General features: G+C 45.7%; 1 protein-coding gene across 1 annotated transcript; it reads right to left on the reverse strand.

Annotated features, from left to right (window-relative positions):
- Positions 1 to 64,216: 64,216 nt before the first annotated feature.
- Positions 64,217 to 233,745, reverse strand: HDAC2 (histone deacetylase 2). The gene is made up of 14 exons (XM_069234546.1): positions 233,592 to 233,745; positions 209,819 to 209,931; positions 209,596 to 209,713; positions 196,797 to 196,871; positions 179,892 to 180,030; positions 176,511 to 176,652; positions 173,871 to 173,963; positions 173,684 to 173,792; positions 159,537 to 159,677; positions 142,634 to 142,742; positions 129,928 to 130,058; positions 109,539 to 109,694; positions 90,775 to 90,832; positions 64,217 to 64,547 (listed from the first exon to the last, which is right to left on the reverse strand). The coding sequence occupies exons 1-14, from the start codon at positions 233,641 to 233,643 to the stop codon at positions 64,517 to 64,519; spliced, it is 1,467 nt and encodes a 488-aa protein (XP_069090647.1). The 5' UTR covers positions 233,644 to 233,745; the 3' UTR covers positions 64,217 to 64,516.
- Between the last annotated feature and the right edge of the window lie 54,613 nt (positions 233,746 to 288,358).

Raw genomic sequence — 288,358 nt, forward strand, 5'->3', positions numbered from 1 at the left:
CACTGCTGATTGATGTGTCCTGGGGACAGAGGTATAGGCCCGCTGGGTGGGTGCTGTGCTGGTGTTTCTTGAGGGGGGAGACTCTGTGGTGGTATGGGACTGCGCCTGGGAACCGACTGTCCGGAGGTCCCTGATGGGCCAGGTTTGTCATCCTTATCCAGGCCTGCAGAGGTGCTGTCATCACTGTGGGCCTCTTGTGTGGGGGGTGCTGGATGTTGCTGGCACCTCCTCTCCGGTGACGTTGTGTGGGGGGACCTGTGGGGATGTAAATGCAGTGTTATTGTTTCTGCGTGTAACATCTTGTGCATGGGTGTGTTGCCCTGTATGGCTGTGAATGCCCTGGCAGCTTAGGCTTTTGTGAGTGGTGATTTGGTTGGATAGGTGATTGTCTCAAGTGTGCATGCTTTGGTGATGGGTGTCTATGCAGGTCTGTGAGTGGTGTCCATGCATTGGTGTTGCATGCAGGGCTTGGTAGTGGGTTGTGTTGGTGGGGTGTGTGAGAGGTGGTGGAATGATGGGGGTGAGGGTAGGGGTGGGGTATGTGATGTCATGCAGGTAGGGCGGTGATAGTAATAGATATTTGACTTACCAGAGTACAGTCCTCCTGCTACTCCTGCCAGGCCCTCAAGGTGCATGATTGCCAAGACTTGCTACTCCCATGTTAGTTGTGGGGGAGGAGGTGGGGGTCCACTGCCAGTCCTCTATAGAGCTATCGGGTGTCTTGCTGCCATGGAACGCACCTTCCCCCGTAGGCCGTTCCACCTCTTCCTGATGTCATCCCTTGTTCTGGGATGCTGTCCCATGGCGTTGACCCTGTCTACGATTCTCTGCCATAGCTCCATCTTCCTAGCAATGGATGTTTGCTGCACCTGTTATCTGAATAGCTGTGGCTCTACCCGGATGGTTTTCTCCACCATGACCCTTAGCTCCTCCTCTGAGAACCTGGGGTCTTTGTGGTGCCATGGGTGTAGTGTGAATGGTGTGTGTGTGAGGGTGTGTGGGGTGATGTGTTGGGGTGTGTGCTGTGAGGTGCCTGGATGGTGTATGGGTGATGGTGTTCTGTGGCTCTGGTTGTGTGGGTGCTCTTGCTGTATCTCTCTCTAGTGGTAATTTTTGTTAGTCGTAAAGGGTCGTGGGTAGTGTGGGTGGGTGTTTTATAGTGGTGTGGATGTGTGGGTGTGGTGCTTGTAAGGGTGTCAGGTGTGTGTGTGTGTAGTTTGAATTGTCCAATGTGGTGTAGTTTTGTATGTGTGTGTGTATTTTGAGCACAGCTGTATGTACTGCCAATGGCTTACCGTGGTTGAATGTCCGCTGCGGTGATTCGTGGGTCATAATGCTGTGGGCGTAGTTCTGTAGGCGTAATGGTGTGGGTTTTGCTACCGCCAGTTTATCACTGACCTTTGGGCTGGCGGACTTATGTGTGTGTCTCTATAGTGACGGATTGCTATGTGTGTGTCATAATATAGGTAGCGGTAAACCGCGGCGGCGGTATGTTAGCAGCAGTCGGCATGGCGGTAAGCGGGACTTACCGCCAATGTCATAATGAGGGCCTATGTCAGATCTTGCCATACCTTGCATACCAACATAAACAGCTAGCCATCCTCTTGCTAGTAATCTCCAGGCTAGACTAAGCAAAAGCATATACCTTGGTGCACACAAATTCACTATACACAAAATACAACTCTTCCAAAAGGCTGCCACTAGAGTTCTTCTCCATATTCACCAAAGAGAGTGCATAACTCCAGTCCTATAATCATTCCACTGGCTACCTTTAGCTAGAAGGGCAAAGTTCAAGCCACTCTGCATTGTCCACAGAGCCCCAAGGAAAAGGACTGCTATACCTACATATTAAATTCAAGCAACACAAACCAAACAGAACACTAGTCCAGGCTTGTAACACTTACCATCATATCACCTTACCAAAAGAAATCCATAGAAGACACGGTTTTCTCAGAACAAGCCACCAGTATTAGAAGCACCCGGGAGCATATACACCTCTGAAGCCAGTTGAAAACTTGGCACTTTTCTACATAACTTCACCACTTGCATCTTGTAAACAGAGCCCAGAAAACGGTAGTACACTTAAGGGCAATCCTCAGCTTACAACCCACAAATTACAAACTACTCAATAAGAAAACTGTTTTCAATATGCGGGTCAGCAAAAAAATTATTGACCTGTCATTAGCCTTGGCATTATATAGTTATGTACTAACATATATAACAGTTATTGCCACAGTAAATACTAAAACCACAATATGCAGCAGTCTGCAACAAATTGGACCTATACCTGTTAAATTCACAGAAGACATATCTGCTATGAGGATTGTCCACCACTGTACAGCCAAAAAGGCAAACATCACCAAATGAAAAGGCACGGCATAACTAAAGAGACATGTCACACTTTACTCAACAATTTTGGAGGACTTTAATATAGTCAATTCACTGCAGGTTCCAAATATCTATACAATATGAATGCTTATTTACATCTCACGGACACTCAGATATGGGTTGATAATTAAAAATGTACATTTCGACAAATCTCTCCACTTATCTCACCCTCCAACCATGCCAGTTCAGGACCACTGTACAAAAAATCTCATATTGAACAACCCAGTGCAGTAACCACCAGTGAAGATTATCATATGAAATACCATAAAGTGACATGAAGAGCTATTCAAAGCTAACAACATACTGAAAACCATAAAACTGCAAGTCTCTTTCCTAAGCTACAGCATCCAACACACTTTGGCACACTGCATCCCAAAACATGATAACCTCACCTCGGTGGTCATCACACACAACATGAGATCACTTCCCACATTGGATGAAAACAAAAACAACATCCTTCCAACTACATACCCTATTCATCTAGGCATGTCCTTCAGGGCACCCTATAAGGGCAGAGTAAGCACTACATAAATGCTGCAGTGCAATACCATACAAGCCTGGTATTGGGCCAATTGAACAACAGCCATATAATCCATGGTCCCAACAGCCAATTAAAAATAAAAAAAGAGAAAAATAAGTCACACCCATGTAGGCAGATTCACAATGGTGTTTTTTTTGCAATTTGGTGTACTTATTAGGGTAGAGCCCGCAAAGCGCTCTGTCCCTGGTGTAATCTCTCTGTGGGCTTTTAACCACACCTGTGTCATGCCCTTCAGTTTGGATGGTTTGTGGGCTTGCCTTTTAAAATTTGCTTGATTTAATTAGTGAAAGGCAGGCATACGTCCTGTCTTTTTTGGTGTTTAGCCCGCCTCAAGCATACCAGCCAACTACTGAAAACATACAAGGCTCCATGTTTTCTGTGTGGTTTCTGGACTACTTTTTCCTCTTTATTCCATAGGCAGCGCGATTGCACTGGGCAGTAGGCAAGCGCTTTGCATGACATCCACCCTGTTACATGAATATTTGTACTTTTGCTGGTTACATGAATAATTGCACTTTTGCTGTGCGCTCATGGCGGCCGTCAGCTCGCTTATGTGAAACTGTTTTACTTTTCATTTTCAGTTTATGTGGCAAGAAAAGTCCGGTTAGGAGTTTACAACGTTAATAGCTTAAACTCGAGCAAACGCGAGACCCATTGCATTGTAAATGCTTGTTTATGCATTTATTTATTTGGTAGTTCTTTAGAACACTGCCGTAACCTTGCAGGTACTTCAGAGCACTAAGGTGTTTGTAAGGGGTGAAACTATGTTGTTCATTAGTGAGGGTCGATTGAGTCTGATCGATGTGGTAGAGCCTTGTAATTTGTCATACAGCTGCAACCTTTTCGTTCAGGAATTTAGGCACGCATAGGTTTGAAAATGTAATTTTTCAGTAGTTTTCTGAAAACTGTGGGTCCTGCCCTTTGGATCTGGCTACTTTTGTAAGCCGTTTGAAGGATCACTGGGTGATCAACTGTTCAGTAATTGATCGAAAATTTCCGACTGGTAGGTCGAGGGGGCCGGAGGGTGATGGTTTTTGAGTCCGCAAACCCATTATTCTATATGAACTGTGCATAGGTCATTTAACTTAATCCTCGCATCCAACGGGAGCCAGTGAACTGTTTTCAGTGTTTTTTTCGTGATTATATTTACAAACATTGAAGCACAATCTGGATGCCTTTTCTCCAGTTTTTTAACTCTGTCAATGATTTTCTTCTGGAGCCCTGAATAAATGGCACTAAACTAGTCAAGGTGTGACGGTCTTGTGAGCTCCACACGGTGATCAGTTCATGCAGTGCCTGAGATTTTATCAGTACTTTCTCATAATTTCATTTTTTTCCAAATTTCAATATATTTGATAAAAAATCACCCTTAAAAGGTTTTCATTGTACCTTTTTTAATACAAAATTGTTCAACATTTTTTTTTTTCAAAATGTTGCATCTTCGCTTTACGTTTTTGTTAGTTTTATCTGTTACAACTCCACACCCTTTCCCTCTTGGCTACATGCATTACATACTCCTGCCCCTTTTTCGAATATGCTCTTGATGAGTTTGTGGAGAAAATGATGGGCCTGTTATTGTAAATCCGCGTGACATCCTGGCTCTCTACTATACTCTGGCCTTTTTGGTCATACCGACTGTCACATGCCTAACTTCTGCCAGCTCTCCTGTGGTCCTGACGACAACGCATCAAATGGTAGCCACACTGTCCTGACACTTATTCAATACCTCAATCAAGTGCAAAGAGCAGATGGTGAGCAGTAACACAAGCTTGCTCGATTTCACAACCAGCTATGCTAGAACACAATGACTAATTCACGTGTGCAATAACACCCAGGAGAACCAGAAACCCGGAGATCAAATTAAAAACTGATCAAAGTGCTGCAGGTAGAGCAGCTCGGCCCACAGCGTTCCCCGACTGAAGACCTGCTATTGACAGGGCCCCAAGGAGGACCTCAGCGGGCACTGCAGGAGAGACTCTGGGGTGGCATGATGCAGGGCTTGGGGGGCACTGCAGCAAAGACACAGAGGCACGACAAGTGGACACGGAGAACTGGGGATGGAGCGTGTCGGCCAACAACCAACAATAGAGGGGGGGGGGGGCTGCCCACCATTGCATGGTGTGAGAAAGCTGATGGCTGTTAAAAGCTGGCTTCCTAAAGGTTGGTGAGCAGTTGGTAACGGTGTCACAGAGTGCTGGTAGGGGCTTAGGCCGCAGGCTCTCTAAGCGTGGCAGAGGCAGCTGGCATTGGGCCTGTGCGGTTTGTGCCTAGGGCAGGAGGGAGGACTGCATCAGGCACATACGTTTTCTCGCTGCCTCCACTGCGCCACCATTGGCTGTATCCTTGACCTCCACTTTTCATCCCGAAGCCCAGGCAGCTTGTTTGTGGTAATACCTGACTTCATACCTCCATGGTTGTCTGCCTGCCTTCTATATAAATCAAGCCCTAATTATCTTGTTGGAACTGTCGGTGGCTGCAAACATACACCTGCAAGCCCTTGATTTGTGATTTGTAAAGCCTGTGGAGCCCCAGACAAATAGAAATTCCTAAGTTCCACATAATTGACTGTGTTTCTTCAGTGCTTAGTGTAGAACAGGGCCTGAAGTTACTTCTGAAGTCTGGACAGCTGTCATTCTTTTTGGTGACCTCTTGCTCAGAAAGAGAGTGGAGTTAGTGGAGAGAGCATTGGTTATAGGTACTCCTGCATAGGGAGGAACCCGGGTCCTGTGGGGGCAGTTTGGGTGCAGCTTGTGGCACTCTGTGAGCTCAACACTCCCCAGCTCGTCCACAAGCATTTTTCAGCATCTCCATAGTGAGGTCTGTTACTGGATACTGAGGCATCACTGGTTAAAAGTAAGGAGCCCCTTGACTTTTGTTCTTATAACTCACTTGACAGCCCATGAATACTTCGACCACGATGCACTTGGGACTTCGGGGGTCAGAACTTACAGCAAGAAAAAAGGAGGCAGTAGAAATTTCGAAAAAAAAGAGAAGATTGTCACCATTGATGATTTATGCACAAAAAAACAGATGATGGACAGAATGCTGAACAAATCAAACATTCACCACCAATCACAAATCCAGGCTTAAACCATTTTTTTGCATGCCTTGCCTCTAAAGTTTGGACTCCTGGATCAGAAACAAGCATCCTGGGAACGGTTTCGGGGTATCACCCCTCATCAGCCAGATTAGCTTGAATCGGGTGGCCTAGCAAGCATGGGACCCATGTCTGGTCATACCCTTCCCACTTAGTGGGACAAATGCAAAAAGAGCATATGATGGACAGAATGCGGAACAAACCAAACATTTACTCCCAGTCACAGATCTGGGTTTAGTCCATCATTTGTTTTGCTTGTCATGCCTCTCCAGTTTGGACCTAGCCATATGCAAATCAGTCTTGACCCTGATCCAGGTCCTCCTTGGACCGGAAAAAAGCACCCTTGGACCGGTTTTAGGGTATCACCCCCTCATCAGCCAGACTAGCTTGAATCCAGTAGCATAGCAGGCACAGGATCCACGTCTGGTCATACCCTTCCACTTAGGGTAACAAATGCAAAAAGACCTTATGATGCAGACAAATAAAAAATTCACCCCAGTCACAGATCTGGGTTTAATCCATCATTTTTTTTTTTGCACGCCATGCCTCTCTAGTTTGGACCCAGCCATATCGCAAATCAGTCTTCAAACTGCTCTTCATGGAAACGGTCCAACGCAACTGTCAAGCTAGGTCCTCCCTAGACTGAAAACAAGAACTCTGGGACCTGTTTTGGAGCACAGACCCACATCGGAGCATACCCTGGCTACCTAGGATGGCAAATGCAAACAGAACAGATGATAGACAGAATGCAGAAAAAATCAAACATTCACCCTAAGTCAGAGATCTGGGTTTAATCCATTGTTTTTTTGCACACTGTGCCTCTCCAGTTTGGGCCTAGCCATTTGCAAATCAGTCTTGTCACTGCCTCCCTTGGGAACAGTCCAGCCCGAACTGCAAGGCCAGATCCTTCTTGGAGCGGGAAAAGGCATCCTTGGACCTGTTTCGGGGTATCACCCCTCATCAGCCAGGCTAGCTTGAATCCGGTGGCATAGCAAGCACGGCATTCATGTCTGGTCATACACATCCCAATTAGGGAGAAAATGCAAAAAACAGATGACGGATGGCATGCATAACAAATCAAACATTCACTCCCCTCCCCCATCACAGATCTGGGTTTAATAAATTGTTTTTTTTGCACACCATGCCTCTCCAGTTTGGAACCAGCCATACGCAAATCAGTCTTGATCCTGCTCCCCATAGCAAGGGTCCAGATGGAACTGCCAGGTCCTTCGTGGCCTGTAAACAAGCACCCTGGGACTGGTTTCGGGACATCACCCCTCATCAGCCAGACTAGCTTGAATGTGTTGGCATAGTGAGCACAGGACCCATGTCTGGGCGTACCCTTCCCTTTGAGGATGTCAAATGCAAAAATAACAAATGCTGGACGGAATGCAGAACAAATCAAACATTCACCCCTGTCACAGATCTGGGTTTAATCCATCATTTATTTCCATGCCTTGCCTCTCCAGGTTGGACCCAGCCATATGCAAATCAGTCTTGTACTGCTCACCATGGGAACAGTCCAGCCCAAACTGCCAGGCCAAGGTCCTTCCTGGACTGGAAACAAGCATCCTGGGACCGGTTTCAGGGGTTCACCCATTATCGGTGAGACTAGCTTTAATCCGGTGGCATATTAAACATGGAACCAACATCTGGTCATGCCCTTCCAACTTAGTGCGACAAAGGCAAGAACAGATGATGGATAGAATGCAGAACAAATCAAACATTCACCCCCAGTCAGAGATCTGGGTTTAGTCCATTGTTGTTTTGGACGCCATGCCTGTCCTGTTTAGACCCAGCCATATTCAAATCATCTGTTCTTTTTGCTTGTGCGCCCTATTTGGCAAGGGTATGCCCAGACATGGGTCCCGTGCTCACTGTGCAAGTGGATTCAAACTAGCCTGGCTAATGAGGGGGTGATACCCCAAAACAGGTTCCAGGATTCTTGTTTCTGGTCCAGGGAGGTCCTGGCCTGGAAGTTTGGGCTAGACTGGTCCTATGGGGAGCAGGATCAAGACCGATTTGCATATGGCGGAGTCCAAACTTATGTGGCATGGTGAGCAAAAAAAAACAATGGATTCAACCCAGATCTGTGACTGGTGTTGAATGTTTGATTTATTCCTCATTCCGTCCATTGTCTGTTTTTTTGCTTTTGTCGCCCTAAATGGAGAAGGTATGGCCAGACATTGGTCCCATGCTCGCTGTGCCATTAGAATCATGCTAGCTTGACTGATTAGGGGGTGACACTCCAAAACCGGTCCTAGGATGCTTGCTTCCAGTCCAGGGAGGACCTGGCCTGGCAGTTCAGGCTGGACTGTTCCCTTGGGGAGCAGGGACAAGACTGATTTGCATTTGGCTGGGTCTAAACTGGTGTGACATTGTGAGCAAACAAACAATGGATTAAGCCCAGATCTGTTACTGGGGGGTGAATGTTAGATTTGTTCTACATTCTGTCCATCATCTGTTCCATTTCTTATTGATGATTTGGCAGGCAATGCTTTTTACTACACAGGTATCCACCTCTGCTTCTACCACTCTTTTGTCCCCTCCGCCACAAAAGTGAAACACAATCACAGATTGTTTTAAGTCAACAATAAATAAGGGGGTCTTGACCCCTCTTCAGTGACCAGATCGGACCTTGGGCAGCAAAATCACTTAAGTATCAAGCAAAGTGCAGGACAGTGCGCCCCATGACATACAATATACCAGGGTTCTCCAACAGCTCGAGGCTACCAGTAGCTCGCTGGATTCCTCCGAGTATCTCGAAAACCAAAACTGTCAGTCGGTTTGAATCAGCAGCGTCCAATTGTTAAGACACCACTTTAAAAAGGCCTCCTTTTAGTTCTGTGAGGCTTGGCATGCTAGCCCTGCAGGTATAAGTAGCACAGCCAGTTGTGAAGAATTATTATTCCTTAGATTTATGCTTTATCTTTTTCATTCATAAATGAAAAAGCGAATGCGAAACACTTTCAGTTTTGCAAGATTGTCGGTTGTGCACCTACAGAGTGCTGGGGCGGAGTTTCTTTCTCCTTCTCTGCCTATCTTTTCTCCTTTGGTTCTCTCTCATTCTCTCATTTATTTCTCACCTGTTCTTTCTCCACTCCACTCTCCTTTCTTTTCTATCCTTCCCCTCTTTCCTTTTTGATATTTAGTTCTCTCCTTTACTTCTTTTTCTTTTCTGCATTCCCTCTTTCCTTTTCATTTTTTCTGATCGTTCTACCCTTCTCATTTCATTCACTCCCTTTTTCTTCTTTCCTTCTATCCTTATTTTCGCCATCCATTCTCCCTCCCTTAATCCTTTTCTCTTTTCCAAACTTTTTCTTCTTTTTTCTTTCTCTTTTCCTTCACTTCTCTCCTTCTCTGTTCTCTAATTTTCTCCTTCTGCTTCTTACATTCTCATTTATTTTTACATTTTGATTCTTTCTCTCATTCTCTTCTTTCTTGCTCCCACTTTTCTCCTTCTCTAATTTTCTCTATTCCTTCTTTCATTTCCCTCTTTTTTCTCATTTCCTTTTCTCTCATTTCGCCTTTAATTCAGCTTTTCCCCTCTCCCCTCATGCTCATTTATTTACTTCTTTCTTCCTTTTCCTGTTCCTTCTTTCTGTTTCTTCTCTCCTGGTTCTGCTCGTCTTCTTTGCTTCTCTTTTTTGGGCCTTTCATTTTTTCACTTTCACCTTTTTTCCCTCTCCTTTTCGATTCATTTTTTTTTCCTCTGATTTTTCTCCATTCCTTTGCTGTTGTTTTCTTTTCCCCCTTTTCCTCATTTTCTTTTTTGCCTACTTCCTCTCCTCCACCTTTCGTTTACTCGTTTGCTCCTGTTCCCCTTTTACACCTTTCCTTCTTGTAATTTAATTTTTTACCATGTTTCCTATGTAACTTTTTTCGCTTTCATCCTTCTCTCCCTTCCATGTCTGCATAATTGGTTCCATCCTTCCTCCCATCCCTTCGTGGATTGATTTAAGTTTCATGACTGCCTCACATTTATTGCCCTTGAGTGTAGGGGTGGCTGCAGAGACAGCATTACTTGTAGAAAGCTATGAAATATACATCTACTGGGTAAAATACATCAATGCTGTTGGTCCATGTAAATATATGTTTGAAAATAACTTTCTGATTTTCTTCCTTGTGGACATGAATCAATTAACTTCAGGGCAATCAAACAGGTAATGGAAGTATTAGGAGACTTGGCTCTCAAATGAGAGCTCTGTCACCCCTTGAAGTACAAGATAAAGAGACAGTCACATCCAGTCAGACAGTCACCTCATGCAGGTAATTCCTAAACAAGAATGAAGAGACAAATTTGGTGTCTGGGAATGCCATAGGTAAGGCTTTCCTGATATTACTCTTAAATCCTTTATACTCATTGAAGTAGAACTGGCATTCTCCAGGATTAGTGCTTGTTGTCTCAGTCTTATTTACCCTTATCTAATCCATATACGAGGCAGTAGCTCAGTATGGTTTCAATTTATCTGAAGTAGCTCTCCTCATAGGAATGGCTAGAGACCCCAGCACTATAGAAATCAAACCACCCCCGCCCAGATCCATGTATCAGCTATTGAGGATTTAGATGGCAACACATCATTCTTAGAGACTGTTTTCGGCCATTATCTTTCCCATTTGCTAGAAGCAAAGGTTGAGACTGAGGGGTCAGGTAAGGGAAATTACAGCAAGGGTGTTCCATGAAACCCTTGGCTAGTTTTGTTAATAATATTACCTACTCCTCTAAGGATCATCAAGGGGTTAGTTCAATAATTCAGAGCTCGTTTGAGTTAACAGATTTCAATAATACCACAGAACACTTTGCTTGTCAATTAGCTCCTTCTACACCACTTATTCCAATTAGGTTAAACTGGTTGGCCCTCGCACCCTCAACTATTAGCCCATCTAAGGGTGCCACCATGAACACTCTTTGTAGATGTGAACCCTTGCACCCATGAAATCTGGTCTATAGGGCATTCCGATCGCATGTCTTTGTGGGTAGAATGCAACTCTCAAAACAAATCCTCTCAGCTTGGAGAAACATCCCCACACGTGTGAGTGTCAATTTATTGAATGCACTGCTTGATAATCTGGATGCAGTTTCCGCATCTTTGATATACCGTTCTGATAAGCTTGGAATGCAGGCTGGATATCCTAAATGCCTTGGCTGCTCACATAGTAGGAATTCATGCCAAGCTGTCGGCCTTGAATAATCTCATTGCAAGAGTTTATTCCGCCCCAGGGTTTGCATGCCATGCTTACCCTTGTGCCAGCACAATTTACTCTTTTGCAAGGATACCCCAAACATTGGATGCTATTTTGTAATGGGTGTCAGTTCCAACACAGCAGCCTACTCTTGTTCCAGGCCAATAGAACAAGCTGGAGTTCATTCAGCCAGGCTTATATTTCATCAAAAATCTTCCATGAACGACCACCGCCTTCGTTATCGCCTTGTTCTTTCGTTAGCTTCGATGATAAGGCATCAGAGGGAAATGCACTTAAGCATCTTACCTCCATCGAAACTCTACCTGCTAGGGCTGGCAGTAAGGGAGAGGACGGGTCGGGGTACTCCTAAGCCACAAGGAGGCAACATCCACTTACACCTTGCCCCTGAGCACTGTGGGAATTCACTAGTCAACATCGATCCTCGGTGCAATTATATCACCTACACTAAGACGCCTAGTCCCACTATTCGAGGGACAGAGCTGTTACACCAACTGAAATTTACTGTGAAACCACCCACAAAAAGGGAACGAAAGCTGTTCGGAAAGCAAGATACAACCGCAGTACTAGCAGCCATTTGGATCCCAGAGCAAGGCCTTTGCAGTCTATTTCTCCTCTCATTGAAGCCCCTCCGGATAATGCAGACTTGCCTCCACCAACGAATAAACAGGGTTCAAACTGTACTATTGAAACCAAGATCTACTCGATCTTCTAATGCAATACAGTGCTCAAGCCAAAACAAAATACTAACAGAAAAATGTAGACGTTATACAAAGCCTCAGAACTAACCTTTTGCTAGTGACCTGATATTATCATCTGTCACTGACACGGTAATTCCAAAGAAAGCATATCCTGAGAGTCTTACGATCACTCCGTTAAGACCCAACGAGCCCACGTTTTTTAGAAAGAGCTCATACCTCCCCCACTCTCAACTTTCAATTTGTTATAATTCATAGAAATACACAGAAGACAAGGTGAGGTAAGAAGTCTTCTTTATTCAATCACCCACTCTCCTCAACTGCTGCTTCCCCAACTCATTGTACCGCAGCATCTAACGGGCTTCGCTTGGAGTGTTCTAATTGACAACAACAAAAGGGAAGAGGAACGTTCTAAACGGAAGAGGATACATATACATCATATTTCGACTATATAACTAATATACACATTATAATACAATTCAGCTGTCCACGGTTCATGCGGCAATGACAGAAAAAGGTCGCCAACCAGATCAATCCACTGTCAACTCTGTCTCATCACGTTTGCTTATAGATCATCAGTGGCTTAATTCAGCATTTGAAGGCCAATCCTCCTCCAGTTGTTAATATGGCAATTCCAGCAAGAATCTAGGAAAACAAGATTAGGGGAGCTGCTGTGATGAGGCCAGAGTCTACAGTTAGTTTTGTCTTCCCTATCAAGAAGCTAGAATGTATTCTGAATTATGCATCCAAAAGCAGGCATGTCATGTTAAACAGGAGTACGATGCTATAAATGTTTGGAGCATTGAAGGGTTCTAGGAAATTCATTATAATACACTTGGAGGCAATAAAATTTAAGGCTAACCAAATCTGAGCGGAAGAGACAGCACAATAACCACCTGGTCTTCACGGAGATAGCCAACCCTTCTTGGCAGCTAAAGGAGATTTTATTTTTTCGAGTGGCATTGAGTTGTTGCTAGTACTTCCACCTCGTTATCCCAGCCCATAATCACCAGATGCTCGAAACCTTAATGTGCCAAACTTAGTGATCCTGAGAGGGCCTGTTGGCTCGGATTTCCACAGGCACAAACATGCCCTCTTGGTAGTCATTAGTGTTCAAACTGACGGACATCATCGTTCAGTAAGCTCTCAACTACAGCAGTCCTACAGAGAAGGAAAACCGATGAGAAACATTCTGCCGACTGCTCCTGCATGAAATCCCTATGGGAAACATAAAGCAGGCAGTCCAGAGTGTGACCTCACCTTCTGCCATAAATCTGGTGAAAGGACAAATGTGTCATCCGGATTCGTTTCAACTCCGTGCTAAGTTTCTGACCGGACACAAGAAACCGAGTGTGATTTGCCTGCCTCAAAACCCCCAACATCAAGTGCAGAACATCTCGTACACTCAGAGGAACCAGGAATCAGACATAAGACTGCTTTATACAAAGGAAAGTATCATACCCAACCAACTAGCAGGATGCTGTGACTAATCATCCAACTATGCCAATAACATCAGCATTACATGAAAATGTTCACTACTGGTTTGGAACATGGCGGGCATAAGGGGGGAACTGAGAATCAGATATGGTCCTTCTTTGTGAATACTTTTGCTGTACTTTGCATGCAGGGGACATGGGCAGTACTGCCTGTAAATATTAAAGTGTTTCAAACATTCCATCTGGCAGCCACCCCATCGTCCTAGAGGGGGTCCTAGTGACCTACATCTCCGCTATGGTTAATAACAACCCCTTTCTTTTTAAGGCCCACACACCATTTTCTCAGCTACTTTGCCTTGAATTTGTGGGTGGCCTACAGTTGGTCATTGTGAACTTTTACCACAACATTCCAAAAGCTGACATAGGTTATGTTCTTTCCAACCTGGATTTCAACCTGGACCTCAAATCAAAAGGAGGCAATGAGTTGGGCTTGTTGGGAGGGAGAGTGTGCGGGTGGTGAAGGGTTGGGTAGGGGGTAATGTTTTTCTTTGCCCCACTATGCATCAGGATGCCTGTGTTCTCTTGGATGTAGATGGGAACTCTATGTTCCACTTCACTCACGATATGCTTGGCAATAATATTAATCATCTAATGATAAAATTCACAATGGGCTTCGTCAATGAGTACAGTAATATGAATGGTTCCTTCCCTTATACTTTTGTGGGTGAGGGCTAGAGTATAGATTTTATATTGCTCTGTGCCAATTTAGCCAACATAGTAGGGGATCCTTTGTTACACAATCTGGCAATGAGCGTCCATCATCCCAAAAGTATAACCTGTTCTTAACTGGCACACAGTGATGTGACAGGTTAGACAAGTTACCAATATTTCTTCCCAAAGGAAAAAGGACACTCATATCAAATGGGAGTTTGTAAATAATGAGACGTTTTTGTATCAGCTGGTCAAAGATAATTGTACCACATTTTATGTTTGCCTAGATGTAGAGGCCAAAGCAGCTAACAAAGAATGCATTTATTACCCTTTCTGAGGCAGTTGCTGCTGCATGATGTAGGTCATCTAATGGGTGTTCATTGAAGAGAAGGGGGTGGTTTGATGGAATGTATTCCAGATCTCATAAAGAACTAATGATCTCTCTCCTCAAAAAAACCTAGGTCAGCCTCTGAAGTTGCACATTGTAGGAAGGCCTATAAGAAGGCTACTGCGGACAGAAAAAAAAACACACTAAAATTGAAGGCCTAGCAAAAGAATGATGTAGAACGCTCCAAAAAAGCGTTTTAATTTATAATTTCTTAAAGGACTTGAAGATCCCATGATTGAAATAGCCATACCCGGTCATGAATGGGCCTCCTCCTTCTTTGGGGATGACTACTCCATTATGGGTGAAACCGCATTATCCTGTGTAGTACAGGAACACTTCTTCTCAAAGTACTGCCCTTCTTTGGAAGAAGTAATGGAGGTATTGGATCCGGCCCCCCTGGGAACGCCCCTGGCACTGATGGTGTCCCTTTACATCTCTCCCAGTACGTAAAGGGGAAGCGGCCAGCCAGTGAAGAGAAAGCTCTGAGAGGTAAGTTTGTTGTGTGGCAAAAGACACTTGCTGACTCGGCCGAGCTGTGTGGTGAGGGGAGAGGGCTGGCAGGAGGCAGTAGAATGCACTCTCATGACACTGAGTATGAGCACTTCCGTAAACCAGCAGGTGGCGCTGAAGAGTTCCAAACAATGTGGCTCTCCTGTGCCTGGGAGAGGAATTCCTCAAGGTGAGAGGTCAGCTGCAGCTTTTTCCCCACATAGCATGATAGTGGGTTGGGAGAAGCACAAAAGGAGGATTTTCATGTGTAAGTGTATATTGTGAAACGTTTCCAGAGAAATCAGTGTCAATAGGAAGGCATACATTGATTTTGAGGGGCTTGCATGGTTGCACTACAATGAATAGTTCAGGGCACTGATGGTGTTGTAGCCTGACAAACCATGGGGTAAGCATTACATAGAGCCAGTGGTTTGGTGGTACCACAATGGCCTTTTCTGGGCTGACCAACCTTTGCCAGGGGTTGAGGCCAGGGACAAATCTGGGGGCATGCTGGAGCTTCCACAGGGGATAATGCTCAAATAATCCATGCAAATATAAACATGAATGTGCAAGATTTGGGGTAAACATGCAGATTAGTAGTCTTCTGGGGAACAGGCAAACCTCAGTGACAACAGGCAAGGCAGGGCTGGGGAGTTCAAGTGCAGCCTGGTAACAAGGGCTTTTACTCCAGTTCAATCAATCAATCAGGGGATTTGTAAAGCGCACTACTCACTCGTGAGGGTTTCAAGGGGCTGAGGAGGGGAGGGGGTGACGGAAGGGGGAGGTGCTGCTACTGCTCGAACAGCCAGGTCTTGAGAAGTTTCCTGAAGGTAAGTAGGTCTTTGGTCTGGCACAGGTGGGTGGAAAGAGTGTTCCACGTTTTGGCGGTGAGGTGTGATAAAGATCTACCGCCAGTTGTAGTTCTGTGGATGCGGGGGACGAGGTCAGCAGGCAGAGATGCCAGGTCGAGGTGTAGAAGCAGAGTCGTTTGTTGAGGTATTCTGGTCCGGTGTTGAGCAGTGCTTTGTGAGCATGGGTGAGGAGTTTGAAGGGGATTCTCTTGTTGACTGGGAGCCAGTGCAGGTATTTCATGTGGTCTGTGATGTGGCAGTGGTAGTGGCAGGGGATGTCCAGGATGAGGCATGCAGAGGCGTTGTGGGTGAGTTGCAGCCTCTTCTGGAGTTTGGCCGTGGTTCCTGCGTAGAGGGCATTGCCGTAGTCCAGTTTGCTGCTTACAAGGGCTTGGGTGACTGTTCTTCTGGTTTCAGTGGGTAGCCATTTGTAGATCTTTCGGAGCATGCGGAGGGTGTTGAAGCAGGAGGAGGAAGAGATGGCGCTGACTTGCTGGTTTATGGATAGTGAGGGGTCCAAGATGAATCCTAGGTTGCGTGCATGGTCAGTGGGAGTCGGAGCGGTTCCGAGAGTGGTAGGCCACCAGGAGTCATCCCATGTGGAGGGGGTGGAGCCAAAGATCAGGACTTCCGTCTTGTCCGAATTAAGTTTGAGGCAGCTGCTCTTCATCCATTCAGCGATGGCCTTCATTCCTTCGTGGAGGTAGGTCTTGGTGGAGTCCTTGGTGATAGAGAGGATCAGCTGGGTGTCGTCTGCATATGAGATGATGTTGAGGTTGTGGGATCGGGCGATGTTAGCAAGGGGGACTATGTAAACGTTGAAGAGGGTCAGGCTGAAGGACGAACCCTGGGGTATGCCGCAGATGGTTTCGGTGGCCTCCGAGCAGAATGGGGGGAGGCGGACTCTCTGGGTTCTGCCGGTGAGAAAGGAGGTGACCCAGTCCAGGGCTCTGTCGTGGATTCCAGTATTGCTGAGGGGTGAGCGTAGGATGTGGTGGCATACAGTATTGAACGCGGCCGAGAGGTCCAGGAGGATGAGGGCTGCGGTTTCGCCACTGTCCAGTATGGTTCTGATGTCGTCAGTGGCGGCAATGAGGGAGGTTTCAGTGCTGGGGTTGCTGCGGAATCCGGATTGGAAAGGGTCCAGGGTGCAGTTCTCCTCTAGGAAACGGGTTAGTTGTCTGTTGACGGCCTTCTCGGTATCATTTGCCGGGAAGGGGAGCAGGGAGATAGGCCAGAAGTTCTTGAGATCCTTTTGGTCCGCGTTGTTTTTTTTTTGAGGAGGGTGTTGATCTCAGCGTGTTTCCAGCTTTCCGGGAAGGTGGCGGACTCGAAGGAGCTGTTGATGATATTCCTTAGTTGGGGTGCAATGACGTAGTTTGCTTTGTGGAGTATGTGGTGAGAGCAGGGGTCAGATGGAGAGCCGGAGTGGATGGTGTTTATGATTTCAATGGTGTTGTTGTCGTTGACGGGGGTCCAAGAGAGCAGGAGGTTGGTTGGAGGTGAATCTGTGATGTTGGTGGTTGCCGGGGGGAGTGGGTGCTGAAGCTGCCGTGGATGTCTGCAATCTTGCGGTGTAAGGAGGAGGCTAGGGAGTCACAGAGGTTTTGGGCTGGCGGGATGTCGTTGATGTTGGGGTTGGAGAGTTCCTTCACAACGTTGAAGAGCTCCTTGTGGCTGTGTGCGTTGTTGTGGATTCAGTCTTTGAAGGAGGTTCTTTTGGCGGCTCGGATGAATTGGTGGTTGACAGATTGACAAGTTGGACTTCTTGCTTGCACTTTATTCCAACAGAGAAGAGGCTTTGATAGTGGAAAGGGGGTATTCCAATTTACAATTTGGCCTTTACCAGATTTGATGGTGTTCCCTTTAAGTGTAGTGTCTAAGAAAACTGATGGAAAATTTCAGATGATTCATCATCTTTCCTGGCATGAGCATTTGTCTGTCAATTACTTCATTGCTAGAGAGGACACAGCTGTACAGTTTGCTTCTTTAGATGTAGCTATGGCTTTAGTAGGAAGAGCGGAACCAGGTTCTGAATAGGTCTGGATGGAAAAATAATTCTGCTCATGGAGTTTGTGGAATTTGTGAACTACGTGCTATGCGTGTAATGCATTGTTCCTGCTAAATTCCACCATCTGGTGAGTGACAGAGGTATTTTTTTTCTGTTGCCGTGTGCGAGACATGTTTTGGCATACATTAGACTGATTTTGGTGAATGCTGGCAATTACAAGAAAATTTGCCAGCCCCTACCAAGTGCATGCAAGATTTGCCAGCCACAGAGCCTTCCGGCCCTATTTACGTGACGCCTGCAAGTGCGAGCAGCTGCTTCTCATGCAGATGTTCCACTCAAGAAGCAGCTAAATCTACACAAAAAGACGTTTGAGTGAATATTCTACTCCAGTGGACTATTCAAGTTGATTTTTCGTGTGTTTTATTTGACCTTTTCTTCCCCCACAGGAAGGAAATGCCCCAGAGACTCCAACTTCCTCTTGCTGTTCATCAGGTTCCTCCTGGTGGTTTGTCCTTTTCCTTGTCACTTTTCATTTGGATTTCAAGGTGGCAGGATGACTATCTGCAATTCTTGCTGCATATTTACCACTGGAGTTTAAGGACTTTGGGACATATTTACATGGAACTCCTGCGGCGCTACGCCAAAATTGGCAGCACTGCACTGTGTCAGTTTTGAAAAGCAGGGATGTGCTGTATTTATAAAAATATGACACATCCCTGTGTTTCCCCTAGCTCTGGTGCTAAATTTAGCTGCCAATGCAGGCATCCTTGTACCATAGTGCAAAAGTGTCTGTGTTGAAGGTAATGATTGTTTATGTGCAGGCGGGGCCACCTTCCTGCACATATTCATTAATGGTCTTTTACTCTTTTTCTGTGTGCTGCGAGATGCAGCACACATGGAAAAATCAAAAACGAGGAGAAATAAAAGTATTTCTCCTCATTGCACCATGCTAACGCCACCCCTGGGGTGGCTTTACTTTTTGGTGCTGCCTCAGATTTACGATTCATTGTACAACTGAGGCAGTGTCAAAAGCAATGGGTGTTGAGGTGGAACGTCCACAGCAACACCCATTGCATGCCCCTCTGCTGCATAAATCTGCGTTGGAGGGGCCCATGTTTACAAGGGGAGCATTATGCCACAAAAGGTGGCTTAGCACCACCTTGTAAATATGGTGCAGTGCACAGCACCACCAGAGCATTGCTAAAAGTGACTTTCCGGTGGTGCTAGGGGCATGAAAAAATGACCCCTTATTTTTGTGCAATCACAAGAGTATAAAGTATAAAGGCTCTTGTTGGTTTGAAAGAGGGCATACACCAGTATTTATTTATATTTGTATTAATTTTTTTAAATTTGATTATGGCTGTGAGGGGTGGCCTGAAGTTTGAGTAGGGGCCTAGTTATTATTTCGTATTTAATTTTTTATCCTTTGTAAGGAAAAAAGGTTACACAGTTCAGTACCTTTTCTCTATATTTGTTAAATTTGCACTATTCATTTATCTCACTATGTGACTTAGTCTGCCATCGGGCCATTCTACCAGCACTAATTATGGGTAGATAAAATGTTTGTACAATGGGATTATGGCTAAAACATGAGCACTGGACCTTCTCCCTTATTCTGTTGTGGAAGGGGTGGGATTTTTAGAATTGTGGCAGCCATCTGCCGGAAATGGAAACTTCCCAGTCGGACCTATTTTGCCACAGTTGCTGTTCCAAAGCTCAATCAAGATGTGCTGCAACTGGTTGGACAAGCCTTGAAGCAGAGTGCTGTTCATACTATCCACCTGATGACAGACATATGGACTAGTTGTCAAGCAACTAATTACATGTGTATCACTGCACATTGAATCTCTTCTGTGGGGGGTTAGGCAACAGCTACCCACAGGTCTGAGAATAAACTTTTAAGGACATTCGGCAGCAAGCAACAGTAGCCATCTTTGCGATGGAGAAATACCGTACAGCTGCAAACATCTTGGAAGACTTAACAGAAAAGGTTTGAATAGCTGCAACCTACGAGTCTTGGAATTGGATTTGTTGTCACAGGCAGTGGCAGTAATATATTTAAGACCATGGCACACAGTGTCTATTTCAGGGTCCTGTGTTTGGTGCATTGCATCAACCTGATTGTGCAGGACTTTCTGAAAAATAAGACATAGTCAGCAACATAATTACCACCTGAAGAGGACTCTGCACTCATTTCAGCCATTCTTTTAAAACCTGGAAGCAGTTGAGGATCATTCAGCATGGTAATAGAATACCAGTTAAAGCCCTCATACAGAAGGTGCCAACATGATGGAACTTCACCTATTACATGTTACAACATCTGTTTGAGCAGTACAAACTGATCAATGACTGTCATTCAAAGAGGAGGGGATGCAAATGGGAAAAACATGACCATGGAGGTGGACAAATGGGACCTAGTCAAATGTCTTACAGAGATGCTTCTTCTTTTTGAGGTTTTCACATGAGAAGATAGCAAGGAGGACAGTACGATGAGCCAAGCTAGCCCACTGTTGCATCTACTACAGGACCAGTTAAAAAGGTGTTGCAAAGGTTTGGAATTGTGAACCTCAACTGAGAAGCGAATGAGACAGTTGAAAGCTTAATCTTTTGGTTGGCTGTTAATTCAAGGCAGAAAAGAGACATTGGTGGTCATTACAACCCTGGCGGTCAGTGTTAAAGCGGCGGTAAAACCGTCAACAGGCTGGCGGTAAACAAAATGGAATCACGACCGTGGCAGAAACCGCCAACATAGACAGCCACTTTAACACTCCGACAGCCACGGCGGTACAAACAAACACCGCGGCGGTAACCGCCAACAGACAGACGGAAGACAATGTACCGCCCACAGTATCATGAGAGGCCAATCCGCCACCTTTCCGGCGCGGATTCACCGCAAACAAAAACACGGCGGAAACAGGACTTGGAAGGGAAAACGCTCACCTCTACACACCTCACGAGGAAACCAGGACGCCATGGAACCGGAACTCCAGATACTCCCTGCCTTTGTCTTCTTGCTCCTCTACCAGGAGCACGAACACCAGCGGTGAAGACCACAGTGAGTACTGCACCTACGACACAGGGGAGGGGGGAGGGAAAAGAGAGTGACACACACACACGCAAAACCCCCACCCTCACACACTACAACACACACACTAATACATCATGATACATTACAGTTACACCCCCCAACCCCCCCAGAAGAATGGAAAGACAAAAGGAAATGATTTGAACGTTTGTATTCTATTAAAATCCTGTATTCAAAAATATATATATACTATAAACAAATATATACACCAAGAATATAAGTCCAGGTATTGCACCATGAAAGTCCGTGGACCACTGGGCCCAAAACGCATGGGCGAGGCCCACACAAGATACCCGATCAAAACGGAGAGAACACTGCAGGGGCATCAGATAGAAATACAACAGGCACCTCAGGGGGAAGGGAAGAGGGGGCACCTCAGCCGGATAAGTGCACAACGCCAGATCCACGAGGGGGCTCCATGCCCACTGCTGTATCCTGGGGAGTGCAAAGCCACAGTCTCACAAGTCTTTTCAGTGGTTGGTTTGCCCACTGCTGTATCCTGGGGAGTGCAAAGTCACAGTCTCTCAAGTGGATAACAGTCTCCACTGGTTCTGGAGGGGGCTTTGTGCCCAGAGTGCTTCATCCTGCTTGTGGCGGCCTCAGTAGCGTCGGAGCTTTCTGCACTCATTGGCCTGCGATGCTGGTGGCGGCAGTGTCCTTGGCAGCAGTGCTGGTGGCGGCAGTGTCCTTGGCAGCAGTGCTGGTGGCGGCAGTGTCCTTGGCAGCGGTGCTGGTGGCGGCAGTGTCCTGTGAAGCGGTGCTGGTGGCGGCAGTGTCCTGTGAAGCGGTGCTGGTGGCGGCAGTGTCCTGTGAAGCGGTGCTGGTGGCGGCAGTGTCCTGTGAAGCGGTGCTGGTGGCGGCAGTGTACTGTGAAGCGGTGCTGGTGGCGGCAGGGTCCTGTGAAGCGGTGCTGGTGGCGGCATGGTCCTGTGAAGCGGTGCTGGTGGCGGCAGGGTCCTGTGAAGCGGTGCTGGTGGCGGCAGGGTCCTGTGAAGCGGTGCTGGTGGCGGCAGGGTCCTGTGAAGCGGTGCTGGTGGCGGCAGGGTCCTGTGAAGCGGTGCTGGTGGCGGCAGGGTCCTGTGAAGCGGTGCTGGTGGCGGCAGGGTCCTGTGAAGCGGTGCTGGTGGCGGCAGGGTCCTGTGAAGCGGTGCTGGTGGCGGCAGGGTCCTGTGAAGCGGTGCTGGTGGCGGCAGTGTCCTGTGAAGCGGTGCTGGTGGCTGCAGTGTCCTATGAAGCGGTGCTGGTGGCTGCAGTGTCCTATGAAGCGGTGCTGGTGGCGGCAGTGTCCTATGAAGCGGTGCTGGTGGCGGCAGTGTCCTATGAAGTGGTGCTGGTGGCGGCAGTGTCCTTGGCAGCGGTGCTTGTGGCGGCGGTGTCCTGTGAAGCGGTGCTGGTGGCGGCGGTGTCCTGTGAAGCGGTGCTGGTGGCGGCGGTGTCCTGTGAAGCAGTGCTGGTGGCGGCGGTGTCCTGTGAAGCGGTGCTGGTGGCGGCGGTGTCCTGTGAAGTGGCGGCGGTGTCCTGTGAAGCAGTGCTGGTGGCGGCGGTGTCCTGTGAAGCGGTGCTGGTGGCGGCGGTGTCCTGTGAAGCGGTGCTGGTGGCGGCGGTGTCCTGTGAAGCGGTGCTGGTGGCGGCGGTAACCTTGGCAGCGGTGCTTGTGGCGGCGGTGTCCTTGGCAGCGGTGCTGGTGGCGGTCTTGTCCGCTGTGCAGGTTTGCGGCGACTTGCCTTTCTTTCTGTGCTCCTTCCCCACCTTGGATGGTGGCGCAGCTGTCTTCCCACTCCCAACTGTACTCCTGGGAGAGCCTTTGGTGGCAGATGTTTTGCCTTTCTCCCGCCGGACAGTGGGCAACTTTTTATGCTTCTGAGGTGGGGGACTGTCCGTTGTCTGGCTCCTTAGCACACTGGCTGCCCTGCTGCTTGGCGCACTCCAGAAGCCAGTTACTGCTGGCTCCACTGTTCCCGCTGATGTGGTGGCTGAGGTGCTGGGTTGGGACCTGGAAAGGCGGGCCCTAGGGGACTGAAGGGGTGGGGGAGGTGAGGGGAAGAGGTCAAGGTTGGACAGGAAACGTTTTTGGGACACACCAGGATGGGTAGATGGAGGGGGTTTGGGAGTGGAGGAAGAGGTAGTGGTTGTAGGAGGTGTACATTTGCTGACTTTGGGTGAAGGTGCATGGGCTGGAGGCTGTTGTGAGGTGGATGTCTGTTAGGTGGGTGCATGGCTGCGTTTGTGTACCTTGGGAGGAGGGCTCACAGACAACCTGAGAGAGGACACAGGTGATGTGTGAATGGTAGTGGGGGTGGTGACTGCACATGAGCGGGGTGTGGTGATGGGTGTGCTGGTGATGGACGTAGTGGCTGAAGATGTAGTGCATGCAGGTGTGAGTGGAGATGAGACAGGGAGGAAGGAGGGAGACGAGGAGGAGGGGGACACATTGGAGGCAGTGGATGTTGGTATGTCTGTATGGGTATGATGCTTGTGTGAGTGCCTGTGGGATGTGTGGTGCTTATGTTTGCCAGAGCTTCCCTTGTGTGTTGAGGTGTGTGCATGCTGGTCTGAAGGTATGCTTGGGATAGGCTGAGGTACGGGTGTTTGGGTCTGGGTGGAGGAAGTTGGAGGGGGGAGGCTGGACACAGGGACAATGGCTCCCATCAGTGCTGAGGCCAGAGTCTGAAAAGCTCTCTGTTGGGCTGCCTGACCAGAATGAATGCCCTCCAGGTATGCATTGGTCTGTTGCAACTGCCTCTCTACACCCTGGACAGCATTCAAAATGGTAGACTGCCCAACAGTGAGGGACCTGAGGAGGTCCAAGGCCTCCTCACTGAGGGCAGCAGGGCTGACAGGGGCAGGGGCTGAGGTGCCTGGGGCAAAGGAGATGCCCACACTCCTGGGTGAGCGGCCACGGGGAACACACTGAGGGGCTGCTGGGAGGGCAGTGCTGGTAGGGGTGGTGGCTGCTGTACCTGTAGATGCAAGGGGCACAGAGGGGCCCGCCACCGCAAGGGAGCTCCCATCAGAGGAGGAGTCCGTGTCGCTGGTCTCAGCTCCTGTGCCTGCCGTGGAGCTCCCCTCGCCCTCCGTCCCACTGGTGGCTTCAGACTCTTGTCTCGCCCTCAAGGGCCATGTGGGATGCAGCTCCCTCCTGCTCCGGTGCCACTGCTCCTCCGCCTGATGATGCTAATGCACACAAGAACAGGGAGACCACAAAAAGGGGGGGGGGGAAGACAGAAGAAAGACATGTTGAGTGCATGCAATACCGCTACCGTTGGCGGACACTACAGACAATGAAGCCCCTTGCACTACGCCGTGCACTTTGAGTTCCCTAATTAATCACAGGGACATGGGGTACAAGGCCTATGCCCGATTGCTGCACACATGGAAGTCACAGGAGCCTGACTAGGTGTAGTTGGCTCTGAACACAGGTGGGGTGGGGTGGGGTGCCACATGGCCTGCCTTACGAAGGGACCTTGCCTACTAAACTCGCCTTGTTCTAGGGGAACCTACAGCGCACCTCCCCCACCCAGACACCTCCAATGCGCGCAGAATCAGCTGAATGAGAGTGTTCTCACCCCCTTGTGGCTGCTGCGATACCCTCAAGCGCCTATCCAACTCCGGATACGCCACCGCCAGGATCCGGAACATCAGGGGAGTCATGGTGTGACGGGCACCCCTCCCACGTTGGGAGGCCATTCCCAGCTGGGCCTCCGCCGTCTTCTTGCTCCAGCAGCGAATGTCCTCCCATCTTTCATCTTTTCTGGCAGTGGGTGCTCCGTCTGTGGTGGACCCCCAGGTTCCGGACTTCCTTGGCGATGGCACGCCAAATATCCTTCTTCTGGTGGACGCTGACCTACAGGAATAGTACAGGGGAAAAGGAGAAGATTTAACCTTCCGCACAGTCACAGTCATTGGCCCGTATCCCTACCCTTGCCATGACGCACATGCACTCACCATCGTTTCATGCACGCCTCATTCTCCCCCCGTCTTCCATCCACACCACTCCACACAGGCATTGCCCATTCAGCATGCTCACAGTGTACTTACCTGTTTGTCTGGAGGACCGTAGAGTAGCGTGTACTGGGCGAGGACCCCATCCACTAGTTTCTCCAACTCCTCCGTGCTGAAGGCAGGGGCCCTTTCCCCAGACACATGAGCCATTGTCTCTTCCAGACTGAGGTCACAGCAGCACTTGCAGTGTAGGTCCTCTCCTGTTGAAGATCAGGTATCAAGTGAGGGAACCGAGAGAAAATGGCGGTAACGTCCGCAGCGGTGCGTAGCATCACTGCCGGCGTACATCGTCATTGGCTCCTGGGACCCATAGGGTCCAATGTTAACCAATGCAGGATTGTGCTGCGGTCTTTGACCGCCTACCGCGATGGTGCACAACGCCAGCGCAGTAACCTCATATCCCCTTGTCCCACATTACAGGTCAGGCAGCCGCCATTTCAGGGGGGCCACATGGCATTAATTTTAAATGCGTCACACATATCTAGGCCTTGCATACACACTAATACAGGCACATAGTGGATTTATATTAATGTGGAATAAAGTTGTGTTTTCGTACCTCAGTGTTGGCTGACTCTCTGCTCACTGTTCTCCTCCATAGAGCATGTCTGCTTGGGCAGGTGAGGAGATGGCGACATCCTCCGGTGTATAGACCGCTGGTGGACCTGTCGACAATGGAGGAGCGACATGTAAATGTCACATACAGACTGGACCGTGCCACAATCCATGAACTGTGTGCCCAGTTGGAGGCAGACCTGATGTCATCCCACAGGAATCCCCCCTCTAGTGCAGGTCCTGTCAGTACTCCATTTCCTGGCAAGTGGGTCCTTTCAAACTACAGTGGCCATAGCACCAGGGATGTCCCAGCCTATGTTCTCAAACGTGTTGTCCAGAGTGTTGTCTGCCCTGCTGAAACACATGCGCAGCTACATCGTTTTCCCTCAGGTGGAGGATGTGCCTACAGTGAAAGGTGACTTCCATGCCCCAACATCATTGGTGCCATTGATGGGACACATGTGGCGTTGGTCCTCCCCCCCCGCAGGAGTGAACAGGTGTACAGAAACCGGAAGAGTTACCATTTGATGAATGTGCAGATGGTGTGCTTGGCTGACCAGTACATCTCCCATGTGAATGCCATGTTTCCTGGCTCTGTGCATGACGCTTACATTCTGAGGAATAGCAGCATCCCTTATGTGATGGGGCAACTCCAGAGGCACCGTGTGTGGCTATTAGGTGAGGACATGGACCCTATACAGTGTGACTAGGTGTCTGGGTCTGGGGATATCCCTACAGGTTAGTGTGTGTCTAACAGTTGTCCCTCGACATTTGCAGGTGACTCTGGTTACCCCAACCTGTCATGGCTACTGACCCCAGTGAGGAATCCCAGGACAAGGGCAGAGGAACGCTACAATGAGGCCCATGGGCAAACTAGGAAGGTTATAGAAAGGACCTTCGGCCTCCTGAAGGCCAGGTTCCGGTGCCTCCATATGACAGCTGGTTCCCTATTCTACTCACCAAAGAAGGTGTGCCAGATCATCGTGGCCTGCTGTATGCTTCACAACTTGGCTTTGCGACGACAGGTGCCTTTTCTGCAGGAGGATGGTCCAGTTGGAGGTGTTGTGGCAGCTGAGGAGCCTGTGGACAGTGAAGACGAGGAAGCAGAAGAAGAGGATATCGACAATGGAAACACAGTGATTCATCAATACTTCCAGTGAGACACAGGTAAGAAGACATCACTGCCTGCTACATCTGATACCCTTGTTCTACCTCTCATCTGTTTGTCACTTTCACCCAGTGTATGGACCCTGAGTTGTCACTTTCCCTTTCAATTTCACAGATGTGGGTTCCACTGTGTGACATCTGCTTTGTTTCCTCATGGACTAGAGCTGTGTGACATAGGTATGTTGACAATACAGTGGATATAGCAGTTTTCCACAGTTATTGCAAATACACATTTTCGAAAGCACAGACTGACTCCAGATAGTTTTGTGATTTAAGGGTGTTTAAGTGCTAAATAGTTGAGGGGGTTGTAAAATGGTCAGGGGTGATGGTGGAGGAATGTCCATGGCAGAGTCCAGTCTATTAGTCTCACAGATGCATTGTCCAAAGGGGCATAGGAAGTGGAGCTGGGGCAGTTTAAGGATAGACAGGGTGACAAAGTGGGACAGAAGGATGACAATCAGGGTGGTCTAATTTTTTGGCGGGTGTCTTGGAATTGTTCTCTGTCTTTGTCCTGGATCTCAGGGACCGCTTGCGGGGTGGTGCTCCATCTGCAGGGGGTGGGGTGTTGGTGTGGTGGTCCTGTGGCGCTGCCTCCTGTCCACTAGTGCCGGCGGAGGTGGTGGGCAGTACATCGTCCAGGCTAGTGTCAGGGGCCCCTTGTTGTGCCACAGTGTCCCTCCTGGTGTTGACGAGTTCTTTCAGCACCCCTACAATGGTGCCCAGGGTGGTATTGATGGATTTGAGTTCTTCCCTGAACCCCAAATACTGTTCCTCCTGCAGCCGCTGGGTCTCCTGAAACTTGGCCAGTACCGTTGCCATCGTCTCCTGGGAATGATGGTAGGCTCCCATGATGTTGGAGAGGGCCTCGTGGAGAGTGGGTTCCCTGGGCCTGTCCTCCCCGTCGCACAGCAGCCCTCCCAGTTCCCCTTTGTTCCTGTGCCCCTGTCCCCTGAACTGTGTGCCCACTGCCACTGTCCCCAGGTCCCTGATGTTGTTGGGGTGGTGGGTTAGCCTGGGTTCCCTGTAGTGGTGGACACACTGCTGCTTGACGTGTCCTGGGGACAGAGGTATGGGCCCTCTGGGTGGGTGCTGCACTGGTGTTTCCAGAGGGGGGAGGCTCTGTTGTGGCTTGTGCCAGTGTGAGATGAACCGACTGTCCCGAAGTCCCAGATGGGCCGGGCTGGTCATCTAGATTAAGTTGGACAGAGCTGCTGTCATCACTGTGGGCCTCTTCTGTGGGTGGAGTGGACATGTCTGGAACCTCCTGTCTGGTGAAGTTGGGAAGGGGTCCTGCAGGGGTGTAAAGGCATGATTATTGCATCTGTGTGTGCCATGGTGTGCAATGGGTGGGTGACCCTGTACCCCAGTGCTTGCATTCTTGTGTAGGACCTTGTGCGCTAAATGTTCAGGCATGTGTGTGGGTATGTGCAGTGGCCATGCATTGGTGATGGGTGTCCATGCTCTGTTGTTGCATGCAGGGCTTGGTGTTGGGATGTGTGGTTTTTGATAGTGGGACATCTGTGAGGAGCTGGAGTGATGGGGGCGAGGGCGAGGGTGGGGGTATGTGATAGCATGCAGGTAAGGTGGGGGATGAAGTAGTGAAAGCTTTGCCTTACCAGAGTCCATTCCTCCAGCTACTCCTGTGAGGCCCTCGGGATGCAGTATAGCCAAGACCTGCTCCTCCCATGTTGTTAGTACTGGGGGAGGAGATGGGGGTCCGCCGCCAGTCCTCTGAACTGCAATCTGGTGTCTTGAGACCACGGAACGTACCTTCCCCCGTAGGTCGTTCCACCTCTTCCTGATTTCATCCCGTGTTCTTGGGTGCTGTCCCACTGCGCTGACCCTGTCCACGATTCTGCGCCATAGCTCCATCTTCCTAGCTATGGTGGTGTGCTGCATCTGTGCTCCAAATAGCTGTGGCTCTACCCGGATGATTTCCTCCACCATGACCCTGAGCTCCTCCTCAGAAAACCTGGGGTGTCTTTGCGGTTCCATGGGGTGGTGTGGGTGATGTGTGGGGTGGTGTGTGTTGTGATGTGTGGGGTGATGTTTAGGGGTGTGGGGTGTTTTGTGCATGGATGTTGTGTGAGTGATGGTGTTGAGTGCCTCTGGATGCTAGTTTGTAGATGGTGGTGTCTCTCTCTGGCCTTCAGTCGCAATTGTGGTCGTAAGGGTTTGTGGGTAATGTGGGTGTGTGTTTTATATTGTATTGGGTGTGTGGGAGTGGTGTGTGTATGTGTATCAGGTATGTGCATTTCGATTTGTCCAATGTGGTAGTGTTTTGTAAATGTGTGTATATTTTGAGCGTGGTGGTGTGTACCGCCAATGGAATACCGTGGTTGAAAGACCGCCGCGTGGATTCGTGGGTTGTGATAGTGTGGGCGTATTCCTGTTGGCGTGACAGTGGAGGTTTTGTTATCGCCAGTTTATCACTGACCTTTAGTGTGGCGGACTTGTGTGGGATTTTGGCGGCTTCCGAGCTGTGGGTCGTAATAGCTGTGGTGGAATTCCGCGGCCGTGTGTTGGCGGTCTTCTGTATGGCGGAAAACAGCATTTACTGCCAATGGTGTAATGACCCCCATTGTGTCCTCCAGAGTACATCTGTGCCACATTACTTGATCCATGGTACAAAAAAATAGTGGGTACTTTCATTCCTTTTTCAGAAGGGGATGTTTCACTCTACCAAGACGTGGATTGGTGAGCAGGCAAGAGTCCTGGAAGAAGAACGTTGGAAGTTAGAGGTCTGGGCGGAAGTTCTGGGGTGCAGCCTTCAACTTCCACAGTTGGCAGTGCTGTTGTGTCACAGCAGCCAAAACCAGCAACAAGAACACCAGCAACAACAGCTACAGAAGAATCAGACTCAACGTCTATAATGGCTTCATTTCAAGTGGCAGGGCTTAAGTTAAGTGCAGAGGCGAAGGCAAAAGCGGTCAAGCAAGTGGCAGCACCAATGACCATTCAGAGGATGTTCTAGGACTATCTGGATGACCCAAAAGAGGTCTACATGGATCAAATCCTATTGGTCAATTGGTATGGGAAGATGCGCCAATGGCCAGAGATCAGCAGGCTGGCAATAAAGTATTTGGCAGCAAGTGTGTCTGCTGAGTATGTGTTTAGTGCAGCTGAGGCAGTTGTCACAGTCAGAAGGACCAGTCTCTCATCTCAAAATGTGGAGGGATTGACAAGGAACCAACACTTCATATCACACAATTATAGTGTTCCTGAAACACCACAGGAGGAAGATGAGGGTGATTAGTCAGATTCAAGTGCATTAGCTGGCCATCTTCTGGGCGAACTCTCGGAGTCTGAGGGCAAACTGTACTTCCTTGAAAAAAATAGGCCACCATACAACATTCAGAATATTGTCAAACTGATTTTCCCCCCCAAAAATGGATATAGCTAGAGGAACATTATATATTTTGTTTGTGTCTGATTTATGCAGCCCCACCATTTTAGGAACATGTAGGCTGGATTGGAGTTGGACTAGAGTGCAGTGAAGAAGCCTCTCAATTCCATCCAAGGACATTGGAGTCAATAACTGCCTTCACCCCATGCCTATCCTGTTTCTTTTACATTCCATAACAGGACTGCCCCAGTAAAGATCATTTGATTTACAAGACTGCCATTGTGTGGCTTCCATCAAAAGAGGAGGGAGCAGTTGTGTCCCACCATGCTTGGTTTTGAAACAGCTACCTATTACACCAATGATGGATATATGTGACTTATAATGGTTGATTCATGTGCTGGCAGACAGTGAGAGGGGATGTTCAACTAATGTGTAAACTTGATTTTGAAGATTTGCACTGTTTGGGGGATGAGGGGTAATTTTGCCTGAAGGTGATTGGACCTTTCACACTTAGCTAGATTTACTTGCATGGCCAACTCCTAGTTGTACTTTTCTTCTGGCTCTTCAGAGACCAGCCAAGTCAGTTGATTAGTTAATCAATACAGATCTGCACAAAATGCTCAAATTCCTTGCCTCTTTTTGTTTATCAAAAGAAATGCACTAAAGGTTTATCACGACCAATGTCATTTGGGTTGGGAGTCAGACTAATTTGTTACTTGAAGTCAGGGCTTAGGGAAGGACTACCTCAACATATAAAAGAAGGAAGTTATCTATTTCAAAGGGAAACCTACCCAACATGAGGATGACATTAACAGGCCTACTCAGCCCTGTGGACTGGGGAGAGGTGCATTGATTTGGGAAATGCTAGGTAGCGTGCTGGCTCAAATAAATGTCAGACTCATCTATAATGCAGTGGTGGTCAGGGCTGTAACTAAATGTTATGACAGTTGTGAGATTGATCAGCCAGGTACATGCAGCTACCTGTCTGGGATAGACTGTAATATTGTTCTGACTTAATCACACAGGAGTCACCATGATAGGTTGCTGCAATCAATGTCCTTGCTCTGCCTCTTGGTCCATTCCTTGTGAGGTTTACCTTCTGTCCTTCTCCTGGACTCTACAATATCATTACTGCCTTCTCTTCTCCTGCATGAAAGGTGAAAGCTCCACAACACTCCTGCGTACCTCACTGAGCTTATTCAGCCAGGAACCCAGGACAGACATTTTAGACATTTTAGACATTCTGAGAAGAATGCAGATGCACCACTCAATTTGACATTTATATATAGTATCATTTTATTTTTAACAATCACATATATTTTTTTGACTGTGTAGGCTCAATCACTCCTCCATAGTTTCTATTTTTTAAACCAAGATGACAGAACATTTACATATATAATAACTTTGGTCTCTGGGGCTGAAAGACTATTTACAATCCATGTAATTTAACTCTCATTCATTCATTTCCTTCCATAACAGATTTGAATATGATGATGTGCTACTCACCATGCTGATGAATATTGTTGTAGTGTAGTGTTTGTCACAACTCCCCTTTCCAATCCATTCATCAAACCCTTAGTCGTCTTCCCCCAGGCTGTGTGATTTATTGAGGTGTGACTTAATTTACACCATAAATGAATGACACACTTGGTGGGGCAGATGTGGTGAAAGTGACACAAACTCACTACGGTATCTTCTAGTACCAGATTATTAGCCCACACCAACCCCACTTACCCACCCACGCATAAAGGGGATCTATTATTTAGATATACAACACCATTCATCAACATCATTCAAGCCTTGTGTTGCATAAACAAATTAATCTTGTCCATTCCTGAGTCCACTTCTCTTGACTCGAGGATTTTGTAAGTTTAATTAAATACTAGCTTCCCATTGCTCAAAATAAGTTACTATTGCTAGTTTGTGCTATAACATCAGGCCTTTGTGTCAAGGTGGCAGCCTGGTCTCAGTCTTTGGGGAGTATTTATTTATATAATAATGTTGCAAACTAGGTTTTCTTTAAATCTAGTTGCCTGTGGTGGATAATCCTTCTGATTAATCCTACAGTTGGATTTCACCTAAGTGGGATTGGTTCATCGCTTGTGATGTCTTCCCTGTTAGCGTGCTAGCCTGCTACTCTTACCACCACCATGAAGCAGGCACCTCGGGAAACCCTGCAGTAAGGTTTTGGAAGATTGATAGAGGTAGTCGCCATCACTTCATCTATTCAGGTATTAGAACTATGGAGTGAAGTGAACTAGTTTAGTTAGTAACTAACTTCTATTGAAGATGAAGGTGCTGCTTACCTAGATCGTTGTAGGCAATGGAATGACCCCCTAGTGGTCAATATAGTTATAGAGGGTAGTAGGACAGGGGTATAACTAACTGGTATACACGTTAATAAGGGGTTTAAAAAACAGGCTGTGCTAAAAGGCAGCAATGCAAAGTGAACGGTTTCAGGCATAAAGTAAAAACATCATTTTCCTTTAATTTTTCTTAACAATATAAAGTCCACCCACTCAACACACAACAGGCTTATGATGACTAGGAGTCACTGAGGTGCAATGAAGGGGTGGAATAATGGTCAATGCAGGATATATGGCCTGGGTTGGCAAATGCAATGGGACCTCATACTTTGTACTGTCATGGAAGCTGCTGGTATCCTATATAACTGAATGATAACACACACTGGGGGGAGGCGGGGTCCACCATGACCCTGGCCACACTCTCGTTTTAACTGTTTGAGCATCAGCGAGAAATAGAAAACCTTCTGAACAAACATATGTGGTGAATTATAGCTTACTTGGGCCTGAAATCTTCACAGTAGAGAACAAAAAATCGGTTCTCTTCGTCTTACAGTACCACAAGATCCTCAAGGGGAGAGGGAAAGCTTACTAAGTAAGCAGAAGGAAACTACAGACTAGTACAGAAGTCTGCTACAGAAATATGAAATATATAAAAAAGGATAATGCATGGATAATAAGTACTTAAAAATTAGATTTAGGAGTTGGAAAAAAAAAGAAAACAGTAGAACAAATAAACAAGGCAAAATTATTCTAATACTGGTGAGAGGTAAAAGTTAGGGTATAATGATATCAGGACTTACTGGGGCTAGCAGAGCCATCAGCCACATCTGCGGCACTGGCAGATCCACCCACCACAGCACTGATGGTGGTAGCTCCTTCGCATTCACCCGCCTTAGAAGCCCTCTTGCACTTGGGTGCTGATGTAAGAAAAAAAGAAGATAAAAAATAGATTAGTAGTAGTTAGTCGTCCCAAAATTTTTTTGACATGTAAATGCAGTAGCATTTTACTTTTCTAAATCAGATAGCCTATAGTACTAGCATTGAGATGACAAATTCTTAATTTCCGAAATTTAAGCCCTATTCTTAATTTCCTAAACCTAAACTTCATTTAGAACTACTAATGCATTGCAACAAATGAGGTTTGCTTCTCAACCTCCTTTGATGTGAAAACTCAGTCTCCCTTTTCAGTGCATAGATGCATAGTACATATCGCTGAGAGATTGGGACTGTATGGGCTACATAAAAAGGGCACACTAACTCACTGATATTACTACCACTATTTTAGTGACAGGACAGAGAAGTCTGCATGGCTTCTTAAATAAGCAGCCCAAAAGAGCACCAACGAGTACGATTAAGTAGTGCTGAACACCTGGCTAGCTCAAGCTAGATCACATATTTGTAATGTAAACTTAGCATGCTGCTCATACTCTAAGGTTATTTGAAAAAAAGCATTGTAGAACACAAAAAAATACATAGTTACTCACCAAGCCTCACAACATTGATGCCTAGCAGATCCGGTTCCCTGCTCAGCAGGCCATTCCAGCGGTGCATCAGCTGCTGCATGGTGCGCTGAAACAGTGCTTCAGCTCATGCTCCGGTGCACTCTCCCCTATAGAAGCCAAAACCCCCGCAGGGCCTACCAGTTTCCTTGCCTGCTGCAAGCATGGAGGCTTGTGGGGACTGCACATTGAAAACAAGCGTGGCCACCTGCATCTCAGCAAAAATTAGGCAGGGGTCCACCCCTTGTTGGAGCCCAGGAAAGTAAGGTGTGTGGCTTGAAGCCACATGGTGCCACCTTTTTCTGACTCCTGGTCTAACATGGCAATAGGGTGGACAAAAAGTAGGAGTAAGAAATATAAGCATACAGTAAGAACTAACGAAGTAGAAAGGGAAAAAAAGTACAAAAAGTCACACACAAAAAAAAAATGTTAAATACACAAAGACACACTGATAAAAAAAAATTTAAAAAGCCAATTAGGGGGGCAGGGTTGACATAGATTTTAAATGGATATGAAAATAAGGCCCAGCACCATGGAGAGAACAGAAAGCAGGTAAAACAAAATGGCCAAGGTTATACGGACCACATGCTGATTTTTGAGCACGGAAAGCGCTACTGGTCTGAGAAAGCAGCACTGACAGGCAGGCAGGCATTCAACCCCCCCCACCCCCCACCCCCCACCCCCCCCCCGTTCACAGAGTTCCACAGAATCTCACTGAGTTTTTTTTTTTGGAACACCATGGAATTCCGCAGAGCAAAACTTCACAAATTCCTCCCAGGCCTAGTTCTGAGTTGGCAAAGTGTGACATCAAGTCAGCCTTTAGATTACTTACAGTTCACCCCATTGACTTTTCTTTACTGGACATACAGTTTGAGAATTATTTGTATGTTGATAAAGTGTTACCTAAGGGCTGTGCCATTTCATGCAAGCTTTTTGAGACATTTAACACTTTTTATACTGGTGTTTTACGTTCAGGTTAGGTCACAAGTTAGTCATGCTTTATTTAGATGATTTTTTGTTTGTTGGTGAAGGTCGTGCAAGTGCTGGCAAGAAAGCACTGCAGGGTCTTCGGAGCATAGCAGAAGAACTGGATGTTCCATTAGCACCAGAGGAAACTGAAAGCCCAAGTACATGCTTGATCTTCTTGGGTAAAGAACTGAGCTGTGGTACATTTGGTGAATGGTCAGGAAGTGAAAGGCTGATGTCTTCTAAGATTTCTGCTCAAGTGTATAATGTGTAACATTGTATTTAGAGGCAAACATGTATCAGTTGCGGACAATAACATCCCAGATGCATTGTCTCATTCACATAGGGAGAAGAGACGCACCGCATACCTTGTTGACAGCAAAGGCTGTCTTTATCAGCTGAGGCATGAAGGCAGGTTTCCCATCAAAGGGTAAATACACACTGCAGTAGCAGTCGGTTGGTATTCCTCCAGGAGCCTGATTTTAGAGCCTCAGGCTTCAAATGAAATGTAGCATCTGCAAAGTGTACTGCAGTAGGTGAGGCAGTCTCTGGTAGAATCTCAGGTGATATTCTGGATCAAGTGCTATTTAAGGGGGTGGCATAATAAATGCTGCAGGCCCACTAGCGGCATTTAATTTACAGGACATGGGTATATGGTATACCACTCTACAACGGACTTATTTGTAAATTAAATTTGCCAATCAGGTATACCAATCAAGCCATGTTTTATGGACAGAGCACATTAGCACTGGTTAGAAATGGTAAAGTGCACTGAGTCATAAGGCCAACAAGCAAAAATCCAGCAAAAAGTAGGTAGAGGAAGGCAAAAAACTGGGGGTGACTCTGTAGAGCGGGTCATTTACAACAGTTGGCAATGTGATGGATATGCCTACAAGAAAGGGTGTAACCGCTTTTGCCAGAAAGGAGGCGCTTTGCAAAGCACCACTTTGTCTGGACAGATGTAATGGTAGATAACATGCCTGTAGCTCACTCTCCCGGCGGGCAGATGTAATGGGCACAAGGAAGGCTGTTTTGAAAGTTAAAAGCCGGAGAGGACAGTTGTAGAGAGGTCCGAAAGAGAACACATCAGAAATGTCGAAACCAAATTCAGATCCTTAGGGGCATAATGAATGGCGATGGAGCAAGAAGATGTGCAAGATCTTTGAGAAACCTATACAAATTAAACAAAGAAGGTTGAGTGCCCATAGCAGAGCCCTGCTGGGCCAGGGAAAGGATAAACAACAGGACCTCGGAGAGAAGGGCAGAAAGGGGGTCAACTGACTTGTCTGTGCACCATGCCACAAATTTCTTCTAATGACAGGCGTATATCACTTTGGTGGAGGGAGGCCTGGCTGCCAAGATTATGTTACAGAAATGGGATGGAAGGTCAAAAGCTGTCAACTGTCACTGCTCAATCTCCATGCAAAAGGGTGCAGAGTGGACAGGTGCGGGTGCAGAACCCTTCCCCTCTGCTGTGACAGAAGATCCCATTGAAGGGGCAGTCTGATCACAGATCTATGGACATGCTCAGCAGCTCAAGCTACCAGACTCTCGGTGCTCAGTCCGGAGCCACAAGGATTACTTAAGCCTGGTTGTTCTAGATCTTCTTGAGAACTCTGGGCAAAAGTAATATGGGCGGAAAGGCGTGCAGGAGGCCAGAGTTCCACTCTACGAAAAGCGTCTCCAAGCGATTGCCGCCTTGGAAACTCCAACACACAAAACCGCTGACACTGCACATTCTCTGCAAGGGCGAACAGATCTAACCAAGGCTCTCCCCACTGCTGAAAGAGACCTTATGCCACCTCTGGAGACACCATTTGTGATCCGCTAGACACTTTTGACAGTTTGTCTGCTCTGGTGTTCAGGATGTGCCTTGCTGTTCCAGCCACATCCAGAGGAGCAGAGTCTCCTGACAAAGGGTCATCAACCCCACCCCACCTGTTGCAGTACCACATGGGAGTGGTGGTGTCCATGAATACCTGCATGATCTATCCCTTGATAGAGGGAATAAATGCTTTTAAAGCTAACTGGATAGCATGGAGCTCCAACAAGTTGATGTGGAGTCTGGATTCTGTCGGAGACCAGATGCCTCTGGTCTCCAACTCTCCCAGATGGCTGCCCCATCTCCGGATCTGTCAGCACTGTTAGACCTGGTTGGGTAAGGGAGAGGGACCTGCCTTTGACCCAATTGCGATTAGTTAACCACCAATCCAGATCTTCGCAGTTCCCTCAGAGGTCTGGACCTTGTCAGAGAGATTTCCATGACACTGAGCCCACTGGAACTTCATGTCCCACTGCAGAGCCCCCATATGCCATGTGGCTTGTGTCACCAGAAGGATGCAGAAGGCCATGATGCCTTGCAGCCTCAGCATCATTCTCACCGAAATCTAGGATGGAGGCTGAAACAGTGGTATCATAGCCTAAATATCCTGGAGTCGCTAATTGGGAGGATTCGCCTGAAACTGCACTGTGTCCAGAACACCTGCTTCAATGAAAGGGAACATCAAAGAGGGAGTAAGGTGTGACTTTGGCATGTTTATAGTGATACACAGTGATAGCAGGAGGTGTGCCATAGTCCGGAGGTCAGTGATGACAGTACAAAAGCCAGTTGTCAAGACAGGGGAAGACTGAAACCCAGGATCTCCACAGATAAGCTGCAACTACTGCCATCACCTTGGTGAACACCCGAGGGGCGCTGTTAAGGCCAAAGGGGAGCATGATGAACTGAAAGTGCTTGTGGCCTACCGTGAATTGCAAGTAACGTCCATGGGCAGGCAGGACATGGATATGGATATGAAAATGAGCGCCCTGCAAGTCCAACACTACCATCAAGTCTCCTGGGTCCAGGGCAGATAGAACCTGAGCGAAAGGTAAGCATCTTGAACTTCTTCTTGAGGGATCGAAAGTCTAGGATAGGGTGGAGGCCCTTGTCCTTTTTGGGGATCAGAAAGTAGCAGGAACAGCAACCACAACCTATTTCTTGCACGGGAACCCTCTCAAAAGCTACCTTGGCCAAGAGATCTGTAACTTACTTGTGGAGAAGGGACAAGTGATCCTCCATCATCTGATCCTAGGATGGTGGAATAGGTGGAGGAGTAGTCTCGAAGGGGAGGAAGCAGCCCCTTTGGACTATCTACAATACCCACCTGACGTGATGGATTGCCAGCAGAGCAGGTGATGGCGAATCCTGTCTCCAACAGGCCCAAGGTGGGGGAGAGTCAGACTAGGAAAGTTTAGAGGGTGCTTTTTTTTGGAGAGGGGGGAAGGCACAGACTGCTGGGCACCTGATCCACAAGGCTGGTGGATCCCACGCCTTCAGTCATGTAAAGGCTGGGCACTATGCACGGCACGTTGGCTGGCTAGCTGGGAATTAATATGGTTGCAGGCCCCTTCCGTAGCCATGAAAGAGGCAAAAGGCAGACTGGGAAGAAGCCCAAGGACCTGCCCATAGCCTGAGAGTCCTTGAAGCTCGAGCGCCAAGTCTGCCTTGTCCCTGAAGAGACAGGTGCCATCAAAGGGCATGTCCATCAAGGAAGCTTAGACATCCCCTGAAGAGCCAGATGTCCTTAGCTAGGCGTGGCGCCTCAGGGCCACTGTCGATGAAACCAATCTGCCCAGCAAATCGGTTATGTCTGGTCCGCAATGGTCTCAACTTTGCTGCATCTCTTCCATCCCAAAAGGCATGAGGTGTTCACGGACTGCAATTCAAGGCTCGCGGAAGAAAACATCTTTTCAAGTAAGTCCAACCTTTTGGATTCCCTATTTGGGGGTGCATAAGAGAATGTGCCCTAGGAGCAAGAGGCTTGGATCACCAAGCTCTCAGGCATGGGGTGGGGTGTTGTGTCAAAAAACTCAAGTCACCTGGAGCTGGGCGATGGCCGTGGGTAGTCGTCCTGTTCATAGAAGCCCATGTGGTGGGTTTGGACCAGGTACAGAGTAGGACGTCCATCAGGGCCTCCTGAAACAGGAGCAGGAGATCAAAGGTGGAAGCTCCTGGTTGTACCACCTCTGTCAAGAGATTACCCTTGATGGCCATTGAAGGCAGCTGAAGTTCCAGGACCTCAGCTGCTCTTCTCACCACAATAGCATAAGACGCTCCTTCCTGGGTTGCCACAGTAGAGGGAGAAAGCATGCAAGTACCTGAAGAAGTATCCATTCCACTGGCCTCACCCAAGCCTTCACACAAGTCCACAGTGTAATAGGGATGGAATTGTAAAGGGTCCAGCAACCCTTCTCATTCATCCCTGAGGCCTAACCCATAATTAAAGGGCTCAGGATCCGATCTAGGAGGCAAGGCTCCTGCTGGTGTCTCAGACATTCGACACCCACCCGGTTTTGTGTCGGGGATTACAATGGGGATGGCAACATGAGTGTCCGCATCAAGACCAGTGCCGTGGAAGGTCGGAGTGGTATGATAGACGCTGTCCAGATGCAGGACTTGATCCTTGGGTGCCTCTCTTTGGTGAGGCCGAAGCAGCCAATGCACAATCTAAGGGGTCCCATTCCGACTGCGCAGGGCCCGAAGGAGTTTCAGCAGTGTCGGGCTGCCCAAAAATGAGGCACATGGCCTCGTAAAATTGAGCTGGGCAGGGGTCGCTCCTGTTCCCAGAAGCTTGGGGAGGCGCGGAGTCGGGCCAGGCGCAGATTCTGCAGAGCAAACTCTAGAATGTAGAGGCTTCCTTCTTGGCCAATGGAAAAGGAGAAGTCAAAGAGCAAATCTACTTCTTCTGAGCCAGTCTTTCTGGATGACATCCTCGTCGCAACAGGAGTATAACACTAAAAAAACAAACAAAAAAAACAAAACGTCAAAAAGTGGCTGAGAGGTAGCACTCTTTGAATTAGTGCTTGCTGGTGTAGAATGAGAAGAACTGATGTCAGCGCGTCACAGTTGCGCCACTATAGGAATAGCAATGTCATATCTGGTGCAGTGGCGCCAATGACCGGCGTGGAGCTGATCAACCCCACCTAACGCTTCACAGGGGTACTGCTCTCGAAAATCTTGTGATCCATTCTGATGCCAGAGGGAAATTCAAAGGTAAGGAATCTGCAACTAGAAGTCTCTATCAGAGTAAGTGTTGAAAGTACTTCAAATGAAGATGTTACTTACTTCTGTGTGTTACCATGAAATAATATCAAAGAAAGTAAAACAGAATAAGTCATGATTGTAAAGATTAAAAGGAAAATCATTTAATGTCTAAGTGAAGGGAATTTACATAACCTTAATTTAGCCTCATTAAACTTGAAAGGTTCAACCTAGTCTTACTGATATGCCAGGAAAGTCCAAATAAAGCTCGTGATAACCAACTAATGACAAATATAGACAAAAATACATACTATTATAGATCACAACCAATAACAAGAAATTTCTTTAGGAAGCAAGCCAGGTAATTACAGGTTCGATTGAAGTGGGGGATGCAGTGAATGAGCTGATAATCTGCCAGAGCCCATTCTGAGTTTAAAGGAATACAGGCCAGAAGACCACTAAATGCATTTTATATTTTGATTTTTTTATGGCCTATTATTTAATCTTATACCCCCGTTGGCCTTAGAGAAAAGTTATTGAAATAAGGATAGTTAAAAAATACAGATGTCATTTAGGATTCCCTAATCATGATTCACAAATGAATTTGCACTTCCATTCAGGACTGCCCATTCATTTGAAAAGTATGGTAATGCTCTGATAACAGATAGAGAAAAGAATGGAAAGGAAGAGACTCAGGCTGTGTAAATGGCATTTGGGAGGTTTTCTGTAAAAATCTAATTTTTTCCCCATAAATAAATCTCCAGTTCACTACTGTAGGAAAGTGCCCCTTTTGACAGTTACCCCCCTACTTTTTGCCCGATACTGATGCTGACTTGACTGAGAGGGTGCTGGGATCCTGCTAACGAGACCCCAGTGTTCCTTCCCAAAAACTGTACCATTGCTTCCACAATTGGCACACAGTTAAGTCCCTTGTAAAAGGTACCCATGGTACCAAGGGCCCTGTTACCAGGGAAGGTCCTCAAAGGCTGCAGCATGTATTATTCCACCCTGGGAGACCCCTTCAAAAAGCACATGTACACTGCCTTTGTAGCTTGTGTGCGCTGGTAGGGAGAAAAAGACAAAGTCGACATGGTTTTCCTCCCAGGGTGCCTAGCCCACAAACCATTGCCTGTGGCATAGGTAAGTCACCCCTCTGGCAAGCCTTACAGCCCTAAGGCAGAGTGCCCTATACCACAGGGGAGGGCATAACTGCATGAGCAATATGTCGATACAGTGTCTAAGTCCATTCTTATGACATTGCAAGGGCAGTGTGGTCATATAAAGTATATGGGCTAGGCGTTTGTCATTACAAACTCCACAGCAATGGCTTCACTGAAGTCTGGGAAGTTTGGTAGCAAACTTCCCAGCACAATAAGCCCACACTGATGCCGGCGTTGGATATATTGAAAAATGCACCCAGAGGGAATCTTAAAGATGCCCCCTGTATTTTAGCCAAACTTCTAGTGCAGGACTGACTGGTCTGAGTCAGCCTGCCACTTCCAGACAAGTTTCTGACCACATGGGGTGAGTGCCAATGTGCTCTCTGTGGCCAGAAACAAAGCCTGCACTGGGTGGAGGTGCTTCACACCTCCCCCCTGCAGGAACTGTAATACCTGGCGGTGAGCCTCAAAGGCTCAGGCCTCTTGTTACAGTGCCCCAGGGTACCTAAGCTAGTGGAGATGCCCGCCCTCAGGACAAAGCCCTACTTTTAGTGGCAAGTCCAGCAGGAAAATTAGGGAAAACAAGCAGGAGTGACCAATTCAGCTAGGACCACCCCTAAGGTGTCCAGAGCTGAAATGACCCCCTCCTTGCAAAATCCTCCATCTTGGTTTGGAGGACAGCGACCAATAGGGTTAGGTCTGTGTCTCCACCCATCCCTAAAGGGAGTGCACATCGGAAGGGGGTAGTCACCCTCAAAGACAGCCACTGGCTACTGGCCTCTGACCCCTCTAACACCCTAAATCCAGGATTTAAGGGCTCCCCTGAACCTAGTTCGTCAGATTCCTGGCAACCTCAATAATAAGACCAGAAAAAAGAAGGACTGCTAGGCTGACCAGAGAGGAGAAGACTGAAGACACTGTCAACACCAGGACAGTACGCGCTCTACGGGCATCTAGAATGCAAAAACCCAACACTCGCAAGATAAAGTAATTTATGCATTGTGATGATATGTTATTGTTTAAACTTTTGCATTGCAGAATTCCATCCAAAAGATTAATTTTTAAGGTGCTTCTAAATACTGAACATTTACAATGTATTGCTGCAGACATTCAGAGTGTGTTAGGGTGGGGTCCCTTTCCAAGGCCTTCTGGAGAATTTCCCTGCAACATGCCTGGGCGTGGTTCTAGGCTGGGCCAATACTCTATAAAAGAGAGTTAGCCCAACTTCCAGTGCTCACTATTCAGAGGTCCTGGTGCAGAGCAGCAGCTTCTTCCTGAGCTCCTGTCCCGGCGGCCTATTTGGATTTTCAAGTCTTCTGCACTCACCTCTCATTGGTGATCACTGTTACCAGGCGGTAAGAGGGTGTTTGGACATTTCCCAACACCGTAATTGAGAATCTTCATATTTTGTATTTTAATTCTAAAATGAATAACTGATTACTTGTGCGCTGCCATATTTTGACATTTGTATGGTGGTTTGCAAATAGGGAGGACACGCAATTTATTCCATAAAGATTTGACTTCGTTATTACATTAATGTTCATTGCGCGCTGATATTTTTTGACATTTACATGATGTTTTACGAGTTGGCAAGACGTGCAACTCGTTTCATGAGCATTTAACTTTGTTGTTCATTGCGCGCTACCTTTTCTTGACATTTACATGGTGGCATTCGAATCGGCGAAATGCACGATTCACTTCTCGTGTGTAATTCATGCTGTTCATTGTGCGCTACCATTTACATGGTGGCATTCGAATCGCCAACATGCGCGATTCTTTCCTCGTGTATAAATAATGTAAGTTACTGTGCGCTACCATTCTAAGACATTTTCTTGGTAGCATTTCAAGTTGACACGTCACGTGATTTATTCCTTGAATCTACATTGTGTGATTTCATGGTGCACAAACCTTTATGGTGTTTAATACTCATATAAAAATCTGCAATGTGCGCAATTTACTTCCCAATGTCAGGGAATTTCCAGTCTAGACTATCCACTGCTCTCCCATACTAGAAGATTTGCTAAGATGAAAATGTATGTGTGAGTAAATTTTTTCGGTTTGTAAAGCCACAATTTATGAACGATAAACATTTATTAACATAGGATGCATGTATGAACGGAAACAAGATACATCTAGTCTATAGAATTTTTATTGCATGGGAGACTATGGTCTTTTTACTAATTCATTGTTTCACTTCTATTTAATTAAGCATGTTTTATGGAATATGGTGCTCACTAGGTCTCTTTTCTAACCCTGTATTTATGTCTTGAATTAATCTATGGGTGTTGGAGTACTGTTCACTATATGTTCTTGTCTTATAAATGTTTGGAAAATTGTGTTTTGTGGGTGCCTTTGGATAATGGTTTAATTAGCAATAATTTGTGATTCAATAGATATATGGAAGAGGTTGTATGATATTTTCTTGTACTGACACCCTATCAGCCTTGAGAAAGTCCTGAAATGGGACGAAACGCGTGTCGGATGAAGTCTACATCCATTGGTTGAGAATTTACAAAGATTGAACGTTTGAGATCTGCAACCACTTGAGAGATTCCATATGAATTATGTGTTTTCCAAATTGTTGATAATCATGTATTTGTATGAGACTATATGTGTATGAATATTTATATTTATAAGCAATTATGTTATATATATTATGTTTGTGAATATTTGTAGCTTTTTTGTAAATAAAATCAGTAAAGACAATAAAAACTTTGCCGATATGCACCCATATGTTTACGTACTGATTTTTCATCTATCCCCTTTTTTGTCCATGTAATTTTTTGTGGTTACAATTAAATTATGGTGTGTGCCACTATTTCTTTGTTCTACAAAAATGGACGTATCCTGCAGGACCAGTGACCTCTTAAAAGCCTCATGAGGAATGCCAGCACCCCAGAGGACCAAGATTTCCTGAGGACAGCGGCCCTGTCCAGAAAGAAACACTAGCAAAGGACCCCAGAACCATTCCGGATCCGCGAGTCTTGCCCACTCTGCATCCGACGCCCATGTTGAGGAGGCCCAACCAACTAGAGATGGTCCCCAGACGCTTCTGACTTAGTGTCCACCCTGGGTTGAACCCTCCTATCCAACACAACACCTGCAGCCTAAATCTAAAGGACCTCTCCTGACCGCGACAGAACCGGACGAAGATTCCAGACGCCAAAAGGTACCCCTTCACCCACAGCCTTAGGAAATCCAATCTTCAGTGCAGCAACATCCAGCAGGCGGCCTTCCTCCCTGTCCCGCTTTTGGTTTTCCAGAACTGACTCCCTGGACTTTGCCGACAGCATCTTTGTGACCCCTAACGTCCCCCTCTAGGAAAGAACTGGGAGCCCAACGCTGTGTTGCACCCTGCACCTGGCCGCCCCTGCTCCGCTGAGGGTGTGTGTTTCGTGTTGACCTCTGCCCCCCCAATGCCCTTCTAAACCCCCCCCCGTCCCCTGGTCTGCTCTCAGAAGACGCAGGTACTTACCTGCAAGCAGGCCTGATTCCAAGTAACCCCAGTCTCCATGGGAACCTATGTCAAATCGACCTCAAATTTGACCTCTGCATCCTGCTCCCCCATGTTGTTGGTGGTGGGTGTTTCGGGTTGACTTGAACCCCAACCTGTGGACATCCTAACCTTTGGAGACTGGAAGTGTAAGTCTTGTACTTACCGTGAAACTGTGCTCAATTTTCTTCCCACCAGAACTTTCTGAAAATTGCAGTGTCAACTTTTAGAACAGATTATTGCTATTTATTCAAAAATCGTTTAACTTGCTAAATTGAAACAAAGTGGTATTGATACATATGTTGGATACTTACTAGCAAATGTACTTACCTGAAAACTGAATCTTGTGGTTCTAGAAATAAAGAAACAAAATATATTTTTGCTATATAAAAAACATTGACCTGGAGTTAGTCACTGAGCGTGTGCTTCACTTATTGCCTGTATGTGTACGACAAATGCTTTGCACTACCCTCTGATAAGCCTAACTGCTCGACCACACTACCACAAAAGACAGCATTCGAATATCTACTTTAGCTTCTGTTAAACCTCTGGGGAGCCCCTGGACTCTATGCACATTATGGCCCTCATTACAAACCAGGCGGTAAATCCCACTTTCTGCCGTGCTGAAGACCGCCAACATACCTTTGCGGCAGCGGAATTCCGCTACAGGTATTACGACCCACATTTTGGAATCCACCACAATACAGACACCCATACAAGTCCGCCGCACCAAAGGTCAGTGATAAACTGGCGATACCAAAACCTACACCGTCACACCAACAAGAATACACCCACACTGTCACGACCCACGAAGCAACGCAGCGGTCTTTCAACCGCGGTAATCCATTGGCGGTACACACCGCCGCACTCAAAATACACACACATTTACAAAACACAACCACATTGGACAATTCGAAATACACACACCTGAGACACATACACACACCACACCCACACACTCACAACACTATAAAACACACATCCACATTACCCACAACCCCTTATGCCATTTTTTTTAAAAAGCAGAGAGAGAGAGAGAGAGTGAGAATATCAAACACAACACCAGCATCCACAGGCACACAACACCATCACTCATACAACATCCACACACCTCAAACAACACACACCAATATAACACTTCACACAGGACAATAAACAGCACCTCACATATCACCCACACAATAGCACCCATGGCACCTCAAAGACACCTAAGGTTTTCAGAGGAGGAGCTCAGGGTCATGGTGGAGGAAATCATCCGGGTAGATCCACAGCTTTTCGGATCACAGGTGCAGAACACCTCCATTGCTAGGAAGATGGAGCTATGGCGGAGAATCGTCGACAGGGTCAACGCAGTGGGACAGCATCCAAGAACACGGGATGACATCAGGAAGAGGTGGAACGACCCACGGGGGAAGGTGCATTCAGTGGTATCCAGACACCAGATTGCTGTACAGAGGACTGGTGGTGGACCCCCACCTCCTCCCCCACAACTAACAGCATGGGAGGAGCATGTCTGGGCAATACTGCATCCTGAGGGCCTCGCAGGAGTAGCAGGACTGGACTCTGGTAAGTCAAACCTCTACTACTATATCCCCCACACCCTACCTGCATGTCATCACATACCCCCACCCTCACCCCCATCACTCCAACACCTCACATATGTCCCACTGTCACAACCCACATCCCAATACCAAGGCCCTGCATGTAACACCTATGCATGGACCACCATCACCAAAGTATGTGCAGCACAGATACCCACACAGACCCCAAACCAACTATCACAAAAGGGCAAACACAATGGTGCAAGCCCAGGAGTAGAGGCTACCTCACCCAATGCACAATATGGCACACACAGATACTAAAACTTTGCATTTACACCCCAACAGGAGCCATAGCCAATGTCACCGGACAGGAGGTGCCAGACATATCCAGTCCCCCCACAGTGACGACAGCAGCTCTGCACGCCTGGATCAAGATGACCAGCCAGGCCCATCAGGGACCTCTGGACAGTCGGTTCCCCTGCCACTGTCACAAACCACCGAAGAACCTCCCCCCCCCCTCAGGAAACACCACCACAGCACCCACCCAGCGGGCCCATCCCTCTGTCCCCCGGACACGTCAATCAGCAGTGTGTCCACCACTACAAGGAAGCCAGGCAAACCCACCAACCCAAGAAAATCAGGGACCTGGGTTCAGTGGCAGTGGGCACACAGTTCAGGGGACAGAGGCACAGGATAACAAGGAAGCTGGGAGGACTGCTGTGCGACAGGTGGAGGACAGGCCCAGGGAAACGACACTCCACAAGGCACTCTCCAACATCATGGGAGCATACCACCATTCCCAGGAGACCATGGGCACGGTTCTGCCCAAGTTTCAGGAGACCCAGCGGCTGCAGGAGGCTCAGTACCTGGGGATCAGGGAGGACTTGAAGTCCATTAACAACACCCTAGTCACCATTGCAGGGATGCTAGCAGACCTTGTCAACACCATGAGGGACACAGTGGCACACAAACGGGACCCTGACACTAGCCTGGACAATGAGCAGCCTTCCACCTCCGCAGGCGCTAGTGGACAGGAGGCACCGCCACAGGACCAACAGGCCAACATGCACCCCACCCCCTGCAGAAGCAGAACCAGCCCGCAAACGGTCCCTGATATCCTGGAACAAGACCGAGAACATTGCCAAGACCCCTGCCAGGAAATAAGACCCTCCTGAATGTCACCCTTCTGTCCCACTTTGTCACCCTGTCCACCTTAAACTGCCAATGCACCTGTGAGACCAAGAGACTGGACTCTACCATGGACATTCCTCCACCATCACCCCAGCCCATTTCGCACACCCCTCTACTTATTAGCACAGAAATAAACCTCCTTGAATCACAAAACTATCTGGAGTCAGTCTGTGCTTTCACAAATGTGTAATTGCAACCTCTGAAATATAGCAATGTTAATGTACTTGTTCACATACCAATGTTACACAGTTGTAGGCCAGCAGTAAACATAGCAGAGGGCACAAAGTGGGACCCAGATCTGTGAAATGGAAAGGCAAAGTGACAAGTCATGGTCCATACACAGAGGTAAAAAGGCAGATTTATGCTAGGTCCAACAATAGTATGAGATGTGGGAAGCAGTTCCATCCTCTTACCTGTGTCTCACTGGAAGTATTGCATGATGATGTTGTTTCGGTTGTCTACATCTTCTTCTTCTGCCTCCTCTTCTTCACTGTCCACAGGCTCCACAGCTGCCACAAGACCACCATCAGGCCCATCCTCCTGCAGAAAAGGCACCTGGCGTCGCAAAGCCAGGTTGTGCAACATACAGCAGGCCACGATGATCTGGCACACCTTCTTCGGTGAGTAGTATAGGGATCCACCTGTCAGATGGAGGCACCAGAATCTGGCCTTCAGGAGGCCAAAGGTGCGCTCTATTATCCTCCTAGTTCGCCCATGTGCCTCATTGTAGCATTGCTCTGTCCTTGTCGTGGGATTCCTCACTGGGGTCAGTAGTCATGACAGGTCAGGGTAACCAGAGTCACCTGCAAATATTGAGGGACAACTGTTAGACAACCTCCAAACATTAGAGAATCTCCCATATCCAGACAGCAAATGAAACTGTGGGGACTTTAGGCTCGCCTATTAGCCATACACGGTGCATCTGGAGTAGCCCCATCACATAAGGGATGCTGCTATTCCTCAAAATGTAAGCGTCATGCACTGAGCCAGGATACTTGCCATTCACATGGGAGATGTATTGGTCTGCCAAACACACCATCTGCACATTCGTTGAATGGTAGCTTTTCCGGTTTCTGTACACCTGTTCATTCCTGCAAGGGGGGGGGTGGGGGGGAGAACAAATGCCACATGTGTCCTATCAATGGAACCAATGATATTAGGGATATGTCCCCGGGCATAAAAGTCACCTTTCACTGTGGGCAGATCCTCCACCTGAGGGAAAACGATGTAGCTGCGCATGTATTTCAGCAGGGCAGATAACACTCCGGACAACACGTTAGAGAACATTGGCTGTGACATCCCTGATGCCATGGCCACTGTTGTTTGAAAGGAACCACTGGCCAGGAAATGGAGTACTGACAGGACCTGCACTAGAGGGGGGATTCCTGTGGGATGGCGGATAGCTGACATCAGGTCTGTCTCCAACTGGGCACACAGTTCCTGGATTGTTGCACGATCAAGTCTGTAAGTGATAATGATGTGTCTGTCTTCCATTGTCGACAGGTCCACCAGGGGTCTGTATACCGGAGGATGCCGCCATCTCATCACCTGCCCCAGCTGACATGCCCTATGGAGGAGAACGGTGAGCAGAGGGTCATACACCACATAGGTTTCACAAAGCTGTTTAGCACAATCGTAAAATTTTCTATATGTGCCTTTGTCTGTCCATATTCCTGGCCTAAATAGGTATGATGCAGTTAGTTGGCCTGCCATGTGGCCCCCTGACATGGTGGCTGCCTGACCTGTAAGGTGGGACAAGGGGAAATGAGGTAACTGCGCTGGCATTGTGCAGCGTCGCGGTAGGTGGACCCTGGGGGTCTACCATAGATTGAGCACCCACTGCCAGAAAAGATGGGAGGACCTGCGCCGCTCGACCAAGAAGATGGTGGAGGCCCAGCTGGGGATGGCCTCCCAATGTGGAAGGGGTGCCTGTCGCACGATGACCCCCCTGATGCACCAGATCCTGGCGGTGGCATATCCTGAGTTGGATGGGCGCTTGAGGGCATCACAGCAGCCACAAGGGAGTGAGTACACTCTCACTCAGCTGACTCTGTGCGCTTGATGAGGTGTCTGGGTGGGGGAGGTGGGCAGTGGGTTCCCCTAGGCCAGGGCAGACGCGCAAAGGTAGATCCATTGATTTGCAGCCTCATTCCCAGTCCAACCCCAAAGGTGGTATTTGCCCTCTACACCTAGTCAGGCTCCTATGGGTTCCAGCTGTGCATGAAATGGTTCTCGACAGAGTCCCCCATGGGCATGTGCTTTTCCCCTGCCCTGGCAGTGCATGGCTTAGTGCATAGGGCTGCTCCCTGTGTGTTGTGTCTGCCAACGGTAGTGGTGCTGCAGGCATTGACCAGGTTTCTCTTGTGTCTTTCCCCCCCCGTTTTTGTTTTGTCACCCTGTCCTTGTGTACATTAGCATCATCTGGCGGAGGAGCAGTGGCACCGGAGCAGGAGGGAGCTGCATCCCACATGGCCCTGGAGGGTGAAGTAACGGAGTCAGAAGGCACCAGTGGGATGGAGGGAAAGGGGAGCTCCACAACGGGGACAGGAGCAGACACCAGCAACAGCGGCGACTCCTCTGATGGGAGCTCCCTTGCAGTGGCAGGCACCTCTGTGCCCACTGCATCAACAGGTACAGCTGCCAGCCCCCACCAGCTCCGCCCTCCCAGAAACCCCTCATCGAGTTTCCTGTGCCCGCTCACCCAGGAGGGTGGGCATCTCCTTCGCCCCAGGCACCTCAGGCCCTGTCCCAGTTAGCCCTACTGGCCTCAATGAGAAGGCTATTGACCTCCTGAGATCCCTCACTGTTGGGCAATCAACCATTTTGAATGCCATCCAGGGTGTTGAGGCATTTGCAGCAAACAAATGCATACCTGGCGGCCCAACAGAGAGCATTTCAGGCTCTGGCCTCAGCACTGATGGCAGCCATTGTCCCTGTGTCCAGCCTCCCCCTCCAACTTCCTCTGCCCAGACCCAATCCCCTGTACCTCTGCCTATCCCAAGCACACCATCAGAGCAGCATGCACACTCATCAACACACAAGAGTGGACATGGCAAACATAAGCACACACATCCCAAAGGCACTCACACAAGCACCATCCCCATGCAGACACACCAACATTCACTGCCTCCACTGTGTCCCCCTCCTTCACGTCCTCCTCCTCCTCCCTCCCTGTCCTGTCTCCACTCACACCTGCATGCACTACATCTTCATCCACTACCTCCAGCACCAGCACGCCCATCACCACACACCGCTCATGTGCAATCACCGCCCCCACTACCATTCACACGTCCCCTGTGTCCTCTCCCAGTGTGTCTGTGAGCCCTCCTCCCAAAGTACAAAAACGCAGGCACTCACCCACTCAACAGCCATCCACCTCACAACAGCCTCCGGCCCAGGTACCTTCACCCAAATTCAGCAGACGTACACCTCCTACAACCACTACCTCTTCCTCCACTTCCATCTTCCCATCCCAGTGTGTCTAAAAAAAACTTTTCCTCGCAAACTGGCCTCTTCCCTACACCACACCCCCCGTCCTTCCCCTAGGGTCAGGCGGTCCAGGTCCCAGCCCAGCACCTCAGCCACCAAATCATCCAGCACAGTGGTCTCAGCAAGTCCGGTCACATTGCGGGCGGCACCCATCAGGGCTGCCAGTATGCCCCCTAGCGAGGCCAAGGAGCAGGCCATTCCACCACCTGCCAAGGTGAAGAAGGTGCCCACATGCCGGAGGGAGAAGCCACACCTACCACCAAGCAAGGGCTCCTCCAAGCCAAAAGGGGACAGTAGCAAGGGACCAGCAGCGACATCAAAGGTGGGGAAGGGACACAAGGTGAAGAGCAGGTCAGGACAGGGCATGGAGGCTCAAGGTTGAGGGACCAGAGTCACCCCTTCTGTAAACCAGAACATCAAGCTGTACAGCGGTGGACACCCGCCATCTGCACCGCCACCTGCACGCCTGCTGCCTCAGCAACAGTACCCAGCATCATCCCCAGTGGGCAGCCGTCCGAGGCTGCAGGAGACGTCCTGCTGTGTCCCTCAACAGGTGCAGACACATGCACCATTGCCAGCATCTCACCACAGACGCCGCCACAACCACCGCCACCAGCCACGCGACGTGCTCAGACAGTGCCACCACCGCTGACATGGCATTCATCCCCAGTGGCCAGCCGTCCGAGGCTGCAGGAGACGTCCTGGACCCTGCACAGCGTACATGAGGCACGACACCCAGCACAGTTTGTACCTGCAGGTGGCAGGCGAAGTCGCAGCAGGGTGGAGTGTGTGCCTCCATGGAGTATCATGCTACCTGTTCCCAGGCAATCTCGTGGCACACACACCCAGGTGAGGGAATGGGACCTGCCACACTGCATGTGAAGCACTCTGGGCACAAAGCCCCCTCCAGAACCAGTGGAGATTCACATACACTACCTCAGTCCTTGGCAGGATGAAGCACTCTGGGCACAAAGCCCCCTCCAGAACCAGTGGAGAAAGGCATCCACTACCTCAGTCCTTGGCAGGATGAAGCACTCTGGGCACAAAGCCCCCTCCAGAACCCGTGGAGATTCACATCCACTACCTCAGTCCTTGGCAGGATGAAGCATTCTGGGCAAACTGCCCCCTCCAGAACCAGTGCAGACTGACATCCATGTGTGAGACTGTGGCTTAGTACTCCCTAGGGTAAAGCAATGGGCAAACCACCCACTGGAGAGACTTGTGAGACTGTGGCTTTGCACTCCCCGGGATAAAACAGTGGGCAAATCACCCACTGGAGAGACTTGAGACTGGGGCTTTGCACTCCCCAGGATAATGCAGTGGGAAAACCACCCACTGGAGAGACTTGTGAGACTGTGGCTTTGCACTCCCCAGGATAATGCAGTGGGAAAACCACCCACTGGAGAGACTTATGAGACTGGCTTTGCACTCCCCAGGACCAATCAGTGGGCATGGAGCCCCCTCGTTGAGCAGTGGCGTTGTGCGTTCATCCGGCTTAGGTGCCCCCACCCTCCCCCTGAGGTGCCTGTTTATTTTCCATCTGATGCCCCTGCAGTGTTCTCTCCATTTCGAGTCAGGTATCTTGTGTGGGCTTCGCCCTTGCATTTTGGGACACTGATCCACGGACAATGATTTCATTCATATCCAGACTTGTGTAGTTGGTGTACATATTTGTATATACTGATATTTGAATTTGGCCTCTCTGATATTTCAATGATTACACTTGTTACAATCATTTCCTTTTGCCCTTGCGTTCTTCCAGGGGGTTACGTGGTGTATCTGTAATGTTGTTGGATCAGTTTGTGTGTATGGTGTTGTGGGTGGGGGTGTTGCTTGCGTGTGTGTCACTCTCTTTTCCCTCCTCCCTCCCCTGTGTGCTAGGTGCAGTACTCACCGTGGTCGTCACCGGCATCTTTGCTGCTCCTGATACAAGAGGAGGTAGACCAGCATCGGCAGGACCTGTAACTCGGGCTCCATGGCGTCCTGGTTCCTCGTTGGGTGTCAAGAGGTGAGTGGTTTCCGTTCCAAGTACTGTTTCCGCCGTGCTTTTGATGGCGTTGGTACCGCCCTGGAAAAGGTGGCGGATAGGCGTGTTGTAATACAGTGGGTGGAACCTTGTCATCCGCCTGTCTGTTGGCGGTTACCGCTGCGGTGTTTGTTTCTACTGCCGTGGCAGTCGGAGTGTTAAAGTGGCTGTCTATGTTGGCGGTTTCCGCCATGGTCGTGATTCCATTTTTTTTTTTACCACCGGCATGTTGGCGGTATTACCACTGCTTTAACACCGACCGCCAGGGTTGTAATGAGGGCCTATATCTCCTTTTGATATAGCATATTCAGAGCCAGCTTCCTACAGCTATAAACATCTCACTTGAAGTACCAGCAACACCTGATCAAGCATACTGCTGTGTTCTTGAATTCCTGTCACAGACAAGATTATTGGTTTGGAAAGCCAAGACTACACTCAAACTCTGAAACAACGGACCCACCATGCACTAACAAACAGCTGCAGTAGCCACAAGCCTGAATGGCACCCACTTACACTGGTAGATAATGTGTAGTGTGACAAAAGCTGCAAGGTGACGTGACTTTGGAGATAAAACAGTCCGATGGTAGGCACAGTAAATCCAATTTAGAAAAATTTAGCTCCAACCAACTTTGTTAAAAGAATATCAGTGTTGGGTAGGGAACGAGCATGATCCCAAATAGCACTACTGAGGAAGTGAAAATCCACATACTCTGCTCATTCCTCTTGCATGTTCCAATAGTGAATAACCTCAAGCTATCATTACTCATACTTTCTGACTAGTTTTTTATGTACATTGGTAGCTCCTGTCTGACACTTAAAACACAGCCACATTTTGTATTTAATAGGAATGGCATATTCCTTAAGCTTAACATTAAGCTCAAAACCCTTCAGGGTGCCTAAACCATCCTCAATACAGCTTTATGCTTACTGACATCACCACCCACATAACGCACCATTGATGCAACTTCAATGTTCTCATCTGCTCCTGGTGAATCATATTTAGGAGGGGACAAGCATTTTTCCCGTCATAAATCGAAGATATTCTTCGAAGAGCCCCTTTAGACAATTCCTAAAATACCATTATTTATTGGTTCTCACCAGCTAGCCACACAACATCAACCACCCTAATAAATACAACCAGGAATATTTTTTCAATAAATACACTTTCCAGTAAATGTCTCGCCCTTTAAAACTGATGACGGACTCAAAGGAATCAATGAGATCTATTGTGGTCCCTTGATATTCTTCATTTACAACATCAGGTGCAACCTAATCCGCCTAATGCTTGACAAAGCTATAATGAGAAATAACAGTGCCACGTGCTTCTGAAGATCAAACTGCACATCATCATTCATAACACCTTTAACTAGATCGTCACTGAACTGTATTGCAATGGTACTAACATGCAAAACAAAACTCCGAAGGCTATGTTGTGATGACGCAGATCTTCAGAAATGGCCTTATGTTAGATTCTTCAAGGCATTTAACCCCGGCAAAACATTTAATAGTGCAGCGTCAAGTGCAGATATTTTTTTAAGTAGGACAAAACTTGGACAAAGTGAAATGATAAGTTGAGACACATCTATGATATATACTCGATATGCTATTATGTGTAGGCACGCGTTACTGTGTTACAATAATTACACAAAAATTTACAGTTAAGACTGGTGGACTAAACAGGTTACAAAGAGGCACGAAAATCTTACCTCTTCTTGCAAGGATTGTATACTGATGGCTGCATCAGTAGCCTTTGATAGTCAGAATTTTCTGAACGAGAACAGCTTTTCGAAATGTCTTCAATGTAACATACAACCAATTTAACCCAAACAAAATGATCAGTAATGTTCTAAAACTTGCAGAATGCAGGGAAAAACCTCTAAGCGCTGTAAGATTACACACTCCGTTGCATGTTATTCACTGACTTTTCTTTTTAGTTTCTAACGAAAAATACTTTTTTGTGACCCATATCATTGACCAAGATGCTGAACATCGTGGCACCAGTCCGGTTCCTGATCTTCGAAGGGACCACAAGCAATTGCTCAAACATTATCGCCCCTCCAGCCCCAACACTGCTTTAAAGTGCATCTTTTTCTTTCAGCCTTATAATGTAGAGTATTCATTTCTTCTAAATAAATACTAAACGATCTGAACCATTACTTCAAGTTATAGGTGGTTCTCCAGTAGCATCCAAAACAGAGAATGAGTCTGCCTGTATAGCAGTCATCACAAAAACCATAAAAAAACGAACAGTGAAATTAAAACTGTAAATACTAACGTATAAAAGAACTAGTTAGTTACTTTCAGTGACGCTCTTTCCGGTGGATATTTTATCGAACCACAGGTTATTCACCTTGTGAATATTCCCCAGGCATCAGCCTAGATCTGGAAACTTCAAATCAGTACTGCTGCATACTAGTAGCTGGCATCTTGTGACTCCACACCGACAGTGTTCCACTCCAGAACGGTCTGGCAGAGGGGTATATAAGCATCACCCTTGCGCGCTGTCAGTTGCTTTCTTAGGCTGTCTGCGCCCACAGCTGCACTGCCCGGCTCCAGCATCTGCATGAAAGGCAATGGTGCATTTGGTGGCGCCGGAAGACAAGTTAGCACCGGAGTCGGCACTGACCCTGAATAAGGTTCGAGGGGCAAAGAAGCACTGAGGGCAGGGCTGCTGGCAGAATTTAGAATAGGAGTCCCCTGCGGATCCTTGGGTCCTGAAGGCACAGCAGGGAGATCAAGTAAAGTGCCAAAAATTTGAAAATGGTCTCCCCCGAGGTCTGACCTTGCTGCACCGTCGTCAACGACCCTGGCAATCGGTATTGGGACTAGGTTCAGGATCAGCTCCAAAGGAGATCGTGAGTGAAACTGGTTGGCACATTCGCTTCCTTTATGGAGTTTGCGAGTGGCAGAAAGGGGCCGGGTACTGCTTGGATTTCTAAGGCTGCTTACTGGACTTATCCAAAGACTTTGGCCATAAGGACGATCTGCTACAGGAACAGCTTTTGGGAGTGAGACCTTCCTTTCGACTGATCATGGCAAGGAGTCTTGGGATGTTTGCTGACATACAGTTTTGTCCTGCAGTCCTGCATTGCCTTTGGATTCATCTAAGCAAAGTCGTCACAGGCCCAGAAATTGTATTCTGACCACAAGGCACCACATACCTACTTTGAGAGGATCTGTCACAGAAATCTGTTTACAACACACCCTATATCGTTTAAACCCTGTCATCTTGGTAGAGGATATTTTCGCTTGCACACGGGAAACCTTTAGTGAAAAAAGCTTAGAAAAGAGACCTTAAAAGATTACAGAGAAGCTCGGATCAGCCTCTGAAGGCGCAGAAAGACAAGAATGGATGTCAGCACACATGCACAGCGCTTATATGCCGCTCTGCTCGTCACTTCCGGAGCAGAATGGCATCAGTGTGGAGCCCCACAACACTACCTACTAGCCTGCAGGAGTACAGCTTTGAAGTTTCTGGATCAAGTGTGACATTTGGGGAATATCCACAAGGTGAGGAATCTACAATTAGAAGTATCCATCAGAGTTGTCAAAACCAAACGTAAAATTCCTGCATTAACATGAATCAGACACAGTAAAGCAGTAATGGAAAAACCTTGAAATGTAAATAAAGTGCGCACCTCACAGTAGTACACCTATAATTTGAAGTACTGACAGGTGTGCACATAACCTCTTGGAATTTACTAATCTAATAATAATAATTGTAATATAACAACTACAACAACAACATTCGACACGCACGCATCCTCAGCTGTCAAGGCAATGGAGCAACCAGAGAAACTAAAGGAACTTGAAGACTCACTAGACCACACAACGGGGGCTAAAGCAAACGTAGAACCATCAACATCTGGAGACTCGTGGAAGGCCTTGCTAGCAACAATGGACGCGATATCGGCAGCCATCCAATTTCAAGCAGATAAGCAAGACACTCAGGTAGATTTACTCAACATCCTGGCCATCCACATTGTGAGCATCGACAACAAGCTACAATCCTTGAATGATCTGATAAAGAGGGCTCAAACCCACTCATACACTCAGCAGGTGACATGTCAGTGCTCGCATCACAGGCGATAACTCACAAAGATCCCGGGATATCCTAAATGACATCTTGAAAGAGGTAAAAATCCAGACCCTTAGAACTGAAGAGCATCTTAGTAGTTGTGGCGAGAAGACCCCCAAAAACCAAACGAAGAAGGATAACCCACAAAACGCAAAGATATCCCATGAGGAAAGCAATAATATCAAGGATATTCATTTATCCGAACAGGGAATGTCTCAGAGCAACACAGAGGGCTGATCATGCCTTAGCACACAAGAAATGGCACCCCTCAAGGGTGGATCGAAGGATTTAATTCCCAACATTTCAATAGTGGGAGAATCATCCCTTACGAAACGGGAAAAGAAACGAAACAGGAACGCACGGAAAAAAACAAAGGGGGTCCAGCAAAGCTGTATATGGAAATCGTTTGCTAAATCAAATGGCACGCAGTCCAAGGAATCAGAAAGCACTGAAAACAGAAACAAGATCTGCCAATCTAGACAGATCAGGGCAGAACAGCCAGCCAGCTAGGACAATTCTATGGGCGAACCAAGCACTTTTGTTAATAAATCAACATCCCAGCAACAGTCTCCGAAAAACCCCTGTTCCAGCAACAAGCAGGGTAGCAGCCTTTTGCAAGGCGAGACGGCCTTAAGAGAATTCCAGGGAAATGGAACTACCATCAGGCAGTGCCCAGAACAGGGAACTCAGCAGTCTACTGACAGGCAGGAAACTGGCAAACCCTGGGAATATAACCCTCAATGCACAAGCTCCGCACACAACATGACCGTAATTAATCAACCCGCAGGCAACAACAAACAGATATTAGATCATGGTTACCATCCTTGGTCAGATGATTGCACAAAAAAGAATCCCAGGACACCAGACAACGCAGGGAAATACGGCCCCAGAGGAAAATAAATTACTTTTCATCCCTTGCTATAATTCGAAGGGGGCTTTTGACATTCTAAACAGAGGCACCATACTGAAGTTAATAAATGCGATTTTGCCCCTGGCTCACATTTCAACAACAGAATTGATGACTGTGGAGTTCACTCCACATCCAAACAATAAAGATAAAGAGGCAACACTGATATCCTGGGCCACGTCCACCATTATGGACCAAATTCTAGCACATCAAGATATGTTTAGCGCATGGGGCATCGCCCTGCAAAAACTAGAACCGCCCAGATACCCTAACCTTTTGGTACTGCAACAAAAGAAGGGCGGCTCAATCTTAAAAGGGGCCGTGGGAGTAGAAACCTCCCTAAGCAGTTGGGACCACATTACAATTGTAAAGCACCAAAGCACGTCCCATCCTGGCATGCACCAACAGATCTTCATTGGTACTCCCTCAACAGTCAAACAGGCTGGAAGGCAAAATTTAAATGACAACAATTACAAATGGTCCTGACGAAAACCCAGAATATATCCATATTTGCTCCTGGAACACTCACGTTTTAAAAAATCTGGTTACCGACAGGGCGGCTCTGAGTTTCCTCCAGCAGTTTGAAATCATCAGGTTGCAGGAAACCTGGTGCATGGAGCCAATACAAATTTTGGGTTATTCTGGGATAGACGTCTCTGCAAAACAGCCTAAAAAAAAATGGACACCCCAAGGGGGGGGCTCACAACGTATTGCTCCACAAAAATCAACTGGGTGATCAAACAGATCGACCTGGGAATTGACTGGCTGCTACCAATAAAATTGGAACATCAGGCGCCATCAGGCAACAACAAAACTTTACTATTGATCAACGTATACCCTAACAAAATCCAAAACAGGGGAAACATTGAAACATTGACCAATATTCTAAAAATGCTGCAGAAACAAAATATCGGACGCAATCCTCATTTTATCTGGCGATTTCAACCTTGATTTGAGACAAGGCAGCACAAAACACCCTAAAGGAACACTCACATATATAAAAGTTGAAACCCTGAGGATGCCTCATCCACACAAGTGGCACAAAAAAATCCAACATCGACTTTACATTTATATATATATTAAACCGCATTCCCACTGGTTTCAGCATATAGGATTCAACAACGCACAGAGAGCGATCACTTTCCACAACTTATTAAGATCCGGAATGAATGGAATCGGCTCCCCACTGCTATTATCATAATTTCAGCCCCATTGACTTATGACACAAAAAAACTGAAATGGAAGGGGCCGGGCCTCGACAAAGTAATGGAAGTAGTGTACCACAGTGCAGGCGCAACTAAAGAGCTAAAAAAATCACTAAGTGTGCAGGCACTAGAAGACCACCCCCAAGGAGAATGAGTGACCGCTTGGATGCACTTGTGTGATTCTTTAATAAATACATTTCCCATCAAAAAACGTCTCCCAATTGCGGTCATAGAGTCAAAAAACAAAGTCAAGAGTCGCAAAGAAGAAAAGCCATGGTTCAACAGGACATTGCGCAATTTGAAAAATCAAGTCTCTAGAGAATCAAAAAAAGTCCTGAAGGGTGTACACTGGGGGAGGAAATCTGATGTCACAAGGCTTTCTGAATTAAGAGCCAAATATAAGAAAAACTGCAGGATGGCAAAACAGAGTTATCACGAGGATCTGTGGACCAAGCTGCTCATGTCCAACAAACAGAAAAATAACAAAAAGGTCTTGGAACCAATAAACGGACTAACTAAAGGGCAAAATCGACACACGAATGCAGGTATCGATGCAGCCACATGGGAAGCCCTTGTACAGACAATGTTCTCACTCCCAGAGCACCATGCAAAGGAGGAGGCCTCACAAATAGCCAATGACTCAAGTCAGATTAATTTTGGCTTCAGAGTGACAACGCAAACAGACTTAACTCTAAACGGAAACGAAGGAAAGCACGCACTAATGACCATTGACATAGAAATGCTGACAAGCCTTATCAAGAAACTAAAAATGGAGGGGCAGCTGGTAAGAACGGTATTCCAAACGCCTTGTTTAGAGGAGACCCTTCATTCTGGGCGTATTATTTGGTGCTGCTTTATAACGAGCTCCAAGGCACTACGGGTCTCCCAGATGCATGGAAAGGCAGCATTATTCACCCTATATACAAAGCAGGTAACCCCGCAAATCTTTCAAACTACAGGCTAATAGCATTGATAGACGTGGAAGCAAAGCTCTACGCATCCTGCCTACTGCAACAACTAGCAGAATGGATTCATGACAGACAGTTAATTCCACAATGCCAGACAGGTTTCAGAGCTGGTATGGGTGCTTCCACCAACCTAGCAACCCTGGCCCTGCTGGGAAACAAAGCCAGGCTTAAGAAAAAAAGGCTACTTGCATGCTTTATTGATCTAAAGGCAGCTTTTGATTGCACACCAAGAACCCACCTATGGGAGAAACTGAAAGGGTGGGGCTTACCATTCAGCCTCCTTGGCGCAATGATGGACTTGTACACAGGTACTTGGGCGCAAGTAAAAATTGGAGAGGGCAGCCACCTCACCAACAGAATATTAACAACAAAAGTACTCAAACAAGGGTGTGTATTGGCTCCCACGCTGTTTAACTTATATCTTGCAGACCTAGCCGAGGCTCTAGCTCCCGAAACAGACAGCCACCCGCCAGTATTGGCCAAGAAAGGAATTGCATGGCTACTGTACGCAGATGACATAGTTCTACTCAGCCAAACACCTGTTGGGCTACAGCATAGCATCAATGCATTTTATACATACATAACAATGCAAGGCCTCGAATCGAATTTGAGTAAAACTAAGGTTGTCCGCCTAGTTGACAGGAAGTTTAAATCTGCTTCATGGTTCATAAACGGATCCCGGGTGGAGGTTGCACCCACATATAAGTACTTGGGATTCACTATGGACCGCCTCCTGACTTTCAAGCCGCAGCTTGCTGTCGCTCAAGCAAAAGCCCTCTCATTGACCTATGGTTTTAAAGTTCTAAAACAAAAACTGAGCTGCCCTTCATACTCCCACCTGCTTTCTGTCATGGCAGCGCGGCTAATGCCCACCATCACTTATGGCGCCGAAATTATGCTGGGGAAGGAGACAGTTTTTTTCAATCAAGTCCAGACGAAGGCCTACAAAACAGTTCTTTGGATACCACGACCAGCATCTCCAGCTCAGGTTCGTTTAGAATTGGGTCTGAAAAACTATGAATTTCAGAGTAGATGTGCCTTCATTAAACTATGCTGGAGGTTGCGTGCAGCTGAGACTGGTACTCTAAACAACCTATGTTGGATGGAAATTGAGGAGCAACAGCGACACAATGATAAAAGCACCTGGGGTCATCACTTAATTAACTGCATTAAAGCACTAGGTTTGCTAGAAGCCTGGGACCAGAACCCAGACAAAAAGGAGTTTTTTCGGAAGGCAAACGCTGTCACTAAGAAGAAATCTTTAAATTCTGATAAACAAAAACTGGCAAGCAGACAGCACCCCTGGACAATAATAACATCATACAAAACTTTACGGGCACAGGAATACCTAGCAGCAACCTTCAACCAGTCACTGAAACATCGGTTCATGCTTTTCCGCTTTGGGTTGATGGAAACAAAGGATATTGTCCCTTCATGGAGATAGCAGGATCTGACACATTCCTGTCGACTGTGTGGGTACAGACAAGAGTTATTAGAACACATTTTTTGTGCGTGCCCGGCTTTGCCAGGCCTCAGGATATTATAGAAAAAAAACATTAAGACACTGAACATACGCTCATGCAGACCGGCCATTATAAGCTGGCTCAGCGGACTTTCAATCCTGTTTTCCTGTGGAGGGACCAAATTCATGGTACAGGCTCAGAAAGAATTAGTGAATAAAGTTGAAGCAGAGTGTGCATGGGCCATCATTTTATGATTAATAAAGCTCCGAAAGTTTAATTCCAGCCAGGAAACAGCCCTAGGTACTACTTAGGATTCTCACTCAGCTTCACTCATTTACTATTATAGTGTTTGTAAGGGAGTAAGAAAGTCCTAAAGTTAAGTTCTAGACCAAGGTTGGAATTAAGTGGAGAACAGTTTAGCTATGCACAACTCTTTACCACAATATGTTTTAGTTTCAAATAAGCTTTTATGTTTTTATTATGGGTTTCTATTAACATAATGAGTAGGCAAAGTATTTATATTATTATTATGCATTTTGGAATTGCGATGGTTTTAATTAACCGAGTCAATAAACTCAAACTTACTAATCTAATAAATGTTTGCAGAATACAACCTTACTGATCGATTTGCAAGACAGAGAACAGCTAAAAAAAAGTCTCATGCATTAGAACAGTACCACTAGTCCCATAAAAGAAGTAGGAACATCAATTTCACATATGCGATCAATTAGCACGCACATTTTGCTGAAAAAGTAGGTGCGCGCATCACCATTACTCTGTTCTACATGCACAAGCAATCGATCGAAAACATATGGAGGTTTTGTTTCATTACTAAACTAGGTTTCAGGAAATTAACATGTTGGTATAAAACAAAGTCCAACAAAAATAGCACTACTGTTTGGCTCTAAGTGCATCACTGAGTGGTGTTATGTTAAATAGCACATTTCACTCTGCCTGCGGGGCTTCTGAGTAACAAACCTCCCTCTGATTGGATGTGATGTAAGACACCACTGTAAGAGTATTTTAATAATTAGAAATAATATTTTAATTTAAATGTGTTCAAGCTAGCATAACTAGTACGCAGTGAACATGACAATGCTGACACCCAGCATGTGAAACATGATTATGCAGGAACACAGGTGTTTACTAGATGTAACTTATTTTATGTACCTTGTATATTTGAACAGTCATTGATTAAATCAGATTATCTTTGTTAATCTAGTCCTTTTAAGTCATTTCACCATGATGAGTGTGTGGCTTTTCTGTCTAACACCATATAAAAGATGTTGTTATTGGGATTTGAGGCAAACTGTCTCGTAGCCTATCTTTTCTTAGTGTGTTAATCTATACTGAGACGTTCTTTGCTTTTCAAACTGTGCAGACTGCGCTGCTCTGTCGGCTGATTTATACTTGGAGATTTTTGTGCGTTTTGTGGAAGCAGACTCTATGTCAGTCAACTTGCTGAACTACACTTTAGTTCTGGCTTTTTGCTTACTTTGGAGATAGACTATGTTGAGACTCTTGAATTATTTGATTTGTTACAAATGCTGATTTCCCATTGATTTGACTAATTACTTTTTGCTTTGTTGTAATTATCCTAATTTTGAATAAACGTCTATGGTTTTGACTTGAATTCTTATCTCACGAAGATGTTATGAACTGGTGCAAGGATTTAGTCTTAGGAAGACAGTCCCGATCCTACGCATCAACTATTTAATGGTTTTAAATGGAGCGTTAACACCACTTTCAGACAGCAAGTTGGACGCACAATACCAGCTTCCCAGATCGGCTGGCGTTTCGGAGGAAGAACAGGAAAAATTACAGAGTAAGGTCACAAGAAACTCCGAGCAGTCACAGGAACCCAGAGTCAAAAAAAAAAGTAGCAGCAACTCTAGCAAGGGCAGGTCTGGCCACCCTCTGAACAGTACACAAAGCAGAAAGTGAATAGGGGAGCATGCACCAACGTTGAGGAGGAACACAGGTACATTATGAAGTGTTTTTTTCCAACTCATGGAGGCAGAAGAAGAGGTTATAACCTCCTTCCTCAGTACAAAACTACCAAATGAAAAAGATAAGGACGTTCAGCATAAACCCATTGAACACTGTAAATGGAACCCTGTTCGAGACAAAGGCATGCAACAGAGACAACAAGTCAACACTTTTTGGCTGTAGTCACAAAATACTTACAATTGAAGCCCTACTATTTTATATTCAACAGGAGGGCCAGTTGTTTCTATTTTACTGCGTTTATGAAAAATGTGTAATTAAAAAAAAGTGTGGAAAAGAACCATAAGTCTCACCAAAACCCTGAGATGCCACCACACAGGAAACTGAAAAGAATTAAGTAACAACGTCATTATAGGTAAACGTCTGATGGCTGGGGAGAGAGCTAAATAGGTTGATTATCATCCTCATAATCAGCATGATGGAACTGATAAGGAGAGAAGTGTGATCACTGTAAATATTGAATACAATGTGCAATCAGGTGTAGGGAAGTTCATTAACAGACTGCTGAAGATATGGGAAAAGTGTTGCAGAAGGTCTGGCAGACAGTATAACAAATTCTTGAATGGATTGATGTAAGAGGGTGGTTTAATATTTGCAGTTACATGCAGTCTTCTTCCTTTTGTGTGCAATCTACTATGGATAGGCAGCTCCATCTTGGTACCCATCCATCCGCCCGAGTAATACTGCTGTGCAACAACTACTTTTCAGCATGGATCTACAATGAAAGGGGGGCAGCTACTGTGTTGTAGGCAACAACCACTGATTTACAATTACTCTTATGTGAAACTACATTTTTTTTTGTTACATCAAGTCGCTTAAAAAAAAAAAACAGTAGTAAGTTCAGCTGCAAGTACTGCTCATCTCTTATAATAATTGACAACACAGCCAAGGTGGCATTTTTTAATAGATAAAATTACAAAAAGAGATCAGTAAAGGAAAATTACTTTAATAGATCTGTTTTAGACATGTAACATAATAATGCACATCCATCTTAAATACTATCACAAAGCAGGGTGAAGATAGGAATTTAGGCTTCATAATTAAAGAACTCAAAATGCCTGCCAAACAATCTATACCGTTTAAAAATAAATACGGTCCATGCCAAAACTAGAGAATAAAATTGGCAGTTGTGAAAAAAATAGAATAAAAAATAAAAAACGGCCAGTTCCGCTCACTACAGTCATTCTAAAATCTGTATACTGTTATTGTTCTGAGGTCATCAACTTGAACTCATGGGTTACTGGGTTGGTCAGTTTTGGCACTGTTTGAAGACAAAACACAAACAGAATTTAGGTTAATACATCTATTTTCACAAACACAGATTGTCTACGTATGGCTAATACGTATGGCTAATACTTATCTTTTTGGCCATTTAAAAAAACATGCTACATGTAACACCTATAAACGAAACACATTAGTAACTTGACTCTAGATAAAAAGGACAAAGTGGCATGACACAAAATTCAACATTCTTTGGAATCTTCTAATCATTCCCATTGGGCATGTTTATCCAGGTCCAGAACATATCTAGAAAAACATCCAGATTAGTTAACCAAAATTTGATATCAATACTTGTGTTGATTTTTAGCAAAAACTGTAACCACTTCCAACAATTGATAATTATTTATTTATGGGTGTTTTTGAGGAGTCATAATGCCACTTAAGGGTGCTTAGGAGGAATGATGCAGGGGTAGCAAGGTTTTTTCCAGGTAGTGGGTCGAGTTCCATTTCGGAGCTTTAAATATGCCTCAACTTGATGTCAAAGTGCAGCGACACTGTAGAGGTCACACTGAGCTTAATCAATAGAGGTATAAAGTGTTTAATATCTTCATGTCTGTTCAAATTTGCAGCGTCGTGGATTATCACTCTTAAAGGGGCTGTCTGGATGGCAAGGAGGCCAGGGAGAAGAGATATCCTTTTATTAGAATTGAGAAATATCAAAGGTTTCACCATCACCTTTATGATACTCTTTGGATATGAACTTCATTTTTTTTAGAATTGTTATGTATTGCCACATAATTATTGAGGGATCTGAATTTAGTTTGTTGCCCAGGATGTAGTCAAGAGGTTTAGTATTATGGAAAGTTTTGAAGTGAAGCCTTGCTTCATTTTAAGTTAATCTCCACTTCTTTTGTAGTGCTGCTGTTAGAGCCATCACTAAAGATAAGTCTGTTTTGCTTTGATTTTGCTTTTTTGCTGCAGATTCAGCCGCCCTTCTATTTAGGACGAACTTAAGTTCATCTAAATTATCAATATGTCATTATAGATTTTTTTACATGATATCTGCATTCAAACTGCGTATTAGTGGTTTGAGAGACCAAAGGATTTCAGCAAATATCTCAGTAGGTCCACATGTAGGTTGATGAGGGTGAGAGCTAGTACAGCTATCTGAGGGCAGCCAACAACTGTAATTAGGAAGGGTGTGTAGGTGATGTTAATCTTAACAGTCTGGCAGTGTTCATCCAGACATAGCCTGAACCATTCAGACCTTCCTATCAACAACCAATTTGCGAATAATGTGCACAGGAGTAGATCAGTAAATCATAGACAAGAGTGCTGAAAACTGCTGAGAGGTCATATAGGATATGCAGGCATGTTTCATCTTTGTCTACTGTATGGTAGATGCCATCTAAGAGGATCAGCATCAGAGTTTCAGTGCTGTACCCCGTTCTAAAACCAGACCAATGGTTGTTCAGTAGTTACTTTTCTTTAGTATATTGACTTAGCAATTGCTAATGCTATTTTGGTAGTTTTAACTGGTGCAAGGGTCAGCCTTATATTTTTTAGGATGATTTTATGGGTTTTATTTTCAGAAGTGTGCACGATAATGAGTCAGTAATACAAAGCATGAGGAAAATGCTCTAGAGTAGATAATAGTAGGTGGACAATAACAATTGTATGCTACTTTCCAACCTAGAGAAGATTCAGTGATGAAACTTGAACCCCCAACGGAAGTTAGATATGGGATTGTAACTCTTAAAAGATGGCTGGGGCTGCACTAGAGAATTTGTAGGAAGAGTATATAGAAATGCTAGTTTAAAATATCTACAATGGAATAATAATTCACTGAACCCATCTAATTCCAGATCGCCTCTGCAAGATTTATTCTAGTGTTAGATGCTAATGCCAATGTCCTAGATGTAATGCACATGATTCTGAATTCTATCACATGGTTTCGGTCTTATATATTAGAGCCCTTTTGGTTGAGCAAAGTACCAAAATGTTAACAACCATTATCAACAGGCCGACAGTTCTCCTTGGCACGTATGAGAAGACCACAAAAACACGAGTAGGATGTGAATTCAATGATCAGGTCCCTACCCATCCGTACACTTAAGACAGCAATGGTCTGGAAGTCTGCTGCTGCTTCCTCAAATATTAGAAACTGAAAAAATGATGCACTCAAAAAACAGATAAGCTGAACACAGTGTACTGCGAGCACACACTATATGTGCACGGATACTAAGATGAAACAACACATTGGTGTGAGATATAGTCTTACTTGAACTGGCTGTCAATGGCAGTCAGACAGATTTTTAGGCTTAGATGTACTAATGACTAGAGACTTTGAAACAAAAAAAATGATACCTTGTAAGTTATGGTGATGATGCTCCTTCCCCCCTTGCTCTTCCTCCATTCCATGCTTTGCAGTGATGCTGGTGATGTAGACTTCACTACTTCAATACCTTTGATGCAACAGAACCCTCTAATAGCCGCACATCTAAGATATCTGCCCAAGTGTAACCAATTAAGTAGTGCGTGAACTTACTATTACGTAAGCAATAGTCCATCTGATTGATCTATTTAACCAGGGTGTTGCACTGATTTGCTTAAATATGTATATGGATGAAAGCAGCCCCGAAAGAGTGACATTTTCAGAAAATCAGATAAATTCTATTGTAAATCACATGGCTATTTTATTATGGCATTCTGATGCACTGGATGGACGCTCTTACAGCATGATTAGGAATAAACACTGAACTGAATTTTGAGAACATTTACAGCGCATTATGGGAAATGTATTCTTGGAATGCCAAGTCACGTGGTACATGATTTATAATCAGTTGTTTGGCGAACACCTGAAACCACCTGCATGTGATCAAGGCTCTGTGCTGAAACGCGTCAGGACTGCATGGGTGCTGCTCTTTGTATTTGGAATAAAGCTTGAAAGGTACCTGGAACTGGGCCTCAGCATTTTGTTTTCGTTTTGGTTGTTCAGTATTACATGGGATTCTCCGCCTGTGAAGCTGAGGCCACCCAGCAGGGTCGGGGGCCCTTGACGGAGGTTGCAGATGACATTTTTATTGATTGATTTGTTCTACGTCTTGCTGACGTATATTTTCAGCTGAATTTCTCTTAATTTAGCCAAATCTATTCGACCTGTATTCTCTCTACATTAAAAAATATCATAATTGTTTCCTTTGAACTAAGTATTGTCAACCATTCATTAAAAAGCAATTACATTTTACAGTATGCCCAAAAAATAATAAACAGTAGTCAATACTTTGCTCAAGTAAAGCATTTACGATCTTTTTTCACTAAGGAAGGAGAAAAGCAAATGGATTTGGCTCACTTAAGAGGTATGAGGTTGAGTGGACAGCAAAATGATTTTGTGTAGTAGATTATTTCCAGCAGCTAATCACATGTGTCAAGTCATCCAGCAGCCAAGTTATGGTCGGGTGTTAACAAAATGCTGGTAAGGAGCCTCAGCAGCGATGTCATCACAGATTGTGCCCATATTGTTTGCTAAAAAGTGTGCCAATTCCTCACAGCAGGAAGTAACAGACTCTTAAATCTCAGTGACTTGTGATCATACTACTTTGTTTTGACAAATTTTCAATAGACTGGCGATCTTTGAGGAACATGGCATTATTGGTCAGCAGGACAGATTTATAGTTGTTCTTTCTTGTTTTAGATTTCTTGCCAGAATGGATGTTGTGGATTTCTTACCGTTGAACTTTATGAAACATATGATTCATTGTTCCTAAAAGGTGTGATAATTGTAGTTCTTTCTTTGTTTTTTTACATTTTCTGTGAGAACGGGTGTTGGATGTTTCTCACCATTACGTTCTCGGGAACATATAACTTTGTGATTTGCATTTGAATATGTTGGTATCCGTTTAATATAGAGTAAATTTATATTTCTTATTCATCAAGTGTGAAAGGTTACTGTACTTCTGCCACGTTTCCTATTTATATTTCTTATAATTTAAAGATGCTGCATGGGAGATCTTTATTTCTGCAATCTTGTCAATTTCTTGATTAATAGGACTGAGCATAGTTTGGTGATTGGCCCTTGCAGAGTTGACTATCCGATGGGTGTGCAAAGTGGATTGCTGTGTCAATGGTTACCAGCAATAGGCAACGCTAAGAAGCCTGATCTGCGTATGGCTGCGTATGCATATGGCTGTGTGGGTCTAATGTGGGAAACAGGATTGAGAATTGTCGGTGTTTGCGGATAGTGCCTCAATATCCAGTTTGCACTGTTTCTGAACGGTTTTGTGTGTCAAGATAGAACTCCTTGGGCCCACAGTGGAAGATGAGGCTTAGGACAGTGCCCTTCCACTGCTAGATTCCAGATTAGCTGACTGGTTGACTAATGCAACTTTGGCAGAGTTAGTGTCTTCTTAGCTCATGTGTTGATTTATAGCAAGGGCTTCAGGAGTGGTGTCAAGTGTATGTGCTGATGCAAAAAGTCATTATGCTATTCAATTCAATGTAGATGTTTTTTTTTATCCCAGCCAGGTGGATGTTTTGGTTGGTGTTTGTCACGTAAAGCTAGCTAGCCATGCTGAAGCTAAGAGCTAAACACGAGTAAGTTGATGTCTTTGAGCTTCTAGGTGGTATTAGAGAAAATGTGAAGACGGAGGTCCATTTACTGAACCATTAATTTTTCATCATCAAAAATCGTGATGTGGCAGTCACATTTTTTCATCTTTATGTTCCGAGATATATAGGTCATGAACATAGGGTGTATGATCCTCCTGTCACAGGGGAGGTTGTTCAAGAGTCAGAATTTTCAATGCATAAGAGAAGATCGGTTTTTAATTCTCCGTTTACTTTTCTAACATGTTAGTTAGTGATGAGGGTTTGAGGAATTTATCTGCAGTGTCCTGTTGCTTTATGGTTTTGGCCATATTCTTTGTAATATCTATTGGACAGACCTCTTTGAATATATTACAATTATGTTTTTGTTAATTAAGTATAATATTTTGATTGGAGCGAGCAAGAGTATGTTTAGAGCAGGAGTTGCAAAAGTGTAAATAAGAAGGTCAATTTTCACAATCAACTTTAAGAAGAACAGATGGAGTTGGCTGCAGAGAGCCCAATGCAAATAACTCTAAGAAAGGACAACAAAGGAGCTGTTTGGAAGAGGATTTAGGTGTTGCTTATGTAGCGGCAGATTGGTTTGAAGATCACACCCTGGTTGCCAATTAGTCACACAGATATCACCAAGTACTAAAAGAACAGTTTAATCATCAACTGGTAAAACGGGCAAGGTAACAGACGCAGGGCTGTGATCATTGAAAGAAAGCATCATCAATATTTGAGTGCATTTTAAGTAAGTAATATCTATTTTTCTATTTCATTTCGTTTCGTGGCTTTTGACTGATGCATAAACGGTCTCCTTTTATATTTAGGGATGATGCAGAATATAGATACAAGGCATTCAATGGATTTGTCTTCATTTAAAAGCTCATCTTCCTGTTTCACCATAAAACTGCAGGAGCCAACTATTTAACAACACAGTACTGATGTGCATCACACTGTGGTGCCATGAAACACTCCAGCCCATACAGATTAAATAGTTCTGGCAAGAAACTCTGCCCATGTTTTGTTATTCCCTTTCAACTACGACCAGATTGGACGATTCATGGAAGGGACATTTGATACAACTATACCAGATGTAGAATGAGTGCAATATGATGATCATATATATTAATTTACCCAAATCCATCTGTCTTCTACATAACTATAATGTTGTAAGTGAGAACAACTCTTTCTTGCCTTGCTTCAGTTGAAAAGTAACTGATCAGTGAGTCAAGTGTTGTAAGGATAAATGTCAAACTTCTTGTATGTTTGTTTTCCAATTTAAAAGGACAAAGGTTCCTTGACACACACGGCCTTCTTAGGTACTAGCAGAAAATAGTTATCTGCAACACTTGCTCACAAAAAAAAGTGACATTAAATTGACACTGAGCACCTATGTCATTTAATAGAGTTAATGCAGTAATGTCCATATGCAACCCAACGACATTGCTTTACTTTAGAGTTTAAATTTTGCTAGGTACTGTCTTGAAAGACACTTCTGAAAGTTCGTCTAGAGAATTAACAAAAGTAGCAACACGCTTCTAAAGTATATCTGCCAACCAAATCCTCATGTAATGTTCCTCGCGGACCAATCAATATTGATGCATATCACAGGAATGAGGAATCTGTATATAAATCCCATAAACAGATTCCAGCAGAAATTGGCTGAGGAAACGCAATCAGGTGCTCTTGCTGCAACTGAACCGAGGCGTGCAGACAAAATGTACACACCCAACACAATTTGGCATTTAGCCTTGGTCATGGTTCATAATTACATTGTATTCTTATCTTATTATATTCACGCTCCTCTCTTCCACTGCTGTATCCCATCCCCTTTGCCGTTTGTACCAGAAATCTCCAGTGGCCACCTGCTTCGCTCCACCACTCCCATCTTTCTCCACGATACTTAAAGGGCACACCCTCTTCCACAAAATGCTTTAGATGTTGTTACCCTGATGGACATCACACAACAATATGCACAAGAACGGAATCTCGCAAAGCCCATTTTTCAACTGGTTCACTCCTGTCTACCAGGGTGCAAAATATAGGAGTGGGCACTGTGAAAGGAGTTATGTCTAGAGCAGACATTAAGAGCAAGGAATAAACCAAATATATGGCTGCCTTTTAGGGAACACCGCTAAATAAAAAGCAATTCTCTAAAATGTTATAGAGACTGATTTGGACTTTACTGATGGTCACGTAACTAAAGGGAGTGGCAACCACAAAGTAGTATAGACCATGCATAGAAGATACAGTGCTGTGAGAATAGATGTTATTAGTTTAGTCGTTAAACTCATTTGGCATGTCCAAGTCCACCAAAAAATTATTTTGAGTAATGAAGTAACTATGTGGTGAAGATAAGCATTGAGGAACTTTATCATGCACAATTTGAGGAGGGTTCTTGCAGACGTCAAATTTTAAAGAATATAGAAAGGAAACATCCAGATTCACGCTGATTAATGTGGAAGGTTGTATTGAAAATGTAACCTAAAAAAATCAAAAATAATTTTTATCTTTAAGAGTGACAGTTTAAGATACTCAAAACAGAGCTTCAAGCTTGCTAATCTTAGAAATGCACTTCTTTAACGAAACCTTAAGTATTTCTATAGGCACTTATGGGAAGACTAGAGTATGGGCATTGTGCCTCATGGGAACAAACCTCAAATGGACATTTTAATGGATTTAATTATTCTCGGAGGTGCAGTCAGAAACAAAGCTAATTGTATTTTAGTTGGTGCTTTACCCCCCCCCCCCCCCCCCCCACGTATAACGGCCAGATTGTGAAGCTACTCACGTCCTTATATGCCTAGAAATGGTTGTTGTGGTGATAGACAAATAATTATACCATACTCTTAAAAAAAAAAGTGGCATCCTGAACGTCCTGTAAATAGAATAAGTAGGTCTTGGAAGCAAATAAAGGTAAATCAGAGAGGAGGCAGGAATGTCTGCCCATAGATGGTACACATACTCAAAACACTAAAATGTGTTCATTATAGATAGCTAGAGGGAGACTTACCAGCCTAGAGTTATTAAAACAGTATGGGCCAACTACTTTTGAGACGATACATCATATCACTGCACCACTCACGCAGGATATAAACTGTCAACACTAATTGCCTTCAGGTCTTTGCACTTGGTATTGGGTAAGGCAGACTGAAAACTTTCCCGATTTAAGGCTCAAACCACAAGGCAGTTGTCCAGGAATAGATTCAGCGAGTTCCATCTTCTTCATAGACAGTCCACCCAACTTTCAAATGTTTAATTGTTAGTTAGATTTGGAACTTAGAGACATCCAGTTGGTATTTCAGAGCGATGTGTGGTCAAAGTCACCTCTTAGCTTCCAGTGGTAGAGGTGGTTTAAGAGGCTAGTACCTAGACACCTCACAGGGGCATCATCCTAGTACCAGTGAGAACAAGTGGTGCACAGATCAAGCCCAAAGGAAGCACCTTTACTCCTAATGCACCACTCCTACCATGATAAGAAGGTCTGTCCTGTCTGATCTCAAGATGTGTAAATTAATTTTTATTGAATTTATACAAAGTTTTAATAAAGGGGTGTACATAATTGCTAAAGTCAGTACATACCGAAATTATTACAAAAACATAGGTTGGTCAACATCAATGACTGGATCCAAGGGGATTCAACAGGATGAAATAAAATTAAACATTTTGGAATAGGGAAAAATTAATGAAAATCATCCATAGGACACAGCAAATGGAGCTCTGCAATTAAACAGGCATACCTTTCTTCATATAACAGTAAGTAGTGAGAAAGACCTGAGACAAGATTCAGCACAGTTAGGGTGAGAAATAGTAGAAGCAAGCCGTGAACATACTTAAAACAACAGAAAGGAACTAAAATGGGAGTCAACCACAAAATGTTAGCTATCAAATGAATAGAGACCTAAAGAGGTTGGTAGAAGCCTAAGGTGGAGCAACAGCATACTAGAAATACTCAAAACACAACCATTGACAGTGGAGACGTTGTCAAACTGACATAAGGAACGTTTAATAATGAGAGATTTCTTGGAAGCTTGAAAGAAGAGAGGAGATTTTGCGGCTATTGTATGACAGTATGTGACTGAATAAAACAAGCAAGAAATAAACAATTATACCAAGATTACAAACAGAAGAGGCTAATAAGAGAGCACGAGAAAATAAAATTGAGTAATGGGAAGGCAACCACTGAAGAAGGGGGCAGGGGACAGAAAAGCTGACATTATATTGGAGTTAAAATGAAGACAATGAGAAGCTGAGTCTTTGTAGCGCAGATACACACTCAATGACAGAATTATATAGTTGATGTAGGAAGCTGGCTTGGTGTGTGGTGAGCACCTATGGTGTTCTCTCCTTATACCAGGTACAGGTATCCCCTATTAGTGAGGTGTAGGCAGTGTCTAGGAAGCCAGGGCTCTCTCGAGGTAGCTGTGGATGAGCAGCCAAGACTTGTCCAGGAGACATGCAAAGCTTATGCAATACTACTGCAGTCACACAGCACTAACACACATGAAAGAACCACAGAAGGTACTTTATTTTAGTAACACAAATACTAAAATACTGTATAGGTAATACCCCAACTGGAGGTAATCAAACACACTATTATACACACATTAGCAATCAGAAAATAGCACAGAAAACAACAGGCATTGGGAATAGCAAACAGTGAGGGCCACACCATTTACTAAAAAAGTGGAATGTGAAAAGCAGTCTCGTACCCAAGGAAGTGTAATCAGTAGAAGGGAGATGGAGGAACTAGGAACCCCAAGAGGTGAGTACCAGAGTGATCCCCAGTGACCAGGGGAGCAGAGGTAAGTATCTGGTTTTTCCAAAAACCAACAGGGGGACTTTGGAAAAGGATTGTGCAAGACCCAGACAAGACTGGAAGAACCCAAAGGTGGATCCTGCCAGAGGAGGACCTGTACAGGTAAAGGACCACGTCCAGTTCGTGATGCAGTGTCCGTTTGTGGCAGGAGCCTCTACCCACCCTTCTATGGATGCAGGACTAGGTCGACAGTGAACAAATAAAGTCAGCAGTGCAGCACAGGAGTCTAAGAGGAGCCCCAGTTGTGATGCAAGTGATGTCCTACGTCGGCAGTCGTGATGCAGTCAGTCAGCGGTGCTGGAAAACCACCAACAAGCCATGGTAAATGCAAGAATCGGTGAAGAAGGTTTTGCAAGGCTGAAGAGGACCAGCAAAGTCCATGAGACTCGAACCAACGAAGGGAGTCTGGGGTGACCCTCAGCAGCTGGGAGAGTCACAAGAAGAGGAGGCAGCCCCCACAGGCAACCGACGGGCAGCAGGCACAGGAGTCGCAGTGAGGCCCACTCAGCACACCTGAAGAAGTGTCCCACGTCGCTGGAGTAGCAGGCACGAGACTGTGCATTGCAGGAAGAAGTGCTGGGGGCCAGGGCTACACGGAGCCTAAAGATCCCTTGGAGGAGGAACAACCAAGCCTTGGTAGCTGCAAGAGTGATCAAGGCTGCGGAGTCGGCCGAAACGCGTAGTGTTTGGAGTAAAATCCTAGTACCTGATTTCTGAGTAAGCGTATTCTTTGTTGGAACTTTGATATATGGAAAATGTTACTTACCCAGTAGACATCCGTTTGTGGCATGTAGTGGTGCAGATTCACATGCTTTGCATAAGTCTGCCATCTAGTGTTGGGCTCGGAGTGTTACAAGTTGTTTTTCTTCAAAGAATCTTTTTCAAGTCACAAGATCGAGTGACTCCTTGGTGACAGTGCGCATGGGCATCGAGTCCTTTGTTGGATTGTTTTCCCGCAGGAGGGTGAAGTAAGCAGTGAAGATCTAGAACATGTCCATGCAGTGTATATACATATTTATCTAAAGAAAATACTGCAACGGCTACAGGCTTCCAGGCAGGAGGGAGGGCGCATGTGAATATGCAGCACTACATGCCACAAGCAGATGTTTACTGGGCAAGTAACATTTTCGGCTCGATGGCATGTGTAGCTGCAGATACACATGCTTCTTATAGACAAAAGCAGTCCCTCCCAAAATAAGCATTGGCTAGCCTGTAGGAGTTGGAGTAGTTTGAAATAGTGTTTTAAGCACTGCTTGACCAACACTTGCCTGTTGGTGAGATAACATCCACACAGTAGTGTTTAGTAAATGTGTGGACCATGTGGCTGCTTTGTATATATCTGCAATTGATATATTTCCTAAGAATGCCATTGAAGCGCCTTTCTTTCTAGTAGAATGTGCTTTAGGAGTTACTAATAGCTGCCTTTTAGCCTTAAGATAGCAAGTCTGAATACACTTTACTATCGATCTGGCTAATCCTTGTTTTGAAATGGGATTACACTTATGAGGCTGTTGAAAAAGCCACAAAAAGTTGTTTAGATTTTCTGAAATCTTTTGTTCTGTCTATATAATACATGAGAGCTCTTTTAACATCTAGAGTGTGAAGAGCTCTTTCAGCAACTGAATGTGGAAAGAAGACTGGCAATTCCACTGATTGATTAATGTGAAATGGCGAAACTACTTTAGGTAGGAATTTTGGATTTATCCTAAGTACTATTTTATTTGTGTGAATTTGGAAGAAAGGTTCTTCTACAGTGAATGCCTGGATTTCACTAATTCTCCTTAAGGAAGTAAGTGCTACTAGGATAACGACCTTCCATGACAGAAATCGAAGAGTGCAAGAATGCTTGGGTTCCAATGGTGGACCCATACTCCTTGTGAACAAGATATTAAGATTCCAGGCAGGAGCTGGTTGAGCTCTAGGTGGAATGATTCTTTTAAGGCCTTCCATAAAAGCTTTTATGACATGGATTCTAAACAGAGAAGTATGCTGTCTGTTTTGTAGGTAAGCAGCTACTGCTGTTAAATGGATTTTAACCCCTTCGCTGCCAGGCCTTTTCCCCCTCAGGTGGCAGTCCTTTTTTTTTTTTACTATTTGGGGGAGGGTGCGCTTAGGCCCTCATAACTTTTTGTCCACATAAGCTACCCATGCCAAATTTGCATCCTTTTTCCCCCCAACATCCAAGGGATTCTAGAGGTAGCCAGACTTTGTGGGTTCCCCAGAGGGAGACCAAGAAATTAGCCAAAATACAGGGAAAGTTTCGTTTTTTTTGTTTTTTTAAAATGGAAAAAAGGACTGCAGAAGAAGGCTTGTGTTTTTTCCCCGAAATTGGCATCAACAAAGGGTTGGCAGTGCTAAAATCACCAGCTTCCCAGCTTTCAGGAACAGGCAGACTTGAATCAGAAAAACCAATTTTTTAACCCAATTTTGGCATTTTACTGGGACATACCCCATTTTTACGATTTTTTGTGCTTTCAGCCTCCTTCCAGTTAGTGACAGAAATGGGTGTGAAACCAATGCTGGATCCCAGAAACCTAAACATTTCTGAAAAGTAGACAAGATTCTTAATTCAGCAATGGGTAATTTGTGTAGATCCTACAAAGGGTTTCCTTCAGAAAATAACAACTGAAATAAAAAAATATTGAAAGAGGTGACAAAAACAGCCATTTGTCTCTACGTTTTACTCCGTAACTTATTCCTGCAATGTCAGATTTTTTAAAGCAATATACCGTCACATCTGCTGGACTCTTCTGGTTGCGGGGATATATAGGGCTTGTAGGTTCATCAAGAACCCTAGGTACCCAGAGCAAATAAATGAGCTGCACCTTGCAGTGGGTTTTCATTCTATACCGGGTATACAGCAATTCATTTCCTGAAATATAAAGAGTGAAAGATAGGTATCAAGAAAACCTCTGTTTTTCCAAAATGGGCACAAGATAATGTGTTGAGGAGCAGTGGTTATTTGCACATCTCTGAATTCTGGGGTGCCCATACTAGCATGTGAATTACAGGGCATTTCTCAAATAGACGTCTTTTTTACACACAGTCTTATATTTGGAAGGAAAAAATGTAGAAAAAGACAAGGGGCAATAACACTTGTTTTGCTATTCTATGTTCCCCCAAGTCTCCCGATAAAAAAGGTACCTCACTTGTGTGGGTAGGCCTAGCGCCCGCGACAGGAAGTGCCCCAAAACACAAAGTGGACACATCAAATTTTCCCTAAGAAAACAGAGGTGTTTTTTGCAAAGTGCCTACCTGTGGATTTTGGCCTCTAGCTCAGCCGGCACCTAGGGAAACCTATCAAACCTGTGCATTTTTTAAAACTAGAGACCTAGGGGAATCCAAGACGGGGTGACTTGTGGGGCTCTCACCAGGTTCTGTTACCCAGAATCATTTGCAAACCTCAAAATGTGGCTAAAAAAAACACTTTTTCCTCACAAATTTCCTTCCACCCAGCGTTCCCCCAAGTCTCCCGATAAAAATGGTACCTCACTTGTGTGGATAGGCCTAGTGCCCGCAACGGGAAATGTCCCAAAACACTATCTGGAAACATCAAAATGATCAAATAGAAAACTACCTGTTTTTGCGCGGGGGCACCTGCGTTTTTGGCCCTGGGCTCAGCAGCCCCCTAGGGAAACCTACCAAACCCAGACAATTCTGAAAACTAGACACCCGAGGGATTCAAGGGAGGTGTGCCTTGTGTGGATCCCCCAATGTTTTCTTACCCAGAATCCTCAGCAAACCTCAAATTTAGCTTAAAAAAAAAATCGAATTTTTCCCACATTTCTGTGTCGGATCACCGCACCGGGACAAATTTCCTACCACCCAACGTTCCCCTTAGTCTCCCGGCAAAAATGATACCTCACTTGTGTAGGTGGACCAAGTGTTTGTGATAGGGAAGAGCCAAAAACACATTGAAATTGAGGGGGAACCAAAGTTTGAAACAAAACATTTTTAGGCTGACCAGTACAGCAGAAATTCTATTGGGATAGATGAGACAATGCTGGGTGGTAGGAATTTTGTGGATTCCTGCAGATTCCGGAAGGTTTCATCACAAAAATGTGGGAAAAATGTGTGCTTTCCATCAAAGTTGCAGGTTTGCAGGGCATTGTGGGTAAGGGAATGGTGCAGGGTGCATGTGAAGCACACCACCCTGGAATCAACTAGATATTTCGTTTTCAGATGTGTCTAGGTCTTGTGGATTTTTCTACATGGCAGCGTCTCAAAGTAAAAAGAAGTGCAGCCCTCACCATTCCAAGTGGGGTGATTTTCAGAGTTACCAAGCTCTCATAGCCCAAATGTAAAAAAAAAAAAAAAAAAAAATGTCCTCTTCCTTGCCATGGGATAAGATGTTTTAGTGTGCGGGGGAGAGCTGAATGACTGTTAGCCCCTTCATTTCGGGTGAGGGCATAACCAGGCCCATACTGGTTGGTAGTCACCACTCCACTCCTTTTTTTTAAATTTCATGGCATCTGGTAGAACAACTTTGGCCCCATTTATTTGGGGTGGGGGTATGGCGAAAACCCCACCCTCTCATTTTGAAGAATAAAAAATCTCTGGTGAGATTTCTGCCCCCCTTGGGGGCAGATGGGCCTTCCAAAAATAGGTCAATCTGCCCCCAAAGGGGGCAGATATGGCCAACAGTAATGTGTCCACATGGAGGGCGACCCTTGCCCAAGGGGCTGCCCCTCAAACAAAACACACGCATACATACACACACACACACCAATCCCTAGTGTCTAATGGTTTCTGCCCCCCTTGGGGGCAGACTGGCCTAACAAAAATAGGCCGATCTGCCCCCAAGGGGGGCAGAAATGGCCTAAATACAATTTGCCCCCCAGGGGAGTGACCCTTGCCTAAGGGGTCGCTCCCCTTACATAAAAACAAAGTAAATATAAATATATCCCTGGTGGTTTCTGCCCCCCTGGAGGCAGATCGGCCTAATTATATTAGGCCGATCTGCCCCTGGAAGGGGGGGGGGGGGGGGGGGGGGAGGGAGGGCAGAAATGGCCTAAAAATAATATGGCCCCCTAGGGAGCGACCCCCTTTATTAGAAAACACAAAGAAAAAAAAATACCTGGTGTCTAGTGGGCATGCCCTGGTGGTGGTGATCGGCCTAGTAATTTTAGGCCGATCTGCCCCCAGGGGTGGCAGAAATGACCTAAAAATTATTTGCCCCCCTAGGGAGCGACCCTTGCCCAAGGGGCCGCTCGACTCACGTAAATTTAAAAAAAAGAAATTCCCTGGTGTATAGTGGGCATTTCTGCTGCAGAAATGCTCAGAATGACATCGGAAGAAAGGAAAAGCTTTCCAGCCCCCTCCTCCCGAGTGGTGAGAAATGCTAAGCATTTCTCTTGCGCATCGTGCTGGAAGCAAGCTTCCAGCGCGACGGGAGGCGACCTCTGGTGAGGTCAGCACGTGATCGCGTGCTGACGACATCAGACATCACGGGGGGGGGAAATCAGGGTGAAAGGGGAATCGCGATTCGGTTTCATCCCTGATGGGGGGTGTGGGTGGGGGGCCCACCCTTGGCTGGGTGCAGGATGAGGTGATCTCGTCCCAGGCACACGGGAACCGTGTGATGGGGCGAGATCACCTTGTCCAAGGCACCCAGGGGGTTAATACATGAAAATGCCAGATTTGCTTTTTGTAAATGAAGCAAAAAACAGACAATATCCTGTACTGATGCTTTAAGTGGATCAATGTTTTTGGGTTGACAGTAATATATAAAATGTTTCCATTTAGTTGCAGAGCACTGTCTGGTTGTAGGCTTGCATACTTCTTTTAGAATGTCCATACATTCTGTTGGAAGTTGTAGGTATTTAACTCTATGACCGCAGGAGCCAAATCATCAGGATGAGCATACTGGGATTGGGATGCCTGACTTGACCTTTGTTTTGAGTCAATAAGTACGGTCTGTTTAGAAGAATGTGATGTGGAACTACAGACAGACAGATCCAACAGTGTTGTGTACCAGTGTTGACGTGTCCACGTGGGAGCTATGAGTATTATAGTGAGAGAGGTGTGACTGAGTTTGTTGACCAGAAATGGAATTGGTGGGCGAGGGAAAAAAGCATAAGCAAATATCCATGACCAATTGATTCTTAGAGTATTGCCCTTGGATCGAGGGTGTGGGTACCTGGATGCAAAGTTTGGGCATTTTGCGTTTTCGCTTGGTTCAAAGAGGTCTATGTCTGGGGTCACATGCAGAAGTACTGTTGAGGTACTTGTGGGTGAATCTCCCATTCGTGTATTTGTTGCTGCGTCCTACTTAAGAGGTCCGCTAGTTGGTTGCGTATCCTTGGATATACTCTGTTTGTAGTTGAATGTGATTTGTAATATCAATATAAGTGCACTGTTCCACAAGAGAGAGAGAAAACAAGAGAACCAATTAAGTTCTGCGAAGGCGAGTCTATACTGAGTGTTTTCGGAGAGCCCTCAAGCATCCACTTGGGTGACAGGTATCATCATCGGGCTTACTCCTCGCCAGACTGGTGCTGCAATGCCTGGCGGGCCACCCAGCATTCTGGGTGGCACTCAACCATTGTTAAATTGCTAACAACAAAAGTCTGGGAAAAAGACTGACTAAGAAACGGAGAGTGTGAAGAAGAGACAAAACTCTTAAAATTAGCTCTGAACCTGAGCCATTATTTTAATGTGTTAGAAATTAGGTCCAGGCCAAGATTAAAAAACAAGAATATAGGAGTGTTACTGGAAATAATGTACCGTTACACTCTCTAATTAGGGAAGGTAGTTTACCTAACCCTACATGGTCAACATGTTTCGCGTCTATGGTCGGTCACAGAGTGATCCTATGACGCTTCTTCAAGACCCACGAAAAAAACTTGGTTATTAAACTACTTCTCCTATGTGTCAACAATTAATCAAGTGCACGCAAAGTCACTTACAGAATAGAAGACAGAGTATGTCTAAGTCAGTTGGTCAGTACAGTCGCCCATCCCATATTAGAGATTGGGCTCCCTAGGTCTGCGCTAGCATCAACCAAGGAGATCGTATTGGATTGCTCCTCGATGCATCCGGAAAACCTGCCCGTGCCGTGCGCCTGTGATTGTGAATTGCCCATTTCCAAATTGTATGTGCTAGAAGGGACAATTGAGATGTGCGCCCCACCCCTGTTTTTGCAGATAATACATTGTGGTCATGTTGTCTGTCCTTATCAACACTTTTGTGTGTGATCTGTGGCTGGAAAGCTTAGAGTGCTAGGAACACAGCTAGTAATTCCAAATGGTGTATGTGTTAAGTTTGTTGAATTGAGTCCTATTCTCCTTGTATGGTAAGATTGTTGAGATGGGCTCCCCAACCTATCACTGAAGCATCGGTTGTGATTATGGTCTGTGGCACGGGGTCCTGAAATGGCCGTCCTTTTGATAAGTTGGTGTGATTCTACCATTGCAGGAGTTGTAAATTTGGCTGTCCAACAACACTAGATCGTTAAGTTGACTCTGTGCTTGAGACCATTGTTGCGAGAGACACTGTTGTAGGGGTCTCATGTTTAGACGTCCATTGGGTACTACTGCTATGCACAATGCCATCATTCCCAAAAGTTTAATGATAAACCTTACTGTGCAAGTGTGATTGTACTGTAGTTGGGATATAAGACTGTGGAAAGCTTGAATTCGCTGTAGGTTTGGGTACACTAATGCTGATTGAGTGTTCAGAATTGCTCCCAGATACGGTTGTATTTGCGCTGGCTGCAGATGAGATTTTTGGTAATTGTGAACCCTTGACTGTGTAGCGTATCCACTGTTTGTGCTGCGGACAGGTTTGAATGGTGCTGGCTTTCATGAGCCAGTTGTCCAGATAGGGAAAGACATGTATATGTTACCTTCTGAGGTATGCTGCAACCACTGCGAGGCATTTGGTGAATACCGTTGGAGCGGTTACTCCAAAGGGTAGTACTTTGAACTGGTAGTGCTTTCTGGCTATCACAAATCTTAGAAATTTGCGATGTGCTGGATGTATGGGAATGTGAAAGTAAGCATTTTTACATCTAATGCTGTCATGTAGTCTTGTTGTTGTAGCAGGGGAATGACGTCCTGAAGAGTGACCATGTGGAAATGCTCTGACAGGATTTACTGATTGAGGGTTCTGAGATCCAGAATTGGTCTGAGAGTACCCTCCTTTTTTGGTATTAGGAAGTATAGAGAATATACTCCTGTCCCCCTTTTGAGGTATAGGTACTATCTCTATTGCATCGAGTAGAAGTGATTGTATCGCTTGTTTTAATAAATTTAAGTATTCCAGAGAAAGCCTGTGCGAGCAAGGGGGAATTTTTGGTGGCGTAGAGTTGAGTTCTAGGTAATAACCATTTCGGATAATTGACAGCACCCACTGATCTGATGTAATGTTTTGCCACTGTTGGTAGAAATGTTCCAGTCTTCCTCCCACAGGAGATGTGTACTTTGTGGGGATATCCAGCAAGTCACTGTTTATTTGACGTGGAGGCACCTCTTGTGGTGGTGGATTTTTCACTACCTCTAAAGTTATTTCCTTTGTAGGAGCTTATGAAAGACCCTCTGGTGTGATATTGTTGTCCCTGCTTTTGTTGGGATGTAGAGAGCTCTGATGTTGATGGTTTAAAACCAACTCTGAACTGGGGCTTACGGAAAGTACCCCGAAGCAGGTATAGTATAAATGGCACTGTAAGGAAATGCCTCCTTGGCATGGTTGCCCCCTGACTTTTTGCCTTTGCTGATGCTATGTTTACAATTGAAAGTGTGCTGAGGCCTGCTAACCAGGCCCCAGCACCAGTGTTCTTTCCCTAACCTGTACTTTTGTATCCACAATTGGCAGACCCTGGCATCCAGATAAGTCCCTTGTAACTGGTACTTCTAGTACCAAGGGCCCTGATGCCAAGGAAGGTCTCTAAGGGCTGCAGCATGTCTTATGCCACCCTGGAGACCTCTCACTCAGCACAGACACACTGCTTGCCAGCTTGTGTGTGCTAGTGAGGACAAAACGAGTAAGTCGACATGGCACTCCCCTCAGGGTGCCATGCCAGCCTCTCACTGCCTATGCAGTATAGGTAAGACACCCCTCTAGCAGGCCTTACAGCCCTAAGGCAGGGTGCACTATACCATAGGTGAGGGTACCAGGGCATGAGCATGGTACCCCTACAGTGTCTAAACAAAACCTTAGACATTGTAAGTGCAGGGTAGCCATAAGAGTATATGGTCTGGGAGTCTGTCAAACACGAACTCCACAGCACCATAATGGCTACACTGAAAACTGGGAAGTTTGGTATCAAACTTCTCAGCACAATAAATGCACACTGATGCCAGTGTACATTTTATTGCAAAATACACCACAGAGGGCACCTTAGAGGTGCCCCCTGAAACTTAACCGACTGTCTGTGTAGGCTGACCAGTTCCAGCAGCCTGCCACACTAGAGACATGTTGCTGGCCCCATGGGGAGAGTGCCTTTGTCACTCTGAGGCCAGTAACAAAGCCTGCACTGGGTGGAGATGCTAACACCTCCCCCAGGCAGGAGCTGTGACACCTGGCGGTGAGCCTCAAAGGCTCACCCCTTTGTCACAGCCCAGCAGGGCACTCCAGCTTAGTGGAGTTGCCCGCCCCCTCCGGCCACGGCCCCCACTTTTGGCGGCAAGGCTGGAGGGAACAAAGAAAGCAACAAGGAGGAGTCACTGGCCAGTCAGGACAGCCCCTAAGGTGTCCTGAGCTGAAGTGACTCTAACTTTTAGAAATCCTCCATCTTGCAGATGGAGGATTCCCCCAATAGGGTTAGGATTGTGACCCCCTCCCCTTGGGAGGAGGCACAAAGAGGGTGTACCCACCCTCAGGGCTAGTAGCCATTGGCTACTAACCCCCCAGACCTAAACACGCCCTTAAATTTAGTATTTAAGGGCTACCCTGAACCCTAGAAAATTAGATTCCTGCAACTACAAGAAGAAGGACTGCCTAGCTGAAAACCCCTGCAGAGGAAGACCAGAAGACGACAACTGCCTTGGCTCCAGAAACTCACCGGCCTGTCTCCTGCCTTCCAAAGATCCTGCTCCAGCGACGCCTTCCAAAGGGACCAGCGACCTCGACATCCTCTGAGGACTGCCCCTGCTTCGAAAAGACAAGAAACTCCCGAGGACAGCGGACCTGCTCCAAGAAAAGCTGCAACTTTGTTTCCAGCAGCTTTAAAGAACCCTGCAAGCTCCCCGCAAGAAGCGTGAGACTTGCAACACTGCACCCGGCGACACCGACTCGGCTGGTGGCGATCCAACACCTCAGGAGGGACCCCAGGACTACTCTAAGACTGTGAGTACAAAAACCTGTCCCCCCTGAGCCCCCACAGCGCCGCCTGCAGAGGGAATCCCGAGGCTTCCCCTGACCGCGACTCTTTGAATCCTAAGTCCCGACACCTGGGAGAGACCCTGCACCCGCAGCCCCCAGGACCTGAAGGACCGGACTTTCACTGGAGGAGTGACCCCCAGGAGTCCCTCTCCCTTGACCAAGTGGAGGTTTCCCCGAGGAACCCCCCCCCTTGCCTGCCTGCAGCGCTGAAGAGATCCCTAGATCTCCCATTGACTTCCATTACAAACCCGACGCTTGTTTCTACACTGCACCCGGCCGCCCCCGCGCTGCTGAGGGTGAAATTTCTGTGTGGGCTTGTGTCCCCCCCGGTGCCCTACAAAACCCCCCTGGTCTGCCCTCCGAAGACGCGGGTACTTACCTGCAAGCAGACCGGAACCGGGGCACCCCCTTCTCTCCATTCTAGCCTATGTGTTTTGGGCACCACTTTGAACTCTGCACCTGACCGGCCCTGAGCTGCTGGTGTGGTGACTTTGGGGTTGCTCTGAACCCCCCCAACGGTGGGCTACCTTGGACCAAGAACTAAGCCCTGTAAGTGTCTTACTTACCTGGTTAACCTAACAAATACTTACCTCCCCTAGGAACTGTGAAAATTGCACTAAGTGTCCACTTTTAAAACAGCTATTTGTGAATAACTTGAAAAGTATACATGCAATTTTGATGATTTGAAGTTCCTAAAGTACTTACCTGCAATACCTTTCGAATGAGATATTACATGTAGAATTCGAACCTGTGGTTCTTAAAATAAACTAAGAAAAGATATTTTTCTATAACAAAACCTATTGGCTGGATTTGTCTCTGAGTGTGTGTACCTCATTTATTGTCTATGTGTATGTACAACAAATGCTTAACACTACTCCTTGGATAAGCCTACTGCTCGACCACACTACCACAAAATAGAGCATTAGTATTATCTCTTTTTGCCACTATCTTACCTCTAAGGGGAACCCTTGGACTCTGTGCATACTATTCCTTACTTTGAAATAGTGCATACAGAGCCAACTTCCTACAGGCACCCATAGCCTTAGCTGTCTCAGAGTCTTTTTTCAATTTGTCTATAGTGGTATCCACCTCTGGTCCAAATAAGTGCTGTTTGTCAAAAGTCATATTGAGTACTGCCTGTTGTATCTCAGGTTTGAAACCTGAAGTTCACAACAATGCATGCCTTCTGATGACAACACTAGTATTAATACTCCCTGCTGCGGTGTCTGCTGCATCTAGGGTGGATCTAATTTGGTTGTTGGAGATAGCCTGGCCCTCCGCAACTATCTGCTGTGCCCTTTTTTGGTTTTCGGGTGGAAGGTATTGTAGGAACTCCTCCATCGCATCCCAATGAGCTCTATCATAGCTGGCTAAAAGAGCCTGAGAGTTGGCAATTCTCCAGTGATTAGCAGCTCGAGCTGCCACTCTTTTTCCTGCTGCATCAAACTTTTTGCCCTTTTTCTTGCCGCAGTGACAACAATAGAGTCAGGTGGCAATTGTTGTGTGATAAAGAGTGGATCTAAAGTGCAGCTTTGTATTTTTTGTCCACCCTTGGTGTAATGACCCTAGCCTTTACCGCCTCCTTAAAAATGTCATCTGAATGTTTAAGCATGCCTGGGAGCATTGGTAGGCATTGATACTCTTTGTGCGTAGAGGGTAGTTTGTTAAATTAAAAAATCATCCGCTATGGGATCTGAATACAACTGCACATTGTGATATGCAGCTACCCTAGCAATGACCTGATTATAGGCAGTGGTGTCTTCAGGTGGAGATGGCCTAGCGGGGTATAAATCAGGATCATTGGATGGAATAGTGTCTGGTTGATACAAATCCCATGGGTCTACATTGTAATGAGTGTCACTCAACTGACTTATCCCCATGTGCACAAACAGGGGATTGTGGAGAAAATTGTGTAGGTGAAGGTGGTGGTGGGAGTATCAAGTGGTGGAGAAGCATACTGCCTTTGGCTTCTCTTGTGCTTGAATTCTTTTGCAGGTGCAGGCCCAGCTACTAAAGTCTCTTGGAAAGTTAATTTCCTTTAAGTTGTAGAAGGAAGCAAAGCAAAAATCCTTCCAGTATCTTTATGGATTTGTATTTTGCGCTGCTTAGCGTCCATCACTTCAAGTATGGGCCTTATTTCTGAAGGCTCCTCTGTTGTTGGAGCATATTTCCTTCCCACAGGTTTTAGCTCCGAAAAGTTTGGAGGCCAAATGTTTTAATCAGACCGAGAATGTCGGCTTCGAAATGGATGATGGTTGTTTCGGCTTCGAGGTGTAAGATGGGTGTTTTGGCTCTGAGGTGGAAGTCTCCACTCTTCGTCTTGATCCCGAAACAGGTGCGGAACACAGTTCCGTCAACGGCGAATGCACTTTGGTCTTTTTCGGTGCCGAACCAGTGGGTTGGTCATCGGAATTAATTTTTCGGGTCCAACCATGGCCGGCAAGCAGTGGTGGACCCAAGACCAGTGCTGATGACTTTTTAGATGGTTTTTGGTGATGGGAAGCAGCTAATGTACTCACGTACTGCACTGCTGTGATTGATTGGCTATCCCCCTCGGAGTCTAAGTCAGAATCAGAATCTGCGATGGAAACTGCATTCTGAGCTTGTTCCTCTCCAAAAATGTTGGGCATTTGTTCCGACGACTTGGATGCCAACACTAACCGATGCGCTCTGTGATCCCTTTCTAGGAACGAAAGGACCGACGCGCTTCACAGCTTTCTTCCTTGTGATCGGGAGAGAGGCAGAGCTTGCACACCGAGTGTTGGTCGGTGTATGGGAACTTGGTGTGAAACCGAGGGCAAAAGCGAAACTGAGCCCGATCCATCAGCCTGACATCATTTGACGACCACGAGTCGAAGTAGGCCCCAGAAGGGCGCGGTCACCCGAAAGGGTGTTTTAATCAACCCCGACGATACAATCAGATCAAATATTAGTGAGAAAACGTGATTGAAAATGATACCAATCTTTACAGTAAGAAGAGAGAAGTTCAGATAGTACCAAACCAAGATCTACTGGAGCGAGAGGAAACGCGTCCAAACCAGACAGGGAAATAAAACAATCTAACAAAGGACTCGATGTCCATGTGCACTATCACCGAGAGGAGGAGTCACTCGATCTCGTGACTCGAAAAAGATTCTTAGAAGAAAAATAACTTGTAACACTCCAAGCCCATTACAAGATGGCAGACTTATGCAAAGCATGTGTATCTGCAGCTACACATACCATTGAACACACACACACACACACACACACACACATAGATAGATAGATAGATAGATAGATAGATAGATAGATAGATAGATAGATAGATAGAGAGGGGGAGGAGAGAGCGAGAGAGAAATATTCATATTATGTCCCATTTTATGTCAACTTTAAATCAGGCCCTTAATGTACAAACTAGCAATGTTTAGTAGAGAGTATATTTGATATTGATTAAGGATATGGAGACAGAGAAAGGAACCATAACTTTAACAGTCCCTGTCCTGCACTGTACTAGGGTGCATAGCCTGATGCAGATGGAATAGGACATGGCTTGCAGTGCTTCCAGCAGGGGTCTCACATCCGGCCCCCTTCTGGCATCTACTCACGTCCCCATCGCTTGAAGGGGTTGTGGCGGCGACTGGCACCCTTATCTTTGCCTGCTGGATGGAAGCGAGGAGAGAATTCGCTGACCCTGGCCGGGTCTGCATTGCTGGGTACTGATGGATGCTCCTGGGCTAGTCACTTATAGAAGTACATACCACGACGCCAGAGCTTGAAAAGTGTACGCTGACTACAGTGCCATTGCGGGGGTGAGGATGGCCATCGGCAAGTGTAGGAGAAGCAGAGCCCCAGTGACTGCTGGACGAGGCCTACAACGAACTATCTGCAGCATGGCATGTGCCATAGCTGGGCCAGGATTCACAATCGGAGACCTACTGAATGAGATCAGCACTGGTGGCTGCAGGCGGCAGCATAACCTGGGGGTTGCAGCAGTGATCTTATGGAGCAGCTAGTAAGGGTCGACCCAGTGCCTGGTTGATTTTCTAGACTAGGTGCTTGAGCTTGTTGGTCCTTACCTTGCTCTGGCTGGGGGCTCACGCCTGACTTGTGGGAGCTCTGGAGGAGCTGCCGAATGCTTGGACACCGATCGCCCTGAACCAGTCAGCCACTGTCTGCTGCTGTTTTTTGGGGTGATGGACTATTCTGCACTGACCTAATGTAAGGGTTTGGGGCCTGTTCCACGGCGAGACACTGTGATTGGACTGGAGAGGACACCACGTGGGGCTTCGCTGTGCTGTGGCTGCCCCCCTAGGCTTGTGGACAGCGACCCAGTGTGATGCTTGCATGCAATCCTGCTGCAACTATGCAGTGCCCAAGCTGCTGGGAGGAACGTGCTCTCTCTGATGTTACTTTGCTGGGAGTTGCTCTGTTGGGGTTCCCCCTCTTGGAGGGGACAGAGTCTTGTTCCTATTACCCCATACGGTGTGGAGTAGGTTGTTTCCATGGCCTCCTGGTTTGCTTTGTTGTATTCATGTTTGGAAGGGGTGATATTGCCTTACTATCCTGGTGTAAGGGTTTTTGTTTTTGGAACCATGCATTTGTCTGCCTTGCATTTGGATCCTGCCAGGATGAGAGGGGTCATTGTCATTTTTCTGCTCAGGGTGGTTGGGGGCACATTTGAACTATGAGGAATGCTGAGGAGAGGTAGCACTGATGACTACAAAATCATCTCCTGGAACGTGCCCGGATTGAATAATGAGATTAGGCGCTACAAAGTGCATGCACATTTTAGGCAACGAGGGACCCATATAGCTTTATTGCAAGAGACTCACTTGAATGCTCAGGCAGGGGAGGGGCTGTCTAAGAGATGACAGGGACATGGTGTTTACACTATGCTCTCGGCCTTTGCTATGGGGACACTCATATGGGTGAAGCCGGGTGTTCCCTTTGGGGTCCCTTGTGAGAAAGCAGATTTGGAAGGGATATATTCTATCATAACAGGCCACTGGGCAGGCGGATATATTTCCAGTCAATATTTATGCACCTCATGTGGTTCTTTGACGCACTGTCCCAAACTCTGGCGCAACTAATGCCACAAGCACACCTTATTGGTGGTGACTTTGACTGCGTGGCCGATGGTGGCTTGGATCACTTGCACCCCCGCTAAGGGATTCCACTGCTCTCTGACTAGCTGGAAATTTTCCAACTCTCAGCACCACTGGGGGCTTGTAGATGGGTGGCAACATCACCCACAGGAACAGGATTACTCTTACTACTATGCACGTTTGGTTCAACACCTTTCTGGGCTTGCCAGATATGCTGGGCGCGATCACTGGCGTAGAGTACTTTGTTGGGACTATCTCTGATCTGTCTTACACTGTGCTAACAAGTCTTCTGCAGAAACTAGAGACATGCCATTGAATGGGCGATAAATGACTTTCTAGCATTTGTTGTCAAGCAGGAAGATTTTCCCAGGCATGCATGTGTAGTCGGACACCACAGAACAGACTGAGCATAAAAAGATACTTACTCTACACACACCAATCTCCAAGCAAGCTCCTTGTGCAAGGAATGAGGGTGAGCTATGTGGAATTTCTACTTTCCTACAACATATGCAGTTTACAGCCATCTGTGATACGCTGCCAACTAGCTTCAAGCTTAAGAATCATTAAACATAGCTCTTTCTCCAAAGTCTAGGTGAATGCTTAGAATACTGCGCCCAAAAACAGCACACCACTGTACAAGTGGATTGTTGCAGACCCTTTTGCCGGCGGTGCGACAAGGACTAGTTGTGAATCTTTATAGCCGTATTATGTCAAAGATTTGCAATCCTCTCCAAGACATGCTCCTGTGAAGGGACGACCAGTTCTTTTGGACATATTTAAAGAATGTGTTTTATAACTCCTATTTCAGGGGTGCTGGGTTAGGGACTGAGGTGTTTCGCATCATTAACAAAAGCAAACTGGATCTAATTGTGGGCACCTTCTTTTTACGATTCCCCTTCTATGCACAGAGGCTGGACAACCAGAGAGAGCTTGGTCTGCAGTAGGATGTTCCATACTTAAAGGTACAGGAAGTGGCATTGCAGAGGTAGAAGACTGAGCCAAGATGAGATAACTGTGAAGCAGTTAACGGTGGTGCCTTGTAAAGGATAATCAGCTTTAAAAAAAACTCCGCCACAAAAAAGTAAGTCAGAAATGTCCACAGCAAGTACTGTAGAGCTTGGTGTAGACAACAATGGAAAAAGTGATAGGAACATGTCCTTCTTTCTCCCTCTCACAAACTGATCCACTTAAATGGAAAGAACAGAACACATGTTTTCTTTAATGCTATACAGCAAATGCTCTGGTACCTCTCAGAAATAGAAGACAGTTTAAAAACATGCAGAGAACATTCCCAATTATATGACCCTGTGGCCAACATTGACAAGTCATTCTCAGAGATGCCATGTGATGGTCAAAGAGCATAGTCCACTGATGTTACATGAAGAGAAGGCATTTCTCACGTTGACATTCATAGAGAAACAGATGAAATTTAGGCTGGCTCTTACCCTTTGGTGTCTGTTTTTTCCCCAATGCCGTCTTTCATTTTCTCTTCCTCTTTCACTTCTAGAAGACATTTAAACAACAGTTTTTAAAGGTTCTCCAAATTAACAATAACCAATTGTTGGCAATACAATATGTTTAACAAGGAATAATCTGTACTCCTTACAACCGTTTTTTTGGAATGAGACAAAGCAAGTGGGTTTCAATCAAACATTGTACTGCCATTTGTTGAAATGTCAACTCCCACCAATTGGTAGGCAGTAAAATAAGAATGGAGAAAATTCAGTGTTTTTCATCTTCAGCAGTGGTTGTTTAAGGTATACAATGTTCAATCTGGTTATCGAATAACACTCGATTTTAAAATAATGCCCAAAAATATTTGATATCCTAATTTGGCACAGAAGGTCAGCTGTTAGTAAATATATGTAAGAGTATTGTAAAGTGCAAACAAGAACCCTAATATTTTCTTCACAGGACTGGCAAACTAAGTGCCATAAAGCGAATATGCTTTGCAGTAGTTCCTGATAGAATAGACTAGAGTTGGTGTTCAGATTTCTTACACATGAATAAGCATAGGTCCGGTGATGAGATTTAGTGGATATGGATGCAGCATAATTATGGTTACCGGGTGTGCGTGCAATCCCTTGCAAGAAGGGTCTTGTGGGGGAGACTATGAAAGAGGAAGAACACAAGACTGATTTTGTGACCGGAGTGAAGAGTCCAGATTGTTCAGTAGATATCCTCCAGTCAGGCTTCTTATTTTTCCTCCAAGTTTGGTTTGTTTGGTACTTCCTTAACAAACATAATAGCATGGCCAGAGATCAACTTCCTGCACTAAGCGTACTAGGTTGCCCGTCTTTTAGGTATTTCTACTACCCCAACCCTAAAGGTCTTCTGTTTTATACATTAGGCCTTCAGTTGTATTCTCTGTTCCACTAGAAGCCAATAAGCGTATTCCAAAGCAATAATTTAAGTGCTTCAGATTTAGGTAGGTTCTTGCTACCTTGATAAGTTACATTAGTACCTTCTGAGTTTGGGCTCCTGAGAAGTAGTTGCAAATAGTACTGAAATAATCCATCCCTCTAGGGATCAGATATTGTGAAAGTTCTACTAAGTGATTACTGTTTGAAGATGGAGTATCTTTTTGAATTAAGTAGTTTAGTTTATGCTGTTCAACACACCAGTGACCTAGTGTATAAAGATAATATCTGAGCTAATGGAAGCACCCACGTTCTTGGCCTTGTATACTGACAATGGAAATTATCTGTGAGCTGCGGCCTGGAGAGCCTGAAGTGTTATGTTATTACTGTAAAAGTACCTGTGTGTTTGTAGCATTAAAAAGTACCTGTAAGTCTTAAAACGGATATGGAAGCCGTATTGCTTCGGATGTGGAAGCAGTATTGCATCTCAACATCACAAACCCATTAACATTGTTTTACTGTGTGTGTGCTCAATAACCAACTTTAAAATCCATCCCAATTAAGCTAGCAAAGTTCTAGGTATGCATTCTTCAAGCCATCAACTGGGATACAAAAACATTCCCAGGTTAATAACAATGATATATATAGTAGCATACACCTGAAATGTCCATGTAACATCTCTGTGAATACGCAGCATGTCTTTTTTTTATTTTATTTTTTTACTCAAGACAGGCATTGAGTCTTGGAAGTTTAAAAAAAAAAAAAACCACAAAGCAACTGCTCAATAATGTTAGTCAGTAAAAGTCTTATTTACACCACTCACATTTTTGTTATAGTCATCGTATACATCAAGGAATTCTCATTTGCATTTTATCTCCTTAGTAAAACAATGCTTCATCATTTAAAAAAAAAAAAGTAACAGTTAAAGAAAATAATTATTAAAACGTGCTGTCACTGCCAGTTTCCAGAGAGGCGGGGGTGCAAGTGAACCTACATCACCAGACACTACAAACAGATGCATGCAGAGTAACATGGCTAAGTGGAGCGGTATAGAGGTATAGCTAAGACCAGCCTCTTGAACGCGTAACTGGTTACAGACTATATCATCAACCTTGACCTTGAAAGCTGGGGTTTTCTACTGCATGAGGTACCTGTAGAGGAGTTCCAGGTGGAGTTCCCACTCCTGACTTGTTGATGCATCCTGCTTAACAAAGCCGCAAAGTAGCTGTACACACCTGAAATGTGTTCTGCCAGGAGACAGATCTTGTGGTGAACTGCAGAGTGCCTGAACTCTTGTGCTAGGGCAGACAGCTTGGTGGAGTGCGTATTCTAGCTATTTCTCTATGTAGCACACAGCTGCCATAATGTCCGCCCTTACAAGGACCATCTTGCTACTTACAAATCAGTAGAAGACATTAAGGGATAGGGGAATGGCCATCAGGTCCAACTACAAGGACCATCCTGCTACTTACAAATCAGTAGAAGACATTAAGGGATAGGGGAATGGCCATCAGGTTCAAATAGTGGATGTGTCACCTCTGATGAAGAGGGGTCCAGGTGCCTTGCAGAGTCATGTAACTGACCTCCATGCTCTACCCAATGAGCAATGATTTGGTGGCAATGGTCACTTGCAGTTGAGGGTCTAAGGAAGGCCTGCCGAGCAACAGGACTGAGTGCTGGCCCTTAACACTAGAGCATCCCAGTGACCCTCCTCTTGCGACCACTGTCTCATGAGGCAATGCTGGAGTGGGTTCATGTGTAATCTGGCATGCAGCACAATTGCTATGCAAGATGCCATCATACCCAAGAGCTCTGGTACAGTTCTTACCGTAAAGGGATGAGTGAACTGAAAAAGAGGTAGAAGCTTATGAAATGTCATCATCTGCTGGTTAGAGTATGCTTAATCTGTGACCGTGTTTACCATGAGCCCCAGAAGAGCAGGATCTGTTGAGGCTGGATTGGGGGGGGGGACTTCTTTATATTTCAGTGAAACCTAAGCTGTGGAGCAAAGTTAGACCTCTCCGAGCATGTGCTATCCATTGTTGTGTACTGCTGCTCTTGATAGTCAGTACTCGAGATATGGGAAGACGTTGATGCCCCCTCTATGTAAATAAGTGGCCACCACTGCTAGACAGTTGGGAAAGACCCTTGGAGCCATGATGATCCTGAATTATGGTAGTACTGTGAATTTGTAGTGCTGTCTATTTATCAAAGACAGAAGTGATGGGCTATGTGGATAGAGATGCAGAAGAAGGAGTCCTTAAGATCCAACACCTTCATCAAGTCTCCCTGACAGAACAGCAGGATGAAGTTCTGCAGGCTTGTGTTATGAAAATACTCTAACAGGATTTAACAAATGAGCAGTCTCCGATTTAAGACAGGCTGGGAATAGCAGTCTTTCTTTAGAATGTGGAAGTACAGTGAGAAAAACACTTTTGGCCATTTATGTGGCGGCATCAGCTGCACCGCACCATTTTGAAGGTGCACCCTAACCTCTTTTTGCAAGAGTGAGTTGGTCCTGGCTAGGGGTGTGTTGACATGGTGTAATGTTGGGTAGGGTGGTGTGGAATTTTAAGCAGTAGCCCTGATGAACTAGTGCTGGTACTCACAGATCCAAAGTGATTTCCTCCTAGTAACAGTGGAAATCCCTTAATCTATTCACAACAAGTGTTGTGTGATTGGAGTAGAGGGAGGAGATGGACATGGATGAGTTAGTACTGGGGAGTGGAGGCTTTAATTTTTTTTTTTTATCAGAGCCCCTCTACTTCAGGTCCTTACTGCTGTTTCCCCTATAAACTCGTTTCGAGTATCCTCTGATTGCATGGGACTCTTAAAATACCTGTTGTTGGCACTGGTAGGATTGAACCTGGCCAAAACGTGTGGTTTTGCCCCTGCACCTGGACTGCTAGCTGGAAAATGTGCCTCTCAGGGTGGCAGACTGCAAGGTGCTCATGGACTCTATAATCAGAGGATCCTGCATTATTTTCTCTAATATCTCATAAACTAGGGAACCGAAAATATGTTGCCCTTTTTAAAGTTTATTAAGAAGGGGACAAGACACAGTCATTTGTGGTGGGATAAGGCGATGCTGGTATTTACACTGCAGAAAGAAGTTTTCACGGTGTCCAATTTGCAACAGATATTCTCCTAGGAAGGAAAATGTTACTTAAACTGCAAGCATCTGTTTGTGGCATGTAGTTTTGTAGATTCACATGCTGTGCATATTCCTGCCATCTACTGCTGGGCCCGAATGTGTGCAAGTTGTTTTTCTTGAAAGAATTCTTTGCATCACAAAGTACTGTGACTCTATCATGCGCACTGCAAGCAAGAAGTAATCGGCTCCACTGTTAGATTGTTTTACACACTGCGGGTGAGGATGAAACGGAATCAAAGTGACCCAGGGAAAAGACAGAAAGATGACTATGAAGGAGAAATAATGGTAACTGCAACAGCCAGAGGTGCCTGGGGAGGAGAGTGGGCATATGTGAAACTACAGCACTAAATGCCACAAACAGATGTTTCACGGAAAATAACGTTTTCCATTTGAGGCAAGTGGCTGTAGATTTATATGCTGTGCAAAGACTGTAAAGCAGTTCTTCCTTAAGTGCTGGCTAGCCTGTGGATGTTACAGAAGACTGAAAGAGGGTACGAAGAACAGCATAGCTAACATTTGCTTGTTGCCAGGCTAACACAGCAGTGCTTCATGAAAATGTGTGGTGTAGGCCAAGTAGCTGCTTTACAAATGTCCACTATTGAGATGGTTCCAAGGAAGGCTATAGAGGCCCTTTTTCTGGTAGAATGGGTCCTAGGAGGAGTAGGGAAAACTCTTGGCTTTTGCGTAACATGTTTGGATGCATTTAACTATTCACATGTCTGTTCCTGAATTCGATAAGGCCTTCCCTTGATGTGGTCTAGAAAAATCAACAAACAATTGTGTTTTTTCTTTAAAGGGCTTTATTCCACCTACATAGTACATTAAGGCTTGTGTGATGTCTTAGATATGAAGAACCCTTTCTGCAAGTGAGTCAGGTCGTGGAAAGAAAACTGAGAGGTCCACAGACTGGTTAAGGTGGAAAGAAGAGACCAGCTTAGAAAGAAATTTAGGGTTGGTGCGAAGGACCACACTATCTCTTTGAAACTGAAAGAAAGGTTCTTCCAAGGTGAAGTCTGAGGCTCACTAACACGCCTTAGTGATGTGGTGGCTATTAGTAAAGCTACCTTCCAAGAAAGAAATTGTAAGGGACATGACTGGATGGGCTCAAACGGGGGACCCATAAGTCTGGTGATGACAATGTTATAATTCTACACTGGGGCTGGAGGCACCTGAGCAGGAATGACGAGTCCCTTTATAAAAGCTTTAATGACTGGAATCCTGAAGAGAGACAAGTTGCCTATTCTCGAGTAAGCAGTCACAGTAGCCGAATGGAGGTTAAGGCTAGCCCACATGTCCTGGAGGCGTAGCAGGCAAACAATGTTTTAAACAGTGACTGCTGAGAGGTCAATCTGGTATGAAAGGCAGTAGCAGACATACCTTTTCCATTTGGCAGAATTTCAGGCACAAGTTGTGTGTCCGCATGTTCCTTAAGAATGTTCATACATTCAGGAGTAAGGCAGAGGCAACCTAATTCTAATTCTTCTGGGAAAAGATTGCAAGGTTGAGACTCTTGAGCTCAGGTCGCCTGATTTCTTCGTGGTTCTCTCCTTGAGAAGAACTGGCATGTTGGGGAGCCTGTCATGCAGAACCACCAAAAACTCCCTGAGAGTTGTGAACCTGGGTTGTCCGGCCCAAGTGGGAGCCACCAGGATGAGGGTGAGAGGTTTGCCGCAGTTTCTGAATGTGGCTCTGTATATACTACATCAAACTGAGATATGGTGTGCACAGAGTCCAGGAGTTCCCCAGAGGCTTAACAGAGGCTAAAGTAGATAATTCTAATGCTCTCTTTTGTGTTAGTGTGGCCAAGCAGTTAGGCTTATCAGAGGGTAGTGCAAAGCATTTGTTGTACACACACAGACAATAAATGCGGCACACACTCAATGACTAACTCCAGGCTAATGTATTTATGTTGAAAACATATATTTTGTTACTTTATTTCTAGAACCAAAAGGATCTTGTTGCAGGTAAGTACATTTGCAAGTAAGTATTGAACATATGTGTCAATAGCACTTTGTTTACCATTGGCAAAAAAACGGCTTACAGGCAAGTAACATTTTTCACTTCTAAAAGTTGACAGTGCAATTTTCAGAACAGTCCTGGGGTTAAGTGTTAATGCAGTTTTGAGGTAAGTGCTCGACTTGCGGTTGCAATCTCTAGGGGTTAAGATGTCCACTGGTCGGGGCTCAGGATGACCCCAAACTTACACCACCAGCAGCACAGGGCCGGCCGGGTGCAGAGGTCAAAGTTGAAGTTAGATTTAGAACTGGATCCTATGGAGACACAGAAACAGGTCTGCTAGCAGGTAAGTACCCACGACTTTGGAGGGCAGACCTGGGGGGTTTAGGGGAGCAGTGGGGGAATGGGGGGCAGAGGTTAGCACAAAACACACATCCTCAGCAGCCCAGGGGCGGCCGGGTGCAGGGTGCAAACACAGCGTCAGGCTCCTGAGGCTTTTCAATAGGGGGACCCGAGGGTCACCAAGATGCTGCTAGCTGGGTCCAGGGGGTTGGTTCCGGGTAACCACAAGCTGAAAAAGGAGGGCTGCCTACTGAACTTTGTTGGACCGGGGTTCTAATTCCCCAAGGCCAGGGGGTTGCGGGTACAGGAGTACCTTTAGGCATCGGAAATCTTTGTCTGGTTCTCTATCCGTCAGGGGGGTCCTAAGGATTTAGGCTGTAGGCAGTGTCATGTTGGCCAGGAGGGGTCAAACCAGGGTGGACACAAGGTCAGAATCGCCTGGGGGCCTGCTCTGGACTGGTGGGCCACCTGGACATAGGCCATAGGCATCGGGTGTAAAGTGGGTAGGCCTTGCGGATCCGGGGCAGTTCTGGAGTCCTTTTGGAAGGTTACTTCTGGACAGGGCCGCTGCCCTCTGGAGTTCTTGGTCCTCTTGTAGGTAGGCAGTCCTATGTGGGTTTGGAGAGGTCGCTGGTCCTGCTGGATGCGTCACCTTTTGCTAGCAGAGTCCTTGAAGCTGCAGACAAGCTGGTAGCACTGAGGACAAGTCAGTTGTCGTCTGGAGTCTTCACTGCTAGGGGGTTCGGCTTATCAGTTCTTCTTTCTTCTGGTCTTGAGGTCGCCAGGAATCTGGTGAGCTAGGTTCAGCAAAGCCCTTAAATCCAAGATCTAGGGACGTTACAGGAGTCAGCGGGCCAATGGCTACTGTCCGAGGGTGGCTACACCCTTCCTGTGCCCACTCCCTTTGTTGGTAAGGGGTCGGAGGGGGTGGGGGAGTTTAGAGGGGAGTTGGTCACATTCCTAACCTTATTGGTCCCTCTCCTCCAAACCAAAATGTAGGATTCTGCAGGGAGGGGGTCACTTCAGCTCTGGACACCTTAGAAGTGGTCGTAGCTGGAGTGGTCACTCCTTCCTGTTTTACCAAATTTTCCAGCCGGACGTGCCGCCAAAAGTGGGGCTTTGTTCAGGGCGGCGGTTATCTCCACTAGCTGGAGTGCCCTGAGGCACTGTAACAGGAGTCCTGACCCTTTGAGGCTCCCCACCAAGTGTTGCAGTTCCTGCAAGGGGGTGGGGGGAGGGGGGAAGGTGTGAAGTACCTCCACCCAGAGCAGGCTTTGTTTCTGACACCAGAGGGCACAGAGGTCCTCACCCCAGGGGCTCAGAAACGTGTCATTTATTGGCAGGCTGACACAGACTGGTCAGCCTTACACTAAAGAGTTGGTTAAAATACAGGGGCATCTCTGAGATGCCCTCTGGGTGCATTGTATAATAAATCCAACACTGGTGTTGGTGTGAGTTTATTGTGCTGAGAAGTTTGATACCAAACATCAGTCTTCAGTGAAGCCATCATGGAGTTGTGGAGCCCGTAATGACAAACTCCCAGCCCATGTACTTAATATGGCCACACTGCACTTACAATGTCTAAGAATGGACTTAGATACTGCAGAGGTATATTGCTCATGCAGCTACGCCCTCACCTATGGCATAGTGCACCCAGGTGATGGAAACCAGAAGGTCCAAAAACTCTGTACCCGGATGCTTTGGACCGAGTGGAAGAGGATCACTGGTGTCTCTATGTCCCCAAGCATCGCAAGACCAGAGCCCACTCGGTGGCTCACCCAAACAGTGACTGGTCTCCATGGGAATGCATTGGGCACCAAATGCTGTTTTGCAATCTGCACCTGGCGCCCCCGTGCCCCTGAGGGTGTACTGTGGGTGCTGCCTTGGGCCTTGCCAACTACCCACCTTAACCCCAGGAGATTGGTATTCTAAGTCACTGTACTCTACATGTCTGCAGAACTTGTTTTTCTTACCATAGGATAACATTGCAGAACTCAGAAATTGCACTGTGTCCACTTTTTAAAGTGAAAAGAATTCCCATTTAAAAACATACTTGCCTGAACTTTTTTTGTGTGATGCCTAAACATATATAAAGATACATGCTATTTTTATAAATTGGTGTGGATCTCCTTCTTGAGTTATGTGTCTCATTTATTAACTATTGTGTGTATTTTACTTTCTTTGAAACTTTCCAAGGAAGTATCAGCTTTCTCAGTAAACAGGTGTTTACTATCAAAAGGCATATCCATGAGAGAGGCATGTATGTCAATGTAAAAAACTGTGATGCACATCCACACATGGCAGTGGAGCACCACCCTGGCGCCAACTGCCCTTCGCAATCAGCAGTATCAAGGCCAGTACAAATCACGTATTTGGAAAGCTTGTTGACCATCCAGAATTGTTTGAGCCAGTTAGTCCCTAAGGTCTTTCGGAAGTGCTGACTAGATCTTCCCGGCCATGTCCCAGAAGGCATATGTATGTTGGCTCAATCAGCAGACTATGCTGATCAATCTGAATGCTTGGCTAGTGAAGGCAAAAAATATCTTTCCAAACTTCTGAATGGTCTCAGATCAGATCCCCACCTCTTCGGAGAGGTTTTGGTGCATTAACCAGGGTTCCTCTTGCTGTATGAAGCCTTAACAACTAGACTCTCTGGAGTAGAATGTTTAGTGAGAAAATCAGGATCGCTGGGTGCTCTGTAGTGACATCTGGCTAGCTGCTTATTCGCCGGTGAGGTTTTAACCAGTTGCCCATTAAGCTATCAGTGAGGGCCTTATTGAAAGGGAGCAAAGGCTCACATGTGGCTGGCTCAGGCTGTAAGACTTCTGTAAGGATGTTAGTCTTAGTCTTAATAGAGAGCAGTTGTAGGTCCAAGACCTCAGCCTTTTGTCAGGCTACCAATGCAAATTATGCACTCTTTTCAGTTAGTGATCCAAATGGCAAATTCAACTCTTTATCAGGGGAAGTATGGAGCCCTCTCGCCTCTTGAAAACCCATTAACAATGGTCAACATCATGATGAGGTGAAATTGGTTCAGGTTCATGCATTAGAAACAGTGGGTCCTCCTCCGGTGCCATTAGTACTTGCAACCACATGGAAGTGACTGGCACAGGTCGAGGAGCTGGGGTGAAAGTGTGTCCCAGAGGTGTTTTGAGTCCCGTAATGTGTCCAAGGGGATCAGATGGCACAGATTATGGATCCACAGGCAGCACCCTGACTGGAGGTCCCCTCAGATACTTGGGGCCTGAATGCATGCCAGAGGGAGCCAGGGGAATGCCAGATATCTGCAACATTGCCTCCTTAAAGGCATCAATTGGCTGTAGAGGTGCCGATTGCCCAGGAAAGACAGGGCACTGGAATCATTTGAGGGATGAGCGCCACAATCATAGATCTTGGAGAGAACGAATAATATAGTGAAGTCTTGCACCTTTTATTTGCAGGGACATCTTTAGGACTTTGGGGGCCCAGGCCAAATGTATTTTGGGGGCCCCTGTCACAACACCTTTAAATTTAAGATCCAATTTCAGCTCTTCATGCCCTCTTTGGCTGGGCCTCTGACAGTGCACATTCACACTCCTCTAAATTCTAAAAGTGTTTATGTAGGAAGCTGGCTCTTTATGTAGTATGTCAATAACTAGATATACCGTGTAAAGAGTCCAGGAGTTCCCCAGTGAGAGGACAGGGGCTTGCTATACAATCCCAAAGTGCTCTACATAGAGGTAGTGTGGATGAGCAGTCTTAGGCTTAACATTGAGGAGCACAAGATATCCACAAATACATACTATAGTCAAGAAATGAAACGCATGACTCAAGAAGGAGATTCAAACCAATTTACAAAAATAGCACGTATCTTTATATATGTTTAGGCAGCAGAGAAAAAGTATTCAGGTACGTACGTTTTTAAATATAAATTCTTGTCACTTTAAAAAGTGGGCACTTCAAGCAATTTCGGAGTTCTGCGATGTTATCCTATGGAGTGACTCACAAGACCAATCTCCAGGAGTTAAGGCGAGTGGTGGGCAAGGTCCAAAACTTGCAATACCCCAGTCACACTGAGCCAACAGCGGGGCTCAGGCTTCATGATGCTTGGGCACAGGTAGGGACCTCTCGTCCTCTTCACCATGGCACAGGGGCAATGGGTGCACAGGAGTCTTCAGGTGTCAAATTTTCCTTACCGGAGCAGTCGCGGTAGAGAGGGGCTGTGTGTAGAGGCTGCAGGCACAGTCAGGGAGTTCAGGAGGGGTAAAACCATGATGGGCTCAGACTCTGGAGGGCTGGAGAACCTTGTTTCACAGGTGGCCCACTTCAATTCGGGCTGGAGGCGATAGATGCAGTGGTGGCTTCAGGGATCTGGTTTTGGCGGTTCCAGAGGCTTATGAGTCCTTTCTTTAGACCAGAACAGGTCCACTGTTCACGGGAGGTCTGGAGTCTTTAGTGAGGGCAGGCAGTCCTCTGGGGTTTCTGGAGTCGCAGCTGCAGGACGAGTCCACTTTGGTGTGAATTTCGACGAGGGATGCAGACAGGCCAAAGGGAATGGTCCCAGGTCAGCTGCTTCTTCTCTCCTCTCTGCTTTCGCAGTTCTTCAGTGTCCTTGGTCTTCTTAGGTCATCTGGATTCTTTGAACCTCCCAGCCTTGGAATGTAGTTTTCCAGGTTATCCTGTTCGGTGGGGATGTTTAACACCCCTCCAAGAGCAGGCTTTGTAGCTGACCAACTGAGAGCAAAGGCTCTCACCTTAGAGGGTTAGACTGTTGTCTAGTGGTGGCAGACTGGCTCAAACTAGTCAGCAAGCACACAAGAGACTAGTAGGTTTTCAGGGGGCACCTCTAAGTTGCCCTCTGGGTACATGTATTGATAAAGCCATCACTGGCATCAGTGTGGTTTATCAAAATGATGTTTGATACCAAACATCCCTATCTTCAGTGAAGCCATCATGTAGTTGGGGAACTCGTATTGACCACTGTCTAGCACATGCATTTAAAATGGCTTCCCTGCCCACTTACTATGTCTAGGAATCGACAAAGACATAGCAGGGGCATACCTGCTTTAGCAGATCTGACCTCATATGTTATATAATGCGCCCTGCCTTAGGACGGTAAGGCCTGCTTTAGGAGAGACTAACAAATATTGCATGCAGTGGTAGGGGACATGGCCCACAGGCTGTGTGCCACGTCAGGTTTTCACTTTTTTATGCGTCAAAACATGCAGCCTGCAATGGCAGCATGTCATGTGCTTGGTGGAGCTTATTGACTGCAGTTGTCCCTTTTTATTTTTTGGCACAAGTGGAAGCTAATAATAAGGCCATAATGTAATAATTTCACCTCTTTTTAGGCCTCATGTTGTACAGTGTGTTAAGACACCATCAACTTAAGCTACCTCATAACTTTTGTTTATTCAGTGAATTGACTATCTTAAGACTTTTAGAACTGGAACTTCGGTGAGGCTATCAAGATAGCAAGGCTAATTAGACATCGTAGGACATTAACACACAAGTTTTAACCAAGAAAGACATTAAATGCCCCTCATAATCACTGACTAAAATAAAAAATCCTCATCACCCTCCTGGTATTTATCCAAGCACGCATCCTTAAGACTCTCGGCCAACAACCCAGATATATCATACAAAGCACTTAGAAGCCTTACTTTGCGCTTGTAACCACACATGTATGTCATCAAGATGCCCTCACAGCAGCTGGATCAATTATATTATTGTCAAACAGTAAATTACAATTTTACCCAAATGCAAGCACTTATTGTGCAGTTAGAAGGGTTAAAGATGGGAACCGACCACAAACTTCCAAAAAGAAAGCATTGCTGTTAGAGGAATACATAATTGTGGTAAGTAAGTAGAAATGGTGGGTGACATATTGCTATTTTCAGTAATTGATGATGTTCGCCGTTACACTCTTATGGGCTATTTTTCTAATGTGATTTATTCTACACTTGGAAAGGGAGGTGGAATGAGAGCAAGAAAGTGCAATTGAATAAATGATTTGGTGTTTACTCTATTTTCATCACTCTCAACAAATTACGTTCTATCACACGCATAAGGAAAAAAAATAATCAACATCAAATTATGTTGTAAAGCTACTGGCCTGTGCCCACCCAAGCATCACAACTCAATGAACAGGATTGGTACCGAAGAACACGTTACTTACCTTTGGTAATGCCTTATCTGGTAGAGACATATTCTAGTTGCAGATTCCTTACTTTTTGAATTTTCCCAAGGCATCAGTATGGATCCAGAGATTTTTCTCGAGCAGTACCCCGCGCGCCATTGGGTGGCATTGATCGCCTCTGTGTCCGTTGTTGGCGCTGTCCGCACCAGATGTGAAGTCTGGGGTCCTATATAGGTGCAACACTGGCACACTGACAACTGTTTCTTTTCATGACTTTCCACGCCAGAAGCACAGAGCCATGAGGAACACTTACCAGTGGTGCAACAAAACTAAGGCCCTGAAAGGGGAGTCCCTGTTCCTACAAATCAGCCTGCAGAGTGGAAAGGATGGGTAGATTGATAAGAAAATCTGCAACTAAAAAATGTCTTACTAGATAAGACATTACCCAAGGTAAGTAACTTGTTCATCTGATTGAGACTTCTAGTTGCAGATTCTTTACCTTTTAAATACATTCCCAAACAATACCATCCCTGAAGTTGGGTCTGTGAACCAAGATCAAACTAGAAAGTCCTGAGGACCAAACGGGCAAAGTACCCATCCCTATAGACCTGACTGTCCAGGCATTAGTGTTTGGTGGACATGTGCCAGGATGCCCATGTTGCATCCTGACACATATCAAGGATTATAACTGTGTGCTAACGCAGTGGTTGCTCTAGTAGAATGAGCATGCAATCCTTCAGGCAGTTGATTCTTGGTCAGTGTGTAGCAGATCTTAATACAGAGTACGACCCATCGGGAGAGGCCTGACCTTTTTTCCACACTCACATAACCAACAAAGAGTTGATCATCCACCTAGAACTCTTGTACGATCATAGTAGAATGTCAATGCTCATTAGGGGTCCAGGTGGTGGAGTCCCTTCTCTTCCTTAGATGAATGTGGAGGTGTGTAAAAAAGTAGGCCAGGTGATTGTTTGGCCCATATGAAAGGGCGTAACCACTTTCGGCAAAAAGGAAGCCCTAGTGCGAAGCTCCATTTTGTGAGGATACACGAAAGGTAGGGTGGCTTAGATGACCATGACTGCAGCTCACTCACAATGCAGGCAGATGTAATGGACACAAGGAAGGCTGTTTTCAAGGTAAGAATCCTGGGAGGAAAATTGCAAAGAGGCTCAAAAGGAACGAATAACAGAAATGTCAGAACTAAATTTAAGTCCCATTGGGGCATAATGAATGGGGATGGAGGAAACATATGAATAAGAACTTTGAGGAACCTATTAACAACAGGAGACTTAAACAGAGACGGTTGATCAGGAAACCTCAAAAACAGAGAGATAGCAGATAAATAAACTTTGAGAGTCCCCATAGCAGAACCTTGCTGGGCCAGAGAAAAGTTAAACAGAGCCTCAGAGAGAAGTACAGAAAGGGGGTCAACAGACACCATGCCACAACTTTCTTCCAGTGACAGGCTGCCAAGATTACGTTACAGACTCCGGGCAAACAAACAAAAAAAATCTATCAACTGCAGCTGCTCAATCTCCATGCAAGAAGGTGCAGGCTGGACAAGTTTGGGTGGAGAACCCTACCCTGCTGCTGCAACAGAAGATCCTCCCAAAGGGGCAGCCTGATTGGAGGATCAATGGCCATGCTCAGTAGCTCAGAATACCAGACTCTTTGTGCCCATTCCAGAGCTCCAAGGAGTACTTGGGCCCGGTCATTCTTGATCTTCGTGAGAACTCTGGGCAGAAGTGGTATGGGCGGAAAGGCGTACAGGAGGGCCCAAGTTACACTTGAGACAAAAGATGCGTCGCCAAGCAATAGTCATTTTGGAAACTCTAGCGCGCAATACTACTGAAATTGCGCATTCTCTGTGGAGGCAAACCGATCTAATCAAGACTCTCCCCACTGCTAAAAGAGACCTTGCGCCACCTACAAGATAGAGACGCCATTCGTGATCAGCTGAATTCCTTCTCTCTGGCATTCAGAGAGCTCGCCAGATGTTGAACCACCAGGGATATGCCATGTTGTTCCACCCATGTCCAGAGGTGGAGAGCCCTCCTGGCAAAGTGTCCTCGACCCTACTCACCCTGCTTGTTGTAGTACAACATGGAGGTGGTGTGGTATGTGAACACCTACTCTACCTTCCCCTTGAGAGAGGGAAGAATTATTTTCAATGCTAGCCTAATCGCCCAGAGCTCCAAAAGGTTGATGTGGAGTCCAGGCTTCACCAGTACCAGATGCCTCTGATCTCCATCTCTCCCAGATGGCAGCCCTAGCCCAGGAGTGACATACTGGTCCCTAATGTCAGCTCTGGTTGAGGAAGGGAGAGGGAATCAGACTCTGACCCTACTGCAGTTTGTTAGCCACAAATGCGGATCACATGGAGTTCCCTCCGAGATCTGGACCATGTCAGGGAGATTTCCCCCAATTCTGCGCCCACTGCAGAGCCCGCATATGTTATCTGGCATTATTCACCAACAGGAGGCAGGAAGCCATGAGGCCTAGCAGCCTCAGAATCTCTCTCACCGAAATCCAGGATAGAGGCTGAAACATTGGTATCACAACCTGAACTATCCTGGGTTCGCCACTCGGGAGGAAAAACCTGAAACTGCACTGTGTCCAGAACAGCTCCGAAGAAAGGAAGCATCCGAGAGGGAGACAAGTGTGACTTTGGCATGTTTATAGTGAACCCCAGCAAATGCAGGAGGTCCTCCATAGTCTTGAGGTGGGAAACGACAGCCTGGGGCGAGCCGCCTTCAACAGCCAGTCGTGGAAGTACAGGAAGGCAAACTCCTGACCTGTACAGATGAGACCACTTTGGCGAACACCCGAGGGGGGCTGGTAAGGCCAAAGGGGAGCATGGTAAACTGATAGTGCTTGTGGCCTACTGTGAGCCACAAATAACGTCTGAGAGCAGGCAGGACAGGAGTATGGAAATAAGCATCCTGCAAGTCCAATGCCACCACCCAGTCTCCTGGGTCCAGGGCAGATAAAACCTGAGTGAGCATTTTGAACTTCTCCTTCCTGCGGAAGAGATTGAGGGACCAAAGGTCTAGGATAGCGGGGAGGCCCTTGTCCTTTCTGTGTGCCATAAAGTAGCGGAAATAACGACCACAACCTACTTTGGCCAGGGGAGTCATAACTTCCTCCCGGAGAAGTGCCAAGTGATCCTCCATCAATGGAGAATAGGATGGCGGGGTAGTCTCCAAGGAGAAGGAATACCCCCTTCGGACTGTCTGCAAAACTATCTGTCTGACGTGATGGACTGCCAGTGGAGCAGGTGATGGCAAATCCTGCCTCTGACTGGTCCCTCGTGGGGACGAGTCAGAATAGGAAGAGTTAGACGCAGGTGCCGAAGAGTGTGAGTGGTGGGGGTATTTTGGAGAGGACTGGCCGGACTGCTGGCTCCTTTAACCACAAGAGCGGTGGATCCCACATCCCCGGCCACGCAGAAGCTGGGCAGCATGTGCAGCACGTTGGCTAGACAGGCATGGACGTTGTAGGGCGACCCTTCCGTAGCCATGAAAGGAGCAAAAAGCAAACTGAGGGGGGCGAGGGGCTGCCGCAAGGTCAAGGGCCTGGCTGTAGGCCGAGAATTCTTCAAGCGCTCAAGCGCGGAGTCTGCTTTTTCGCCAATGATACAGGTGTCATCTGAGGACATGTCCATAAGACTGGCTTGGACATCCCTGTAAAGCCAGACGTCCTAAAGCAGGTATTGCAACTGCTCTGTCTAGTGAGTCGCTCATGGCAAGACCACATTGGATCATGAACTTTGCTGCGTCCCTCCCATCAGCAACTGCCTGGGAGAGTACAGCCCGAGCCTCCTCTGGGACATGCAGCAGGGTGTGGGAATAACAGCCCAAAAAGCATGTTGTGTTCACGGACCGTTATGCAAGGTTGGTGGAAGAGAACATCCTCTTCCTTAGTGTGTCCACCCTCTTGGATTCCCTATCCGGAGGTGCAGAATGGAACACGGCCTGGGAAGTGGAGACTTCGATAATCAAGCTCTCAAGGATGGGGTGTTGCGTGTGGAAACTCGGGTCACCCCGAGCATAGAGATGGTGTCTGGCAATTGTCCTGTTCACAGGAGCCCAGGTGTTGGGTTTGGACCTGGTACCCAGTAGGACATCTGTAAGGGCTTCATTGAAGAGGAGCAGGGGCTCAGAGGATGAAGCTCCAGGCTGAAAGTTAGTCCTCACCTCTTCGCACCACCATGGAGTATGAGGCATTCTCCTCCGTAGCCACAGTAGGAGGAGAAAGCAAGCCATTATGTGGGTAGCCCTCTAACTTCCTACAAGTCCACACGCAAGTCAAAAGGGTCAGCGACCCCTCCCATTCCTCACCGTGCCCTAGCCCATAAGAAAACAGGCTCAGAATCCGACATAAGCTCGGTGTCTGAGTCGGCAATGAGGATGGAGACAGCACTACCCGGGGGCACCGAGAGAGTTGCGTCGATGAAGATTGAGATAGTAAGGTTGACACCATTCCTGATCGAAGCATGGATCCGCGGGTGCCCCTTGGAGCCAAAGCTGCTGGCACAGAACCTGAAAGGCCCCTTTTGACTCTGTGGGGTGTGAGGGCACTCCAGCAGTACTGGACTGTCCAAGAATGAGGCGCATAGCCTCATAAAAATCATAACTGGACAGGGGTCGCTCCAGCTCTTGGAAACTTGGGGAGACGCAAAGTCGCCCAGACGCAGGCTCTGCAGATGGAGGCCTAAAACAATGACCCTCCCATTCCCTCAGCTCGTCTGCCAACGGACAGAGAGAAGTCAAAGAACGTTTTGCTTTCTTCGATTTCTTGTGCCTCGACTTGCCCAAGTGTCCCAAGGATTTGGAGTGGATGACGACAAAGGGGGACTTCGCAATGGATCCCGGTAGCTTCCTGTTGACTGGGACCTCTACTTACGTGGAGTCGAGCATCAGGCTGCCATCAGCTTCAGGGACCACTCCCTCAAAGCCTTCGGATGCTTGGCCTGACACTCTGAGCATGACTTCTGGTCATGGTCGCGCACCAAGCAACAAAAGGCACACGAGGCGTGGATCAGTCACCGACAACGCCCAATGACAGGATCCGCAGAGCTTGAATCCGGTCTTCTAAGATGATGTTCTTGACACACCAGGAGTTGTACAACTCGGAATAACTAACAAAAGTAAAAAAATACCAGTCACAAAATGACTGAGGGGTAGCTCTCTTCGGACCAGCACTGGCCGGCGCGTAAAGAAAATAACTGACATCAGCACACCGGGATGGCGCCTATATAGGACCAGCAACGTCATATCCGGCACGGACGAAGCCAGAGCCGATCCACACCATATAAAGGTGCGCAGGGGTACTACATGAGAAAAATCTCCAGATCCACACTGATGCCTGGGGAAAATTCAAAAGGTACGGAATCTCCAAACAGAAGTCTCTATTCTCTATCAGATCATTTGCGCAATGATATCACAGAAAATAAAACCAGCCTTACATGGAAAATGAGGAGGCCTTGAACAGAGATTGCTTATTCTATCAAACTGCAGGGTGGCTTATGTGAAAACATTTTGATGTCTTGCATGAATAACCAGAATGACACTCTTATCTTGTCCTTGGCATGTTGCCGGGAGAAAGTGGCTGAAAAAATGTCTTCAACTGTAATTCATTACCTTTTTTTTTTGCTGTGTGGGGTGCTTGTTTTCCACCACTTTTGCCGCTTTCAAAACGTAACCTTATTTTGGTGGCATGAGATGCTTTTTCTTCCACTACACTTTTGCTGTTTTAATCTCCTGCTACCCCTTGCCAGTTTTGTTCACGAATTACAGAAACTCATTCTGCCACTAACAATGCCTCTCTTTCCGATGCATTATTTGTGATAGAAATATCCTACTCTTCTCTACTGTTCGATGATAAAATCGGTTTTATATTTGTGCTTCCAAACAAATGCAGATGTTTGCCACATAAAATTTTAAACCAGAACACAAACTTTTAGCCGATTATATTATTCGCAAATTGTTTTATCAGACAAGGAGTACTTGGCACTCTACATGTCCTCTGTCAAAGTTTCTGGTGCCAAAATCATTATTGTATGAATTTCTGAGGACAATCTGATGACACCATAGAGTCTCTCTGTTGAGAAACATTAGAATTCAATGTTTTCACCTAGACAAAAAATGACACATCTGCACGGTTCTTGTGTTCGTTAAAATCAATGGCCAAAAAAACTTTCACAAAATTCTCAGACTTTGCTGTCGGCACTACAACGACAGCCTTATGTAAACCAAACTTTATGGACGCAAGTCATACCTGTTTTTTTGTCCTCTGGTTCCTTCTTTTCTTCTTCAAGTCTGGCTTTCTTAGTACCCTTTTTATGATCCGATACGTTTCTTCGCCCTCCTTCTCCTTCATCTTCTGAATCAGAAAACTCTTCATCACAAGCTATCCGTTTATCATAGGCTCGAACTGCAAACAGAAAGTAAGATGTACGACTATATGATTGTTCAATACTAGATACCACAAAATATATGTTTGCCTATTGAGGGATGTGTAATCATATATCGATATTTCCCAAGAACGTGTTGATCCCTGCCAAAACATCAAGAACTCAGTCATGTCTATGGCTATTCTGTGGTAACTAGAATAACCATGGTCCTTCTGACTATTCAGTCATATGAATGGAACTTCAACAACATTGATGAGCCCATGCATCACACATGACTCGTCCACAAACAGCTTACTGCACACATTGTTTTTAATTCCATATTCTGTGCATTATCTCGAAGGACAGAGTTGATTGGGAAAGGATGAAAGGTGGTTTGCTTGGTCGTCATAACATCATTACAAATAGCACCATAGTTACTAATGAGTATAGTTTGTTCTCATCTGCTGGGCAGTTGGCTTAAAGCACTTCTACGTTTAAGATTTCTCAGGAGCAATAGTGAGAAGAAATTAACAGCAACTCTCCAACTCACGTCATCAGAGATGTACAGAGCTGTGTATCATAGAACACATAAGCCCTAATTACAAGTAGCCCCTTAATTCTGATATGCCCTGTAACAAGAGTTGATGGGCCTATTGCAATAACTGTGGTTGCAGAGAGAAGACACAATCTGTGTGTAATACACTGGAGGAAAACATACAGGAATTGTGGTGAAAAAAAAAAAAAAATCCTACATGTTAATCCCACAATCTTATAATGCCTGTTATTTGCCCACTCCCAGCATTACCGGGCCCCTGAAAGTGGCAATTCCAAGAAAGAGTGGAGAAATTCCTGAAAATTTTACAGGCTGCTCATAGTAAGAGCATTACGTTTACAGAGAGTAAGTGAAGTCTCAAATGGACCTCTTTATAGATGACATTTTTTGGAATGTATCTGTTAAGACACTACCTAAAAACTTTAACATTCAGGGATGTCCTTCACCTGACAATATCCTAAAACAGGTACAACACTGGATAGCAATAAATCACTTGAAACTCAGCCCCATGAAAATGGAATTTCTCCTATTATCACCACAAGGCAACACTCTCATTCAAGAATGGATCACTCACCGTGATGCACTCAACCGAAACCCAACAACCATCAACTGCCCAAAGTCACTTGGGATAATGCTAGGCAAGCGTATGAGCATTGTAAAGAAATGGCTCCCTGTTGCAGTTACCCCCCACTTTTTGCCTGATACTGATGCTGACTTGACTGAGAAGAGTGCTGGGACCCTGCTAACCAGGCCCCAGCACCAGTGTTCCTTCACCTAAAATGTACCATTGTATCCACAATTGGCACACCCTGGCATTCAGATAAGTCCCTTGTAACTGGTACTCCTAGTACCAAGGGCCCTGATGCCAAGGAAGGTCTCTAAGGGCTGCAGCATGTCTTATGCCACCCTAGAGACCCCTCACTCAGCACAGACACACTGCTTACAAGCCTGTGTGTGCTAGTGAGAACAAAATGAGTAAGTCGACATGGCACTCCCCTCAGGGTGCCATGCCAGCCTCTCACTGCCTATGCAGTATAGGTAAGACACCCCTCTAGCAGGCCTTACAGCCCTAAGGCAGGGTGCACTATACCATAGGTGAGGGTACCAGTGCATGAGCATGGTACCCCTACAGTGTCTAAACAAAACCTTAGACATTGTAAGTGCAGGGTAGCCATAAGAGTATATGGTCTGGGAGTCTGTCAAACACGAACTCCACAGCACCATGATGGCTACACTGAAAACTGGGAAGTTTGGTATCAAACTTCTCAGCACAATAAATGCACACTGATGCCAGTGTACATTTTATTGTAAAATACACCACAGAGGGCACCTTAGAGGTGCCCCCTGAAACTTAACCAACTATCTGTGTAGGCTGACTGGTTCCAGCAGCCTGCCACACTAGAGACATGTTGCTGGCCCCATGGGGAGAGTGCCTTTGTCACTCTGAGGCCAGTAACAAAGCCTGCACTGGGTGGAGATGCTAACACCTCCCCCAGGCAGGAGCTGTGACACCTGGCGGTGAGCCTCAAAGGCTCACCCCTTTGTCACAGCCCAGCAGGGCACTCCAGCTTAGTGGAGTTGCCCGCCCCCTCCGGCCACGGCCCCCACTTTTGGCGGCAAGGCTGGAGGGAACAAAGAAAGCAACAAGGAGGAGTCACTGGCCAGTCAGGACAGCCCCTAAGGTGTCCTGAGCTGAAGTGACTCTAACTTTTAGAAATCCTCCATCTTGCAGATGGAGGATTCCCCCAATAGGGTTAGGATTGTGACCCCCTCCCCTTGGGAGGAGGCACAAAGAGGGTGTACCCACCCTCAGGGCTAGTAGCCATTGGCTACTAACCCCCCAGACCTAAACACGCCCTTAAATTTAGTATTTAAGGGCTACCCTGAACCCTAGAAAATTAGATTCCTGCAACTACAAGAAGAAGGACTGCCTAGCTGAAAAACCCCTGCAGAGGAAGACCAGAAGACGACAACTGCCTTGGCTCCAGAAACTCACCGGCCTGTCTCCTGCCTTCCAAAGATCCTGCTCCAGCGACGCCTTCCAAAGGGACCAGCGACCTCGACATCCTCTGAGGACTGCCCCTGCTTCGAAAAGACAAGAAACTCCCGAGGACAGCGGACCTGCTCCAAGAAAAGCTGCAACTTTGTTTCCAGCAGCTTTAAAGAACCCTGCAAGCTCCCCGCAAGAAGCGTGAGACTTGCAACACTGCACCCGGCGACCCCGACTCGGCTGGTGGAGATCCAACACCTCAGGAGGGACCCCAGGACTACTCTAAGACTGTGAGTATAAAAACCTGTCCCCCCTGAGCCCCCACAGCGCCGCCTGCAGAGGGAATCCCGAGGCTTCCCCTGACCGCGACTCTTTGAATCCAAAGTCCCGACGCCTGGGAGAGACCCTGCACCCGCAGCCCCCAGGACCTGAAGGACCGGACTTTCACTGGAGAAGTGACCCCCAGGAGTCCCTCTCCCTTGCCCAAGTGGAGGTTTCCCCGAGGAATCCCCCCTTGCCTGCCTGCAGCGCTGAAGAGATCCCGAGATCTCTCATAGACTAACATTGCGAACCCGACGCCTGTTTCTACACGGCACCCGGCCGCCCCCGCGCTGCTGAGGGTGAAATTTCTGTGTGGGCTTGTGTCCCCCCCGGTGCCCTACAAAAACCCCCTGGTCTGCCCTCCGAAGACGCGGGTACTTACCTGCAAGCAGACCGGAACCGGGGCACCCCCTTCTCTCCATTCTAGCCTGTGTGTTTTGGGCACCACTTTGGACTCTGCACCTGACCGGCCCTGAGCTGCTGGTGTGGTGACTTTGGGGTTGCTCTGAACCCCCAACGGTGGGCTACCTTGGACCAAGAACTAAGCCCTGTAAGTGCCTTACTTACCTGGTTAACCTAACAAATACTTACCTCCCCTAGGAACTGTGAAAATTGCACTGTGTCCACTTTTAAAACAGCTATTTGTGAATAACTTGAAAAGTATACATGCAATTTTGATGATTTGAAGTTCCTAAAGTACTTACCTGCAATACCTTTCGAATGAGATATTACATGTAGAATTTGAACCTGTGGTTCTTAAAATAAACTAAGAAAAGATATTTTTCTATATAAAAACCTATTGGCTGGATTTGTCTCTGAGTGTGGGTACCTCATTTATTGTCTATGTGTATGTACAACAAATGCTTAACACTACTCCTTGGATAAGCCTACTGCTCGACCACACTACCACAAAATAGAGCATTAGTATTATCTATTTTTACCACTATTTTACCTCTAAGGGGAACCCTTGGACTCTGTACATGCTATTCCTTACTTTGAAATAGCACATACAGAGCCAACTTCCTACAAGCATGACTATTCAACTTTCACAACAAGAAACAATATGTATAACTTTAAGCTCCTCAAAAAGAACAAACATTTTATCCCAGAGGTAGGCCTTAAAAGTGTGGTAGAATCCCTAGTGGTATCCAGAGTAGACGACGGCAATATGACTCTCACTGGCACATCAAAATCTCAGCTAGCCCCCATGAGGGTCACACTTACAGCAGCCAAGCTCATGAGAGGAGAAGGGCGATATGAACACATCACCACCATGGTCACCAAGCTTGAATGGGTCCAGATTAGAACCAAGATGCATGTTCAATATGGCCTCCATAATAAAAACAGCCCCCCCGAAATACCTGGCCACAAAAATAACACAATCAGGAAACAAAGATATCCTATGGAGCTCAGACATGATGCTCCTGGACCACCCCAATTCAAGAAAGAAAAGTCCTACACATGTTCCTTCACTTGTAATGTAACCAGAATATTGGAACTCCCTGTCCTTTGAGATACAGACAAACCAGTTGATAACAAACTTCTGGAAAAACGTCAAAACATTGCTATTCAAGACACCTCGGCCCATACGGGAAATGGACTCACCCTATTAACCCAAATCAAAATTCACGCACAACCCAACAGAAGATCTGGTTGAGACACAACCACAGAAGCAACGAGGGCAAACACCCTCAGAACCCCAAATTTCTGTCCAAAGCTTACAAACTACCTAACCAATCACTATGGAGATTGTCTGGTAACTACCACAGACTACTTCCCAATGACAACATGTATATATTGAACATGTACAAAACAGGATATGCTACTTTGCAGGCTTTGTAACCACTATTATACTTGTGGAAAATTGTTGTATGCTGTACAGCATGCCAATACCCCTGGATCATATATGCGCTCTATAAAACTCTCAAATAAATAATGACAGATGTTACAGCATGAGAATGGATTTCCCTAGGGCAGGGAACCAAGTGAAGTGTAAGGTTCTCAAGCAAGATATGGTCAAGAATGCCAGAAAGGATTTAACTGCTTGTGCTCTGCAGGAAACTATCAGCATCTCTGGGAACCGCCGCTCCTTGAGAGGTTAGTTATATCCTGTAGGTCCACCTAGCATACAGGTTGTACAGCATTGTATAGGTTACCCCATTACTCCTACATTTTATGTCGCAGAAAAGACGCAATGGTCAAGAAAAATTGCTCTAAATATCTAGGCGCAGCACTCCAATCTTTGAACTTCATCATCAGTCCAGTAGCCGGTTGCATAACTGATGAAATAAACTTTCCTGTTTCCCAGGTAGTTTTCACAGAGCATAGATGTATCCTGTAACATTCACGGAGCATTCGCCTGTTGCCAACTACCAGAAGCTAACATCTAACCACCCAAAGGTTTGGAGGGTGACTGGGAGCAAAGTAATTTGTTATGGTTTTACCAAATAGTCCTGTAAGATCAAGAGAAGATAAAAAAGAGACTCTTTCCCCTGCAGCAATACATTATTAACTGCAGGACCAGCCGAGCGCTTTCCCAAACAACTTCAACAAGCTTATTCCGAAACTGATTTGCATTTGACAGTCTGAAATCCACAGGATATTATCCTTCCAGTCTCTGATTGCAATTCACAAGTAAACAGTCCACAAGATCAATTAATCCAGCCAACACGTGTTTCGTCTTGGGAAGTTTTTATGTCCCTTACGACTTCTTCAGGGCTAGAAATCATAGAATAAAATACAATAACATAAGTTAAAGAACCAAAATGCTCAATCGTCAAATCTAGAGTAAATGTATATAACACCCAAGGGAAGTGCAATCTTAATAATGAATCACCAGAAATGAGTAAGCGAACCAGTGCAAGACGCACCCACAACCAAAAAATTAATTAATTTGAAAATAAATGAAAAATCATCAGTAAGTCACAAATAACCTGCAACCATACTATGTGAACGTGTAAAACCATCCTTATTAAAATTAGAGCCAAAGAGAAAAATATATCCATGCCACCCAAAGTACACATTAGTGTCAACACTCAAGAATTAAATTCACAGAAAATACCTTGTTGAACAATCACTATTCAAGATATACTCAATGAGATAAGTTACTTCAGTCCAGATATACTTGCAAAACTTGTGATTTGACAACGTAACATCCAAACCACTGTCAAGATAGAAAATTGATTCAAAATAGTTCAAAGTAAAAACGTTCTAGCTGAGTTTCTGTAGAGAATATATAACTCAATGTGTATTAATATATCCAAGCATGAAAGACAAATAAACCCTCCAAACGGAGATTCGACCGAATCAATACTATTTACAGTTGTCAAAAGACTATTTTAATTCACATAATATCCAAAAAAATAAATAATATCCTTGGAGATTCAGCAATTATATTGCCTTACACAGTAACCATTTACCGTAACTAGAAACCAAGTTCAGACAAAGAACTCACCCCGTTCGTCTATTTCTTTCAGTAATATGGTAAGCTGCGTCAACTAGCATAACTTAGGCTTAGAAGCCCTGAGATACTTTCTCCAGAAGAGATCAGCTAAATTATGGGATCATACTAAATGTTAATGGTTATGATTGATTTGATCACGAATAACAACTTTTTTATGTTCAACAATATGTGGTTTCGACAAAAAAAAGGTGTGGCAATGGGCTCCAAATTCTCTCCATCCTATGCAAACTTGTTCATGGGATGGTTTGAACACACCTGGATTTGGGGCCCGAATGCAGCAGCATGGCATACATTTATTTTATTTTGGGGTCGTTATATAGACGACTGCCTAATGATTTGGACAGGAGGTGAAGAGAAACTCAAGGAATTTTGAAGCTTCATAAACTCTAACAACATGAATATTAGATTTACTTTTCAATTTAGTGCTGTCAATATTGTATTTTTGGACGTGGAAATGTTTATCTCCCATGATAAAATACAAAGTAGACTATGTCGGAAGACAACTGCCTGTAATTCCATTTTGCATGCTAAAAGTGCTCACCCCAGACATCAGGTGGCATCAATTCCCTTTGGTGAATATATGAGGGCACGACGTAATTATAGCCTTGATGATGAATTTGTTTTACAAATGGATGATATGGAAAGGAGGTTTGGGGCACGTGGTTACTCTCGTAAAATATTAAAAAGAGCCCGACAGAGATCTAGGCATTTAAATAGGAATGACACTTTGAAACTTAAGAGTGCACAATGAAAGTAAGAAGGCCTCTAACGTAGTGAGGTTTATAACAGATTTCAATGATGCTTCACTAATCTTGAAAAGATATATGAAGAAACACTGGAATATATTAATGCAGGATGAATCATTAAAGGATCTAGTCACAGGAGGAGTGGTGACATCATTTCGCAAAGGCAGAACTCTAAGAAGTATTTTGAGTCCAAGTTTTACCACCATCTCCCCTAGTCAAACTTGGTTATCACAAAAAAGGGGCGGGCTTTTATAAATGTGGCTTCTGTGGGGTGTGCCGTTGGGCATGTCATAGGTTACAAGAATTTTCTCATGAAGGCAAGTCATTCATAATTCGTTCCACCATGAATTGTAATTCTAATTTTGTGGTATATATAATACGCTGCAGATGTACTAAAGTTTATGTTGGGAGCACCATACGACCACTTAAAATTAGAATAGGAGAACATGTACGGGCACTGAAAAATGTGGATATGAGATATCCTTTGGTGGCACATATGGTTTCTTGTGAGGCACAACCATTCCAGAAAAGTTTTTTATTTTTTTGGTCTTGAACATATCACCAGGGACTCGAGAGGGGGTAACAGAGAACTACGTCTTCGCAGACAAGAAGCAATGTGGATTATGAGGTTAAGAGCTGTGGAGGTAGGATTGAACTCTGATAGAGAACTAGAATTTTTTCTGGGTGATTAAATGTTGATTTAAGTCTTTAGTTATATCATGTTATACTCTATATCTTGTATGTGAACATTTTGTCTAAGTGCATATTGTATAATATGTGTTGTATTTTTGCTTCAATAAGTTGATAACCAAAATCCCCAAACGTCTTAATATTTTCTTAAGTACACATAAGTACTCATTCCTACTTTTAACTTACTCTCTCCTACTTAGGTTCCTCTATTTCATTTCATTTCAATTTATTTTATTTAACTTTTATTTGTTGAGTAGTAAAGTCAATATTCAGTTAATAATTGATATTCTCTCTTAATATTATTGTCAATAGTAATAATTTCTAAGACAGCACATACTATGAATTTGTTGACTTGGTTGTGATTTGAGCATTATTAGAGGTGTTGTCTTAATTCCGTGGGCTATTTGACGAAGTAGTTGTTTGCTTAGCCACAATAGATGTGGTAATATACATATTATTTACCCAGTTTAAGGCATAGTCTGCATGAACGCGTGTCGGTTGTATTATAAAATTTACCTTTTCTTTCCGAGCGCGTTGTGGTCCTTCTTCGATGTTTATTACCCGAGGAGGCACCCGGGAAACCCGGAAGTATATTTACTTCCGGGTTCGGAGACGCTAGACTAGCGCACTCGCTAAGCGTCCGTACCAGTTGACGCAGCTTACCATATTATTGAAAGAAATAGACGAACGGGGTGAGTTCTTTGTCTGAACTTGGTTTCTAGTTACGGTAAATGGTTACTGTGTAAGGCAATATAATTGCTGAATCTCCAAGGATATTATTTATTTTTTTGGATATTATGTGAATTAAAATAGTCTTTTGACAACTGTAAATAGTATTGATTCGGTCGAATCTCCGTTTGGAGGGTTTATTTGTCTTTCATGCTTGGATATATTAATACACATTGAGTTATATATTCTCTACAGAAACTCAGCTAGAACGTTTTTACTTTGAACTATTTTGAATCAATTTTCTATCTTGACAGTGGTTTGGATGTTACGTTGTCAAATCACAAGTTTTGCAAGTATATCTGGACTGAAGTAACTTATCTCATTGAGTATATCTTGAATAGTGATTGTTCAACAAGGTATTTTCTGTGAATTTAATTCTTGAGTGTTGACACTAATGTGTACTTTGGGTGGCATGGATATATTTTTCTCTTTGGCTCTAATTTTAATAAGGATGGTTTTACACGTTCACATAGTATGGTTGCAGGTTATTTGTGACTTACTGATGATTTTTCATTTATTTTCAAATTAATTAATTTTTTGGTTGTGGGTGCGTCTTGCACTGGTTCGCTTACTCATTTCTGGTGATTCATTATTAAGATTGCACTTCCCTTGGGTGTTATATACATTTACTCTAGATTTGACGATTGAGCATTTTGGTTCTTTAACTTATGTTATTGTATTTTATTCTAGGATTTCTAGCCCTGAAGAAGTCGTAAGGGACATAAAAACTTCCCAAGACGAAACACGTGTTGGCTGGATTAATTGATCTTGTGGACTGTTTACTTGTGAATTGCAATCAGAGACTGGAAGGATAATATCCTGTGGATTTCAGACTGTCAAATGCAAATCAGTTTCGGAATAAACTTTGAACTCATCGATCAATAAGTGGTTGACTCCTGGATCGAGGAATATTGTGTGCAACATGGACTTATGTACTTAATTAATTAATTTTTTATGTTAATTATTGCCTTAAAATTATTTTCTAGGCAACAATAAGGGGACCCTCGTTGTGTCAATTTCTTTGGTTTGAGGTTATTTTTTCCTCAGAGGGTAGGGTGTGTTCCCTCAAGAGGTTCCCCATGATTTACGTAGGGTAGATTGGTACCCTTAGCGCCACATTTCCTCAATTTACACCCTACTTTATCTCAACTTCAACAAGCTTACTAAAATCCCCAATACATTGGAAGACTGGTTCTGTCACCTAGGAATCCAAAATGTTGGTTCATAGTTGTGTAATTGCTGAGGTAAAGGAAAACCTGAAGACCAATATTTCTGCTGAATTCCTCACCAATCTATCCAACCAAAGAGCAGAAGGGTTTGAGGACAAGGCTTTTGCAGTCTTGAAGAGGAGGGTAGGAGGTCTGAATCAAATCCCTAAACATTTTCAGCGTAACTTGACATAAGAACTGTTCAGCTTTGTTACTACACAGTAATTAAATTATAATGTAGCACCCATGGGGGATCTATCCAATATTCAGAGCAGGATGAGGATTTAATACTCAGCCTCGTGCATATCTTATTTGACGATAAAACGGAAGGTGCTGAGCACCAAGGAAAGAGAAATCACAAGACATCCTGTGACTCAAAATGGGACAGAGTATCTTCTATCCATCTAGTGCAAAAATAGAAATCCTAAACTCTCCTTCATGAATAGTAGAATCTCAGACACCAGAGCAATGGTTGGCCATATGTCATATGCAGTGTCACTGATGATCGAAGACCAAAATCTGGTGCATAAATAGTCTAGGGAATATAACTCCAGAGGTCACTGGACATCACTAGAGGCAGCAAAGTTCTGGCCATAATGTAAAAAAAAAAACAAAAAAAACATTCCATTTGGAGAAGATGAGCAAATATTGCACTTAAGTTACAGCTTCGAAGCATGATGTTGGTCAGGCAATACCTACTTTTCACTGAGGGATACTTTAGTTTTCTAGATTCAGTGTTCCACCTGGGGTTATTTTCAAAATGGAAAATATGTGGGAAAAAGTCATTTGAAAACTATTGTAAGGACACATGTAAATATACTATACACAATTCCTGTTGGAGAATTCAATAATGCTTCCACGATAATAAGATTTTAGTCAACCATCAAGTTACTTTCCCTGCTAAGATTTTAATGTTTCAAGACATAAAAAATTCTCGACTTGACACTGGTGAATGTTTAGTGGGCAGGAAATCTTTGTGCACAGTTTAGATGTCAGCTAGCCAAGGTTGTAAATTAAGGTAGGGCCAAATGGCAACTTTGGCTGGTATCTCTATATGTGATTCTCTCTTTACAACAGGGTATAGCAAGCAGTGTTAAGGCTCTTGGAAGGCAGTACACTTCACTTACCTTCCTTCCTTCCTTCCTTTCAGGTGAAAGTACAGGGTTAGCAGGGGCTTAGGGTGCTGAATATGGTTTGGAAATATGACTAATTAAAGAAGTGTAATTATACCTCACTAAGTTAAATGACTTATTGCGTAATTACTTTAAATCATTGCAGAGTTACAAGCGGAGACGTTAAAAAGAGAGAGAGAAAAAAAAAAAAAAAAAAAACACTGTAAAACAATTAATACATTCTTGCTTTCTTTGCGGTTATTAGTCGAGTTAAGCCCTGTTCACGTGTTAATCGTCTTGCGATGCATAGTATTACACACTGAGTTATAGACTATTAAATTAGACATTTCTCAAAGTGATCTAGGTGAAAAACATCAAAAAGTGTTTTTTGTGTTTTTTTTTGTTAAAACTGATAAAGTATAAATAGTTTGGTCTACAGTTGGAGTATGCAGAGTGCTGTTGGTGTGGAGACTGTGGTCATTACTCATAGCCTGGGGCTGCCAGTGTTCATTTCCTATGCCAGTTGAGGGTTTGTTTTCTCATCTTGATTTTTTGAGGCATGTTTTAGGGAAAGTTCTTTTTTAAACTAAATTTTGCAAAACAGGCCATGTGTTGTGGAGTCAATCCTTTCAGACTAAACAGGATAGCCTGCCGGCATGTTCTGATACCATTGGTGTTGAAAATGTTTTTCAGATACAGCTTTCTCCAGGGTAGTAGAGCGGGGTAAATACAAAGGATGTGTATGAAGTCTTCCCGGTGGTGTGCACAGAGTCTGCATCGTCTGTTTGTGGTCGAAGCCATTTTGGTTCATCCTCCAATGCCGGCAGTTGTCCAAGTCTGGCAAGTAGCACCTTTATTTTTTGTGACGTTTTTAATATTTCAGCCATTAAGGTTGTGACGCTGGAGCCTTATTTGTGTTCATTGTCATCCAAGAGTGAGATCGATGTCTGAACTTGTCTTTGTCCTTGCTCCAGGAGAGCAGCTTGATTTATTTGTTTGTTTAGAAGTTGCTTCAACTTTTTATGGGGTAAAGACTTTTGCTATAACTCTTCTGCCTGCAGATGCTTTATGGCGAAAGCGATTCTCTTTAGCCATGGATTTGGGGCTTTCACCTGGTTTGAGTTGATTTCCTCCGAGATCAGTGCTTTTAGTGTGTTTGGTTGGGCCAGTCTTAGCATGGAAGCGTATTTGAGTAATGCCCCTTCTTGCACTAATCTTGTAATACGAATTCGAACCTAATCTGCGCTGGCGAGGAGCTGTGTGGAAGACTGAAGAGAAGGCGAAAGACCTTGCTTTGTGAAATGTTCATGAGGTCATTCATTTTGCTTGGATGTGTTTCAGAACCGTATGTTAGGGCTGGCATGAATTTAACTTTTATCACTGTAAGAAGTTGACACCAGATTGGGGTTTGTAGTTTTGAGGTTAGGGCTAGGGCTGATGTAAGTAGAGATGCCAGCCTTGCTTAGGTGCAGGTAATGCGACCAGCGCTCCTGTAGCCAGACGCCAAGGTATTTGTAGCTTCTGCTTCTTTCCACAGATTGATTTCCACAGAACCATTTATTTTTCTTAATTATCCGTTTGCCAAAGATGATTACCTTGGTTTTCTCTGTATTTACCACCAGCTCATTGGTCGTCCAATATTGATTGAAGGTGTTTTAGCACTTTTTGGAGTCCTGTACCTGTGAGATTTAGTAAGGCGATGTCATCTGCTTTTAGTAATGCTGTTAGGGGACGGTTACCTAGTTTGGGGGGTGGGGGAAGAATGGGAGCTGGTGGTGTTTAGCTGTGTGCACAGATCTGCCAGGTAAAGGTTGAAAAGCATTGGGGCCAGAACACAGCCCTGCTTAACACCTCTGTCTATCTGGATTCTGGCCGTCACTCTTCCGTTATTTCTAACTTTCACTCTTGCCCAATTTTCAGAGTACAGAAGATGTATTCCTTTTAGCAGCTCTGGCGGGATTTTAAGGCTTGCTAGTTTCCCCCACAGCTTGTTCCTGTCCACTGAATCAAAGGTTTTGGACAAGTCCACGAAGCAGGTGTAGGGGGCCATCTTTTTGTTTGTATATTTTTCAGCGAGCATGGCTAGCATTATCAGGTTGTCAGAAGTGCTTGCCGATGGCCGGAAGCAGGTTTGATTCAGGGGTGTTAGATTGAATTTGCTGGCCCAGTCTTAGAGTTCCTCGAGCAGGAGGCCCGCAAATATTTTTGCATCAATGTCAAGCAGTGATATTAGTCAATAGCTATCTGGGTTCTCGTAGGGACCCTTCTTGTATATTGGGTAGAATATTGCCCCTATCCAGGAATCCGGAATTTTGTTTACCATGCTGCTGACATCAAAAAGGCTGCAGAACATGCCAGTCCAAAGGGCAGGGTTGTGTTTTAGTATTCCTGCCGGGAGACCAATTGGCCGGGAGCCCCCACTCTGTCTGCAGCGTCATAGTTGTTCCTCGACGTTTGCATTTTTAATGATTATGGCTTTGCCTTGCTGCTTGCGGTGGGAGAGGGCTCCTCTGTCTTGGGGTTGCCGTAGAGGTTGGAGATGTATTCAATCCACTTTCTCTCTGGAACTGCGTTACATTGGATCCCGGTTGTCCTGCACTCCAGCTGATTGACCACAGACCACAGTGACCAGCTGTTCTTTTGTTTAGTGGCTCCACAATTCGGATCCATTCCTGATCTATGCGAGCCTGCTTTGCTTCCCATATTGCCTTCCTGTATTCCTTTCTTAGTTCATGAAAGGTACTCCGGTAGCTGTTACCTGGTCGTTGATTCTTTAGGAGTCTGGCGATTTTGTAATTTTTTTTCTTTGTTGCCCTAATGTCTGCGTAAACCAACCATTTCTGCTCAGTAGTGGGCCGGGCCTTGGATGGTTGATTAGGCTCCAGCTGGTTCCTTAATGATGTTAATGTGACCTCTCGTTTTGAAATTATGTCCACCTGTTCTGTTGGGTCCGACAAAGTTGTCTTTCCATACTTCGTATTTCTCCATGCACTTGTTGGACCATCTTATGCGATGAATATGGCTTCCTGGGTCTTGTTCGCCTATCCTCCATAGTGGAGCAGCAAGCACGTTGTTGTTCGCTATTTTCATTGTTTGTGGGTGGTGGCCACTTTCACATCTCACCTCTATGTTGAAATTTTGGAAGTACCTGAAGATGTCAGTTGACACAAAAGTGTAGTCTAGGGTGGAAGCGGACTTCTTGGCTGTGTGGCTCGGGTTCATTGGGGTGCCTTTAAGGAATCTGCCATTTAGGGCCCTTAGTCCTAGTGCCTCCAGAAGTCTGACTAGGGGGTGATGAAATTTGTCCTTAAAATGAGATTCTTGTGGTGGAATCCCCAGAAGCTGGTCCAGGGTGCCTTCCCGGGAGCTTCTTTGCCATGGTTGGCCATGTTAAAGTTAAAATCGCCTGTGATGATCTAGGGGGAGTTTCCAAATGCCGTTTTTAGAGATAGCAACTCTTTTTCAGTTGTGTCTAGCAGGTGCTGATTATGCGTCATGTTAGGGTTGATGTAAATATTTATTATTATGATGGTCATGGGTATTTGTTCCAGCCTCCAGTTTTCAATAATAATAGCTAACATGTGGGCTGACTTCAGGTCTACGATCTTGGCGTTGAAAGATTTGCATGTGGTTATGTAGATAGAGAGGCCACCTTTTGGGTGCCCTTTGGATTTAGGCCTAGCTGCCGGGCTTTGGAATTCTTCGGTTGTGTGCTTGACGCATTTGGAATGGACAAGTCCGGCATAGATTCTTGTGCCGTTTAACTTGGGGGAGCGGTTTCCCAGGAAGTGCTCAGTGTAATGGCACTGTCACTGAAGGATCTCATGTTTGGCTGTGGTCTTGCGAATGTTCCGCCTGGGGAGGGTTTGCAGCAGATGTTTTTGCCCAGAGGTGTGAAATACTTGTTGATTCCTTGGCCCCTGGTGCTTCGGCTTCCCCCATGTGCCTGCTTTTGTTCTCCAGGGGTGCACACCTTTGGCACCTCAAACACATTGACCTTCTGGGGGTCTGTCTCTATTGTGTCTTGATGCCTCCTGACATGCTTAATCTCTCCCCGACCCTGTTTGTTGGGCGCTGCTTTCTCTTTTTTCATTAGGTTTTGGATCCTGTCGTGGGCACTCAGGAGGAGGGAGCTGCGTGTTCTCATAGTCACTTGCTGTTCCCACCAATTCTAGGAATCTGTTTGTTGTGGCTGACAATGTCGCTGCTGATTGGGGCAATAGTATTTAGCGGTGTGGCAGTGCACGTACCTCGATTCCTTGATCCTCTGGTTGCTGGGCTGCTAATGGGGCCATCTGAGCCCTTCCTGGATCCTGCTGATTCCTGCTGGTTGCCCTGCTGTGGTCCTGCCATAGTGCTTCCGTAGTCCTGTATGTTCCTAGATGGTACTGGTGGAGGCCTGGTGGGGCCGGTTGTCTCCTGTTTGTCCTGGTCCTGACCTTGCTCTGTGGCCTGAGGCTGGGGTGCCTTGCATGGTATTCTCAAGAGTGCGGCTGGTGAGCAGGTCTCACCGGACTCCCCACAAGCCGCACCCAGACCTGGCTGGGCCGCTTCCGTGGAGGACCAGGGCTCTCTCTTGGCAGCAGCCACCTAAGGCTGTCGCACCCGCGCTGTGTTCACCCTACTTTCCCGCTTTGTCTGCTTCACTCGCCTACCCCTCTCTCTTTCTCCTCCTGCTGTGCACTGCTCCACAACGAGGGAAGGGAGGCTGGGGGAGCCCTCCGTGGGCTTGTCGTGTCGTTTGGTCCGCTTGTCGGACCGCAGCATCCTGCGCACCCTGCTCCGCTTCCTCGGAGCGCTCAGCCGTGCCGGTGGGGCCTTGCAGGAGTTAGCACCCCTCTCCAGCCGCCCCGCAGATGGCATCCGTGCAGGTGTGGGTGATGAGGCAGCTGAAGGGCAGGAGAGGGTATCGCAGCCGAGAACGTGCGGTGCAGGAGACGGCAGCTGGTGCTGTCACTGCCTGCGATCACCCGGAAGCACTGCGTCCGTCCGTCGACAGGAGCCAGAAACAACGTCAAGCACCACTGCAGTGCTATACCTCACTAATATAAGAAAGGGCCTGCAAATATGTAGGTGCTCTATGGGGAGTGGGCCTCAAGTAACCTGTTGGGGAAACAACACCACATGCACCATTCATGTTTCTGCATATGGAACATCTAAGCAAAATGCATAAACTCTATTTCTCTGAAAGCGGAAATAATAATTAAGCAAGAATCATCAATATGGAATGCAACTATATACAAAAATCTATCAATGAACATGAAATGGTTTATTTCAGAGGAGGACATTCCTAGCACCCTGCTGAACACGTGCCAAACAAACTGATGTACAAGTTATATTCTGGCCAAGAATATATTTTCGGTTCAACACCAACTTGCACACAAAATTTTGTCTATGATTCTGGCAATAATCCTGACAAATGCCAGTGATATAAGAACAACACTGCTGTCTGTGCATGTGTAGGGACTTGAGTTGAGTTGGCATCCAGGGCTGCAAATCAGATGTGATGGCACAGGGCACCTGATGAATATGTAAGTGTACTGGTAGTTGAAAATTCAGTGGTTCGAGTTCAGTCTTTAAGGAAGTACATTTAATTAGGAAACAGAGAGGACCAAACCAAGAGAAATCTTCGCAGGGGGTCCATCCACAGAAATGCAGTTGCAACATGGGAGAGCCACTAAGTAGGCCCCTTGTGGGTCTTGCATGTTCTGATGAAGAACTCTCACATTCTCCTCTCAAGCCAGCAAGTAGCCAAAGTGTGAGCTATCCCTTCTCTAAGGATGATTGCAGCATGTGTTGAATCAGATTGTGTACGAGACCTGCGATCCACCCATAGGGTGCAAAAGCTTCTAACATTTCAGAATCTTATCAGATCTCCACAGAAAAAAAAACTTTTGGTTCAGCATCACTTCAAGGTCAATGAGCTGCAGGAAACCAGTTCCTGTTTTACTACCCATGCCCAGCCACTTCTAGCAGCCTACTTGTCTATCATGCTCCATGAAGCTAAGGGCTCAATTAGTAACTTAGGCCATCTATGGTGGGAACAAACTGCTGTTTTGAAACATGTCTGACTTCCAAATTGAATTGCATGGCCTATTCTGGAGGCAACCACACACCTCACAGCCCTGTCAATACTGAACAATCCACAGATCTGATGTACTAGGCCAGTAGTGCAACAGCCCTAGGACCATCTGGTAATGGTAAGTAGACATTAAAATACTGTCTCAGCTCTATCTACTGGGGTACACCCTTACATTTTCTTCTTTGGCAAACAAGATTTCTTTATTACAATGATTATGACCTGATCATGATGTTCAGCAATGCTACTATTATCAACTTCAATGGTAATCTATCAAAGGGAAATGATCCAATTTAATTTTGCATCATGCTTACCAACTTAATCACTTTCTTATTTTAAAGTATTACACATACATCTCATGCACTGGAGAAGAATGTTATCTTGCATAAATCTGATACTGTTTTTCAAGTGCTAAGGGTTGTGCCTCTGCTACCCCCACTAAAGAGAAAGGGACACCTCAATAATGTGTCTGAGTACTGGAACAAGATTGTATAGGCCAGTTGCAACTAAAGATGTTAAAGGACTGTTCAAATGAGTAAGCAGGCATGTTCATTTGATCAACAATGGCAAAAATCCACAAATGAGCACATTTCTACAGGTGTTAATGCTGGAAAATTATGATGCCATTTATTAATCTCTTTGAATTTAATGTTTGACATTGCAGTTTGAACTGCCGGAATCTACCCTTCAATATGCACAGTTCTGCCATATCGCTCTTTCTCAAGCCACACTTGGAACAGCTCTGTTCAGATATGGCTAGGTGATTACACTGCCTTTACCTCTATTATACCCAAGTGGTTTGAATGGTTTAACAAACCCAAGCACATCAGTGAGTTCTCAACTTGTGGAGGCGAGTCGTTCACCTCGGTTTATGCTGGGATGTGGGCTGCAGAAGGAAGGTGCGGGATAAGTCAGGAAGAAAATTGCCATATTAGCAGTATAAAACACTTAGATGAATAACCCCACCATTCTAAAGTTGAACATAATTGAGTAGGTGCTTGTGCCCGAGGGAGGTGAACTGTAAGGTAAACAGCTAGGCTGCCAAGCCTTAAAATACATTTATGTGAGGCAGAAATAGACTCCAGTTTTCCATTCTCGACAACCGGGCTACTTCGATACAAGTCTCCATAAGTGTACCATGGAGCTGTCATGCCCCATTGCCACTGTAGTGTCTCCTTTTAAAAGTTCAGCCATCACATACTGCTAGAGGTGGAGAATATTACATTGTGAGTCAAATGGCTCACACAAGCATGCATGATTTGCAGAATATTGAAGCGCATATGGCAATGCCAGTAAAAGCTATATGTTATAGCATGTTAGGTTAATGTCACTTGTAAAGTGTGCTAACACCTTTTGGATGGCATCTAGGGGTGGTAAGGGAAGTAGTCAAATACCCGCCTAATGGCACCATAAGCTAGTCACTGTGGGAAATGGCAAGTCCAGTTATCATATGAAGAGACTAAAGTTAAAGTGGAATTCAACCCCAGAGACATAGTGCTACACCTGATTAATATATTTTTGCCGGCAAATGTATGGAGGCAAGCTGGACTTTACTATATAGGCATTAGTGGCTGCAAGAGTCTTATCAAAGCATCCTGGGTTCACAGACATCAGGAAGAAGATTATTTCGAATGAGACATAGCATATAATGTGTTGTACCATTATTATGATGCTGGTGACGATCTCATCAGAAACACACAGAAGCTGTGTTTACTAGAGTAATCAAGATACGAGAGAACAAGATTGATTATCAGAGACTCACTGAATCAGGATCAGGTATAGAACATTCTGTCCTAATGTCATTAGCTGGAAAAAACCTGCCTTCAATGCCAACATTTTCAGCAGTAGTGGAAGACTATAAGTTACTTTACAATATTTTCTTATATTGACTAGAGGTAGTTTACTCAGAGAAACATCCTTATCCCAGAGGTCCATGGTGCTGGGGTGGCACTTATGAACAGAACTTTAATTGTACTTAAAGGAAGAATACGATTACTTTATTACAATTTTCTCCAGAGGTTTTCCTAATGTGATATTACCCAAATCTCTGCTCTGAGACTTTAGGAGTGTACCACAGAAGGCTTTTTCAAGTTTGTGGAATCAACGCAAGAGATTCATTAAAGCTTCCAAAAGATAGGCAACCGACAGCTGAGACAGACACTGTGAGCCTCTCTGAGTTCGACAGATGGTTTTGCCCGTCCTTTGAACTTCCAACGGGGAGGTTGCCGCCACTGTGAAACCTCCCCACGGGGCCCATCACAAGTTTCCTGCTAAGTCAGCAGGCGGAAACCTGAGTTTTCACCCTCCGGCCTAGAGGGAAACACCCTACAGCATTGTCTCCAGGCTCGTAATCGAGCCAGCTGCAATGCTGTAGGATGGAGGGTGCACCAGCACCCTCGCAATGTTTACTATTTGCTTTGCAGACAGTGAACATTGTGACAGTGCTGGCCAGGGTGGTCCCCTGCACTGCCCAAGCCAAGTGCATGGGTAGGGCAGGGGCTACCCTGGAGCCCCCTGCACCCGTTTTCCACAATGAAATTGCTGGCGGAGAACGAAGTCTGAATCCCCAGGGCAGCGTGGCTTGCAGTACTGCCCTGGCAGATTAGGACCACCAGGACAACTAATCCTGGCGGTCTGACCACGCCAAAACCACTGTGGTCATAATATGGCGCTCAGAACGCCATCGCAAGAGAATACCAGACTTGTAATAATCACCTAAATCTCTTAACATTGTTGGTAGCCAAACATTAGGTCAAGATTCTGAGAATTTACCTAATTTAACCAGTAAGTAAAGATGCAAGAAGGTCAACACGGTGAAAATGGGGCAAAAAGACACTTAAGAATTGAAGATGCCCGGTCTCCCAGATCATAGAGAGCCAGAGATTCTTTAGGAGTCCAATATGAGACCAAAGTTCTGAAGGATAAGAACTTTTATAAGAATTACAAGCAGATTATTGTGCAAGTTTAGTGGTGACATGGTAGCAGTCTGAGCCCTGAAAGTAATCTCCCATCCCATTTCTTTTTGGTGGTGCAGCAGTGGTTTAGAAATGGTTTGATTGCAGTTTTGCTTTGTTTCAACTGAATCCATGCTTTCATATGTTCGATGCTTTTACTACTTGGTTATAGATGGTCTACTCTTTATGCACAAATTAGCAGTTTGATTGGTTGTTGACTGCTAATTGACACATAATTCATTTTACCATCTTTTTATTACAGAATGCCGAGTACTCTTCCAAAAAGCCAGAAAGCCCAATGAAGCCTTTGCCTTTAAACATCCAAACGCCAGCTTTGAGACTCTTAATCATAGGGCAAACTGGCAAGTTTTATAAACTGACAAGTATAAGCCATCAATTTCATTTACTTGGTCAACGTTTTGATCTTACTAGAAATTCGTTTGTCTGGATCTGCCGCCTCTTCGTCGCCACTGTCTTCCTGAATGGCATCCTCTGGAATCGCTTGCATCTGGACACCAGGGGCATGTGGTAGCATGCGCAAGTTCTCAAATAAACGTTGTCTACAAAAAAGAAAGGAAAAGACCTCACAGCATATGTAAAACATCGTCAATCAGATCTAAAAAAGTAATACATTTAACTGCAATAATTTTTAGGCTTCAGCAGCTTATGAGAATGCTTATTCTGCAAGCTAACTGTTTCATACTGAGCACAAAGCTGGAAGAGTAAAATGTATTTATTGGTAGCAATGTTTTCCCCAACTGGTCACCTCCATAGATGAAACAATTCTGTGAGCAATGTTACCATAGAATATTGCATTGCTGAAAAACGTATAGAGTTAAAATGATCAGCAACTTTAGGAAAAATAAAAGTCTTATTTCTTTCTGTAAAATAATACAATTGTGGCATTATATGTATAGGGAGTGGTGCATGTGCTGCCACCAAACCACACCACCTTCCCCGAGTAAGCAATGCATATCTGGACTTTTATTTTTTTACACATCAATTGGTCAACCCTGCCACATATTTTGGACCTTTCTGCCACATAATTCCAGTGGCCCTGCACATAACTGAGGGGCCAGTAGGCCTTCTGGTATATTTTTTTTAACAAGGCCCTTAAAACACAAACTACTTTCAAGTGCAAAACAAATTTACTTGGTAGTTGGTACAGGCGACATTGCCCGCGGGGCAATTGTACTCCAAGAATGCGTGCTTAATGGATCACCGTCCCTTTACTACTATCTGGGGAGTTGAACAAAATGCCCATTATTTTTCACACACTTGAGGCGAGCCAACTCACATTATATTAATAATCCTCAGTCAGTCTTGAACTGAAATATAAGTTATAAAATACTGACCACTGTACAGCATAATCAACTGTAAGTTCTCCTCGAGGTTAGTTTTATAAATACAGACGCACACACAGCTCAAGTTTCGCAGACTCAATCGTGTAGTTCATCTAGTCAGGTTTCTGCTTTGTATTCGCAGCTTATATCAGGGTCTACAAATAAATCTACAAGCCCCAGAATGCAAAGATGAAACAAACTAAAAATGAGCGAATCACACTTCGAACTAGGGAGTTGGACAACTACTATATGAATACTACTCCAAGAGATAGTTTCCAGCTTGTATCACGCTATAAAATTAAAACTACGAGCCCTAGAATAAATATGTATGCTGCAAACAAAGTGTACTAAGTAGATCAGAGTGCATAAATGTAACAATGTCCAAATAACTCTGGAGATTAACATTCTTTCTGAAGAGAGAACATAATTTTGTCTCATTAACCTTGGAGTCATCATAAGGTAGCACACAGGGTTAATATGCCTGCTGCAAAAAAATGTCCTAAGCAGATCAGAGTGCACACAATGTAAAAACGATACCCCCGATCGAGTTAGTGTTCTGAGAACCATGGCAGCCAGAAGAATGTACTTTTGTCTAGTGGAAGCTTGGAGTTATCATAAGGTAGTGCACAGCGTTAATGTGTCTGCTGCAAAGAACGTGCACTAAGCAGATCAGAGTGCATATAAGGTAAAAACAATAAAACTGATCGAGTTCGCACTCTGAGCGCAATGGCAGCCACGAACCGCAGCCAAAAAATAAAGTAATTCCCCACACTGAAGTATATCGACAATCGTGCAATGATCACTGTAACAGGGACGGTGTCCAAGGCGGTAACCAAATTGCACCAAGGCAGAACAAACGTGAGCATTTACCAATTACATCAACTGATTTTTGAAATGCAAGCCCACGAACAAATGAATGTGGTGGGTGTGGATAAAAGCCTGCAATACTTAAAACAGGTCAAAGCCCTTGCGCGTTGAACCTAAAAATGCCCCTCTTGCACGAAGAGAAAACTATCAGGGTCCCTAGTTTTTTGTTTTTCAAAAACGAACTCCTGCTATGAGAGTTGAAAAACAAAAAGGTTTTCCAACAGCTTCATGAAATAGGAAGAACTTTATCACTGTGCTCCGTTTCTACAGTTATTATAGATTACCTAATGGCCAAAAACACTGCTCTGATCATGTCCTATTCACATATCTGTAACAAAACAAATTAGATTAACTACATTGTGATAACTACAAGCCTTGGAGTATATAAATCTTCTGTATCGTTCACATCGATATGAGAGATTGCTAGTGATATATTTAAACAAAAATCTATGACCATTTGTGTCTTAAGAATTCCCACATGTGACAAAATACCTAATCTGGAGATTTACAGCTATGAATGTTTTATTCATGTTTCCTTCGGATTGAAAAGAACAATAAAGAAATACAAATCAGATTATTTCAAGACCTCTGGCAAATAATATTTCTTTGATGGATTTATGATGGATTAACAAGCATTGAACATGTCTGAGTTTTGCTGAGCGCACAAAACCTGTTCAACAGCCCACTTCTAGATTGTGATACTGGATCATTTAACAACCATTTAGTGAAGAGCTTGTCAGAAATCCCTTAGTACCAGAAAACTAATTCTAATCAAGGACTGCATTATAGCCATGAACAATATCGCTAAGCACAGCTTGTTATGCCTCAGGTTACCTTTACATCTTGTTAGTTGCTGCAATTCTCCTCAGTGCAGAAAACGTTCAAACTATGGCTGAAAGGAAGATGCTGTTCAGTATTGAAGGCATGGGTGTGTGAATTTTCGCCGCAGACCACTTGCAATTTCTGGGCTCGAACGTAACAAAGACTAAGTGTCACAGCAGCACTTAAAATTTTAAAGCAAAAAGTGTATTAGAATTAACACTTGTAAGCAACCTCCTCTGTCTGAAAGATTCCCTAAAGGGCCGCCCTCTATCTGCAAGAATGAAGAGAATAAGTGAGGACATGCTGAGACAACACACCAGGAAGGAATATGTTACTTACCTTGTAAGCATTTGGTAGTGACATGCTGTGCCGTAGATTCATATGCTGTGTATACTACTGCCATCTGGTGTCTGGTCTAGATGCGCGCATGTCATTTTCCTTTGAAGAAGTCTTTTAAGTCACACAGCAGAGAGGCTCCTTTTCTTGATGACAATATACACGGGCATCGACTCCACTGTTAGATTGTTTTCCTGTTCAGCGGGTGAAGATGGAGTGTTAAACGAAGGGATAAGTAAAGAGATGTCCATGCATAAGAGGAAAAAGATAGTAGGATAAACTGCAACAGCCACAGGTGTCCAGGGAGGCGAGAGGGAGCATGTGACTCTACAGCACTACATGCCACAAACAGATGCTTACAGGGTAAGTAAACAATTTCGTTCGAGCCATGTATGGCTGTAAATACACATGCAGTGCATAAACGGTAAACAAGTCCTTCCCAAAGGTGATGGCTAATTTGGGTGTTGCAGTTATTTGGAAAAGTCTTTGTAGCATTACCTGACCTACAATAGATTGTTGGTGTGCTAGAACATCCAGACAGTAGAATTTAGTGAAAGGGTGTGGTGTAGACCAGGTAGCTGCTTTAAATATGTCAGCTATTGGGATGTTCCCCCAGAAGTCCATAAAAGCCCATTTCGTTTGAGTAGAGTGTACTATAGGAGGAGCAGTAAAGTTCTTTGCTTTAGCATAACATGTTTGAAAGCATTTAACTATCCCTCTGGCAATGCCTGATTTGGATATAGCCTTTCCTTTATGATGATGGAAGAAAGCAACAAAAAGTTGTTGAGTTTTTCTAAAGGTTTTCGTACTATCGATGTAGAACATGAGGGCTCTTATGACAGCCAAAGTATGGTGATCCCATTCCGCAACAGAGTCTGGTTGTGGGAAAATAACAGGTAGGTTGATTGGCTGAGATGGAAAGGAGAGACTACCTTTGGAAGGAATTTTGGGTTAGTGCGGAGGACAACCCTGTTTCTATGGAGCTGGAAGAAAGGTTCTTCCAAGGATAATGCCTGAAGCTCACTAACCAGCCAAAGTGACGTAATATCAATTAAAAACGATGCCTCCCAAAAGAGAAATTGAAGGAGCCAAGTGTGAAGGGGCTCAAATGGAGGGCCCATAAGTTCTGTGAGGACAATGTTAAGATTCTGTGAGAATGCAGGTGGGACCTGTGGTGTAATCACCCATTTCTGACCTTCCATGAAGGCCTTAATTACTGGTATTCTGTAGAGAGAAATGTGTTGTCAATGTTGAAGATAAGCAGGTACTGCAGACAGATGTAACCCTAAGGAAGTGAATGTAAGACCAGAGAGCTGTAAATGAAGCAAGTAGCAGACAAACCTCATCCATTTAGCTGTGTAGCATGCCAGAGTGGTAAGTATATGGACATCCTTCAAAATGGTTATGCACTCAGAAGGAAGAGTTGGGTATCAAAATTCTATGACCTCAAGAGCTTTATCACTAGGCTGAGGGACCTGGGATCTGGATGTCTGATTTCTCCATTGTTTTGCATGAGAAGGTCTGGTCTACTGGGGAGCTTCTAGTGGGAAACTACAGAAAGGTCAAGAACTTGTAGTTGCATCCTGCGGAGGTCGGCACAATTGTTGCCCATTCTTGGAAGGTACTCTGCCAAGAGGTGGATGTTGTGACATCGAACCCAATGCTAAATGGTCTGAGATAGCTGAGACACTTGTGAAGAGTGTGCCCCGCCCCTATTTCTGTAAGCAGCACATGGCTGTGATATTATCAGTCCAGACTAGAACAACCTTGCTGATCAGTTGATGTAAGAATGCTTTTAATGCTAGGTGAACAGGTAGAAGCTCAAGGTATTTGATCCCACACAGGTCCTGTACTGTGAGAGCCTGTAAGTGTGCACCCCAAACCGTGAGAGATGCGTCTATTTTAACAATGGTGTGCGGAACAGGGTCGAGGAAAGGCAGCCCCTGTGACAGGTTGTTCCACCACTGCAGAGAGTGATGAGTGTGGCGGCCGATCAACACCATTTGTTCCAGTGACCCTCAGTCTGAGACCACTCTTGAGCTGGGCAATCCTGCAATGGACGCATGTGTAACCTTGCATGAGGTACTATGGAAATATAGGAGGTCATCATACATAAGAGAAACACAACAGTCCTGCACTGTAATCTGCTGATTTGGTTGAAACAAGGGGATGGTTGTGTGAAAAAACTGTATCCTTCCTTGGTTGGGATAAGCCAGGCCTATTTCTGCATTGGGAAAAGATTCTAGGTATAATTGGATCTGCTGAAATTGGAGTTGGGACTTGATGGCATTGATGGCGAACCCTAGCAGGCTACCATCTTCACCGGGTCAACTCCTTGCTTACAAACACCTTAAGCAATCATTAAATGCCTTAGTTCATGTCCGCCACCTATCACTAACTCCACATAAGGTGTGCCAGAAGCACTACACCATAGGGACTGATAGCAAACTGATAAGATTGGTTTACAGACATTTCCTGCCACATGGAGACCACTGCAGGCCTTCTCACCATACTACCTGGGAGACTGATGTGGCCAAACCTCTGCAAGATACTTACGCTACAAAGTATCCTGTGACAGCCACTTTAAGTACATTCACAGAGCCCCCCCCGGGAATGCATTCCGCCAGTTGCTTACCACTGGCTTTGTGGTTTGTAACTCACCTTCCTTGCTTTCAATTGGCTGTCTTTATATGTCTTAGGCTGTCCATCTTGAGTCTATCCCTTCCCTTGCCCAAACCTCATTTACAGTATCCTTCCTAGTGTTCCCTTTCTGTAAAAAAGGCCTGTAAATGTTGTTATCTCGTCACATTTGCTGCACATTCAGAAAACATAGTCAAATGTCTGGCTCCGTCTTGGTGGGAGCTTGGTGTTTACTTTTCTTTCTCCGACTTCAAAGAGAGAGGATTTATGTGACAACCATGATGGATACTGTGGGTAGGAAAGAGTTCCTTCTATCACATGATACCATTTAAATTTACTGTGCAAGGATTTCAGAATAAATTGGAATTAGCAACACAAAAGAAGCACATTTTTGTTAATTCTGAACTGCGGTGGAAACAAATACCTTAATACGATTAAAACAAATCATTACACTGGGTGATGCAATTTCCACACACAATCGCCTGTTATCTGTATAATTTTATTAGTAAAACTGGATATCTGAGCCAATGTCATGGTCATTTCAATCAATAGCTTGTTGTCTGTAATGCCAGTGTGCTACTACACCATGCATACTCCACTCCACTGTACTCTGCACTACTCTACGTCACTCCACTGCACTCCACGTCAATGTCACTCCAATGTCACCCCACCCCACGTCAATGTCACTCCAATGTCACCCCACCCCACCCCACGTCAACGTCACTCCACTCCACGTCCATGTCACTCCACGTCAACGTCACTCCACTCCACGTCAACGTCACTCCACTCCACGTCAATGTCACTCCACGTCAATGTCACTCCACGTCAACGTCACTCCACGTCAACGTCACTCCACTCCACGTCAATGTCACTCCACTCCACGTCAATGTCACTCCACTCCACGTCAATGTCACTCCACTCCACGTCAATGTCACTCCACGTCAATGTCACTCCACTCCACGTCAATGTCACTCCACGTCAATGTCACTCCACTCCACGTCAATGTCACTCCACTCCATTCCACGTCAATGTCACTCCACTCCATTCCACGTCAATGTCATTCCACGTCAATGTCACTCCACTCCATTCCACGTCAATGTCACTCCACTCCATTCCACGTCAATGTCACTTCACTCCATTCCATTCCATTCCACGTCAATGTCACTCCACTCCATTCCATTCCACGTCAATGTCACTCCACTCCATTCCATTCCACGTCAATGTCACTCCACTCCATTCCACGTCAATGTCACTCCACTCCATTCCACGTCAATGTCACTCCACTCCATTCCACGTCAATGTCACTCCACTCCACGTCAATGTCACTCCACTCCACGTCAATGTCACTCCACTCCATTCCACGTCAATGTCACTCCACTCCACTCCACTCCATTCCACGTCAATGTCAATGTCACTCCATTCCACGTCAATGTCAATGTCACTCCACTCCACTCCACTCCACTCCATTCCACGTCAATGTCACTCCACTCCATTCCATTCCACGTCAATGTCACTCCACTCCACCTTATGCCAATCACTAAGCCTCTCTACTCTACTCTGTACCACTCTACTCTCTGCCAATGCACTCTACACCACTGCTCTCTGTACTTTTGCAAGCTACACCACTCCAGCCTAGGCCACACCAATCTACTCTGCAGAACTCCACTCTGTTATTCTGCAACACTATACTCTACGCCACTGCACTCTATGCCAATAAACTCTAAGCCAAAGCACTTTACTACGTAACACTCAACTCTATGCCACTGCACTCTACGCCAATACACTGTACATCACTCTAATCTACTTTGCACCACTGCACTCTATGCCATGGCACTCTATACCATTTTACTGTATGCCATTACACTTGATGCCACGCTGCGCAACTGTACTTTACTTTGAACCTCTCCACTCTATGCCACTTCACTGTACTCTGAAACAATCTACTCTACACCATTGCACTCTGCCACTTAACTCTACCCTGCAACTCTCCATGCAAGGCCTCTGTACTCTACCCTTCACCTCTCCACTCTACGCCACTCAGCTCCAATGCACTCTAAACCACTGCACTCTACGCTAATGCACTCTAAGCATTTGCAATGTACACCACATCACTTTACTCTGCACTACTGTAGTCCACACCACATCGGTCTATGCCACTTTACTCAGCAACACAGCCCTCTCCACCACTGTACTCTACACCTCTCTACTCTGTACTAATGTATTCTATACCAATTCACTACACTGCAGCACTCCACGCCACTGCACTCTACAGCACTATACTCTACTCTGCACTGCACCACTCTAGGCCACTGCATTCTATGCCACTCAAGTCTACTCTGTGCCTCTGCGCTATACACCACTTTACACTACTGCATACTCTGCACTTTATTGTACACCATTCTACTCTGTGCCACTGTGCACTGTGCCACTGTGCTCTATGCCACTCTACTCCGCACTCTACTGAGCACCACTCTATGCCTCTCCATTTTATGTCGCTGCATTGTATGCCACTGAATTCTATGCATCTGCACTCAATACCTCTACACCACTGTATTCTGCAACACTCTATGTCAATGCACTCTACACCAGTTCACTATACTGTATGCCACTCGTAAACACAACACTCTCTGCCACGCCACAACACTACTCCACTCTTCACCATTGCACTCTACGATACTCTGCCCCACTCTCCTCTATGCCACTAACGTTTAGCTGAACAGCAGCCACTCTGGTGTATAACATGACTAAAACACAGTGGCAAAGCCAAGAACTCCTGCACAGAGGAGACCTATTGGCTTTGCCAATATTTGTTAGTACTATGGGGTCCCGAGGTCCCTGAAAGCACTGTAAATGTGCAAGCCATTATTTTAAACATGTATTACACATATCATAATATAGGCTGCAACAAAATGTGCATATGAATTTAGGTTAAACATAAAAAGTGCTTCTAAACTATAGATGTCAGTAATATACAGTTTATACTTAGTGCAAATATTTTTTTTTATAACTGTCCATTAAAAACACACACTCCACAGCTCAGCTTGGAACAACACCCTTCCAGTACCTCTCTAAAAGAAAATATCTTTGCCCTGAGAAAGCTTCAAGTGACTCCTTCCTTTAAAGCCAATATAGGCTTCCAAGTCCCTTTACATTTGCAGATTCACCAGTAGCCCACATTTGCATTTCTTTCAGGAAGGAGGCACCCAGGCAAGAAGGCCTTCTTCTTATCTGTCTGCCGCTCCCTTGGGATTAAAGCACAGAGACTCCCTCCCTCACACTCCAGCTGGGGAAACTTAATTTAAGTTTTATGCTTTTTCCCAAAGGCTAAAATCACAGACAAATGCCGTCCATTAAGTAATCCTTCACGGACAACGTACGGCAGGGCGAAAATACGGGCAGTCTGTGAAAAATACAGACGGGTGGTCACCCTGTGCATAGGATGTTGCAGCACTTTACATCACAACAGACAGAGACAATGACTCGTATGTGTGTAATTCAGTGTATAGAAAATGTTACATAAGACAAAGCAGACTACAAGGTGTAGAGTTCACATGTCATCTATACTGGTAGACATTTTTTTAAGAGTCCTTGATCTGGGGAAGCATAATCTCAGGATTCAGAATGTAACATTGTGGTTAGGGTCAACTTTACTAATAATTTATTTCTAGCCAAACAAACCTTTTTTAGCAAAAATCTGGATAATCAAAGACTGGGAAAAACTTAACTTTGTAACCCGTTCCATGTAGTTTTCATGCAGCTCTTTGATGGCAGTTCACAGCTCACTAGGCTAGATGATGACTGTAACCTGGGAACTGCACAGTGACAAAAGGAACTCTATGACAAAAGCAGTATCTCACTGAGTATTGCACATTAAATACTGTTCTGTGATCTGCATAGTACCTGCTCTTTGCAGTAGGTATATTGACCTGCTGTGTTACCTTAGATGGGTCAAAATTGCCACTAGACAAAATTCTGACCTCTCGCCACCAGGTATATTAACCACCAGAGTTATCTTGTCACTTTTGTTGTTGCCTGAAAACTGTTGGATATGCACAGAACTCAGCAGGGCTTTTAAAACTACTGCTTTGCTATAAAACCAGCCCCCCACCCCCAGTAACAGAAGCACCCTCCGACCCTTACAGCCTCCTGGGGAAATGCCCGGTACAGCCAGTCTGGCCTTGGCCGCCGCTTCTGGGGTTATTAACCCTATAGGATCCTCTGAAGTTATCACTGGGTGAGGTGTGTTGGCCCTAGGTGCGATGCTAAGGTGTGATGGCGTCAAAGTGGGTTGTTTTTGAGCCTCCACAGTAGGAGGGAGGTGAAAGGAGCATTGGGGAGCTGGTGGTGTAGCGCTCCAAGTTGCTTTTGCAGTCTCTGTGCCTTTCTTGATATTTTTCCAACATTTGGTTGTAGGAAAGTGCCTCTTTTTGACATGGTTAGCCCCCACTTTTTGCCTGGCATCTGATGTGATTTCAACTGAAAGTGCGCTGGGTTCCTACTAACCAGGTCCCCAGTGCCAGATCTCTTTTCCAAAACTACACAGTTGTTTCCCCAATCACCAACCCCTTTAGCAGCCTCTGTAAGTCCCTAGTAAATGGTACCCTTGGTACCTAGGCCCTGGAGTACTAAAGAGGGTGGCTAAGGGCTGCAGTACGAATTGTGCCACCCCAAGGGTCCCCCTAACAAGCACATGACAGGCTGCTATTGCGGGGGGTGTCTTGGTGCAGATAAAAGTGAAAACACGACATGGCACACAGGCTGTGTGGCACGTCCTCTAGCATTGCATGCAATATATGTAAGTCACCCCTCTAGCAGGCCCTACAGCCCTAAGGCAAGGTGTATTATATTACACGTGACGGCATATCTGCACAAGCAGATATGTCCCGGACATGTTTTTGTTGATTCTCAAACAGACTAAGTGCCCAGGGAAGCCATTTTAAATGTATGTGCTGGACACTGGTCAATACGACTGTCCCAGTTACAAGATGGCTTCACTAAAGATAGGGATGTTTGGTATCAAGCATCTCGTATTCGTGAACCCAACACTCATGCAGTTTTGGATTTACCAATACATGCTCCCAGTGGACATCTTAGAAGTGCCCCCTAAGACCTCTACCAGCCTCTGGTGTGCTCGCTGACCAGTTTCTGCCAGCCTGCCACCTGAGAGATTGTTCTGGCCCCCTTGGGTGTGAGCTGGGAAGAGGGTATAACTCCCCCTCCCACAGGATGACCTGCTGATTAGCCTTCCTAAGGCGGCAAGCCTCAAAGGCTGTCTCCTTGAAAATGCGTATATGGCTCCCATCACAGGAGAGGAAGTCACCACTAAGCCCTCCACCCTCCCCCCCCATTCAGGGGCTATTTGGCACCTTGACAGGTGGGAAAATTAACTAGTCAGGTAGGCGTGCTGCCTCCAGGCTAGTACCACCCCTAAGGTGGGCTACTGCAAGGTGGACACAATTTTTCAGAGGTAGCCATCTTTGAGAGGATTTAGGCAGTATGAGGAAGTATGACAATCTGTTGTCATCTGGAATCCAGATGTACTTGCAGTCAATGGAGGATAGGCTCGACTGGTGCGCCAGAATCAGTTATTGAAGGTGGCTTCAAAATGTTCTGATCCAAAGTTTGTTTCCGATTTGGTGCCGAAAGTCTGCTATGTGTCAAAGCGGTGGAAGTCGACACCATTGATCGTCTCACGCTTCGGTGACCGAACCAGTTGCTCAGTGCCGAACATCCAGAGGGATTGCATATTTTTTAACTGGAAGCTGTTCTAAATGGTTTCAGGGGGTGATACTGTAATCACAGACTGTTGAATTGGGGAAGCACTTCTGTTTCCAGATCGGTCTACAGGTTGGATCCAGAGCTGCCCTCGATAAAGGAAGCCTCTTCGATGGCCGAAGGTGTTGATCTCACTCAGGATCACAGAGATCAAAAAGGCCTCATGGTTCTTCCATGCTCCTCAGCAACATCTTGAGCTGACGTGCCAGACAGTCACAGAGAGTTTCTTGGAGTCTAAAGATCTGCAACCTTTGCAATTAGCCTCGCTGTGTACCAGCAACATGCAGAAGTTGCAGCCATGGTGTGAGTCAGTCTGGGGGTACTTTGCGCGGCAGTGAGGACAATAATGCAAGTGCGTCTGTCCCATCACCGGCAGAGCATTCTTGAAAGACACGATGGAGATTGGGGTGGGCCCCAAAAGGTGAGGCCCTGAAGGTGACATGGTCAAAACAGACTCAGCTGGATCGAAATCTAGCAGAACGTCGATATGAGAAGGAAAAGGGAAATGCGATCAAAGGCTGTACTGAAAAATGGGAAGGTACTGTTAACTGAAAAGAGCCCTGCAACAGTGTCGACCCGGAGCACACATCCAAACGAAAGTAAATAATCCAACAATGGAGACGACGCCCATGCACATTACAACCAAGATGAGGAGTCACTATCTTGCGACTCCAAATACTTCTTCAAAGAAAAACAGATTGCACATACCCCGACCCAAAACTGGATGGTAGGAGTATGCACAGCATGTTTATCTACAGCCATACATGCCTCAAACATATATTTCCACAAAGTCTGTCACAGCTGAGACTGAAGCTAAATCTTTAAACATTGTTGGTGGACAAATATTACTCTGTAGTCTTTGAACTAGGCTATTAGTTGAATTTGATTATGTAACTATGCTGAAAACAAAAGACATGTAGTAAGAAAACAAACGTGCAAGCCAAAGCCAAAACCTAAATCACTGGGAATAAGACATTAGTACTGCAAATAGTGCCAAGTGGTAGTGGAGAAAAAATGCCACAAGGCAATACACCGCACGAACAAAAAGGAGGCTGGGGAATACATGTGTAAGTGACCTTCTGTGCAACTTTCATTAAAACTGAGCATTCTTAGCTTTTAATTCTGCCACCTTGTTTAACTACTCTCCAAGCCAGTGGAGTTGTTTATAAGACCGGTAACGTGCAAAGATATATACATACATTTATACAGTTTCCCCAATTATTAGCTCCAGTAACCAAAAAGGCTGACAAGAAATTCAAATAGGCCTTGGTCCTCCTGGTTTGGCAAGAAAGAAAAAGAATGCACATAATATTTAACAGACAAAAATATAAAGTAAATAAAAAGAAACATACTTTATCTTCTCCATGTATTCCGGTGTGTTCTGATTGGTCATATTCGAAGGGCTGATATGAAGTTTAAAGTCTGGTCCAAAATATTCAAAGTAGTCATTATATGGCAATTCTAATAGATAAAAACAAGGGTAAATGAGAATCAATAATGAATCTGCACAATCTGCATAACATAGGGAACAGATGTCATTGTAAATGCTGGCAACAATTTCAGAACAAATCTCAGAATGTGCTTTTTTTTTTTACCTTTTGTAAATCACATTTTGCGATTAATGTTTGAAGTAAATCAGGCTGCCCTTTAAGCAATTCTCAGACAAGTAGAAAAATGGCCTAATTAATAAAGAATGCATCTTATGCGTTGTAGGAAATTGGGTTTTGTTGCAGTAGTCTCCCACATTTTGCCTGGTATTTCATGCAACTTTGACTGAAGTGCACTGGGTTCCTGCCAACACGGTCCCCAGTGACAGCATTCTTTCCCAAAAACTACACAATTAGTCCCCCAATTGGCAATATCTTTGTCACCCCTATAAGTACCTAGTAAATGGTACCTAGAGCATGGGTACCAAAGTTGGCCCTCAAGGGCTGCAGCATGTATTGTGCCACCCTCAGGGACCCAACACTTCGCTCATGTAGACTGCCATTGCAGGCTGCGTGCCTTGGTGCAGATAAAAGTAAAAAAACAACATGGCACATAGCCTGTGTGCCATGCCCCCACTGCATGGAATATATGTAGGTCACCCCTACAGCAGGCCTTCCAGCCCCAAGGCAGGGCGCATTATAGTACATGTGAGGACATATCTGCAAGAGCAGATCTGCCCCTGCTATGTCTATCGATTCTTGGAACATAGTGATCAGGGAAGCCATTGTAAGTACATGTGCTGGACACTGGTCATTAGGAGTTCTCCAGCTACATGAGGGCCTCACTGAAACGAAGGATGTCTGGTATCAAACATCCCATATTAATAAACCCTCAATCATTCCAGTGATGGATTTATTAATACATGCACCCAGACAGCACCTTCAGATGTCCCCTGAAAAACCTACCACTGCTGGTGCTCTGGCTGACTAGTCTAAACCAGCTTGACACAAACAGACATAATTCTGACCCTAAGAGTGAGAGGCTCTGCTCTCCGGTGGTCAGGAACAAAGCCTGCTATGCCAGAAGTGTTAACACACCCCTCCCAAGAGGATGACATGCAAATCTGCATTCCAAGACAGGGGGCTTCTAACAGGCCACTGCCCTTAGTATGCAGATCTGGCTTCCCCTCAGAAGGGAAGCCAACCCCACTAAACCAGGGCCCATTTGGCACCTGGACAGGTGGGAAACTTAGTCAGAGAGGCGTGTCCACCCTCAGGTCAGTTCCACCCCGAAGGTGAGCAGCCTGATGTGGACACAAAATTTAAAAGTACACCACCTTGGTGATGACAGAACTAGGACTCTGAGTAAGAGTTATGCCCACTTCCCACAGGAAGTGGTCATATAGGGGGCGGAATGATCCCGGGGTAAGTAGCCCATTGTCTACCACTCTACATTCCCCTAAAACCGCTACTTTCAGTATTTGGGGGGGTGCCCCTGGCACCAGAAAATCAGATCCTGATGACCTGAAAGAAGGATACTGAAGAGATGCAAAAGCGAGAACTGAAGACCAGTGACTGACTATGTACCAACCCTACCAGCCTGCCTGCCGACTTCGACAATTGTGCCGAAGACGCCTCGCCCTGCAGCTGCTTGTGCCTCCAAAAGCCTGGGAGAAGTGCCAGCCTTCACCCAAGAACCAGGAACTCCTGTGGAATAGAACTGAGAGGACCCTGGACCACCAAAACCCGACAGCGGACAGCACCACTGCACCCGGGTCTCCTAGCCCGAGCTAAAGTGGGCCAAGGGTGTTAGCATGGTTCCCAGGCCCTGAAGAGACAAAGCTCACCATGAATTCCCCCACTGTGGACTTTCCAATGACGCCCGACGCCTCTTTCTACAGCCACCCACACCTTACCGCGACCACCTTCAGTGATGAAACCCTACGGTCTACTGCATCTCAGCACCTGGGTGTTCTGGACCGAGGAGAAGACGACCAAAGATGTCCTTACGTCCCGAGCCTTGTGAGACCTGAGCCCACTTTTTGGTTGAGTCGATCTGGACCCTCAATCCACGCCTGCAGCCTCTTTCAACAGGCCCCCCCCTCTATTGCAACTGTCTCCGGTGATGGAAATTTGACAGGTCAAGACACCTCTGCACCCGGATGCCCAATACCAAATGTGTACCCACGTCCCGAGCATCGCAAGAACCGAACCCCCTTATTGGTTCAACTGGACTGGTCCTCCAGTCCCTACCTGCAGCACCATTCTGACCGCACTGATCCCCATTGACTTCAATGGGCACCTGATGCTAAACTGCACCACTGCACCCAGCCACCCCAGGTGACCGGTTGGTGTGGCATAGGACCCTGCACTATACTTACCTTAAGTCTGGAAGATTGGTCCTATACGTTTCTGTGGAGTACCTGTTTGCCGTAAATGTTTCTCTCCAATACAGTAATATTGCAGTTTCAGAAAATTGCACTGTGTCGATTTTTCAAAACTGTGATAATTTATTTTGCAAAACGTACTTATCGTATTGATTCAGGTGCCTACGTATATATAATACCACCTGTTCTTTTTATAAATTGGTGTAGATCTCTTTATTGAGTCATGTGTATCATTTATTGACTTTGTGCCTATAGTAAATGTCTCTGATAAGCTCGACCACACTACCCCCGCCCCTTCTAAGAGAACACCTTGGGATTGCTAGAGCAAGCCCCTGCCCCCTTAAAAAAAGAACCCCTGGACTCTTAGCACAGTATATCTCATTTTGGTATCCCATATAAAGAGCCTGCTTCTTACATGCGTGCTTTAAAAACAGAGAATTTCAGTGTGCATTAAATCCATACACACACAAACACACACAGACCAAGTAATGGCCATTTCTTATATCAAATGCAAAAATTACAAAATAATCTGTGATCCATTATTAAGTGAGTACTGGAGAAGTTATAGGGTCTGCAATATCACAAGATTGGAGACTACAACAGCAACAGTAGCAATCTCCTACAGTACTTTTCCAGCATTAAAAGTACCTTTCATGACTCATTCAAAATCACAAAAAGGAGATGGCATGAAAGGGCCATCTCCTCCCATCACTATGCTTTGTGACAGCTGTAGTGGTCATCAATGATTAACAGGTTTTCAAAACCGGAAGTTATGTGGTAACCAACTCGCTAAGTGTACACTGTAAAAGGGTACACTAGATTCTCCCACGGTTATTCACTGCATGGCATTTTTTGTAATGATTTTTCCTTAAATTAACCACTGTCCCCTGCATGCTTAGAAAACGATTGCGGTGTCATAAAAAGTCTTTTGTTTCGTAGACATTACATGCACATTATTATTGAGGCCTGGAGATTGTGCACTACTGAAAATTTGTATTTTGCTATATGACTGCTTAGTGAATAAATGCAAAAAGAACAGATGATGGACGGAATGCTGAACAATGTCTAACATTCACCCACTGTAGGAAGTTGGCTCTGTATGTGCTATTTCAAAGTAAGGAATAGCATGCACAGAGTCCAAGGGTTCCCCTTAGAGGTAAAATAGTGGTAAAAAGAGATAATACTAATGCTCTATTTTGTGGTAGTGTGGTCGAGCAGTAGGCTTATCCAAGGAGTAGTGTTAAGCATTTGTTGTACATACACATAGACAATAAATGAGGTACACACACTCAGAGACAAATCCAGCCAATAGGTTTTTATATAGAAAAATATCTTTTCTTAGTTTATTTTAAGAACCACAGGTTCAAATTCTACATGTAATAGCTCATTCGAAAGGTATTGCAGGTAAGTACTTTAGGAACTTCAAATCATCAAAATTGCATGTATACTTTTCAAGTTATTCACAAATAGCTGTTTTAAAAGTGGACACTTAGTGCAATTTTCACAGTTCTTAGGGGAGGTAAGTATTTGTTAGTTTTACCAGGTAAGTAAGACACTTACAGGGTTCAGTTCTTGGTCCAAGGTAGCCCACCGTTGGGGGTTCAGAGCAACCCCAAAGTCACCACACCAGCAGCTCAGGGCCGGTCAGGTGCAGAGTTCAAAGTGGTGCCCAAAACACATAGGCTAGAATGGAGAGAAGGGGGTGCCCCGGTTCCGGTCTGCTTGCAGGTAAGTACCCGCGTCTTCGGAGGGCAGACCAGGGGGGTTTTGTAGGGCACCGGGGGGGACACAAGTCCACACAGAAATTTCACCCTCAGCGGCGCGGGGGCGGCCGGGTGCAGTGTAGAAACAAGCGTCGGGTTCGCAATGTTAGTCTATGAGAGATCTCGGGATCTCTTCAGCGCTGCAGGCAGGCAAGGGGGGGGTTCCTCGGGGAAACCTCCACTTGGGCAAGGGAGAGGGACTCCTGGGGGTCACTCCTCCAGTGAAAGTCCGGTCCTTCAGGTCCTGGGGGCTGCGGGTGCAGGGTCTCTCCCAGGTGTCGGGACTTAGGTTTCAGAGAGTCGCGGTCAGGGGAAGCCTCGGGATTCCCTCTGCAGGCGGCGCTGTGGGGGCTCAGGGGGGACAGGGTTTGGTACTCACAGTATCAGAGTAGTCCTGGGGTCCCTCCTGAGGTGTCGGATCTCCACCAGCCGAGTCGGGGTCGCCGGGTGCAGTGTTGCAAGTCTCACGCTTCTTGCGGGGAGCTTGCAGGGTTCTTTAAAGCTGCTGGAAACAAAGTTGCAGCTTTTCTTGGAGCAGGTCCGCTGTCCTCGGGAGTTTCTTGTCTTTTCGAAGCAGGGGCAGTCCTCAGAGGATGTCGAGGTCGCTGGTCCCTTCGGAAGGCGTCGCTGGAGCAGGATCTTTGGAAGGCAGGAGACAGGCCGGTGAGTTTCTGGAGCCAAGGCAGTTGTCGTCTTCTGGTCTTCCGCTGCAGGGGTTTTCAGCTGGGCAGTCCTTCTTCTTGTTGCAGGAATCTAATTTTCTAGGGTTCAGGGTAGCCCTTAAATACTAAATTTAAGGGCGTGTTTAGGTCTGGGGGGTTAGTAGCCAATGGCTACTAGCCCTGAGGGTGGGTACACCCTCTTTGTGCCTCCTCCCAAGGGGAGGGGGTCACAATCCTAACCCTATTGGGGGAATCCTCCATCTGCAAGATGGAGGATTTCTAAAAGTTAGAGTCACTTCAGCTCAGGACACCTTAGGGGCTGTCCTGACTGGTCAGTGACTCCTCCTTGTTTTTCTCATTATTTTCTCCGGCCTTGCCGCCAAAAGTGGGGCCTGGCCGGAGGGGGCGGGCAACTCCACTAGCTGGAGTGTCCTGCTGGGTTGGCACAAAGGAGGTGAGCCTTTGAGGCTCACCGCCAGGTGTGACAATTCCTGCCTGGGAGAGGTGTTAGCATCTCCACCCAGTGCAGGCTTTGTTACTGGCCTCAGAGTGACAAAGGCACTCTCCCCATGGGGCCAGCAACATGTCTCGGTTTGTGGCAGGCTGCTAAAACTAGTCAGCCTACACAGATAGTCGGTTAAGTTTCAGGGGGCACCTCTAAGGTGCCCTCTGGGGTGTATTTTACAATAAAATGTACACTGGCATCAGTGTGCATTTATTGTGCTGAGAAGTTTGATACCAAACTTCCCAGTTTTCAGTGTAGCCATTATGGTGCTGTGGAGTTCGTGTTTGACAGACTCCCAGACCATATACTCTTATGGCTACCCTGCACTTACAATGTCTAAGGTTTTGTTTAGACACTGTAGGGGTACCATGCTCATGCACTGGTACCCTCACCTATGGTATAGTGCACCCTGCCTTAGGGCTGTAAGGCCTGCTAGAGGGGTGTCTTACCTATACTGCATAGGCAGTGAGAGGCTGGCATGGCACCCTGAGGGGAGTGCCATGTCGACTTACTCGTTTTGTCCTCACTAGCACACACAAGCTGGTAAGCAGTGTGTCTGTGCTGAGTGAGAGGTCTCCAGGGTGGCATAAGACATGCTGCAGCCCTTAGAGACCTTCCTTGGCATCAGGGCCCTTGGTACTAGAAGTACCAGTTACAAGGGACTTATCTGGATGCCAGGGTCTGCCAATTGTGGATACAAAAGTACAGGTTAGGGAAAGAACACTGGTGCTGGGGCCTGGTTAGCAGGCCTCAGCACACTTTCAATTGTAAACATAGCATCAGCAAAGGCAAAAAGTCAGGGGGCAACCATGCCAAGGAGGCATTTCCTTACACAACCCCCCCCCAAACGAAAGAGGATGAGACTAACCTTTCCCAAGAGAGTCTTCATTTTCTAAGTGGAAGAACCTGGAAAGGCCATCTGCATTGGCATGGGCAGTCCCAGGTCGGTGTTCCACTATAAAGTCCATTCCCTGTAGGGAGATGGACCACCTCAACAGTTTAGGATTTTCACCTTTCATTTGCATCAGCCATTTGAGAGGTCTGTGGTCGGTTTGAACTAGGAAGTGAGTCCCAAAGAGGTAGGGTCTCAGCTTCTTCAGGGACCAAACCACAGCAAAGGCCTCCCTCTCAATGGCACTCCAACGCTGCTCCCTGGGGAGTAACCTCCTGCTAATGAAAGCAACAGGCTGGTCAAGGCCATCATCATTTGTTTGGGACAAAACTGCCCCTATCCCATGTTCAGAGGCATCAGTCTGCACAATGAACTGCTTAGAATAATCTGGAGCTTTGAGAACTGGTGCTGAGCACATTGCCTGTTTCAGGGTGTCAAAGGCCTGTTGGCAGTCCACAGTCCAGTTCACTTTCTTGGGCATTTTCTTGGAGGTGAGCTCAGTGAGGGCTGTCACAATGGATCCATATCCCTTCACAAACCTCCTGTAGTACCCAGTCAAGCCAAGGAATGCCCTGACTTGAGTCTGGGTTTTTGGAGCTACCCAGTCCAGAATAGTCTGGATCTTGGGTTGGAGTGGCTGAACTTGGCCTCCACCTACAAGGTGTCCCAAGTAAACCACAGTTCCCTGCCCTATCTGGCATTTGGATGCCTTGATAGAGAGGCCTGCAGATTGCAGAGCCTTCAAAACCTTCCTCAGGTGGACCAGGTGATCCTGCCAGGTGGAGCTAAAGACAGCAATATCATCAAGATAAGCTGTGCTAAAGGACTCCAAGCCAGCAAGGACTTGATTCACCAACCTTTGGAAGGTGGCAGGGGCATTCTTTAAACCAAAGGGCATAACAGTAAACTGATAATGCCCATCAGGTGTGGAGAATGCTGTCTTTTCTTTTGCTCCAGGTGCCATTTTTATTTGCCAGTACCCTGCTGTCAAGTCAAAGGTACTTAGAAATTTGGCAGCACCTAATTTATCAATGAGCTCATCAGCTCTTGGAATTGGATGAGCATCTGTCTTGGTGACAGAATTGAGCCCTCTGTAGTCCACACAAAACCTCATCTCTTTCTTTCCATCTTTGGTGTGAGGTTTGGGGACTAAGACCACTGGGCTAGCCCAGGGGCTGTCAGAGCGCTCAATGACTCCCAATTCCAGCATCTTGTGGACTTCCACCTTGATGCTTTCTTTAACATGGTCAGATTGTCTAAAGATTTTGTTCTTGACAGGCATGCTGTCTCCTGTGTCCACATCATGGGTACACAGGTGTGTCTGACCAGGGGTTAAGGAGAAGAGTTCAGGAAACTGTTGTAGGACTCTCCTACAATCAGCTTGCTGTTGGCCAGAGAGGGTGTCTGAGTAGATCACTCCATCTACTGTACCATCTTTTGGGTCTGATGACAGAAGATCAGGGAGAGGTTCACTCTCTGCCTCCTGATCCTCATCTGTTACCATCAACAGATTGACATCAGCCCTGTCGTGGAAGAGCTTAAGGCGGTTTACATGGATCACCCTTTTGGGGCTCCTGCTTGTGCACAGGTCCACCAAGTAGGTGACCTGACTCTTCCTCTCTAGTACTGGGTAAGGGCCACTCCATTTGTCCTGGAGTGCCCTGGGAGCCACAGGCTCCAGAACCCAGACTTTCTGCCCTGGTTGGAACTCAACCAGTGCAGCCTTTTGGTCATACCAAAACTTCTGGAGCTGTTGGCTGGCCTCAAGGTTTTTGGTTGCCTTTTCCATGTACTCTGCCATTCTAGAGCGAAGGCCAAGTACATAGTCCACTATGTCCTGTTTAGGCTCATGGAGAGGTCTCTCCCAGCCTTCTTTAACAAGGGCAAGTGGTCCCCTTACAGGATGACCAAACAGAAGTTCAAAGGGTGAGAACCCTACTCCCTTCTGTGGTACCTCCCTGTAAGCGAAAAGCAGACATGGCAGGAGGACATCCCATCTCCTTTTGAGTTTTTCTGGGAGCCCCATGATCATGCCCTTTAATGTCTTGTTGAATCTCTCAACCAAGCCATTAGTTTGTGGATGGTATGGTGTAGTGAATTTATAAGTCACTCCACACTCATTCCACATGTGCTTTAGGTATGCTGACATGAAGTTGGTACCTCTGTCAGACACCACCTCCTTAGGGAAACCCACTCTGGTAAAGATACCAATGAGGGCCTTGGCTACTGCAGGGGCAGTAGTCGACCTAAGGGGAATAGCTTCAGGATACCTGGTAGCATGATCCACTACTACCAGGATATACATATTTCCTGAGGCTGTGGGAGGTTCCAGTGGACCAACTATGTCCACACCCACTCTTTCAAAGGGCACCCCCACCACTGGAAGTGGAATGAGGGGGGCCTTTGGATGCCCACCTGTCTTACCACTGGCTTGACAGGTGGGGCAGGAGAGGCAAAACTCCTTAACCATGTTGGACATATTGGGCCAGTAGAAGTGGTTGACTAACCTCTCCCACGTCTTGGTTTGTCCCAAATGTCCAGCAAGGGGAATGTCATGGGCCAATGTTAGGATGAACTCTCTGAACAGCTGAGGCACTACCACTCTCCTAGTGGCACCAGGTTTGGGGTCTCTGGCCTCAGTGTACAGGAGCCCATCTTCCCAATAGACCCTATGTGTTCCATTTTTCTTGCCTTTGGACTCTTCAGCAGCTTGCTGCCTAAGGCCTTCAAGAGAGGGACAGGTTTCTTGTCCCTTACACAGCTCTTCCCTGGAGGGTCCCCCTGGGCCTAAGAGCTCAACCTGATAAGGTTCAAGCTCCAAAGGCTCAGTTCCCTCAGAGGGCAGAACTTCTTCCTGAGAAGAGAGGTTCCCTTTCTTTTGCTGTGTTGCAGTTGGTTTCCCAACTGACTTTCCTGTTCTCTTGGTAGGCTGGGCCATTTTTCCAGACTCCAGCTCTACTTTTTCACCCTGTGCCTTGCACTGTGCTCTTGTTTTCACACACACCAGTTCAGGGATACCCAGCATTGCTGCATGGGTTTTTAGCTCTACCTCAGCCCATGCTGAGGACTCCAGGTCATTTCCAAGCAGACAGTCCACTGGGATATTTGAGGAGACCACCACCTGTTTCAGGCCATTGACCCCTCCCCATTCTAAAGTAACCATTGCCATGGGATGTACTTTTCTCTGATTGTCAGCGTTGGTGACTGTGTAAGTTTTTCCAGTCAGGTATTGGCCAGGGGAAACCAGTTTCTCTGTCACCATGGTGACACTGGCACCTGTATCCCTCAGGCCCTCTATTCTAGTCCCATTAATTAAGAGTTGCTGTCTGTATTTTTGCATGTTAGGCGGCCAGACAGCTAGTGTGGCTAAATCCACCCCACCCTCAGAAACTAGAGTAGCTTCAGTGTGGACCCTGATTTGCTCTGGGCACACTGTTGATCCCACTTGGAGACTAGCCATACCAGTGTTACCTGGATGGGAGTTTGGAGTGGAACCTTTCTTGGGACAGGCCTTGTCTCCAGTTTGGTGTCCATGCTGTTTACAGCTATGACACCAGGCCTTTTTGGGATCAAAGTTTTTACCCTTGTACCCATTGTTTTGTGAAGAGGCTCTGGGCCCACCCTCCTGTGCAGGTTTTTGGGGGCCTGTAGAAGACTCTTTACTATTTTTAGTTTTGGTTGTCTCATCACCCTTCTGCTGGGGAGTCTTTGTGACCCCTTTCTTTTGGTCACCCCCTGTTGAAGTCTTGGACACCCTTGTCTTGACCCAATGGTCCGCCTTCTTTCCCAATTCTTGGGGAGAAATTGGTCCTAGGTCTACCAGATGCTGATGCAGTTTATCATTGAAACAATTACTTAACAGGTGTTCTTTCACAAATAAATTGTACAGCCCATCATAATTACTTACACCACTGCCTTGAATCCAACCATCTAGTGTTTTCACTGAGTAGTCAACAAAGTCAACCCAGGTCTGGCTCGAGGATTTTTGAGCCCCCCTGAACCTAATCCTGTACTCCTCAGTGGAGAATCCAAAGCCCTCAATCAGGGTACCCTTCATGAGGTCATAAGATTCTGCATCTTGTCCAGAGAGTGTGAGGAGTCTATCCCTACACTTTCCTGTGAACATTTCCCAAAGGAGAGCACCCCAGTGAGATCTGTTCACTTTTCTGGTTACACAAGCCCTCTCAAAAGCTGTGAACCATTTGGTGATGTCATCACCATCTTCATATTTAGTTACAATCCCTTTGGGGATTTTCAACATGTCAGGAGAATCTCTGACCCTATTTATGTTGCTGCCACCATTGATGGGTCCTAGGCCCATCTCTTGTCTTTCCCTCTCTATGGCTAGGATCTGTCTTTCCAAAGCCAACCTTTTGGCCATCCTGGCTAACTGGATGTCCTCTTCACTGGAGTTATCCTCAGTGATTTCAGAGTTGTTGGTCCCTCCTGTGAGGGAACCAGCATCTCTGACTATTATTTGTGGAGTCAGGGCTTGAGAAGCCCTGCTCTCCCTAAGTAGGACTGGAGGGGGGGAATTTCCCTCCAAGTCACTATCTTCATCCTCTGAGTTGCCATCCTCAGAGGGGTTGGCCTTTTCAAACTCTGCCAAAAGCTCCTGGAGCTGTACTTTGGTAGGTTTGGGGCCCATTGCTATTTTCTTTAGTTTACAGAGTGACCTTAGCTCTCTCATCTGTAGATGGAGGTAAGGTGTGGTGTCGAGTTCCACCACATTCACATCTGTGCTAGACATTATGCTTCTAAAAGTTGGAATACTTTTTAAGAAACTAAAACTGGTTCTAGAATCTAATTCAAACTTTTACAAACTTTTACACTCTAAAAGAAATGCTAAACAGGATCTAACACAAGGCCCTAGCAGGTCTTTTAAGAATTTAGAAAACTTTTCAAATTGCAAAAATCAATTTCTAATGACAATTTTGGAATTTGTCGTGTGATCAGGTATTGGCTGAGTAGTCCAGCAAATGCAAAGTCTTGTACCCCACCGCTGATCCACCAATGTAGGAAGTTGGCTCTGTATGTGCTATTTCAAAGTAAGGAATAGCATGCACAGAGTCCAAGGGTTCCCCTTAGAGGTAAAATAGTGGTAAAAAGAGATAATACTAATGCTCTATTTTGTGGTAGTGTGGTCGAGCAGTAGGCTTATCCAAGGAGTAGTGTTAAGCATTTGTTGTACATACACATAGACAATAAATGAGGTACACACACTCAGAGACAAATCCAGCCAATAGGTTTTTATATAGAAAAATATCTTTTCTTAGTTTATTTTAAGAACCACAGGTTCAAATTCTACATGTAATAGCTCATTCGAAAGGTATTGCAGGTAAGTACTTTAGGAACTTCAAATCATCAAAATTGCATGTATACTTTTCAAGTTATTCACAAATAGCTGTTTTAAAAGTGGACACTTAGTGCAATTTTCACAGTTCTTAGGGGAGGTAAGTATTTGTTAGTTTTACCAGGTAAGTAAGACACTTACAGGGTTCAGTTCTTGGTCCAAGGTAGCCCACCGTTGGGGGTTCAGAGCAACCCCAAAGTCACCACACCAGCAGCTCAGGGCCGGTCAGGTGCAGAGTTCAAAGTGGTGCCCAAAACACATAGGCTAGAATGGAGAGAAGGGGGTGCCCCGGTTCCGGTCTGCTTGCAGGTAAGTACCCGCGTCTTCGGAGGGCAGACCAGGGGGGTTTTGTAGGGCACCGGGGGGGACACAAGTCCACACAGAAATTTCACCCTCAGCGGCGCGGGGGCGGCCGGGTGCAGTGTAGAAACAAGCGTCGGGTTCGCAATGTTAGTCTATGAGAGATCTCGGGATCTCTTCAGCGCTGCAGGCAGGCAAGGGGGGGGTTCCTCGGGGAAACCTCCACTTGGGCAAGGGAGAGGGACTCCTGGGGGTCACTCCTCCAGTGAAAGTCCGGTCCTTCAGGTCCTGGGGGCTGCGGGTGCAGGGTCTCTCCCAGGTGTCGGGACTTAGGTTTCAGAGAGTCGCAGTCAGGGGAAGCCTCGGGATTCCCTCTGCAGGCGGCGCTGTGGGGGCTCAGGGGGGACAGGGTTTGGTACTCACAGTATCAGAGTAGTCCTGGGGTCCCTCCTGAGGTGTCGGATCTCCACCAGCCGAGTCGGGGTCGCCGGGTGCAGTGTTGCAAGTCTCACGCTTCTTGCGGGGAGCTTGCAGGGTTCTTTAAAGCTGCTGGAAACAAAGTTGCAGCTTTTCTTGGAGCAGGTCCGCTGTCCTCGGGAGTTTCTTGTCTTTTCGAAGCAGGGGCAGTCCTCAGAGGATGTCGAGGTCGCTGGTCCCTTCGGAAGGCGTCGCTGGAGCAGGATCTTTGGAAGGCAGGAGACAGGCCGGTGAGTTTCTGGAGCCAAGGCAGTTGTCGTCTTCTGGTCTTCCGCTGCAGGGGTTTTCAGCTGGGCAGTCCTTCTTCTTGTTGCAGGAATCTAATTTTCTAGGGTTCAGGGTAGCCCTTAAATACTAAATTTAAGGGCGTGTTTAGGTCTGGGGGGTTAGTAGCCAATGGCTACTAGCCCTGAGGGTGGGTACACCCTCTTTGTGCCTCCTCCCAAGGGGAGGGGGTCACAATCCTAACCCTATTGGGGGAATCCTCCATCTGCAAGATGGAGGATTTCTAAAAGTTAGAGTCACTTCAGCTCAGGACACCTTAGGGGCTGTCCTGACTGGTCAGTGACTCCTCCTTGTTTTTCTCATTATTTTCTCCGGCCTTGCCGCCAAAAGTGGGGCCTGGCCGGAGGGGGCGGGCAACTCCACTAGCTGGAGTGTCCTGCTGGGTTGGCACAAAGGAGGTGAGCCTTTGAGGCTCACCGCCAGGTGTGACAATTCCTGCCTGGGAGAGGTGTTAGCATCTCCACCCAGTGCAGGCTTTGTTACTGGCCTCAGAGTGACAAAGGCACTCTCCCCATGGGGCCAGCAACATGTCTCGGTTTGTGGCAGGCTGCTAAAACTAGTCAGCCTACACAGATAGTCGGTTAAGTTTCAGGGGGCACCTCTAAGGTGCCCTCTGGGGTGTATTTTACAATAAAATGTACACTGGCATCAGTGTGCATTTATTGTGCTGAGAAGTTTGATACCAAACTTCCCAGTTTTCAGTGTAGCCATTATGGTGCTGTGGAGTTCGTGTTTGACAGACTCCCAGACCATATACTCTTATGGCTACCCTGCACTTACAATGTCTAAGGTTTTGTTTAGACACTGTAGGGGTACCATGCTCATGCACTGGTACCCTCACCTATGGTATAGTGCACCCTGCCTTAGGGCTGTAAGGCCTGCTAGAGGGGTGTCTTACCTATACTGCATAGGCAGTGAGAGGCTGGCATGGCACCCTGAGGGGAGTGCCATGTCGACTTACTCGTTTTGTCCTCACTAGCACACACAAGCTGGTAAGCAGTGTGTCTGTGCTGAGTGAGAGGTCTCCAGGGTGGCATAAGACATGCTGCAGCCCTTAGAGACCTTCCTTGGCATCAGGGCCCTTGGTACTAGAAGTACCAGTTACAAGGGACTTATCTGGATGCCAGGGTCTGCCAATTGTGGATACAAAAGTACAGGTTAGGGAAAGAACACTGGTGCTGGGGCCTGGTTAGCAGGCCTCAGCACACTTTCAATTGTAAACATAGCATCAGCAAAGGCAAAAAGTCAGGGGGCAACCATGCCAAGGAGGCATTTCCTTACACCCACAGTACACAGATCTGGGCCTTAATCCTTCGTTTTTTGCTACCCATGCCATTCCAGTTTGGACCCAGCCATATGCAAATCAGTCTTGACCCTGATCCCCATGGGAACAGCCCTGCTCGATGATACCCTGAAACCAGTCCCAGAATGCTTGTTTCCGGTCCAGGATGGACTTAACTTGGCAGCTCAGGCTGGACTGGGTCCAAATTGGGGTGGAGTGGCGTGGTGGGCAAAAAAAAAAAAAAAGGATGGATTAAACCAAGATCTTTGTGACTGAGGGTGAATGTTTGCATTGTTCAGCATTTCGTCCATCATCTGTTATTTTTTCGATGAGGGAATACGGCACCAACTTAAAATGAAGGGCATATGCAAACCATTTGTTGAGCAAAACACATCAAGTGGTTTGCAAAATGCCTTTTATGCATCGGGCCATACAAACCAAATGTATTCATTTAAAACAGTTTCTATCTACTTTATTTAATTGATTCTTATGATTGACATTACAGTTTTAACAGCCTGAATTTATCCTTCTACATGCACAGTTCTGCCTCACATGTGTTTCCCAAGCCATGTTTGGACTATCTCTGCCTTGAAAGGTCTAGCTCAGTGGTTCGTAACCTTTTGATTTTTGTAGGCCCCCACATATTCAATACTGGAACCTGGAGACCCCCATTGAATCATTATTAGAAATAAGGGTCCCATAGCAAGACATTAGTGGAAACCAGTGACCCTGGCCTAAGCTTTTTCGATCATTTGAAAGGCAAAACAAGACACAAAAAATACAGAAACAGGAATACATAAAACAAATACAGAAATTATGAAATATTTGATATAGTTTGCAATTATGAAAACATCAACTGAACATTTTCATTTTGATGGGAAGGTTGGAGGTTTTCTAAATTCAATGGATTCTACTCATCATCCATACTATATGCCATTTGGTGCACTTCCACTGTTTGCACAAATCAATCTTGGGATACTAACTTAATTTTTAACTTCCAATATCAAATTCCTTCAAATTTACAGAACGTTTTAAATGTTTTAATATTACATTTTGGTTCTTTATTTATATACACTTTATTAATTTAATATTAATTTTCCAAGCAGTCACCGACCCCTTAAGTAGGCTTCACAAATCCCAAGGGTTTCCCGGACTGCAGGAAGGAACCGCTTAGTGTAGCTTAAGACACTGCCTTTAGCCTTCTTCTGCTCAGTGTTAGAAAAGGAATAAAAGACTCAAGTATATTAGTGCATTACACTCTGGAGCAGGAAAGTAATTAATCTCAGCTTCTGCTAGGATGTGGTTTGTGGGAGCGGGGTGAGGGGAAATGTGTTAGGAGAAAATGAACAGCTCAATATAACACATTTAGATGAATAGCCCCACTATTCAAAAGTTGGCCAGATTTGATTAGCCATGGAAGCAGTGTGCCCACATTCAGGGGTAAGCGAGGGAAAGGCTTCCAATCCTCCAAGTATTTAAATAATTTTGCGTAATGTAGAAATGGACTTCAGTTGACCATCCTCGAAGACCAAATGAAAGTGTACCTGAATTGTTCCATTCAGGGTGGAAGAACCACTATTTACAGTGCCATACCAATCGTGCTGCCCATTGTGCTAAGGAGGACATTTTCATTTTTAAAGCTGTGCATCCAAGAAATCCCATCTATTTGTATTGCTCTATGGCTTTTTCTAGAGGACGAGATGCAATCTACCTTTAGAGTGAGTGTGAGCAAAATTCCGTGATTCCTTAGACCATTTTCCCTTGACTACATACTTCTTGTTAATCACGAGTGTGACTTACTGATGACATAGTATTCCCTAATTTCATTTAAGAACCACTAAACTTGTCATCTATTCATATCCAAGTAGGATTGTTCCATTAAATGCAGAGGTAACATTTTTGGAGGCTAGACACAGCTCTGTTGAATATTTACCATAGGAGCATGTATCATGTCGTGACATTCTATTGCAGACAAAATGGCTTGGGGAGTTATGCACCTAGTACCTACACCTCCATATAACCAATAAGTCAAAAACTTTAATATTTAGGAGGACAACTTGGCCATTAATTAATTAGAGGTCGATAAATTGAATAACAATAAACTGGGAGACATTAACACACTACTTACACTCCTTTAAGATGTGCCAGAGCTGCAATATTGAGAGCGATTTTAAAGAAGAAATTATTGTTATGAAGTAACATCTAGAAATACATCTTTTTGTCAGTGAAAGGAGCAGCCACCTTTGGATAAATGATTTTGCGCCTTATCAAAACTTCCAACAGAATCCTCATTAGGTTGACTTTTGGTTCTTGCCATAGCAGCTAGAGCTTAGGTTTATAAGACTAAGAGCAAGGGGGGTTTCTGCAAGATAGCCTTCAGAGACCAACCTGTTTCAAGACAGCATGTTACAGCCAAATGTTGAAATGAATAACATTATGAGAAGTCCACATTTAAAATGGATTAGTTGCGGGGGAAGATGTACAAACGAAAGGCGGGAGGGGCTGAGGATTTGAAAGTAACGATAGGGTTAAGCAGTTGAAACTAATGATAAAACATTACTTCCAAAATTTCAAAAGGAACCAGATAACATTTAAAAGTGTCAAATAGCTCCTAGCTACCCCAGTGCTTAGAGAAGCATTTGAAGTAGTCAGTGGACTCCCAGGCTATCGCATGTCGGTAACAAGTACTCAATCAACCTTGATTTTTCTTTACTTTAAGGTAGTTTAATTCTTCTAGTTCTGCAAGCAGGTCTAGAAATGCTAACCTGCAAAGAGAAAACCTGGACTGAATGAGTTGCTTCGGAACAAACTGTAAAATTTGAGAGATTTTGAGAGCTCTGGTAAATGTAAAACATTTCAATTCAGTGTATAGCTCAACAAGGCCCACGTAATGTAAAAGCTGGAAACAAGTTTAATCCTCACCATTTGGAATTTCACAATCTAGTGCCACAGCTGTCTCATAAGTCCAACACCGTGCCACATTACGGATCGTGTATCCACCACCTCCCAGCATCAACATGGGCAAGTTAAACGTCTTCACAACTTCAACACACTTTGCATGACCTGAGGATTAAAGATATACTTAGTGAAACTCAATAAGCCATCATCAAATAAACATGTTAATATAAATTAAACCACTGTGAGACTTTGTACAGGGATTTTCAATCAATGTTTCTGTAAACACATTCAGAATAAAAACAAACCAGTGGCATGAACCCTAGAGTCACTCATATGACATGCGTAATAATAGCGATATTAATGGGGAGGTAACCAGGCTAGAGTTGTCTACTATGTGCATATTATTGAAAGTACCAAGTAGGGCGCTAGAGAAATGGCCTGTTAGCATATTATCAAATAGAAGAAAGACAAAATCATGATATTTATCTAGCAAGCACAGTCTTAAAATCATACTACTACAGTATTTAGATGGATTGCCATGCATCATGGAAACCTAGAGTTGCTATAGTCTGAGAAGATGTCAACAGCCTACTCCAATCAGGTGCTGTGCATGTATACCATCAGCATCTTCAGTTCTGTATAAACTTGCAATGGCCAGTTCTGGGCCTCCATTGCTAAATGCCAAATGTTCTGTGCAGGTCATGCATCGTAAAGTCTGATAACCATAAAAACAATAGGTCTGGATTGAATTTTGTAGCATGATTACAAAACTGTTAATTAGGAAACAAAAAAATGCTTTCCATAAACTGTGCATTATTGAGGAAAATACTTTGATGGGTGATGCTGGACAGGACATTTGGTATATAAAATAGTCGCTCTTACATTGCAATGCAAAACACCATTGGAAGCGCCAAATGATGCACCAAAGTCAACAACATTCGGTGAGAAAGAAGTGCTATTCTGGGCAGAGACAACGCCTGTTCTCCGTAGATTGTTTTTAAAGAACTGTAACAATAGATCAAGCAGACTGCTGCAAAGTCAGCACAGACCTGACAAGCAAAGGCAAGGCCAACAGACATAGATTATTATAGCTATGTGTTCCCTATTGTAATTGCGGCATGTTGTTTTGGAAGGTCCAACAGGAAAAGCACATCAAGGCACCCAAATTGAACATCCAAATGCATGCTTGCATACACACACAAAAACTCCACACATTCAGACACATACAGGCACATGGATAGACCGCGTCATATCCACACAAGGACACATTTGCAGGCAGACACATTACACACACACACACACACACACACACGCAATTAATGTCTAAGAATGAAAGCATCCCGCTATTAGAAGCACTAGATAGGGCAGTAACTCGAACAGCACTTTTAAAAATGCTGCCACTTGTAGGCAAGAACCCTAAGAAAGGGTCAAAAGTGTGATTATTTGAGTAACAGACACACCTGTTAAAAAGTATCAATTTTTCAAGCATAGCAAAGATAGCGAAGCGGTGAAACACATCCTGCCATCACTCCTGTGAACCCAAATGTTTACGCCTGCTTCCAATTCTTAGCAAGAGCAGAAACAGTCAAACCCCCCCACCCCCCCTGAGAGTGTAGTTTGCTCCACCCCGCACGACCCCACCAAGGGAAAGCAATGCAGAGAGTGCAGTTTGCTCCGTCCCCACAGCCCCACCGAGGGAAAACAAAGCAGCGATCCAGGACTCTTCATCCGGTCGAAGACGCATATTTAAGCAGCAGCAGGCTGAGGAACCGAGGCCTGTGAGGAGAGCCGTGGGGCTTGCTGAGGTGAGACCAGCCGTACAGAGAGAGGAGAGACTTCTGGCGGCACGGCCACCCCGGAGACAAGCTGCAGAGTGCTTCAGCAGCTCAGGTGGTTGTGCCTGCAGGGAGGCCGATGGACTGAGTGCACCTCGGCCACACAGATGAGGCAAGCGGGTGAGTACCCATGATGGCGTCAAGCCGCTAGCCCCGAACAGACACAGAAGGATGAAAGTCTACAGACTTTGCCACCTGTAGGATTTTTGGGGGGGTACTCTGAAGATCTGCAAATGGTGTGGGGGTGATGAATGGCCCAGTGAATGTAGTGGAGGCCTACTTCTCACAGACTGCTACAGATTGTGTGAATGCCCGAAGTGGAGGTCAGAGAGGCCTGCCCATAAAGTCGGTTGGCATGTGTGGGGATATGCTGCTGAGTGAGCCGCCTGACGGGCCGGCTCTTACCTGCCCCCCACCTTCCCTCTGCCCCCCAATCAACCTCCCTATAAGGACCACAAGCCCAGAGGCGCGAGCAGTGGAACAACTGCACCATTAGGGCCCCTCCGTTCACTGGAACAGCCAGCAATGATGCAAGACAGTGTTCCACATGTCCCCAAACTGAAAACCACACACAGAGGCAGCCTGCTGCATACTTGGACATACCACAGAACAGGCCTGTACCTGCAGAAGACAACAAGGCACTGACCAAAGCAGAGCTAATAGACAGTCACTGAATCTTTAAAACGGAACTAAGGTATAAGTTCATCAGGACTTTGATGTTGACTGACCTCCCCACTGACCTTACCACGAAAATAGCAGAGCTTCCCATGGACCAAAATGCTGTGGGCCAGTGATGCAGAAAGTCACTTGTAGACCATGTTGACATGAGGGACAGATATGGCAGACATATGTGCAGCACTGGAGAACTAACACTGGGAGTCGACAAGCTAGAGGACTTGGAGAATCGATTGAGAAGAGAACCTATGGCTCCAGGGCCCCAGTGAAGAAATCTCAGACGCTCACCTAGAAACATTAGTGACTGGCAAGTTGTCATCGCTGCTATGTGATGGCCAACTTGAGATCAATCTTAACAGTGTTTATTGTAAGGGTTCTAAAACTCATTCTCAGCAACAGAGACCCAGAGATGTGTTGATTAAATTCAATTTCTTCTCAGAAAAAGAGGAAATCCTTCGACATGCCAGAAAAGCAGGAAAGGTAAGCTTTCAAAACTACTCTTGTGTGATCTATCAAGATATCACTTCACTTCAGTGTCGTGCTGAGTTCTGACCGATCATGTGAACGCTCTGGAAAGATGGTAAGCATTACCAATGGCCCTACCAGTTTGGCCTCTCATTTGAGATCGGCAACCAGCAACACATCTTTATAGAGGTACAGAGAGCGGTGGTTTTGCTGGGTCTCCCCCTGGATAATATGCCGGAGACTGCAAAGGCAGTAGCTGCAGCACTGCGGGCTCTCTGGATACTGGGGAACCCCTGGCAACGCCCGCAGCCGCAGGATATGGACTGAGGGCCTTGCTTGGAAGACAGACAAAAAAACAACAACAGGAGTTATGGTATGATGCTATTCTGTGTCTTGGGCTACCTGAGTGGTCAATTTCAAGAATGAGTTTGTTGACCATCAAGAACAGCTCCAACATCCTTGTGGCCCAGAAACCCACCTTGTGGACCTGGACGAGGCTGTTTGTCAGAAAGACAGCAAGCTAAATGAGAACCTAGAGCTGCTTAAAAAAGCCAATCTGTGACAACCATACACCGACCTAGGGGATCTAGAATGTCTCAGACAATCCAACCACAAGGTAGCTGGGGGGCTGTAGAGGATCTCCTCCACCCTTTGACTGGCAATGGCAGTTGTGACCTAGTGGATACCTTTACTGTGTAACCATGGAAGCCAACTGTGTGAGTTGACAATGGGGGTGAGGAGGAGGCCTGTGTGCTTTCTCTAGTAGGCTGACCAGGTATGGACAGGCACCAGGAATGGAGGCCTGCATTGGAGAGGGGAACCACCCACCCTTGATAGAGGGTGTTTGGGACACCCCGTCCCCCCCATCTAACTCTGGAGGACGCAGTTTACCTCCATCTAGTTCTCACAGACTACTGGTTTGTTGTTCCTGTAAATTATCTTTGTAGGTTGTTGCTGAAGGGGGCGGGGAGGAAATTAAGTTTCCATAGTACAATTACAGACATTAAGGTGGCAGCCACCGATGTGCTCTGGCCCCATTCTCTGATCAGACAAGGATTTGAATAATATCACTTAATAAGCGGGCTGAATTCCCTGAATTCCTCTTCGAAACGGGATGCCATACAAACTCTTAGAACCTATGACTCAGTTATAATCTACGAACAGGACACCCACTAACTAATGGGGACAAAGGGAGATTTAAATATACTACAAATCCCATAGCATATCACTCACCAGTCTTCACTAAGCAGAAAGGACTATGATCTTTCCATTATTCTAAAACTGGCACAGACAGCCGATTTGTGATTCTGGAAGGGATCCTACAGCATAAGACTCCTTTCTCTTTGATTTCCTGGAAGGGCTAGCAGAGCTAGCCATAGGAGGGATTGTCCTTACAGTGACTTTAACACAGTTTGGGACCCTTGCCGAGGCAGAGATGGAAATGAGGGGACACCTAGAGGTGCCGTCTTCAAACACCTCAAGAAAGTCTCTGGGACGCCTGGAGGGAGAAACACGAGGAGGCACCTGGCTTTATGTTTTACTCCCTCGCCCACCGAACACTTTCATTTTGATGATATATTCCTGTGCAATTCTCTCATTGGGCAACTTCGACAAATGACGACAGAGCCAACTGCGTTCTCGGACTACGGCACGTCCTAAATGAACTGGACATGGGACAGGACATAAAAAGCAACCCCATGCTTGGCAGCTCCTCCCCACCTTACTGAGAGACCCTACTAATGGCCAAGCTATTAGCAACTGCTTTGACAAGTATTTTGAATTTAATGAGGGTGTGGAAGTCAACACACCTGGGGTTTGGAAGGCAGTCATTAGAAGCCACGTCTTAGCGGTAGCAGTAGCTGAATGCACCAGGCTCTGCAAACTCAACTCCTCATGCATGAGGTCCACCAATTAGAAAGCAATATCCAGAGGTTGGAGAAATTACGACAGCCGTCGTGTCATGCCACCTGCGCACTTATTACGACTCAAGGCCAACTCCATATGTATCAAACAAATAAGGCTTCCTTCTCACATCTTAAAAAATGTGTTTATGTCTCTGGGGAGAATGTGAAAAAAATCCTTGGTGACTGGGAATAGTCTTGTAGAGGAAGCTGAGAAAGTTGACTAACTCCACCACTTCTATGAGTGGCTCTGCAGCGGCAGCTCCTCCTTCCTCGGCACAGGGAGAGTACTTCAGGATCGGGGCGACTGTAGACACTTGTCGAGCCCAGCAGGAATCACCCCATCACACTGGAGGATGCCTAGCTAGCCATTAAGTCACTCAAGCAGAACACCAAGGCCCGATGGCCTCATATCACAATTTTATAAAATATTTGCGACACAGCTAAACCCAAAACTCATGACGCTTTAACCATTGTGCAGGGGCCAGAGCGGTCACTCAGACCATGGGAGAGGTAGTTGTGACAATCATACCAAAACCCGGCAAAAACTATCATAATGTACCTCCTACCACCTGAAAGTTTTCCTTAACCTAGACCCAAAGCTTTTTATGAAAATCCTGTACACACCTGAAAAAATGGAATTCCCCACCTAGTGGATCTGTACCAGAGTGGGTTCATTCCAGGGCGGAAACATGATATTAGATTGGCTATTCACCTACTTGAGAAAGGCTCTCTAAAAAACATCTCTGCGAGCTTCCTGTTTCAGGATGGCGAGATGGCCTCTGACAAAGTTGATTGGACTTTTCTTTATCTAGCCCTCCGGAGACTGGGGTTGGGTCCTCAAGTTTGTACATATATTTGCCAGCTACACAAACCCATAAGGCTAAAGTAGCACTAAATGAATACCTCGCCCAACCGTTCCCCCTCTCCAGAGGCACAAGGCAGGGCTGCCCACTCTTGCCACTGTTATTTACTCTATTTATTGAATTGCTGGCTTGGCTAATACAGCATAATTCGGAAATAACAGGGATAAAGTTGGGTCCTCAAGAATTTAAAATGGCGCTTTATTTTAATGAATTTTTTTTTTTTTTTTTTTTACACACTGGGCTCTCCCAGGAACCTCCTTACCTGTAGTGGTGCAGCTACTTGGGGCATTTGAACAAGCTTTGGGCTAGAAGATCAACTTTGACAAGTCAGAAATACTCAATCTTACACTAAACAGAGAAGAGCAGGAGTTGGGGAGACATTTCCAGTTCCGATGGGCCAAGTTCTTGATGAGGGACCTAGGGGGTATGGCTGACACGAGCGTTTGAAGATCTAATTCCATGCTAACTCCCCTCTCACCCCGACTGCTCCCCCAACCTAATGGCGTCAATTGCAGTAGATCTTGACTGATGGAATAAATTGATACTTTCTTGGCTGGGCAGCATCAATGCGGTTAAAATGAATATTCTCCCCTGCTTGTTGTACCTTCTTTAGGCCCTCCCAATATGGCAGGACCCCACATACTTGAGGGTATCCAACGCCGCCTGATGTCTTTTATATGGAGGGACAGTGCCCCTTGGCTCTCGCACAAATTGATGACACAACCTCAAGAGTTGGGCAGTCTTGGGACCCAGAGTATCCCATGCTACTATACTGCAGCCCAACTTTGGATAGTGGCAGAATGGTCCATGCTGGAGTCAGAAAGAAATGGCTCTGTATGGACCATGCAATAGTACGGGTGCTTCTTTGGGACTTCATGTGGTTCAACGTAACGCCTATATCAACACACCAGTGTCCACAACACCTTAAGGCAAGAGAATAACAATTATAATAATAAAATTTCTATAGCGTGCTAGTTACTTCAAAGAAGTGCCCCAGCACTGCATGGTCAGAAACTTTCAAGGACTGTTTACAGACGGCTAGACAGAACTAAAAGGCTATCTAAAAGCCATCTTTTGTCTCAGACTGCAAGACAGAGAGGAAGAGAGCTCTATAACTTGGGTGCCAAAAGACTGAAGGAACTGCCCCCATTGCGGAACTTAACTCTGAGTATTCGAGCCAACAGTGCCCCAGAGGACCTAAGGAACCTTGCAGAAGAATAAGACCTAATGAGCAGGTGCAAATAGCTGGCCCCTGTCTTCCTGAAGGCTCAGTAGCAGAAGCAAAGAGCCTTAAAGGAAAGATGTTTCTTGATCGGGAGCCAGTGCAATTTACTCAGAGCTAAGCTCATAGAGGTCCGTTTGGAAAGATTTAACAGAAGAAGGGCTGCAGAATTCTGCACGTGCTGCAGTCTTATCAGCTGGCACAGACACTCCCAAATAAAGGATTTTACAATAATCCAACTAAGATAAACAAGTGCCTGAATCACAGTTTTTGGGACAGACTCAGGAAAAAGGTGAATGGTATTCTTCAGGGATTTCAAAATCCCAAAGCATTTGTCTGCCAAGGCCGTGACATGACTGTCAAAGGTAAGATTTTCCTCAAACCAACTGCCTAGGTTTTTAACCCTAGGCTTTGGTGAAGGAAGTGGGCCTAAGGCAGATGGCCACCAAATGGGAGACCAGGTTGATGGCTTCTTGCCAAAAATAAGGACCTTGGTCTTGCCCACGTTTAATTTTAAGCAGTTGTGGTCCATCCATTGGGCCACCGCTGACAAACAATCTCTCAGAGAATCCGCCGCGATGGGGGAGTGCTGTGTCAAGGTGACAATCAGCTGCTTATCATCGGCGTACAATATGATGCCAAACCTGTGACGCTTGATGATATCAGCCGGGGGGAAGGGAGCGTGAATAAAGATTGAAAAGAGTAGAGCTCAGCGAGCAGCCCTCTGTGCACCCCCTGTTGTAATGACAGAACCAGAGAGCGAAAAGGTTTCAGTATGACCTCACAGGAGCGGCCCTGCAAAAAAGACGCCAGCAACTGCAGAGCCTTGTATCCAACACCATAGATTCACAATCGCTCAAGAAGGAGGCTGTGGGATACGGTGTGGAAAGCTGCGCTCAGGTCAGATAGCAGCAGTGCTGCAGTTCACCCTGATCCAGAATCTGACCTCTAGACTCTGCGGCAGAAGAGCCGACTTACTGATATAATGGGAACAAAAGCACAATTGAGTTCTATGGAATAGGTTTGTACCTTCAATAAACATAAAGAGCTGGCCATTCACATTTTTCTGCCACTTTCAAGAGACAAGGAAGCAACAAGATTGGCCTAGAATTCTCAGCTTAAGTAGGGTCAACAGAAACCTTTTTCAACACGAGTACTACAGTAGCATGTTTCCACTTTGCTGGGACTTGAGCTGTAACAAAAGAGTTAATGATAAGCTCTCTAAACACCGGAAGAAGATCATCCATTCGATGCTCCAAAATAGCAGGAGCAACCGGATCAGATGGAGAACCAGATTTAACATGTAGAAAAAGAGACTGTAACTCGTCAAGATCCAGAGGTTTAAACTAATAGTCTGTCATCATCTGTAGACGGCTTGAACCATGCCTCACAACATGGAGCAGTTCTGATGGCCTTCGGAAAGGAGGAATAAATGGATGCAACTTCATCCAAAAAGAAATTGGCAAGTGTATTACATCGGTCTTTCGAAGGGGGAATAAGTGAAGAAACCCTGTCCAACAAGGTTAAAGACTTTACAATAGAAAAAATGTATTAGGAAGCATTTTGAGCCAGATCAATTTTATTGGCATAAAACTCCAGAGGCACCTGCCTGACACCTATGATAAATATTTACAGCGGAGTGAAATATGTCCTTGCTGGCTTCTGTAAAATCTTTACACCAGATGCGCTCACAGTGCTTACAATGTTTTTTTTATTTTTATTTACATATTATTTTTTGGGGAGTGTGTCTAGCTCCTCATTGAACCAGTCCTCAGTGGGCTTAGTTCTACGTTCTGTCCTGTCAGCTACTGGAGAAATCAAGTCCAGAGCCCCAGATATCCAGTCTTCAACCTGAGAGTTGGCTAAGGTAACACAATTTCCCAGTTTGGGCCGATTCATGGTCAAAGTACTGGTAATATTAACCTTGATAACCTTAGCCAATTTCCTAGATATACCTCTTAATGCAGGGACAGAGCAATACAGCGATTTACTAATAGGGACCGGAAAGGGAATCGCCAAATGATCTGACCATGGAAGCAGCACAGGAAGATCGACAACTAGCCTACTACCGTTGGAGAAAATAGGATCCAATATAGGCTCACCCCTTTTTGTTGGCAGAGAGACTAGTAGAGATAGCTAAAGGACTTCCAATCAGCAGCTAGCACTGCCAACATTGGGACAAGACGCATCCTCAGAATGAAGGTTGAAGTCACCTATAATACCAAAGTTAGAATAACGTAAGACCATAGGTGGCAAAGCAACAGCCAAGGATGCGATGAAACTAGAGGCTGACCCTGGTGGGTGATAGAACAAGATCCAAGAGAGAGAGAGAGATTACTGGATCATGCCAAAGTGGAGAGGGTCATCTCACTGCCAGCTATAGTTAGTGCAGTAAAAGTGCATGGAAAGGACAGTTTACAAATAATGAGAATACCTCCACCCCATTGACCTATCCTATCTAACCTGACTATCACATAACCAGGTGGAATAGCTAACAAAACATCTCACTCTGAGCTTTCTGTAAGCCAAGTTTCAGTCAAGAAAACTGCACATGGTACCTGGTCAGAGATACAAATCAAACAACTTGTGCTTGTGTTTCACCAAGGAGTGACAATTACGAGAGAAGAAACCAGCCATAGGAGGAGCCAAGGGGACCCGCTCACCTTACTTTTGAAGGTAGATACACTCGGAGGCACAAACCCACAATACATACATTTAAAAACTGAACATGTCAAGTCCAGTGCCTTATAGCAGGCCTGAGATTCTGACACAGCCAAATTCCTAAGCTCCACAGAGGAATATAGCCTCAAGTCCAGAGCTTAACAACCAGGGATCCTGGCCCGTGGCGCATCTGTTGTGCCAAGCTCATTTACGGGCTCAAAGCTACAACAGGCTCTGCCCATCTCACCGCAAACTGGACAAAACCCAGCTAACCAGCATATGTCTCAGCGCGTCTGTTTCTCTAATGTGGCAGGAACAGAATCTTTAAAAATACAAAGGAAAAAAAACACTCTAAGTAACTAAATATGCACATTTCTAAGGTCTAAGGCAAAATTTGAAGGCGAGATTAACACAACACCAATTTCCCCAAATCCAACCAATATATCGAATCCTGAGGCCAAGTGACCTAACCTTCCCCCTACACAACAATACATCATAACATCGCTTTTACCCTGGCATTGGAGGGACGTGCCTTCCACAGCTGTTGTTGGGGGGTGGGGGGTGGGGGGCGGGGTGGGGGGGGGGGGGGGGGGGGGTAACAATGATCTCTGAAATGTACAAAAACGGTACATCCAAGACATTTTCACAAAGCAAAACTATGTTCCAACTTTCTGAAAGACTTCACTTCGCCCAGCTCCACCAATTGGAGGACACACCGAGCTATCTGCTCTGGAACTACCAAAGCCAAAACCTCTTTTGAGCTGGTGTTCCCAAAGCTTATAGGCATGAGAGGGTCGATTTTTGCAGTCTACAAACTCTTTATTAGACAAGACATGCCCCCCGAACAGTGGGCTAAATTGATTAGGGCTATCTACTCCTCTTCCATGTCCATCTTGAGGAGGGGGGTCTATTATAAGGTGCAGTATGGATGGCTCTATACCTCACATAGACCACACCACATGTACCACAATGCTTCCCTGCAATACTGGCAGTGGTGTGCAGCACTCGGCGAAGCACTCCATATTTGGTGGGCTTGCACCCATGACGTATACATTTAGAAACCACCCTCCAAAATGTCTAAGTGAAGTACTAACATTTCCCATGCCCCATACACCTGAAGTGATGCTCCTGGGACTAAAGCCCACTAAGATGAAAGCAATGACAAGATGTAAGTGGTGTATGTGCCTCTGGTGCCTAGAAGCTGCAAAACTGGTGATAGCCTACAACTGGAAGAAGGTGGAAAGCCTAGCACCAGCTTCATGGTATCAGACTGTGGACAATATTAGCCATGGAATGCCTGACCAGCAATAGGAATGGCACCCATCTTATGTTTGATCTCAAATGGAAACCGCTCTATGAGAGACTTCGTTGGTGACCCGCTAACACTGCTCCCCCAATCCACTGGGGAGGCCAGGGCCTATTTTGTTAATAACAGGTTAGGGGCTCATGCCCTTGCACACTGTACACCCGCTCTTGGGGACGGAGGCTAGATGACAGTATCCTGGAAATATACAGACCTAACAGTTACCGGATGCTCAGAAGTGGACTTTGCAAGGGAGGGCCATATCCTCTGCAAGGTGGGGTGAGCAAAGGGAAGGGAGGGAAATCTATGGAAGGATATGTTTACTTTACCTGTTTATTGCAAAGGCTATATAGTGAGAACTTTAACGTGATCTCTGTGCACACAATATGCAAAATTCCTAGGCTTGTACCCACCACGGGACTCAAGGTGGGATAGCAAGTGTACTCCTCTTTGTTGTAAAACCCTAATAAAATGATTTACACAAAAAAGTACCCTTTCTGAGTTAAGCAATGATGACTGCCAGAATGGTTTTATTACAGCTTTATTTTGCTTCTGCAAGTGGGGATATAGCTTCAAGTGTTTGTGTCATTTAAATTATTCACAATTTGTTTAGGTTTAGTTTACTTATAAAACGAATGGGCACACCTTGTAGGATTTGTGGATCTATTTGCTCAGATGCCGCTACAGAAAAACCCAGGATTTTTTGTTCAATCAAGCAATTTATTTTTGCGGTAAACAAATAAAGATGCTGAATGCTTGAGAAATGGAATCCTGATTACAGCACTTCGGTGAGTGTTTCAAGTAAAGAAGACTAGACAGTACTACTTAGAGTGCTGCCTTCATTGTTCCAGAAAAGCAGTAAAATAAAATAAAGAAATACTTTCTTGCTCCAGAGATTTATTACAATCTACTGAAGGAAATATTGTGACTATAATGTTTTTGACATCTAAAAATGAGAAAAGGCAATGCAATGAACATTTTGAAATGTTATTCTTGGAATTAAGTAAGAAACTATTGCCTTAAGGCGACAATGTGAGGTCAAAAGCAGGTTTAATACGTTTGCAAATGTCAGTTACTGATTTATTCAAAACATTTCCATCCACCCCATTTGCTGTATGGAAAGAAATGCTGCATTATTTAGGTACTTATTTACAATGCGTGTGCTCTTTTATGTAGACCAGTTTTTAGGCTGAATATTTACTGCCCTCAATATTACTATAATTACACTTTTGTTCAATATGTATATTATTAAAGCATTCACACAATGTATTGCTTACAAATTATAATGCGATGAAGCACAAACACTATTATAAAGCACACTTTTTGCTTATAGATACACGTTTTTATCACATTATATGGTGTAAATTGTTTACACTCGTATACAATTCACAGCACGAAATATAAAAAATGAAATAATTTACAAGAAAGATAAAAAATTGTTATTAATACTGCCAAAATGTGCTAGAATAATACTGGAAAAGGTCCCCTTTGTTGAACAGACTGAATTAAAAAGTTAAGATGCACCCTCAAATTAAAGTGTTTATGAAAGATGTCAGAAGAAGAACATCAAAAAGGCATACACAGCAAAATACTGTGCAGCAGATACTTTTGACAAAAGGTTAGTATTTTTGTTTTACAACTAGGATGGCCTATGTGCACGCATTGTTTATTTGGGAACAAAAACATGCTAATAAGACAACAAAATAACAGAAATAAATGGGCAAGAGAAATTAGTTAATAGCACTGTGCCATTATGATAGGCCAAGACATCAAAAAAGCACAAACGCCATGAACAAATAAGTTATATGTGAGGAATTAAAGCATTGTGTCAGCTAAGTGAATTCTTCAAAGAACATATCCTGGTTCTCAATTTCATGCTTCACGTCATGTCATATATGCAGTCTAACTGATGGATGGACTACTTAACACTCTACTACCAAAATCTAATGGGAATACAAATGGAACAATGGAACTATCCATCAAACGTTGTAGGCTTGATGTACTCTACTCCCCACCCAAACAATGACAAACTTTGAAGAAAAGCACATGAAAGCCAAGGGGTCTGACTCAAAGTTCACTCCCGACGTACTTATTACTGTAATTGTTTCTTAAAGATCTGATGGCATAAGATTGTTTAAATAACTAAAGTTGTCAGTAAACAGCCCTATTAAAGAGGGGAAGGCATAGTAGTTTGTGGAAAGGTACCAGGCAACAGATGGTGATACTGTAAGAATTCTCCTCAACTGTACACAAAACAGGTGTCTGAAAAAAAAAAAAAAAAAAAAATATATATATATATATATATATATATATATATATATAGATTTGGAAGATGATCTAATAGTCCTTTTAAAGGACATGGGAGGAAAATTCCCCAGAAATGTTGAAGAGGAAACGCTGCTGTTGGTGGAATTAATCTGAGTGTCTTCTGATCTAGGCAGTTTGTATGTGCTGCAGTAAGGAGAGAAAAAGGAGATCATCCATTGTTTATATTATAATTTATACAAAAACGGTTCCCATTTATAAATCTAGCAATTCCGCTACTCATACTAAGTGAGCAGCTCAATCCCTGAGCAAAAATAATTGCAAGGGAACGGAAATCCAAGTAATGCAATAATACAGTAATTACGGCACTCCAAGCAATTTTCCTTGGCAAATTTCAGAAGGTCAAGTCTGCCAAAATGTAGTGATGCATTGAATTCTGGAACTTGGTGAAGAAAACATTGATTCTAGATGTAATTACTAATTTCCAAAAGGGAAATTTATAATATGAGATACTGATTGGACCAGGTGCAGGAAATACCTAACCCTTGAAAGCCAAACTCCTATGCAGGTCCTTAGTCCTTAAATTCGTTTTCAAATTACCACAATGAATGTCCAATTTGTATCAATGAAAATTAACATATTGTCAAAAGGGCTCCAGATTCACTTCATTAAGTAATGTGCCTATTCACTGAATAGCGGGATTTCCGATAGTGACATTAAGAACGATTATTGAAAGTTTTTTTTTCCCCCAGACACACTGCACTGTGCAGCAAAATGAGAAACACAGCAAAAAAACATATATGTTGCAGATACAATCTTCTACTTTATAGATCTAATCCTGTATATACTGGGACTAAAAAACCTGCACTGCTGTATGTAAGATACTATTTAATAAAAATGATCTAACAAAAATGCATGGAATTATCAATGTCATTTTCTATACTGCTGAAATATGGCACATTATTTCTGTGACTTTACCTTTAACAGTAAGATTAAAACATCCTAGACGGTCCCCAGACAGTGAGTCTGCTCCACACTGCAAAACCACAGCACTGGGCTGGTACATCTCCATCACTTTGGAAATAATCTTGAATGAAAAATGATCATGTGTTAATAGTTATAAAAAGCGAGCACGAAAAAATATTGGTGGTGATGCGTTACTCACTGGTTTGAAAATCTGCCCATAAGATTCATCATCAATGCCATCCCTCATGGGAAAATTCACTGCATAATATTTGCCCTTTCCAGCGCCAATGTCCTGTAAGGACAACATTGAAAAAGAAGCATTCATTAAAAAAGAAAATGACAATTCACATTAAAAAAAAAAAAAAAAAAAAAAAAAAAAAAAAACTCACCTCTGTCAAATATACAACAAAGAAACTCACTTCCACTGTGAAATACACAACACACATACAATTTTTACAAGAGAGAGTTTAGGCAACATAGTGCAAATATTTGAGCACGATTTGCTACGAAGACATCTACTAGGTAAGTCAGAATGATATCAGAAACTGCTTTCAATTTATATTGCTATGTTCCATGCGAAGTTGGACAAGATCATTACTGTCCCTAAAGATAATCAATAATCTCTTGCTACAAATTAGACAGTGCAGCAAGGATCTGGCCAGGCAATCTGGGGCACATTACTTACTTTTAGACCAGACGTATAAAAACCTATAGCCCTTCGCTTACGCTGGCACAGCTGATCTAAAAACAGAGTACAGCCCTGTGATAGCCCCAGTAATATACAAGCATAATTTCACTTTTCCATCGTATATCTAGAATGATAGATAATGTTCTTCTTACAGAGCACAACCTCATTTGTTATTAAACGGGACTGTAAGTATGACAATCAATTATTAAAATATCCAATATGGATGGCACTTCTGCCCCTGATCACCAAAATAAATGTTTTCCAGGAAGATACAAATGAGTAAACGACAATGCGATCTCAGCTGGTGAAATAAAAAACAGCTGCAGCCGAGCAGGATCCAAAATTAAGCAAATGACATTCTGTTCATGGACGTGCAGTGTACTTTTGATTTTCACAGCAGAAATTGCCAAAAGTGATTTTCTAATGACGAGACATGCCCTCCGTGCCCTATACTATATTATAACTATGCACAGGCTCAGTTTGCATTCTACTGACATCCCTCAATCCCCGTTATGTATTATATATGGTGGTGGTAGTGGACACAGCATACCACACACCCCTATAGATCTCCCTCAACCAGACAACGTCTAGAAACCCCAAGGTCATTGAACCAGTGGCTTGCACGATAAACCCTTGGAAATTCTTAGCCAAATACACTTGAGTGCCACAATTATATTCTCTTTGCATGTTACTGTGCAACAATCCAGCATTTCCTCTCATTATGGAACCTCAGGCAGTCCAGCAGACTTAGTGTTGCCCCTAGTCCTAGGCCAAGGTTCTGCAAAGTCTGTCTTGGAGAGCCGGGCCCATGCCAGATTTTTAGCATATCCACATTTAGAAAAATTTAGATTTCTGGAAAAAAAAAAAAAAAATTATAAATGTGGATATGCTAAAAATCTGGCATGGACCAGGCTCTCCAGGACCGACTTTGCAGAACCCTGGGCAACTAGTATTCAAAACGACCAGAATGTCCCTTAACAAGGAAACAGAATGGGAGAACGCAAATTAGACAGCTATCACACGAAACATGGCAGTTCTGTTGTGCACAGATGAGGTTTCTAAAAAATGGTTGGCATCACGATATACATTTTACATTTCTTCACAGAATGTATTACACCCTGGCTAGTTTAAAACAAATGTAACGTAGAACTGAAGCCATTATGCTTGCTTCAATGCTTCATACACCTGACGTTGACTTGTCCTCCGTTAAGAGACTTTTAGGCACAGGTAGTCTTTGATCTACACTTATGATTGCGAAAATTAAAGATCCAGACCCCATCACAGCGCTTTTGGGCTAGGTCTATACTGTCCCCAAGGCAGGCTGCCGACAGACGGTTATGGCCTTGTAATTAGCAAAGAGGCACATTGCCATCCATGGGGGCAGATGTCCACCACCAAAAATTCAATTGGCTTAGAAACTTAACATATAGTAGTGAGCCGAGTGAAATGAATGCCCAACGTGCCCTAAAGATTTTTGGCATCCTATTTGTAGATTACTGAATGAAAAGGGCCAAGATGTGCTCATAAACCTGCCTGATTACAGGTAACTGACCACAGCAGTGCTGTATGCTTTGATAACCACATAGCAGATGCATACTAATAGGAACCACTGAAATAAGATGGTGCTCTGCACCAGATGGTGGGCGGCTGTGGAGGCCTCCATTAAAATAAGTGACCAACAAGTTCCGATTTGCATTTACAGTGTTACTACACAATCACAAACTGTGTATGTGGGCAACTCTGTTGTAATATCTACCCCTGACAATGAGCATCATATGTAATGCAGTTTTGGTCTGTGACAGATAAAAAATAAAGAGTAAAAAAACATGAAGGTGCAATTTTTTATTAAGCTGTTCACTGCAACAATCGACAAAATAAAAACAATATTTTCAGTTACATTTCACAGGAAACATAGCTGAAATGCTGGCTCAGTTTATCTGATTAACCTTTTAGAAAGCAAAGGGGAAACTGTAAAAGGTTTCCATCTGCAAACTTTCTCACAATGTCTGTGCAAACTTTCTTCAATAAGAAGTAGAAGCATTTACAATTTCTTAATAGGTGAATATGCACAAGAAGCATTTGTTTACACACCACAGTACAAACAGGAGAAAACAAACTAATTCCAGGATACTTTAAGATAAGCAATCTCACCCGCAAGTCGCCCGTTCCTGGAAAGTATTCACCGTACTTGTGGAATGATACAGTCATAACGCGATCTGTTGTATAAAAAGCTTCTTCGACACCATCCCCATGATGAATATCAATGTCTATGTACAGTACTCGCTGGTGATACCTGAAATTGCAAAGTGGTATGCAAGCCGGTAATTTTGAAAAAAATTGGTTTATTTAACAAACGGCTTTAAGATGCAAAATTGGTGAAGCATATTTGGAGCTTGAATCACAAAGTTCAGTAGGATATCTCCTTCTCTGGGGTTCTTCGGAGGCCGGAGAATGTATCTGACATTTGCTCAAAATGAATCTGAGGCATGTTCTTGTAATTCTATGATAGTCCTTAATTTTCAGTAGCACTCAGGTTTGCAAATAATAACCAGCCAGATTTCCAACAGGTAGAAAATTCGACAGTAAGTAAATGATGGAGAAATGTGCAATAGAACAAATCATTTATTTTTCTCCACAGGAGTGGCACCTATCTATAAACTCCTTATGAAAACCCACACATATGTTTGTGGGTATCCACTCCTTGTAAAGACATTAAACCCCTAAAAGGCACAAATTCCTCTTATTTGCATAAACAAATCAAGAATTATGTTCGCACTAGAAGGTTTTCCGTATCTGTAAGAGCAAATTAAAATATAAAAATGCCATCATTCTTGATTGTATAAATAAGACTGCAGACATCATAAAAAAAGATTAACTCAAATCCTTAGCTTTGAAGAAGCTTATTAAGTTTAAAAAAGATTCTGTGCCCTCTAATGTTTGAATGCGTCACTTAGCCATGTTAACAGGGCGGATGACATCACTTTGGCAGAATTTGAAATTCTGGTTGTGTGCAGCCAAACAGAAATATCCTCCTGTAGGAAAAGTAAACATCTCGGTCAGAATTTGGAACTCAACCAAATGGGAATTCACTGGAACAGAAAGTATTACCTCTATAGACTCAAACACGTTTTCGAAAGAAAACAAACAAGTGCTCTAATGTCAGTTTTGTACACCCGGATTTTCTTTCAATTGGCAAACTATCAAGGACACATTATGTGTCATTCTGAATTTGAAGAAATACACGTTCTGCTGAGTTGATTTAAATGGCCAGCTGTTACCAACTGAAATGAAAACACAACTGCGTGACAGTCTAAGAATTAGTACAGTAATTTTAATCTGCACAGTTCATAAGAATTAACCAATTTTTAAAAAAATCAGGCACCTCCGTCCTTTGGTCGTTAGCATGGAGAACACTTTTGACCTCACTGTGGATCTCCATGTATCTAACAGTCAATCAAATATCAGTTCATCAGAGCTAACATGGAACACAATCCAAGCAACTGTGAAAGGAGGTCTACTTTAAACCACTTAATGATATAAGAAAGTGATGCACTTAATGTTCTTTTTCAAGGAAAAAAGGGAAAATGCTTACTACTACAAGTAGTGATTTCTACACACCAATATACTGCACTTCCTGAAAAAGTAAAAATGTTGCTTCGATATTGCTCTACGTCTGGAACTTCTAGTTTATAGGTTCCACTGATACCCAACCAGGTGGAATGTTGCTACACTGAGGATGCTACTGAAATAGAGGAAACTAGTTTTTATTTTTAATTTTGTTTGCGGAATCAAGGGGACTCCTCTTCTTACAAAAGTAACAAATAAGCAGCACTAGCACATAAAGAGACAATCAAAGCCAAGGCTAGGAATTTGTATTGCACATGAATACAAGGTCTTTAACAGGAATGGAGGAAGACACTTGTTTGTAAGTCTGTGGTCTTGCCCATCTACATTTCCTACACCTTTTGACAAATGACTAAAGTTAAAAAAAATGTCTGGGAAGTTGTGAAGCATGGGTTAATGTTCAGCTTCACGTCAGCAGGGCAAGAAACGGCACTGTGCATCTCCCTTAGCAAAATGGTATTTAAACATTTCATCTTATCTGACTACGGAGCTTTTGGTTCTTGGGCTTGCTATAGTTACAACATTTTTGGAAGCCCCTACAGGAGAAGTAATCCAGTCATGTGCAAACATCTACATGACCAACCGTTAGATCTTCCCCATTAGGAACATGTTTTTGGAATCTGCAATACCTTCCTCATCTCTTGCGAAATGTGCATCAATAACAGCTGAAGAAACCCCCGCCATTCTCTCCAATGCAGAACACTACTCATAACTATGATGCTTTGGAAACAACAATGAAGAATTCACAGAACTGACAAAGAAGAAGATATTTAGGGGCTGACTAACGAAGCCTTTGCAGGGTGTTTATACTGATGCATTCGTGCAACCAAAATAACAATAAATATATATCGAACTGCATGAAAACTAAGTAATACCTTGTATTGCAGCTATCTATTCTACAACTCAGTAGATAAACTGGCCTAAAGCCAAGGATCCTATTGATAGAATTAAGGGCCTTCCCAGGGAGCAAAGTTGAACTGAGCTCGAAAATTCTGAGCAAAACCACTGATAAAAAGAAAAAAAAGACTAGCATGATTTAGGGTCCAAGATCGAAAGGAACTGGTATAAAGTCCAGTTGAAGGGTAATTTCATAACCTCACTAGAGAGGGCACACAAATAGTCGTGTGTTTTATAAGCCGAATGTCAGACAGATGCATTCACACAGATCGGAATAGCACTCAACAACACATACCTGGAAAGAGGGAAATGTGTCTTCTATAGTGAAATGACTTCTGAATTATGAGGCAGGTAACAACTTTCTTTAAAACAGAACAGTTTTCACACATCCATTATTTTTGATAATGTTCTTTACAGCTGACGAAGGGCCTGGTTAAAAGATCAGAGGCTGGTGAATGCAAGATTTGTATTTATTTTCCTAGGTATAATTGTGCATCAATTACGTTTTAGTAACAGATTCTCAAACGTACTTTATTAGAGTGTCTACGGGGCTGCCTGCACGGTACCTAATTGACACCCAAGTGGTGAACGAGTGATGTGGCCTAATTGTTGCCTGGTAGGGCCTTTTTCTACAGGCAAAGGGCTGAAATGTAGGAATAAAATTTGATTTAATTTGATTGCTTATGTAATGCTGTGGATCAGGTTTACAATAAAGAAAGCCTACAATAACCAAGTATGTCAGAGGGTAATTAGCTGATTGTTAAAAGAATGGTATTCCTAAATGTTGTATGGTAATTAAATCATTCATCGCTTGCTCTTCCAAGTAACGGTTCCTGGTGCTTAAGAAGAAAATGTATTTTCTGGCCATAACTACGTGTTATTTAATTCCCACAAACTGAATGTTTTAGAAAGCTACTCGCAAGCATGAGCTTGCAGATGATTTAGGATTACTCTACGCCAATCAAAGAAATACAATAAAGTATTTCAAAGTGACTTCTTATTTAAACTTACTTTAGTAATTCAAGAATAGCTAGGACGATATCATTTACATAACAGAAACCAGATGCCTCAGACTTTTTGGCATGATGGAGTCCTCCTGCCCAATTAACAGCCATGTCCGTCTGCTGTCGGTTTAATTTCACTGCTCCAGCTAAAAGAAAGTGGGAACAACATTTTAAAAAAGTTAAAAAAAGTAAAAAATGAAATAAAATAAAAGTAAAAAAATAATATATCTATATCATACTCCCCCCCCCCCCACCACCAAAAATCAGCTGTGAAACACTACCAGTGATGTCTCTGGTAAAATAGGGTCGATAGAGAGTAGCCGAAATGTAAGAGATCTGTTTCCACCAATAGAATTCTAAGTGAAACATGCAACATTACTGTAATATTCAACTGATTAACGACAAAAATGATGTTTAAATATTAATGGTAATCATTTTCACGTATCATATCAGCAAAAACTGCTCCATGTAAGTTTTTAAGACACTAGAATCACTTGCCTAATTGTGCTGGTGCAGGACGTTAGTCCATATCAAGACGGTTCATCTGTCTTCCGTTTTCCGTGATAAAGTCAATAAGAGTCATAATTTCCATCCGAGGGTCAGCAGTTTTTCTTTGACAATGGAGGTACCTCAGAGAGGTGATCTAGAGTGGCCGCTTTGAGCTTTTTCAACCACTCATCACCATGAGTAAAGACTTCTGGCTATCCACTGGATGCATGAGTGGGGACGCTTGTTAAATCCAACAATTTCGTAAATAACCAGTTTCATTTTTCACTTGATCAGTCTTGGGTTATTTAAGACAGTAATAGGTCAACCTTTGCTAAAACCTGCTGTTAATGCTGGAAAGTGCTGCAGTTATTGACCCATCTTCCGGCACCATTACAAAACAAAACGTCTGGAAATAAAATACATAACAAGCTAAAAAGAACGGGCAACGGGTGAACAAAAAGCCAGATTCAGCCCGGATGTGCACTGAATCTATTGTGACGCTTGTCGGAGATAATCTCCGAGTGGCAGTAGATGGGGGGGTATCAGTATAGTAATGTAGTAGTTGGTCGGTCTTCTATCCACTTATAGGATATCCCATGACATTATACACTAAAGATCATAATATTCCAATTCAAGATGCAGCGCTTCAGTGGATTCATTCTTTCCTGTATGGCAACCTTTAGATAATACCATAAACCAGTCTGCGGGGAAAAACTATTTAGCTGAAAGGGGGCTGAGTGAAGCCCTACATCTTTATCTGACCCCTTTTATTCAACATATATTTGTATCTGATGCACAGCTATAACAATTTTTTAACATGCTTGCAGATTCTTTTTTCAATATACAGGAAAACTCAACTGATTCAAACGCAACTGACAAGGAGCCCAGAAGCCGAGAGGGGGACGTTTCCTCCCGGCAAATAGAGCCCATTGATACTTGAAGGTAACTGGCAGTCAATGGCACTGACATATACGATCAAGTAGGGCATTGGGACAGAGAGACCCCTCCGCCACCTATATATGCAAACTTTTACAACTACTGAACAAAATAAAAGGCCTCCTGCTGACTGGAGACACAAGTGTCCCCACCCACTATACTTAGCAATGCTATGATGGGACTACTCTGGGATCGCCAGGGCCCCACACAAAAATAGCCACCATCCCCTTTTTGTACTAGCTTTATTGCTGCATAGTGCATACTCAACTTTCTGCTATACAGACAAACCTACAGTTGTCTTGTACACCTGCACACCCTGAGACCACGAGCTGCTGAGTGAGGTGCCACAAGCCCTGTAGCATGAAACTATACATTATGGGGAGACCACAAAGATAGAGGGTCTTGAGCAGGACGATCACACAGATCCACACTATCACTGGTGAACAGCCCTCAAGAAGCACTGAGAATGGGGAATCTATACTTCATAAACGCACCAGTAAATTTGAGGCCATTTTTCAAGCTATTTTGGATGTTAAAACTACACTTGACCCTAAATTTGACACTACAGCTCTACTTTGCTTTGCTTCAAGCAAGTCAAAGGAAACTGACAGGGTGAAAATCAGTGAGTCCCAACTTGCAGCAATGCGCCCTACAGTGAAAAGCATGCAGTCGTCAACCTGTGGAAATTGAAAGCCATTGAGGCAGAAGGCAGATCATAGAGGATAAACATATGGATTACTGGGCTGCCGGAATGGGTAGAGGGCCAGAGTATGACTTTGCACCTTGAGATATGGCTCGTTGACACAGTAATGGCTTTCAAGCAATCCACATTTTTCTCAGTGGAGAGCGCACACAGAGTTCCTGGCACCTGGAGCCCCTCCAAGAGCAGAGGTGGCACGTTTAATTACAGGGATCAAGACCACATCCTACAAACTTCTAGGAGTAAAGGCCCCTGGATTGAAGAAAATTACACAGTGAACATATTTCCAGATTATACCTCAGAGGTGCACAGGCAAAGAACTTAGGCCCTGATCTAGATCTTGGCAGACGGGTTACTCCATCACAACTGTGACTAATATACTGTCTGCCAAAAAATAAATCCCATTATAGCCTATGGGATTTAGATTTTAGTGGACGGGATATACGTCACCGTTGTGACTGAGTAACCCATCCACCAATATCTGAATCAGGCCCCAAGTTCCTTGTAATTAAACATATCTTACAACAAATGAATCTCCGATAATCCTTTTTGACCCGGCAAAACTGCGGACCATCCACGGTGCCAAATTTTATTTCTTTGCAGCTCCTGCCGATCCACAAAAATGGCTAGAATCAATAGGAGAGACGGACATACCAGAACAGGGAGAGAGAGAGAGAGATTGCACCTGGTAATACCAGTGGGATCAACAGAGGAATAACCAGAAACTGCAGAGTTGTCCCTCATACGAAAACGCTACTAGAGAAAGAACCATTGGGGTGGAAGAGATAGAGCAATGTTCTAGCCGTGACAATCAGCAGGCAAAAAGTAATACAGGTTCATGTTGAATGCTGAGGAACTGACAAAGATAAACCTGAACTATGGGAGGGCCCACACACCAAACCTATGACAGCGAAAAGGGTGCAATAACATTCTTTACTTATATCAGATTTCTGCTCCAATGTGGCTTTGGGAGAAACACTACCTAGACAATGGGGGCATTGGCACACTGCTACCTAACTGCATAGAGAGAGAGAGAGAGAGAGAGAGAGACGCACGAGCATGCTGATACTCACAACAAAGAATCTCATGGAAGCTTGTACTTGCATGTGCCTGTTAGTATAGTTTCCCCATCACAAACCAAAACAGACAATATGTATAGCAAACTTTCATGGTGCCAGTTTGTTGGAAAGGTAGCTTCTGAAAACTTGACTTGGGATGGGGAGCAGGGTGTACAACTGTTACTAGTCTAAGTATACCTGCTTCTATACTGAAGTGCGCTAACTGCATATGCAGGTGGGACAACTGACACTGATGGTACACTGACGGTACCCCCTATCATTACTCGACTGCTGAACATGTGAGAGAGCCTTTTCCCAAATACAATACTCTTACCTGGAACATTTGTGGTATGGCCTCATTCACATAATACAAAAACATGCAGATCACTAATGCTGACATGTGCATTTTGGATGCTAGCAGGAAGCACATTTCTCAGAATTGTCTAAACTACATAAGAAATGGTGAGGCATAGTTGTTGACACTTATTAGGTCTCTGCTTTCTAACCCTGACTCACCGCATAAATGGAGTGGCAACTTTAAGAGCATCCCTAATGTAGACCTCAAAAGAGACGCCACCCTTGGCAGGTACAAGGTCACTGCTCACAACATGTCACTTAGTTTAATGAACAAGGGATTCACTACTAAATGACGTCCGGCATGAATTGCACCCTGTTGAGATGGAACTATTGTTTCACTATGGTATGCATACACTGCACACTTGCATAGATTTAATCTACTGTAGTGTAGAGGCCGCAATGAGGGTATGTGACTCTGAATATTTACACCGGACCCAGCCAGATCACAACCGCATTAAATTACCGATTTCCTGGGGGCATGCCTCCCCTTGCATAACCATGTGGAGACTTTCACCAGCTTTGTTGCAGAACCTGATAATTAAAGAAGAGATCGCAGAACATATAGAACACTACTTCACAAAAAACACTGGGACAAAATCGAATGGTCAACTTGTCTGGGATGCATTTAGGGTAGTGATGAGAGGACACTGAGTAAAGAGTCTTTTGAAGTGGGTTCACCCACACTTTTTGCACCATTTCTGACAAATCAGCACTGATGTAATGACTCTGAAATGCCCTGAGACCTGCTAATCAGGACTCCGTTCATGTGCTCTGACCCTTAAAAAGGTGCAGATTGTATTGGCTTATCCCCTGTTAGCATAACTTGACTTACTTGTAGGTTCCAAATTAGTATATGGTACCTAGGGTTTGTAAATTTAAGTCTCTCTCATAGACTGCAGCTCTAGTAGTGCCACAACAAGGGTGACAAGGCAAAAGCATGACTCCCAGGCTGCCACTGCAGGCTGGTAGTTTTAAACTTCTAACTCATCTTTTCCATTTCAAACAATGGCAATGCCCAGGTCTTCCTTTTTATCATTTGTAAGTCACCCCTAAAACAGACCTACTAAGCCCTAAAGGCAAGGTGCATTATATTAGAGACTTGGACCTGTAGTTTCATGTTTTTAAGCTCCTAACAGTTAAACCATCGCTGTTGTTCCTATGTTAAAAGGTGGGTAGCCCCATTTGCGTGTGCAGAGTAACAGGCTGACATCTCAGCCTTGCTAACATCTGACTGGGACTATAAAAGTTGGAACTTCAAGGCATCAAAAGAATAAGTGCATTAAATCTGATTTAATGGTTCAATTGAATTTAATGTCACTGGTGGGCAAAGTGCAACTTTAGCAAGTTGCCACTTAGTTGCCCAAGGTTTCCAGTGTCCCTTTACTGTTGCACACAATGGTCTATCCTCAAGACATCCTTCTGGGCTCCTGGGAAGAATTGTAAATGACTCGCATGAAAGCCCACAAAGAATATGCTGAGGGAGGAGATGTTATTTTCCCTGCGTCAGGAAAGGCTACACAGAGTGAGAGCCCAAAAGGAAAGCTTCAAAGGGGAAGCCGCTTTTGACGGGCAAATGGCAATCACACAGTAGAGGAGCTGCTCCTTGGTGTAGGTAGACAGAAGGGTGACAGCGACAGCAAAGGGAAAACACTGGACTACACACCCATGGGAAAATGGATCTGACCTAAGGTAGTCACACTAGGGGTTACTATATAAACGACATCGAGAGAGGGGTTCAGCCATCTTAGGAGTGGGCATAATAGAGCACTCAGGGCCACACATCACAGGAAGTTGTGAGCAGGCGGGAGGTATCCAGGTAGCCCACCGGCTAGTAACCGCAACCTCCCCTAAGGACACTTTCTGGGCATAAAAGAGGCACCCATGGCCCCCAGAGCTCAGAGCTCACCTGGATTGCAAAAAAGGACTAAAGAAGAACTGCGCAGCTGACCTGGGACCTGGCAGGGAAGAGGCTGCACCTCAGTTGGACTGTGCCTGCTGCTCCTTGGGATAGCAAAGAAAGGACTGTGCCGGTGGTGTCTTGCTCACGGAGAAGTCATCCCTTTAGTAATAACAAAATAAAAACCCCGGGGGGGAACAAACTATCCACCACTCAGTCAACTACACAATCAACACAACTACCAATGATCAGTCAAGATAAAGGAAATATCTCAAAAATATAATTTAATAATTAATCCCATAAACACATAAATAAAATGCCTCCTAAGAAGACAAATACTCAGAATAGTACTTCAACCAGTCAATAGCAACACAAAAATGGGAGACAAGACACAAGATAGATTCCCCTAGTCTATTGTTTTGTACTGTCCAAAGTTTGGCATCTATTGTCCAATTGATTTGTATTTTAAATCTCCAAATCTATTTTAGACAGTTCCAATTGGTCCAGTAATTTTAACAAGCGTTTTGACGCTCCCATTTTTAGGGTTGCCGCCTTAGGAAGGCTAATCAGCAGGTCATCCTGTCTTCTCAGATAGGCTTTTGTTCTGGGCCTCCTGAGAGCAAAAGGCTCTCACCCTAGGGAGCCAGAACCATGTCACGGGTGGCAGGCTGGCGGAAAACAGTCAGCAAGCACATCAGAGGCTGGTAGGTTTTCAGGGGACACCTCCAAGGTGTCCTCTGGGTACATGTACTGATAAATCCATCACTGGAACCAGTGCAGGTTTATCAATATTAGATGTTTGAGCTGCAGCGCAAATTGTGCCACCCTAAGGGATCCCTCAGATGACAGACTGCTTTTGCAGGCTACGTATCTTGGTGCAGACCAAAACGAAAACATGGCATGTTCAACATCCCTGTGCGCAATGTCCCCTAACACTGCATGCAAGTCAACCCTACAGCAGGCCTTCCAGCCCTAAGGCAGGGTGCATTATATTACATGTGTGGACATCTTTGTTGACTCTAGGCATGGTAAATGATCAGGAAAGCCATTTAAGTACATGTGCTGGACACTGGTCAATACGAGTTCCCCAGCTACATGATGGCTTCACTGAAACCAGGGATGTTGGAGGTCAAACATCTTGTAGTAGTAAGCCCCCACTAATAATTCCAGCAATTGATTTATTAATAACTGCACCCAGAGGGCACCTTCAAGATGCCCCCTGAATAACCTACCAACTACCAGTGAGCTGGCCGACTGGTTTTGACCAGCGTGTCTCCGCAAACACGTTTTTGACCCTCAAAGGTGAGAGCAAATGCTCTCGGAAGGCCAGGAGTAAAGCCTGATCTGACAAGGGTGTTCCACAACCTTTCAAACAGGATGACCTCCAAATCTGCATTTTAAGGCAGGGAGCTTCAAAGAGCCCGCCACCTTTGGTATGCAAATCTGGCTTCCCCCAGTGGTGAGGGGATGCCGACCCCCCTGGCCCAGGGCCCATTTGGTGCCTGGACAGGCAGGAAAAATTAGTAGTCAAAGAGGCGTGTCCACCTTCAGGACAGTTTCACCCCTAAGGTGAGCTAACTGATGTGGACACGAAAACTGAAAATTTGGCATCTTGGTGAAACCAGAACTAGGAACTCTGGCACAGGGTTATGCCCACTTCCCACAGGAAGTGGTCATATAATGGACATAATGATCCTAGGGTTATGCAGCCCATTGGCTATTACCCTTCACTTCCCTAATGCCCCTAAATCTAAAATTTGCGGGAGCCACTGGCACCAGAAAAGCAGATCCTGCCAACCTGAAAGAAGACGACGGACGCTAAAGAGTCGCAAAAGCAAGAATAGAAGACCAGCAACTGACTTGGCCCTAGCCCACCAGCCTGCCTCCAGTCCTCCACGATTGCGCCGAAGACTACTTATCCTGCAACTGCCTGTGCCTCCAAAAACCTGGGAGGACTGCCAGCCTTCAACCAAGACCCAAGAGCTCCCAAGGAGTAACTGAGCTACTTCCCTACATCCTGCAGGCACCCCAGAAAAACTGTGAGGACTCCAGATTGCCAAAACCTGACACTGGAAAGCACCACCACACCCATGCCCCCTAGCATGAGCTGAAGTGAGCCAGTTGTGCCACCATGGTCGCAAAACCCTCCAGAGACAAACTTCACCTTGGGTTTGCCAATTGTGGACTTCAAGACGCTGCCTGCAGCATCTTTATGCAGTCCCCCATCTACAGCAAGTGACCTGGTTACAAAAACCCGACACCTCAGGACATCTCTGCACCTGGGCGCCCCGGACCAAGGAGAAGAGGACCAAAGGTGTCCCCCAGCATCACAGGACTTGAATCCCCTTGTTGGTTCAGCTGCACTGGTCCCTCCAGTCCCAACGTACAGCAACTTTCTGACCAAACCAATCCCCATTTTCTTCAACGGGGCACCCGTTGGTGAACTGCACCTCTGCACCAGGCTGCCCCAGTGCCTCCTCAGGTGATCTGTTGGTATAGCCTAGGACCCTGCCCCATACTCACCGTAAGTCCAGAAGATATATGTCTTGTAAGTCGCTTCTGAATACCAGTTTGAAGTACGTTTTTCCTCCACAGGGTAACATTGCTGCTTTAGAAAATTACACTAAGTGTTGTCTTATCAAAAATGTAGGAATTTCTCTTTTAAAATGTACTTACCAGATGGTGATGATTTTGGTGCCTAATATTATATTAAGGTACATATTATATTTATAAATTGGTGTGGCTCTCCTTATTGAGTTGTGTGCATCATTTCTTGACTGTGTGCCTATAGCGAAAGTTTAACCTAAAGCTGTTTGACCACACTACCCCCCAATAGAGCACTTTGGGATTACTGGAGACCCCTGTCCACTTATATGGAAAAAAGAAACTGCGGTCCTTTGATAACTTGGCAAAAATGTATGGGGTAGGCCCCAGTCAATTTCTGCTATACAGTGCGCTTGTACAACAAGCGAATGACTAATGGAAAACCAAGGGTGTGAAAAACACTACCTCACAACCACTACAAGTAGTGCTGACACACATTACTCCTAGAGAGGTGGTTAACTGTCTGTATTCAACACCTTTTGCAATCAGCAGAGTCAAACACAAGATACATAAAGAAATGGTGGAAACGACTGAGAAACGAGTTGAGAGAGACACAGTGGGCAAAATGTCTTGGACATATTAAGTGAACTTCAGAAAACTCAAGATAGACACACGCAATTCAACTACATACATCATACCTACCTACCTCTAAAATGCGGAAGACACATGTACCCAGGAGTATCCACTTACTGCCCTAAATGTGATGAGAATGATGCTGACTTCTTTGCACATGATGTGGTGCTGCTCGACAGTGTGTCTATTCTGGGGATGAAGTGCTTAAGAGTTTGACTGAGGTTTGGGGCGGCTCATACTAAAAGATACCAAAACATGCCTTTGTGGCCAGATGGCCTGTCTTAAGCCATCCAAATTTGCCTGCTCCTTGATAGATCTAGCATTAATTTTAGCATAACAACGTATTACTATGGCCTCGGAGACAGCAATCACACCCTCAAATCCAGATTGGTGGATAGAGGTCTTAAAATGGGCGTATGTGGAGGTTGCTGCGTTGTGAAATCCCTCCGGCAGGGGAGAGCATTTTTCATTATGGGATACCTACCTAGAAAAGGTGGAAACAAAGTCAGACATACACCCGCCTTATGGTAACAAGCTAACAAGGGTGCATAAATGCATAACATGACTGCATAGTGCACTGACACACAATAGTATGATCTTCATAAATTACACTGTAGGGAACCCAAAGGTATTCTACATAGCATTAGACAGACTGGTACAAATGGTATGGGTACTGGGCATTACGCCATAACTTTGGTTGAGAGAAACTAACTGTATTTGCAATCGTTGTTTTGTTTTACACTTTTTGTTTTTGTTTTTTCTCTCTCAGTTTTTTGCACTGTTTTTCAACTATCTTCATGTAGTTCAAATATTTTTGCACTCTTTGATAGACAATGTAACAGATGTGAATCTACCGTTAACGGTCACAACCACATAAGTGCTGTTGAACGTAACATAGCGAACTCCATCATATACAGGAAAACTGGAAACACCGAGTGTATGATCTTATATTAACATGCATTCCGTCTCTTGCATGAAAATCTTAATAACAGCATTAAAAATGCAAGCAAAAAAAAAAAAAAAAATCATAAAACCCAGTTCTCCAAGAAGGAGAGCATGTTGACTAGGAACCATTCTAATAAATGTGATGGTAACTTGAGGCCAGTATCCTTGGGAACAGCACATGAACCACCAGAAGTTATTCAAATCTGGGCAAGCTGATAACCAGCTCAACAGTGAACTGCCCGCTCAGTGAAACCACCTTGAAGCACTTTTCAGAGTCTTTACTTTGCTAACCTCCCCTCAGTTTTGGTCTCGAACATTTTTGTTCAATTAAAAATAGATTCCGGCAACCCAGTCTACCTGTGCCTTCCTAAGAAATCCTTCCTCTTCTGCAATGGATTCAAAATGTCTCATTTAGGATTTCTCCTAGGCTTAAAAATGTTTGCTCTTGTGTGATGGCACCATCAGCAGCCGCATGGGTCCTGGTGCATAAGAGGACCTTACTGATAACAGCCTGCATTGGCATCACATCTTTTATACGGAGAGCCCTAAAATCTTGACTTCTACATTTGCCAAACATATTCAAAAGAATAACTTAAGATCAGCCAGACAACATCAGCTTTCTGTGTTTACATTTAAGCACACAAAGTGGGGAAGACGGCTTTCAGAGTCTAAGGTGGTGTAAAGGGCAGGGCCTGTATCCCTTTTGACATTTTAATGAGAACAAGGTCACCTCAAAATTCGAAAAGATTAGACATTTGGCTGCTTCAGCAGTAGGTCCACTGCTGTAGCCATGTAAACATTCCTTATCTGTAGTGCCTAGAAAGTCATACATCAGAATCTATGTTGCCCATAACAAATACCCAAAAGTTAATAATGGACAGTGATAGTGTGGTCTATAATAAGTGTCAATTTACTTGTAGACACAAAGACAATACACATGGCTTTGGTCACAAAGACAGGAAATATATACAGATGGGTGAAACATTCTGTTCCACCAGCAGAGTTCGCAGAGGTATGTCCACCCTGTGCTCCACTTGGAGTGCGGAGTTCCAGCAAAACTCGCCAACCGCCAGAGTTTCTTCTCAGGTGCAGCTCACAAACGTTAACAATCGGTGAGCAAGAGTGAGAATTTGGGTCCCTAGTGTGATTTTATGGGTGCTAGAACGACTCCTGGCGAGATTTCTCAACGCAGGCGGTGGAATCAGGGCACAGCCGTTCGTGTTGAGGAAGATGCCGCTAGCCGAGCGGCAGAAAGCAGCACCCTCTGGCGTGCCTCGTGGTTGTGTTCACACTAATTCTAAACTGTGGAACAAGCCCCTGGTGCTAAACATCAGCACGTGCAGAGCAACATGCCTGAATTTGGCCCATGGGGCTCAGCGGACGCTCGAGGACCTTTTATATAACTCTGCAGGATTACACGACATGAAACTCTGCGAGTTCCACCCAGGCCTTGAAAAATACCCTAAAAAAGAAATTGTATGTAATCTGTAGTGACGTCTGCACATAGTTTATTAGGGTTATCATAGGCTATCAATTGTTGGGAACAAGCTTGTCATTTTGTCTTGGGAAATCAGACAAACAATACTTCCCTGTAAAATACAGTACTGCAGCTTGGATAGTTGATGGTGAATTAAATTTAAAACAGAAGCACTGTGGATCACTGCTTGGCATCACACCCATCACATTGAATAAAACTCAATGAAAAACTAAATTGCTTCTAGGTACTTAAGAGAATGGTCAGGAGCAGAGGTAGCCTACATTATCAAGCACTTTGTTGTTAATTTAGAGAGAAGTTTCACTACAAATATAACACTAAGTCAATACTCCTAGTGGGAAATTAAAGGGAAAACTGACTGTTCTTTTCCAGTCACTACAGGAGCCTCATTACAAACACTCCCATAATCAGTGCTCAGAATGGGAAAGTATAACAAAAACAGAGCAATGTTTTCCCAATCACCAGAGGCTAGGAGAGGCAAATCATGGGAATAGAAAAGTCAACATGCAGCATTTCTAGTACTGTAGTTGCTGGTATGCCTCCTTTCCCCTTATAGGATGTCCTGTAGGAGCAAAACCACTAGAATAAGAGTAGAAACACATAACATGCTCCGCTCTGGCCCCCTTGTGCACTCTTTAGTCCTCTTACTTTCTATTTACACAGAGGGCACAGACACTGAGTGGTACAGTGTGAGGGGCAAGAATACACTACCAGTAGAAAAGCACTACATAACTAAATCGCTTCTTGGTGCTCTTGGAGAGGTTTCACAGTAAGGGCTATTGTTGGATGCTCTGATGAAATCCGTATTATGCTGCAGAAGTTACATTACCATGATGTTCTATTTCAAAGTGCATTAATGTTTTATAACTTACACTTGCATTGTGTGATGATATATACGTCTAATGATGCAGCAGTGTTGCTGCGCGCATTGCAGGGGATTACAGACACATTGTGCTGTGCTGCTTGGCTTCCGAATTCCAATAGGACATTTATTACAATACGGAGGATGAACCAGGTAATCATAGTCCAAGAGGAAATCCTTCTCGTGTCCCGCCTGCTTGTGCTTGGTTAGCAGTGCTTTATGTGCTTTCGCAAATTAAAGCCTTAGGGGTCTGCGATGAGAGTTAAAAAAGGAAGGCTTTAGATTTGCTCTGAAGCTCTTTAAACTTACATGTGCAGCAGAGGAGGGAGATCACTACATAAGGGAGGTCAGTGAGTGGGCGGCATCAATTCCATCTTGATTTGCAGTTGGTTGTTGTAAAGAAATGGCTCCCTGTTGCAGTTACCCCCCACTTTTTGCCTGATACTGATGCTGACTTGACTGAGAAGTGTGCTGGGACCCTGCTAACCAGGCCCCAGCACCAGTGTTCTTTCATCTAAAAAGTACCATTGTTTCCACAATTGGCACAACCCTGGCACCTAAGTAAGTCCCTTGTAACTGGTACCCTGGTACCAAGGGCCCTGATGCCAGGGAAGGTCTCTAAGGGCTGCAGCATGTCTTATGCCACCCTAGGGACCTCTCACTCAGCACAGACACACTGCTTGCCAGCTTGTGTGTGCTGGTGGGGAGAAAATGACTAAGTCGACATGGCACTCCCCTCAGGGTGCCATGCCAACCTCACACTGCCTGTGGCATAGGTAAGTCACCCCTCTAGCAGGCCTTACAGCCCTAAGGCAGGGTGCACTATACCACAGGTGAGGGCATATGTGCATGAGCACTATGCCCCTACAGTGTCTAAGCAAAACCTTAGACATTGTAAGTGCAGGGTAGCCATAAGAGTATATGGTCTGGGAGTCTGTCAAAAACGAACTCCACAGCTCCATAATGGCTACACTGAATACTAGGAAGTTTAGTATCAAACTTCTCAGAATAATAAACCCACACTGATGCCAGTGTTGGATTTATTAAAAAATGCACACAGAGGGCATCTTAGAGATGCCCCCTGTAATTTACCCAATTGTTCAGTGCAGGACTGACTGGTCTGTGCCAGCCTGCTGCTGAGAGACGAGTTTCTGACCCCATGCGGTGAGAGCCTTTGTGCTCTCTGAGGACAGAAACAAAGCCTGCTCTGGGTGGAGATGCTTCACACCTCCCCCCTGCAGGAACTGTAACACCTAGCAGTGAGCTTCAAAGGCTCAAGCTTCCTGTTACAATGCCCCAGGGCACTCCAGCTAGTGGAGATGCCCGCCCCCTGGACCCAGCCCCCACTTTTGGCGGCAAGTCCAGGAGAGATAATGAGAAAAACAAGGAGGAGTCACTGGCCAGTCAGGACAGCCCCTAAGGTGTCCTGAGCTGAGGTGACTGACTTTTAGAAATCCTCCATCTTGTAGAAGGAGGATTCCCCCAATAGGGATAGGAATGTGACCCCCTCCCCTTGGGAGGAGGCACAAAGAGGGTGTACCCACCCTCAGGGCTAGTAGCCATTGGCTACTAACCCCCCAGACCTAAACACGCCCTTAAATTTAGTATTTAAGGGCTCCCCTGAACCTAAGAATTTAGATTCCTGCAACTTACAGAAGAAGAGGACTGCTGAGCTGAAAAACCCCTGCAGAAGAAGAAAGAAGACACCAACTGCTTTGGCCCCAGTCCTACCGGCCTGTCTCCTGTCTTCTAAAGAAACCTGCTCCAGCGACGCTTTCCCCAGGACCAGCGACCTCTGAATCCTCAGAGGACTGCCCTGCTTCAAGAGGAACCAGAAACTCCCGAGGACAGCGGCCCTGTTCCAAAAAGACTGCAACTTTGTTTCAGAGGAGCAGATTTAAAGACCCCTGCAAATCCCCGCAAGAAGCGTGAGACTTGCCACACTGCACCCGGCGACCCCAACTCGACTGGTGGAGAACCAACACCTCAGGGAAGACCCTCCGGCGACTCAGAGACCGTGAGTAACCAAAGTCGTCTCCCCTGAGCCCCCACAGCGACGCCTGCAGAGGGAATCCCGAGGCTCCCCCTGACCGCGACTGCCCGACTCTAAAATCCCGACGGCTGGAAAAGACCCTGCACCCGCAGCCCCCAGCACCTGAAGGATCGGAACTTCAGTGCAGGAGTGACCCCCAGGAGGCCCTCTCCCTTGCCCAGGTGGTGGCTACCCCGAGGAGCCCCCCCCTTGCCTGCCTGCACCGCTGAAGAGACCCCTTGGTCTCCCATTGATTTACATTGCGAACCCGACGCTTGTTTGCACACTGCACCCGGCCGCACCAGTGCCGCTGAGGGTGTACTTTTTGTGTGAGCTTGTGTCCCTCCCGGTGCCCTACAAAACCCCCCTGGTCTGCCCCCCGAAGACGCGGGTACTTACCTGCTGGCAGACTGGAACCGGGGCACCCCCTTCTTTCCATTGAAGCCTATGCGTTTTGGGCACCACTTTGAACTCTGCACCTGACTGGCCCTGAGCTGCTGGTGTGGTGACTTTGGGGTTGCTCTGAACCCCCAACGGTGGGCTACCTTGGACCCCAATTTGAACCCCGTAGGTGGTTTACTTACCTGCAAGAACTAACATTACTTTACCTCCCCCAGGAACTGTGAAAATTGCACTGTGTCCACTTTTAAAACAGCTAAATGTGTTTTATGGAAAAAGTATATATGCTATTGTGATTATTCAAAGTTCCTAAAGTACTTACCTGCAATACCTTTCAAATGAGATATTACATGTAGAATTTGAACCTGTGGTTCTTAAAATAAACTAAGAAAATATATTTTTCTATAACAAAACCTATTGGCCTGGATTTGTCTCGGAGTGTGTGTTCCTCATTTATTGCCTGTGTGTATGTACAACAAATGCTTAACACTACTCCTTTGATAAGCCTACTGCTCGACCACACTACCACAAAATAGAGCATTAGTATTATCTCTTTTTGCCACTATCTTACCTCTAAGGGGAACCCTTGGACTCTGTGCATACTATTCCTTACTTTGAAATAGTGCATACAAAGCCAACTTCCTACAGTTGTGCTAATGATTTATGATGTTGGCCTGGGAAAAGGCGAGAGGGGGTTGAAAGAGGTAGCATTTGACTTTTTTCTTCAAGTAGGCAGATGCAGACCCTTCAATGCTTTTGTAGGCGAGCCCTTGTATTTTGAAACAGATTCTTCCATGCAAAGGAATTTGCCGTTGTTTTAAGAGGTAGGGCTGATACAGCCCCAGAATTATATGTACATCTGTATTTTAAGCATTCTATAGTACGCTTAATTTGATATGTACGTAGGACAATATGATGCAGGCGCCAACTAGGACACCTACAACCTGTGTGCTCGAATTTTGAGCAGTTTCATTTGGTGGAAGGATAGGAGTACTCTTCCCATCACAGAACCGAATTTCATGTACACTTAACAAAACACACCCAAGTTCCTATGGAACCATTTCCCCCAGAGAACATGAGGACGGGCTCAATGTGCTGATCGGTTTGAAAAAGCAGAATTGGCCTGTAATCAGTATTGCACTTTTGGGTCCAATGAGTTTTAAGCAGTTTCAATTACTTTGATATTATTAGTTACTGTACTATTGTCTTTTTTACCTTAATTTTGAAGTTGATTTTAAAGTCGATGGGGAGTCACTCTGAGGAGTTCTACAAGATGCTCTATGTAGCTACTGATCAGGAGAGGAGGTAAGAGTATTGGGCGGTGCAAGACCAGACTGAGCTGGGTGGGTAGAGGAGGTAACCAAGTGTAACATTTTGGCTGTGTTCTTCAAGCCAGAATGTGAAGCACTTGATTGCAAACACATATACACTGGAGCCAGTGTAGGAGGATGATATGGTCCTTCCTACAGAAGGTGGAAGTTAAGTCCACAAGTATCAACAACCTGAAAATCCTTAAGCAGGCCATTCCATACATTTTCCAGAGTTTTCTTTATTCCAAATGTTTTTAAGTGGCTATGAACTGGGTTATGACAATTTTCTCTAGGATTCTGGAGTTTCAAGAGAGTTCTACAATAGTTATTTGTACTTAGAGGGTCAAAGGGCTAGAGGTCGCTATTTAGAGTGACGGGTGCACAAAGGCCTCTCCTCCTGAGTGTAGGGATCTGTTAACAAATGAGGATGATATCAGAGCTGCTGCTTCCTCTGCAAACGTGGCAGCAATCGAAGTAAGCCATGGATCCCCGGAGTCTAATGATATTTATTCCAGTTTTTGACAAACCACAAATACATGCCAACAAAAACATTCATCAACGAATATGTAATGAGGTGCAAAGTATATCATTCAGAAGATGACTATGGTAAGCAAGCTGAGATGGAAGGGGCACAACACATTGATCAGTTAATGGTATTACATCTTTCTCTTTTAGATAAGGAATTTTAGTGACAACTTATTCTTGAATCTGAGCAACATGGTGTGTTCGGGATGTATCTTGCAGTGTGCAGTGATAACGTAAACGGTTTAGTAGATCAGAGCCATTGATAAGCTGGCTATTTTTATTCAATGTTGGAGGATTATGCATAGTTAGTAGCTTTTTATATGGAAGGTGCTTTTGGATAGGGCGTCTAGTTTGAAATTGTTGCACTGGTCTAAGAGTTCTTGTGATGAAGCAATGAAACTGCTCTACAGTCAGAAGCTAAAGTTACTCTTTTTTGGGATGTTGAAGGATACAAGGGAAGTGGTTGGCTAACCAAACCGAAGTCTTTAATAAAGGTCTCAGTAGGTCCTGGTGAGTAGTAGCATAAAAAGGTTTGGGGAGAGACATGTATGAAGTATTCTATTTACTATGTGGTAACATAACGGAGGGAGATTTTGTGCAGACAGTGAAATTGTGAACCATGTCTATCCTCTACCCCCTCCTAAACTGCAAGAACCATAGAACAATGCATTTAACAAACAACAGATTAACAATGGCATAAGAGCAGCCTAGCAAAAAATACACATCTTACCGACAGAGCCTCCAGTTGACAACTGACAGAATTCAAAAAGTCCATCAAACACTGGGCAGTCTTCCCCAACATTGACTGTGAATAAAAACAAATTAAGTATCCGAAATTCGCCAGAAAGTATCAAGAATACAATTAATAACATGATCAAGACTGCGCAAATATCTAAATGCGAGGGGCCCAGTCAAACCGTGTGAGGTAAAATAAGAGAATAAGTGCACATCTTAAAGTGGAATGGTATTTGTGAAGATCAAAGCCACAGTAGGATAACCTGCTTTCACAGCTATATGTCAATGAATTGCTGAAACCAGGTGCGTATACACACCCACACACACACCATTTACATGCACTGTAAGAGGGCATGACAACAGATTCTTCGTGTTGATATAAAAGCTCCTTGATTCCCTCCCCAATACATGCTCCAGATACCTGCACACAAATGTGCCCCTTTCTCTCCACTCTGATTATTTGTTTTTTTCCTGTGGTCAAATCCTTTGCTGTTCCACTGTGCTGCTTGCTCTGGCCTTTGTCACCCACATTGTCCCTCATCACTTGCCCATGCAACCTTTGTCTCCTCTTTGCATTCTGCATCTCAAATCGGTCCATCGCCCACCAAGTTTCTAAAATCTCCATCTTTAAGTCAGATGTGCCACTAGTCAGGCTGCATTGAGCACTGCGTTCACAGTGTCTTTGATGATACCTTTCCATGTCTTTGAATAGTGCCATATGTATTCATCTGGCAAAGTGCTGGGTTTGTGCGATCACTGTTTTCATGTCTTAATATTCATGACTGAGGATTCATTCTCCAAATTCTTGCAACCCACTGCAAATTAAGACTCCTAATATTGTTAATGCTGTTTAGTATGTATACCTCATAAAATTTAGCAATTAGTAATCCAGCCCCTGTCCCATGAAGGAATAAGCGATACAATTACAAAAATGCATCACCTTATCAAATTGAACTTTGTGTCAAAATACAACAACCAATTGGCCTGTCTTATGTTCCTTCTAAGCTACAACCAGTTATTTACAATAAAAGCTGCCTCCCCCAGACAGATTCCAGTTTTCCTAATGGTTACCACTTGACCACGGAAGTTGGTAACCTTTCAATATTTTTCTACAACCCAAATACAGAGTGACAGCCAATGATTTATACATTTCCTCGCCTAAACCTCCTTGGCTGGCCCATTTTTCATGCAATTTCGAAGGAACTGCATAACTGGCGCTGAGACATACAAATATTTATAACTTGCAATGCTACTTTGGTATATTGCAGGTTTTTTTTTTTGTACCCATCTCAAAGCCCACCACTACACCCATTGCAGATTTGTTTGAGGGAGAACCTCCGCATGTCTTTGTCCCCATTATCATGAAAGCCTTTTTTGTCATATTGGTTATGAGTAGGAAAAACAAGTCAGGTGCCAAGATGGTATCTTGTGAGTCTGTCCCTTACTTCCGTCTATCAAAGATCACAGTTGGGACTGTGACCGTGGTTGAAAAGAATGGCTTAGGAGGTGGGGGTCACTCAACCTAGCTCCAACACTCCGACTCGAGCTCATACACTTCCACAATAAGATCCCATGCTTCCTTCTGGCCGTGGCCTCTGCAGTCCCCTCAAATCGGCCAACAAAACTACATACACTCCTGACTTGGGGATGAAAAACTCGAAGGACCTGTGTATCCGAATCAAAACAATGAGGCAAAGGTAGCTTCAAGATACTGCAGCACTAAACTCTGGAAGGATGCATTTCTTAAACCGCTGTGTCAATATAGAGATGTATCACCTGGTGAAGCAAACCACAAACCCATGTTTGAATGAAATGTCACCAGATCATCATCATCTCTGATAAGGACAAAATTTAAATACATGAATATATATATATATATATATAAAAAAAAAGCAAACGCACGCACTGTTTGGTGACGCTTCTTTAACTCTTAGGAGAAATCTTTGTAATCACTTACTGAAATAGGTATGTGCTATACATTTTTAGCTGAAAGGGAAAACTTCGAATGATACTATGTCCCACAAGAATTCCCACTGCACACATTATAATGCCTTTTTGTGTCCACAAAGAGGGAGTGTAAGGTCTGAAACCCAACTAGTGTGCATGGTTTCTTTGTGGCCTACCACCAACAAAGACATTTTGGATTCTATGAATTGAGGCAAGCAGGGATTTATTTAACAGGTAGCACTTCTGAAAAGAGGTTTAAAAATAGCTAGGAGGGGAAGATATTAGACAAAATAATGGGAATATTTTATTAGGTTTAAGAATCACTGCCATTAATGATTCTCCATTATCCTAGGCTGCTCCTATCCCATTAACAATATTATTAAATTGAAAGTTAAGAGGTGGACAACAGAAATGAAATGCAGATTTCCCATTCCTCTGCATAAGTACAGTTATAATCGTGGTGTCAATCTACATCCAGGAGTGCTGCTTCATCATCAGTTAGGCTCTTTCAAGAGCTCCATTTATGCTATACAAATCGACTCCTGTGCCTGCAATTCTTGTAGAACTTAAAAACATTTTTCATTTCTTTGTGCTTAGTACAATGATAACTGATGGCGGGGTCCTCAATTATGGTTATTGTGTTCCACATTTTTTTTTTTTTTAATCAAGTAAAATTTGGCCACATATTTTCTTCACATTGTTCACGATTATGTTGCAAGCTTCTGACCCTTACCACGACTGTCCTTTCTATCAAGCTTGAAAAGGATAATTTTGAAGTTCCTAATCTTGCCTTTAATTCTATCTACAATCTAAGGACTACCTAAGGTTACCTCAATTATTCAATCAATGAATTGCCAATTCTCCCGGCTGCAGCTCCCATCTCCTTCCCCTCTCACCTCTTCCTTCTTGGGTCCTCTTTATTAGAAAAGGTTACACCTTTGTGACAAACGCACTGTACACATCTTGAACTATATTGACATCGGCTGATCTAACAATTAACTCCTCTTTTTTCATGTTTTTTAATTTATTTTTTTTAGTTTTCAGCCACTCACTTACACATTTGATGTTTACCGGTTTCCTAACTAGGTAAGCAAGATGATGGCCCTACAGATCACTTACCAAGAGCAGGAGCATGTTCAGATTTCTAGACGTATGCTCAAGTGAAAAACAAAATCACATACGAACTGAGGGTACAAAGCAGGAATCATTCTAGAATGTGATTGATGAGAGAATAAGATGTACTCCCGAATAGGTCTACGTATGCTTCTCTATTAATTGGTTAGCTGATAAAACACCATAAAATACTTAAAACGTATCATACTCATCTTGTTTTTATTGATCGTTATTGTGACAGACATAAAAAACAACTATTTAAGCATAAAGTTAAATCACTTGTTACTATTTATGGACAACAAACTATTAGCAATCAACAAGTATACATTCCAAGTACTAGGATCACCAATATTTGACCCATAAATATATTCCCAAAGTAAATGCTTGATATTGAATTTTCAGTATTGCGGTGACACACACGGCTGAGATTCCCCTCCTCACCCCACACTGTAATCTCTATTTTCACCTCATCCCTTAAAATAATGTTTATAAAAGCTCTAACCCTTAACCACTATAGCCCTTACCATATCCCTAACACTAGATCATACCAATGACCATCATACATTTAAAATTATTCGCTATTCGTGTAATCATTTTTTGTTCTATTAATTTATTTTCTGGAAACTGTGTCACTCTTCTAAATAATAACTGTGACTTTTGCATTGGGAGCCGTTTGATTGGACCTGGGCCCCAAACTAACAAAACAGTGCCAAAGTCAGTTCCTGGTTTAGTAGAGGGCTCTGACTGGGGCTTTAAATCAAATTCTGTGTGCTACTAGCAACGGACATGCAGAGAGAGTAGAAGAAAAGGACTAAGTGCTGCATTTACTTGACATATTTGAATGCCAGTAGACATTACTTGTCTCTGGAAAAAGGACCTTAACACCAATATCAGTGCACGTCAATTTACAGCAATGGTTGTACCTTCCAAAGATGGCAAGTTATCTTTCCAGAGGCAGTGGCACCTTACTGAACTTTTGAGAGAAGAGACAGAAAACCACCACCTATAACTGCCTGGAAATCAAGTGTGATCTTCACTGACTAACTACAGCGCCACACACATGCCAAGATGCATTTTAATGTGTACAGCTAATACTGAAAAAGTGCTGTTAATATGTGAACATTCTAAAATGTTCACACGCTTGATAAATAATCATCTCATGTTATCAGTTTTATAAGTTTTTAATTTTCATCATATCACTCAGCCTTCTGTTAAAAAAAGTATTTCTAACAAGAAAGTTGGGAGCCACAAATACATTGAATATTGATATGCTTACTTAAAAAATGACAACCCAGGTATTATTATGAAAGCTGTACCAAGCTTGCCTTTGACAGAGGTATGGCAAAAGATCTACACAACTAAGGGTGACAATAGTCTACAATAGCAATAGCATGAACAGCTTAAAGTACGTTAAAAGGGGGGGGGGGGGGGCATGGCCAAGAAACATGGCCGATAGACATGCTCCTAGTGCGCTCCCATCACTGACAAAATCCTGCAGTGATCCTGGGGCACCCGGAGAACGTGGGGGCCCCTCTCCTGAGTCGGGAGGACGCTCAGGGGACCTGAGCGCGATTGGATCCAGTTTTTGGACCTTGTGGAGCCGGGGCCACGGCGGCACCCGCGTGCCTTTGCTGGGCTGCGTTGGAGGTGGCGGCTGGGCCGTGGAGCTCGCGTAGGAAGGCGGGCGGCCGACAGGAGGGGTTTGCCTGGTGTGGCTGACTTGCAGGAGGGCCTTATTGGGGCCACGGGATGGCCACCTCGGCTAGGCCTTGGATGGGCCAGTCAGACTTTAAGGGAAGGCGCGAGGCCTATTAAGAGCGATGGCAGCTGGGGGGCCTCTGCCAGGACTGTGCGGCTCGCCGTTGGACCCGCTGCCGGGCGTGACCTGGGGGGCGGGAAGCTTGTCGTGCTGCTGCACCCGGGGGGCCTGTGTGGCCGCTGGCTTGAGAGGACGAATGCCTAGGACAGGAGGTGGGCGGCGGCATCCTGCTGAGAAACCGGGGTGGCTGGACGCCAACCTGGGGCATACATTGGGGCCCACAGGACCATCACAACTGGTTGGTGTGCGCTGGGGCAAGGGTGTCCGGTGGCAGCCTCTGGACCTCCAAATAGAACGGTTTCTCCCCTCTATTCTTCTTGCTGCTCTTCTGCATTTTCAAACTTATTTGGACCTTTCTGGTGACTGCCTACTGGGTGGTCCTCGGCTGCTGGGGAGGTTTGAGGCCTTTGATTTGGCCGCTTGGTGAGAAAGTGGTGCCTAAAGGAGCGGAGAACAGCGGATACTATCTCTGTGGTACTTTGTCGCTGAGACTTTATTGGAGGCTGCCCGCTGAATCGGGGTCCACACCCCAGCCCGTGTCCAGGTGTGGGGAGAAATTGGGCATCATAAGCGGATGGAAGCATCACAGGAAAACACAATGGAAAAGTATACTACCCCGGTAGCTCTCCCGCAGTGCGTGGCCAGATTAGGGGTGATTGATGGAGATGGATGAAGATTGATGGAGATGGATGATGATGGAGATGGATGATGATGGAGATGGATGATGATGGAGATGGATGATGATGGAGATAGAAGATAGAAGATAGAAGAAGAAGACGATGAAACGCCGCAGAACATCAAGGAGCCGTTGCGCGCGGAGCGGCTTTCGGCCATCCAGGGCTCTCGGGTGGCACTAGAGGGTAAGACAGAGATGGTGGAGGTCAATCTGATGCTGGTGGACCTCCGGAAGGTATCTGACATGGTTAAGGTGGTGGAGGGTTCCATAGTGGAGCTACAAACTGAGGGGGGGCACTGCGAAAACAAATGGTACAGGCCTCCTCCATGGTTGGACGTCTGGAAGCGTGGTTGGAGGATGCAGAGGGAAGGTCCTGGCGGAACAATGTCAGGTTGCTGGGCTTCCCAGAGCGCACAGAGGGGTCTGCCATGGAGTCCTTTGTTGAAAACTGGATCAGAGATGTGCTGCAGTCAACTGGGCTGTTAAGGGTCTTTGTGGTGGAAAGTGCGCATAGGGCCCTTGTCACGCCTCCTCGACCCGGCGCGCCGCCCAAGGCTATTATTGCCCGCCTGCTAAACTATAAGGATCGGGACTGTGTTCTACGTGCTGCACGTGATCGGATAAGGCAATATGCGAGAACTGCAAGATATCGATCTATCCTGATTACACAAATAAGGTGCAGAGCTCTCGTAAGGGTTTCATGGAGGTCAAGGCAAAACTCCGAGCCATGAGCACTAGATACATGCTCCTGTATCCGGCATGCTTAAAGGTCCTATCGGGTGGGAGATCACACTTTTTCGATCGTCCGGAGGTGTGGCGATGGTTGGAGATGTGGGACAAGGTGGCCCTGGCGGTGTCACTCATCGGGCTTCTGGAGCAGAAAGCCCGGAAGGGAGGTCGCGTGACACTGGTCGGCTGGTGGACTCACAGAGTGGAGATACAGCAAGATGGAACAATAATGGTGGTGGCTGCTGATTCGGTCGGGGTATAGCTCTGGAGCAGGGGCTGGGAGCGGGTGGAGATTCTGCAATGGTCTGACTGTTATCCTCACACCTCTGGGTGTCGGTATGCCTCCTCTCTCACTCTCCTCTAGCAGGGTCGGAGCAAACGGAGAGGGTGTTTTTCTGGAAGAGATCTGCAGTGCTAAATGGCCTCGGTTCTGATGGGGTCCAACGAATGGACTGAACTATAACTGGCCCGCCGGGGCGCTGCTAACACTTAGGGAACTTAGGTCTGGGGTGGTCCTGGATACATTTGTAGACTGATGCCGGGGGAGGGGGGGAGGGGGAAGACTGGGAAGGATTGTGGACACTCCACAACTGTGGTAGGCCTTTTGATATGGTAAGTTGGGGTTTAGGCTGTGGTCCTGGCAGCATTCACAAAATGGACTTACAGTATGGTCTGTTCTGGTTGTTTTACTGTATTTCCGGGGTGGGGGGTGTGGGAGGTTTGTTATTGTTTGAAGTTTGTTCAACAGTGTGGTTGTCAGGGCGAGCTGTGCAATATGTCTGTTTCTTGTCTCACTGCGGAGGTAGCACGCAGGCATACATATCCATCGGGGGTGGAGGGACAATAATATATCGCCATGGGTCGTAATATTAACATGCTGACATGGAATGTCCGGGGCTTGAAGAGTTACACAAAACGCTACAGGGTGCACTCACTCCTAAGCAGGCATAAGGTTCGTATTGCTTGTCTTCAGGAAACACACATGGCTGAAGAGGGATCGCACAAAGTGGCTAAGAAATGGCAGGGACACATGTTTTCATCATCCTTCTCTTCTTATGCACGTGGGATGTCTTTGTGGGTGGCCCCAGGGGTTCCCTTCACTTATGTATATTGTGAGGCAGATGTGGAGGGCCGATATGTTCTGGTGGAGGGCATGTTAGATGGTTTACCCATTGTTATCCTCAACATATATGCCCCTAATACGGATGATCACTCCTTCTACGGCAGAATACCTGAGATTTTGGGGGATGGTGTGGATAGGCCTTTGGTTTGGGCACGGGATTACAATTGTGTGTTACATGGGGATTTGAACCGCTGATCAGTGTAGTAGTAGGGAAAGATGCGGAAGACATTGTAACGCAAAGGGTTAATTAGCTTGAACAGTGTAGATGAGCGTGATGCCTGCCGAAGCCAGAACAACGTGAAAGAAATTCACGATGTTCGCTTTCAAGCTTGTTTTCTTTTGACATTCCGTAGATAAACTTATTCGCAGCTGCATGTGTGAGAAGCAGGCTGTAAAGGAGAGTCAGTCTCAACCTTGAGAACGAGACCACAGTAAAAGATGGAATGAAAACAATGGCCAGGGAATGGCAAGGCAGCCAAGAGACATGTACTGATAACATAGCTAGAAAATACTGGAAGGGGGTAGAATTCAAGCTTCAGGTTATTTAAACACTGAAAGGTGGGTGAGGGAATTTTGAAGCTCGCAGATGGAGTTATGAAACTGTCATCTTCAGACCCAGAGCTGCCTCCCTGTTTTGCTGTTCCAAGACCGTGACGCTCGAGGGGGAGAGAGGTTCAAGCGGGCGGTAGAGGGCTTCCCAGCACTCGTGGACTAAGTGACTAAGTTAAGTTCCACTCAGGGATGAAAGGCTTTTCGTTTCTCTGCTCTATTATTATGATTGATTATTATATTTGCACTGTGTTTATAATCTGAGAAATTCAGCTCGTTTATAGTTTTTCCTGCTTTACTGAACATCATAGTGTAAGTCTGCCACAGTAATTGAAATGTGCATTTTAGTGTGCAGTAAATCAAAGCTTATCTGAAGTATTCAACTCGTTAATATTCTGCTCCCTGAACATCATAGGGTATTGCATGTTGGTATACAGTTATTCCAAGTTTATATCTGTCAATGAACTCTTTACTCAGATGTATGCATAGATGCTCTTTGTAGTGTACTTATATATAAACATTTATATAGATATTTTTTTAATTTACTATTCTTACTCTGTCAATGAACTCTTTGCTCATTCGTATACATAGATACTATCTGTAGTGTACATATATATGAATAGGTGCTTTTCATTGCCATTCTTATTTCACTATTGTTAATGTGCTAAATGCCTGCATTTATCTGAAATTATAGTAAAGCTAAATTTATTCATAATTGGCATGTGGTCCTTCATTGAGCGTCCTTATTGACTTATACCGAACAGGTGTCAACCAGCCACCTGGATAGAACAACCGCCTTCCACCGAAGCTGGGAACGAAACCTCTGATGGTAAAATCTCTTAGGGAGGTGATGACACACCTGGGACTGTGGGATGGCTGGAGGGAACTGCACCCAGAGGGCAGGGAATACACTGGTCACGCCAGAACACATAATACTCACACTTGACTAGACAAGTTTCTGCTGGGTGGTCTCTCAACAGCTCACATGTCCTGGATGTCACTCATATGGGTCGGTTCTGGTCTGATCACGTGCCAGTGCGGTGCAACTACAATGGGGAGAGGTTGTCACCAGCACAGCTTGAGGCTGGCGTAAGCCTGCAGATTTACTTACCGATCTGGTATGTTGGGAGAGGGTGGGTGAAGCCATAAAACAATATATGGAATTGAATTGGAACACGACTGAGTCTCGGGCCTGGAGTGAGAGGCTATGAAGGCAGTCATTCTGGGAGAGTGCATAAGCATGGTGGGCGGGGTGCGGAGACAACTGGAGCGGGATCTTACAGACCTAGAGGTGAAACTGGGGGTGAAATGCAGCAGCAGCCACCTGAAGTGAGCACAGCTGGGAGGGAGGATCTTAGGTTATACAAGGAGGTTGATGCTTGTTGGGATGCACTAAGCCGGACAACGCTAAGAGGGTATAGGAAGCGACTGCATTGAGAGGGAGATAAATCTGGCGAACTTTTAGCATGGATCCTAAAACGGGAGGGGGAAACCCCGCCCATACTGCATATTAGAAACACGGAGGGTGAACTGCTCATGGGGCGTACAGACATACTAAGGGAATTAGCATCCCACCTCCAGAGGGTCTCAAGGGCTGGTGCTGTATTGGCGGAGGAAGGAGTGGGGGAGTTTCTGCGGCAGATGCGGCTCCCGAGCTTCGACCCCCAGAGTAGGGGTGGTCTTGAGCTCCCGATCACTGTGGAGGTGGTGGGAGAGGCAGTGGCGGCAATGGCAAAATCCAAATCTCCCAGCAGTGAGGGTTTTCCTGTTGAGTTTTATCAAGCATTTTCTTTCACATTACGGGAAAATCTCCTGCAGGTCTTTGAGGAGGCACGTGGGCATGGTATGTTGCCGGACACCATGCGTCAGGGTATAGTGTGTTAGTTGCTTAAGCGGGGGGGATGCCGCGGACCCTTCCTCATATTACCTGCTTACCATGTTAAATAGTGATGTCAAGATACTCTGTAAGATTGTAGCCACTCGGCTCCAGGGCGTGATTCAGGGTTTGGTACATGAGGCCCAATGTGGGTTAATTCCTGGTCATAGTACGTCCTATAATTTGCATCACTTGGCACATATCCTGCATTAGACCAAAGGAGTGGTGACAGAATTGGCGCTGGTGTCTCTTGACTTGGAAAAAGCCTTTGACACAGTAGAGCGGGGATATCTATTGGGGATATCTATTGGAGGTATTGCAGGGCATGGGGTTTTTGCTCGGGTTTCGACTGCTGTATACTGCTCCAACTGCTCAAGTACGTGTGGGGGGAGAGATATCGAACACCTGGGAGGTAGGCAGGGGTATACGACAGGGATGCCCACTCTCGCCTCTTCTGTTTTCTCTAGCGGTGGAGCCTCTAGCGATCTGGCTTCGTGAGGAAATGGTGCAGTGGGGGATTTCAGGGGGATGGGCCACACATGTAATTTTCATGTATGCTTATGATGCATTGGTGTATGTACGGGATCCCCGTGTCTCGGTACAAGTGCTGCTGCAGAGGTTGAATGCTTTTAGGGCTGTCTCTGGTCTCAAGATTAACATGAAAATAAATAAATTAAAAATAATAATAATAATAATAATCTCTCCTGTTCCCTTGGGGTCCTTCATTGGGGTTCCACAAGCGGAGCTTCCTGGGGCAGGGCTTTGGTGGGAGGTGGAGAGTTTCAGGTACTTGGGTATCTGGGTCACTAACTCTGTGGATGCGTATAATACACACAATGTTGAGCGAGTAGTGATGGGCCTGGAACGTTCGGTTTCCTTTTGGAGTAGGTTGCCTCTCTCTGTTATGGGTCGGGCAGCAGTGGCAAAGATGGTGTTCTTGCCCCGGTGCTTATATCTGGTACAGCACTCTTTGTATTAGTTGGCAGCGTGGCTTTTTCGTCGCTTGGACAGTTTGCTGATTTCCCTACTATGGGCCAGTCAGCGGAGCAGGGTGGCGGTGTCCGTGTTGCAGGGGGATATAAAGGGGGAGGATTACCGATCCCCAACATTAGATACTACTACTATGCAGCACACTTGCAATGTACAGCCAAATGGATGACAGAGGCTGATAGCTGGGAAAAGAGGTTGTATGATGGTATGTGTGATGGGCGGTCACTGGTGCATAATCTGATGTCGGGGTAGGTCTGATCACACTGCGCCATATCTAGTACAGACTACCGCTGGGATCTGGGAATAGGTGGTGAAGCATGTGCTCAGACGAGCCCCTTTTGACAGGGAGTTAAAGATATGGGATCTGGCCCCATTTTGGGATATGGTGAGGACAATGTCTGTAGAGGCCTGGAGATTGGGAGGTTGTGAGGTGGCTGGTGATCTATACCTAATGGTGAATTTTTATCATTTACTAATGCTCAGGATCTGCTTGAGTTGGGTTCTGGCCAGTTTCTGCAATATGCCAAAATTGAGAGCGTGGCACGTGGGATCTGGGACGGTTTTCCGGTCGCCCCTAGGGCATCATCGGTATTAAATGGATTGATTAATAGGGGTGAGGAGACACACTTGATTACTCAGTTTTATAAAGCCCTACGGGAGGCCAACCGTGAGTGATAAGTGCAGGACGTAGAGCATGGGAATCTGATTTGGGCAGCCCTTAGGGGATGCTGATTGGGATGCAGCCTTGTCGTTGGTCCGAACTGTGTCATGTAACCACAGGTCAAAGCTGTTGCATTTCAACTTTGTACACAGAACATATCTCACACCCAGTAGACTAAATAGGATTGACCCAAGCCATGGGGCATGCTGCCCTCGTTGTGGTGAGTTTGGTGTGATAGTAGTGATTGAGGAGGCTACAGGACTGGAATTGGAGGCAACCCCGATGCCTTGTATCCTGGGAGTGGTGCGTAAGCCACGGGGTAAGGGAGTTGTGTATAAATTGGTGCAGCCAGCGTTGGTACTGGCCAAGCGTAGAGTAGCAACTGGTTGGAGGAGTACGCGGAATCAGACTCCCCCCAGCTGGCTGCGAGATCTGCTAGAGTGGGGAGCAGAAGAGGGGCAGCATATGCGCTTCGCACGAAGTGATGAGAGGGCACTTGCAGATGTGGCGGCTTGGGGTGCACTGCTGGAGCGGTTCACTGGTGGGGAGGATGTAAGCTATGTAAGCAGCGATGAGATAGTGGGGGATGGAGATACACACCTCCCCCTATGAACAAGTGGCGACCAACTGTGGTTTCAATATACTCCTACATGCATAAGTTGTTTAAAGCCTGGTCTCATAAGGCTATGGGTCGGGAAGGTGGGATAGAGGATAAGATCGGTGCAGAGGTTATAACTCTCTATTGACTGGAACTCTGGTGTGCATGCCCTTGGGCACCCTTGTGTAATGAAAACGTCTTGCTTTGCTGTAGCCTGCACTGTACTGTACTGTATGTTTTTGTTGGTTTGCAGTTTTTAAAACTTAATAAAAACAGTTTAGAAAAAAAAAAAAAAAAGTACGTTAAAATGAAATATTTTGAATATCTGAAAATAACCACTATTCAAGAAACAGAATCCGACATACATAGGAGAACCTTCCTTATGCAGCAGAGGAATGATACTAAAGTTGCCTCAGGGAGCTAAGGAGAAGCTGTAACATAAAAAAATACTGTGCAGAGTAGAGGCTGTTGGAAGGTGAAATAATTCCTGAATTTTTGGTAAGCAGAGGTCTTTAGAGCAGATCTCACATTAAAACTAGTGTTTGTTCTAGCAGTAACGAATATTAGCTTGGCTCTTAACAGAGAAGAGCTCAAGTATACCATGTTACTTGCCACAGGAAAAAAAAAAAAAAAAAAAAGTGTGCTTTTTGGAAGTCCTGTTCTTCTATTCTTCTCATCTACTGTTTTATCATTGAAACACCACCAGGACTTACATCTCTGCATTTGCTTGCTGTATTCAGACATGTTGTCTGGCCTTATTGATCGTAGAAATTTGATATATTCGTCACTGTGATATTTGGTCATTTCTTCAGCAGTAGCCTTATGAGGTCGCTGCAAAACAGAAATAATAAAGAACGCCGCTTAATTAGTAATGTGCATTCAATTACCTTTGAATAAAAGGAACTGCAATACATTAAAACTCAACAGCACACTTACATATATTTCCATTTTTCTGTACAATCCATAGTTCAGCAGCAAGTTATGAGTCATACGTATACGGTGAGGTTTCATGGGGTGCCCTTGTCCATAATAATAATTTCCAATATCACCTAGAATAAAATTAAGCGATGATGATTTAAAACTTCACGACATTAAAAATAATAATAAAAAAATTAGCTCGCAAGTTATCCAGCCGAGATGAAAATATCCTTTTTATGCCCAAATTCTATTTCACAAAATCGCTGCTCTTCTGCTACCACATATTTAAATATGCCAAGTGAAGCTTTAGGGAACGTCTACAGACCATACACGGTGCTACTTACTCAGAACTGGAACAGTCAGAAAAGAAAAGATAAACAAATAAAACAGGGCCCTAAAGGACGTCATTAAAGACACTATCAGTGCTTTTACCTTTAGCTATACGAATGGGTAAGCCCGAATTCGCTAGCAAGTACTTAACTGTAATAAAAGTATTAATGTGACTTCCGGATCAACATTTCTCAGTTCTCACCTCCCACTCAATCTCCTCCACAACACTTCCTTTTTTATGCATAGCTAAGCTACATTTTAACACCGCAATGGCATGGACGTAATAGACAAATTATGGATCACAAAATGGTCTGCTAAAATAACCGTAAAAATAAAGTTCAAGACAACCCTCCTGCAAGGCCGAAAAAGAAGACTGACATACAGGAGCGGGCCTTGGAGTGGATGGCTTACTGAAGACAAAAAATACCTCAAATGCTATCAGGTCAGGCACTGCACAGCCCAACTGCATTGGATGCATGCGTATTTACTACAAAAATGAACCATAAGCTTTTGTGTGTGGAAGATGGCATGAGATTTAAACCGCTAGCACTATTGCTGTTACAGGAAAGAACGGAGACACAAGCAGAAAATGCAAATGCTGGAGGTATAACAGAGTCCTCTCAAAGTTTTGTAAGCAAATGAAAAACTCATTTTATAGAATTTTTAACTCAATATATTTAAAAAACAAAAAAAGTCTCACAAAAGTTAAATGTTTACTTTCCAAAGATAACCTCCTGCTCGCTGACATGACTGGCCTCCTGTCTTTGTATTCCCCAATTTACATCTTAATCTGCTTTTACTTCTTCCTGTGAGGTGACACAGGGAGTGTTCTAGTCTCTTGGAACTTATTTGCTTGGACACTTTGGTAAACAAGCATTGGCAAGTCCAATATGCTGCGCCTATGTAAGAATTATTGGCAAAGCCAATGTGTTTTACTCATGTTGTCCATTAGCGTCACTGCGGATCAGCATGAATAAGAGTAGTGCTGTAGAGTAGACTCAAAGTAGAGTGGCACAGCATAGAATGGAGTAAAGGTGTGTGGAGTGGCGTGGAGAGATTTCTGTACAGTGGAGCAGAATGTCGTGGAATAGAGTGCAGTAGATTGTCAAAGTGGATCGGTGCAAATGGGCAAGGAGGGGAGCAGAGGAGCATGGATTGGCAGAGTGGTGTGGCATCAAGTGTTGTGAAGGGAGTGGAGGGCCACAGAGTGGCACAGCATAGAGAGGAGTGGCATAGAGGGAGTTTCGCACAGTGGCACAGAGTGCAGTAGATTGTCAGAGTTGAGCGGTAGAGTGCAGTAGATTTTCACAGTGGAGTAGCACAGAGGGCAGTAAAGTGTCATAGAACAGAGTGGCATAGTGTCAAGGAGGGAGATCGGTGTTGTGTAGGAATCAGAGTGTCCTGGAAGGAGTGTCGTAGAGTGGAGTAATATGTCAGAATAGAGTAAAGTAGCATAGAGTGTTTTGGAGGGGCGCATAGTGTCGTAAAGTGTTTTGGAGGGGCGCATAGTGTCGTAAAGTGTTGTGGAGGGGCGCAGAGTGTCACAGCATGGAGAGGCACAGAGGTTCGTAGAGTGGAGGGGGCGCAGAGTGACGAAGAGTGGAGGGGGCGCAGAGTGACGAAGAGTGGAGGGGGCGCAGAGTGACGAAGAGTGGAGGGGGCGCAGAGTGACGAAGAGTGGAGGGGGCGCAGAGTGACGAAGAGTGGAGGGGGCGCAGAGTGAAAGAGTGGAGGGGGCGCAGAGTGACGAAGAGTGGAGGGGGCGCAGAGTGACGAAGAGTGGAGGGGGCGCAGAGTGACGAAGAGTGGAGGGGGCGCAGAGTGATGAAGAGTGGAGGGGGCACAGAGTGACGAAGAGTGGAGGGGACCAGTAGAGGCTCGTAGAGTGGAGTAATGTGCCAGAATGGAATAAAGCAGCGTAGAGTGTCTTGGAGGGGAGTGGAGGGGCGCAGAGTGTTGTAGAGTGGAGGGGCGCAGAGTGGAGGGAGCGCAGATTGTCAGAGTGGAGATGGCCCAGAGTGCCAGAGTGGAGATGGCCCAGAGTGCCAGAGTGGAGGTGGCCCAGAGTGCCAGAGTGGAGGTGGCCCAGAGTGCCAGAGTGGAGGTGGCCCAGAGTGCCAGAGTGGAGGTGGCCCAGAGTGCCAGAGTGGAGGTGGCCCAGAGTGCCAGAGTGGAGGAGAGGAGGGGGCGCAGAGTGGCGGAGTGGAGGAGAGGAGGGGGCGCAGAGTGGCGGAGTGGAGGAGAGGAGGGGGCGCAGAGTGGCGGAGTGGTGGAGAGGAGGGGGCGCAGAGTGGCGGAGAGGAGGGGGCGCAGAGTGGCGGAGTGGTGGAGAGGAGGGGGCGCAGAGTGGCGGAGTGGTGGAGAGGAGGGGGCGGAGAGGAGGGGGTGCAGAGTGGTGGAGTGGAGAGGGCGCAGAGTGGTGCAGTGGAGAGGGCGCAGAGTGGTGGAGTGGAGAGGGCGCAGAGTGGCGGAGTGGAGAGGGCGCAGAGTGGCGGAGTGGAGAGGGCGCAGAGTGGCGGAGTGGAGAGGGCGCAGAGTGGCGGAGTGGAGAGGGCGCAGAGTGGCGGAGTGGAGAGGGCGCAGAGTGGCGGAGTGGAGGGGCATAGGGAGGAGTGTAGTACAGAGGAGTGGAGCATCACAGAAAGGAATGGAGTATCGTAAAATGGAGTGGAATGTCACACAATGGAGTGGAGCATCAGAGCAGCATTTTGCAGTGTGGAGTAGAATGGATAAGAGTGGCGCAGAGTGGCAGAGCATTGAGTGAGGTATGCATGGTGTGGTAGCGATGTGTCATTACAGACAACATATTTTCAATTGAAATGACATTACATTTGCATAGACATACATTTTTGCTGATATAAGTATAAAGAGCACAAACAGTAATGTGTGGAAATGTCATCACGGAATCACAAAAAAGTGCTTAATTTGTACTATCCTAATTGTGACATATTCTGAAATATCTTAACAGTTCATTTCCAGACATTTAAATTGTGTTGTGTGCTAGAAAGAAGAAAAAAAAAAAAAAAAAAAAACAACTTTTCCATACCAAGATGGTCACATTAATCCTCTCACTTTGAAGTCAGAGAAAGAAAAGCAAACACCAAGCTGTATTGTAAGACAGAGCCTGACGTTTGACCTCCGTCTTTGAATAAACAGCAAATGTGACAAGAACAAGATTTAAAGACCTGTTTACAGAAAGCGAGCACTCAAAAGAATACAGTAAATAGGCTTTGCTCCACAGGAGGGATGAACTCAAGCTGGCCAGCTTAAAACAAATACAGCCAGCAAATAGAAAGCAAGCAACTGTGAGTTATAAAATATAAAGCCAATGGTAAGCAACGGTTGTAATGCATTGCCAGGGAACCTTTCAGAATGTCCCCCAGAAGACGTTAGCAGCCGTCTGTTAGACTTTGACCTAAAAAAAGGCTTATTGTTAGATCTGGCATCCTTAGGGTGTCTTACCCCAGACCTTTTTACCTCCTCTTTTGTTGCTGTATCTTTTTGTTGGCCTTAGGACTCTGAGCACTTTACCACTGCTAACCAGTGCTAAAGTGCATGTACTTCAACCCTAAACATGTTAAAATTGGTGTATGCACAACTGACTTTTTTAATTTCAATGTAAGTCACATGTAAAGAGGTATACCTTCTACCCAGGTTCTGTAAATTAAATGCTACTAGCGAGCCTGCAGCACTGACTGTGCCACCCACTTAAGTAGCTATGTAATCATGTCTCATGCCACTGCAGAGCCTATGTGTGCAGTCTCACTGCCACCCGACTTGGCATATAAAACCTGTAGCCAAGCCCAGCACTCCCCTTTTCTTACATATGAGTCACCCCTTAGTTAGGTCCTACGTAGCCCATAGGGGAGAGTGCCATGTAAGTAAAAGGCAGGACATGTACCTTTAAGTTGTTCAAGTCCTAGTAACGATAAACTCCTAAAGTCATTTTTCATTACTGCAAGGCCTGCCCCTCTCATAGGCTAGCATTGGGGATTTCCTTATAATATCTTTAAGTGTAATTCCTGATCTGAGAGGAGTAGCTGAATCATGTTTAGTACCACTGGAATGGTAATAATAAATCATCTTTACTGGTAACATAGGATTTATTATTACTATTTTAGAAATGCCACTTTTAGAAAGTGGACATTTCTCTGCACTCTCTGCCGTGTGTGCCTACAACCTAACTCCAATACCCGTTTGGCTGAGGTTAGGTGACAGTGGCGCTTGTGCATTCTCTTCAGGAACCCATGACACAGGATACCCAGCTACGGCTGCATTCATCTGCATACTGATGTCTCTTGCTGGGGAGGATGTTGGGAAGGGCTCACACTTACATCTCGAAGGGTAGTGACCAGAGCCCACACAAAAGGGCTGATTGCACCCTACAGATAGTCTGCAGCCGAGGCGGAGCTGAAAGGGGGACCGGTGCACTTCACAGAAGTCCTTTGCAGTCCTCCCCCACACCAAAGACACTTTCTACTAGAAGTACTGGGCCTCTTGACCCACTAAGACAGTACACAACTGGACCCAGAAGAAACTCTGCTGGAGTAAAGGCTGCTGTGTCGGAAGGATTGCTGCTTTGCTGAACCCGACTGTCCCCAGGAACTGCTGCCTCGTTGAGCTGCCCTGCTGCTTCTGACCTCTGACCTGCAAAAAGAACTCACAAAACAACTCAAGAATATCCATGCGGGCTTACTGGTTGCCCCCCTGTTCCATCCTGAGGTCTAAGGAATGCAAAAAAGACCTCATCACAAGAAGACCTGCCTCTCTGCCTGTGTCTGCAGCGCTTCCAGAGTGTGTGGGCTGAGTGCCTTAAGAGTGTGGCAGTAGAGGCATCCGTAGTTCCAGCACAGTCCCCGGATAAGCAACAAGGTTTGGGGCCAAGGAAGACTGTGCCTTCCCCACAAGGAGTACTGGGAAAGCAACACATTGCAACAGGTGAGCAGCGCTCTGGGTGCCCAAAGCTCTATTCTATTATCCCATTGATCAGGTTCATGCCATAGTTGCAGGAGGACAGCCCAGAGTCTAGCATCTAAACTGGAGGCTATGAAATACCGTCCCCCCAAGAATAATCAACCGAGCCATGAAGGGAGCTCGCATGAACAACAGAGAAGCTCTTATGAACACCACTCTACAAAAAGAGAAGGAGGAAAGACCAATATGTATCACAACATTTAACATAGCCTCCAATCAAGTAAGCAAGATCATCAACAAACATTGTCGCATCCTCAATAGTGGCTAATTAAATATTCCCAAACCCATGTTTTCACATAGACGGGGGAAACAGCCTTAGAAGTATGCTTGTACACACCCACCCATGCCATCTTCATAGTAAACCAGATTATATCAACTACCTACCACTACTCAGTGGACATTATCCATGTGGGAACTGTAGTGAGTGCCATCTAACAAAGGTCACTAAACAGGTCATCTTTAACAACAGCATAACATGGGACATAACAGACTTCTCCAATTGTAACACCTAGCGAGCAGTATACACGATCACTTGTTCATGCAACCTACATTATGTGGGGATGACCACCCGCAAGGTTAAGACTTGCATCTGCAAACATCTGAGTAACCTGAGATGTGGATGGGCTACGACTAAAATGTACGGTCATTTCAAAGAGAAAGCACACAGAGTGGAGGACTACTAGTGGGTTATCCTGGAACACCAAAAAGAGATTAATGGTGAGTCTACACTGTTCGAAAAAGAACAGTGATGGGTCTATAAATTATGCACACACCAAATTGGTCTCAATGAGAACATACCTTGGAGCCAGCTGACAAAGTATTAACATCACATTAATCATTAGTCGGATACACATCTCCTAAAATGAATGTTAGACCTAGGCAGCGCAAAAGGTCCTATGTCCATCTCATGCCTTTATATTCCATAGTGTCACAAAGAGCAAAGCCCTCATCAATAAGTATTAGCCACTCACATATACGTCACCATCATTGTAAGAAGGGAACGAGTAACCCTTTGTTAAACACAAGAAAGAGACTCCCAAATAATTATCAAAAAGAGGGAATCCCCAGTTCTGCCTCTGTAGGCCCATGAAGCCCCAATGAGCTCTGTGCAATTATAGGAACCCACAAAGGATACCTACTTTTAGGGTCATTGCGGACCCCCTTTCTTTCCACGAGGGGGCCACCATATTGGGGAAGTTAGCGGTCTAGTGCTGCACGCTTTAGCGTGCCGAGATGCAAGGGCTGCTGTACATTTAAACTCGGCTCCCAAGTGAGCATTCAAGATTCAGACCCCGGGGAGGTGAGCATTAGGTACTGAGCGGGAATGTCACCTTGAGGAAGTAAGTGCCTTTTGAACATTGTTTACATCACGCTACAGATATGGTAAGATGAATGGATTCTCAAAATTTGCCAAATCTTTAGAGTGACTACAAGCACACTCCCCTCTTCCCCCCCACCCACCCGGATGAGCTATGATATCAGAGTAGGTTTATGAATTACGCATGCACCACGTGTGTTGTTTGGTGTGTTTCACATGTTTAAACGTTTTAAATGTAGTATGTCCTGTATTGTTGATTGTGACAGTACTTTGGTCTCATTCCTGATATTCACGAGTGCCGTTTCCCACGAGTGGGGCGCAGTTTGCAAATAGGTGGCACCACACCCACAAACAACATGTATAGCAGCCCATTACAAATGGAGGCTATGATAACTATGCATCTCTTGTGTTTCCACAGGTATCAATGACAGGCACCATAGACAATGGGTATCATCTTATGACACCACATTAGTTAGGTGAATTGCGCCATATCACTGAGCATGTATTATTTATGCTTTCATTAGAGGAAGTCAAACTAGGAGTGGCACCATGAAGTCCATTATGGTCCTGAAGAGGAGCCTAGGGGTAAGGCACCGAAACATGTTGCCTAGGAAGTCATCTAGATTACATCCCCCACTTCCGCAGCCCCCTTTTTAATCATACCGCCTCGAAGAGATCTATTAAATATTTGGAATTACTAGGAGGCAGGTATTTTTAACTCACCCAAGACCCCACCACTCCTATCCCTCCTGTGATTCACAGTGACAAGACTATATCAGTGCTCCCATGTATCCCGTAGGTCGTAGCACACTCCACAACGTAGCGTAACAAGAAGAAACCCAATGATGAAGCATGCCACCAAGGGGTAACCCTGGTGGGTGAGGGTTTTTCTAACAGGAAAATCCCTTTTTCTATCCATCCTGTGGTAGTTCTTTTAGCTGGGCCTCTGTTGTAATGTCATATAGGCTATAAGGAGGACAGACCCAGCCCCACAACCTTCTTTCTCCCTCTTTGTTTTTGTATAGCACGAGGAGAATAGTCATCTCGATTGGCCAAAAGCTTATCAGTCTGGGGCAAGGTTAAACCAAGTTCCTTTTGAACTGTTTGTGCTATACCTCACACCTGTTGCTGACTTCAAATGTTATTAAGTTAATATCATTAGAACTGATTTCTTTTAGAGAAAGAATGTGACTGACGATAGAGTAGGCTTTGGTGATTCAAGGGACAAAGCGTGTTATTGCATTTACCGAACCTCAAAATAGATGCATAAATAACTGGGAGAGTATTATTCTTGATTACTCGCAAAAGGAAGCCACTCCTCTCTCTTTCAGCAAGTTTTCATTATGATGATTTGGTCAAGCCTCATTGACCCAATTTGAAGCATGTTTACCCTCTGGCATAGAGGTATTAACATGTATGTTAACGGACAAAACCAAGATTATATTACCTTGCGTTTTTACTAGTTGTTCTAGTTAACAACCAGAAAAACAGTTGTCATTTAAGTCACCTTTTCTGAATCTCACAGCATAATCCTTCGTTTTATGGCTCTCCGTATTCGATCTAACTGAACCACAGTTAACAGAATTGCACTTAGTACGGGGCATGTGAAGACTGTGCTTGGGAGGATGAGCACAAGTTATCTTTAGCATGTAACCTTCTTGCCCTGCAAGAAGTAAAATTGAAAGTTTTAAAATGCTCTGAATTTGAAATTGAAAGCTAAACTTTAATTTGGTATCTTTATTTATGGGAGCAGCAAAACCACAGGAAATGGACTTTAGTATGGACTGGTCACATTCATTGGAGCAGCGCTGGTATGCTCAGAGGAAAAAATAAGTATGTACTAGGAACAAAAATGACAGTGCTATTCGAGAATCTAATCTATCACTTAGCCTTTTAGTAACAAAGCTAAGAGATTGATTTGGAGTTTGGCGGAGGGGTTACTCCGTCACAAGCGTAACTGATATCCCGTCCACTGTAATACAATACCCATAGGCTATAACAGAATTGTAAAACGACGATGGAATATCCGTCACATTTGTGATGAAGTAACCCCCTTTTGAAAAGCTCCCATTTTATTGTTAAAAGTTCGATTTGCTCATTTATTTTTGAATTGAATAAAATGTTTCATAATTTGCCTTATTTGTTTGAAGTATATTTGTTTCACATTTTTTCTGTTGTTTTGAGGTCGCTGAACTAGAACTTATTTGTGTATCATAAAAACACCCAAACATGTTTAATAGGGAAAAATGTGGATTGGTGGGCTTTGCAGCTGTAGGAAGCTAGCTCTGTATATACTATATCAAAATGAGACATAGTATGCACAGAGTCCAGGGGTTCCCCAAGAGGCTTCACAGAGGCAACAATAGATAATACTAATGCTCTATTTGTGGTAGTGTGGTCGAATCAGAGGGTAGTGTTAAGCATTTGTTGTATACACACACAAGCAATAAGTGAAAACACACACTCAATGACTTAACTCCAGGCCAATAGGTTTTTATATAGAAAAATATTTTTTTAATTTATTCCTAGAACCAGAAGAGTCATTTAGCTTTAAATGAAAGGCACTTTATACAGTAATACTTAGAACTTTGAATGGAATCAACAATGTACACAGTTTTCTTTAAAAAGGCAAAAAGCCATTTTAAAATTGGACACACTGCAATTTTCAACAGTTCCTGGGGGAGGTAAGTAAAGTACAGTTTTTGAGGTAAATCACAAACTTACGGGTTCAATCTCCTGGGCATAGGTAGCCCACAGCTGGGGATTCAAGACAACCCCAAACACCCAGCACCAGCAACACAGGGCCGGTTAGGTGCAGAGGTGAAAAAGGAACCAAAATAACATAGGCCCCTATGGAGACAGGGGGTACTACAGTTCCGGTCTGCTTGCAGGTAAGTACCTGCGTTGTTTGAGGACAGATCAGGGGGATTTGGATGGGTATTGGAGAAGCCCAAGTAGGCACAAAAATCACACCATCAGCGGCACGGGGTCGGCCGGGTGCAGTGTGCAAACTGGGCATCGGGTTCTCAATAGAACTCTATGGAGGGACCCAGGGGTCACTTAGGCCCTGCAGGCAGGGCACGGGGGGACTCTCGGGCAAGCCACCAACTGTGCAAAGATGAGAGCCGCCTGATGGTTGTCGCTGCACCGGTGGTCAGTTTCTCTCTGCCTGGGGGCTGCGGGTGCAGTGCTTCTCCAGGTGTCGGATACCTTCGGCCTGGGAAGTCGTGGTCAGGGGGGTCCTCGGGATTCCCTTTGCAGGCGTCGTCTTGGGGGTGCAGAGAGGTTAGCCCAGGGTGGACACGTCGGAGTCACCTGGGGATCCTCTCTGGATAGATGGTTTCTCTGGACACGGGCCTGGGGCGTCGGGTGCAGAGTAGTTGGACTCACGCTTCTGGAGTGAGGGGAGAGTCCCTTTAAAGATGGTTTCTTGGTCTTCTTTTTGGAGAGGTCCGCTGTCCACGGGAGTTTCTTGGTCCTCGGTGATGCAGGTAGTCCCCTGGAGGCTTTTCAGGAGTCACTGGTCCTGTAGAATGCGTTGCTTCTTTTCTTGCAGCTTTTCGAAGCAAGAGTCGGGCCGGTAGGGCTGGGGCTGTGTCATTTGTTGTCTCCTCCTCTTCTCTGCGGGGTTTTCAGCTCAGCAGACATTCTTTCTTGAGGTAGTCAGGAACCTGAAGAGCTGGGTTCAGGGTCGCCCCTAAATACTAAATTTAGGGGGGTGTTAGGGCCAGAGGGCAATAGCAAATTGCTACTGTCCCCGAGGGTGGCTATACCCTCCTTGTGCCCACTCCATCTGGGAAGGGGGAGAAGGGGGACACATCCCTATCCCTATTGGTCCTAATCCTCCAAAGCAAGATGGAGGATTTCTCAAAGATGGGGTCCCCTCAGCTCTGGACACCATAGGAGTGGTCCTGGCTGAGGGGTGACTCCTCCTTGTTTTTCTCATTATCCCTCTGGATTTGCTGCCAAAAGTGGGGGCTCGTCCAGGGGGAGGGCATCTCCACTAGCTGGAGTGCCCTTGGGCACTGTAACACCAATCTTGAGCCTTTGAGGCTCACCGCCAGGTGTTACAGTTCCTGTAGGAGGAGGTGTGAAGCACCTCCACCCAGGACAGACTTTGTTTCTGACCACAGAGTGCACAAAGGCACTCACCCCATAAGGTCAGAAACTCGTCTGGAAGTGGCAGGCTAGCACAGACCGGTCAGCCTTGCACTAGCAGTTAGGCTAACATACAGGGGGCATTTCTAAGATGCCCTCTGTGTGCATGTTTCAATAAATACCACACTGGCATCAGTGCGGGTTTATTGTGCTGAGAGGTTCGATACCAAACTTCCCAGTATTCAGTGTAGCCATTATGGTGCTGTGACAAAATCCCAGACCATATACTCAGTATGGCTACCCTGCATTTACAATGTCTTAGAATTGACTTAGACACTGTAGGGGCATAGTGCTCATGCAGCTATGCCCTCACCTGTGCTATAGTGCACCCTGCCTTAGGGCTGTAAGGCCTGCTGGAGGGGTGACTTACCTATGCCAAAGGCAGTGGTTTGTGGGCATGGCACTCTGAGGGGAGTGCCATGCATACTTTGCCTTTTCTCCCCACTAGCACACACAATCTGCAGAGCAGTGTGCATGTAGTGAGTAAGGGGTCCCTGAGGGAGGCATAATACATGCTGCAGCCCTTAGGGACCTTCCCTGGCCACAGGGCCCTTGGTACCAGGGGTATCTTTTAAAAGGGACTTAACTGTGTGCCAGGGCTGTGCCAATTGTGGAAACAAAGGTACAGTTTTAGGGAAAGAACACTGGTGCTGGGCCTGGCTAGCAGAGTCCCAGCACACTTCCAATCAAAGCTGGCATCAACACTAGGCAAAAAGTGGGGGGTGACCATGCCAACAGTGCCATTTTACTACAGCAACTGTTCCTTTTTTTCTAAATACTATAGAGAATGATAACTTAACAGAAACCTGGCTGTCAAAATAATGAGGCCATAATTTATTAAAAAGAGGGATAGAACTAGTTCAGCATGTTGTAGGCTTATTTCACTTATGAACGTTTTGCCAAAGTTATTTGCTACATATTGGAGCAACTGAACAAACGAGTAAACAATAATAAATGTATTCCTCGAGAACAAGCTTGATTCCACCATAATTATTCTATTGTGGATCACTGTCTAGTGTTTTGAAATGTGGCCTTTATGCATAAGGGGCAGATATGGTTGAGTGTCTGCCTGCTTCATGGTCTTCAAGGCCACTTTTGATAGAGTTGATCGTTGGCCACAGGGAAAAATATAGAGGCCCAGGGTGTGGCACCTGGCCCAATTTGTATAATTGTTTTATTTTGGGCTTAGATAATTGAGCCAGGGAAGTGGTAGAATAATAGAAACAAATCCAATAAAAATATTTTTTGAATCAGTGCTGTATCCTTACTACAGCAGTGTTCTGTCTCCTCTTAGCTGACTTGCAAGAATCTTTAAGGGACTGCTGATTGTGAGCTAACTTGCTCCTGCTGCAAGGCCCCAAGACTTCTGGGTCCAGAATTCAGCTGAGGTGAAGAGGGGGAGAAGACCACAGCCCTGACAAGTGATTATACGCATCTTGTGTTAAAAAAAGGCCTTCTTTGTCATTTTCTCGCATTACCCCCAAGTCTTACATTGTCATGCAAAAGAATCATGTCCTGAAGTGCGATAAAACTGTGTAGTTCGAGTTTCTCACTCTACTGGGACAAACAACAACTGAGCTCCAAGTACTGTTTATCAAAGGCTACAAGATGGCTCTAGTGTACAACGGGATGTGTAGGATTCTCAATATATTCCGGTTTGGAATTATCCTACTATCACAGAAACTCATATCCAGACCAAGCAAACTACAGAGATTTTAAGAGAAACACAAAACCACACCCAGCCTACTTAATGTAATAAAGCATCTCTACTCAAACCGTGGCATCAAGCAGATGTGGATGTCCAGCCCCAAAACAAAGCTTCTAAATATATGCTAAAAACTGGGTCAATCTACACTGCAGTGAAAAAGGGGCCTGATTGGAGAACTGTACAGGGAGAAGAGATAGGCGGGACGAGATGTGGCCTATGGACTAGAGCTATTTTACAACCCTAGAAGAGGACTTGAATCCCAAACTCGGCTTAACATTCTCCGATTCCGTGCAAACCATCCAACTTACCCATGCTAAATACCCCAAACCCCAGACCCCCGTCCCCCTCCCCACCACTGAGCAGCACCAGCAAACACTCTATAAACGTATGCAGCCTCCAGTGGCTTGGACAAACCCAGGCACAGGTGAGGACAGGCCCGTTGGTGACCCTCTGTGCCTGGCCAAGACAAGACTGGGACCTCTCTCTTGGTTTTGTGATCTTTACTGGTATACAGCTGTTCCTTTTGAACTCTGGGGAAGTGTAAACGTAAATTATCTTCAGTCGCTGGCACTGTTAAACACCTGCACAGTGGGACCAATATTATAGTGCTGCTTACCTCAGCAGTAGGGGCATTATCCGAAGAAATCACTGCAGTGGAGGAACTTAGGCTGGGCCTCAGGACCCTGCACAGGAATTAGCACCGACTCCAGCAGAGGCAAAAGTTAGTGGAGGACTCAGTTTGACTGTACAGGCGAATATCAAAATACCCACTACAGAGAGTTTTTTTGCCATCTTAAAGTGCTACGGCCCTACATTCAGCTGACGGACTAAGGGCCTCTAAATCCACTGATGGTTGTGTCCCCTTGGGTGGGTCTAGTGGCCCCAGATTGTTAGTCAACCATCTTATTATGTCCATTGTCCAAGGATTTCTGCACCATGATAGCTGAATGACTTAAGGATTCACTGGTGGCAAAACTGGAATCTCTTAGTGCTTCTATTTCTTCCACCTCTGAGCTTAGTCTTGCTAAAATCGAGGAAGCCATTGATAATTTGAAGGGCCAACTTGAGGCTTTGTCTTACAATGGTTCAGAGATGCAGTCAGTCAGTTGTATGCCCCGCTCCCCGGAGGGCTGATTCTAATACTCCGTTCTTCCTGGTAGAAGAGGGTGGTACTCTCTCCCAAACAGGGATCTCTCTGGCACAAGGCCTGCAAAATCACCATGCACCTAGGGTCACACAACCTGCATATTCGGGCACTCATGGCCCTATTGATGCAAGAGCCATGTTGCATGCTATTTCGACTGAAGCCCCATATTTTTAAGACCCAGTTTTTGGGCTCCCTAATGTAGTAAACTTTGCACATTCTGTTTCTTTACCAGTAAATAATTCCTTATCAGCAAACGCTGCGCCACATAACTCCGATCTTCCTCCAGCTGTCGCACTGTATGTTATCATATTGGCTAATGTTCCTGTGTTGGCGCTAAATGCTGTTGAAAATCATGGTCAGCTCAAAAATAAAGTGGTCCGCTGGTTGCATAAAAGAGTCGGATGTTGCCTACCTCTGTGTAAGGAAATTATTATGGCCAGGAGAGTTTTATGAACTGGCTCACAATTTAAGACTATGGATGGTGACTGTAGTGGTCAACTTTGATAACCCTCGTGCTGATGGGTACTTGTTATCCTCGTTGTCATCAGGAACTGTGACTACAGTAAGGATCTATGTTTTGCCTTAGTTTTTTTTTTTTTTTTATATAAGCCAACTTTTCTTTGTTCTAAGGGGTCCAATGCTCCTACAGCCTTATCCACTGACCCTCCCCCCTTATTCCAAAGTCTTTGCCAGAGGTTAACGTCTCCACCTCCAATTGTTTCGCTCCACTAAATTTATTATGCAACAACGGACTGCTAATCCAGATGTCGGCGGCTTGCCTCCCTGTTTGTGAGGCTCCGAGGACAATTGTTTGGATTCTGACACTATTTTGATTTTAAGCTGGAACATTGCTGGCCTTGCCAACAAGAAATATAAGGTATTTTATGACTTTGCATCCAATTTTAACATTGTGTGTTTACAACAGACACGGGACAATACTACAAAATTGTTTTCTTAATAGTTTTCTTTCTTTTCCTAATCCTGCTTCATTTTTTCATGGGAGGGCTAGGTTTGGTCGTCTTATTTTTGTCTCATTAACCCTCGAATGTACTCTGTCTATAATCAACACTGGCTCACCTAATCTGGCGGCTGTTTTGTTGAAATTTCCTCATTTTCCCAGTTTGCTAATAGTTAATTTTTTAATAATGCTCCCTCTTTGCCCAGTACACTATAGCCACTGGACCTGCTACGGCATAAAAACAGCATCTGTTGCAGTAGGAACACTTGTACAAAGACAATCTGGTGGGGAGCTGAAGGGAATACTGGGACAACCAGTTGTGATCTCTTGCCACCATTTTCCACTTCCACAAAGATCAGAGTATGAAATATGCGGATGGGATATATATGATTTGAACATGGTAAAGAAAAGAACATTCACAGCAACTAACTAAGTTTAGTAAAGCAACAATGATGTCACTCTGCAGAGAGCTGCCAGGTTACTTTACCAAACGCCAAAGAAACGTGCTAAATTTCAGGACGAACTGCAATATGTAACAAACATTAATAATGACAACATATCTGGCTTTAAAGCGCTAACTCATTAAGAAATAAGGAAGCAAAAAGTGCACTTGAACATGCCTGTGCCTGGATGCAGTAGCACTTTAACCCCTTCTGTGCCACGGACGCAATGGTTACGTCCTGCGGCACAGTCCTGCTGTGCCCAGGACGTAACCATTCCGTCCTGGGCACACAGCCCAGAGGGAGCACTAGCGCTCCCTCTGTGGGGTTTCCCCCCCCCCAAGTCAGGGATGGAAGGGGAAGCCCTTCCCCTTCAACCCCTCGGCCCCCCCCCACCCCCTCCCTGTGACGTCAGCACGCGCCGATTGTCACAGAGCCTCCCCCATCGCACTGGAAGCTCAGCTTCCAGCGCGATCGGAAGAGAAATGCTTTGCATTTCTCTTCTGATCACGTGGGGGAGGCCGAGAGAGGCTTCAAAGGGAAGGAAATGTATTCCCTTCCCTTTGAAGTCTCTCTCTGCGTTTTGGCAGCTGGATTGAAAGCAATCCGGCTGTCAAAACGCCCACTAGACACCAGGGATGTCTTTTTTATTTTTTAAACTGGCATAAGGGAGCGACCCCTTGGGCAAGGGTTGCTCCCGGGGGGGGGGGGGCGTGGGGGGGATGGGGGGAGTTTGCATCAAAAAGTATAAATATGGGCCAAAATGTGCTTTTATTGAAAAACGGACAGGATGGCAATAATACAACCGAGCTGGGATTAAATGGTTTCTTCCAGGGCTGTAGCTTTTATTGGTGCAGCAGGTGCAATGGCACCCGTGCACAGGTGTGTGAAAGCCCTCTGCACTCAAAATCGTGCCTCTCTTTTCCTATCTAATGACAGCACTGTGGTTAATGTTCCATCCTTGTGTTATGGCCCTTGGTACCATTTCTACACCACTGGCTTCTTTGGTGGAATGATTTTGCTGTCCTTTAAATCCTGCCACCGCACGCAAATGTGTAGCCCTGCCAGGTTATATTTGTTTGCCTGCTCAGTTCTACTCTCTTGTAGTACCGAACTAAACATAAAGCGGACAGGAACATATAGAAGCCATTTTGATGCGTACACCATGCTCATGATCTTGCTTATACAGGTCTTTCGTCTTTGCATAGACAGAGACCAGTGAATCCTGGGAAGTTCTATGATGGCTAATGCGCGTCACTCTTTTGGGCTGCACTGAATCAATACATTAGGGCCATTTTTCAGAGAGAAGAATGTTTAGTAGTTTCTGAGGGATTTATTCTGGAGGGAGAGATATGTCCTTCCCATGTGAAAACCAGTCTGTATTGGTCATTTTAATAATTCAGTGGTCTTGTCATGTTTTTTTTCCTAAAAGGCTTTGTTGTCAAATTGACACTGGAATCTTCAGCGAAGTAAAACAGTCTTTATTACTTTACTGTTGAAGAACCTCAGGCAAGCACTGCTCAGAAGTGCCCCACACAAAAGGCATCACATCACCAACTCAACATTCTAGTCTAGTCAGGAGGACCACACCAAGATATGGGAAAAGGAAGGGTAGCCTTTTTTTTTTTTAAGGCCTTTTCTGCCCCCCCTGTTTATTTTTTTGTTTTAAGTGTGGGGAGCGACTCCTTAGGCAAGGGTCGCTCCCATAGGGGGCAAATTATATTTAGGCCATTTCTGCCCCCCTTTGGGGGCAGACTGGCCTATTTTTATTGGGCCAATCTGCCCCCAAGGGGGGCAGAAACCACTAGACACCAGGGAGTTTTTTTGTTTGTTTGTGAATTAAGGTAAGGAGAGTGACCCCTTAGGCAAGGGTCGTTCCCCTGGGGGGCAAATTTATTTTAGGCCATTTCTGCCCCACAGGGGGGGAAGATCAGCCTATTTTAATTAGGCAGATCTGCCCCCAAGGGGGGCTGAAACCTCTAGGCACCGGGAATTTTTGTTGTTGTTGTTTTAGAGATGGGGAGCGACCCCTTACGCAAGGGTCGCTCCCCTGGAGGTGCAAATTGTATTTAGGCCATTTCTGCCCGCTTTGGGGGAAGATCGGCCGATTTTAGGTCAATCTGCCCCCAAGGGGGGCCCGAAACCACTATGCACCAGGGATCTTTATTTTTGCGCCATCACGCAAGGGGAGCGACCTTGTAGGCAAGGGTCGCTCCCCGGAGGGGGGGGGGGGGGGGTAAAATTTATTTTAGGCCATTTCTGCCCCCCCTGGGGCCTATTGTTATTAGGCAGAAACCTCTAGGCGCCAGGGCAAGGTTTTTTTTTTTTTTTTTTTTTTTAAAGAGATGGGGAGCGACCCCTTAGGCAAGAGTAAATAGAATTAAAACCCAAGGCAGGGTGCAGGTCATTTATTGGCTCTGGGTACCTAGAGTTCTTGATGAACCTACAAGCCCTATATATCCCCGCAACCAGAAGAGTCCAGCAGACGTAACGGTATATTGCTTTAAAAAATCTGACATTGCAGGAAACAGTTACAGAGTAAAACGTAGAGAAAAATTGCAGATTTTTTCACCTCAATTTCAATATTTTTTCTTTCAGTTGTTATTTTCTGTAGGAAAAACCTAACAGAATACACTAGTGGCTTAGGTTTGCCTCTAGGTGCTAGGCTTCAGTTGCCTCTGGAAAGACTTTATGTAGTGCTGCTGGAAGCTTAACAGTGTCTCCAGCGATTGGATTTCTGTTCACTCTCGTATTTTCACTATGAGAAAATGGAAAAAGAGGCCAAGCGACAGCTGGGGAGAGGCACTGTAATATTATTATTATTATTTTTTTTTCATAAGGTATGCAGCTGTTTTAAGTACCCTATTGGACAAAAATATGAAAGGTTTTTGGGGGGTAAGAAAGGATCATACCCCTTCATTCAGATGTTACAGGAATAAGGCTTTAACAACTGGTGTGGTATCTGCAGGTGGCATAAAACTCAGTGATCTGGTGCACTGAGTTGTATCTATTTTGCTGACAGGTGAGGTTTGGCACATGTAAGTTAGTATTACCAGAGCAAGCTAAGGATTTAGCAGATAAGACAATGTTGGGCAAGATTCTAAGCAGCAGCACTCCTTGAAACACAGGTAAATGCAAGTGCCAAATTGTTCTAGAAAGAACTGGGGCTTCCGGGTGTTTAGATTCAGGGAAAACTCTGCAAACCAATTTCCAAGCTTGAAGAGAATGTTTTACCAGACTGCCTCTGTTGTCCACTAAAGACTCTCTAAGGAGCAACTATGTGTTATCCCCATCAGATTTATTTGCCTTTCTGGACTGTGTAGAACCAGTTCCATACAGATCCACCATTTAAACACGTGTGAGAAGTGCATATTAAGTAGGTTCTTATACTTGAGAGTACTAAAGAATGAACAAAGAGGCAAGGACCACCATTATCATCAATAAGGTGCAGTACGTCAACCAGAACCTGCAGCATAGCAATTTGTGTGGGCTAATTTGAGGGGAAAGCCAATCTAGTATTTGAATAGGTCGCCTGAGAATGTCACCTCGTAATGGGGCATTGATCAGTTTCCTGATCATTTTCTTCAAGAATAATAATGGTTTTAGGTTCTGATGGTTTTACAGGTGCAGGAGGGGCTTTCTGAGCATAGGGTAAAAGGTGTGGGTTTTTTTCTTTTTAGATGTAGCCCATCTTTTTTCCAGATGGATGGATGGAACGGCATAATCTAAGACCTTATTCGAGGAAGCTGTGGGTTTACCAAGGTGTCTCTACCAATTAATTTGAAGATTGACCAATGTCAATATTTCCCATAATTAAGTTTGCCACATTTTATCTGCCACATTTGGGCACCTCGTTCAGTCAATTTAGGCAAAGAGATGGTGCTCAGTAAAGTAGTGCCCACCACCGGGAAGCACTGGAGCTTAGCCTGCTCCTCTGCAATATTTTGAAGTGCTCTACTTCAATACCTCGAAAAAGAAGCAATACATTGAAATATGGTGAGAAGATTATGTGACATAAGGGCACTTTTGGCATGTTGTCAAGGTGCTTCTGAAGCAGTGGGCGTAGCCACATCACAGAGGATAACATAGTTATGATCAAAACCTTTGCAGGGATCAACCCCCTCATCTAGGAACCTAGCCCTATTTGGAATATAGAGGTTACCTCATAGTCCAAATGACAAGGTACATTTCAAACGGTCAAAGTCATATGGATGCAATCACATCTATTCCATATTATGGACACCATATGGCACACCACGTTTGACACAGTTACTATCAACATACCATTTAGCATGGTACATGTCACCTCATACTGCAAGCTTACCATTATCGTAATCACAGTTCACTTCCCATTAATTATATCATAATATACACCTTCCTCAGTATTCACGCCACTGTGTATAATATACCACACAGCAATTCATGTTTCACACGGTACATTCTTACAATTCATACTACATATTAAGTCTGCCACATTGTACAGTCCACATTACACCAGATTAGAGTGCAAAAGTAATTGTCACCGGGGAAACTCTGTCTTTACTTCAAAGCACACACTTGGTGCAAGTTAAATCAGATTTTCAAGATTTACATGCGAATATAAACACAGGTTTACAGGGTTTCCTGTGAGCTCTATGTTTGCTTTAAATATGCCAATTTACAAAAGTTCTTAAAAACTCTAATTCTTTTCCACTAGAAAATGATTTAAATACTCATGCTAGTGATCTTAACCTCAAACAAATAAGATACTTTTAAAACATCTGAGATAAACACTGTGGTGGGAAGGTCACTGCTCCTCAGAATACTGGGCTTGGAGGATGTCTACAAAACTAGCTATTTTCACTTTATCAGCACCAAGGTGAAGTTTACTTCTCTGCAAAGAGCATTTGCCAAGGAGCCTAAAACTGATTTAAGTGGGGGGGGGGGGGGGCTGAGACTTCCCTTATGCTTATTCGACCAGCATATACCTGACAAGAGGAGAGGATGATGGACTTGGAAACGAATAGGGACGACTTCTTAGAGACAGGCACCTAACACTTAGCAACCTGCAGACTATAGATCTGGAAGCCCCTTCTTTGGGTATTTACACTTTTAGAAAAATAATCTCTTACAAGAAGTTATATATACATAACTGCATTGAAGATTGTTCTCCGACAAATCACAATTGATAAATATAACTTGTTACTGATCACCTGTGAAAATTACAAGCCCTTTTGATTTAACTAAACTGTGTATATTTACATATGAGGTATTTCAGCCATCTCTCTTCATCCATTGTTCTGTTGTTGTGTCATTCATGTTTTGCTTCTACCCACTAGAGTATACAGCAGAGGTCTCCAAACTTTTTTATGCCGCGCCCACCCCAGTGGAAAAATAAAAATAATTGGGGCCCCCTCAGAAATTTTCACAATTATTATATAAACATGGCAATGTTTAAATATGTCTAAACCTATTTAAACATTGCAGTTAAGTACTGTTACCTTTTTATAACTGCAATAACATGCTTCTGCTTAAAACAAAAGCCTGTTATCTGTATAATATTTATTTTGGCCAGAGTCTGGGGCTCCCCCTGGGATCACTTCAGGCCCCCCTAGGGGGGCCCGCCCCCCAGTTTGAAGACCTCTGGTATACAGTATGGGGCGGTAGATCCGCCTTCTTAATGACTGCTGGACTTCTCTTTGAGCAATTGCATTTTCCTCTCCCACAAGGAGCACATGCGCACACAAGCTAATTTACTACATTGTCAGAGATTTTGTTTTTATTTTAGAATTACTTTAGTGTGGTGTTTTTATTTACAGTCTGATGTGACAGCAGGATGCTTCTGATGCACATTCCATATCTATCATATCGCATCTCTTGCCAATACTGTTGTAAATTCCTTTTGGAATGTTTGATAATTTAAAGCTGTTCTGTATTAAGTAATCCCCTTTTTACTTTTTTTGTTTCTCTGTTTCTTTTCTAATTTAGTTCTTTCTTTCTTTGAGGATTCTGATGTATTATATGGTGTGGTTGTGTGACCTCACTGTGTAATTCACTCACAAGATTGTCTTGGGTCCAGGCAGGCTAGTTTTAAAACCCCTGGCTCAACCCCAGGTAGCTGTGGCTTCAAGCAGCAAGGCTTAAACAAAATGAACTAGTGTAAAGTATAAAGCATTTAAAAGCACAAACAACAAAATAACAAAGTCATACAACATGAAAGAAATCCAGCACCAATTAATAAGCATAGATTATATATTTTTATGAATTTTTGGACTCCAAGATGAGCAAAATCCACCAGAGGGATCCGGAGATATAGATTTTTAAAGCATAAACAAATCTCAGCTTTTTTAGTCCAAAAGTACAAACAAGCATTGGTAACGTTAAAGTTTGAAAAGTTGTGAAAAGTTTTTAAGAGTGATGTTTGATTTCACCAGCCCGGGCTAGGTAACCAGTTCTGACAGGAAGAAGGTCTGGGAGACCAATAACGAATATTTGGATAATTACCTGTTTACCAAAGCAGTCTCAAGTTCAGTTCCACGCTTTACATCAATATTGCCATAATATTTAACGGAGTGGTCCTGATGCTGAAAGATGCTCTGGAAGCTGTTCAGTTGACGGGATTCTCCTTGCAGTTATTCCATGATACATGGGTAAGGTGGGTGGCTTTGGTCACAGGGGTCCCTCTAAGTCCTCTTTGGGCCAGTATAAGTCCAGCAGCGGGTCCAGAGGATTCCTTTAGTGAAGGCTAGTGTCCATCTTTCTAATCCGCACTCTGATGACTGTAGGGCCGGCAGACAAGGGTGCAACGTTTGAGTTCTAAGGGGTGGTCTTCTTGGCTGCCCATTGGCAGTCAGCAGTGATTCGAAGTGGGCGGCTACTGATTAGCCAGTCAGGCTACTTCAGCTTTTATGGCCCTGGCGCTAGAACAAGGGATTAGCAGACTCACCTTTGGAGTCATGTTTTGGTCTGGGGCTCTGAAGCAACTTTTCCATGCGCCAAGCACCACAGGCACAGTTCTCTCTTGACTAGCCCAAGGAGCAGCAGGTGCAGTTCAGTGGTTGGTGCAGCCTATCTTGCCAGTTACAGGGGTCAGCAGGGTAGTCCCTCTTCAGACCTTTCTCCAGTCCAGATGTGAGCTGAGGCTCAGGGTGCCATATTTATACCCAGAAAGTGCCCAGGTGGGATGTGGTACTTAGCAAAGGGGCCGTCAGGCTCTCTCCCGCCTTCTGACAACTTCCAGCTATGTATGGCATTTAACAATCCCAGAGTGCACTCATGTGCCCACTCTCATGATGCCTGAACCCTTCCTCCGTCATGAGGAGCTTGGTAGCCCATTCTGTGGGCTACATGCTACTCAGAGATTCCAATACTGTAAAATGGCTCCATGAATTAGTTGAGCATGTATTTAAGAGTGCTTAGGAAGAAAGGGTTTATAGAGGGATTATGGAGTTGACACTACACATTTTATAACAATAAATATCTAGCTGCAGCCATCAATATATTTAAAAATACATCTGGCTAAAATCGAAAAGTACTTTAACAAAACCCCACAAACTTAACATACTTCCCATCTGAAAGTGTATGCTTGTTGGCACCAATGGCCAGCAAGCAAATACGTCCACTTCAACCTCGTATTCCATTGTACCAAACGGGGCTAAGAGGGCGACCAGTACTTATTGCTGATCAAACAGCATGGCTGCCATCTGATGTGTGTGTGTGTGTGTGTGCTTGGTATGTCAGAGCTCCATGAGCGCAGCTGTAAAAACGGGGCCGCGGCAATTAAATCGTTTATTTCCCGTTCGTCTTTGTCAATCTAGTTGCACAGCGTGCGACCAGGGCAGCAACAAAGCGGCTTTGAATGCCATTTCTTTGGCCGAGGAAATTTTAGGAACCAAACAAATGTAGGCACCGGTAGACCAGGGCCTATTCCAGTCCGCCACCAACATCCCCTCTCCCTTCTGCGAAGTCAGTGTCAGTTTGAGACACAGGTAGACCCACAGCGCGCGTTAGTTGTCATCGGGGGTCTACTGGGCGTGACTGTTGTCAACTGGGGTTGATCTAACTTCGCATGGGTACCATGCATTGCTACTCTGCACCGTGCCCTATAGGCTATAATCACCATAAACTACGCAATGCAATATATAGTCTGCACTGCCCCATATGGTCTACGTCGCACCAGACAGTATATTCCGCTGTGCCATGGTTTACGCTGTGCCACACGTCCAGCACCCTGAAATACGTAACACGCCATGCCTATCCTACCATGCACTAAAGAAAGGGCGCAATACAGCCTAAATACTTCGACAAGCCATGCAAACCAAATCGTGCCCAGCAATGTCCTGGCACGAGAGGAACACCTTACAGTGCACCATGCCCTGCATCCTGAACCGTGCCATGCGGGCTTCTATGCACGGAAAGCAAGTGTGCCCTGATTCCCCCAGTTTGATTGCCCAAAGTATGCAGGAAATCCACAGTTTTTAACAAAGCATAGGCAGAGGTTGGGTCGCGGCCTGCAGGCAGCTGGGGAGACAGGGGTGCACGGCGGGTGGGCAAGGATGAGGACACGCCACACAGAGCGCTGCAGGCCGCTGTCTCACACCGCGGGCGGTCAGTTGTTAGCCCGCTGCTACCGGATTCTGCAGGGGGTACACTTTTGTACACTGTAAACATTACACAGAAGCAGCGGCAAACACGGGGCAAAACCTGCCCTCAAAGCCTCAGCAATCAGCCAGCACCAAGTCTGCTCCCGTGAGCAGCACCACCCACCGATAAAACTCACCATCATAGTAGTAGCAGACTTTCTTCTTGGTGCCCCCTTGACTGTACGCCATGAATCCCCGTACTGCTGTTGCTGCTGCCGTGAGCTGGTACCGGCGGCCGAAGGAGGAGGGGTAAAAACTCACCACTGCCGCCAGAAACTGATCAGTTGTCAAGCACTACTCATCGTCAATATAGGCCCGAAACAGGCCTTGCCCAGCAAAACGACACCAACGCGTCACAAAAACACAAGACGACAAAGACCAGCAGTAACCACCAACTCCATAATGAACCCACTTTGACTCTTACCACAAATTATGTGTCAGGACCGGAGGCTCCGATTATGCTTCTCTTTCCATGCTTTATTTTTTTAGCAGCCAATAGAAAGACAAAAACAAAGATGTCACCTCCTGTGACAGGCTACATGACCGCCATTGAGTCCAGCCCTACATAAGCCCCCTCAGTCAAACACACTTCCTCTTTCTTTGCTGCTTTGCAGCCAGTTAAGTGCCATTGTTTATTTCTCTTGAATATTACTATCGTGGAGCGTGCACAGCGTTATGGGTGTTTTTAATTATATTGCCCATGTGCACTGCGCGCTCTGCTGATGTTATTGCTACTTTTATTGTGCACGTCATTTTGGAAGCGTTATCCTCCCAGCAAGAGTTTTTTCTAAACCCTTGCATTTTGCTACGTGGAGTGGGAGTCTGGAGAGCGAGGAAAGTGCGTTATGCCTAACGCGCTGTCCTCTTTCTATCTTGTTGTTTTTCCTCGCACGCATCTGCGTCTCGACTGACTTCGTTCAGCTTTTATTCACTAAGGGCTCTGAACACCTGTGAGACGCGTGTTCTTGTCTCAGAAGAATTTACTCCTGCTCTCCGTTATACGCCTGAGAGAGCGTAGTTTATGTATATAAACTATATTAGAGCAAAATATCTATATTAATGTGTGACGATACTGCATAGAAAACTGTAATAATAGCGAATTTGCTTAAACGCACACCTGAATTATGACCACAGTAAATGGCCATCCATGTATACGCAAACTAATAATGATGAATAAAATGTTTATGGTAGGTTCAATTAAGCTTATATTAACGTTCCTATTGTTGAAACTGTATTGAAATTCTTCGTAGGCCTTAAGTTAGCGTGAGCTGCAGTTTAGCTGCTCGGCTCTCATATTGAATGCATTTTTCCTGTTCCAGTGTGCTGACTCGCAAAGGGCCATGACCCTCTAAATGTTCTTTTTCTTCAAACTTGGAACACTAATGTATCCATGTCGAATCCGTTCTCAGGCGCATTTTGGTACCCTGAAATAAATGTTTAAACATATTGAAACAAGTGTAGATTAATGTTATGTACAAGGTCACTTAGACCGGTGAACGATGAAAACTGCTGACCAAAGGACGTGCCAAGAGATGCCAAAGGATGAAGTAACGCCAGATGTGCTACCTCCAAAGACGTCAATTATGAAGACCAATCAAAGAACCATGAATTAATGTGGGGTGACAATTGGGATTACGAAATGCTAAATTTGATAGGTTCAAGATAGTGGGGTATAGTAAGTGTCCAATAGAATTTTGGGGGAATGTACTACGAAAAAGGGATAAAAACCCATGTCACAGAAGGGTCATTGGAATTAGGTAGGGAATGCTATCGATTCTATCCAAAAACTCTGTCACTCTGTTTGGTGACTTGAGACTTATTAGAAACCATCATCTCCCATAGACTGCCCTTTTACACTTATCCTCCTTATGAGGGAAGTGCCCACTTTTGGCCTTTAGTTGAGTCCTGATTGATGGCGCTTTGACTGATGTCCTGAAGACGAAGATTGAACCTGTGTGCTGACCTAACCTTTGGAGGGTAATTATGACAATGCAATTGTAATTTGTCTGTTTACTTTTCCTTTCTAGGTACCAACTGCTAAATTTTGATAGAGACCATTGCTAGATGTTTTCTAAATTGGTGTTCTAAATTGTTTTGCATGAAGCCCAACATGCCAATGCTAATCAGTGGTTAGGATAGGTGATAACAAAATTGACGCAAATAGACAAACGACTGACGTTATGCTATGTTGAACTGACACGTGTTTGACACTTTGCTGTATTCATATCAATGTTTGCGCCATGTTACATTCTGATGTTTACGATTCTTGCCTTATTGAAATCTTACCAAAGTTGCCATATCGTAACTATGCTATTGTGTTTCTTAGCTTTGAGATTGACGCATCTAATTCTAGATTGTAACTAATAGGGAATAAACTTCATAAAATTCTATCAAAGGTGTGGTTATTCATGGCTGGAAGGTCATGGTTGCGTTGTCAATTTGATTAATGTCTTTGACCAACGAAAAATGTATTGTGGTGATAAATATTGATAACATAATTGATATATTGATTGACATATTGATTATCTGTCTCGTCCTGCGGTGTCTCTCAACTGGGTCAAAAGATTCATTGGCCTAAAACAAGTCCTAATGTGTAATAAATTAACATAAAAGGACGCGTTAACACGCTCACTCATTTATACAGTTGGGCTGTAATAATTATAACTAGGCTCCGCCTTATTTGAATTGCCACTTTGTGGTAGATATATTTTTCCTGTGTTTGTCCTGTTATATCAGCAGGCCTCCCTCCACACTTTATTTTTGGCTTTGGGATTTTTTCCCTGAGCACTGTCTGCTTTAAAGACTGTCAGCTTTGCCTCCCCACTTCATTGGAAGTCATTATTGGCAGATTGTCTGCCCCCCTTAAATTCTCACTTGTGTGATCTGATATTGTTCATTATGGCTGGCTATAGAGGAGACTCTGGGGAAGGCACCTTTTATGATGATCCTGATGGGTACTTTGAGCAAGACCTTGTCTATGCCCTCAATGCTGGTGTTAGGCACACTGTTAAGTTGGCCTTGGCCCAAGCCATTCAGCCAATTAAGCATCACTCGTTGGGTTTTGCAGAGCAGCAGGGTTGGATGCCCCATTCTCGCAGCCAGGCAGAGCTCCCCTTTTCACAAGATCCCAGTTCAGCCTCTGTTGCAAATCCTCATCAAGCTGACTTTGACCAACGTTTGCAAGCGATGTCTACGGATCACGATTATTCTTTGTCATAATGTGTACATCCAAGAGATGTGAGTAAGGAGGATTCTGATTCCTCGGCTTCTTCACAGGCTCCAGAAAAGGACCCTGATTCTCCTCCATATAAACGTAAGGCCAAATCCTGGCACGCGGAAGTGCCTTCTCAGCCCCTTAAGGTTTTAACTTTTGAACCAGCGGATATCATCCATCCTAGATCTTCCTCCTGGGCTCCGCCTTCTGAGGTGGCTGAATACTCTCAGGCACACTTTCGCCTTAGCTTTGATAAGAACGTCCGATCTCGCATGAGGTCAGAATGCCCCAGACCTGATTTCTCCTCCTAGGTCTCTGAGACACCAAAGATTGACCCCACCTTGGTAACGTATCTGAAAAAATTCAGATCCTGATCCGAAAAAGGGCACCACTGATCGTGGCTGGCGAGGTTGTCAAGATAAAATCCTGGAATTGGGTTTCCAGACTAAGGAATCAGGGGTCTCGGTTAACCCGGAAGTTCTGGTTGGTTGGGCCCAGAGGACCTCATGTTTTTTGGGTAATGCAAACTGTGTCATCTTTTGTGAGAGGCGGTGCTCTATTCTATTCAAGATGGTTCCCAAGCTGACGGATCTGACCTCGTCTGAATCAGGTCCATTGGCTCAGGGTCTGCTTTTTGGGTCTCCTTTCCTCAAGGAACTTTCAAAGTTCGCCTCCACCTATGTCAACCTGGACAAGGCGCAGGAATCCATAAAAAAGGTTCTTCGCCCCCTTTTTAACAGTGTCAGACACTATAGAGGGCGAGCCTTCGGCCGCAATTACTATCAAGGTCCTTCACGTGGTTTCTACCAACATCCCAGAGGAGGCTACCAGGACTCCACCTCCACCTTCTATCCCACAAGGTCCCGTGGAGGTCGCAACCGATTCCAGAGAGGGAAATCCAAGGGAACCTACACCTCCTATCAGGAGTCCAACTCTTCAGGTGAGACTTACTTCGATTTCAGAAGTGATTCTGGGGGGCAGGACAGCTTTATTTGTACACAATTGGCTAAAGATCACCCAGGACCCCTGGGTCCTAGATGCTATCCAGGGCTTCAAACTGGAATTTTACGATTCCCCAATTCAGTGGGTTGCTCCTCTAGAAATGTATTTTTCCCTACAAGATCGGGAGTTCATCTCCTTGGAAGTCACAGCTCTCCTGGCCAAAGGGGCAATAGTAGAATCCTCCCCCCACCCTCACGGTTTCCTCAGCCCCATTTTTATGGTAGAAAAGAAGGGTGGCGGTTCCCGGCTGGTTCTAAATCTAAAGGATTTCAATGGATGGATTATTTACCGCCATTTCAAGATGGAGGGCATTCGTTTGCTAAGGGACATCTTAAGAGAAAACGATTGGATGGTCCGCATAGATTTAAAGGATGCTTATCTGACCTTTCCTATTTTTCCTCCTCACCGGAGATTTCTTCATTTTCTATGACAGGGCCGTTGTTTCGAATACAAGGTTCTTCCTTTCGGCCTGTCCTCGGTGCCGTAGTGCTTCACGAAAGGTGATGCGCCCCATTGCGGAACACCTTTCGCGCCATAGGGGTACGTCTGATCATATATCTCGACGACCTTATCACCATGTCTCAGTGCCCTCTTCTTGTATTGACCCATTTGGAATTGGTGATATCTCTACTTCAGGACTTGGGTTTCATCATCAATAGTCAGAAGTCCATCCTGGTTCCTTCCCAGACGTTGGAGTATTTTGGCTTTCATGTGGACTCTGTCGTAGCCCAATTGATCCTTCCTCCCTCCAAGGTCTGCAACATAAAGAAGGATTTATGGGCACTGTTGTCAAACAGATGGTATCTTTGAGATGCCTAGCGCAAATGGTGGGCTTTCTCTCATCGTCCATTCAGGCGATATTTCCAGGCCCTCTCCATTACCGTACCCTTCAGCGTCTGAAGAGCTCTCATCTCCAAAATGGTATCAGTTAATCTGCCCTGGTTCCTATCTCATCCAAGGACAGGGCCGAGATCCAGTGGTGGCTCAATCATATGGATGCTTGGAATGGGAGAGCGATCTTTGGCACGTCTCCGGAGATTTTGATCAAATCCAATGCCAGCCGCTAGGGCTGAGGTGCCCATTGCGGCTAGGTGGTCACAGGGGGTCATTGGTCATGGGCGGAGCTAGCTCTTTATATCAATTGCTTGGAACTCTTGGCGGGTTCTTTTGCGATTCGCAGACCCTCTCCGGAAAGGTCGAATTGTTGCATCCTTCTCCGGATCGGCAACATTTCGGCAGTCTGTTATGTCAACAGGCTAGGCGGGACGAGATCTCGCCTCTTGGTGGAGATTGCCAAGGACTTTTGGCATTTTTGCCTTCAACATTGGATTTCGGTGGTGGCGGAGTATCTCCTGGGTCAGAGCAATATGGTAGCCAGTTGACAATCTCGTTATCTTCGCCACTTCAGGGATTGGAGACTTCATCCGAGAATGTTTCACCCTCTCCAATGCCTGTGTGGCCTTTTCTTGATAGACCTCTTTGCATCTCACCTCAACCGGCAGTTGGATCGGTTTTTCAGTTGGCGCCCAGATCCAGAAACCCAGGCGATCAATGCATTACTGCAGGACTGGTCCTGGGATATGCTTTTCCTCCCTTCATGATGATTCCCAGGGTTCTGACTCAAGTGCGTCGTCAGAGGGCAGAGCTGGTGCTTGTGACACCCCTCTGGCAGAGCTGGTGCTTGTGACACCCCTCTGGAAGGCTCAAGCCTGGTTTCCTGTAATTCCAGAGATGCCTTGCTCTCTGCCGGTCATTCTTCCGCTTCACTGGAACTTGTTACTAGACCCGATGGGCCTTCCTCCTCCTCTAGTGCAATCGCATTCCCTAACCCTGGGTGGCCTGGAGAATTTCCAGGAATGATGGTCTCTCCCAGGACTTTCGCACAAATCTCAGGATTTCCTCTCAAAATCCTGGGCACCTAACACCCACAAGCGTTAGGCTTCCGCTTGGAAACGTTGGCCCTCTTGGTGCGGTGAGCGGTGTGCTGATCCATGCTCAGCGGATTGTTCCATGATTCTAAATTTCTTGTCTCATTTGGCAGCTTCAGGCATGTCCGACAGATCTGTTAATAATTACAGGTCGGCCATCTCAGCAGGTCATGTTCCCATTGAGGGTAAACCTACTGGGGAACTTCCAATTGTGTGTAAACTTCTTTTGGGGAATTTGGTTTTCGAACCCCCCTCAACCACGTTATTGCACCCTTTGGAATGTAAATATTGTCCTAAGTTTTTTAGATTCCTGGCCGGCTAATAGGTACCTTTCCAGAAAGCAGCTATCTGCTAAATTTACTATGCTTCTGTGTTTGGTATCTTGTAAACGGGTTTCTGATGTAAAGGCATTCGCTCTCTCGGTAGAGTTTTTTCTCCTGAAGGAGTATCCTTTACTATTTCTCGCTGTACCAAGTGTAATACTAGATCTGTGTTTTATCCTCGTTTCCCGGATAATTCTAAGCTGTGTGTTGTGCAATGGGAAAGATTATGAGGTGAGTGCAACTGTCATGACCACATAAACTTGCCAAATCAAATAAAAGAATGCTTGAGAAAAGCAAAGAGATATCCTCAGTGGAGACAGAAAAGCCCAAACTGGAAGAAGGTTTGCAGAGTAATCTTGCGCTTATTTCAAAGGAAGAATCAAGAAGAGAAGATTCAAGATGGCCGTCGTGAGTCCTGAAGGTTAGTTACAGTTCTAGTCTTGCAATCGGTTGGTTGCTAGGTTACGAGCTCACCAGCTGGAAGCTTGGCACTTCAACTGAGGTCTGACAGGAATCAGCTGTGTGGAGAGAGAGCGCACTTCGGAGCAGAAACTCCTGTGAGGTAAAATTACACTTGAAGACTATTTTACAGAAAACTTGATAAATATTGTCAAGGTTTATTTGAGAAGTTTGATAGTAGACCGTTCCAGTGGAGGTTTGGCAAGGCTACAGAGTTTAATGTATGAATAAACCTTATGTTTACAAGATTCCTGTCTAAGATACCAAAGTCAAAAGAAAAAACAAACTTTAACAAGCAAGTATTTACAAATACCAAGGTTATAAACGAAGGCCGAGTTTAACGGAGAAATGAATGTTAACAAGTAAACATTTACAAATGCAACGGTAATAAACCAAAGTAGAGTTTGTAGGAAGTTGGCTCTGTATGCACTATTTCAAAGTAAGGAATAGTATGCACAGAGTCCAAGGGTTCCCCTTAGAGGTAAGATAGTGGCAAAAAGAGATAATACTAATGCTCTATTTTGTGGTAGTGTGGTCGAGCAGTAGGCTTATCAAAGGAGTAGTGTTAAGCATTTGTTGTACATACACACAGGCAATAAATGAGGCACACACACTCAGAAACAATTCCAGGCCAATAGGTTTTTGTTATAGAAAAATATATTTTCTTAGTTTATTTTAAGAACCACAGGTTCAAATTCTACATGTAATATCTCATTTGAAAGGTATTGCAGGTAAGTACTTTAGGAACTTTGAATAATTACAGTAGCATATATACTTTTTACATAAAACAAATTTAGCTATTTTAAAAGTGGACACTGCAATTTTCACAGTTCCTGGGGGAGGTAAAGTATTGTTAGTTTTTGCAGGTAAGTAAACCACCTACGGGGTTAAGATTGGGGTCCAAGGTAGCCCACCGTTGGGGGTTCAGAGCAACCCCAAAGTTACCACACCAGCCGCTCAGGGCCGGTCAGGTGCAGAGTTCAAAGTAGTGCCCAAAACGCATAGGCTTCAATGGAGAGAAGGGGGTGCCCCGGTTCCAGTCTGCCAGCAGGTAAGTACCCGCGTCTTCGGAGGGCAGACCAGGGGGGTTTTGTAGGGCACCGGGGGGGACACAAGCTCACACAAAAAGTACACCCTCAGCGGCACTTGGGCGGCCGGGTGCAGTGTGCAAACACGCGTCGGGTTTTCAATAGGTTTCAATGGGAGACCAAGGGGTCTCTTCAGCGATGCAGGCAGGCAAGGGGGGGGCTCCTCGGGGTAGCCACCACCTGGGCAAGGGAGAGGGCCTCCTGGGGGTCACTCCTGCACTGGAGTTCCGATCCTTCAGGTGCTGGGGGCTGCGGATGCAGGGTCTTTTCCAGCCGTCGGAATTTTAGAGTCAGGCAGTCGCGGTCAGGGGGAGCCTGGGATTCCCTCTGCAGGCGTTGCTGTGGGGGCTCAGGGGGGACAACTTTGGTTACTCACAGTCTCGGAGTCGCCGGAGGGTCCTCCCTGAGGTGTTGTTTCTCCACCAGTCGAGTCGGGGTCGCCGGGTGCAGTGTTGCAAGTCTCACGCTTCTTGCAGGGATTGCAGGGGTCTTTAAATCTGCTCCTCTGGATACAAAGTTGCAGTCTTTGTTGAACAGGGCCGCTGTTCTCGGGAGTTTCTTGGTCTCTTGGAAGCAGGGCAGTCCTCTGAGGATTCAGAGGTCGCTGGTCCTGGAGAAAGCGTCGCTGGAGCAGGTTTCTTTAGAAGGCAGGAGACAGGCCGGTAGGACTGGGGCCAAAGCAGTTGGTGTCTTCTTTCTTCTTCTGCAGGGGTTTTCAGCTCAGCAGTCTTCTTCTTCGGTAAGTTGCAGGAATCTAAATTCTTAGGTTCAGGGGAGCCCTTAAATACTAAATTTTAGGGCGTGTTTAGGTCTGGGGGGTTAGTAGCCAATGGCTACTAGCCCTGAGGGTGGGTACACCCTCTTTGTGCCTCCTCCCAAGGGGAGGGGGTCACATTCCTACCCTATTGGGGGAATCCTCCATCTGCAAGATGGAGGATTTCTAAAAGTTGGAGTCACTTCAGCTCAGGACACCTTAGGGGCTGTCCTGACTGGCCAGTGACTCCTCCTTGTTATTCTCATTATCTCCTCCGGCCTTGCCGCCAAAAGTGGGGCCGTGGCCGGAGGGGGCGGGCAACTCCACTAGCTGGAGTGCCCTGTGGTGCTGGAACAAAGGGGGTAAGCCTTTGAGGCTGACCGCCAGGTGTTACAGCTCCTGCCTGGGGGAGGTGATAGCATCTCCACCCAGTGCAGGCTTTGTTACTGGCCACAGAGTGACAAAGGCACTCTCCCCATGTGGCCAGCAACATGTCTCGAGTGTGGCAGGCTGCTAGAACCAGTCAGCCTACACGGGTAGTTGGTTTAAGTTTCAGGGGGCACCTCTAAGGTGCCCTCTGGGGTGTAGTTTACAATAAAATGTACACTGGCATCAGTGTGCATTTATTGTGCTGAGAAGTTTGATACCAAACTTCCCAGCTTTCAGTGTAGCCATTATGGTGCTGCGGAGTTCGTGTTTGACAGACTCCCAGACCATATACTCTTATGGCTACCCTGCACTTACAATGTCTAAGGTTTGGCTTAGACGCTGTAGGGGCACAGTGCTCATGCACTGGTGCCCTCACCTATGGTATAGTGCACCCTGCCTTAGGGCTGTAAGGCCTACTAGAGGGGTGACTTATCTATACTGCATAGGCAGTGTGAGGTTGGCATGGCACCCTGAGGGGAGTGCCATGTCGGCTTACTCGTTTTGTTCTCATCAGCACACACAAGCTGGCAAGCAGTGTGTCTGTGCTGAGTGAGGGATCCCTAGGGTGGCATAAGATATGCTGCAGCCCTTAGAAACCTTCCCTGGCATCATGGCCCTTGGTACCAGAGGTACCAGTTACAAGGGACTTACCTGGATGCCAGGGTGTGCCAATTGTGGAATTAAAAGTACAGGTTAGGGAAAGAACACTGGTGCTGGGGCCTGGTTAGCAGGCCTCAGCACACTTTCAATTCAAAACATAGCATCAGCAAAGGCAAAAAGTCAGGGGGTAACCATGCCAAGGAGGCATTTCCTTACAGAGTTTAAAAGAGAAACTAACTTTAATATACAAGCATTTACAAATACAAGTTATTGACAGATGTTGAAGTAAGAAAGGAGAAACTAACTTTAATAAACAAGCATTTACAAATACAAGTATTGACAGAAGTCAAAATAAGACAGGAGAAACAAAATTTCACAAGCAAGAATTACCAATGCAATAAACGTAATTGAACTCTCTAATGTAAAGTAGAAACCAACTAACATCAGCTGATTTGGAGAACGCATTATCACCAACTATATATATATATATATATATATATATAGCAACATAAAACCAATCTCTAACAAAGGTTGAGAAGTTCTTCCAGAATCAGTAATAAGCATTTTTAAGAAGAGCTTATCAATCATAGAGAGAAGCAAGGCTACAGAGAACTCAGGGTGAGTGAAGAAATAATAGAATTAAAGAGAATTAAGTGTTAAGAGTAGAAAGTGTAAAACTAATGTTGTATGTCCCTAGTAATTGCGACTGTGACTCTTGCAGGTGCTGCATCCAATCTTAGACGTGAAGAGGCAGACTGAGTACTGACGTTCGTCATCTCTGTGGCAGTCTCTCTACAATCCCATTCCCCTTTCCCCCTCCGGGGTACTCAGCTCGGGTCGGGACTGAGGAGTTATCTTCTGCTTCTGAGGAAATCGAATTGAAGTATCCTGACAGCAGCTGAATTTCACCCTCAAATGGGTGGTCAATTGTTAATTTCCTTAATGAAGCCTTTCCGCCCAGTATCTTTGTCCACTTTGGCTAGATGGATGCGGTGGCTTATGAGCGAGACAGGCATTGATACCACTTAGTTTGTAGCTCAGTCTGCGTGAGGTGCCATGGCATCTAAAGCTTTTTCTCTGGGATCCCACCTAGAGGACATTTTGAGAGCAGTTGACTGGTCGTCTGAGTCTACCTTTAAGGCTTTTTACTACAAACCCATTTTAGATGTTGCAAAGATTGTTCTAGATAAGCTTTAAAGCTTTAAACTAGCATAATCAGAGCCTCCAGTCCTGACATAGAATAAAACAAATTTTAGCTTTCGCGTCAAGAATTTTCAATTTTATTAAGGACACAGAGACGACGATCATCCCTCCCTCAGAAAAGTGTTTTGTATAAATGATATGTTCCTTTTCATAACTCCCTCTTTTTTGAATGATGTTGAAATATCAAGGAGTATGGTAAAGTGTTTATGGCTCAATTTTCTGTTTGTTTATTCTTAGGCAATGAAAACAAGTGACTCCTGTTCTTCTGAGCGAACGTCGTTCCAGTTATCTGGATTCTCCTTCTCACACTTAGCCTGTTGGCCCCTTCACTGGTTAGATTCAGTGGTTCAGTTGAAGCTCCTGTATTGTTCTCTTTTTCCTCCATTGGGGATTGAGACTTTTACTGTTATTTGGACTCACACAAAGAAAGAGGAGGCATGTTTGACTGAGGAGGTGTATGTAGGGCTCGACTCTATGGTCGTCATGTGGTCTGTCACAGGAAGTGATGTCTTTGTTTTTTCTCTTTCTAGTGGCTGCTAAAAAATTAAAGCATGGAAAGAGAAGCATAATACTTGCCTTTGTGTCCTTAATAGAATTGAAAAATTGTTGACACGAAAGCTAGAAAGTTTTTTATCGGCCAATTGTTTCTGGCCTGGGGCCTCCTCTAATTTCCTTGTAGATATGCACTTTACAGAGAGTTCAAATCTCTCTTTAGTGTTCCATCTGGTGTCAGGCAATCACATTACTAAAACTGTGTCAATCTTAAGTCAGAACCTTTATTTCTGCATACATGTCCCCTATCCCAATTCTATGTCAGGACCGGAGGCTCTGATTATGCTTCACTTCCCATGCTTTATTCTTTTCTAGCAGCCAATAAAAGAAAAGTTTATTAAAACACTACACTTACCAGTAAACTTTTTCAATCACATGACCAACCATAGAGTAGTCCCCCTATATATCTCACTGACTGCAGAACACTTCCTCTTTCTTTGCTCTTCCTGCAGCCAGTTTAGTGCACTTACCCTTTATGCTTTTTGCGTGTCTTTCAAGTCTGTTCAGTACACTTGGCTGGAGGTGATGGGCGAGCTTTATAGTGACATTGCACTAGCGCTGTGAGTGGTGTGAGCACGTCTTACCTTATTTGGTCTTTTATAGTTCAATTGATAAGGGGACGTGTTAGAGGTTCGGTGGACCTTTTAACTACGCTTAGAGTGATTCCACTATAAGTCACAACTTCATCAACAATCTCGGCTACACAATCAACAAACAACATCTATTTCGGAGTCAAATAATCTTTACACAGCATGAACCCTTTGGTCATGAATAACCACACCTTTAGTATAATTTTAGTATATTTATTTCCCTAGATTAACAATGCTAATATCACGTAGATTAGTCTAAAAATCAAATGATAAACATATACAAACAACACAGGTTGACCAAATCTTCTAAAGAATCTCAATTTAGTTAAAGCATTTACAGTTAAACAATCAAGGATTATAGTACAAATCAACAGTAGCATTAATTGGGAAACAGAAACCGTCTACATCTAGACTCAACAAGTGAATAGAATCAATTCTTTGTTAATATCAATTTAGTCAACATTCTGGGTTTACTAACTAACCGTCAGATTACAATAGCAGGTTTGGGCTTCATGCAAAACAATTTAGTCAAAAGGTAATTTGGAAAACATCTCACTATGGTTCTGTCAAAATAGCCGTTGGTACCTAAAAGAAAAGCACAAATATAGCACACAACAATTGCATGGTTATACCTCTCCTCAATGAGTCAACAAAAAGTTTCTTTGTCAGATGGACATCCGTCTGATCAGCAATGGGCAGTGAAAGGGGTGGCTCAGTCATGGTTGGACTTTAAGATAACTGAACCACAGGACATTAAGCTAAAAGAATCAGCATTAACACAATATAGCAGAAGGCATAGAACTGCAATTCTTCAAGGGCAGGACACTAACAGGGACAGAAAGAATCACTCTGAAGATTTCAGGAAAAGAGCCTCTCCTAGCTAAGGGCAGTCAGACTAAGTTAAACTACCATGAAAGTCTTCTCACACCCTCATTGGTCAGAATTTCGTACGTTCACAGTAGAACCAATAGGCTATAACCTATATATCTAAAATATAACTAAACCGTCTTTCACATCTCGATGACTGACTCCTCCTCTCCTGTTCCCATCATCAGGTTCATCAGGTAACTTTCTTGGTGCAATCCCAGCTGTAGTCAGTGCATCCATTGTTTGGTCCTGGGAACATCTCTGTCTCACTCATCAAATTTACAATGTTGCATTTTCTAGTACAAGACTGTTGGGAATGGCCTCTCTGCAGGGTCACCCTCAAACCTTTTGCCTTCCTCCTCTTCTTTTTCTGACCTCATTTTCTCTGGCTTTAAGACTCTGGGCACTTTACCACTGCTAACCAGTGCTAAAGTGCACGTGCTCTCTCCCTAAAAACATGGTAACATTAGCTCATACCCAATTGGCATATTTAATCTACTTGTAAGTCCCTAGTAAAGAGTTCTTCATGTGCCCAGGGCCTGTAAATTAAATACTACTAGTGGATCTTCAACACTGCTGGCCACCCACATAAGTAGCCCCTTAACCATGTCTCAGGTCTACCAGTACAAGGCCTCTGTGTGCAGTATCATTTCCACTTCCACTTCCACTTGGCATTTAAAAGTACTTGCCAAGCCTTAAACTACCCTTTTTCTACATACAAGGCACCCCTAAGGTAGGCCCTAGGTAACCCAGAGGGCAGGGTGCTATGTAGGTAAAATGCAGGACATATACAGTTGTGTTTTATATGTCCTGGTAAGGGTAAACTCCTAAATTAGTTTTCCACTACTTTGAGGCCTGCTCCTTTCATAGGATAGCATTAAGGCTACCCTCATATACTGTTTGAGTGGTAGAATCTGATCAGAAAGGGGTACATAGGTCATGTTTAGTATGGCCAGAATGGTAATAGAAAAAATCCTGCTCATTGGTAAGGTTGGATTTGATATCACTATTTTAGAAATGCTGCTTTCAGAAAGTGAGTATTTCCCTGCACCTAAAATCCATCTTTGCCTTACAGCCTGTCTCCAATCCACGTCTGGGCTGGGCTGGGTGACAGCCCCCTTGTGCATTTCAGCCAGACAACTACAAACACAGGATACTCAGTCGCACCTGCACTCATCTGCATACTGAATAGATCTTCCTGGGCTGGGAGAGTGGAGGACCTGACACTTACATTTCAAAGGCTAGTGGCCTGCCCTCACACAATGGTCTGCCTAACCCCCTACTGGGACCCTGGCAGCCAGACATGTACTGAAAGGGAACCTTGTGCACTTCAAAACCACTCTTTGAAGTCTTCCCCAATTCAAAGGCATTTTGGGGTATATATACTGGGTCCCTGATCCCACCAAATCAGACACTTCTGGACCAGATCCTGCAACCTGTTAAGAGGAACCACCAGGCTGCCCAAAGGACTCACCTGGACTGCTTTGCTGTGAAAAACTGCTGCCTTGCTGTTGCCCTGCTGCCTTGCTGGCCTCTGACTTTGCTGAGAAGTGCTCTCCAAGGGCTTGGATTGAGCTTGCCTCCTGTTTTCTGAAGTCTCAGGACAAAAAGACTTAGGCGGTCATTATGAACATGGCTGAAGCCGCCAGCAGGCAGCCTGGCAGCGGGATGAAACATCATCCTGTGGATAATGTTTCATATGCTGCCAGCCTTTTCCTGGCGGGATATCCCGCCAGGAAAAGGCTGGCGGAGGGGGTGCCCTGGGGCACCCCTGGGGGCCACTGCACTGCCCATGCACTTTGCATGGGCAGTGCAGGGACCCCGTGCAGGCCCCCCTTTGCGCATGTCACTGCCCAATTTACGGGCAGTGACATGCACAACGGGTGCTGTTGCACCCGCCGCACACCAACATTGCCGGCGGCTCCTAATGGAGCCGCCCTCAATGTTATGGCTGTGTTCCCCGCCAGGCCGGCGGGTGGAGACATTGGTGGTCATTCCAACCCTGGCGGTCCATGACCGCCGGGTTGGAGGACCGCGGGAGCACCGCCGACAGGCCGGCAGTGCTCCAATGGGCATTCCGACCACGGCGGTAAAGCCGCGGTCGGACCGGCAACACTGGCGGGCTCCCGCCAGTGTACTGCCGCCCATTGGAATCCTCCAAGGCGGCGCAGCTAGCTGCGCCGCCGAGGGGATTCCGACCCCCCCCTACCGCCATCCAGTTCCCGGCGGTTCTCCCGCCGGGAACCGGATGGCAGTAGGGGGGGTCGCGGGGCCCCTGGGGGCCCCTGCAGTGCCCATGCCACTGGCATGGGCACTGCAGGGGCCCCCGTAAGAGGGCCCCTAAATGTATTTCACTGTCTGCTGCGCAGACAGTGAAATACGCGACAGGTGCAACTGCACCCGTCGCACAGCTTCCACTCCGCCGGCTCGATTCCGAGCCGGCTTCATCGTGGAAGCCTCTTTCCCGCTGGGCTGGCGGGCGGGCTGAAGGCGGCCGCCCGCCAGCCCAGCGGGAAAGTCAGAATTACCGCTGCGGTCTTTCGACCGCGGAACGGTAACCTGACGGCGGGACTTTGGCGGGCGGCCTCCGCCGCCCGCCAAGGTCCGAATGAGGGCCATTGTCTCCACCCGCCAGCCTGGGGGGGAAAACATTATATGGCCCATGGGTTTTCCAGGGGGATGGCGGTCGATAAAAAGACCGTCAGCCTGAACACAGCAGTAAATCCCGCAGTGTTCAAAATGAGGGCCTTAATCTCTTCGAATAAACTCCTTGTGCGCCGAAAATCGGCGCGCAGCATGCCGGAAACGGCACACAGCCTGCCTATGACGAGAACATCGCTGCACAGCAGAACCGGAACAACGCAACCCGACTTCCCGAGAGAAGATCAATGCAGCGCCTGCATTGCGACCAGGAATCCGATGCACTGCCCTACTGGATCGATGCACAGCCGAGCCGGGATGGTGCAGACCGACTTCCTGAGTGAAGAATCGACACAGTGCCTGCCTTGCGACAGAATATTCAAAGCATCGCCTACCGGATCAACACAACGCCTGTGACTGCTTCCTGCACCTCCAGGATTTTTCCCCAAATCATCCCTAAGCGTCCAAAGATCCCCGCATCGCAGTGAGGAACCAAAACTGCGTGCTGGAAATTTATGCAAAGCCCCTTGCAGCATGGAAAGAAATAACACATCGTCTGTGCTGCGTTGGAAAATCTGACACACACCTTATTTTTGTACGTATCTCCTTCTCTGCGGTCTTTATGCATGGTAATTTTGACGCAAACCAGGTACTTTGTGCAAACAACAAACAACTGTTGATTTCTAAGATTTAAAACTCTCTTAAACTTGCAAAAGTGATATCTCAACTTGTGCTTATTGAATCTTTATTGTTTTGACCTAATTTATTTAACCAGATAAATAACTTATATTTTTCTAAGCGTGTGTGTTGTATTTTTGTGGTGTTTTCACTGTGTTATTGCATGGTTTATTACACAAATACACATTGCCTTCTAAATTAAGCCTGACTGCTCAGTGCCAAGCTACCAGAGGGTGGGCACAGGATAATTTGGATTATGTGTGATTTACCCTGACTAGGATTGTGGTTCCCTACTTGGAAAAGGGTGTATACTGCTGCCAACTGGACACCCCATTTCTAACACTTATATCCTGTAAAAGAGTTGCAGTTATCCATGCTTTGCATTTGGCTGGAAGAGTTTTTTCACCAGAGGGGGTTTCCTTCTCCATTTTTCAACAGACTAAGACTAACATTAGGACTACTTCATATCCAGCATTTCCCCATAATTCTAAACTGTGGGGCATATTTATACTCCGTTTGCGCCGAATTTGCGTCGTTTTTTTCGACGCAAATTCGACGCAAAATTAACTCCATATTTATACTTTGGCGTTAGACGAATCTAGCGCCAAAGTTCATGGAGTTAGCGTCATTTTTTGGCGTGAACACCTTCCTTGCGTTAATAAGATGCAAGGTAGGCGTTCCCGTCTTAAAAAATGACTCCCAGGCATGTGCGTGGTATTTATACTCCCGGGCAAAAATGACGCCCGGGAGTGGGCGGGGCAAAAAACCCTGCATTTGCGCCTCTTTTTAACGCCTGGGTCAGGGCAGACGTTAAGGGACCTGTGGGCTCAGAATGAGCCCAGAGGTGCCATCCCCTGCCCCCAGGGACACCCCCTGCCACCCTTGCTCACCCCAGGAGGACACCCAAGGATGGAGGGACCCATCCCAGGGAAGAAAAGGTAAGTTGTGGTAAGTATTTTTTGAATTTTTTTTTTTAGCATAGGGGGGCCTGATTTGTGCCCCCCCTACATTCCACTATGCCCAATGACCATGCCCAGGGGACAGAAGTCCCCTGGGCATGGCCATTGGGCAAGGGGGCATGACTCCTGTCTTTGCTAAGACAGGAGTCATGTTAATGGCGTCTGGGCGCCCAAAAAAAATGGCGCAAATCGGGTTAAGACGATTTTTTTGCCTCAGCCTGACTTGCCCCATTTTTGGACGCCCAAACGCCATTTTTCCCTACGCCGGCGCTGCCTGGTGTACGTGTTTTTTTTTCACGCACACCAGGCAGCGCCGGTCGGCTAACGCCGGCTAACGCCATTCAATAAATACGGCGCCCGCATGGCGCTTCAGAATGGCGTTAGCCGGCGCTAATTTTTTTGGCGCAAAACTGCGTTAGCGCAGTTTTGCGTGAAAAAGTATAAATATGGCCCTGTGTGTGGTGCAATGCCTCAAAGCATATGAAGCTGCTACAAGTGAATTTAGAAGAGATCCTGGAGGACAGGTGCCCATTGCTCTTCAGAAACATTTTAACACAGTGGCAGCTGCTACTATTGCGGTTGATGCAATGGTTGTTTTCGGAGGCTGGAATTGACATCTCCATTTTTGGAGAGCATTCAGGCAGAGGAGCCATGGCATCTAAATCCTTTGCCTTAGGACCCAGATTTTGAGGATGTCAAGAAGGCGGCTGACTGGTCGACAGAGTCAACTTTCAGAGCTTTCTATTACAAACCTACTTTGGATTTTGCTTCAGTTGTGGTGGATCAGCTTTAAACAAGCCTCCGGTCTTGATGTAGAATGAAAAGTTTTCTATCTTACGCTACAAAATTTTTCAATTTTATTAAGGACATGGAGGCGAGGATCATCCCAACCTGAGTCTTATTTCAGCGCTACGTATGAGTTAAGTATTTGGTCTTCACTTATGTATCAGATGGTATGATGTTAATCAACCCTATATTTTGCTGTATTTCAATGAAAGTTCCACTTGAATTATGTGATACTATTGTTAATATCATTCTGGGGATTACAGCTTTCTTAGTTCTTCTGGATTTCCAGGTTAAGATCAGAAAAAGATCTGAGGGAATCCATGGAAGGAGGTGTTTGTCTTCCTAGAAATTGGACTTGTGGTCTATTACAAAGTGGATCGGAGGCTTTCCTTTTGCCTGATAGACAAGGCAACAAAGGATCAGTATCCTTTCAGCTTTTCTTTTAAAGGGGCCACATTGTGGACAGTTGCTCTAAGTTTCCTGTTATCCTGGAACAAGACTATATTCAGAGAATCTGGTTACCCTAGGAGTTCTCATTGGAGCTGAAGTTGTCATTGTTCGTGTTTATGGACTTCTGTGGAGGTTCAGATTGTTAACTGTCTCTCTCATGGAGCAAAGAAAGAGGAAGTGTTTTGCAGGCAGTGAGATATACAGGGGAACTACTCTATGGTTGGTCATGTGACTGAAACCTCGCATCCCTGTCCTTAATAGAATTGAAAATTCTTGTTGTGTAAGATATAATTTTATTTATTAGAGCTTGTGTATAAATGTGCCAACATTTTGTTCCAACCAGTACACAGCCCTAGAACCTAGCTATGTTTACAAATGCTTGCTAAGAATGTAAGTGATGTATAAAGCAAAGTTGGGAAAACCGTTTTTTAGCACAAACAGAAAAGTGGCTACAAGAAAACATGCTGTCACTCCTACAGTGCATGTTACAGTGCAGAAGGCTTCTTTAATAAAGCAAGGGTGCAACAATTAAATATCGTCCTTAGCTTAAACCTCACAGTCTAATTTTGGCCTCACTAATACAATGATTTTGAACCTGCCATTCCAGCCTGTAGTGTCCTGCTGGGCACATCATGCAAAGTCCCTCCCTAGAGGTAGTCCTAACACCCATCCCAAACCCTTCCAGTACAGGCATCACCAGTCAGGTGACCCTGTTAATAAAAGGGGCCGGCCGCACCTGCCTGAGGCCAGTCATGTACCCACAAAACTAGTGTCTGTGTCATTATTTACTTAGTATGTGTGAACTGAGTCTCTGCCCCGCGCTTCCCAGCATATCTGTCCAGACATTGTAACTTGCAACTCAGCAACCCAAAGCATCCAGGCTGAAGGATACAGGTGCCTCCAGAAAGAAAGAACGGAAGCACCTGGCCACCATCACTTGAAGTTGTCAATAACCTAGTTGGAATGCCTGAGAACAACGAGGCAAGACGTGGCCCCCGGTAGTACAGGTTCACCACACAACTGGCAAATCCCATTGTGCCAACCCCTGTCTAGTGTATCATCACTAACACCCTTGGAGCATCAAAGAGTCCTACACCATGTGCAGTACCCACAGACAAGACCCATGAGTGAAGCTCTGAAGAACTAGTCAACCTGCATCCTTGTGGCAATGGAGTGTCTTGACTAGGACCCATCTACTCCTGCGGTTACATGAGTGACTAGTCAGTGGCTCCTAGGTGGTCTTGCAGCAACCCAGATGTGGCACACACACAGCCCCAGCGTAGACCACACACAGTCCAGTGGCAACCCACCCAATGGGCCTCCACAAGTGCGAGAGATGGACTTGACATCCCTCCACCCAATGATTTTATTGTAGGAAGGCCTTAGAGTGAAAACTTGCAGGTTGCATCATGACAAGGCTGTTTTCAGTAAGCTAAATAACACACCAATGTATGCTTTGTGATGAACATTTTGCGATAGACTCCAGCAACACCCCTGGCGGACTCTATGTTTGATCTGTTGAAACCAACCACAAATCACATGGAACATCAGCAAGGCAGAATAACTCCACACTGTTAGGCTCATTGTCCTTTTTGTTTGGATTTTGTGAGGTTGTACTCTGCTGCTGGACACATCATGCAGCAGCCCCTCCTTAGGTGCAGCCCTAACACCCACCCCACAACCATCCAACACAGGCATCACCAGTCAGGTGACCCTGTTAAAAATAGGGGCCGGGCGCATGTACCCGTGGCAAGTCATGTATCCACCACACTAGTGTTTGTGTCATTATTCATTTAGTATGTGGGCTGGAGCGCACAACGTTACACCACCCTCAAATTGCCTGCAAGCCATCAAGGGTTGCCATCTTTCCAAGAGAAAAATATCAACCAGGCTTGATACTAAATAGGACTTTGAACAAAATTATAAGTATTCATTTGTAACATGACTTTTCTGCCTTTGTTTACTGTAAATATTAGGCGTGGATTGTTAAGACAGCTCTAGAACACCTTTAAAATTGTTTTATGTTCATATATGCTATTTGAAGTATGTACACATAAGGGCTAAAAATATCAGCTTTAGGTGATTTTGCTTATTTCTGTACTTGCTGAGACATCAAAATGCCAGTGGTGCCTGTAGAAAACCAGCTAGCCGGCAACCCTAAAACCACCCCAGTAACATCCACCCACTCCCTGGCCATATCTACTTAATCCTGCCCTGAAGTCATTCGTTGTAGTTCCCCTGTCACATTCTTCCTTTTTAACCATCTGTCATTGACTAGACTCTCACTCATACATGCATACATTTTAGAAGAGGAAAGTGTGAGGTATAAAATAACCTGGAGAATGTATTTCTCCCTTGACGTCTGTTGAGACAGAAGAAATTTTCAGGCAGGAGACAGCCAAAATAAAAACATCTTTTGCTTCAGAAATCAGGAGTCTCCCACCTGACTTTGGTATGTTGGCATGTATGCCCACCCCACATACCTCGAATCAACCATCCTTCAATGACCCAAACTATTGACACTTTCTTTACTCATACTTCCCAGGAAAAACATATCCAGATGTTTTTTCCCCTAGCCCCAATCCCCTGCTGTATAATTGATAGGGCAATGTGCTCCATGCAAATTGTAGTGTAAATTCAGATTTAAAAAGTGCCCACCAATGATTTTAGTTCCAACTGAGGCTGGCATTTAAATTCAATACATTTCAATAATGTGAAGTATATTTTGCTCCACATGAAAAACAGAGTGTGGTTCAGTTCAACACCTTAAAGTTTTATCAAAGGAATAGCAAAGTTACAAATTCAAATCATCACTATTAGTTATAATCAATAATCAATACATGAATGCAACAGTGAATGGATAATTCCGAGTCAATAAAGGCAAAGATAAACTATCATAAAGTTGTCTCAAAGGGAAAGTTTAGCTAGATTAGTTCTCCCAAAACAGAGCACTCTAATATATTAAGGGTTAAGGGTTTGCCTAAGAAGTCAAGAAAAACAAGCTTCTGTAAGCAAATAAAAAAGGGTATCCAAATTTGCATCTACATTCTTTTAGTTTAACTCACACATTTCTAACATTTAGCTACACCTACACATGATTCTCAGATAAAGAACCAATCTGGTTAAGACACAACTGATAACTAAGTTCATTAATTTTATGCACAATAAGGCCTATTTAAACGTCTTTTGGAATTATAGTTATCTGAAACATGATGAGATACAGTTAGTTCAGGCAGCATCATGCAGGTGACCCTGTTAAAAAAAGGGGCCGGGCGCATGTACCCGTGGCAAGTCATGTAACCACCACACTAGTGTTTGTGTCATTATTCATTTAGTATGTGGGCCGGGGCACACAACTTTACACCACCCTCAAATTGTCTGCAAGCCATCAAGGGTTGCCATCTTTCCAAGAGAAAAATATCAACCATTTCTTGTTCTTCGAAGAGTCTGCAAAGACACAGGCTTGATACTAAATAGGACTTTGAACAAAATTATAAGTATTCATTTGTAACATGACTTTTCTGCCTTTGTTTACTGTAAATATTAGGCGTGGATTGTTAAGACAGCTCCAGAACACATTTAAAATTGTTTTATGTTCATAAAGTATGTACACATAAGGGCTAAAAATATCAGCTTTAGGTTATTTTGCTTATTTCTGTACATGCTGAGACATCAAAATGCCGGTGGTGCCTGTAGAAAATCAGCTAGGCGGCAACCCTAAAACCACCCCAGTAACATCCACCCACTCCCTGGCCATATCTACTTAATCCTGCCGTGAAGTCACTCATTGTAGTTCCCCTGTCACATTCTTCCTGTTTAACCATCTGTCATTGACTAGAGTCTCACTCATACATGCATACATTTTAGAAGAGGAAAGTGTGAGGTATAAAATACCCTGGAGAATGTATGTCTCCCTTGACTTCTGTTGAAGCAGAGGTAATTTTCAGGCAGGAGACAGCCAAAATAAAAACATCTTTTGGTTCAGAAATCAGGAGTCTCCCATCTGACTTGGGTATGTTGCCATGTATGCCCACCCCACATACCTCGAATCAACCATCCTTCAATGACTCAAACGGGTATTCATTATTAATGACACTTTCTTTACTCATACTTCCCAGGAAAAACATATCCAGATGTTTTGTTTCCCTTTCACCCCATCCCCTACTGTATAATTGATAGGGCAATATTCTCCATGCAAATTGTAGTGTACATTCAGATTTAAAAAGTGCCCACCAATGATTTTAGTTCCAACTGAGGCTGACATTTAAATTCAATACATTTCAATAATGTGAAGTATATTTTGCTTCACATGAAGAACAGAGTGTGGTTCAGTTCAACACCTTAAAGTTTTATCAAAGGAATAGCAAAGTTACAAATTCAAATCATCACTATTAGTTCTAATTAATATTCAATACATTAATGCAACAGTGAATGGATAATTCTGAGTCAATAAAAGCAAAGATAAACTATTATAAAGTTGTCTCAAAGGGAAAGTTTAGCTAGATTAGTTCTCCCAAAACAGAGCACTCTAATCTATTAACGGTTAAAGGTTTGTCTAAGAAGTCATGAAAAACAAGCTTCCGTAAGCAAATATAAAAGGGTATCCACATTTGCATCTTCATTCTTTTAGTTTAACTCACACATTTCTAACATTTAGCTACACCATCACATGATTCTCAGATAAAGAACCAATCTGGTTAAGACACAACTGATAACTAAGTTCATTATTTTTTATGCACAAGAAGGCCTCTTAAAAAGTCTTTCGGAATAATATGAAACATGATGAGATACAGTTAGTTCAGGCAGCACCATGCAGGTGCTTGTTATTTCATTTCAAAAAGATTACATAAAGAAAACAATTGCACAAGGGAACAAAGCAAACAATATATCATTTATGCTAACTGGTTCAGATTTCTCATGAAATAAAAAAAAGATACACAACATGGAAAAACCCTACTTGTCTACAAATGTCTTCCCCACAACCCAACAACTAAAAGTCAACTGAGCTAGTAGACTTTTCACCTTTCTGCAATTGTAACCACCAGTGACTTTTTCCTATCTGCACCCTTATAAAACACACTACATCATCCATTCTACAATTCTACCCCTAACACTATTCTCCGTTTCACTCTAACTTTCTATAAACTCCTCCCACAATTGCACATAGACCTTTCCTGTGGATAGCGCACCAACATCTACACCCACTACATCACTCTGAGTTCCTCAGTTTCCAAATTTCCTATGGTAAATACCCTCAAAAACCTAAAACTTTCCCATCTTTCACCTTCATACCACTCACCACTCTATCACAGTCTGATCATCCTCATTAACAATTACTCTCCTGCCTGTTTCCCAGGGCTGTGACCACAGCCCCATTGTCATTATCAGAGTTAAAAATTGAGAAAAACGGTGATCCTCTTCTGCAAACAAGCACAAAGCCAATACTCAACACAGCATCTACCATCCCAAAACAAACCAAAGACTTTGGATATAAGTATATTTGTATTTGCCAAAGCAATTTCTTCCTGCATAATACACATTTACATTCTGTTGAAATCCTTTAGAAAAGGTAATCTTTTACAGCTTCTCTCAAGCCCGCATTTAAGTGAACTCTGTGTAGTGGTGAATTTTCACCTGACATCAAAAAACCTAGTTGTCTACGATTTACTTTTCCACGGTCTCTAGCCAACAACCAAAATTCAAGTGTCCTAGTAGAGCTTGCACCTTCCTTAGCTCTAATTTATTTTAACCCAGTGCCTCTTCCAACAGCTGTAACAACGTTTTCATTTTTTCTAGTGACAAATGTGCATCCATTCTAACTATGTACAATTTAATTCCTAGCTAAGCATTGCATAGCACAGCTGTTTGCACCGCAGCGGGGGTTGCACATTTTGGGCTCTCATTTCTCATGTGCAGGGACACTACAAGGACCATAATTATGCTTGGATAGAGGAGGGGCTAAGCGCTACACAGCGCAATTGTTTGCCCCACAGCATGGGACATGCACTTTGGACTTTCTTTCCCCATGTGCAGGAGTACTGCAAGGACCATCATCCTTCTTGGAGCATGATCAAGACCATCCCAAGCCATGCTTTGTGGTTGTGTGTTCTGACCTGCACCGTAGTGGGTAAGTGTTAAATAAATGAAAAGAGGAGAAGATTTACCTCCCTTTTTTATTCAAGCTTTGGTTGAGAGGAATTCAAAAGAAAAACATCCCATCCACCGCACCTCCTTCAACGTCTCTCTGTAACTGACCCAGCATTCTCCCTCAACATTCCCATTGAAACCTGAAACAGTAAAGGTTCCATGGTATAGTTCAAAGCACATATACAGTAAGCATATCTACTACTACTCGGAGTGACAAGGGACGCCCATGCAATAGCTCAACTTCCATGTCTTTTCTCTCTTCTGGTGTTGGGGTAATTGCAGAATAAATTACTACAGTGGTGGAGGAAATATGGATCGATCTTTGTGATTATTGCATTGGAGAGCTTACAGATGCTACTGCAGCTAACACCATGTCGCAAAACTCAGATGGCTTGAAAACTTTGGCCCTCATTATGAAACATCACTCTGCCGGCGGTGGCAGTAACTACTGCCAACAGTCAGGGCCGCCAAATTATGAACCACCTGAAAAACAGGCAGCCTGAAAACCACTCACCACCAGCAGAGGAGTGCCGACAAAGGCAGCACAGGACGCCCACAGGCCGATGGAAAGGCCCAACCCGCCCATCAAATAATGAAGCACTAGACCGCCGTCAGTTCCGGAGCGGGAACCGCTGCCACGCAAAGCCAGGCGAAAACGAACCAAATATAAGGAAACACTCACTGGAGGCTCACACAACATGCCGAAGCAGACATGGACAGAGATTTGCAAGTCATGCCAGTCCTGCTCCTTGCCATATACCTCCACGACCGAGACCGCTGACGAAGATGACGACGGTAAGTACTGCAACCTACTAAAAAAGGGAAGAAAGGGCACATTTACATACCCACCCACACCACCCACCCTGCAACGCACCCACAACCCCTCACAACGGCACAAGCCATACACCCCAGAGCAAGAGGTACTTATCCAACACAAGGCCAAGACAACTTGCCCAAAGTACACACATGTACACAACACCCCCCCACAAAGAAACAATGAACCACAGATCCAGAGTGTGCCAAAACCAACACTGGCCACACAAACTTTTTATTAAGCTCCAGGATCAACTGAAGTCCAACAGAAAGCCAATGGCCTGGCCTGTCCATATTTCAAAGTCCAATTGGCCTAAATGGCCCCAACTTGACTCCCACAAGTGCAAATGGTACACCACCTTAAAGGGGCAACAATGGGGCATCCAGGCACCACAGGGGAAAGGGTGGTGGGGGTTGTGACTTACGACTGGGAGGGGGGTTTGGCTTTACGTTTGGAGGTGGAGGGGGCTTGGCTCTGGCCTTTGAAGCTGGTGGAGCGGCCTTGGACTGGGGTGTGGCAGATGTACCTGGGCCAGCACGGGGTCTCTTGCTCACTTAGGAGGTAGCACGGGAATGGGAAGGGCGGACAGGAACGGGCTGTGACGTGGAAGGAGTGGACAGGGCACGGAGGTGGGCACATTTAGGGACGAGACGGAGTGGGCCAGTGGGTTCAAATAGGTCAACACAGGATAGGAATTATTTCTTAGGGGCAATCGGGGTGGACCTGGATGAAGGTGTGGGAGTGAAAGTAGAGGGAGTGGTCGTGACAGGTGTAGGTATGCGTGACGTGGGTGCAGGTGACTGGACAGTATGCTGAGGTGTGGTGGATGTGTGTTGGGTGGGTGTCTTGAAGCGTTTGAGTGTCTTGGGAGGAGGGGGGTGGACACAGTGGGACAAGACAGGCTGCCAGTGTAAATGTATGTTGTCCGTGTGTCTGCAAGCTTGGTGACTGTGCTGCATGTGTCAACCAAAGTCGTTGTGGTGAGTGCAGGTGTGGAGTCTGGGGTGCATGAATGGATGTCTGATTTTGTGGTGACTGCCAGAATGGGGTCAGCAACAGTGAATGGGGGTGCAGTGCCTGTGAGTGTGCATGTAGAGTGTGCATGTAGAGGTGGAAGAGGTCGACACACTGGGGGAAGTGGATGTTGGTGTGTGTGCCTTTGTATGTTGGCTGTGTGTATGCCTGTGGTGGGAAGTGTGGTGCTTGTGTTTTTCAGTGTGCTTCTTGTGTGTTTAGGTGTGTGCATGGCTGTCAGAATGTGTGCCTGGGACTGGTGAAGGGAGTGGGGTGCTGGAAGAGGTAGAGGTGGTTGAGGGGGGACGGAATGGCCAGGGACACTGGCTGCCATCAAAGAGGAGGCCAGAGCCTGAAAAGATCTCTGAAGGCCAGACACGGCACCGTAAATGCCATCCAGGTAGGCATTGGTCTGCTGCATCTCTGATGGTAGCCCCTGTATGGCATTGACGATGGTAGTCTGCCCTACAGAGATGGTCCTCAGGAGGTCAATAGCCTCCTCTGTGAGGGCAGCAGGGCTGACTGGGGCAGTGGATGAGGTGCCTGGGGCGAAGGAGATGCCCACCCTTCTGGCTGAGCGGGCACGGGCAACTCGGTGGGGAGCAAATGGGAGGGCGGTGATGGTATGAGGGGTGGCGGAAACTGACACAGAATGGGTGGGACCACTAGGGTCTGCCACCACCAAGCAGCTCCCATCGGAGGAGGCATCAGAGTCACTACCTCCAGTGGTAGTTGCCTCCCCCGTGGTACTTCCATCGTCCTCCAACCCACTGGTCCCCTTGGCGTTGCTCGACTCTGCCTCCCTGGAACCATGGGCCACTGCATCCCCACTTGCCGGTGCCACAGCTCCCTCGCCAGATGATGCTGATGTACACAGACAACACAAGAGAACAGGGATGGGGAGACAAAACATGAGAGAAACTTGTAAATAGCTGAATGGAGGTACATAACTGGTTCACACATACTCCCACCCTGCAGATATTCCACCATGCAGCACCTACCGCTGTACACATGGCTATGCCCCTGACTAGTGGCCACAACCCTGCTCTACAGCCATTTCCTACATCACAGAAGGACCTGAGGTACTGCAGACCTGTCCTTTACAACCTAACTTGCCATGGGGGCCATGATGTAAAATGACATCATTCAGAGTCCCTGCCAATAGACAGCATACATACTACAGCACACTCACACATCCATCAAGGAGGCATACAATGGTTTCTGTACTCACCCCCTTATGTCTGCTATGTGCAGCCTTCAAGCACCCATCCAGGTCCAGATACACCACCGCCAGAATGCAACGCATTAGGGGGGTCAGGGCCCTACGGGCACCCCTTTCTCGTTGGGAGGACTTCCCCAGCTGGGCCTCGCAGGTCTTCCTCGCCCAGGGCCTGCAGGTCCTCCCACTGCTTCCTGCAGTGGGTGCTCTGCCAGTTGTAGACCCCCAGGGTCTGCACCTCCCTGGCAATGGCATATCAGAGTCCCCTCTTCTGATGGGCGCTGACCTATATGGAACACACAGAAAAAGTAACACAGAGGTCATCCAATGCCCATTAGATATGCTGGCTATACGTCCCCTATGGGACGGACACTCACAATAGCATAGCAGGACCTCACACACGCAGCATGTCATGAATCCCATGACTGTACAGTGTCAAACATGCACAAATGTTTACAGCCATCTATCCCCATTACACACATCCATGTCCCCCAATCCACCTACTCACCTGTACCTTTGGTCGACCCTATAGCTTGGCGTACAGGGGTAGGACCCTGTCCACCAACTTGTCCAGTTCCTCTGTGGTGAAGGCCGGGGCCCTTTCCCCTGCCACTCATGCCATTTCTAGGACCAGAGTCAGGACACAGCAGCACACTCACTGGAGTACCTGCATGCACATAATCCGGGAGTCAAGTGAAGTTGGGGTGACGAGATGTCATGCGCTCCGAGGCAGTGTGCACCGTCACCGCCGGCGGCGATCATGATACGCTCATCTTCCCCATTGACAACCACGTTAACCAATGAAGGGTCGCATGGGGGTGAACACCGTCTTAAGCTATTACGACAACCGCCAGCGGTATGAGGTCACTTCCACTACAACATTTCTGGATTACAGGGGACAGACATTTTGGCCATTACTATGCAGTTATTAATTTCTCATTTGCCCCATGCAGGCCCTATTGTCCCCAACCCCCATAGGCATGAACACATATACTCACCACAACAGTCCTGATGTATCATTGAGGACATGTCACTCCAGTTTAACATCCTACTATGTATATGTGTTATTGACTTGGATGCCACCAGTGCTGAATATTTAACATGTTGGGCAGATGTATGTGTGTTAATCACATGCGTTCCTAACTCCTCCTAGGTACAGACCCATGTGGTGAGGGGGGGGCCCCATTGGTGTATAGACCACTTGTTGATTTGGAGACCCTGGTGCAGCATCACATCATTACCAATTACAGACTCAACCATGCTACTATTCTTGAACTTTGTGTATTACTAGATCCAGCACTGAGACCGGCTATTCGGAATCAGCATGCCATCCCTACTGAAGTGCAAGTGCTCTCTGCACCCCGTTTCCTGGCCACAGGCTCATTTCAAGTGACTGTGGGCATGGGTGCAGGTTTTTTCACAGCCAATGTTTAGCATGATACTGTCCAGATTCCTGAATGCATTTGTACCACACCTGCAGTCCTGTGTGAGGTTTCCCCAAAGTGCTGACCTCCCTGCCATCAAGTCAGACTTCTATGCTTTTGTCAACATTCCCCATGTGATAGATGCCATCGGTGGAACCCACATAGCTCTCATCCCCCCAAGAGTAAGGGAACAGGTGTACAGAAACAGGAAGAACTTTCACTCCATGAACATTCAATTGGTGTGTACTACAAACCAGTACATCTCACATGTGAATGCTATGTTCCCTGGATCAGTCCATGATTCCTTTGTGCTGGGGAACAGCAGTGTGCCACACATGATGGAACAACTACAAGAGGACATAGGATGGCTCATAGGTAAGTGTGTCTGAAACTTTTTGGCACATAGCAGACAGCCAGGCTGTCTGCAACTGAGGGTTGTCAGTGACAGTCCTGTTTTGCCCCCTTTTGCAGGTGATTCTGGCTACCCCAACATGCAATGGCTCCTGACACCAGTGAGGAATCCTAGGACAGATGCAGAGAGGAATTGTTGACTTGTTGAGGCCCATGGATGTACTAGGAGGGTGATAGAGCGCACATTAGGTCTTCTGAAGGCTAGATTCCATTGCCTCTATATCTCTGGGGGATCCCTGGCCTATGAGCCTGAGAAGGTGTGTAGAATAGTGGTGGCCTGCTGCATGCTGCACAACGTGGCTGAGAGTAAATCTACTCTCCTCTTGGAGGAGGAGGGGGCTGTATATCCACACCAGCTTCCTTAGCGAGGGGATGAGAGTGATGGTGATGATGAGGAGGGGAAAGATGTACACTTCAGGAACCAACTGATCCAACTGTACTTCCAGTAACTAAGTGGTACTAGTTGATGCTATGGTTATCTGTTCTGCATACTGTCGGTATGCATTACCCTCTATGGAGGTTTTGGGTCTATAGACATTGTCACTGTGACTAGGTTTGCATGGACATGTGACATTATGGACAACTTGTTAGACATTTCTGTTGGCACCACCCCATGTTATGCGTGGGGTGCCATTCCTGCAACAAAGATATGAATAAATGATTTCAATGACAGTTGCATGCACACTTCAGTTTGATTCAACATAATGACAGGGGACATTTACATTGGCAAACAGGTGTTTAATTTGGTGTCAGGGATGCCATGGTGCTCTTTACAGTTATGGGAGTGGGCTACTGGTGGATGTCCACACTGGCTACATGGTCTCAGCGATTGTTGGCAGTGATAATATGTCCATCTGTTATTTACAAGTTTAGGGGGTTTTATTGCACAGTGTGGATGGTTGTTCAGTGGCACACTTGGGGGACAGTCCTTATCAGAGTCACTTCTTAGAGAGGGCCTTGGTCTTGGCAGGTGTTCCAGTGCCATATCTGGGCCTGAGGGACCGTTTGGGTGCCTGATGTTGGCCTGTACGGGTTGAGATGCTGGTCTCCTGTGTGTCCTCTGATGGTGGCACAAGTGCAGTTGCTGCTGCTGCTGTTGTTGGCTGGCCTGTATCTTGGCCTGTAGTAGGGGCTTCATGGTCTGTGGGGGTCTCAGGCTCTGGTGGCCATGGTGGTATTGTGCAGTTTCCACTGCTCCATGCTCTCTTGGTGTTGGGCTCTCTGCATCTTTGACTCTCCTCCAGGATGGCCATAATCTGGCCCATCCTGTCCTGGGTATGGTGGTATGCTCCCACAACCTCAGAGATCACGTCCTGGGCTGCAGCATCCATCCAGTGGCATCCCCATGGTGCCACTGATGCCCTCCCACTGGAACTAGCCCCCTGTGCCTGTGTCCCCTGCACAGGTCTGGCGGTACCACTTGTACTGGGGCCATCGTCATCCTGCCTGTTAGTAGGTGGTGACTGTGGCCTCTGTCCTTGTGTTCCACCAGTCTGTGGCCTGGATACCCAGGTGTAGGACTGGTTGCCCTGGGCTGATGTTGGTGGGTGGATGGTAGGGGTGTCAGTGGTGTCCTGGGTGGGGCTGCTGGATAGTGACAATCCAGGACTGTGTGAGGGGCCAGGGTATTCCTCACTGTCCAGGGTTCTCTCTCCAGTGTCCTGGGTGGGGCATCTGTCTCCATGTGGGGCACTGCTACTCCTTGTCCTGTCCGTCAGGATGGCATGGGTGGTGGTGCCTGTTGGGGGGAATGGACATGTCTGTTACAATTGCATAATCGGATGGGGTGCACAGGGCTGGGCTGTTTTGTACAGGTTTTCCACTTTTGGGCCATTCAGGGTTCCTTTGTGAGGTTGCCATTGCATTTTGCTTAGGATGTGGAGGTGCGTGTAGGTGGTGTAGTGCCTTTGTGATTACTTGCAGGGGTAGGTGGCTGTGCACAGGGGGAGGTATGTGGGCCTGTTGGTGGAATTGTGGGCACACAGGGTGACTGGATGTAGTGATTGTGGCCTGGGTGGGGTAGTGGTCCTGGTGGCTGTTGGAGGGGTTGCGTGGTGCATGCATTACAGGTGTGATGGATATGGGGTAATTGTAGATGACTTATCTGAGTCCATTCCTCCAGTGAGTCCATTGAGGCCCTCAGGGGGCAGGATGGCCAGTACCTTTTCCTCCCAGTCAGTGTAGTGGGGTGGTGTTGGTGGAGGTCCTCCCCCAGTCTTCTAGACCTCAATGTTGTGCCGGGTGCCATGCACCTCACCTTCCCGCACAGGTCGTTCTATCTCTTGCGGATGTCGCACCTCATTTTGTGGCATGGATGGTGTCCCACTGCATTGACCTTGTTGACAATGGTCTGCTATAACTACATCTTCCTGGCGATGGGTGTGTGCTGGACCTGTGCCCTGAATAATTGTGGCTCAACCTTCAGTATCTTGTCCACCAGGGTCCTTAGCTCATTTTCTGTGAAGCGTGGGTGCTTGGGGGGGTGCCATGGTGTGTGTTGTGAGTGTTGTGTTGTGTGGATCAAGGTGAAGGCGCTGTTGTGTGGTTGGGTGTGTGATTTGTGTGTTGTGGCATTCAGTGTCTGTTTGTGGAGTTCTCAATCCCAGTTGTCCTATTGTCAGTGCAAATGATTGTGGGGTGTGTCTGTGAGTGTTTTATAGTGTTGCCGATGTGTGTCAGGTGTGTGGGTTTCAAACTTTCCAATGTGTGCAATTCTTACTGTTGAGTCTCATTGCTGGCCGTGGCGCTCTGTACCGCCAATGGTCGTTCGACTTCCACTGACCGCTGCGGTGATTTGTGCATCATTATTTGGAGGGCGGTGAGTTTGTGTGCTCATCGGTGGCGGGGTGGGATGTCCAGCATTTTCGCCAACAAGGTCCTGGCGGTGACTGGTGGCATGGAAATTTTTGTCGGATTCAGATTTTTGCATCTTTACATGGCGGGTTTCTGTTCACCGCCAATGGTGGTGTTCTGTTCAGAGTTGCCACGGTGAGGAACATTCTTTACCGCCATGTTCATAATGACCCCCTATATTTATTTAACTCTTATATGAGGCCCGTTTATAATACACATGTGATTAAGGTAGTAGTTTTTGAACCCCATAAAGGTGGCTCAGCTGTTACTCCTCCAATGGCAAAGACAAAAAGGAAGTCTGATGATACTGGACAAACAGGAGTGGCAAATTCTTTGGAAGTGGGAAGCCAGTGTCTCCAAGCATGTGGATATGTCTTTGGACAGTTTATCTGATAAACTTTTCAATAAACCTGAAACTCTTATATTGAACTGTTTTGACTCATGTAACCAGAGATTAACTATGATTGAAAATGGATTTTTGAATCCATCGAAGCTTATCAAACCTCTCGTTAATTTAGATGTTGCTATTATGCCGCCTGCATCTAATGATATTGACAGGTACTGTCACATTAAGGGGGTCATTATGATCTCGGCTGGGAAACCCGCTGACATCGGCGCTGACGGTCAACAGAAGACCGCCATGCCATTGGCGGAAATTACCGCAATCGCCAGCATGGCGTTCCAGACCGCCATGTTCTTTATGAGGGCCTAAGTCTGGTTTCCATAGGGTGCCATCTGTTTCCTCCCGGACTCAATCTAGTGGCTCTTGGGGGACATTTACAGGGAGGATGTCTCTCATGATGTTAATGAAAATGCCAGACTTTCAGATATAGGACATAGCTTTGTAAGTGCACAACACTTTAATGGGCCTCTTGGGCCACACTTAGTTAATCAAACTTCATATGAGGAAGCTGACATAACTGGACAGCGATCTGTGGACTTTTCTAGATCATCTATGTTGCTGAATGCTCTTAACTTACCTCCGGCTGCCATCCCTTTCATGTTAGTCTTGATAAAGATTCCACCTCTTAAAGATAAGACCTCTGAAAACTTTACACATTTAAGAAATAAGCTTTTTCATTATATTAGTGGGATTTGAAACATAACAAGATTGTTCATACAACTTAATATGGCCAGGAGAATCTCATGGGTGGGTAGTGACTCCAATATTTACAAAGGGAATTCTATTGTGATCTACTTCAGTAATGCAACAATGGCTGGCCTTTTCTTATTGCAGCTGAAGCTTTTCTCTAGATAAGGAGCGTAGTCTTCATTTTAGCCTTCCCTCTTTCTAGTCTTGACCACAGAGGCTGAGCCCACCTCTGCCAGAGATATTCCCCGCCTCACGTCAGTCCACTTTTCCTTGAGTGTAGCAGGCTCATCTTGTAATCACATTGCTGTGCAGTCGAACAGCTCAGCGAGAGAATGATGACTGTCGTGTCATGCCTGGCAGTATGGCACAACCTGCTGGAATAATGACTTGGACACCTTTAGTTGTATTTCACACTGGACCAGCTGGCAGGTGCACACAGACATTGCTTGTTCTGAGCATCCCCACTGACCACGCCTGCTAGCCCATCTTTATTTTTATAAACTCGCCCCATGTGACCTCGGGGCATACTTCAATTCACACCTTCTACAGTGGGAGACCACCTGACTCCCCTCTGTCATGATTTATTCACAATGGTAGTGCCCGCGACCAGTTACGTCACTGGCGTGACACTACGGACGATGGCGACGGTATGCGCAGAAAGAAAACTGGTGCATGGTGTACGGTGAGTGGGGAGTGCCCGTAGGTGCAAGATGCAATGCACCCTGCATTCGGCACCCAGGCAGCACCCAGCCTGATGCCTGGCCTGGGAACCGCAATATCTGACATGACACTCGGCTGATCAAGTGCGCAATCAAGTGTGGCAAGTGTGTGCACGGGAAGCCCAAGCTTTGAGGCCCTGACAGGATTACAGTGCAATGCAGGGCAGCTGCAGGATCGTTGCCTTATTGCAAATTGCAGCCCTGCTTACGTCCCTCATATCCTATCTTTACCTGTAATTTGGTCACCGCTGCTGCCCAACACTATCCATTGCCGTCCATCACCAGCAGAGACAATGACTCCTGCGACCGCAGTGATTACTCCTCGCAGTGACTGCTCCACCCCCCCCTTTCTTCTCCTTGGACCGGCAGAACAGAACGAAATGATCAGACCATGCAGGACCAGGCAGGACTAAGCAAGGCTGCAGGGCTGCCCTCAACTAACTCATAGACTACCAGGAGCATAGAATTTGTAGTGCAGGATGTGGTTGGAGCAGGAAAAGCCCAGCACCAGCAGTACTAGCAAGTGGCCTGCCCAACACCCTGGGCATAGGCCAGATCCAGTTCCAGATTCAAATCCAACCAAGTTCACACTTTGCCCCATCACCCCCAGAGCAGAGGAAGGCCTGAGTGCTCTGAGTTGGTGTGTAGGTGAACTTGCAGGTGGCAGATACAGAGAAACACAGTGAGCGTGGCGCACACAACAAAGTGAATTTGAGCGCCGGTCTGTATGGAGGGAAAGAAGGGTTAGTTCCACCTCACCTGTTTGAGACCCCTGACTGCTGAAGTGGCCCAGCCAGGCCAGGTGCAGCTTGCAATCAGGGGTGTGCTCCTGCCCTTCCATGAGGTCCTTTTACGTTCTGTCTTCCTCAGGTGAGGCATCTGACGACACCAAGGAAAGCCCCAAGCTCAACCGAATTGATGTCATCAGCAGCACTAAACTGCCAAAGATATTGCTGACTTACCTGGCTCTCCTGGCAACTTCAACTTCACCAGTGTCTCAACCTTGTCCACTCTGCACAAACTCCCCTGGAGCTACACTAGCCTTGTCCTGACTTATCTGGATCACCTGGTAACTTTACCTTCACCATCACCTTTACCAATTCACCAATTCAGTGGCCTGCACCCAGTCTGCAATCAGCAGAATCCACTGCAGCAGTGCTGCAGCTCCATTGCCCCCAGGACAGCAAGCACTTAAATCCAGATGTCGACACCACTGACAGTTCTCTGGACCGTAGTAGTGCTCTAGCAGCAGCCCAGGCACACCCGCCCGAACAGCCACTGAAAAACCCCCCATTGAAAATGGTAAAAACATAGGGTTAAGGCCACAGGGAGAAAATCTATCTACTCCATTTTTAACAGCCAATTTAACTGCTCCAAATCTCTAACCAGATTCAATGCAGTGGAGCAAGAGGGAGATCCAGAGGGGCTGAGTAACACCCCGAGCCCTTCTAAGGTCCACTCAAGCAGCAGCTTTATCCATCCCCACGAGGTTACTTGAGAGTGCCCAGAAAAACAGGTACTCACGGCATCCCAAATGGGACCACCAGACTTCACTAGGCCCATCACCCAGCTAAACACAGGCCTTCTGACAAATAAGACTTCTCAACAACATGGAGCTTCCTCTGCCAGTTCTCCTTAAGCAGGCAGACGTACATCACTTATTGTAATCACTGATCACACAATCAAAACATGCACAGTCAAAGCGGCACAGTACTTGCTTCTCACTAGAGCCATCAACTCAGAGGCATAGGTCTCCAGAAACCGTACATGACCAGCACCTGTGACTCCAGTATCTACCCACCTTCAACCTGCTATTGACGACACAAAGTCCCAGGCTCAGGCACCCCATCCTTCGCATCCATAAGCATATGGTCACCCAGCACCAGCGCAATTCTAATGTATCCTGAATACAAGTCAAGGGGATCATTTGACCTGCTGAACTGGGGTAACGTTCTTTATTTGTTGAGCCAAATGCCTGACAATGTGAACCTAACCATCACCGACATGGTTTCGGTGTAATTTTTACCACCCTGCTTAACTCGAAGAAACTAAACCACCCAGGTGACTTGGACTTCCAGTGCAGTGACAACCTGGTTTCGGGGGCAGCAGGGCTTTTAAGGAACTAGGGCATTCAGGTTACTTCTGCCATCGAACCTGCATACCCACATTTTTTTACTCTCAAGAAAGGTAACTGGAATCCCATGTCCTGAAAAAAAGCAACCAGTGCACTTTTAAGGAGCGTACAAAGTAAACTGCCGCTGTCCCCCACTCCACAAGGTGCTTTACTATCACCACATTTTTTCAAAGACCCTGCTCATCGCAGCAACAGCAAGGCAATTATGAATAAGCAGATCAACTTCTGGAGCCTCAGAGTCAAAAGGAGAACTCAATATATGCTTCTGGAACATTAATGGTCTATTTGACAAACTAGGTGACAAAGAGACACTGAAGAAATCACCTGGTGATTCCAGGGTATGGGAACTACTATGTGCCAGACACAAAAAGTGCCCACTACGGTCGTCCAAGTGGAGGGTTAGCTATTTACATCCACATGCCTTACAAGCGAGCAATCTTAAGCGTCTGACTAATTGCAGCAGCCTACAAATCATTCTACTCACTCTGAACCAGGGTTCCCAAAACCTCAACTTAGGTCTTACGAATATCTATATCCCTCAGCAAAAACAATTATGAACTGGCGGCTAAAGCATACATGGTCATGGAAATTGCAGAGCTGCAGGACGGTGCCTCCCGTCTCAGGGAAGATCGCTAATAAATGATCTGGAATTTATGACCCTACGAGTCACGAATGGTTGCTTCAACACAGACCAGCGGCCATCCTTTACTTTTCACAATCAGACGGTGTACAGGTTAATCGACTTTACGATTCTTTCTTCTCCCTTGTTTCAGCAAGTTTCCAAATTCCAGATCTGAGTGAAGTGAAAGCGACCACTTACAAGAGCAGCTCCTTATTACCACCATAGACCACCATGAACCAACACAATCACAGTACCACAATCCATAATGCACACAAATAACAGTAAAAAGCCCAAAGGGTCATCAGATACCATTCTTGGTCTATCAGAGGACGCCAAATAAAAGTGGATCAAAATATGACTGCGCAACTACTGTACAAACAGCCTGGGATCAGTTTGTTGAAGAGTTTGTGGCTTCCTGGCTGCACAAATCATGGCTGTCCAGGCACAATAAATGCACTAAGGAGCCACCACTAAGCCAGGAAACCAGGACACTAAAATGAAATCTTAACAGAGCCTTACGTCCATGTCAACAAAATCGCAGAGATGTAGCCATAAAAATGCATGTGTTCAAATTTAGAATTGCCTACAGGAAACACCTGTGGGAACATCAAAGAGATGTGACAACAAACTTAGCAACCACGCTTTTGTATGATCTTAAGATGAATAGGTACGCAAGATTCTGGAAGCAGGTGAATAGCCTGAATAGTTCAACATAGCTTAAAGTCACAACAAATATTTTTGAAGCGATCTGGCACCAGAACTTTGGCCCTTCAAGTCACAAATTAACCCAGGAACAAGGTATAGCTGGCCTGACATTTGCAGCCACCCAAACAGAGGCACCAAACCCAAGCAGTCTATCCATTCAACCGTAAGCAGCTGAGTAGCTTCCTGCCGCACTTTTCAAAGAAGATAAATCCTTTTGGGCAACTCATCTTCATAATGGCATAACCTCCTCCAATTTCATTCCATATTCATGGAGAGGCTCAATAATCTCCTGAATCCTTAAAGGGGGCTGAGCGAATGATCCAGTCAACTATCGGCTAAAAGCCCTTCTGGACGTTGAAGCCAAGCTCTTTGTGGGTTGCCTCTGGGAAGAACTAGATGCCCAGGCATCGGATAAAGAACTAATTCCGTTCAATTATACCAGCTTTTCCATAGGGGCAGGCACATCAGCCAACCTTATGGCGGTATCATTACTGTTTGATTAAAGCAGGTGTGCCAAACTGAGGAGGCTGGCCTGGTTTGTAGTTGGTACCTAAGGTACTTGCACCTTATACCAGGTCCAGTTACCAGGTCCAGTTATCCTATGACTAGCATGATCCCAGTGACACAGTCAAAACACACTGACAATCAGGCAGAAATTGGGGGTAACATGCCATAGATAGATTGTACTTTCCTTCACAACCCCCACCCCCCCAAATGAGGGACAATAAGGCTAACTTTGCCCAGATGAGTCTTCATTGTCTGAGTGGAAACATCTGGAGAGTCCATCTGCATTGGAGTGGTTACTCCCAGATCTATGTTCCACTGTAAAGTCCATCCTCTGTAGGGAAATGGATCACCTCAACAATTTAGGGTTTTCCCCTTTCATCTGTTTTAACCATAAGAGAGGTTTGTGGTCTGTCTGAACTATGAAGTGAGTCTCAAACGTCTTCAGGGCCCAGAGCACAGAAAAGGCCTCCCTCTCTATGGCTGACGAATGCTTTTCTCTAGGGGTCAACCTCCTACTGATAAAAGCAACAGGTTGATCCTGGCCCTCTGAGTTTAGTTGTGATAACACTGCCTCAACCCCCAGTTCAAAAGCATCTGTCTAGACAATTAACTTTTTAGAGTAATTTGGGCTTTTTAGGACGGGTGCATTACACATAGCCTGCTTAAGCTCCTCAAAAGGTTTTTGACAGCTGTCTGACAATAATACCTCCTCATAGGTGTTAATGAACCTCCTGTAATACCCAGTGAGACCAAGAAAGGCTCTGACCTGGGTCTGAGCAGTAGGGGGAGCCCAGTCTAAAATAGTCTGGATCTTCCCCTGTAGTGGTTCAATCTGTTCCCCACCAACTAGGTGCCCCAGATAAACCACTTTCCCCTGCCCTATCTGGCATTTTGAACCCTTGATTGTGAGGCCTGCCTTTTGCAGGACCTCTAAATCTTTCCACGGGTGGCCCATGTGGTCATCCCGGGTGGACCTAAATACAGCAATATCCTCTAGATATGCTGCACTGAATGCTTCCAGACCTTAGAGGACTGTATTCACCAGCCTTTGGAAAGTAGCAGGTGCATTTTTCAGACCAAATGGCATAACTGTAAATTGATAATGCCCTCCAATGGTTGAAAATGCAGTTTTAGGTTTAGCACCTTCTGATAATTTGATCTGCCAATACCCTGCAGTCAAATCAAAAGTACTCAGATACTTGGTAGATGTCAGTGTATCTATGAGCTCATCCACCTTGGGTATAGGGTGAGCACATGTTTTTGTAACTGTATTGAACCCTCTGTAGTCTACACAAAACCTAATTTCCCTTTCCCATTTTGACTATGAAATTTGGGGACAAGCACCACTGGCCCAGTGGCAGTCTGAGTGCTCTATCACTCCTAGGTCCAACATCTTCTGAACTTCAGATTTAATACAGTCTGTGACATGGTCAGGCTGCCTATAAATCCTACTTTTGACAGGCAAACTGTCTCCAGTATCAATAGTATGCTCACACCAAGTAGTCTGACCAGGTGTAAGTGAAAAGAGCTCAGAGAATTGGCCTAGGAGGTTCTTGCAGTCCTCCTTTTGCTCTGCTGTTAGGCAGTCTACAGGACACTCTCTCCACTGAGCCATCAGCTGCAGTGTTAGAGAATAGGTCAGGTAGAGGGTCACTCTCTTCGTCCTTCCCCTCATCAGTGGCCATGAGTAGGGTTAAGTCTGCCCTATCATAGTAGGGTTTCAGGTTGTTCACATGAAGTGCCCTTAGGGGACCTCGTGGAGTGCCTAGGTCCACCAGATAGGTGACCTCACCCTTCTTTTCCGCTATAAGATGTGGGCCACTCCATTTGTCTTGGAGTTATCTTGGTGCCACAGGCTCCAATACCCACACCTTCTGTCCTGGGTGTTACTCAGTCAGGACAGCCTTGTGGTCGTGCCATTGCTTTTGGAGCTCTTGGCTGGCCTCAAGGTGTTTAGTGGACTTTTTCATGTACTCAGCCATTCTAGATCTTAGGCCAAGCACATAATCCACAATGTCTTTTTTGGGAGCTTCAAGGGTTGTTCCCACCCCTCTTTGACAAATGCAAGTGGACCCCTAGGACCCCTAACGTGGTGACCAAAAAGGAGCTCAAAGGGGCTGTAGCCCACTCTCTTCTGGGGTACCCCCTATAGGCAAAAAGGAGGCATGGCAGGAGGACATCCCATCTCCTTCTGAGATTCTCAGAGAGCCCCATTATCATGTCTTTGAGAGTTTTGTTAAATCTCTCAACCAGTCCATTTGCATGTGGATGATAGGGTGTGGTGAATTTATAGGTTACACCACATTCCTTCCACATTGCTTTTAAGTATGCAGACATGAAGTTACTACCACTGTCTGATACTAGCTCTTTAGGGAAGCCCAACCTGGAAAATATTCCCAGGAGGGCCTGTGCCACTGTAGGAGCTGTAGTGGTCCTTATGGGTATGGCCCCCCTACACCCCAGAGTTCAGCTGTGTCAGACTGAAGCTCTTCTGGTGTAGGTTTTGCACACAGAGTTGGCTCCTTCTCATCAAAAGGGGAATCTCCTGGAGAGGGAGGGATAGTGGAGAAGGGTTTTCCCTTTCTACACCTAGTTTTTGGGAGAACTTGGTCCATTGTTCCAGGATCCAAGTTTCCCCTGTCCTCTTTCCTTTTTGGCCTGAGAACTGGTAAGAGCAAAGATGTGCTCTGGAATGCCCAGCATAGCTGCATGAGCTTCCAACTCCACTTCAGCCCAAGCTGAAGTCTCCAAATCATTGCCCATTAGACATTCTACCGGTAGGTCAGTGGATACCACAACATTTTTAGGACCAGTAACCCCCCCCAGTTGAGATTCACAACAGCCATGGGGTGGCTAACAGAGTTGTTAATGGTGTCAGTAGCTTGGTACTGCTGAACAAGTAGGTGTTGCCCAGGGGCTACCAGTTTTTCCATCACCATAGTGACACTGGCACCTATGTCCCTGTAGGCCTCAACCTGAACACCATTTATTAGGGGTAGTTTCTTGCACTTATCCATATTAAGGGGACAAGCAACCAAGGTGGCAAGTTCAATGTCACCATCAGAAACTAAAACATCCTCAGTGGTCTCCCTAACTAGACCAACCCCCACTACATTACCAAAAGTGAGACAAGCTACACCCTTAGATTGGCTATTTGTAGAGTTTTTTCCTACCACCACTACTATTACTAGGGGCACTTGAGGAAGCAGTGGGGGTTGTGGTTGTGGGAGGTTTGGTGTTCGCCTTGGGGCAAGTGGATTCACTTGCCCAATGGCCTTTGCTTTTACACAAATAACACCAAGGCTTTTTCTGATGGTTGGAAGAGGATTTGGCCCCACTACCCCCAAAGGATTTTTGTGGGCCTGATGAAGACTCTGACTTTTTATATTTGTCCCCACCCTTGTCATGTGACTTACCATCCTTCTTCTTCTTGTCCTTGCCACCCCCTGTAAGAGCTTTTCTGCTCAACCTTGTTCTGACCCATTTGTCTACCTTCTTTCCCAATTCTTGGGGAGAGGTCGGATCTGAGTCCACTAGGTACTGGTGTAACAAATCAGACACACAATTGTGAAGAATATGCTCTCTCAGGATTAGATTATATAGACCCTCATAATCAGACACTTTGCTGCCATGTAACCAACCTTCCAAATCCTTCACTGAACAGCCCACAAAGTCTAGCCAATCTTGTGAAGACTCTTTTCTGGTTTCTCTGAACTTAATCCTATATTGTTCAGTGGTTAAGCCAAATCCATCCAAGAGTGCTGTCTTCAAAACACTGTAATTGTCTGAATCATCTTCTCTGACATTAATTAGTCTATCTCTCCCCTTGCTAGAGAAGGACAACCACAAAATAGCAGCCCACTGTAACCGAGGGACCCTCTGAACTTTACAGGTCCTCTCATGTACAGCAAACCACTTGTAGATGTCATCCCCCTCCTTGGAAGGAGAACAATTGTATGCAAGTTTCTAGAGTCAAATGTGTTTTCTCTGACACTGTAATTTCTGAAACTACTATTGCTGCTGCCACCATGGGGAACTAACTCCAACCCATGTATTTCCCTTCCACAGATAGGGCTTCCCTATCTAAGGCCAACTGTTGCTGTTGCAGCCTCAGTCAGGCCTCCTCCAACTTCAGATTTCTGAGTTCCCTAACTAGGGAGTAGTCCTCAGGGTTGGATGTGTGGGACACTTCTGAGACTGAAGTGACATGGGAATGTGCAGAGGCTAATCTTTCCCTGACTGATGGAACCCTAGAGACCTGGCCTCTAGGTGTGAATGGATCCATACTTGTGTGTGACCCCCTCCAACTACCAGCTACAGTTGTGGTTTGTCAGTGGGAAGATGAGTGGAAGGGCCACCCTCTGCATCTTCAGGACCCTCTCCTGAATCTACCTGGTTAGAATCTCCCTCCACCTCCTCTCCTACCTGGTGACCAGACTGTTCTTGGCCATCCTGGAGAAGGAGGTTCAAAAGGAAATCTTTGTTTGGGTTCTTCCCAATCCCTAGGCATCTCTCCAAGCAAAGCCCTCTCAAACTTTTAAAGTTTAGGTTCTCATAAGTAGTTTTGATAACCCTAGGGGTGGCCTCAGAAGAAGACATAGGCCCTCATTACAACCCTGGCGGTCCCTGTTAAAGTGGTGGTAATACCAGCAACAGGCCGGAGGTAGAAAAAATGGGATCACGACCATGGCAGAAACCGCCAACACAGACGTCAGTTTAACATTCCGACCGCCACAGTGGTAGCAACAAACACCGTGGCAGTCATCGCCAACAGACAGACGAAAGACAATGTACCGCCCACACTATTACAAGGCACCAATCTGCCAGCTTTTCTGGGGTGGTACCAACGCCATCAAAAGCATGGCGGAAACAGTACACAGAAGGGAAACCACTCACCTCTCAACACCCAAGGAAGAACTAGGACGCCATGGAGCCCAAATTGCAGATCCTACCCATGTTGCTGTATCTATTAATACACCACAAAGTGGAAAGAAGGGGGCGAAGGCGACGACGACTGTGAGTACTGCGCCTAGCACATAGGGGAGGGGAGGAGGAAAAGAGAGTGACACACACACGCGACATGCAACACCCCCATCCACAACAACATACGCACACACATATCCAATAACATCACAGATACACCCCGTCACCCACTGGAAGAACGCAAGGACCAAACAAAATTAGTTTAACTAGTGTAATATTCGAACAATCAGATAGATCAAGAGAACAGCTAATAATCAGTATACACAAATATTTACAGCAAATACACAAGTCCGTACACTGTCCCATGAAATGTCCGTGGACCAGTGGTCCCAAAAAGCATGGGCGAAGCCGACACATGACACCTGCCTCAAAACGGAGAGAACACTGCAGGGGCATTAGGTTGAAAAAAAAAACAGGCACCTCAGAGGGAAGGGGGGGGGGGGTGGCACCTCAGCCGGATGATGGTACAACGCCACTGCTCCTCGAGGGGGCTTAATGCCCACTGCCTGGTCCTGGGGAGTGGAAAGCCACAGTCTCTCAAGTCTCTCAAGTGGGTTCACTGCCCACTACTTGGTCTTGGGGAGTGCAAAGCCACAGTCTCTCATCTCTCCAGTGGGTTCACTGGCCACTGCTTTGTCCTGGGGAGTGCAAAGCCACAGTCTCTCAAGTCTCTCAAGTGGGTTCACTGCCCACTGCTTACCCTGGGGAGTGCAGAGCCACAGTCTCCCAAGTCTCTTAAGTGGGTTCACTGCCCACTGCTTGGTCCTGGGGAGTGCAAAGCCAAAGTCTCACAAGTTTCTCAAGTGGGTTCACTGCCCATTGTTTGGTCATGGGGAGTGCAAAGCCACAGTCTCTCAAGTGGGTGGTTTGCCCACTGCTTGGTCCTGGGGAGTGCAAAGCCACAGTCTCTCAAATGGATGCCTTTCTCCACTGGTTCTGGAGGGGGCTTTGTGCCCAGAGTGCTTCATCCTGCCAAGGACTGGGTGAGTAGATGCCTTTCTCCACTGGTTCTGGAGGGGGCTTTGTGCCCAGAGTGCTTCATCCTGCCAAGGACTGGGTGAGTGGATGCCTTTCTCCACTGGTTCTGGAGGAGGCGTTGTTCCCAGAGTGCTTCATCCTGCCAAGGACTGGGTGAGTGGATGCCTTTCTCCACTGGTTCTGGAGGTGGCTTTCTGCCCAGTGATGCTGCACCTGGGGTGTGGCAGTTGACTTAGTATCACCTGGGTGTTTTAGCCACGAGAGGTACCAGGAACAGGTAGCATGATACTCCATGGAGGCAGAGCCACACGCCATCCTGCGGCGACTTAGGCTGCCAATTGCTTGTTCGTGTCACTGCTGGAGGTGGTGTCTCAAGTGGCGTGTCCAGGGTCCAGGATGCCGCCTGCAGACTCTGATGGCTGCACACTGGGGATGGGGGTGACGTCCAACAGAGTGGCATCGACTGTGCACGTGGCGGTGCTGATGGTGGTGCAGGTGGCTGTGTCTCCGGCGGAGATGCCGCCAGTGCTGGCCATGGTGAAAGTGACTGTTGTGGTGGATGGAGACACCATACCGTCACTGGCAGCCTTGGATGGCTGATCCTTGTGGAGGATGCTGCAGACTGACGGTGTGGCAGCGGCGGTGCAGGTGGCAGTCAGAGCGGCGGTGGTGACTGTGGTACATGTGGCTGCCATCCCTGATGATATGGTGGTCACCAGCCCCTCACCAGGAGATATTGTGCCCAGAAGTGATGTGCCCTTTGGCTTGTGACCTTCCCCATCTTGACAGTCGCTGCAGGGACCTTGGCACTGTCCACTCAGTGTTTGGGCGAGGCCTTGCTGGGTGGGTGGTGTGACTGTCCCCTGCTGGAAGCCGGACCCTTTTTGACCTTTGCAGGTGGTGGAATAGGGTGGTCCTTCTTTTCTGTTGGTGGCACACTGGCAGCTCTGACGTGTGCCCCCTTAGACCGTACTGGAGTAGCAGGGACCACAGCGGATGCAGATTTGGTGGCTGAGGTGCTGTGCTGGTATGATGATGTAGTGCATGCAGGTGTGAGAGGAGACGAGACTGGAAGGGAGGTGGATGACGTGGAGGAGGGGGACACAGTGGAAGAACTGGATGTTGGTATGTGTGTATGGGTATGGTGCTTGTGTGAGTGACTGAGGGATGTGTGGTGCTTATGTTTGCCTGAGCCACTTTTGTGTGTTGATGTGTGTGCATGCTGGTCTGATGGTGTGCTTGGGATAGGCTGAGGTAGAGGGGATTGGGTCTGGGTAGTGGAAGTTGGAGGGGGGAGGCTGGACACAGGGACAATGGCTGCCATCATTGCTGAGGTCAGAGCCTGAAATACTCTCTGTTGGGCCGCCACGCCAGAATGAATGCCCTACAGGTATGCATTTGTTTGCTGCAAATGACTCTCGACACCCTGGATGGCATTCAGAATGGTTGACTGCCCAACAGTGAGGGATCTCAGGAGGTCAATAGCCTCTTCACTGAGGGCAGCAGGGCTGACTGGGGCAGGGCCCGAGGTGCCTAGGGCGAAGGAGATGCCCACCCTCCTGGGTGAGCGGGCACGGGAAACACGCTGAGGGGCTGATGGGAGGGCGGTGCTGATAGGGGGGGGGTGGCGGCTGTATCTGTTGTTGGGGTGGGCACAGAGCTGTCCGCCACCACCAGGGAGCTTCCATCTGAGGAGGAGTCGCTGTTGCTGGTATCTCCTCCTGTCCCTGTCGTTGAGCTCCCCTCGCCCTCCGTCCCACTGGTGCCTTCACCCTTTTTGGATTCACCCACCAGGGCCATGTGGGATGCAGCTCCCTCCGTCGCCGGTGCCTCTGCTCCTCCGCCAGATGATGCTAATGCACACAAGGACAGGGTGGCAAAACAAGAAGGGGGGGGGAGACAGAAAACACACATGGTCAATGCCAGCAACACCACTACCGTTGGCGGACACAACACACAGGGGGCAGACCTATGCACTAGGCCATGCACTAGCAGTTAGTAGGAAATTCACCAGGCCATGGGGTACAATGCCTAACACCATTTGCTGCACATCTGGAACCCACAGGAGCCTGCCCAGTTGTAAATGCCCACTATAAATATTGGGGTTGTAGTGCCTCAGAGCCTGCCCAACAAGAGACCTATCCTACCAAGTTCGCCCTGGCCTAGGGGAACCCACAGCACACATCCCCCACCCAGACACTTCGTAAAGCACGCAGAGTCAGCTTAATGACACTGTACCACATCCTTGTGGCTGCTGTGATGGCCTCAAGCGCCCATCCAACTCCGGATATGCCACCGCCAGGATCCGGAACATCAGGGGGGTCATGGTGCGACGGGCACCCCTTCCACGTTGGGAGGCCAGCCCCAGCTGTGCCGCCGTCATCTTCTTGCTCCAGCGGCGCAGGTCCTCCCATCCCTTGCAGCAGTGGGTGCTCCGTCTATGATTGACCCCCAGGGTCCGCACTTCCTTGGCGATGGCACGCCAAATACCCTTCTTCTGTTGGGCGCTGACCTAGAGGAAAGGTACAGGAGGAAAGGAAATTACTCACCTGTTTGGACAGTCATACTCATTGCCCACCAGTTCCCACCCATGCCCTGACCCATATACACTCACCATCCTCACATGCAGGCCTCAGCCCCCTCCCCCATATGTATCTTCCATCAACACCACTCCAAGCAGGCATTGCCCATGCATCACGCTCACAGTGTACTCACCTGTTTGTCTGGAGGACTGTAGAGTAGCGTGTACTGGGGAAGGACCCCATCCACCAGTTTGTCCAACTCCTCCATAGTGAAGGCAGAGGCCCTTTCCCCAGACACTGTAGCCATTGTCTCTTCCAGACTCAGGTCACAGCAGCACTTGCAGTGTAGTTCCTCTCCTGTTGAAGGTCAGGTATCAAGTGAGTGAACATATAGAAAATGGCGGTCACATCAGCCGCAGTGCGTACCGTCACCACCGGCGTACATCGTCATTGGCTCCTGGAACCCATAGGGCCCAATGATAACCAATGGTAAATTGTGCAGCGGTCTTTGACCGCCTACCGCGACACTGCACAACGCCAGCGCACTTACCTCATTTCCCCTTGTTCCTCCTCACAAGTCAGGCAGCCGCCGTTTCAGGGGGGCACATGGCATGGCACCTAACTGCGTCACAGCACAATTTGGCAGATATATGGACAAACTACGCCACACACGGATTTACTCACATTACTGCAAACACACTTGTGCAACCTATGTGGTACATGACCCTCTGCTCACCATTCTCCTCCATAGGGCACATCCGCTGGGGGAGATGATGAGATGGCATCATCCTCCGGTGTACAGACCCCTGGTGGACCTGTCGACAATGGAAGACAGACACATCATTATCACCTACAGACTTGATCGTGCCACAATCCATGACCTGTGTGCCCAATTGGAGCCAAACCTGATGTCAGCTATCCGCCATCCCACAGGAATCCCCCCTGTAGTGCAGGTCCTGTCAGTGCTCCATTTCCTGGCAAGTGGCTCCTTTCAAACTACAGTGGCCATGGCATCTGGGATGTCTCAGCCAATGTTTTCTAATGTGTTGACCCGAGTGTTGTCTGCCCTGCTGAAACACATGCGCAGCTACATCGTGTTTCCCCAGGTGGAGGATTTGCCCAAGTGAAAGCTGACTTTTATGCCCTGGGACATATCCCCAACATCATTGGTGCCATTGATGGTACACAGATGGCATATGTCCACCCCGCAGAAATGAACAAGTGTACAGAAATCGAAAAAGCTACCGTTCGATGAATGAGCAGATGATGTGTTTTGCGGACTAGTACATTTCTCATGTGAATGCCAAGTATCCTGGCTCTGTGCATGACGCCTACATTATGAGGAATAGCAGTATCCCTTATGTGATGGGCCAACTCCAGAGGCACCGGGTTGGCTAATAGGTGAGCCCAAGGTCCCCACACAGTAGTGTAGGTGTCTGGGTATGGGGTAGTCCCTAAGGGTTAGTGTGTGTCTGACAGTTATCCCTCAACATTTGCAGGTGACTCTGGTTATCCCAACCTCTCATGGCTACTGACCCCAGTGAGGAATGCCAGGACAAGGGCAGAGGAACGCTACAATGAGGCACATGGGTGAACTAGGCGTATTATTGAGAGGACGTTCGACCTCCTGAAGGCCAGATTCCGGTGCCTCCATCTAACAGGTGGCTCCCTATACTACTCACCGAAGAAGGTGTGCCAGATAATCGTGGCATGCTGCATGTTGCACAACCTGGCATTGCGACATCAGGTGCCTTTTCTGCAGGAGGATGGGCTTGATGATGGTCTTGTGGCAGAGGTGGAAGCTGTGGACAGTGAGGAAGAGGAGGCAGAGGAAGAAGATATTGATAACCGAACGGACATCCTCATGCAGTACTTCCAGTGACACACAGGTAAGAGACTGTAACTGCTCCTCACATTTTTGAATACTGTAGGACATTGTATAAGTCAGCCTCTTCACCTCTGTCTATGGACACTGACAGTTCACTTTGGCTTTCAATTTTTCAGATCTGGGTACCTCATTCTGCCTTCTGCTATATGTACTGCTGCCCAACAACTGTCAAACATTGGTATGAGCAAATTAACATTTACATTGATATTTGTTGGTGATGTTGTAATAATACATTTATGAAAGATCAGACTGACTCCAGATTGGTTTGTGATTCAGGGGTGTTTATTTAGGGGCTAATGTGTATAGGGGTATGTGGAAGGGGATGGGGTGATGGTGGAGGAAGGTCCATAGTAGAGTCCAGTCTCTTGCTATCACAGTAATGGCAGTTCAAGGTGGACAGGGTGACATAGTGGGAAAGAAGAGTGACAATCAGGAGAGTCTTATTTCCTGGCAGTGGTCTTGGCAATGTTCTCTGGCTTCTGCCTGGATCTCAGGGACCGTTTGCGGGATGGTTCTCCTTCTGCAGGGTGGGTGGGGTGCTGGTGGCCTGTTGCTCCTGTGGTGGGCCTCCTGTCCACTAGCGCCGGCAGAGGTGGAGGGCTGTTCCTCAATTTGGCTAGTGTCAGGGGCCTTTTGTTGTGCCACTGCCTCCCTCATGGTCTTGCCTATGTCAGCCAGCACCCCTGCTATGGTGACCAGGATGGTGTAGATGTTGGTGAGGTCCTGCCTGATCCCCATGTTTTGTCCCTCCTGCAGCTGCTAGGTCTCCTGAAACTTGGCCAGTACCGTGACCATGGTCTCCTGGGAATGGTGGTATGCTCCCACAATGTTTGATAGTGCCTCGTGGAGGGTCGGTTCCCTGGACCTGTCCTCCCCCTGTCACACAGCAGTCCTCCCAGCTTCCCTGTTGTCCTGTGCCTCTGTCCCCTGAACAGTGTGCCCACTGCCACTGACCCCAGGTCCCTGATCGTCCTGTGTTAGTGGGGTTGCCTGGGGTTCCTGTAGTGGTGGACACACTGCTGATTGACGTGTCCTGGGGAAAGTGGCATGGGCCCGCTGGGTGAGTGCTGTGGTGGTGTTTCCTGTGGGTAGAGGTTCTGTGGTGGCTTAGGACTGTGGCAGGGTAATCAACTGTCCAGAGGTCCCTGATGTGCCAGGCTGGTCATCTTGATCCAGGTGTGCAGAGATGCTGTCATCACTGTGGGCCTCTTCTGTGGGGGGACTGGATATGGCTGGCACCTCCTGTCCGGTGACATTGGGTAGGGGTCCTATTGGGTTGTAAATGCATTGCTATTTTATCTGTGTATGCCATCTTGTGCAATGGGTGTATTTTCCTCTATTACTGTGCTTGCACTATCGCCTTGGCACTTGTGTGAGTGGTGATTGTGTGCCCTGGGTGAGCCTCTCTATTGGACATGCTTTGGTGATGGGTGTCCATGCATGTCTGTAATGGGTGTCCATGCATTGGTGTTGCATGCAGGGCTTGGTATTGGGATGAGTGGGTTGTGATGGTGACGTATATGGGAGGTGGTGGAGTGATGGGAGTGAGGGTGAGGGTGGGGTATGTGATGCCATGCAAGTAGGGGGTAGTAGTAGTAGAGAGTTGACTTACCAGAGTCCAGTCCTCCTGCTACTCCTGCGAGACCCTCAGGATGCATAATTGCCAAGACTTGCTCCTCCCATGTTGTTAGTTGTGGGGGAGGAGGTGAGGGTCCACCACCAGTCCTCTGTACGGCTACCTGGTGTCTTGATACCACGGAACGCACCTTCCCCCGTAGGTCGTTCCACCTCTTCCTGATATCATCCCTTGTTATTGGATGCTGTCCCACTGCGTTGACCCTGTCGACAATTCTCCGCCATAGCTCCATCTTCCTTGCAATATATGTCTGCTGCACCTGTGATCCGAATAGCTGTGGCTCTACCTGGACCATGAGCTCCTCCTCAGAAAACCTTGGGTTTCTTTGAGGTGCCAAGATGTGGTGTGAGTGATGTGTGAGGTGATGGTTGATGTGATTTGTGGGGTGATGTGTTGGGGTGTCTGGTGTGATGTGCATGGATGGTGTATGAGTGATGGAGTTGGGTGCCTCTGGATGCTGGTGTAGTCTTTGCTTTTCTCTCTCTCTGCTTCTTCAATTTTTTTTGGTGTAAGGGGTTGTGGGTAATGTGGGTGTGTGTTTTATAATGTTGTGGGTGTGTGGGTGTGGTGTGTGTATGTGTGTGTAGTTTGAATTGTCCATTGTGGTGTAGTTTTGTTAGTGTGTGTGTATTTTGAGCGCGGCGGTGTGTACCGCCAAAGCTTTACCGTGGTTGAATGACCGGCGCGTTGATTAGTGGGTTGTGATACTGTGGGCGTATTCGTGTTGGCGTAAAGGTATGGGTTTTGCTATCGCCAGTTTATCACTGACCTTTGGTGTGGCGGACTTGTGTGGGTGTCAGTATAGTGGCGGAATTCTCAGTGTGGGTCATAATACCGGTTGTGGATTTCCACCGCAGACACTGTATGTTGGTGACCATCGGCACGGCGGTCAGCGGGATTTACCGCCAGTGTTGTAATGAGGGCCATAGTGATAGAAAAGTTACAGTAAAGTTGAGAAAAGAAAAAGTCCTACTTTATCTAACTTTTATAATTTTTAGAGTTTTTAGAATGCAAGTGAGACTGCTAGGTATATCTATGTATAGCTCTAAGTACAGAGTACACTTTCCTGTGGAAAGCACCGGTGACAGAGTAATTAGGCAATTGCAAGTACTTATCCCACCGCTGCACCACCAATGTGGGAGGCTGGCCTGGTTTGTAGTGGGTACCTAAGGTACATGCCCCTTAGACCAGGTCCAGTTAACCCTTATCAGAGGCATGTAGTCAGTGTCTAGAAGCCAGGCTGTCTAGAGGTAGCTGTAGACAGAGCAGCCAAGGCTGAACTAGGAGACATGCAAAGCTCTTGCGATACCACTGTGGTCACACAGTACTCACACACAAGAAATACAATACTCAGTGTTACCAAAAATAAGGGTACTTTATCTTAGTGACACAAAGCCAAAAATATATTAGAGGCTATACTCCCTTAGGAGGTAAGTGCTATACATAACATATACACTAGCAACCAAAATCAGGTAAGTAAACAGTCATAAAAATGGTGAAAATAGTGAAAATCACCATAGGTTACAATGGGCCTAGGGGGAACACAAACCATATACTAAAATAGTGGAATGCGAATGTCGGTTTCCCACCTAAGCAAGAGTAGTGTGTAGAGGGGTGCTGGGAGTGTGAGAAAACACTAAAGGTAAGTAAAATACCCACCCCACCCCAGAGCCCAGGAAAGCAGGAGTAAAGTACAGCAAGTTTCCTCAGAACACACTAGAAGTTGTGATAAAGAACTATGCTAAAACCAAGCAAGACTGCAAGACACCAACAATGGATTCCTGGACCTGACGACCTGCGGAGAGAGGAGACCAAGTCCAAGAACAGCTGAAGAGTCCAGGAGTAACAGGAACCCCTGCTAATCCGGATGAAGGTGCAAAAGTGGAACCTCCGGTTGGAAGAAAAAGTCAGAAATGCACCAAAGAAGACAGCTGCAGGTTCCTGCTTGGTGCAAGAGATGTCCCACATTGAAGAGATGAATGCAGGCTTGTTTTCGGCACTGAATTTTGCCAACAAGCCTTGGCTCACACAAGGGGTGCGTTTGGCGGGAAAAGGCGCTACCAGGGCCCAGGAGGAACCTGGAGGTCTCAACTCTGATGGAGGAGACAGAGGGGGTTCTCAGCACTTCAGAGAGCCCTCAGAAGACCAGGCAGCACCCACGAGAGTCCCAGGACACAGGGACAAAGGAGTCAAAAATCACGGTCACTGCAGCACTACAGAGAGAGATCCCACGCCGCCGAGGAACAGCTCACGGAGCTGAGCATCACAGGATAGAGTGCTGGGGACCTGGGCTACGCTGTGCACAAAGGATATCTTTATAGAAGTGCACAGAAGCCCTAGGAGCTGCAAAACACGGGGTGCACAGGGGTACTGTCTGGCTCAGGGGGCAAGCTCTTATCTTCACCAAATTTGGACAGTTGGACCTTTGGACAGTCTGGGTCACTTCGGTCCACCACCTGTGTTCCAGGATCCAAGCTAGTCACCAGGAGAGGGGACCCAGAGTACCGGTCATCACTGCAGATAGGTGCCTGCTGAAGCAAGGAAGTGACTCCGTCACTCCACGGGAGATTCATTCGGTCCTTCTGGTGCAGGGTGAAGACAGGCAGTCCTCGGAGCGTGCACAACCTTGAAACTGTTGCAGTTGCTGGCAGGAGCTGAAATTACAGAGTTGCAGTTGCCTTCTTGGATACTTTGTTGCAAGCTGTAGAGTTCCTGGGGAAGTTCTGTGGTTTATCCGACGGTAGAAGGTAAAGCAAAGGATGTAGAGGAGTCCTGCTGGAGTCTTGCAAACCGAATCAGAGGAAACACCCAGAGGAGAGACCCTAAATAGCCCTGAGAGGGAAATTGGTCACCTAAGCAGATAGGCACCTATCAGAAGGGGTCTCTGACGTCACCTTCTGGCACTGGCCACTCAGATGCTCCCAGAGTTCCCTGACTATCCTGAAAACAAGATTTCAGAACCCAGGGACACTCTGGAGGAGCTCTGGGCACCACCTTTGGGGTGGTGATGGACAGGGGAGTGGTCACTCCCCTTTCCTTTGTCCAGTTTCACGCCAGAGCAGGGACTGGGGAACCCTGAACCGGTGTAGACTTGCTAATGAAAGAAGGGCACCATCTGTGCCCTTCAAAGCATTTCCAGAGGCTCTGGGAGGTTCCCCCTCCCATGTCTGTAACACCTATTTCCAAAGGGATAGGGTTTAACACCCCTCACCTAAAGGAAATGCATTGTTCTGCCTTCCTGGGATTGAACTGCTCAAGCCTCAGGAGGGCAGAAGCCTGTTCATGAAGTGACAGCAGCTGGGATTGCAGTGGAGACCTCAGAAGACTGGTATGGCAGTACTGGGAGCCATGGTGGAGCCCCCAGAGTGCATGGGATTGTGCAACCAATACTGGAATCAGTATTGGGGTACAATTCCCAGTTGTTAGACACCTCACATGACCATATTCTGGGTTACCATTGTGAAACTACAGATATGTCTTGACCTATATGTATTGCACACCTATAATGGCATCACCACACTCATGAAGTCTGGGAAAATGGGCCTGGATGACGTGGGGGCACCTCTGCTAGTGCAGGGGTGTCCTCACACACAGGTACTATGCACCTAGCCTTCAGGGTCTGAAGGTTAGATATATAGGTGACTTATAAGTGGCCTGGTGCATTGAACATGGCTGTGAAATAGTGCTTACACTATTTCACTCAGGCTGCAATGGCAGTTCCGAAGAAGTGTTTGTATGAGCTCCTTATGGGTGGCAAAAGAAATGCTGCAGTCCATAAGGATCTCCTGGAACCCCAATGCCCTGCGTACCTAGGTACCATATACTAGGGACTTATAAGGGGGGTCCAGTATGCCAATTTGGAGTAAAATGTGGTGTCGCTAGACTATAGTGACAAATTTAGAAACAGAGAAAGCATGAGCCCTGGAGTTCTGATTAGCAGGACTCCAGTGACAATTTAGAAAACAGTGCAAGTACACTGGCAAGCAGGCCACAAACCATAAGTACTGGGGTCCTGACTAGCAGGATCCCAGTGACACAGTCAAAACACACTGACAATCAGGCAGAAATTGGGGGTAACATGCCAAGAAAGATTGGACTTTCCTACACAAGCTACTTCTTTACTTAATGTTACCGGACTATAAGGTCACCTTTGACCGAGTAGACAGAGGCAAATTATGGACCAAACTTGCGAAGTGGAATATCTCAAACCATCTGCTAAGAGCAATAATTCTTCTCTACACAAACACCTGGGTGAGAATTAAACTGGGGGTGGCACGCATCTTTCCAGAGAAATATCAACTTTTCGGGGCCTTTTACAGGGGTGAGTGCTAGCTCCTCTTCTTTATAATCCCTTTTTGGGTGACTTACCAACCAGTCTGGAGCAAGTTAATTATCACACCCCGAAACCAGGGAACACAGCTCTGCCATGTCTGATGTACGTCGATAACCTGATCCTTCTCAGCCATACTAGAATCAGGCTACAGAGGATCTTCACAGCGGAGTAATCCAACGAGAATGCCCTGACCATTAATTTGAAAAAATCTAAAATAATGTTGCATCAGTGGTACTTTGGCGATAGCAGAATAGAAGTGGTGCAGGATTACAAATACTTGGAAATCTTCCTAGACAATAAGGGGTCTTTCAAGCCCCACATGGAAGTAATAAGGCGTTAATTCCTTTCCCTCACGTCTGCATTCAAACATATTAAAACCG

This window comes from Pleurodeles waltl, chromosome 5 (genome assembly GCF_031143425.1).
Source record: "Pleurodeles waltl isolate 20211129_DDA chromosome 5, aPleWal1.hap1.20221129, whole genome shotgun sequence".
Classification (NCBI taxonomy): domain Eukaryota; kingdom Metazoa; phylum Chordata; class Amphibia; order Caudata; family Salamandridae; genus Pleurodeles; species Pleurodeles waltl.

Bases quoted from the DNA above. Each gene is read 5' to 3' on its own strand.
- HDAC2 (XM_069234546.1), bottom strand. From the start codon at position 233,643: ATGGCGTACAGTCAAGGGGGCACCAAGAAGAAAGTCTGCTACTACTAT. The intron at 176,653-179,891 runs GTAAGTTTAAAT...TTGCAATTTCAG, and splicing joins GCTATTCTTGAATTACTAAA to GTATCACCAGCGAGTACTGT. The intron at 90,833-109,538 runs GTATGACTTGCG...AATGTCTTCTAG, and splicing joins ACCAGAGGACAAAAAAACAG to AAGTGAAAGAGGAAGAGAAA.